The sequence below is a fragment of the Oenanthe melanoleuca genome, chromosome 9 (assembly GCF_029582105.1).
Source record: "Oenanthe melanoleuca isolate GR-GAL-2019-014 chromosome 9, OMel1.0, whole genome shotgun sequence".
NCBI lineage: Eukaryota > Metazoa > Chordata > Aves > Passeriformes > Muscicapidae > Oenanthe > Oenanthe melanoleuca.
The window spans coordinates 16,134,369-16,378,161 of record NC_079343.1 but is presented as its reverse complement, the minus strand read 5'-3'; the positions used below and the strand labels follow the sequence as shown (position 1 = coordinate 16,378,161).

At 42.3% G+C, this 243,793-nt stretch overlaps 10 protein-coding genes and 1 non-coding gene across 27 annotated transcripts in view; 5 read left to right on the top strand and 6 right to left on the bottom strand.

Annotated features, from left to right (window-relative positions):
* Positions 1 to 669: 669 nt before the first annotated feature.
* PRKCI (protein kinase C iota) lies at positions 670 to 26,405 on the bottom strand. 2 transcript variants are annotated; one of them, XM_056499236.1, is made up of 18 exons: positions 26,187 to 26,405; positions 19,445 to 19,566; positions 14,925 to 15,014; positions 14,265 to 14,315; positions 12,986 to 13,071; positions 11,820 to 11,960; positions 10,914 to 10,968; positions 10,376 to 10,434; positions 9,729 to 9,905; positions 8,927 to 9,024; positions 7,881 to 7,967; positions 7,148 to 7,283; positions 6,565 to 6,652; positions 5,511 to 5,636; positions 5,328 to 5,407; positions 4,285 to 4,374; positions 3,889 to 4,004; positions 670 to 3,159 (listed from the first exon to the last, which is right to left on the bottom strand). In XM_056499236.1, the coding sequence occupies exons 1-18, from the start codon at positions 26,300 to 26,302 to the stop codon at positions 3,072 to 3,074; spliced, it is 1,806 nt and encodes a 601-aa protein (XP_056355211.1). In that variant the 5' UTR covers positions 26,303 to 26,405; the 3' UTR covers positions 670 to 3,071. The 2 variants fall into 2 exon arrangements, with proteins under 2 accessions (XP_056355211.1, XP_056355212.1); XM_056499237.1 differs by lacking the exons at positions 12,986 to 13,071; positions 19,445 to 19,566; positions 26,187 to 26,405.
* Positions 26,406 to 29,774: 3,369 nt separating this feature from the next.
* PHC3 (polyhomeotic homolog 3) lies at positions 29,775 to 58,176 on the top strand. Of its 6 annotated transcripts, none has more exons than XM_056499232.1 (15): positions 29,775 to 29,830; positions 32,639 to 32,786; positions 33,528 to 33,686; positions 35,085 to 35,162; positions 36,700 to 36,825; positions 37,281 to 37,379; positions 38,511 to 38,745; positions 40,186 to 41,063; positions 42,493 to 42,643; positions 42,961 to 43,214; positions 43,906 to 44,062; positions 44,664 to 44,778; positions 45,460 to 45,610; positions 45,696 to 45,921; positions 49,755 to 58,176. In XM_056499232.1, exons 2-15 carry the CDS (start codon positions 32,661 to 32,663, stop codon positions 49,907 to 49,909), a joined length of 2,910 nt encoding a protein of 969 aa, XP_056355207.1. In that variant the 5' UTR covers positions 29,775 to 29,830; positions 32,639 to 32,660; the 3' UTR covers positions 49,910 to 58,176. The 6 variants fall into 6 exon arrangements, 5 of the variants coding, with proteins under 5 accessions (XP_056355207.1, XP_056355206.1, XP_056355209.1 ...); XM_056499231.1 differs by having other exon boundaries at positions 36,667 to 36,825; XR_008841216.1 differs by lacking the exon at positions 29,775 to 29,830 and adding an exon at positions 46,080 to 46,180 and having other exon boundaries at positions 32,522 to 32,786; positions 36,667 to 36,825; positions 49,755 to 49,842.
* Positions 58,177 to 58,714: 538 nt separating this feature from the next.
* Positions 58,715 to 61,630, bottom strand: GPR160 (G protein-coupled receptor 160). Its single transcript, XM_056499239.1, has 3 exons — positions 61,363 to 61,630; positions 61,141 to 61,278; positions 58,715 to 60,135 (listed from the first exon to the last, which is right to left on the bottom strand). Exon 3 carries the CDS (start codon positions 60,078 to 60,080, stop codon positions 59,070 to 59,072), a length of 1,011 nt encoding a protein of 336 aa, XP_056355214.1. The 5' UTR covers positions 60,081 to 60,135; positions 61,141 to 61,278; positions 61,363 to 61,630; the 3' UTR covers positions 58,715 to 59,069.
* Positions 61,631 to 68,550: 6,920 nt separating this feature from the next.
* Positions 68,551 to 83,847, bottom strand: SEC62 (SEC62 homolog, preprotein translocation factor). The gene is made up of 8 exons (XM_056499238.1): positions 83,722 to 83,847; positions 76,431 to 76,539; positions 75,958 to 76,063; positions 74,745 to 74,955; positions 72,988 to 73,080; positions 70,942 to 71,002; positions 70,534 to 70,653; positions 68,551 to 69,981 (listed from the first exon to the last, which is right to left on the bottom strand). Exons 1-8 carry the CDS (start codon positions 83,755 to 83,757, stop codon positions 69,515 to 69,517), a joined length of 1,203 nt encoding a protein of 400 aa, XP_056355213.1. The 5' UTR covers positions 83,758 to 83,847; the 3' UTR covers positions 68,551 to 69,514.
* LOC130256963 (uncharacterized) lies at positions 83,756 to 86,896 on the top strand. Its single transcript, XM_056499138.1, has 2 exons — positions 83,756 to 84,736; positions 86,189 to 86,896. The coding sequence occupies exon 1, from the start codon at positions 83,756 to 83,758 to the stop codon at positions 84,653 to 84,655; it is 900 nt and encodes a 299-aa protein (XP_056355113.1). The 3' UTR covers positions 84,656 to 84,736; positions 86,189 to 86,896.
* A 4,555-nt stretch (positions 86,897 to 91,451) lies between these two features.
* SAMD7 (sterile alpha motif domain containing 7) lies at positions 91,452 to 100,521 on the bottom strand. Its single transcript, XM_056498982.1, has 8 exons — positions 100,419 to 100,521; positions 99,587 to 99,713; positions 99,312 to 99,448; positions 98,138 to 98,216; positions 95,123 to 95,802; positions 94,352 to 94,473; positions 93,970 to 94,080; positions 91,452 to 93,293 (listed from the first exon to the last, which is right to left on the bottom strand). Exons 1-8 carry the CDS (start codon positions 100,519 to 100,521, stop codon positions 93,021 to 93,023), a joined length of 1,632 nt encoding a protein of 543 aa, XP_056354957.1. The 3' UTR covers positions 91,452 to 93,020.
* Positions 100,522 to 114,665: 14,144 nt separating this feature from the next.
* LRRC31 (leucine rich repeat containing 31) lies at positions 114,666 to 126,003 on the top strand. 3 transcript variants are annotated; one of them, XM_056498716.1, is made up of 10 exons: positions 114,666 to 115,062; positions 115,408 to 115,662; positions 116,546 to 116,695; positions 117,131 to 117,298; positions 119,711 to 119,878; positions 120,714 to 120,881; positions 121,626 to 121,793; positions 122,856 to 123,023; positions 124,167 to 124,334; positions 125,502 to 126,003. In XM_056498716.1, the coding sequence occupies exons 1-10, from the start codon at positions 115,050 to 115,052 to the stop codon at positions 125,819 to 125,821; spliced, it is 1,746 nt and encodes a 581-aa protein (XP_056354691.1). In that variant the 5' UTR covers positions 114,666 to 115,049; the 3' UTR covers positions 125,822 to 126,003. The 3 variants fall into 3 exon arrangements, with proteins under 3 accessions (XP_056354691.1, XP_056354693.1, XP_056354692.1); XM_056498718.1 differs by lacking the exon at positions 120,714 to 120,881; XM_056498717.1 differs by lacking the exon at positions 121,626 to 121,793.
* Positions 126,004 to 130,241: 4,238 nt separating this feature from the next.
* On the top strand, positions 130,242 to 138,735 carry LRRC34 (leucine rich repeat containing 34). 5 transcript variants are annotated; one of them, XM_056498713.1, is made up of 11 exons: positions 130,242 to 130,581; positions 130,925 to 131,046; positions 131,863 to 131,984; positions 132,143 to 132,207; positions 132,770 to 132,853; positions 133,846 to 133,974; positions 135,159 to 135,254; positions 136,618 to 136,772; positions 136,859 to 137,014; positions 138,081 to 138,207; positions 138,454 to 138,732. In XM_056498713.1, exons 2-11 carry the CDS (start codon positions 130,931 to 130,933, stop codon positions 138,655 to 138,657), a joined length of 1,254 nt encoding a protein of 417 aa, XP_056354688.1. In that variant the 5' UTR covers positions 130,242 to 130,581; positions 130,925 to 130,930; the 3' UTR covers positions 138,658 to 138,732. The 5 variants fall into 5 exon arrangements, with proteins under 5 accessions (XP_056354688.1, XP_056354686.1, XP_056354690.1 ...); XM_056498711.1 differs by having other exon boundaries at positions 130,507 to 130,581; positions 130,928 to 131,046; positions 138,454 to 138,735; XM_056498715.1 differs by having other exon boundaries at positions 130,560 to 130,633; positions 130,928 to 131,046; positions 138,454 to 138,735.
* A 2,351-nt stretch (positions 138,736 to 141,086) lies between these two features.
* MYNN (myoneurin) lies at positions 141,087 to 153,028 on the bottom strand. Of its 2 annotated transcripts, none has more exons than XM_056498708.1 (8): positions 152,964 to 153,028; positions 152,112 to 152,407; positions 149,706 to 150,511; positions 147,955 to 148,114; positions 147,165 to 147,343; positions 146,457 to 146,540; positions 145,949 to 146,035; positions 141,087 to 144,810 (listed from the first exon to the last, which is right to left on the bottom strand). In XM_056498708.1, exons 2-8 carry the CDS (start codon positions 152,375 to 152,377, stop codon positions 144,542 to 144,544), a joined length of 1,851 nt encoding a protein of 616 aa, XP_056354683.1. In that variant the 5' UTR covers positions 152,378 to 152,407; positions 152,964 to 153,028; the 3' UTR covers positions 141,087 to 144,541. The 2 variants fall into 2 exon arrangements, with proteins under 2 accessions (XP_056354683.1, XP_056354684.1); XM_056498709.1 differs by lacking the exon at positions 152,964 to 153,028 and adding an exon at positions 152,510 to 152,658.
* A 188-nt stretch (positions 153,029 to 153,216) lies between these two features.
* On the bottom strand, positions 153,217 to 153,289 carry TRNAV-AAC (transfer RNA valine (anticodon AAC)). Its single transcript has one exon. It is a non-coding gene; the product is annotated as a tRNA-Val (tRNA).
* A 24,363-nt stretch (positions 153,290 to 177,652) lies between these two features.
* Positions 177,653 to 243,793, top strand: part of MECOM (MDS1 and EVI1 complex locus) — a 321,227-nt gene continuing 255,086 nt past the window's right edge. For 2 of the 4 annotated variants that reach the window (XM_056498567.1, XM_056498564.1), the window contains exon 1: positions 177,653 to 177,930. In XM_056498567.1, coding sequence (XP_056354542.1) covers positions 177,894 to 177,930 — 37 coding nt within the window. In that variant the 5' untranslated portion in view covers positions 177,653 to 177,893. The remainder of the gene's footprint in view (positions 177,931 to 243,793) is intronic. The other 2 variants (XM_056498566.1, XM_056498563.1) reach the window with 2 other exon arrangements.

The following is a 243,793-nucleotide window of genomic DNA, read 5'->3' as shown; positions in this document are numbered from 1 at the left end:
CATTGCCGACGCACACCCGTGCTAGCAGGCAAGACAAAATCTCTTTTAAAAAGATACTGAAATGCAGAAATTAAACCACTGCATCTGTGGCAGGGTATGAGCTAAGCGCCATCACCCTGTGTGTCAGAAATCTGAGAATGCAGGGGAGGAGTTGAAGAAACAAAGAAATAAATCATGCAGAAGTAAGTGCAGCAGACAAGAGCACTGCTCTGAACTCCAAATCCCAGCTCTGGCAGCTGAGATGACGTTGTATGAGTTCCAGCTGAAAAGAGGCCCTTGGATGAGCAGGCTAAAGTAGCATTTTGTATTTTCCTTTAAGATTTCTGTCTCTGTGCAGAGGACTGGTGCCTCACTGCTTTTGTCTCATCACTAGTGTTAGAAGGAAAGACAGAACCTACAAGGATGGTATTTTTCCAAAGGACAAGATGAGCATGAGGCTGGGGAATGATGCTGGAACAGAACCTGCATTCTCAGACATGTTTCACAAATGCAGGGTGAGAAAGGCATTTCTTTGGTTGCTGTGGCCTATCGCAGTGCCATTTTCCACAAGAAATGAAAATATTAGAACAAGGCTCCCATGGGATATGGATAATTTAAAAGGGTCAGATGATGATCCCAAGAAAAGATCAGCATTTCACAATATTTCTCTGAGATTTTAACACACAGAGGTCTAATATAAACGTTTTATTTAAAGTAAAAAGTGTGCACAAATAAAGGGAATGATTACACAACAACGTTCAAGACCATATTCCATATGAAACAGGAAAATAGTAGTGACAATATTAACTACCAGAGCACCCATAGGAATCCAACTTGTGTACAGAAAGGAGGTTACTCCACATAAATACATCATGCTTCTGATGCAGACACGTTCTCCAAAAACCAAAACCTACTGCACTGGACTGTTTACACCCAATGTCCCTTCTGAATATTTATGACAGTTGCTGTATGCTTAACAAAGAAAAATAACAGTTAATATCATGGCACTTTGGAGAAAATTAAAGTTAAAAAATGGATTTACAGTAATTTAAGATATTTGTCACTTTGCAACGTTCTTAATGGTTAGATATGTAAGTAGAAAAAGTATTTTTTCCATGATATTATAAAAAGAAAAATTAACTTTTGCTTTACTCTTTTGTAATGAATGGCAGAAATGTCCTTCCTTACATAAAGCCATTTCCCTTAACACCTCGTAAGAGATTATACCACTATAGAGACAAGGCTTTTCTTGTTTGCTTTAAATCAGGTTTAATATCAGTTATGCTGTGATATCTAAACTGATCATGTGGGTGCAGGAGTTGGAGGCTAAACAATCACCATTTTAAAACTGCATATAGAGCATTAGATGCTTTTTAAAGGAAGGCCCACTGATATTTTACATTTGAAAAGATGCAACTTGAATTTAAGGAAACCTCATTTTTAACAGTGAGGAGGTTCAACACTTCCCTGAAACTGAAGCCCCTCAAATCACTTCCCAGTTTTGGAAACCCAGTCCAATACTAGAGAGTTTCCTATTCACATTGCAAAGAAAAACATGAACTAAATCTCATACCATGACACCAGTGTGGATTTGTGCAATCTCTCTGCTTGCAGCTGACATGGAAGTGAACAGACATACAGCAGAAAACTTGTGCTATGAAATCAGTGTTGCCATACAAGGATTTTCACAAAAAGACACTGGTCAAGCAAAAGCCTACTAAAAGTTTCAGGTAATGTTTGCCAATGTGTGCTTACAGATCCTCAGATCTGCTTTCAGTGACACTTAGCTTCTCTTACGGCTCTTACATAACAGATTCCTTTCCTCAGTGTCTCTTAATCCCTTTTCCCCAAAATAATAATAAAAAAAGTGGTACATTTGGCATTTCTTCAGCCCAACACATTTATAACTATTGCTTTAGCATTAAAAATAAGAATTGTCTGTGCTGTATATTACACTGCTTACTAACATGAAATGTAAGAAACACACCTCATAGTTCTAGTTTGACCCATTCTTTCAATTGCTTTCCTTGAGCCTGCTACCAACATTTCAGGTTTGACTGTGTGTACAGATCACCATCCCTAAGGGCAGAAGTTAAGGGAGTTACTGTGGACAGCACCTACTTTTTCTCTAGATATGCTTTTTCCACTGGCAAAATGGAACTCATTCCCAGCAGTGTGGCAGTAAGTTAGAAAAGGAACCAATGCCTTTTCCAGGCTGTGGCTGTACCGTGTGCAGTTCTGATGCAGTTAAGACAGCAAGTACAAAAGCAATAAATAGTATGAGGTTCAGTATTAGCTGCCCATTACTGCTGATTTATGCTGAAAAGATTTTAACTTCTCAAAGAATTAACTGAATTCTTTCATTAAACTGACACCTGATGCCGTCTCCAACCTTTGCTGAAAGGGCTGGGCTAGAAAGGCACTCCTTGTATCAGTGTACAATTCCTAGTGTGAGTGTTGGAGCAAAGTCTACCAATTCTGATATGGAGTTAATAGTCTCCTTCAGGGTAGGATCAATATTTCCCACGAAAGCAGCCAGTCTTGACCTATTCAGTGTAAATATCTGCTCTCCTTGCTATCATTTCAGTCTGAAGGGCATGAACAAAGCTCTAATTTCTATGTCTAGGACAGGGAAATCAGATGTTCAGAGAGAAGAGATTTGGAACTACAGAAGTGATAAGTTCTTACTCATCTTGCTGGAAAATCTGAAATCCTTAAAGGATAATGTATTACATGACCTGATGCAATTTGTATTCATTAAGCACTGAAAACCTTTCCTTGCTCATAACACTGTACTGGCAAACTATACAGCCAGACCCTTTGTTCAGTCAGGAGCCCCAGAGACCAACTCCTGTATTAAAATTCAAATTTGGCAAAATTGTTAGAAAGTTCTAACATTTTAAATCTGGCAGCTGAAGGTTCAGCATAACAAACTGTCCTGGACAACAATCAATATAAAAAGAAAATTCACACTAGGTGGCAAGGGCAGGATGTTGAGTTACTCATTTTATGCAAGTGCATCCAAATGGAGAGATGTTTATCCATGCAGAAACAAATGGAGTAACAATTGGCACAGTTCAGAAATGGAGAATTCAGACACATTCCTCAGCTGACATCAAAAGAGGATTTATGTATTCAAAGCCTTCAAATTCAGACTGGTCAATCTTCTTCACAATATCACTATTAGGATTAAAAAACAGTCATTAGTTGAGCAAAATTAAAAAGATAACATTAACTGATAGTTTGACTTAAAATTTAAACCTGTTCAGTGGACTGCAATTGAGAAAATTTCCCTTCCCTCTTTTGTCCCTCTTTACCTTTACAGTTACCACTGGGTTTTTTAACCCCAATAATGGTACCAAAACACAAAACCCCTCAAAAGCAGCGACAGGGCTTCACTCACTCCCCACAAAGCAGTCTGCAAGGCTTGCAGTTTCAAAACTTGCCCTAAACAGTCAGTTTTGTAAGGACCTGAAAACATTAGGATGTGATAGATACTGCACCTGCATCAGCAACTTTTCTAAACTTTTTTTGTACAGTTTGCATTTAGAAAGGGATGAAGAAGATCAAGTCTGTAATCCAGCTTCCAAGATGCAGAGGTAACATTTAATATACACTGTTTACGTTTACATACTATGTGAATGTTATATACAACCCTAATAAAAATTACTAAAATGTGAACAGCAGTGGCTTAATCAAACTAGAAAGGTCCTTCCCTCCTCATCCCAAATCAGGGCCTCCTAAGAGTAAGTAGCCACAAATCCACTACCAAAATCAAGCACATTATCATGCATTTAAAAGCTTTTCAGCCAGGACAATCTCCCCTGACTACTAACAATATAAAATACCCACACAAGTAAGAAAAAGAATCTTCTCTTCTCTGAACTTCTAAAATTCTACATTACTTACTCATCATCTGGAGTGAGCTGCACAGGTTCATTGGTGAACTGGGAATCAAAGTTATCCAGACCAAATTCTCCAGATATGTTTGGTTTAAATGGAGGCACCACTTGCTTTTGCTCCATCTAAGAATAAACACACTTAGTCACACTGAGAATGAGTTACAACCTATTGAATTATTTTTAAACAAAGCTGGAAATTACTATTAGGTTTACTTTTTATACTTTGTAAAGTCATTCTAATAATCTACTGCACTTATTATGTGTAAAAGGGAATAAAGATTGTGTATTGTAATTCTGGTACAACATAAATTAAGAGCTTCATATTTTTGAGCTCTCTTAAGCTCCAAACAACTTTGTCACTGTATGCAAAGAACCTCAGCCAAGGCAGGGGGCATTCCCATACCAGATCCCAATCAACGTTGCGGAAGAAGGGATGGCCCTGGATATCTGCAAACCCTGTCTGAGGATGGCAGCCCAAGCGTTCCTTTGGATCCTGTGCAAGAAGAAAATATTTCTAAATGGATGCCACAGCCTACACATGAATAAAAAGCCAATGTTACAAATCCCATGAGAAATGAAACACCAGAGTTACAAGGAACACTGAACAACTAAATTAGCATTTTTTATTTTGGAAACTGCCCCAATTTACCCGATGAAATAGGGAGGAATATAAGGAAACCCTTAACTGAATTTTATATAAATGCCTATGTTGCTTTTCTTCATTTTTATCAGACTTGTTCAAATGTACCACAGATTTCAGAGCAGGCTCTGTTAGATAACTAATGAATTTGATTCTTTCCCCCCACCTTCCCTTGCTCTTCCCTGAACAGATTATGCCAGGAAATCACATTGGAGCAGTAACTGCAGTTCCTAGTAATTACTCTGGAAAAAAGCTTATTTTAACAAGACAATTCCATCTCCAGATACAAACATGCACACACTACCAGGGAGCTGTAACAGTGTGCAGTGAATGGTGTGACTTCCTTAGAATAATTTAACCAAATCGGGTTTCTCCTGTATTTCTTTCTTCCCACTCATGTAACACTCACTAAAAGCCAGCAGCAAGTGCTTGGACTCATCATCCACTACTACACATGCACCTTCTGAATCCCAAGCTAGAGAGCCCCCAGCAAGCAGTGAGCACATCCTGCCTCTGCATCTCCCTCCAGAACTCATCAGAAGCTGTCCAAGTGATTTGCTAAGCTGCTTCTCTCAGAACAAAACTAAACCTGGTAAGTTTGTTCAATTCTTCAGGTTAAAGAAATTGCTTGGAGCATTTCTATACCTTTCACTTTGGAATTTACTCATAATCCCAGCCTGAGAACCAGGAGCTTCAGATTTAAAGTATCTAAAACAGGGCCTCCAGCTCCATTGAAATTCTGCTTTAGGCTCTCACCTTTTCTACCCTGTTTTTGTATATGGCAAATAAAATACATCAGCTCTTACCTTGTTAAGGAAACTCTTTAGAACACCTGCTGCTTTCACAGAGAGGGATCGGGGAATTCGGATTTGTTTTTCCAAAATTACTGCAAGGAAACAAGGTTCCTGTCAGTCTTTGCATCTTTGAAGTTACTTTAAAGGTTTACTAGAAGCAAAGCACTGAAGTGTAGGGAGACTCATGCTACTTACCTTGGAAGAGATAATCCTCTGTGTTCTGATCAGGGTTGTCAGAACTCCCGACGATGTCGAACGGCGACCGGCCCGCCATCATCTCAAACATCAGAACACCAAGGGCCCACCAGTCCACGCTGAAGCCTAGAATTCAAGAGAGAAAACACCACTGCAGATACTTCACCACAAAAATACCAACACCTCTGGGGCTAAAAACAGAGAAGAACAAGTTCAAAAATGTAAGTATTCCCAGTATTTCCAATTAGCTGAATAAAGGAGAGATAACGACTGTAGCAGACATTACGTGGATCATTATGTACACAACAGGAGGAGATACTGTACAGAGGAAATGCAAAGAGGTTAAAGGTTGGTGTAAAGCCCTTAACAAAGGTTTAGATAATATTTAAGCCTAGTCATTACTAACCAAGAGTGCATAATCCAGGGTGGGAGATAAGGCCAAGGAGGAACTGTGTGAGTCTTAATAGTAGAAAGTCAGTCATTCATGGAACAAAGTATATCTCCCCTACTATTCACTGCTAAAGGAAATCTCAGTAGCCAGGCTGGGGCTGATACAGTCTGTCTGGCCTAGAAAGCTTTTGATAAGCAGCAGTATCTGAGGCCAGTATGAAAGAGACATTTGATTGAAATAAGACGGTAGATTAAAAAAAAAATATGTAAAGGGATATCTTCTATCTAGGCCTTTTGCAATGAATTTGTATCTAATCTATCATAGCTGCCAAACATAAAGCTCAAAAATAAAACACAATTCCAGACTGCAAGTATATCATCAGTAGTATCTAAAATAGTTATAAACAATAATAAATTTGGAAGACTCAAGCTATTCTTCAAGACTTTTCAAAAGAATCTAAAATGTACAATGCAGAATATCTCATTTGCTTCCTGTGATGTTTTTTACTCTTCCTTTGAAGGCTTTATTTACTTTTTCAGACAGGATGTTGAATTAAGACTGATCATGTGACAAATGGAGATTTTTACCTTCTAGTGTTTAAACAACTTCAATAAGAAGAGACAAGGTGAAAGTTATAAAGTAGCAGCAAGAAATTCCGTTTACCATAATCCTCTCCCCGGAGAATTTCAGGTGCAATATAGTTTGGAGTCCCACAGAATGTGCTGGTTGTGTCACCGGGCCTCAGACCCTCCTTTAGGAAAAGATGGGAAGAAAATATTTTACAGTTAACTGAAGATCCCACACTCCTCTGCTAAGAGCTTTCTTATGAATTAATTAAGTCTTGAATAACCAGCATTATGGCAATTCCATGGCAAAGTCAAAGCTGTGCTCCAGTGTCTTTCTAGTGACAAAAGTTTCCCAGAAGAAATGGGCAGTGCCACAGAATCCAAACAGGAGCAAGTGACTGATAATTCTAACTCTTCTGAAATCTGACTGTTTCAGCCAACCCCTCCCAGACAAGTTGATCCAGCAGCTTTATGAAAACAGAAACAGTACGTGTAAGTGTAGTCTGTGCACTCTGGCATTTGTGTTTTTCCACATGTGGAAGTGAAATGAATATACAGCCCACGTGCACTGTGTACAAAGAGAGATCTTAAAATTTCACTTTTTAAAGTGTCTGCATCTTTTAATTTATAACACTTTTTTAACTGTTGATTTTCCTGGTTAGCAAGAAACTACATCTTACCTTGCACATGCCATAATCTGTGAGTTTAATATGCCCTTCAGAATCTAGAAGCACATTATCCAGTTTTAAATCCCTGTAGATTATCCCTCGCTCATGTAAATAGTTCAATGCTAGACTGATTTCAGCAGAATAAAACCTAGTGTAGAAAGAAATACTGATTACTCAAGTAATCAAAACCCAAAGCACAACAACACAGTCTTGATAGTATGATATTTTCTATACATAATCCCAAGTACTCTATTTTTTTTCCACACAGAAGTGTCAAATTGCTTATAATCATACTAATGTTTCTATGCACTTCAAAAATTGTTTTTAGTTAATAGCAATGTCTCCTGCAATCATCCCTTTTATCTCACCATCTGAGATTAAGCATATGCACCAAAAACTCAGCATTTGCCTGGACAGCTGGTAGTGGTTGTTGTATGAGAAACACATTGATATCATTAGACATTAAAAAAAAATACCACAAAACTGTTTTGCTAGAAAAAAAATAGCAGACTGAAGTCATACAGAGTAATGCCAAGGCAAACAACATCTAAATGCTTCCTATTACAGCTCCTTCTTGAAACAAAAACACGGTGCCTTGCAGCACCAAAAGGAGGATGCAGTTTCACATTTCTTAAATCCTTAACATCTGGAGAGGATTTGCTGGCTCATCCCTCATAATCTCTGCACTGCTGTACTGTGTCAGAAAATCACTGTTTTGATGCAAGAAATCTGGAATGACACACACCTGGCATGTTCCTCTGGCAGCTTCCTCTGCCTCTGCATATGGAACATCAGATCTCCTCCATTGACATATTCTATAACAAAGAATAACCTGGAACACACAGGATTGTTACAAATGGCTGTGTGCACGGCTGAAAGAGGTGTGAGATGTTACAGGTCTGTTATAGAACAATGCCCACTCCACTCCTCCCATCTCTGGTTTCACCATTTTCCCCTCCTTTGAATAAATTCCTAAATTAAAAATCAAGTATACAAAGTTTCTCTAGATAAAGCCTTCATTACTAAAGGAATGTAAGTAATCCTTCCCGTATTTCTTCTCTATTACAGGTACTGCTTGTCATTACTACACACGTGACTGTACAGAGCCACAACAGTTTCTATGCACAAACCATAGAAAAAATTAAAAATCTAGTTTTCTGATCCTTTTAGTCTGCTTTGTTTGTGGTTAATACTAGAAGTATTACAAATACTCTTTCTTCTCACTTCCCTCCATTAGCTTGTCACCTTTTTGAAACAGCAGGGATACTGTTTAAATACACATTAACTGGATTTTATATGTACTTAAAGGTACTACTGTATAGAATAGAAAAATAATAATTGTCATCTCTATTACATGATTTTCCTTTGAAAACTCAGATTCTATTTTCTGAATCTTGCTCACAGATTCACCTTCAAAGAACCCAGGCAAGTTTGAGAGAATTACTCCTCAGTTTTCATACTTCAGATTGTCATCTCACCAAGGCTTTTTTTCCTTCCATTCTACATTCCCTTCTATCACATATGCTCAATCTTTTTTTTCCTACTAGCTGCACTTCTTCGCCTGTCCAGAACCCTTCCCACCACATCTATCAGTACTTTACATTCTTCTGCATTTTCCTCATCTGAAAACCTTAGATGCACATGGCATTTGGATCAAAAAATACTACAAAGATTTACAAAAAATTGACTTTGCTACTTAACGCTTTATGCTTTAAATGTAGGTCTTTGAGGTGCCTGATAGGAAGAAACGTTTTTAATAAGACTATTTTATTATGAATTAATGACTTTTACCTGCTTTCTGTCTGGAAGCAAGAGTGCAGCCCGACCAGAAAGGGATGATTTGAGGCCTGTTCAAAGACGTGTTTCTCTGTCTGAACCCAATCAATATCCTGTTTTTTGAAGAAAAGTGACATTCAGCAAAGGATTGTTGCACTTCTTAGGTCAAGAATTAATGACAATTAGCAGAAAAACATTAAAGGGATTTGCTGTCCTTGTTTTACTTGCAGGAAATTAAATATTCTATGGCTCTGAAATGTGAAGCAATAGCTGATAGCATACTTTTTATTTCCTGAATGTCCTCTACTCTTAGCCTCAGTGTGTAACCACCTTGGAAATGAAAACACACTGATCTATAAAAGATAAACCAGTGCAGGGAAAAGTAAAGTAGCACCAAGAAATGCGGAAGGTTTCAGTGGTAGACAGGAATAAATGCAAAAGCTCTTGGACAGCAAGCTACAGTCACTCCAATGTTTCCAGAGTAGCCTAAAGAAGCCCAAGAGAAATCCTCAGTAACAAGAGGTTTTAGTAGTTTAATAATGCAATTTCTGACACCGTTTCACAAATCACTGTGCAAAACTTGTTAAGATGGGGGTCAAGAAATTAAAGAAGATTTCTTTGTGACAAAAACCCAGACTTGAACATATGAAAATCTGACTCCACCTGGCCACCTGCCTTGTGAACCTCCTATAAAGCAGCACAAGAAACCACATGGAGAATTCTCACTGAGTGCTGCAGCCCAGACCTGGCTCCCACCTCATGGAGCACACTGGAGCTGTCTGGAAGAGCTGCCCAATTCACTGAGAACTCTGCCCACCTCATCATCGTTGACGAGCTCTTTCTTCACCACCTTCATGGCATAAATGCGCTCGGTTTTCTTCAGTCGAACCAGCAGCACTTTGGCATAGCTGCCCCTTCCAATGACCCGCAGCAAATCAAAATCCTGCAGGCCCAGACTGGAAGAAGCTTTGCCACTTTCCCTGATGCTCATTGCCTGTGGGTGAAGATGCACTGAAATGAGGAAGCAGCCTTGCCAGTGTCAGCAACTGCAAAAGTCAGCATTTAAAATAACATTTCAAAATTAATATAAACAAGCAATTCAATTAACACTTGTTATCTTAAGACTGTACAGTCCCAGAAAGGAATGTGCTAGGAAACAAAGGAGGTAAAGGAGACTTGGCAGAGAAGAAACAAACCAAACTGGGAGAATTTGGAACACTTTCTAAATCAAAGCACTTCTCATCTCAAGGTACAATATAAAGCAGTGTGCAAGCCACACATGCAGGCATCTCAGGAGCAACCCAAATGTGCCCTTGTGCTAATTTTCAGTTTGTGGCAAATTAAACTACTAAAATCCTGAAATTGAGACACACAGGCCTTAACAGCTCTGAAGAACCTCATAGGTTCCTTCCAACTTCAGATACTCTGTGATTCTACATAGTTAGCTTGGATAAGATATTTTACCTCTTTTTCTTCACCAACATGGTCCAGGCTCTCATGACTCGAGGGATTGTATGGTATCACTGGAGGTGCAAGAAACATTTATTAGACACAACACGAGAGGATTTTCTTCTGCCTTAAAATTTCCCCAATCAGAGAAACACAGTTTAAATGCTTCTATTGCAAATATTCAAAACTAATAGAATTGCATAAGAACCATCACTCTGATTGCCACAAGAATAAACACGTTTGGCCACCACTCCAGCAGAAGCTCTGCTAATGCTGTTAACGGTTTCGCTTGGGGTTTTTTTGCTTGGTCACAGCATTTGAAATACTCAACTTATTAAATGTAACTAACAGCATAAATTCTTCTTTGTTTAGTCAAGTTTCTGAAACTGGTAAGATGTGGAAAACTGGAATTTTTATATTTATATCCCCCTTAGCATTAAGAAGCTGTCTTGCTTTTCTTATATCATGAAAAGGGTTTTAAAAATAATTTTACTTCAAAGTTCACTTTTCAGCAACTTACAGTAATTTAAAGAAAAAGAACTCTTGATCTTACCTGTTTCTACATTATCTGAATGCACTGATGATGGATCCATAGGCATTATTGGCTCCTGCAAACATACATAGCATTTTTGTAATAGACTGTCCAACTGTCAGGCACATTATTTTAGAGACAAAAAATGAAATGACCCCTGAGGAATATAATTTAGCTACTTTTAAACTTGATTAGTCAACATAGTTACTAAAACCTACACAATTAAATAAACAACTGCACTCTTTATTTTCCCTATTTTCTGGAAGTCATGACATGTTTCCAGAAGCTGCAGAAGTGACAACCTGGTCCAAAAGAGAAAGAAATACAGCAGATGAGAAGAGAGATAGAAAAACTCAAGTCCTTCAGTGGTATATATATATTAGTCAAAAGAATTCCCAAAATATAGACTTGAAGCTGACTGCTTTATTAAACCAGGAACAGTAATAATCTGTTTTTCTCGGGACCTAAGAACTGAAGATGATTGAATTTCTTGGGAGCAAAGTCAAAATTTCTGCTCTTCATATTCCTCTGCTGTAAATGGGAAATAATCCAATAATCTATCAGATATTTAGAGAATTTACTCCACCTATGCATTTTGAAGATGTAAAATAGCATGTACATATGTACATGCTATGCAACGTCCCTGTGAAGGATGGGATAAATGCCCCTTACATACTTATATGTGACAAGGGAAATAATGTCAGATGTGCAGATCAGACTCCTGTCTTGCTATAATTTGCAATTTTGCTCAGTGAATCCCAAACTTTCTTGCAAAAGTCACGGTAACCATAACAATGATGTTTCAACAACTGTGATTATTTGGCTGCAGTTTGAAAACCAGCGGTTTAAAATGGGGTGGGGGAGTTATTTGTTTGATTGGTTGGTTGCTGCTTTTTTGAGATAATTTATCAGGTCAGTTTTACTTACTGGCTGTAGTGTGTGTCGGCCACATTCAGTGTTGACAAGTTTGTGACACTTCTTGTGAACGAGGAGTTTGCAGTTGATGCACTTGTAGCCCTGGCGGCCCAGGCCCCATATCCGGTCAGTGCAGATGGCACAGTGAGCTCTCTGCAATCAGAAACCAACAAACTCCTTAAAGAGCAAAACTGAAGAATAAACTCATCCAGCCACATTTGCATTAACCAAGCTCATCTCCTCAATTCTCTGGAGGTGAGTCCTCACAGAGGAAAGCAGGAGAGCAGAAGCCTCAACACCTTAAACAACCAGACAATGCAAATGGGAAGATCACCACTCACTGAAGGACAGTCACAAAACAACTCCAAAGATCCATGAAAACAGGGTGCCTATGGAGGCAAGAGTGGAAACTGATTTAACTGTGGTACCTTGACAGCCTTTAACCCAGGTGAGGTCAAAAAAACAACAAAAAAGCTGAAGTTAGACATGAGGATGCTCAAGATGAAGTTTAGTGGAGACGATCTCAAGCATTAAGCACACAATACACTAAGCTTGGAGAAGAAGGAAAGATTATTGAAGCTGTCAAGAGGCCTGATTTACTCAAATAATTTGGGTTTGGTATTTGCTGTTGTTGTTTTTAAACACAGCAAAGCCTTCTTGGTCCTTAGCTAATTATATCTGACCCTTGCTTCCTGAAAACATTCTGAATTTGTTATTTTCAGTCTATTACATGGCACCAGAAACAGGCTGCCTGGAGAAACATCTCAGCTTTCTCCTTTAAAAGTCATGAAAGAAAAGTCTGTGCATCATAAGCAAGTTCAGACCATTTTACTCCCAGAAGTTAAAAAACTGAAAATCTACCTTTAGCCATCTAATACATTCCAGTTTGCCCTCTGGGAAGTGAAGATTTTAAGGGAACACAGGAACTTTGACATTATGCTTTCAGAGTATATATAAAGTGAATTGTAAACAATTTGTTTGGTTTTTTTTTCTGTTTCAAGTTCCTGATGATTTAATATTGCATAAATTTCCTGAAGATACAGGATTACCACAAGTGTATAGACAAACAACAAAAATGAGACTAAAACTACCTGGCAACTTTACAAGGCAGTGGCATCACCATTATGAAAATAAGACATCCCTGTACCATGGCTTTAAGCACCCAACAAGAGTCTCACCCTGTTAAATCGTTTGGCTTGGAAAGTGTGACCATTTGCACAATAGAGCTTTCGCCACCGGCGGGCGCCTCGGCGATAAATGGACTCTAAGAGGAAAAACACAGGATTATATCCAGACAAATACAAACACAGAACTACAACATCTTCTCCTGGAGGTTGCTGTGTGGAGTAACTTGCAGAGTATAGTTTCACTCCTGCACCTTACAGAAAAAGAGGAATGTTCCAAGTATCTTTTCTTTTTTTTTTTTTTATAAGTTTGAAGTAGAGCGTCCTGATCAACTCAAAGTTAACTCTGATTTTTCTAAAGTTTATGTCAAGAGAAGGTAAACTGTCCAAACAATACAAGCACTTGTCTGCAAAGTATACACATAGCTCAACTTGGGGAGAAGCTGTGGGGAAGAGCAAGGAGGAAGGAAGGTGAATTGGGAGCATGTCCTGATTATAAGATTGCTTGACAAATCCTCCAGTGTTTTAAATCCACAAATATTTAAATAATAGCTGCCACTATTATTTTTTCCATTTTTTTAACAATTACTTTATGTTTCATTACTTGAGGCATGAAAGAAACCAAAACTGAAAACTAAGATATGAAAAACTACACTCTACACTGAGCTGTAAATCTCTTGCTGATTTAGACTGCAACTTCATTTTTCAGATAACCAGCATTACTCATTCTGCCCAAGTTAACTTTCAAACATGCACATTTAGATTGGCTTGGTGAGAGGCTTGGATACTAAGCTGACAGATGCTTGTGTGCATAACACACATACACACTCTCTTTTATAAAACTTTAAGACTGGGGAGAAATTACCTCTTTAATGTCTAGAATATTAGTTAACACAATAGAGATTTTTGGAGAATCTTCCTGATAGCACCTAAACATCAATTTAAAGTTAATTAACCACAGATCTGTAAATAGTGACACAACAAGTTGTTATTATTGGTTACTAGCCTCTGCTCATAATTGTCAGCCAGCAATCTGGCAACTCCCCAAAAGGCAGGAATAGGATAAAAAACTGCCATGATTGAAGAGGCAAAAGCAAGGAAAGCAGAGTGACATGGGTGGTTAACAGGAATGTGAAATGCTTATTAACAGTGATTCAGAAGTGACAAACATTCAGTTCAGAAACACTTCCTATTCCTTCTAAATATTTGATGCATACAGATTTGCATTATTAAGATTTCTAAGTGTGGGATACTAAACCAAAGAACATCAAAATCTGCTAAAAAGGAAATCTGAACTGATTTTCTATATTTCTTGGCTGAAATGCCTACTTACTATCTTCTCCTGGACAAGGCATGCCAGGCCGCTCTGGGACACAAGGAAATACTGCAAGAAAGACATGAACTTCTGATTAGCTTTCATTTCAGATAGAAAATAAGTTTTTGGGTTAAATGCAACACTCCTGAAAGGCATTTAACCATCAAGAGAACAGCACTGACTGCACTTCACCAAAACCTTCCTTGAGAACGGATGAGCTGCAAATCACCACAAACCCCTTTTGCTGGGCATAGCAGTGACATACATGAGCAACACACATAAAAAGCAGAATAAATGAAGCTAATTCTTAAAGACAGTTAACTAGAAAAAGTAATAATTTTGGTTTCTCATGTAGCCAATCTTCACAGCTGGTCAAGATGTCCAAATACCAGAAATGTTTTATATGACAGTGTCCTAACAGTTACATAGGATGTTAACTATGTAAGTTTTTGTGGTTTTTTCACAATTTATTTAGCTTCAAGTAATACTACCCATCTTTTTCCCCCCTAATTTAATAAAGAGCTAAAAGCACAGTGAATGGTCATCAGCATCCCTTGACAGGATGGCCACAGGCCTGAGGGGAGAAGGGTGTGAAAGGCACAGGAATGGAAGGTAAGAATTCCATTCATTCACAGGTACAAACACGAGCAGCAGTAAATTTCAGTACATTTCACCCACCATGGATCAGAAGCTCTGAATCCTTGTTTAGCTCATACAACCGAAAGGCCTCTTCCAACTCCAGCTGAGAGGAAACTGTACATGGATCTCCTGTGGAAAGAAAACAGATATTCAATAGTTTTTCTTCCACACCTAGTTCCCTCACAGTTGGTTCCAGGATAATTATTGTAGAAAAAATCCAATATTCTCAAATGTGGTAGTATTTATTTTAACACTGTTCAAAGAGTACATCTGAAAACAGAGTCATATTGAGTTCTTTCAGGGATAATAAAAATATGGGATATTCCCAAGAGTCAAGCAGATCATAAGAACAAAACAACATTGCTACAAGCACGGTTACACATTATTTCAGTTCAGGAGGTGCAGGCTATATTCCAGCACCTAAAACCTTCTAAGACTACCTTTTATTTCATGGATTTTTAACTGGAACTGGGCTAATTATATTTTCACAGCTGCTTCAGCACTGCCAAGACTTGCACCAGGAACTCCAAAAGCAGCTAGAATGTGAGTCTCTCTTCAAACCTCATGGAAACTTCTGACAAATTAAGTAATCTAAGTGCAACACCCTTTTTTTCTGATTTGTAATTACTACTTTCATACTCACACAATTATTTGAAATAAAATCCCCTAAAGAAAGGACACCAAGACAGAGGAAAGGTGGGAGTTGGCTGGCCTTGTTTTATTTTTTCTAATAAAAATACTGGAGTTTTGTTAACCATTTGTGATGGCACAGACTAAATTACACGCCAAATCCTTGAGATAAAGTTTCTCAAACATAACTTTATCATGTGTTTTCTTTGGTGTCTGATGCAGATTAGCAACATTATATAAAAATTAGTCCCCTGAAAGCATAAGCCTCTTCAAAAATAATACCGTAACTGAAACATTTTTAAAACAATGTTGAATCTCAATCATCACTGCCCCAAAGAAAAAAATACTTCTAGTTATTAGCTTAACTTGTCCCTCCCTCCTTCATCTATACAAGATGTTCTGTGCAAGAGCAAGGGATTCATCTCTGCCTGCTCCAGCATGAGAAGTTCATTTTTAGTCCAAATCCCATACAACAAGTCTGCCTTCCCATATTTCCAATTTTTAACAGAAATACTACTTTCCATGTCTTTAAGTGGCAAACTGGTTATGGGCAAGCAAACTGGAGGAAGGCAGAATAACTTCCATCCTGGCTAAACTGGATCTAGTCTGCAAGTTTTACTGTTTTGTGTCCTCAGTCAATAACATGGTTAGAAAGTTCACAAGCAACAGACCATTAACTATTATCTTTGTGTTTTATACTGCAAGGTACCTAAATTAATACAGCCATTACTACAGCTTTTCAGTATAACCACACACCCAACAGCAGGAGGTATTTCAACTCACCCCACAAAAGTTTTTCCAGAGAATTAGTTTTGTTTCTAGTGTATCACAATGCTTTTGTTTCCAATGTATGTTCCTCCAGAATATGAAGGACGTGGACCTGTCGGAGCCAGCCCAGAGGAGGTCACTGAGTTGATTAAAGGGATGGAGGACTCAGCTATGAGGAAAGGCTGGGAGAGTTGGGATTGCTCAGCCTGGAGAAGCTTTGGGGTGACCTAATTGTGGCCTTCCAGAACCTGAAAGAGCTGACAAGGAAGGTGAAGAGAGACTGTCTGCAAGGGATGGAGTGACAGGACAGGGGAATGGCTTCACACTGGCAGGGAGCAGGTTTAGATTGGATACTGGGAAAAAATTCTTCCCTGTGAGAGTGGTGAGGCCCTGGCACAGGGTGCCCACAGAAGCTGTGGCTGCCCCATCTCTGGAAGTGTCCAAGGCCAGAAAACATGGGGCTTTGGGCAACCTGGGATAGTGGAAGGTGTTCCTGCTCATGGCAGGGGGTGGAATGAGATGAGCTTTAAGGTCCTTTCAACCCAAGCCATTCTGTGGTTCTATGTATTCTACGCTATTGCTAAAATATAAATAACAAATGTAAATGATCCATTTTCGGTGCTCTGTCTTTATTGTTTCCTGCACACCAAAATCCTCCAAGTAAATCTTTAAAGCCACCAGTCATTTTCCACCAAACCACTTCCCCCTACAGCTGGACACCTGGACACCACAGTGCCCACCCATGGTACAAACTTACACTGTGCAGAGCAGGGTGGGAGGAGAAGGAACAATTGTATTTACTCAGACTCACTATAAGAATCAACAAACCAGTTTTTCTGCATTTGCTTCTGACACCTGTGCAAACAGTTCTGTGTTTCCTTTTGGCAGAAGCAAAAGAGGGTCTCAAGAATAAGCAAACTCAGAACAGGAGGTTTACAGGCATCTCTCTCAACAGGCTTGAGTAGTATAAATTTTGCAGTCAAAGACAGTTGGGATACATAGGAAAATATTTACTTTTAAGTTATATAGTGAGAAGCAACAGACTGAAGATACACACAGTGTCCATCCCACAGCATGTTTCAGAAGGCAGAGTGAAGTTGAACTGATTATATATGGGAAAAAAAATAGTCTAAAATCAAATCAAGTTCATTCTATTTTCCAGTTGTATCTGAAGATTTTGGAATGAATCAACTCGATTAATTTATATCTGCCTCTGTGTGCCATTACCTCTATGAAATCAGAGTAGTTACATATGAAGCCCTCATCTTGCAAAGGCATTTACTATATGACAAATCAGAACCTTAGTGTCCAGGTAAATCGAGTTTAGTCAGAAAGCAGTGATGCCCCAGACCTCTTATCTTCTCTCAGACTATAAAAATCTTGAGTAATAGTGTAACAGCACTATTACTCTACAGCACAGACATTTCCTCATGCTACTGTTAAACAGTGAACTTCAGTTTTGGTGAAGAGGATGTGACACAGGAATTTTCCAGTAAACCAAAACAGGTTTCTAGAAAGAATATCAGCTGAAAACATTACAGAGTGGTGCTGAGAGAAGAGACAGGGAGCTTGGCAAGAAGCCATGCATTGTACATGCAAGAATTATTCACAATAAAGATGGGAGGATTTGCTTTAAACACATTCCTCATTGGCAGATTAACTTCTTCTCCACTGACATTAAACTGTAAGTCAATGATTAAAGCAAACATGGATTGCTTGTGAAAATCAAATCCTACACATGAAAATAGTTCAGGCAAACCGTAACCATTTTTTTTTTAATAAACATATCTCTAAATTAAAGAGCAGAAATCGAGAATGAACAAATTGTGGCTTCAAGTAAATTACTGAATCAGTACAAAATGTTTATTAAAAAAATGTATCTATTTCCTGCTATGACTGACACTGCAGACTCCTCCACTGCAGTGAGGAGTCCATTATCCTCCTGATGATAAAACAACACAACCAGCCTATTATAAAGTAAATGTTCAACTCCCAGTAGCTCAGCTGTACAATTCAGTCATAAACACTGTTCATTTTAATGTACTGCGTCTGCCTGGTATAAATAACTTGGGAATGACAAAGAGAAGAAAAAACCTCACCTGATCAGACTCCCAAGACCACGCAATCTTCAACACAACTACCTAGAGGGCACTTCCAAAAAATCAACTTTGCTCCACGTTTAGCTTTAGACTCTGAATAAACTGGCAGTAGCCCAATTTGAAACGGGAGAAAACAGTTCCATAAGCACCATTTATGCTGATGGCTGCATACAAACACCAACCACAGCCAACAAATCACTGCACACTGCAGCCTTTTATGTACTGCATCAGCTAAAATAACTCCACAGCAATCTCATAATTCAGAGGGCTCTTCGTTGTGGCTGTAGCTCAAAACCTGCGTGTGGAATGAACTAATTCCACTGAGAAAACAGAACCTACAAATAACCTTTAAAAAAAATTATTACTGTACACACACAGCTCAGTGGATGGCATCTGTTAACAGGGAAAACAAACTCTGCACTTTTTTCATCCAAGGTAAACTTTAAGATGGATAATGCAAGCACTAGAGATGAGTTCTCAGTCAAGGCTGTCACTGCACTTTGACGAAAAGTTACTACATGCCTTTAGTATTTGGAAAAAAAATTATTATTGGCTATGTGTTAACACACTTTAGGTTGCTAAAGAAACAGCTGATAATAACACTTGAGATATAACTTTTTTTGTTATGCATACAACTCTACATTACATAGAACTATACATTAAATTATATCAATATTTTAGATAAATTCTGCAATTTGTATAACTTAATGTCTATTTAACTCTTTCAAAAATATAAGATACAAAGGGAATCTTCATCAGTATAAAGGAATACTTTCTGTTGCCTTCATAAGAAATCCTAACACTGAATTAACATTTTCATAACATTAACATAGTCACTGAGGTCTTGTTTGGTTTATAAAGTCAGAGAGCAAGCTACACACTAAGCAGAGTGAAACAAATACCTCTTCATTAAGGTCTACTTAAGAAGGCATTGGATAACTTATTTTTGGAGTCAGATTCTATGTTTTACAAGCTTATCTTATGAAGGCAGAGGGAAATAAAAAGATGAAAGGAAAAGAAAAGCTGGAAAGTTGAGCAATGTATTGATGGGCACTGATTTACCTTCTTCATCAATCCATTTCATGGTGAAAAGCTGCTCGTTGTCAAAGGAGCACATGTCTCGAACTTCACTGCACAGTCCCTCGAAGGAGATGGAAGGCTCAAAATAGGTTATCATGATGTCCCTGGGAAAGAGAAAAATAAACTTCAGAAACTATTCCACAAAACATAACACTGATCATCATCTCTTACACCTTCCATATACTGCTAATATTGACCCCATCCCTGATGCAGCTCCATCTAAAATGTTAAAGTAAAATAAAGTACCTAAGTTCCCTTCTTATAGCAAAGTCAGGCTCCAAGTGATTCTTATAACTTGACATTTAATCCTCCAGGTATCTGCTTAAAAAAACCTCAGATTTTATGCCCAAGTAACTATGAAGTGAGTTGCAGTAGACATTAACCACACAGAGAAATTAGATCTCTTACACTAGTGGAAACTCAAGAATTAAATGCTGCAAATGTTTGAATAATGTTCAAAACATATTTCTTGTTTTACTTCCTCTTTAACAGTATGTGTTAAACACATACATCTACTCCAACTAAATTTTGATTGTGCAGATGTTATGAAAAATTAATGACAAATACTAAAGAGATTTTCTAGCAGACTTGGGGGCATGTACAAATATTCAAAGTGCCTTTAAAAAAAGAGTGGTGCTACACAGAATTAAGGGGAAGGCTGACAGCCATATACTTACCATTGAAATGTACTGCTTTACTGTTATGCAGAATGGGTATTTCTGTGATAATTAAAAGTGAGTTAACTTGGTTTTAACATGTTAACAAAAAATGTTGGCACATAATGCTGGCTGGGCCTTAAAGGGAACAGGTGACAAGGCTCAGACCCTTAACCAAAGGAGCTGGGAGGCACAGTTAGAGGAAGGCTATTTACAACACACTCCTCAAACATAACATAAAAGCTCCATGTTTGAGCTACAAGGTTAATCTTCCCATAAAAACCTCACCCAGCTGGATTTGCTCCAGTGGGTGCCAGCACCCAGGCCTGTTTGGGGGACCTAAAAAAGATAACTGAAGCAAAAAAGTTTTTACCTGGTCAGAAACTCCATCAAGGCCTACCAGACTGAAGTGTACGTATGCAACAAGTTAAATATCTTTAAATCACTGTGAGCATGGGCAGATTGAGATCAAGAAGGTGACTTAACACAAAATGCTGTGGCTGTGGAACCGGAAAAATGCTCAGGAGGGGCAGAGAGCACACAAAAACCAAACTGCTTGCCTAAGGCTCCTCTGAGAGCAGCAGCAGGAATAAAACCAACTGGCAATTTCTAAGCATTGTGGAAGAACAGCAAGCCTGCTTCTGGACTTATGAGCATCAGCTGGGTTAGGCTTAGTTAGGGGACAGACTCCAGCAAATACAGCAGACATATGCCCAGGATAAACACAACATCTCTTCAATAATCTGAATAAAGCAGTCAAAAAGCTGCTAAGTGATTTGGTAGAGGAATGGCTCCTGTTCTTTCCACGTGAGAGAAAATGCAAAGCAAACAACAACTGGACCCTGGTATTTAGACACAGCACAGTCATTTAGAGCAAACGGGGCTTTATCTGAAATCCCAAATCACATCCTTCCAACACAGCAAGGTCTCCCTTTGCATCTTGTATGGAAACAGCAGCTGGGAACCCAATACCAATGAGGCAGATCTGACAACCTGTTACTGTCACAGACACATGGGCAGCCACCACACAGCAAGCCTGTATTAGGAGGCAAAGCCTTAACCTGTATTTCCTGTTTTTCCGGGAAGGAAATAAGGCACTGCTTACTTAGCAGCTCCACTAAGTTTACCATCCCTTCATTGATTCACACTTTACCACAGATATATACACTGTGGAATATGTTCTTAAAAAAAATAGTTCTGAAGAGTGCTGAGAAGCCAAAGTATTTATATTTATATATATTTACATTGCAGGGGTTTCTGGGATTGAACTAGTCACTAGAGAGTTTGTTAAATGATTATTACTGCCAGAACAGCAGAAAGTTACAGACCACATTTTCTGAGACTGTAATCACTGATGCTTCAGCAAAAACTGAGTATTAAATTATATATACATTAGCAAAGTCTGTTCAGCACATTTTCATATATGATGATTCAAGTTCACTAAAATAGATTTAACTGTACTGCAGTTAAATAGGAAAAATCACGATGTTAAGATGTACTGAACCAGCCTTGGAATCTCTTAGTATCCCTAAAGTAGAAGTTGGTACCAACTGAAAAAAATCTCTTACTACTTGTTGGTACCTTTAAGCATCAAACCAGTTTCCCTTCAGAAAAAAGGAGAATTTAAGCATATTCTTTAAATTACTACTCTAATATCTCTAGCAGGACAGGTATCAAACAGCTACCAAATAATCTGAGACATCTCTTCTGCTATAGCAGACACTAATCAGTCTTTCAGAGAACTCTAGCCAATAACAATATAAAAAGTGAAAAATTATGTCAAGTAAGTTCCACAAGCAATATCTATGTAACACAGGAACGGAAAGGTTACAGGTTTATTTTGCTTTATTTTGCCATTTGAACTCCACTGACGACCCTGACATTTCCTGCTGACACAGGTCTTACTTTCACTATGGTTCCCTTGTCACACCTTTGTACCTCTACTCTTCTTGCCCTAACATAGCACTGATGATGCCTTCATCAGGAAAAAGCTGGATTCACTCAAGACAAGAAGTTAAATTTTATTGAGAAAACATGAGCAGGAAACATCAAATATACAAGACAATACTTGTCCTGAATTACTTTCACTGAAAAAGCTATCACTTTATCTTTCATAAATATTAATAAAGATCATTTATTCACACTACTAGAAGGCCTGAGTCAATATCCTGCAAATATCAGAATCAGTAAAACATAAATCATAGGAAGACTGAGAAAAGGCAAAAGGTAAACCTAAACACACTAGGGAACACATTTTAAATACATCTAAAAGACCATATTGTCCACCTTTCCTGAGATCAAACAGCCTTCCTCACTTCCTTTTATAAATCATCCAAGAGTTGTAATGTCCTTTAACCAAAACAATTAAAAAAAAAAAAGGACAATCTAATACAAAAACTCCAAAGCGAACAATTAAAAGCAAACAATTAAAACACAATTCAATATCTGTACCTCATTTTTCACTCTGATCTTAAACCCCTGTAAGAACAGACACTACTGCTTTAGAATTTTCCACCTGCAGCCTCATATATCCCATATTATGTATGGGGAAATGTACAGATACATTATACATGTTACCTACATATCCACATGTGTCACACACCTGGGCCAGTCATTAAGGCTTTTGAAAAGGTCTAATTAGAGCTCACTGCAATGATCCCCCCCAGGACTCCTGGGGAATTCTGCTGTGTCAGTGTCATTTCTGTACCATGAGGTGCAGTCACTGCCATTCACAACCATTTAAAGCATTGCTTTCCCCTGTGCATGTCTCTTTTTTTGGAAAAAAAAACATATAATCAGAAAGCTAAATCAATATTGAAACAGCAAGAAGGTGGGAAAATGTATTCACAGACTTAGTCCAAAGTTTTCTTAAGCTGAACACTCTCCTATGAAGAACTTGATTGTTCATAGAAGACACTGTGCTGAAGAATTGATCAAAAAGTGCCCAAGATAAAGAAAAATAAAAAGAAATTATGCAAGATTTCAAGAATTTTTAAGAAATTAATTCCCTGGAAATCTTTATGAAGGTACATTTTGATTTTACAATTAAAATTTCTTTTCTCCTCACACTTTTTCACTCATATAGCTAAAGTAATTAAGTAATTAAAATTAAGAAAAGAAGCAGGTTTAACACGTATCATGAGAGGACTGTCAGGCGTGTTCTTCACTTGAACCAAATCAAACTGAAGATGAGGAAAGCATTAGTATCTACTCCTTTTTTATATAAAAATCTAACCTACATTGCAGCCTACACAGCTAAAACCAGCATAAAATCTATGTCAGGCACTGAAAGAATACATACTAGCAGTTCTAATCGTGACAGAAAAATTGTTATTATAGCTGTTTGGTTTTGCTTCTTTTTAAAATCATCGTGAATTCTACAGCATTCCTTGAGCACAAGCAGTGAATTATTCCTACCTGTTCTCTACTCCTACAATGTATGTATGAATGATGTAACAACTTCTTGCACCGACCTGACAAAAAACATCTCCAGCAAATGAGGTAAGACAAAAGGCAAACTTTGAATATCATCACAGAGCTGAAATGGTTGCAATTACAAATGCTGATCAGTGCCATACACTGGGAGCTGCTACACTTTGTTATTGCATCAACAAAAATCCACCTTTGGAGTAACACACTGAATTCCTAAAAACCCTCTCAGGAATCTCTGTTACACATACTGCACAGATCACAGTAACTCTTTAAAATACGTAATGCTATTTTAAGAATTTTAAACAACCAATCCTGTGTGGAAGATAAGCTTAACTGAGAGAGGGAAATACCTGGAAAAACTCAACTTAATGTCCTAATTCCCAAGTCTCTGGGAATTCCCCATCCCCTTATTCTCATGATCTGTGATCATTTTTAGGAAAATTTTCCAACTTGTTTTAACATATTTCATGAATTTAAGATAAAGAGTTACCAGTTCACGGTTCAATGAAACAAAGACTCTTCAAAGGGTCCTGTGTGAAGTCTTTGTCTTTGCTTGAGAAAAGCAATTGGGCTCCTGGCCAGACACAGCTGAGTTTTGGGGATTCAGGCTCGGCTCTTTGCCCTAGGCAAGTATCCCGACTATCAGATTCTCAAACGTTTCAAGAACAAATCTGTGCTTCTAAGTGGCTGGGTTGGGTTGGCTTGGTGGTTTTTTGTTTCTTTTTCTCTTTAACCAGAAACTCTTTTTGGAAGATGAAAAGACCTTCCCAGCCAGACTTTCCTAATAAATTCTACAACCCACTTAAATGCTTCCATTAAAAGGAAATTAGGAGAGATTAACGCTTCCTGATTAACACTGTTTCCCATTAATTCCTCGATCCAGCCCTGAGACAGTTTATATGAAGAACAGGGGAAAAGCTGCCTTTGGTATCAGCATTCAGTCCTCAGTTTCCAAGTCATTTCAGGATAAGTGCAGGTAAAATGTTTGGCTTTGATATCCACTCAATAGTGCAAGTCTGAGAAGGGACTTGAGATTTTTTTGTTCTAAGAAAGTGGAGAGAATAATTTGCTTATATCTCTAAATAAATCATGACTAAGGCATTCAGCTTGTTAGTTTGCTGGTATTCACAATGGTTAACCAACACCCTCTATGACTCAATGCCATTATTAAACTGATAACTGCATTAGAAGATAAAAAGTCAGTGCACAGGACTCAAAAGAAACATTCCAGAGCCTGTGAAATTATTACCAGAGTCATGAGCCAGCAATCCTGTCCAGTGTAACAGATTTTTTACTTACTCCCACAACTCTGGGCTGCTTCCTCCCTGTTCTTGCCCCACAGCCTCCCTGTGCTAATGCAAGAATCCATGTGATTGCATGTGGAAATGATCAAGATTAAAACTGACCCAGCAGAAGAAAAAATAAATGGTTTTGACCCAGAAGAGTTGCTATTTTAGTTCAGTCTGATCAAATGAATACCTCTACCAGCTGATAGCCAGGGGCATCTTTGCTTCCTCAAGAAAAAGTGGATGAAAGGGACTGTGAAACAAAGAGCTCAGAATTTCACCTACTTTGACAGTGTCTCACATATCCTTTAAGCCACAGACTGTGCCAGTCTCTACAGGAACTTCTACAGACTTCTGTCAAGAAAAGCCCCAAAGGAGACACAAGCCAGCACCAAACACAGCACCAAATACCAAATGCTCAGAGAAGTTTCTATACCTCTCCTTAAAACTACACAGCTAGAGATACTAGAGAGTAAATACGGAAAACGTAATACACCTCTTCTTGTGCTTAACACATACAACTGGAAGGAAGCTATCAAGGGCACTGTGGTCACACTTAATCCAAAAATGCAACCTACATTGTTTTCTGCTTAGATCACCTCCCGTCAAACTTAATGGCCCAATGAACCACTGGCAACCCTTACACTGAAACTTATTAAATCCTGTAACTGTTACTATTTAATAGGGGGCTATGAACCCAAGGCAGAACGTTTCTTTTGCTTTATGTGTTATTGCTGGAAAGCCACTGAATCAGGCCCACAAAACTCAGATTTCCATTTTGCAGACATCTAGTATTTTGGGGTTCTTTTAACAGCACAAGCATCTAGGTTACCATTCACAGACTCCCCTGGAAATCACTCGGTCCCTGGCAAACAGCCTAAAAACATGAAACAAATTTTCATACAAACATCCTCTTCCTCTGGTCCTGAACACCACTTACCATAGAAAGACCAGGACCAAAGCTGGATCCCGAACAACTAAATGCGACTTTTGGCGTGTGTTATGAAGGAATACATACTTATTACTGGCAGCCAGGGCCTGGGGGTGAAGGGAAGCAGGGTGAGAAGGGCAAAGACTGTTCAGGCACATCCTTATTCACCGGGACGGCCATCCAGGAGAAAGGAGGATCCGAGCTCCCCCCTAAACCCTGACACCAGTCCAGCACTTGACATCCATTTCAGCACGGCCGGTTGGTCGTGAAGTGTTTTTCCCTCCTCCCGTACAAGTCAGAGGATACCCAGCAGTATCCCCGGTAGCCCGTCCGGGGGAGCCCGTGCCGAACACCCGCGGCGCCGCTTCGGACGCTGCTCTCCGCCCGGCCGTTCCCAGGCGCTCGGCGCCCGCACTCACCCCTTGTAGTAGGCTTTCACCCGGACCTGGTGGGCGCCGTCCCCGCCGAGGCTGCCCCCGAGGCCGCCCGGAGCCGACATGGTGCTGCCGGCGCCGCCGTCCCGCTGCGTCGGCATCGCCCCCGAGCCGGGCCGGGGGAGCCGCAGACTCGCAGCGGGGGAGCCGCAGGCTCGGGCCGGGCCGGGGCGGCGGCTGCGCGACCCCCGCGCCTCCAGCGCGCCCCGCCCGCGCCGGGCGGCACCACGCGCGGGGGCGGGAGGAGACCGCGCAGAAGCGGTGGCGAGAGGGAGCGCGGAGCTGCGCGGGAGGGCAGCGCCGGATTTCCCCCGGAGGGGCGGAGAAGCCGCCCCGAAAGCGGCTGGGCAGCAGCTCTGCCGCTCTGGAATGCGGGTGTCAGTCCCGTGCACGTCCCCCCGCGCTCTACATGGGCTCTCTCCGACGGGACTCCACACCTGTGGAGCGGGATGCTCCACGCCGCTACAGAGGGGGGGCAGCGGCGGCGGCGGCACCCAGGTAACCGGCAGCCCCGTAGCGGAGCCCACGCAGCGGCCGCTCCCGGTCAGACGGGTGCGAGCGCGCACGCAGGTCCCTGCGCTCCCGCCGCCGCATCCGGAACGGGGGCGACACCGCGCTGTGTGTCACTCCCCCACCCACACTTGGTACGGCCCAGCGCGAAGCATGGCGGGGCTTCGGGCGGCTGTGGCGCCGGCGCGGCGGGAGAGGAGCTGGATGCTGGATGCTGGATGCGGGCTGTGGGATGCTTCAGCCGCGGGTGCCTGCCGTGATAGCGAGCTAAGGAGGAAAAGTTGTTCTACCCAAGTACCGATGGGGCTATCCCCAGCAGCGTGGGCAGCAGGGGATTCTCCAGCTAATACTGAGCGCCTGCAGTGCCGTGGTCCTGCTCTGAGGTCTGGCCCATCAACAGAAGAAGAATTTTTTGCTGCTGGAGCGAGTCCAGAGGAGGCAAAGGAGAGGGTCCAAGAAATCGGAACTTCTCTGCTTTGGAGACAGGCTGAGAGGTTGTTCAGCCTAGAGACAGCAAGGCTCCAGGGAAACCTTAGAGCCCCCCCCCAGTGCCTAAAGGTGTCTCCAGAGAGCCGATGAGGGACTTGGACAACGGCATGGAGTGACAGAACAAGAAAAAATGGCTTTAAATTTAAAGAGAGAATTCTTCCCTGTGACAGTGATGAAACCCTGACACACATTACCCAGAGAAGCTGTAGCTGCCCCATCCCTGGAAGTGTCCCAGATTCACCAGGTTGGAGAGGGCTTGGAGCAACCTGGTCTAGTGGAAGGTGTCCCTGCCTATGGGACATTCTGCAATTGTCCTTGTTCTGAACCAGAGATGCCCATAGTGGTAGTTCTTAGGAAGCAGATGCTGTCCAGCTATGGACCAGGCTCTCCATCTGAACTGTTATATAAAACCAAACCCATCCCAGCATTAGGAAAAACAGCACTGGACACATCTAACTGCACCTTGGCAATCCGTTCACACCATGACTCCTCCATTGGTTGCTGCCAACTCAATTTGGGAGCTGACAGAAAATTCAGGATTTTAACACAAATCCATGGCAAAAGCAGCACGCTGTGCTTTAGCAACCAGCACAGAGCTGAGGGGCAACAGGAGCTGTTCAGAAGTGATGGCAATGCATTTCTTGCAAAGATTGCTGACCAAAGTGTTTTCTGTGGGAATTCTGAAAACTTGCTGCAATGTGCACAATGTGTTCATTTCAGGCAAAGCTTCAATTCTCTTTTATCAAATGGCTGAGAGATTTTTAAAGAAAGTAACATGAAGGATGTGTTTCAACTAGGGGGGTGAAGCAGGGTGGTCAACAAAAGGTATTTTATTAAAGCTGAGAATCATAAGCAACCTTATCACTGCAAGCAGTATTTGCTGCCAGCTTTATCTTTTTAACATCAATGGCTTTTTTGACAACATGCATTTGCTGCCCAGGACTTCCTGAACAGACTGATCTTCCAGCAGTCCTAAGAAAATAAGAATCTTTGGTTTCTTCAATTCTGGCAAAACAATTCCTTTTCCCCACTGCCTCCTCCAGTCAGCACCAGGTCTGGGTGCTTGTGTTGGAGCATCATGGAGTTCAGCTTTTTGTTACTTGAGATCTTCATTTTCCAGTCAACACACTTGGTTCTTCCTTATGATTGTGATAAAAACTTAAACCCTTATTTCCTGTTTACCTTGATTATGGTTACAAGGTACCAATTTTTTGTCCTGCTACCTGACTTTACTGCAGTGGTTGTGGTATTAAGCAGAAAAGTTATTTGCTCCACCCAGCATCCACAGAGTCTTAGATTCCATTTGTACAAGAGACGTACCTTGGTATATCTGAACTCAACTTTATATTGACCAAGAATTCCAAGACATTTTCTGTTTCTTAGAAGATTTCCAAGAATATTTCAAAATAGGTCATCATTTTCCCTACACCTTCATTTTTAACCTGTGAAAATTCCCATTTTTTCCTGTTGAATTATGTCATATTTTATAGAAATGAGACATCTCATTAGACTTGTGGAATTGTCACTACTTGTCACAGGCATCCCACCTGTGCTCAGTGCAACTGCTTTACCTGTCAACAGTTTAAGCTCATCTCTAATGCCTTGGCAGGTATTTGAGTTTTGTTACACACTTGCTGAGTCTCTTTGCAAAGAACTTAGCTATCCCAAATAGCTGCTAGATATCTAGCAATTTCCACACACCCCCTTGTTAGAACCAAATAATCAATTAGGCTGGAAAAGACCTCCAAGCATTGAGTCCCAACTTTTGATCAATCCTTGTCAAGCAGAACAGAGCACTGAATGTCATGTCCAGTTGTTCCTTGTACACCTCCAGGGATGAGGACTCCACCACCTCTCTGTACAGTCTGCAGCAAATGGACTTCCATTCCAAATGGAATTCCAAAAGTCTATTCTTGGATCTCTCAATGTGGCCCCCACATCCCCGACCCTTCCATGGGGATCCCCCAGCCTGGTTCCTGTGGTGATGGCCTGAGAAATACCAGGATCATCAAGTCCAACTTTTAGCCCTCCACAGAACAGCCACACCATGTTCCTGAGTGCATTGTGCAGACACTTCTTGAACTCTCTCAGGCTTGGGAGTCACGATTTAGCCTGTAGGCACCTCCCATAATCATCAGGCTTCCTGTACTTATACTACATATTGTATCAGGTGCTAAAACGAGGCGTGATGCAAGAGAGACCAGAGGTAATTACTCTAACTCATATTCACACAGTGCTTTGAGCTGGACAGTGGCAGGAAGGGTGGAAGGAAGCAAGCAGAGCTTCAGAAAGGAAAGGTGAGATGCTCACACCGTGATTAGGATGGATGCACTGCTGACAGTTTGAGCAACAGCTGCTAAATGTAGGAGGCACTTGAAAGAGGCTCCCTGTTTTGTTACACATGGAGGTCGATAGGTTATTTGGGCTGAAAACACCGCATATTTCAATTCCCCAGCCCCGCCGCCGCTCTCCCTCAGCCCCTGCCCCTCACGGGCGCCGCCAACATGGCGGCGGGTCCCGTCACGTGCGCGGCGGCACCCGCGCCCCGCGCGCGCGCGGCACCTCCCCCGTGAGGGAGGCGAGAAAATGGCGGCGGCGGCGGCGGCGGCGCCTTGAGCGTCGCGTCCCAGGCGAGTGTCCCGGCGGGGAGCGCGGAGCGCGGGCAGCGGCAGCCGTGGGGCGCCGGCCGGGCCGCGGGGGCGGGGAACCCGCGCCCTGACCGCGCCCCGGCGCCGGGCCGGCCCCTGCCACCCGCCTGCCTTTGCTCTCCTGAGGGGGCGGTGGCGGGGCCGGGCTGGGCGAGGCGGGGGCTGAGGGTGGGTCAGCCTGGCCTGGCGGGGGAGCGGCCGCTGAGGGGACTCCGCGGCCCCTCAGTGCGGGGCCGATACTCCGGATGCCGCGGGGTGTATTCCCACAGAGCATACCTTCGTTATTATTATTATTTTATTCTTATTTCGGAGCCCTCTGTCAAATACCGGAATGCCTGTAGGGGTTAGGCTTGGAGGAAATTTTTATTTAGTTTGGGTTTTTTGTGGTTTGTTCTCTTGAAGTTGCAGGGAGAGGTTGTGAATTGAAAATAAAAAATTAAAAAAAAATAAAAAAAAGAATAAACCATGTGGTTGTGGATGGTTGTGGTTGTGGATGTGGGTTGTCAGCAGGGTTTGTTATTACCATGGCATTTCCCAAAACTTTCCAAAATATGAGTAATGACATTCATGTGTTCACTGTGAGGATAGTTTATTAATTTCTATAGAACAGCAGATATTCTTTTACTTAAGGTGGTTGCTATGACCAAGAAAAGTATAAGGAAACAAAACTTTGGCATAGTTACCTTATGCACAATGTAACTTCAAGTTATGTAGCATCTTGTACTATTACTGATTGAATAAATACATATTTTCAATAGGTATTTTCAAGTTTTCTGTTGTACTTTGTATTTTGGGCTCACTTGAAAGCATAGTGGTTGTTTCATGTCAGTGGTTTTAAAAACTTTGTGTTATGGAGATTGTTTTGAGTTTAAGTTGCTCAGGGAACATCATTGCAAGGTCTTCATTTAATAAAAATAATTTTCTTACAAGTTAGCATCTGATTCCTGTGTGAGGTGAGGTGTCAGAGGACAGATGGAGATGCTGAGCAAAACTTTAGGAGCTCCTTACTGTGCATCATTTTTTCATTGTACATACTTTGTGAGAACAACCTGAGCAATGACATTATTATTTTTGAAATAATTTTGAGCCACAGGATTAACAGTCTCATGGAGTAAACTTGTGATGGAATAGTTAGTAAGTGGGATATGTTGCACATCTTGCTTATAGCACACCAAAAACATGGCCAAGAATGAAGGAAATGAGACATCTGATGTTTTAAGCTAATTTAACTGGTTGCATAACTCTGCAAAAACTAGCTAAACAAGTTGCAGGTATAAATACTTTGGGAGCTTTAATGTTCACTGGAGGAGACAGGATTTTTTAAGACACTTTTCATTATGTGAAATTAATGTAAAGTGGTTTTAGAAATGATGCTGGTTTTATTGCAGTTGGAGTGGGAACCCACGTGTGTTAACTTGTGCCCTGATGTGGGTACACAAGTGGCATCAACAATGCACAACAGACCCACATTTTTAACAACAAATCTTTTTTTTTTTCTTCAGTTCTAATAGCACAGATCTCTGCTTTTAAAGCATCCTTGATTACCAGGAATTTTTTTTAATGGCAAGTGTCCAGTACAAGGGTAGGCAAGAGGACTTTAGGTGACCCTGTATGTGTTACAGCTTAGTCGTTGCAGGTCCCCAGGAACTGCAGCATCATGTGCAGCCCTCTGCTTGCAGAGTAGTCGTGTTTTGGGAGGTGAGAGTGGCAGCCTGGCCTTGTTCCGTTCTGCTTCCAGCTGTGAGTTGAAACTCCTGATTCTATTCCCATTTGATGCAGCATCCAATGGGTGGTTTGTTAAGAACTTGGCAGAGCTGCTTTTTTTCTAGTACTTTGCAGCTCACTCTTGATTATTTCTCTGAGCCCCTCTTTATGGTGAGAAGGAAACACATCTTCTCAACCCTCCCTTTTTTTGGCATCCTTTGGAAAGCAATAAACAGCTACTATGTGATTTCCTGTTAATCATAATACAAAGAGTGAAAAAGAAACTGCAATAAACACCCCCATAACATATATTGAGGTTTGTGATTCATTTCAGTTATAAAGATGACATTTTGTGCTGTGCAGCAGAGGGAAGTCTCATAAGACTGGAGAGGATCATTTGAGGTGCTTAAATAGGTAGTTTCTTCCTTGGTTCCTGCTGTATTGTGTGAGGTATTGCTGTTAAAAGGATTTTCCTGTATCCTTTCCCTCTCTCCCCAGACAGAGCATTTCACTGGTGATTTTTGCCAAGAGCAGGTTTTGTTCAGTGCCCGGGGTCAGCCAGTGTTTTCAGTCCTGAGCTGTGGGGGTGAGGGAGGTGGTACTGGTCCTGTGTAACTGGCTGGAAATCTCTGATGTATTCCTAAATTGGTTCTTTATTGCTACTTTTGATGGATCTGAGAAGATTATAACTAGATCTCTCAAGAGACTGCATCAAGTAATAGCAAATGCTATGAACTAAGAATAGATATTAAGAAGACATTCTTTGCTATAGGGTTGATGAGGCCCTGGCACAGATTGCCCATAGAGGTTGTGGCTGCCCCATCTGTGCAAGTGTTCAAGGCCAGGTTGGATGGGGCTTGAAGCAACCTGTTGTATTGAAAGGTGACTGGGGCTTGTCCCAGGGGCTGGGACAAGTTGGGACAAGATGCTCTTTAAGGTCCCTCTGACCGAAACCATTCTGTGATTCTGTGAAATTTGCCTTTTGAAAATTGTCCCTTTTTCTGTCACAGCAAAACATATTTTTTTGCATTAAAATCAGTATGTTCTGGCTTTGCTTTTGAACCATTTCTGTGTCACTCCTGCCAGGCTGGACGAACGCTGCACCGCTATGGAGAATGAACCCAACACAACGACATGTTCTGCATCCACCACGACCGTCACCACCACCTCCACTTCCCGCACGCCGCTGCCGCAGATCTCCGTCTACAGCGGCTCTGACAGACATGCTGTGCAGGTACTGGGCTCTGGGGGCTTCCTCTCTGTCCTGTGCACAGCTCTAGACACAGGCATTGTGCAGTGCTTTACACAGGATTAACTTTTCATTCTTAATTGCTATTGTCTGTCTCAATAGCTGGCTGGCTGGTTTTTAGGAGATGTTTACTGGATGTTTACTCAGACCACTTAAGGATAGCTCAGGGGTAGGCCTGTCTCCCAAATAAGGAAGGGGGAAATGCTAGGGTAGAAAGTTTGGTTTGTTCACCATTTGCTGGGGGTGCAGTTTATTAACCCAAACCTTTGCAAAATAAAGCTGTTTGTTTGACCAACATTGACTAGAGAGATCCAAGGTGTTTGAGTGGGTATAAGTGCTGCTTGGGATCCAGCACTCTCTAGGTGTTGTTGAAATTAGGTCTCCTTGAACTCTGTACATTTGTTGTGTTTGATAATTGGCTTTCTCACATACTGATCTCTCAAAAAGCAGAACATGATGTAGGATGTGTTGACAAGCAGCTGAGAGGCTGGGATGATGTGTTGGGGGTGATGCTGTATTGTCAGGCTGTCCTTGGGAATACGAATATATTAATGTTGACAGTACTCCATGACTTGGTCAAGAACAATGAGGGAGCAAGTTCAGTATTACATAATCAATGTGAAAAACTTTATTTGATTTTATTTCCTTGTAAGGGTGAGCTTCAACATCATGTCAGCATGGTGAGTGCTTTGCTATTGTAATTAATTACCTACTGATTCATCACAGGTTATTCAGCAGGCCTTGCATCGTCCTCCTAGCTCAGCTGCTCAGTACCTCCAGCAGATGTATGCAGCCCAACAGCAGCATCTAATGCTGCAGACTGCTGCTCTGCAGCAGCAGCACTTAAGCAGTACCCAATTTCAGAGTCTGGCAACTGTTCCACAGGTGAGAGTGAAGATTGCTAAAAAAGAATTATGTATTATCTAGAGCAGGGCTAAAGTCATTGTAAAACATAATAACAGCTTAAGTGCCTGAGCTTAATGCCTCGTGATAATTCACTGTTATATTTTAATGATGTTGTTATTTTAAATTGTATCATCCTCCAAACTGTTTGGAGGATTTTGTCCAGTGGTATAGATGCTCCAGTAGGCAACCATTCCATGCTTTATTGCATACATTATAATGCATCATGTAAATCATCAAAATAAAAGTAATAAAATAAATATTAAAAATAGACTTCTTCAATCTTCATCCCATGATTTTTCTCTAAAAGTTGGTGGGGGGAGCAATGAATGGCATTGTATCCTAGTGAAATAAAAAATAATGGACATCTGGCATCTTAGTGTGTTTTGCCTCACATCTGGCTGCATTACAAGTAATGGCAAAATTAAATTTCAACCCTGAGTGTGGAAAATGTAGGAGGTAAATGACATTTCATATCTGAAACACAGCTTTTAACATCAGTGATCCCTGGAGGAGACCCATTTTGAATTAAAGCAGTGGCAAGATTTCCTTTGACCTCAGTTGGACTTGGATAGAGAATTTGATCTTGCAGAGAGAGGTAGTTGTTAATGATTTTACACAGGGAAATGCTAAATGGAGTTAAAGACCTCAGGGGTATGTCAGAACTGAACTGACTCATTTTTGCTCCTGGCTTTTTCTTCTATACCTTTTTCATATGTTGATTTTTTTTTTTTTTGGTTGTTGTGATGGATTTCTATGTGGATATACAGTTACTGAGACAGAGCAAAGAAAATCAGGTTGGGAAAGACTGCGAAATTTTTGTTCTTTTCACGCAGAAACCTAAATCACTGTCCCTGTTATTCATCTGTAGGGCTGGAATAGCATCCTGTGATAAACACTAGATGTGCATTTGTAAATTATCATTCCAGAATATGAGGCTGTTCCTTACAGCATTTATAAAGTTTTCTTTTTATTTTTAGAAGATTCTAATCACAACAAAATTATGACTTTTAATAATGACAGTTTTTTTATTATATCACATTTTAAGTTCGGAGCACCATAGGTAGTGAGGTGACCACTTAGCTCCATCATTAGCAGTTTTGCAGACTTTAGCTCTGATCATTTTTCTTCAAGTCTTAATCTGAAAGAATGAGATGCCTAGAATTTGGTAGGACTTCAAGGAATTTAGCACCTTGCAGGTACATTCCATAGTGCAGAGTGCACTTTGCTGAAAACTATTTCCACTGAGTAAAGCATCTTAGTGTTAACACAGAGAAAGGTAAAGGTAGAGAGGGCTGTTTCTGATGGTTTATGCGATAAAATGAACATCACTTAAGCACTTTCTGATTTCACTATTTGACAAATATTCTTGCTATTTAGGCAAGCCTGTCAGGTGGGAGGCAATGTACTTCCCCCACTGGGAGTGTCACTCAGCAGTCAAGCATGTCGCAGACCTCGGTACGTAACTGCACCAAGCCCTCCCTCCATTCCCAACCCTGCTTGGTTGTTATATGGCTACAGGGAAAAACAGAAAATATTAACGGCATTTCAGTTTATACTGTTAAAATTAATACTATAGACAAAGTGAACAGAAGTGTGATGGCTCTGTAGTAAGTGCTGGGTGCTGTGTGTGATTGTTGGTGGCCAGTGTTGGCTTCCCCAGTCCCAGAGCCCTCTTGGTGCTCTGAGGGGCAGCTGCTCACTCCACAAGCACCAGTGGCTGTTCAGACTCCTGCAGAAATCACTCCCTGAGCTGTCATCTCTTACATGATTTCTTATTGGATTTTCTACATTAGTTTCTTAATGCAGAGCACTACTGTAGGTGAAAATCATAACTGTGTATCAGGGATTAAATAGCACTAAATCTAAAGAATCCAAGTCAGTGCTCACGTATATCTAAGAAACTGATTAAATATTTATAGCATTCATTCTTATCATCTTCTATCATTCATCTTTTTTGCAGTTTCACTTCCCATATTCTAGGCATGTGCTCAAGTTTCAGTTGTGAGCGGCTCTGTGTTCAGTTCATGCTGTATTTCTTTAAGTGCCATTGTCAGACATGCACAGTCTCTTCTGTACAGTTTTAGAGTTCTCTGAAGTAGGATTTGTTAGTCCTACAGACATCCTGCTTATTAATCACACCCTCAAGCTGTTCATGAGTCCAGTGCATAGCTTCAGTGATTTAACTGTGTATTTTTTTAAGCTCTCATAGCTTGGCTTGGCTTACAGCTGTTAGAAGTAAATCCATTTATTCATTAAATTTTGGAGGGAAAGTCTATTAAGATGTCTGATGTTAAACTAACAAAATAATTGGGCTGGGGTTTTTCAAGGAAATCTTTTAAGTAAGTGATGAAAAAGAGCTGGGCACTTAACTCTGTTAGACTGGTTAGAGAAAAAAAGAAAAAGCAAAGACACAACAGCTTCTCTTTTTAAGAGGATGCTAAAGAGTGATTCTTGAGGAACATTTAATATGAAATTGGAGAAGGTTTTAGTCTTCAGTCATTTTCAGTGTGCACATGTGAAATGAGGATTGAAAGTTCATAAGTGATAGCACAAAGAAGTGTCCTGATCAGGTTGCATAATAGAAGATACTAGTCCAGGCAGTTAATATAAACATTTAAAGATCTTCAATATTAAAGTTCGGGTGTTTTTCTTAAAATATTGAAATCTCATTCTACATACTCAGTAAAGGTGTATTTCTATGAGGCATATTTTTTAGATGTCATATCATTGTTTATACTTGTAACTGCTTATTATTATTTACTGCAAAGTGGTTGCTTGCAGTTTAAGAATAAAAACATACTATCTTGCCAATTTTGTGATGATCGGCTCAATATATGTTTGATATCTTCACAGTTCAGAGATTCCAACTGCCCCTGCCATTTTTGTCAAAGGCTTTCTGGCTTTTAGACCGTAGGGTGATGGAATTTCCATGACAGAAGCAATATTTTTGTTTCCTTAGATTAACCTCTCCACCTCTCCTACACCTGCACAGATAATAAGCCGTTCTCAGACCTCCAACACCACCAGCAGCAGCATCACCCAACAGACGATGTTGCTGGGCAGCACCTCTCCCACCCTGAGTGCAAGCCAGGCTCAAATGTATCTACGAGCTCAGATGGTAAGTTTTGATTACAGTCCTTGCAAAGTTTGACTTTGGTCTGTCCCTGTTGGAAGATCTAAGCTCTCTTTCTTGAATATAGTAGATATTGGACTGCTCTCTTTTTTTTTTTACTAATTCTAGTATTGGAAGAAAGTCCTCTGAAGTGATTGTATTAAAGTTCACAATGTGTTTATTTATCTCAAAGATTTTTCCCAATATGCAGAACAAATATGTTATTATATTTGGTTTACATTATTATATTCTATTTTCTTTGTTTCTTTTCTCTATTATTTTCTTTGTTTACTAGAATTACCATGATAAATAGTTCTTTAAATAAATCTAAAAGTAAAAAAGTAAATCTTAGAAGCTGTACGTCAGTATGTGTAAGTTATGTATCTCTTTAAGTTACTGCATTTCTTCCACAGATTTTAAAAATTTCAGCCTGTCACCATTTTTTTTTTATTGCTTAACAGCTTATTTTCACTCCTGCGACCACTGTGGCTGCTGTCCAGTCTGACATTCCTGTTGTTTCCTCATCTTCCTCATCTTCCTGTCAGTCTGCAGCTACTCAGGTGAGCTTGTGTAAACTTACTAAAGGTCTGCTCCATCAAGTGGGACAAAACTGAAAAGTAAAGAAGTGTTGTGCTTTAGTTTTTCTTGCTTTACTTTCACCCCAGCCAGAGAGAAGATGAGCTGCTGGGGTGTCTCTGCCAAACTCCAGCTGAGTCACCTTACCTGAGAGGGTGTGCTGAAGAGTTTGTCCTCATTGGGACAGGGGGCAGTAAATGCCCCCTGCATGCCAGGGAAGAAGCAAGCACTGTTGTCTTAGGTTTGTGCCCTGGAGACACAGAGCAGTGAGAAGTGAAATGCAAACTGGCTGTTCATTACACAGGTACTAACTGTTGAGTGAGGAAGGGATTATGTAATCAACGCAGGGAATGGTGATAATAATTAGTCTCTTTTTTCATGCAAAGGATGATGTAAATGAGTGCTACGAGGGTAAGCATTATCCTTGAAAATGAAATTTTAGCTCAGCATGTAGGATTGGAGATCTGGGATCATTATATACAGAATCTGGGTGTAGTATAACAGACTTCAGTAAAAATGATCCCTGACTGATTTACATTTCAGAAAGCAAACCTTTTGCCTTCTCTTTCATGTGATATTGGAGGTGTCACGATGAGAAGGGAGGTTAATATTGGTTAATTTAGAGGTTAATATAGAAACAAAGGTCTCAGTTTTTTTAGCACATAGATAGCAGAGAACAGTCTGGTCCTATTGACCACCCAAGGCTCTGGTTTATGTTGATGTCTGGAAGCTCACTCACAGACCCCTGCACTTTTCCAATGTCTGTAAAAATAAAATTGCCTTTGCTTAAGATGCCTTTTGTCACTTACTTTGAAGACACAATAAAAGAAAAAAATGAAAGTTTTAATTCAAATTAATTAACAATTTCCATTGCTTTAAAAAATCCAATAAGGGAAAAAAAATACTTTCGTATTTATCACTGAAGTGATAAAGATCCCTATCCTTCTCTAAATTTTAAGGCTTTAAAGATACTTTGATATGCAGATTTTTAGCCTCTTGTTATCACATGGGATGAGAAGCATTACAAAATGAGGGGTTTTTTTGCTGTTTTTGCCTGATATTTATCATAGCTATTTATAAAGTTTGGGTCTTTTCATGTTTTGCTCGTTTCCCAGGTTCAGAACTTGACGCTGCGCAGTCAGAAGCTGGGTGTGTTGTCAAGTTCCCAGAATGGCCCACCAAAGAGCAGCAGTCAGAGTCAGTCCCTGTGCCCCAGCAAGGCTGCCAGCAGCTCCAAGGGCAGCCAGCCAGACCCCTCAGAAAGCAATAGGAAAGGCGAGAGCCCCGCTCCAGAGTGCCGGAGCACGCCGGTCACACGGACGTCCAGCATACACCACCTCATTACACCAGGTGGGATCAATGTGCAGCTACAGGAAACTCGTTTGTATGGCTCAGTTCTGCCAGAGTTCACTGCTCTCTGACCATGTTACTATAGATATTCCACATGAACAGAGTTCAAATTTTATTAGCAAATTCAGTTATTTGCTGGTATTGGATGTTGCACAGGATTTTGATTAAGCAGAGGGAGAAATGTTCTTAAATCACATTACAAGCACAATATAGCAACTGCAATACCCTGTTGAGTCACAGTACAAACATGATTCTCATTCCTGGTCTTTCTGTATGTTGATTGTTAGGATATGCCATCCATCCCTGGGCAGTAAAATGTGGGCTGAAACCACTTCAAGCCTCTTGCTCCCATCTAAATCCATTTTATTGGTGGTTTGTTTCTTTTTTCTGTGTTGTTCTGTGTCATGAGAATGTTCTTATATCAAGTATTTTTATAAACCCATAGGTAACAATGCTCAGAATTTTAACATCTTGTATTGAGATAAATCAAAATAACCTGCACTTGGTTGGAGAGGCACTTACACTGCATGCAGCATATTTGCATCTTAGCTTTCTTATTTTGAAAAAGTGATGGCAGTCTAGACAATTGGTCTGAATTCTGTAGAATGTAGCTTGGCTTAATGACAGCTTTCAGAGAAGGAGTGGGACTTGGAGGCAGACATTCTGGAGGTATTGGACCCTAAGGCTCTCAAAACTCACATTGGTAAGAAAAAACCCCACCCTTAGCAGCAAAGCAAATAAAAAAAACCTACATAAATGAGTTATTTTTCAAGTGGACAAGACAAAGGAAGAAAAGATTTGTGTGTGGAGGAAAATACATGTGTGTGCTGTGAGAAATAACTGGTGAGTCACTGGTTCACTTAAAGGTGATGTGATTTCTCTGGAACCTGCACTATTTTTAGGTTTGTGCCTCTCAGTTGCTGTGTTCAAGTTCAGGCAAACGCTTTCAATGGTTTAAATTTATACTAAACTATGGAATTTTATTTAGTCTCTTAACACAGTGTTATCTAAAGTTTAACTCAACAGTTATCAGCAAATCCTGTTGTGCTTATTGTTTCTGTTCCAGTCTGTTTCAAAGCAAAGGTTAAATCCATTTGAAGTTGTGTGAAATTCTTAAATAAAGCTGGATCAGCAATAATCTTAGACCTAACAGCAAAAAATAAATGTTTAGATACTTCTTTATAGAAAGTACATATATGTAAAAAGTATGGTTATATTCATTTATTCATTGCTGCATTTTGCTTTGGAAATTGAAATACTTCCCTAGTAAATTGTTCTTGTCTTCTGTGTGCTGTCAAAGAAGATATTTTTAAACAAATATTGGAAGTGTTAAAAAAATCGTGCTGATCTTTAAACTGATAATTTTTGAGGTATTTTATAATATTTTCAGAACTTGAATAAATAAACACTAATGGTCACTTTTTTCCCCTTCTCTCTCAGCTTCATATTCTCCATTGCAACCTCATTCTCTAGTAAAACATCAGCAGATCCCACTTCATTCGCCACCTCCAAAGATTTCCCATCATCAGCTGATCCTGCAGCAGCAGCAGCAGCAAGTCCAGCCGATCGCACTCCAGACTCCTCCGGGCCAGGAGCCGCCTCCATCGCAGCACTGCCTGCCCCTCCCGAGCCACGCGCTGCCCCCGGCTCCCAGCAGCGTCCCGTCCCACTGCTCCCCCATCCACATCCATCCTCCGCCTCTCACGCTCTCTCCCACCCCATCCCAGTCAGCTCAGCAGTCCGTGGTGGTGTCCCCGCCGCCGTCCCACTCCCCGAGTCAGTCACCCACCATCATTATTCACCCCCAAGCCCTTATCCAGTCGCAGGCCAGCTCGCTGGTGCCGGCGGCTCTGCAGCCCGAGCCGGCCGCTCCCCAGGCGGCTGCTGCCACCCCCGTGCGGCCGTCGCAGGGGCTCAGCCTCCCGCCGCACCTGCCGCTCCCTCCCTCGCCCGCCGTGCACATCGGGGCCGTGGAGCCGCCCAGCTTGGTTTCCCCGGGCCAGCAGCTCGTGTCCTCCACGCCACACCAGCAGTATCCAGCAGTGCAATCCGCTCCCATCCCTCTGGCAGCTCCGCCTCAGCTCTCGGCATCCTCAACCCAGATACAACCGCTGCCCCTGCAGTCTGTGCAGTCTTTGCAAGTGCAGCCTGAAATTCTGTCCCAGGGCCAGGTTTTGGTTCAAAACACTTTGGTTTCTGGGGAAGAACTTCCTGCTGCAGAGGCTTTGGTCCAGCTGCCATTTCAAACTCTACCACCACCACAGACCGTCGCAGTAAATCTGCAGGTGCAGCCGTCGGTTCCGATTGAAACTCCAGCGGTGAGTGGTAACATTGCATCCTTTATTCTTTCCGTGGTCTTCTCCAGAGCTGTGACTCTGGCCCGTTGCCTTCAGAGGGACCTAAATCAGGTGCTAGTCAGAGGACAAGAAACATACTGATTACAGAACGGAGTTTTAAGAAAACAATAGACGTTTTTCTTCTATTTCATATTTTAGTTAGGGTTTTTTTTTGCTGGCTTTTTATAATGGATCATCAGTCAAGAATATCAACCAGGAATCGTTCAAGTGTAAATTTGAGATCTAAAATCTTGTTTCTTGATGAAATTACAATGTATTTGAAGTAGGAAAAAGTAAGTAAATATACGACAATGCTTACATAAAGAATTTTGGTAAATGTGACATGAGGACTGTAGACTTCTACCTCAATACATACAGATTTTGAGTAGGGGATCAATCTATACTAGGTAGAAGGTGCATGTCAGGTTATTAAGATGATAGATGATATATAAGATAATAGGTTTCTGGATTATTACTTTTGTACTAATATTAAAAATATCCTCTTCATAAAAGTATAGGTGAATTTTGATGCTGTTTTGGCAAGTCCCATCACCACCATTTCATTTGGTTCAGTGTTTGTCTCAGATGTCTGCAGTTTGTAATTGAAGGTTTTGCCTTCAATCACTGGATTAAAATGATGTACAGGAAAATAAAATAATATGCAAATGTGGCTGATGTTTAAGATGGCATTGCTGGGTTTTGGTGGTAAAATGCTAATGAGATAAGTTGAGCAAAAGAATCAGCAGCTCTTGTAGGCTTCAACAGGTTAAGCAAGGAGGTGTGCTGTTCATTCCTAATATATTTTAAAGGGTAATAATCTCAACTCTGGTATTCCATGGAAAAATTGGGCAAAAGAGTAGGAGCCAGGCTTGCTTTTGACATGGTGGTGTTTTACATTTTAATCTGCTGAACTGATTGTCAGAAAATTATGTAAATGTATTTTAATATTTTTGAGGGAAAAACCTTAAAATCTCATATAACCACTAATGCTTGATAGTCTTGGTGTGCTCTTCTGAAATACTCAGCTTGATTACACTGCTGTATAAGACAGAACAATTTGCAGACTTGTCATTAAACATGCATTTTGCAGATGTATTTAAATAACATCAAATATATGTGTAAATAAGAATAACAGTAAACCATACACAAAAAACTTGAGTTCTCTGTTTGATTGGAGAACTGTGCTTCTTTAGGCATTGCTGTTTGTAACAAAATACTTTAATTTTACTGTCATAGATATTGTGATGTCCTCAGAGTTCATTGTTTGGTATGCATTTTGGGAACTAGTATTTTGTTAAAAGATTAACATATTTGAACTGGTAATTTATTTTTAAATCTGTATTTATGCAACTCTTTTAAGGTGTTAAGATAGAATGGAAATCTCTCTAAAGCAATAGTTTGTTGGATGCAGATTTGCCAAGTGGAGAATGTGTGTGAAGGGGAGATGCCCGAGGACTCAGATTGTGTCCACATGGCAAGAACACCTACACCACCCACTTTGTCCCCACCAGCCATTACCTTGGGCCATGGAGAGGCTCTTAATTCAGAAGATCCTTTGTCAGGTGAGGACAAATGTCAAGCTAAGGTAGCTTTTGGTTTTGTGATTTGTGTAAGTAATTAATGGCCAACTATGTTTGTAGTTAGCAGGTATTGAGTAAAGGAAAATGTTTGCATGAGAAGGGTGTGTTTGTGGAATATTCTGTTGAGATAAGCCACCTTGTTTTATAAGTGGAATCTATAAAGCCTAGGGAAGAGACTGTGTTAGGGTTTGATGGGTCCAGATAAGGGTCTTGGGGATTTATTACCTTTTACTTGCAGATTCTGAGCCAATAGTTGGACATAAGTGATAAAACATAACATGTTTTTTTATTTTTTGCAGAACATGGGGGACTGCCTTCAGTGACATCATCAGTCAGTGCCTCAGTAATTAAATCTCCATCTGATCCTTCCCATGTGTCTATTCCACCACCTCCCCTTTTGCTTCCAGCAGCAACAACAAGGAGCAACAGCACATCTATGCCCAATAGCATTCCCAGCCTAGAAAATAAACCTCCACAGGCTATTGTTAAACCCCAGATCCTGACCCACGTCATCGAAGGCTTTGTGATTCAGGAGGGGTTGGAGCCATTCCCTGTAAGTCTAGGAATTTTTTACTACTAATCTTTGAAATTAACTCTTTGTAAGAATGATGTTATTTGTAGCTAGTAGATATTTAGATCTTGAATTATGTTTCAGATGTTGGTTTTGACCTTTTCTCCACTGATTGGTGACTTGAGTAGTAGGCTATATCTGGAGAAAACTACGGAGAGTGAGTTTAGGTTACCATTTGGAATAAATTTTTTACATTTGTCTGCCTTCTAAATCCCTCAATTTAAGTGATACCTTAATTTAAACCTCAGAGCTAAGTCAGTGTTAAAATTCTAAAATGTTAGAATTTGTTGTTTCATGCACTGGCAAGCTCTTAACTGGGCTAGGTGTAATTAGTGCTGTGTCTGATAAGAATTACTGTTGAAAATTTTAAATCACAAACTGACAATTTAAAGCCTGCCTTCCTAATTTAACACGTGTCTCATTTTCCCATTCCTTCATTTCTATAGATATGTGTTTCTTCCTTTGTAAAATACAATTGCAAACTCTGCAGAGCGGAAGTGAATCTTAATTTGTTTGAGAAATGAGCTTTGGCACAATATAATTTTGTTTCATTGATATGAAGTAAAAACTGATCATCTCAGTTACAACTGTTAAGTCACAAATACTGTTTTTAATTATTCACTGTTATGAATAATGTTAATTACTCACTGTTGCTTTGCTTTTATTGCACTAGGTCAGTCGTTCATCTTTGCTGGTGGAACAGCCTGCAGAGAAGAGATTGCTGGTGGAGGGTCAGATCATGAGTGTGGTATGTGTTGAATCAGACTTGCAGAACACAAAACATGCAGACAACTCATCAGACACAGAGATTGAGGATATGATTGCAGAAGGTTTGTAGTTTTTGTTTAAATGCCCATTTTCCCCTTCCAGTTCTGTGTGCTATGAAATGGAAAGAGAACTGTGGCTGGCCCAGAAAAAACAAGTTATTCTGTGAACACATGTTTTTGTTTAAGTTCATCTAAGAATTGAAAGTTCAGAATTTTTGGTTGTAGCAGCTGCTTATTCAAAGAAAGTACTTTGCAAGGTTAATTCATTATGTCATTACAGGAGAGTTTGCATTTAGAGTCTGTGGAAGGCCTGGTTCTCTTAATGAACTCTTTATGAACCAATTCATGAGGAATGTAGCCCTTCTTTTTTAATTGCTTGCTGTGTGTGAGGGCAGATCTGCTCATGGATGGCTTGAAATTCAACAAAAAACTGATTAAGTTCATTGAGTAACTTAATTGAAGGTTCATTAAGGTTCAGTTTGCTCAAGATCTTTTACAGACAAAATGAAATCTATGACTTGCTTAGCTTTGCATAATTGTCTGTTAATCAAAGTATTTAATTGAATGTGTTAAATATTTGCAGATCTTTTGCCTGCTTGAAGTGAAAGATGTGAACATAATTTTGTGTCATTGAAACTGACTTTATTTCTCATTCCTTCTTTAGAGGGACTGGATGAAATTGAAAATGATCTTCTGAAGTGTGAATTTTGTGGAAAAATGGGATATCCCAATAAGTTTCTGCGGTCAAAAAGATTCTGCTCCACATCCTGTGCCAAAAGGTAACTCTACGTAGTTATTGCTTACTGTTATCTGGTTAATGGATTCATTTCCCCTGGTTAAGAGAGCAAGAATTCACATTCAACATCTGAATGCAAACTCTTCCATTACAACAAATGGAAAGTTGATGTTAAGTTTTAGAAGTGGGGAATGGTTTCCCATTTCTAGTCACTTAGATCCTTTTTGGCATTAGTGTGTCTGGACATGACCTTTCTCATATGTCTGCTACATTTCCATTTAAATAGTGGGAATATATATTTTTGATTCTTGGGACACCACCAGCAATCTTAACATGGGATTTTTGCCTCTATCCTCCTTTGAATGGGTAGGTATCAGCTAGGTAGAGAAAATGGACCCAGAAAATATAATGTGATTTTAGGTTTTTAGTGGACATTTCAGAGCAGAACTGTACTGTGATAAAATGTGAAGGTATTTCTGTCATGGAAAAAATTTAAGAATGAGAAGGACAGACATCTTCCAGGGGTAATCTGGATGTATTTGATCCCACAACAAGATGAGGGTTTTGATTAAATGGCCTTTGAGATACCTTTCTCTTGTATTTCTGTGACAGCTGTTGTTGTAATTAAGCAGCATTTCTACAACACTTTGATTTTTATGGTTACTTGATTGAATTCAGTCCAAAAAACCGCTAGTGCATTATTGAATATATCTTACTTCTTTAGGCACAGCCTTAGTTGCACTAAGAAATTTGGGCTGTTTCCATCAGACAAGACCAGTCGTTGGAATCGGAAGTCAGATAGCCAAAGCCTTGGGCGACGCGGGCGTCGGCCGAGCGGCCCTGAGGGGGCGTCACGAGATCATTTTCTTAGACAGGTCTGTGGAATATTTGCTTAAAATTATGGCACTGCTTTGGGAATTGCAAATAAAGCCTAATACTGTAGTTACTGCATTTTTCCAGCTTCCAATTACTTATCCATCTGCAGAAGAAGATCTGGCTCCTCATGAGGACGCGGTCCCAACGGCCATGACCACGCGCCTGCGCAGGCAGAGCGAGAGGGAGCGGGAGCTGCGGGAGCTGAGGATGCGGAAAATGCCAGAGAGCATCGACCTCTTACCAGTGGTGCAAACCGACCCCTCAGTATGGACTGTCGATGAAGTTTGGGCCTTTATACATTCTCTGCCTGGTATGGAAGGGGCAAGAACTTGTTCTCTGTTGGTTTTAATAGTGAAGTTCCTTGCTCTACAGCAGCGCTCTGATGAGGAGGTGGTGTGGTAACAGCAGCAGTGTTAGCTGGTGATAGAGACTGGAATGTGATTTGTTTCCTCTTGCTTGTTCCTTCAGCACAAATCCCGTGTTGATAGAACTAGTCCCACTTCTGCTGTTGCATCCCAGCTGATGGAGATTAGAGCTGTTCCTTCCTTCAATCTGACTTCTCTCAAGAGGTCAGTAGAGAGATCAGACACACTTCTTCCCTGTTACACTGCTTTCTTCTCTTCCCTCCTCACTTGTTCCTTCTTCTCTTCCTTCCTCCCTTGCTGCTTATTCAGTAGAAAAAGCAAGAGCAGTGTTACTTCCCTTGATACAACTGAAAAGTTTGAAAGACCTGTCATGACACAAGTCATTAAAAAAGAATAAGCAAGTTTCTGATAAAAAGTTAAATTTTATTTTGCATAACTTTGCTCAGAGATCTTCTGCCTAGAAACTCTGCATACTGCTAGTCTCAGTTTGTTCTCAGAAAAAAATAATCTGGTTTATACTTGTTCACAAACCTTTCCTTTAGCTCATTATTCACAGTTACCTTTATGTCATCTTCAGGTTATTTGATATTTGTAATTTCCTATCATAACCTTTAAAGCTTCACTCCCTACCTTTTCCCAAAGATGCCATTTTATCTGATAAGGCACTGTAACCCCTGCAGATAACAAGGCAGATCTCCACAGTAGCAGTCATACCAGAATTTTTGTTGCTTACCCATTAAAACCCAGGCTACATTTGTTCCTAATTTTCTGCTTTTTCTGGAATGTTAGTACCATTTTTTGAAATCCCATTAGACCATTAACCTCTAAGGAATGTATCTTCACTGCTAAGTCATACACATGCATTATGACAGTCTTTTTGTAGTAGGTCAGGCAAAGAATTGAGTAAGAGATGTCTAAAATCAGCAAAAGTCATCCTTTCTTCTGATAGTTTATTGCAATTCATTAACACTGCCTGCTTCTGGGAGCCTGCAGCCATGGCTATAGAAACGAGCAAAGCTCCGTAGGTTTGGGATGTGGTCATTCCTGTTTCTGCACTTGAGTTCTGTTATGGAGTGTAGCTCTATCACTGCTGTTTTCAGTTACTGTTTTTATGGATTTGAGGCTCCAGTTAATTTAATAACTAATCCTAGGCTCTCAATAAATGGTAGTTCCTGTGCTAGAATAATTGAACTGCCATATAAACACAATTCACTTGCAAGTATGAAACCAAAAATTTGTTTCTTAAAATGTGGTTTCTGTTTTGAAACCATTACTTTTACAATGTTTCACCAGCTGCTGGATCTGGTTTCATTTTTTGTATTCTATAAACAAGGTGATCTTTGATTTTAAACAAACTTACACTTACTTATGTGTAATGAAAATTTATTATAATTACTCATTCCTCTCCATTTGAATGCCTAGTTTCTCAAACACTTTTTTTTAGAACAAGTTCAATAGATATTTAAAGTTATATTCACAACCTGCCATAATTTTTATTGCTACATTTGAGTTTTTTGGTAATTTTGGGGTTTATTCTTTTCAGTATATTCTCAAGTCACTCTCTTGAAAAAATACTTTATCATATACTTCCATGATTGGTTAATGCAGGAAATAATATAGATAATTTCCATTATGGCATTTTATATTATATATCTACTCTGTGCAGACCAACTGCCATGCTGTAGGGGATGGTAATTTGTCACTGTTCCATAAACATTAGGAACATCTGTTTTCATTTACAGCTTTCTGCAGTCTCTAGCTGAAGTGGACTTGTGTCCTTGTCAGGCTTTTCCTGAGTTTCTCTGGAGCCTTTTGGAGAAGTCAGTGTCCAGGACACTTGCACTGTTAGCTGCTTCTTCTGAGGGAAGAGACAGAACTGCTTAAGCTGAGCAGAATTGTTCTCCTTTCTTTCTTCAGTTGCAAGATAAATGACCTTTCACGTTTCCCACCCTTTTTTTTTGGCCAAGTTATCGTATGATAAGCAATTGCAAAAGTGCTTGAGAATATACCCAGATGTGCTTGGATGAGGGAACTGCAATACCTTCAACTTCCATCCTCTGCTTTTCCAAAAATGAATTTGATAAAAAGTATTTAAGAAGTTGCATGGAAATTGCTTTAAAGGAAAAAGCTGGAAACAACAAACATCCAGTTTCCTATTCCAATAGGAATATTCCTGTTCCTAAATATAAGAACTTCTGATCTCTGATTCTTAATAAATGGTGTGGTCTGACAATCACAATGTTCAGGTCTCAAATCAGACATACCTTTCCCAGAAATACTCAATACTTGACTTACAGATGTTTTATCTGTTGTCAGCACTTCAATAAGAAAACCTTTATGATTATGTCAGAGCTAATTGTTGCATGACATCTGTTTAACAAATCATTAAGAAAAATATAGTGCTTTATTCTTTGTGAAAAGCTAGGTTTTTCCAGCCTTGAATGTTGTAACCTTCACACAGTAATAATCCAAATGAATTCAGGTTTGGGTGTGGATACTTCCTTCCACATTTCCTTTTTATTTGCCTTATACACATTTGTAAATCCATCAGGAAATTAGGCCATCTATTCTTTATGGAATTTAAATCTGAACACACAAGAAAATACGAAATTAGTTGCTGTCATCTAGGTAGAAAAGTTCTTCACTGTAATTTCATATCTCTGTAGTAGTGTACTTTTCAAAAGGGAAAATGTAAAAATGCCAAAAAATAAGCTTACTTAAGGAATAATTGAAGTCAGGAATGGAAGCTGGAGCACAAATTCAAGTGTGTCTGAAAGACTGTGAGACAGATGGAGAGACTACTGGATTGAGAACACAAATTTATTAAAAAAAAAAACATTAAAAACATGGCTGGGGGACAGAAACTTCAGATAAACAACTGACAATGAGTGCTCTCATGGATGTTATTAAAAGACATTTATCCATCTAGCAGAGCTGCCATAGAGCCAGGCATAGCTGGCTGATTCTGCTCAGCACATGTCCAGAACATCTTTGAAGGAACCTTTATTTCCATAAGGTTCTTCAGTGGAAAGGGGCCCTCAGTTACTTGGGACAGTCCAACCCATGTAGAGTCTTTTTTATATTTGTGATCTTCAGTAACCTGAGATTTTGGTATTTCACGTTGAGAAAAGGAGTTCAACATGGAAAAAAGATCCAACCAGTTTAAAGTTGCACTTGTGAAGTGAGTTACTGCTGTGTGTAGAATATTCACTCTGATAAATAATGATAAATACCTTCATGAGATAGTTGTGCCAAAGCCCATACATCAAAACTTTCTTTCCTTAGCTCAGTGGTATAACACACAGATGGAATTAACTCCTTTTGGAAATGGTAGCTATTTGGATGTTCTCACTGCACACAGCAGTATAATATAGTTGTATTTTATAGAATTAGATAATAGTATCTTTTTATTGCTGGAAAGAACCCATTTGAATTATGTTCCTGATTGCTATTTCAGTGCTGTTTTCCCAATCTCTTCCAATGATGAGAGGTTGTTCCTCTTAATGAAATGAAAATTCTGTCTTTACTGGGGACTTGAAATTCCCAATGAGTAGTTCTCCAATAAATACAGTGTAATTAGAGACTGTAGTAAAAATTACTTTCATATTATTTCAGAATTCCCATCATAACACTGAACTCTTATATGTAATTTAGATTCAACAAGCTAAAGGGATGAGCACTGGAAAATATATAGCTGAAAAGCTCTGGTGTAGACAAAATCATTGGATCTAAGAATGGACATTTCTAAACCAGTAATCATGTTTTTTATTGCCTTTAGGTTGTCAAGATATTGCAGATGAATTTAGAGCACAAGAAATTGATGGACAAGCTCTCCTCTTGTTAAAGGAGGATCATCTTATGAGTGCAATGAATATTAAGCTTGGACCTGCATTGAAAATCTGTGCACGTATCAATTCCTTGAAAGAATCCTAGGAGGTGAACATGAAGGTTTAAACAACAGTTTCTCAGTGACAGAACCAACAGTAATATGCCAGCATCTTCACTGTGGCATGAGTGTTACCGTGATGTTTTGTTAAGTAGGTGGGGCTCTCCCCACATAAGGACTTTAAAATGTTCCTTTGATTATATCAAGAGTCCTCTGTAGTTTTCAACAACTAGTAGGTTTATAGTAAAGCCTGAGTAATGCTTTGAGTTGAAATTTTTCATGGGAAAACATGAAGTGAAATATGCTGTGATAGGTTAGATATTCCCCAACATGTACTTCATCTTATGAGTTCTGGTTAACACCCCAGTCCCCACCCCAATCTAGACACAATTTAAGTTGTGTTTCTGTATTCTGAAAGATTTTTCCCACATACAGCAGTGTTTGGACTGAACTAACAGAAGTGTCCACAGGCCCTGTGGAAGCACTAGTACCAGTAAAATGCTATGCATTTAGTTGTGCTCTTTGGGTTTGTTTTAGTCTTGAGCAGATTGTTTGTAAGGGGTGGGTTGGCAGCTGGTTTTCCTTGTGTAGGCTTACCTTCATCTCTGTCACTGTAGTATTTTTCTTGAAGTCTGTAAAAATACTATAAACCATGTAGATGTCTCATCAAAATCCTCATGATCAGGCTACTGACACTCCTGCCAGAGGTAACTGAAGCACATGTTACTTTACTCTTTGAATGCTGCTATGCACTAAGGGGGCATTAAGTGTTAGGTTTGTAGTTTCACATGCTGCTAGTTAAGCTAGACCAGCAGTTCTCAAATGGGGGTTCACAGTGGACCCTGAGGAAGTGTGTGAGCACTTGGGGTTCAGGTTCCCAAATGCCTGGGTGTGAGGGGCTGAAAACTGCAGCCAGGACCAGCTCATGTTGGGACAAGTTGCTTTGGAGACTGGGTGTGGAGGAGGGATAGCATAGTTCAGGTGTTCTTTTTCTTGATACCTCTCCTAACATGTCTTTCCCTGTAGTGCATTCCCATTGCCTCACTGGAAGCTTCCAAGCACCTTTTCCTTGTCCAGTGGCCAGTGTGAGCTGCACTTGCAGTACTCAGGAAGGAGCAGTGAGGCCCTTTTAGAGCTTGTGCAGGAGCAGCTGCTGCTGCCATGAGGGAGCCTGGAGCTGCAGGTCAGCAGGAGGAATGCCAACTTTGGCAACTCTGGGAGGAATATCCAGGGGCCCTGCTTTGTCCCTCTGGCAGGAGATTTTGTCTTGGATGCTGCAGACCCAGATGGTGGGATTTTAGTGTCCCCCTCCATCTTCCCTCTCTCACACTCTGGAACAAATACATTTCTCCAGTTACTGATGCTCTTGGGAGCTGCCTGGGCTCTGGGGCAGCAGCACCTTCTTGGCCTTTGCTTCCCCACCATTTGTGCACAGATGCTCATGGATGTATTTTGTCCTTCTGTTCCCTCCCTTTTGCAGCTCCACTCCCCTTATGTACAGACCTGGATCCCTAAATTCTTGTGTAGGGAAAGAAGGGTACGTGTGCTGATAGTCATTGTGTATATTTGAATTAAATATGTGTATGTGTCTGCAAATAATGTTTTTTTTTTATTTTATGCAAATTAATGCATAATATATGATTGTGTAGGGAGGTATTCAGGGAGCTGTACAGTATTCCTGAAGAGAAGAGGAACTGACCTAAAGTTTGAGAACTGCTGCCCTAGATCAAAAGGAGTCAATGCACTTACACTGGCTAAAAGGCAGGTTTGTGACAGACAGATTAATATGTATATTATTTAACTGATGACCTTAAAGAGTAAATTTGGATTACTGAAAAATCTGTGCTTCATTTTCCTTTAATTAGAATATTGCTTTGTTTCCACTAACAGATTTTCTACCATTACCTTCTGGAGATCAACATTAGAACAAATCGTTGTTAATTAAAGCTGTTTGAGCTTGATAGCAGATGTTATTAATATTTTCATTAACCCCTGAAGCTGCAAGTTAGGACAACACATTGCAGTTGCATGCTGATATGTGGTGAGAGCCCTTATCCAAACGGCACCAAAGCTTTAGAGGAGGAATTGATGCCTGGGTTTATTTTGGAGGGAAGTTGCTAAGCACTTTCTAAATTTTTTTTTTTTTTTTTCTGTTTTCAGTTACTGTTGTAAAATAAACTTCTTAGTTGAAGTTTCAGCGTTTGCTAATGTTCATTTGAAAGACATTCAAATGATGGAGACAGTGGGTTCCCATTTGTAGCATTTCTGTAAGATACACATGTAGCATATCTGTAATATATGTTCTAAAGAATATGTTCTGTTTTGATGAGCTAACTGAAGACTAAAGATATCTTAGATATTTATCCTTTGGCTTTTGTCTTAAAGTTTTATTATTTTTATACAGAAATCTCACTGGCTAATTTTTAATCTGTCTTCTGATTGTACTGTTCTTAGGCAATGTAAAAAGTAGGAATACATAAATGTGGTTTGATAATGGCTTAAGGTGTACTAGAAAATGTAGTCTTAGGGGTCTTAATTTAGACCTGTAGTTAATCAGTGTTACATGCATGAGAATTTCATGGCTGCTTTAATTTTGCTTTATTAGACAGTTTTCAGGAGAGCTTCTCCAGCTAGTGTTTGTGTCCAGCTCAGCCATAATCACTGCCAGGTGCCAGGATCTCAGAGCAGACCCCAGTAAGGCACATCTGGTCCTGTTCGTCTGGTATGTAACATTCCCTGTGGGTTTGGGAGAGCCACAGATAATGAGTTATGCTTTAAATATTCATGTATGCAACAGCTTAGAATGTGGGCCTTGGACATATTGAAAGTTTTTTTTTCTTCAGTGATTTTGGCAAATAACTGGAACTTAAAAGCAGACACAGCTATACCAACCTGTACTGATAGAAGTGCACTTGTATGGGAGTGTTTGCCAGTGTAGTTGTGCCAATAAAATCCATTTTAAAAAATTCACACTTGTATGTGGAAGTGGGCTGGAAAGTTTCCAAGTGCAACTGAAGTCTACTTGGGAAGCTTATGAATTTGCTCAAAAAAGCAATATAATACTTAGAGTAACAGCCCTCCAGCCCTCCAGAACCATTTTATGTACTGGCCACTTGCTATTCAAATAGGTGAGGTTTTCCCAGGCTTATACTACCATTTTCCATGGCTTTCCCATATGTTAGGCTGTACCCTCTTGCAAAAGAAGAAGTATTAAAGATTTTAATAGTATTTTAACACTTGTTCCCACAGGATATGTCTACAAAAAATCTTTTACTCTCTTTATTTCCTAGGATTTTGCTTTCTGTATTCAGACTTTTGGTGTTGCAGGCTACCCCTCACAGTAATGCTTACAGTTTTTCAGCTTCTGTAGGAATAGCTCAGAAGGGAGATACATTTCATGGCTTTTCCCCTTCTTTTTTCTCCACCACTCTCCATCCTACCCTACTCCTTAATGGAAACTGCAGAACTAGCTCAGGGCAAAGCTGTTTTGCAGAGCACTGGGCTGAAGGTGACTGTCAAGATTTCATCCACTAGAAGAGAACTGTGACACTTGCCTCAGCTTCAGGGTTGGTTTGGGCTTTTATAGAATTGCACATGAATGATCAAAATGGGTGTGCAGCCTCCCCTGATCCATCTGGCTCGTATCACTCAGAATCCCTGCTTTGCAGCAGGAGCAGGCACTCCCCTGAGGAAGCTTGGCTACCTCCACTGACTTTAAGTTGTTTTGGCTCACCAGAGTGTCTGAAGTGTTTTTAAACAGGCTGCATTGTAAATCCATTCTTTACCCATTAACCCAGCATATTTTTTCCAGAAGTGAAGTTCTGCAGGGTAAAGCCTTTGCTAGATTTTTGTGAATGAGACATTTCAATTAGAAGATTTATGTCCTGCAAGCATCCATTTCCTCATTTCTTTCCTATGAAAGCAGGTATTTACCCCCTGACTTGCACCTGTGCTTTGTCCAAAAAGGAATCCAGCCTTTTGGATAGAACAGATGGAGTCCTTTGTCACTGCAGATGTGGCAGGAAGAGGAAAGGATTGAATAAAACCAACTGTTTGGACAGGTCTGCAGTAGCTTTTGCATAATTTCTGTATCTTGAAGTGTAAGGAAATATTCAGGTACAAAACCACTGAAATTTAATTTGAATGGCAATTGGTTGTGAGACTGGGCTGGGTGTGATGTGTCACTGCCTGGCATGGCAGCTACAACTAATGCCAGTTTCAGGTGGATGTTCTCCTTTAAATATCATAATATCCATGCAGAAACTTCCACCTCAAGGGCTCAACAGATTTCTTACAAAGTGACAAATCTACAGCTCTGAGTGATCAAAGAATTCAGTGACAGCTGTGTTGAGTCCTCATTTTGCAAATAATTAGACATCCCCATAATTTATAACATGAGTAGTTCTTCTGACTGTACTGAGACTGCTCATATTAAAACTCGGCATGAATAAAAGCTTGCAGGGTTATTTTCTCACCAGTATTGTATAGAGATGACCTGTTATCATATATTTGTCATCATTAACCAGATATTGCCTCATTGATTGTTTTAGGCTGCAGATAATGACTGTGCAAAACAATCAATCTAGGGTTGTTTTTTAATATTTTCCTGAACTAGTTTATTGGAGGTGGAGAGAAGCTAATATTTTAGAGTATTTTGCTTTAAATTCACTGTTCCTGTTCAATGCTGAATGGAACAGGTATGATCAGAGCTATCAATGAATAATTTCAGTATAAATTCAGAGAATTAATTTTCATGTCACTCTTGCATAGTGAGCTGTGGTTTCTGACAGGAAATACTGTGAGGAGAAAGAAATTTTAAATTCATTTAATGCTTAGTTCATTTAAGATGAGCCTAAACTAAATTAATTTTAAAAGAATTTGTCTTTGGTCATGAGAGTTTGTTTAGACCTGAAAGGGTCTATGTAGTTACATCCCCTGGATGGCATTGCAAATGTTGGTGACATTATAAAAGAGACAGTAGTGATGCTCCAGACAGGTGCCAGCTGTGTGGATTTTTCAGGAAGCTTTTTCAGGAAGCTGTCACTGGTCTGAGCTGATGGAGTCAGGGCCTGGGACACTGAGCACCAAGGCAGTGGGCACACATTACCCTAATCCATGAGAATCAACCTGGTTTGTTTTTACTATCTTCATCTCTTTAGAAATCTGGCATTTCTTCCCCTACTCAATTTCTGAATGTGGCATTTTGCTCTCTTGGGTGTCAACTCTAGAGGCTGGGGCATTTTGTGTCCTGCTTTATCCCCTGGGTCTTATGGTCAGCACTTCCACATGTGCTCAAGGCCCCATCCTAAACTGCTGTGTAGATTTGTGTAACTTCTGTATTAAAGCACACACCTGCTCATTCACTTGAAGGTTGCAAAGTATTTTTTGATCTCTTTTAGCAAAGTGGAAGGGAAAAAGCAAAGTTCACAGATGTGAATATGCTGATAATTGCAGATATGGAGTAAGCTCATAGTCCAGCTTTTGTAGCCATGGATTTAACTTTTCTGAATCACAGTTCTGGGAGCCAGTGTTATGAACAGATTTCAAGATTTTTTTTTTTAAACTTCCAGCAAGTATTTCAGTTGAATTATCCAAATGACTCTGTACAGTAAGGAGCTAGAAAAATGAGATATTAAAAGATTTTTTCCATCTAGAAGTAATTGTAACTTGAGCACAATTGTACATTCATAGAATTGTGATCATAAACACTGTTTAAGTGCAATAATTAACACTGAAGGAGCATTCTAATTGTGTTTATGAAGCACTGCTTTGGTACATAGGGTTGTTGGCAGGCTTGTGGTGTTGTTGGTAGGTAATAACCAGGGTATCTGTGCTGATTATGGGATTAGGCTTGAAGCACAAATGTCTTTGATTCATGAGGTAGATCTGCTTTATGGGTGCAGCCTGGGCAGCCTGTGGAAGGCTTGTGTTGTCCTCCATTACCCAGCCAGGATGCTTCCATCCTCTGGCAGCTTCTTACAAATTCATTTTTGGAAAGAACAGTGAAGGATTCTGCACAACCAGCTTCCTTTCCAAGTAGTCTTTGTGTTACAGAATGAACAAGCCAGTACTGACCAGGAAAGATGTGTGTAAAGATGAAGGGTTTTATCATTGAGTGCCAAATACTCTGTTTAGAGTTGAAAACACATAGAATATCTCATTAAAATCAATGTTGATTTGTCAGAGATTCTTTAAATGAAAAAAGTACAGAAGTCTCCCATAATGGGTTAACACTTTAGCTGTTGTTAGCATTAATCTCAAATAATCTTATAAGAATTAAGCACCGTGAGGTATTTGAATGGTGTAAGGCCATTAGTTGCTGGCACAGCACAAGAAGTGTACAAAGGAGATGTAGCAGTGGGTATCTATTTCCACTTTCCTGGCACAGCTTCTGTCCTCTTTGACAGTGAAACTGTTCAAGGGAGGGGTGATCCAGGCACCAGTGTTGGGACTGCTCAGAAGCACCAGGTAAAAAAAAAATGTACAGAGGAAAAGACACAGTTGTTAAGAAGGCAGTAGGATGGAGATCACTGCAGAGCTGGTGTCTCCCTGAATGCCAAGGATGAAAGTGGGCTTTCAAAGAGAGTTACCATTAATATGTTGTAAAATAGTCACTTGGCAGGCTCAGGCACCACGGTTGGATGGTGGAGACCTGCAGTGCCACTGTTGCCTCCTCGATGGAGGTGGCAGCCTAAAAGTTGATGCTCTTTGGCACTTTTGCATAAAAAGTAAGAAAGAATAAATTTGACAAGTAATACAGTGATGTAACATCAACCCATTAATATTTGCTTTGGCTGCATATTGTGGATTCCCTGTAAAAAATGTTAAAAACTTCAAGTGGCTTTAGGAGCACTGCAGCAGCTACAGGAATTCTGGCACGTTAGGGCAGACTGGGTTGTGTAAACTTTAATTAGGGCTTGGGAAGCTGAACCACGCTGATAAATAAAACATTTCAGCAGCCTCACCCAACTGGTTGCAGTTCCAGTTCTGTGCACGTTAGTGATTCAGAAGGGTGAGATTTACCATGCAAAACACACCTGAGATGAACTTGAAAAGAGTTTTGCCTTCTTCTGGTGTGGAACAAACTTTAAAAGAGGAATTTTCCCCTGCCTGCTGAGTCTGTAGGGATTAGTTATTTCATGATTCTGAAATGCCTGGTGCATTCCTATATATGATGTATTTGCTGATTTTTAAATGGAATTAGATTTTGTAAATATTTTGTCAGCCCCATTTCAGTGGGTGTCCAGTTTCTATAAAACCTGAAGAAATGCTGTGTCAAAGCCCTGTGTTTAGCCATGGTTTATTCTATAGCACCTGCAGCACTAAATAACAGCAATTACAGTTTGAGAGAGCAGGGAGTGATTGCTTAGGGTTGTTTTTCCAGTTAACATTCGATGTGCTTTCCTACTTTTAACATGGAAATAGACTTTCCTCCAAGTACATTTTCCAGCATAAAAAATGAAATAATTTGTCGTGCCAAACACTTCAAACTATGTTGCTAAGCATTGCCTCCTCTTATTGCACTAGTTTTAAAATTCAGTTTTTAGTAATTTACTGTGCTTTTGATGGCCTTTTAAATAGGTTTTCCCCCAAAACCATTTTCTACTGCTGAAAAATGCTTGTCCCCTTTTGATTACATCATAGAAACCTCCAAGAAATTTACCACAGACTGTGGATGAAAGAGCACTATGTGGGGTAAAGTAATAAATCAAAATTGGATTTTTGATATGTTTCAGAAATCAAAGGTTAATTTATGATTGAGATATGATTGTGTATTCTTATTGAGTGAAATACTGGAATATTATTTTATAAGAAAATTTAACCCATGTAGTATTAAATTCTGCAATTAAATCTATCTCTATAATTGATATATAATAAATTATTACCCAAAATTTAAATTTTACGGTTGAAGAGCACACAATGAACTATGTAAAAGTATGATCTTTACTTTGTGAATAATTTTTTAAGAAGCACTTTCCCATTACCAGCTAGCATGTGAATGAATTTTTGATTCTCTCATTTGTTATGATCTGTAAAAGTGACATTTCTTCAATCTGTCTGTTAATGGGTAAATCCATCCTACAAATGCTGAAACAAAGCACCTTATACTATGCTGCTTAAACTTGTTTGTAATTGCACCTTTTGTTATCTGCAGAATTTTCTTAATGGGTATTCTTGTGTGAAATCATTGTTCCCTGTGGGTCTGGGGGACAGTTAGCCAACCTACAGCATCATTTACTTAGTTTCTCTTTCAATACAACATTGTATTGTGAGTTTAGTGCTTCAGAAATAAATGCTAATTTCATTTGTCTGCTTTGATTGTGCATCATTTATTTCTCTTATACAAAATAAAATCAAGTCGATTGTAAAACTCTTAGAATTTGAAAATTTAGAGAAAAACTTAAGAGTATTTTTGCTAGAAGCCTGACTAATTCTTTCCCTGCTAAAGTAGTGCCACTTCATATTTAACTATTTTAAAGTAATTTTGGCTTCAAAATAGCTACATTTTAATTTAAACTGTTATTCAACCTTGGGCGTATATTTATGTATAGTAGCTAACCTTGATGCTTGTTGCTGTAATTATTTTATTTTTAATATATTCATGTACCCTAGAGGAGCAGCAGCAAAGAAACAATGAAACAGCATCTCTCCTGTGGTTGTGGAATTTGCACATCTTGCACTGGTTTTGTACTATGTGAAGTTTCTATTTCTGTAAAAGTTGCAGCTTGAACTAAAGTTATTTCTTGTTAAACAGACAGCAACCCTTACCTTCCATCAAACTGACAAAAATCCACTTTTTAACAACAAAATACACTTCAAAAAGTCATTTGAATCTTATGTCAGCATCTGTATGTAACTCCAGCCTTGAAGACTTTATTGCATTTTGTACTGTAAAACCTGAGATAATTCCGTTTAAAGGAAGTGTAGAATTCTAGTCAGAAACATGAAGTTCAACTGAACACTTGTCCTATTTAAGCAGTGGTTTTTTAAAGATGTAATTTGAAGTTGAATTCCCTGGCCTGGCAGAGCTTGCTGCCCACTGGGGCTCGGTGTCCTGCACTCCAGTACAATATTCGCTGAAGTGTTGCTGGACACTGGACTTGTTTCCATGGAGTGAAGCTCTGGAGATGTTTCCTTGTGTTGTCTGTAAGGACCCAGCTAACATCAGAGTTCTGCTTTTCTGTGGCCTTTTCAGTGGGCAGCTCATTAACAGATGACAATTACTGTGCCTGGCTTATCAGCTGGCTCTGTGCTTTCATTGTTGAACGGCATAAAGCAGAATTTCCAGCTGACAAAGGGGTCTGTGCACCACCCCTCCTCTGTCAGCTCCACATCGTGGCACCGGCACCAGTAGGCTGCAGCCAGGAGAAAGCTGTTGATGAAGTACAGCCAGGGCACGTTCATCTCCACATAGGCTGGGATCTGCACACCCAGGAGCAGAACCACGACCTGGAGAACAACAAACGGTGCCCAAGTGCCAAGGAAGCACAGGAGGAGCCTGCTCAGCAGCTGCCACTTCAAGCAAGTGTCGTTGTTAGGCACGTAGGGGAACATCAGCACAGGCTGGCTGGAAAAGGAGAGCAGCCTGGCAGACAGTAGCATGGCTGTCACCTCCTTGCAGCGAGCCAGGAGCGCCGTGCCCAGCAGCAGCACCATGGCACAGGACACAGAGTAGCTCTGCAGGCTGCCAGAGAGAGGGCACTGCAAAGGGGAAACACTGTTGTGCATTTCCAGATCTTCAGAGACAGCAGGAACTTGGAGAGTGCAAAAAACCACGGAAATCCAGATAACTGCCACGGCAAATACATAAAGTAACCTCCGAGCTCTTGTAGGAAACTGGGATGTTTGGGAGACTGTGGTGTAATAATCCAGAGCAGCCACAAGATACACTGGGTAAGGCAAAATCCCATAGGCCAGAGAAGTGATCTGAGTGAAGAGGCAGATGTGGTACTCTGTGAATCGCACGCCCCAGAGGGCAAAATCCTCAAAACAGAAAATGAAACAGATACTCAGCAGCACTGTGAAATCGAGAAGTGCCACTGAAATGCAAAAGTATCCCATAAAACTGACTTTCACAGGCTTGGGCTTAATTTGTAACATGAAGAAATCAAGGAAGACTTTTCCAAGCATAATCAGGACCAACATGTAGCTGATTTCAAAAGGTTGGCTGGCATGGGTGCAGTGGTACTGTCCATTTTCACAGAGTCTGGCAGCCATCCTCCAGTGGTGAAAACAGCAAAAAATAAATGTCACAGGCCACAGTGCTTCATCTCTGAAAAGAAAAAAAAATTGTAAAAATAGATTTCTGTGTAGCTCTACCAATTAGTTCCATCATAGCCACTGCCAAATTTGTCTGAATTTTTCGTGTCTCTTAATGAAGAGTAAAAAGCCTCACTCATCATTAAATTATCAACAACTGCCTAAATTTTATTTTCTTTGAATTACAATCTTGAGAGTTAAAAGGTCAACATAATTAATTTTTCTTACGAATGACCCAAGGAAAGGTTTAGGAAATAAGGTTGACTATGTTCCTTTCCTTTAGAAGGCATGGAGAGTCCTTCTGTCCAGCTGGGCAGAGGGATGGAGGTTTCAGAGTTCCTGCATATTCTGAAAAAATTGCGGGACAGAAATCATACAAGACACTGTAGGAGGTGCTGCCTCACAGTTCATTATGCTCACAGAATCTGTAGTAATTTGAGACTGCACAAATATCCTGAAAGCAGAAAAAGCATCAAGCATCACCTCCTTTTTTGGTGCAAAAATCTTGGAGCTCCAAGGCAATCCAAAGCACAAGGGCTTCATTAGTGAATTGAGCTTTTCTGTTCATCTCTAAGTACTACAATGACAGAGACCTCTGGTTTTCCCTTCAGACTTCCACAAGTTTTTTTTATGATAACCCTTTTCCAAGTGTTAATTCCTGAGGAAAATAAACATAGGGTGACTCTGTGTATGTCAGTGAGATAGCGTGGACAGTTTTATCTGATTTCTTCTCACTTTCCTTAAAGAAGCAGGATGGTGTCCGTGATCCCAGTGAGAGCAAAGAAGAACTGAGGAGCCAAGGCAGCTGTAAAAATGAACTGACTCTTAGGCTCTGTGTTAACAGCTAATTGCTTCGATTTAAGCAGACACTTGAATTTTGTGACTGGTCTGCCAGAGCCAGTCAACATTTGTGTCAGTGCACATTTGAGTTCGTGCATCCTGAGAGCAGAGTTAGAGCAACTACAAGTCCTTGGCAGCACAACCTGAGATGCATCCATGGAGTTGGTTTACAACCTACCTGGGCTGGCCGCTTCACTCTTCATCTGCACGAGTGCATCCTCTGAAACCTGATCTGTCTTCACAGTACGGCTGAATTCCGGCGTGTTTTGTCTTCATGTGCTGGACGCTGCACTTGTGTAGGCAGAAAGGAGGGAGCCTGCATGAAAACAGGGTCCCGTTCAGTAAGATAATAGTAATAGTAATAGCAATAGTAATAATAAATCTTGTAAGGCGGAATCACCTGTGCTGGGGCACAGTCCCCATCCTGAACACAGAGGATCCCGCAGCTGCCGGCGCCTCCCGCTCCTCGTCCCGGCCGGGCTCCGCCGCTGTCCCCGGCGCTCCCGGCGGGTTCCTGCTCCTCTCCGGAGCCAGAGGGAGGGAGGCGGCCCGCGGGGCTCCGAGGGGACACCCGGGCTCCCCCTGCCCGGCCCCGGCACCCACCGGAGCCGCCGCTCCGCGCTCCCGTCCGGCGGAGCCGCCACCTCCGCCCGCCCCAGCGCGGGCACCGGGCGGGACCGGGCGGGACCGGGCGGGACCGGGCGGGACCGGGCGGGCGGGGAGCGGCGCTGCGGGCTCGTGTCTGGGGAAACAGGGCAGCACACATAGCGAGTATAACACATAAAGCACATGGAAGACAACATACATAACATATATCAGCTATTAAGGAAACATATAACACACATGGCGCTTAACACATTACACATGACACAAAACATGTAACATAACATATAGCACACATAAACATAAATAACACATGTAACACACATAGCACATGTAAGACATAACATTTAGCACACATAAACATGAATAACACACAGCACAGATGGCACAAAGTACATATAACACAAAACAGCTGCCCTGGGGAGCAGGTTCTATGTGTTGTGTTTGATCCCCTGGCAGTGGGAGGTGAAGCAGCCTCATGGTGCCCCAGCAACAAATGCAGCACTTTATAAAAGTGGCAGATAAATATTTTGGGTTCTAAATGAACGATGTGTGTGGGGGAAAAGGGCCATGGTGGGACATGACTTGGCTTCAGCAGGAGCTGAAGAGGTTTTTTATTGAAAAATAACATGATGAGTACTCTGTAAAACTTGACAGCTGAAAGTAATCTTCAGCAGCCTTCATGCTGACCATAGTTACTTATCCACGCCGTGTTTATTAAGACTGTTGCATATTGGAGTATAATAAGAAAATGTTTACATTTGACAGAGGTATTGCACCTTCTGAGCACCCAGTCCACCCACAAGTATCTGAATACTGATGCTTTCGTAGTAGTTTTCTTCCTAGTTCTAGCTCATGGCAAAGCAATGAAAGTGATTTTCCTTGTGGGAGCAAATGAATTGTTTGGATGTCTGGGTTTGTTTCTGTTCATGTCTCTCTTTGCAGAAACTGCTGCACAGACCTGTGTGAGACGTCTGGATATTGGGAATGAGGAACTAGGAAGGGGCAGGGACAGTTTAGACACTTTTTCTGCTGATAAAAATTCCAATGGGTGTGTGACCTTCAGGCTGTGTCAGCTCTGTGCTCAGTGAGCCTTCGGGGGCTGTTCCTCAGTGGGGCCCACAGGGCACAGTTCTGCCCACATTACATTGCCTGTTTGTGTTGTGGCTACTCCTCAGCTTCCCTTTCCCTCCACCCGCTTGTGCTTGTTTGAAAGTTTGGTTTTTAACTCACTGATTACTCTTGTTTTCTGCTCCTGAGTGCTGTATCTCATCTTCCATCCTGAGGAATGATGGTTCAAGATGGGATATCCTGGAAATCAAATGCAGGGCTTGGTGCTGGCAGGTCCTTGCTGAGCCAGGAGCTGCTCACTCCATGTTGGATAAGGGCTGCCTCTTCCTTCAGAGGAAAACTTGCAGGTATTTGACAAGCACCATGTGCTAAATAATATCTTGATCCCATCCTGCTTGGTTAAAGAGCTGCACTTATGTCCATGAGCAGCAAAAGAAAGGTTTAAGGAATTAATTTTTATTTGCATGAATCAGCTGTATTTAAAAACAAGACAGGATACTCCTCAAGGAGAGGGGTACACTAAACAATACAGAAAATCTCTGCTAAAAACTGTGTGTTAAAAGATCATGCAGCGTTTGTCTAAGATATTTGCATAGAGGCTTCCTTCCTCCTTCGGGGCTGTTTCCTCCTGCTGATTGCTCACATTTTGGGTTCTGTTGTTCAACTTAATGGAAAGGGTAGCATTGTAGGGAAAAGGAACAAGAAAAAAGACTACCTGTAATTTCAAATCTAACTTGATAGTTTTGTGAAAGAAGGAGTGACTGAACAGGTGTTGGCTCTGCCTTGTCCTGTGGGTCCCTGCAGCCCTTGAAGTCACTGAGGAACAGCAGTAGGGACCAGCAGAGTCCCTGCATGTTGCTGCTGCCTGAGTTAGGGCAGGAGGTTTCCTTCAGACAGGGGCAGGTTGGGATAATGAATACAACTCCTTTACAAGGAGTGTGGGCTGTGCTTCCTGTGCAGTTAGAGCTGAGTCTTTACTTTCCCTCTGCTCTTCCTGTTTGAGATGTGCTGTGCTTTAGAAGTCCATTGCCATATGTCCCTGTACTGTATTGAGCAGAGGAGTAAATTTAAACCTCACCTCAGTGTGTTTCAAGCAATTTATGTTTGGCATCTTGGACACCTTAAGCCACGTGGGCAAAGATAAGGAGATAAATGCATCTTCATGCATTTTGGTGTCACGTGTGGGGAAAGTTGCACACTGTGAACTCCTGCAGAAATGATTAGGAACATTCCCACTCCCAGCCTGGGGCTGGGGGTGACTCAGTCTGGAGGAGGATGGTCCCCACAGACAGGGGCAGTGGAATACCCGATGGAGTGTCTGAGGGTTGAGTGCTGGTCTGACAGCCTTGCCTGAATCCTCCCCTTTTTTCTGGCTGTGCCTTTAACTGGGTGTAGCCCAGCTGAGCCTGTTTAATGCCCTCTTAGGGTTTGTGCCTTGTCAGCACTGGATTAGCAACCCAAGTTTTGCAATGGCCAGTGGTTGTGGAGCTGCTGGTCCTGAAAGGCTGCATGGCTCAGAGAGACAGAGTTTAGGAAGATTTGATAATTTTTAATAGAATATTTAACTAATAGAATATGTAACCAGTAAAATATTTAACAAACTTTATTTTTAACTACCTTTACTTTTAAAGAAGAAAATGCTTGACCAATGTCCCATTTGCAAGACGTTTTATTTTTCAAGAACCTCTTAAAAGCACAAACAGTATGTGGTGGATCTTCATTTCAATCACTTGAGGTGCTCATCTTAAAAGTAACAAGTTTGTTCTTAGGAAGATCTTGTTGAGAAGAAACACACTTCCATAGTTATTTTAAGTTGAAGGCATCTTTTTAGGGAGTTCTAATTCTGCTTTTTCAGTGAAAATCCAGAAAATGCAGTACAGAGCTGGTGTCAACCTTGCTGGGTTTTCAGGAGTGGTGTTTCCTTGTTTTGTGTCCCTGCTGTGTGCTGTCACTGCCGGGTGTAAGCAAGGAAACTTGTAACCTCTCCTGCTGCTCATGATGTCACTGCAGCGTTAATGAGTTTTTGTCTTTGACACAAGTAGTTTTTCAAGGAACTGGAAGAAAGTTGGTACAAGCAAAGCCCTAAAAACTGCATTACAGGAACCAGTAATTTAAAAACCCAGCTCATGGTTTACTGGTCATTGTAACACAAAACAAAAATTAAGACTGAAACCAACGTGGAGTGCAGGGTGTGATCAGACTCTCTTTGTGTTGCTCACAAACACCAAAGCAGAGCTAAAAATCTCTTGTAACCTTTTAATATCTTACTGCTTCTTGCTAGACTTCAATTTAAGTAAATTCTGTTGTGGCACTTTCATTTAAAAGGAAGCTAAAAAGAAGGAAAATGTAATTTCAATCTCACCCTCAGTGTGAAGAATTCAAAACTCCATCTTCTGACTCCCTACAAACTGCCTAATTACTGGCTGAACACTCACATGTCAGAAAGATAAAATAATAATTTACTGTGAGGGCCAGTGAGAGTCACCTGGGGCTCTGCTCTGTGTTTTTATTGATTAGCAAATATAAGCTGCCAGAGTCTCTCTCCTAAGCACCTCCAAACCTCACTAGATCCAGGCTCCAGGGGACTTCAGGGATCACAAGCTGAGCCTTTCCTATGTTTGCCTTCTGTTGTACATGATGAGGATTAATGGCTGTTACCACCTGCAGAAAATCTTTGATCTTTATCAGAAGCAGGATCAGTGTTTACCCAGTACTGTTCTCTCTTTACTTCAACTTGCACTGAAACTGTTTGCACAGTGCTGTTGCTAACTCTAAAGTAATTCCTCATTCAGAAGTCTTTTATCACAAAACAATTTTTTACTGTGATCATTATTTTTACATACAAAAAGAAAAAAAATACACATGGCAAAGAGAATGCCTCTGAGTCAGCCAAGCAGTAATGGACTCTTTGTGGACACTATCAGGAAATGTGCCTTTTGTTTTCTTGCACCTGTTGCTGAATTACAAATAAAATAATCCACTGCTTTATTAAATAAAAGGAGAAGCCCTAATGAAATTGTACCAGCCATTACCAGGAAGTCTATTGAAAACATTCAGCAGCTGCTTCAGTCTCAGTTCACTCACACTGACAGGATTGTTTCACCCTTCTCCTTGTGCTCTGGTGAGAAGGGCACAGTGCCTTGGACCACCTCACACCACTCTGCTCTCGCTCCCTGGGCAGGATTTGGTCTGAATCAGTAATAAATGATGCTCAAAAATTAAGTATCTTGGACTTGTGGAAGTTTGTTAGAAACCACTGTCCCAGGCCTTGCATCTGAGTGTTTTGCAAACATCAGCTTATCCTGAAAGTAATAAAACAGCTAAAAATCTCCTGTTTGATTCTGATTCTCTAGAGAGGGGTTGATCAGAAAGGCTGAGAATCAAATCACTCAAAAGTGAGTCCTTCTCATTAGACAAAATACCTCAGCAGCCTGAGGAATGCTCTGGAGTGAGCTGGGGGTCAGCCTGGCTCAGCAGAGTTAAATGTCACCAACCCCTTTGCTAAAGGTCTCCAAGAGAATTGATTCATCTCTGCTGTATTTAAAAGTCAACACATCTATCACAGCAGTGCTGGTGAGTAGGTGGAGACTCTTTCCCAGGACAGACTGTAATTCCTAACAAGAGCTGCATCATTCTAAAGAAAAGGTGAGTCCAGCACTATTGTCTGTGCTAAACCTTGCATGAAAACCACTGAGAAGTTGCATCTCAACTGCTTTGGATCTTGGGAAGTGTTTGATACAGACTTTCTTGTACAAAGAGTGTTACAAAGAATGGTGTTCAAACACGCCGGATTCAAGGTTTGGTTTTAAAAATGTATGAGAAGTAGCAGGATGAAATGTCAGCCAAGGAGGAAGGGATACAGCCCTCCCTTCCCACAGCAGCTGGGAAAGGGCAGGAGCAGTGGGAAGACATTCAGGTCCTGAGCACTGAGTGTGAGCAGGAAATTATCTCCAGAATCTGTCTCCTGCTCTGGTTTTGTACTGGCTGAAATTTGTGGATCTACTTTGAATATATGAAGAATTTGATTCCAGTGTAAGTAAGGCAAACTCAAGCATTCTATAACTCAAGGAAATAACACATATAGAACTTTCCTATTGGAAAATTTGATCTAAGTCAGGATAAGGCAAATTTTGGGGATGAGAGGGAAGAGAAGAATCTGCCCCTGTTACAAGCAGCTGGGCTGTGTCATCTACAGTCAGGCCCATCAAGACCAAGAGTTCTTTCAGGCTCTGGGACACCAAGAGAAGGTGAAGATGATCTTTGTCCTCACCACGGCCTCTCCAGGGAGGGAAACAGGCATGCAAAAACTGAGACTTACATTTTCCACAGTGATATTTTTTCCAGATGTTTTTCAGGTATATTTTATGCTAAATACTGATCTGCACTAATACTCATTTGTGCTTTACCAGTAATTACTTAATTTAAAAGAATATATAGGAGTAATCATATCTTCCTGCAAAGGAAAAACCCAGAAAATTATACTGGAAGGAATATCAGTAAGACCACTACAAAATTTTATTGCAGGAAGAACATTTTAGTAGTGTAGTTATTTGAATAATTTTTCACTAAATATATGTACATTTGTTCTCATGAGGTCACCCTAGATTCTCAAAGTTAAAAATCAAAATCATTAAGAAGAACTTTGAAATGCCTGATAAAAAAATCTAAAGGCGGCCAAGCCCTTTTGTGATTTCCTCTTTGACTGGAAGTGTTGTGTATGAGTGTTTAAATCCACTCATAATTTCAACAATTACTGGCATGTTGTAACCGCTTCTTTCATTATGTTATTCCAGAATGCTTCAGAGGTATTTGGGGGATTTTTCTAGGAAAACAAGCTTACAGTAATGAGTCATGAAGTTTTTTCCTTAACCACTGACCAGATCTTTCTTACCCCACCTCAGAGATCAGAGCTGTTCACAGCAGATCAAGTGAGGGCTTAAGGCCAATTCAATTTCTAGGCTGCAGGAGCCTGGAACTCGTCAAGGTGACAGCACAAGTTCTGATGGTTAATTCTGAGACCCAGACACCTGTCCCCAGGTGGGCAGCGCTGGCACGTGGCACACACCCCTGAATAGGGAGCAGATGGCAACATGAGAGTTTTTATTTGCCCATTTCCACTTGATTTGCTCAGCATGGCCCTGGAGATGTTATTTCACTTGGAGGAGGAAATGTAGTTGAAATCACTGAAACCCACTGCACTAACTTTTTAAAACCCTGTGCAGGGCTTGGGTCCTGTGATGCCCCAGTGTAGGCTCTGCTCTCCCCATCACATTGTGCACACCCCACTCAGGTACAACAGGACTTTGTTAGCTCTTTTAATCACTGATAACACACAAGTGGTCAGGAGTCAATCTGTTTAGTTAATGGGTCCTTTAATTTTTTTGCTATATTAATAAAAAAGTGATCCAATTTATCTGTTTCCTTATGGAGTAACTATTCAGGATTTAAGAAGCAAATACACCAATTCCATGAATTATTTATCAATGCACCCATGATGATGTACATATTTGCACAATCTGAAAAATTGGTGTCTTCATCCAAAATGCTGACGCTGGAAGGATGGGAAGCAATTTAGGATAGGAAAAAAAATTCTCTTACCCTCATCTTCTCTGATGGGCTGGGAAGACAATCAAATTTATAAAGTCCTTGAGAGGAAAGAGGCTGAGTTGTAACTTCTTCCATGCTCAGTCAGCCAAGACCTGCAGTCCATCCTCCACAGAAGCAGCGGGAACGGACGAGCAGGAGACACGGCACCGGCTCCTCCGAGGGATTTACAAAAGTTATTAATGGGCATTTCACATCAGCTCTGAGCCACCCAGCTCTGAGAGCACACCAACACTCTCTTGCCTCTTCAGCTTAAAACTACTCCAGTTCTGGAGTACAGAGAGGTTTAACATTAAGGCATCCATACAGCTCTGGTGTTTGCTTTCATTTAATAAAGATCATTTTACTCAAATACATGGAATGTTGGCACAAAACTAAAGCTTCTGTGGAACAGCTACCAATCATACACAAATACTCCGTGAGGTCCTCTCGACTTGCATTTCTGATAGATACACCACAACATGGCTTCAATAATACAAACTGAATGCTGGATCAAATCTCTAAATAATAAGTAGCAGTTAAAGTAAATGGTTTGCTTTATTTGTAAATTATGTACAGAATACATTTTTTTTTTAAATTATGATGGAGCAGGAGAAAGAAAACAGCTATCATTTCCAAACCATGCTGCTTCCTTCACCTGCTGGAGATGACATCTCTCTCTGCTCTGGATGCACAAAACCATTTGGATTTCCTCAGTTGCTGGCACATAGGCTGGAGAAACAGAGAACACTGCAGCCAAATTCAGCACTACCAGCTCCTCTACTGTCAGCAAAATACTTCTGCTAAAACTAGTTTTCTCAGGAAAGTTCTCACAATCTTTTGAAAACAAAATCAAGAAAAATATCAAGAAGGCTGTGGGCTAAGAAGGGTTTTACCTAACTATCAGATGAGGATAACTAGGAATAATCTGAGATTTGGTCATTCAACTTTTACCTGGTTTACAAAAGCAAGTTTGAGAAGCTAAGCTAATTGACCAGTTATGCAAGTACCAGAAAATGATGTCTTTTGTTATGTTTGAGGACAATCTGGGCAATCTATCAATCAATAAAAAACTTGTCAAATTGATAAAACTTCCATAAATGGATATTAATGATTAACATAGTACCGAGTAATCAAGTTAATGGTTAAAAAAAATGAAGGAACTAGATATAAAACTGTTTGGTAACATGGATATTTCAGCAAACAAATATGCTACTGTATGGTCTATGTTTTGGTGATCAGCCAACAAAGAAAATCCAACCATTTGCACATACTTAGTCCCAAACCACAGTGAGTTATGATTTTCCATGTGAAGGCCCACTTTCGGTATCTTCCTCCTCTTCCTCCTCACAATCCCCTTCATCTGTTTGCTGTTCCAGTTCCTCTTTTGTGATCATTTCAAAGTCGTTTCCATTGCCACTACTGTGCTGGGACCTGTCATCTTCACGCCTGTCACTGTCAGTGTCTGAATGTCGCTCTCCTCCTGAGCCGTCTGTTCCCGAGTTCCTTGTGCCTTCTGTTTTCCCATCCTCCTCTTCCTTCTTCTCACTATCTGATTTCTCCTCGCTGTCGTATTTTTGCTGCTTTTTGGATTCTGCTTTTTCCTCTTTCTTTAAGTCTGCTTTTGGTCCTTTGTATTCGTGTGTGTACAGGGGCCTGAAGGAGTCAATGAATCCCACATCTGCTGTGAGGTTTGGCAGGAACCAGAAGTGATGCCTTCCTCCAGTGATGAGCCAGATGATAAGGAAAAGGATGCAGCGAGCTGTGTGAAAACAAGGGAAAGTTTGGATTTTGTTATAGACACACAGCATACAACCATGCTGTAAGAGATGTTCACTGCTAGTGCTCACCCCCAGCCAGGGACTGGGGGATGATGGGGGGAAACCCCTGATTCCACAATAGCTCTGTAGAATAGTTTGGTCTTACTATGTCTCCTCCACCCCACTAACCATGGATCTTATCTCTGATTTAGCCCTTAAACCCTCTGCCACAGAAACTTTAAAATCCTGGTGATACCATTCTCGCCTCAAATATGTTTCTGTGTGCAGTTCTGGGTATGTTCTGCACTGTTTTGTTCAAACAGAGGCAGTAAATGAATCTGCACTACACAGGAAACACCAACAGGTGACACGAGCCTGAGCCCTCCCTCTTCCCGTGGCACAACTGTGACACCCGCTGGCCGCAGCGAAGCGCGCACAGGATCCGCCCGCCTGCGGTGAATGAACAATGTCCTGGGAAGCGGCGCCGCCCAGCTCCGAGCTCGGGAAGAGCCGGGCTGTGCCTCCGGCCTGAGACCCCGCCTGCCGACACTCACCGACGGCCAGGAGCAGAATACTGGCGACAAAGCAGCCGGCGCCCACGCTGAGGTAATAAACACCAACGCGCATCTCGGCTGGCCAGAGCGGGAACAGGGTGGCGGCTATAACGGCAATCACTGAGCAGGGAGGGCAGGACAGAGGTACGACAAGTATCATTAGTTTTTCCTAGTACACTTACAGAGGTTCCAGGCTTACTGCTCATTCATGCTGCCTTAGATTCATTAAACATCTATACTATTTTAGATTAAAAAATAAAATTAGCTGATTTGTCTTATTCTACACAAATAAAAGTTCTAGGGTCAGAAATGTATCACACATAACAGATTTCATATTTTTACATAACTCACATGTGCCCACTGGTTAAGGCAACAGAAATAAACAACTTGTGTCTACTCTTGACTTACCAAGTACAAGTCCCATGGCAAAAGTTTTAAAGTGAACGGGGTCATAGATCCACACATAGACCTACAACAGAAATGATGTGGTTTACACTGAGAACAAGCTCTCTGATAAACATCTCCTGTATTCCCTCACCCAAACACTCACTGCCAGGCTGCAATGCTTGTGCTGAACAAAAGGCCTTCTGGTCAGCACCCAGGCAGGGAAAGGGGTCATGATTCCTAGGAAGGGTAACTGACAGGTGATGCAAACCTGAGGAACACAATCAGACAGCAGAACTGATGGGAAAAGGAAAGATTCTGAAATATCACTGAATCAAGGTTTGGTTGTGTCTTTCTTTATTCATTAATGTTGTCCAGCATGAAGAAAAGAAAAAAAAAAATTAAGAAGTTTTCTAAGTCCACTAAGTGGAAACAAAACGTCCTGTGAGCTTTGAAGAAAAAACACCCAGACTGAACAGTTGGAACAAAGGATGCAGCTGGAATGCTCTCACTGCAGGCCCTGTGCTGGGCTCACATCAGTGGCACTATACCCTCTGTCCCACAGCACTGTTATCTCTATGTCTACAGTTGCAACTCTCAAAGCCAAATGTTTGTGTGAGAACTGTGGATTCATTTGAATCTGAGCTGCTCAGCCATAAATGAAAAACTTCTTGATAAAGTGAAGGATTTTCTGGACTAGAAAAATCTGTGGGTATTTTTTTTTTCTTAGCAAACTAAACAGTTTGAATTTGAGCTTCTAACTGTGAAAATAAGCTGGTGGTTACTATAAACCAGCAACCCTCATTGCAGATGTGTCAATCCCAACTACCAGAAGGGCACCTGGAAGGCAGTGGTGATTCCATGTAATGCAATAAATATTTAACATTCTGCTTCTCACAGAGTGCCAAAGTTAACTGTATTCAGGTGCAGCTGCTGCAGTCAGCTGTTCTGTGAGCCCAAGCAAGCTAAAGACTGGGCAGTAAGTGTGTGATATCCAGTGTTTGTAAATGCAAAATAATGAAGGAAAGGGAAAAACCCAGCTCTAATGCAAATACAAGAGAATTGGCTCTAAATTAGCTACTACTTAAAAAAGCTCTTGTGATTACAGTTGTTAGAAAATGTCAGCTCATTAATAAACAGAGAAGTAACTGATGTTAAGACAAGCAGTAAATACTGTGATATTGCAGATACTGTGCTGCAGCTTCATTTGGAATAGGCACTTCATGTAAAGATGACAAGTAGGATCAGAAGTGGTGTGACTCCATATGAGATGGGATGAAACAGAGCAATCAAGTGTAGAAGAACTGAGAAAGGTAAAATCAAGATACAAAGGGGAAACACATTTTCTGCACAGGTGATTTATTTACAGGACTTGCTGCCATGTATATTTTATAACCAAAGGAACACAAGAATCCTGGGGGAGAGTCCAGTACAGCCACACACAGCATCAACACAGTACAGTAAACTTACCACTCATCCCAAACTTGAGAAGCACAAATGTAACTCTGCACATTACAGAGCTGGTAAATTCTTTGTCTTCCAGAACAGCAAAGCACACAGAAGTATTCAAGGCCAAAATTTCAGTGATAATAACAGGATGAGCATTCAGGAATACCTCACAAAAGGGTCACCTGTCTGCTCAGATCATAAAGCCAAGCAGATATTTTTTATTTCCACTGCTGCAACGGAACATGGTGTTCTGGAAGGCTTGTTTGGCTTAGAACAACTTTGGCATGGCGGTGGCTGTGAGATAAGTTGGGCTGGAAGGACCTCAGGAGTCCCTGTCCGAGGCAGGGCCAGCCCCTGAATCCATCCCGAGTACAAACATTTCACCTCATGGCCACCTTTTCTTTAGAATTTTTTAAAAGTTACTATTCTTTATTTACATGTCTTTAACCTCCTTGAAATATCTGAAAATCTGGTTTCTAGATCAGTCATTGCCATTAATTAACGGCCATTAATTTTTCTTTCAACATGTCAAGCAGGAGTTTGCAGAAATCCAGTAAATTAAGCTATTGTCTGACAATAGCATAGTGACACCCAAAGTTGAAAAACACCAATAAATCTTACCTCATTTCCATCCAAGAAAACTTGGTCTTCATGTGGCTCAAGTTTAAATTTCCTCTTAGTTTCCTTTTTCTTGGGTGTTCCTGGGGTGTCATCCTGAGGACAAACATAAATATTTTATCTATACCTAATATATTATATATAAAAATCATTATATATTAAAATACATATACAAATAATTATATATAAAATCTACAAAAATTAATGGTTTAATTTCTATATTCAATACTGTAAATTATTTTTACTATATATTTTTATTTAATTTATAGTATCTGTTAATATAGTTAATCTGATAACTTTTCACAAACTTAACATCATGTTCACACGTTTTTTGTTTTTTTTTAAAGTAAAGATACTTTATTTCCTCCTGTTCTAATTTATTACCAACTGGGTACCTGAAAAATCAAAGAAAATTATAAATAAAGAGAAATCTCGTTTTTACTGTCTAAGGACAGACTATGACTTGAGGATTACACTGTGTCATCAAATGCCTAGCAAAGCTGGGCTGATATTAACAGGAATCTGTACAGGGATGAAGAACAGGGAACAACACTTCACCATCACTGACTTTGTTAGAATTATTTGCTGTTTTAGTGCCATATTTCCCAAATGGACATCCTGGCAGAACCAGTTTCTGCCCATTTATTCTTTGTCCTCAATCTCTTTTTGGATCTTGTGCTTCCTCTTCTCTCTCTCCTGTTTGCTTCTTTTTGCTTACTTCATTGTGAGAAATTAACTTTGTGATTTTGATCCTGTGTTTCATTCATGTTCCTACCCACTGGCTTACATAATGCACTAAATATCAGTTCAATAAATAATTATTAGTTTAAAAATTAGCATACATTTAATAATGTACCCCCCTTGACAGCGGATTGGAGGAGTTTTTACTTTCATAATCAGCATTTTGAAGTACCTCAGGATTTGGGTAATCTTATACTGGGTTGGGACTGCAGTGGGATTGTTCTGTTTATAATTCTTTTATTCTCTATTTAGGTTTCTTCTGACACACAGACCTTTGTAGACAAGACCGTAACTCTCACTAGATGTGGCATTATTTCACTTAGGAATGTCTGAATGGGAATAAGTCTCACTGATTCAGACCACTGTATGTAGAAGAAGAACCACATTCACTCATCAAATTTCTCCTGCAGTTTCCCAATATTTTAGAAATTCTGTTCTGCTAATAATAATTAAGTAATAAGACCAATCAGGAGTGAAAACAAACCCAAACCACATTAAAACCTGCACAGCAGTAGTTTACACTTGGAAGCTCAAGTAGAAGGAAGCAGGATGCAGGCAGTCAGGGAGTGCTGTTACACAGCCAGTTACAGGCCCCACATACCAAATGTGACATTCCAAACATTCCTGTTACCAAACACTGCAAAACTGTTTGTTTCAGTGGTGCAGCTGCATTGGTTTGGATGTTTGGTCACATGCACATGTGTCATTCTATGGTAACTGATGTACACAGCTTCCCTGCCTGCTGCCACTGGAGAGAAACAGGTTTTAATTAACACAGTCCACATTAAAAGATGACAAGATACATACACGAAGACCAACTGAAGCCTCTTTTTTGATCTAGACCAAAATAAGACCAATTCAAAAGGTAACAAAAAAGCAGCATATTTTAGAGATGAAAACAGGAAAAAAAAAGCAAAGCATATTTCAGAATAACCAACTTTTGAGCCAGTGCAATCTTAACAATCTGTTGATGGTATTTGTTACAGGCTTTTATCTTCTCTTACTTTTATAGTACTTACCTTCTTACACTCATCTTTTTCACCATCTTTCTTCTTTTCCTTTTCTTTCTCCTTCTTAGCTTTTTCATCTTTGCCACTTTCCTTCTTGCTCTTTTTCTCCTCTTCTTTCCCGGTCTCAGCCTTTCCTTTTTCCTTTTCTTTCTTTGTATCCTTGTCAGGTTTCATTTTCATCACTTTCAATGCTCGATGAAAGAACTGTTTTTTCAGGAGTCTTAAAACGAAAAAAGTTAAATGATTCATTTAAGTGCAGCTGTGAGAACAACATTTACATTCAATTATGTTTTTAGACACCATTCTAGATCACCTCTCTAACATAATCATGAGCAGCATGACTGAAAGGCAAGGTCACCATCACCTGCTCTATTTACAGCTACACACACCAGACCTACTTATCCCATGTTTTGCCTGTTGCTTTGCTTTTTTTGGTTCATCAGTTCAAAACTGGGTAAAAAACTGTACTTTTCTGAGGCAGCATTTTGCAGATATAAATGAATACACAAGATGTAGGATACAGCAAGCCACGAGATCCATTTAATTATCTTCCCCATTAATGCAATTCCTACAATATTTATTTTCAAGTTCATGTCAATGTATTTCATAGCAAAACTAAGGAAGTGGACATACAGCTCACTGAGATCACTGCTAAGTGATGCACAATGAACAGAATTGCTCTATTCAAACTGTGGTACCTATGCCAAGTGTTCCCTTCCTGCCAGCTACAAACAGACCTTATTGCAAGTGCATACATTATCTATTTATGTATGGAGATATAAAGATATGGCCAGCAAGGCACCAGCATGTAGTATTTGGTATTCTTAAGGTTGTCACAAACTAGAAACATCCTTGAAAGGAGCACACCTGAATTCCCAACAGGGAGACCAGAACAGAATCCTGTTCCTCAGACAGCAGGGACAGAGATTTGCATGCTCTGACCCTACTAACTTCAAATATTGTCAGAATTCAGGAAACTCCTTTGCTTCACTTTGCTGCCCCAAGCAGTGCAGTGAAAGCCTGAGAGAGTTTCTGGAACAAAAATAGTGGAGCTACATCATTTCCACCCTCAAACACAGCAATATAAATACAATCATTATTTTTGCATACAACCACTAAAGTTTAGGATGCACAAAGCCCAAGTTACATTGGTTCCTAAATAACTGTGACATCTGCACAACTACAGCCATTAGTGACACTGAAGAAGCAGCCTGGGTCATACCTGTTGCAGTAATCAACTACAGACTCTCGGGTTGTAAAGAGAGCCTCCTCTCCTTTCTTTGCCTTTGCCCATTTAGAATCCAGAAGGCAATCCACAGCTTTTGAAGCTAGAGGAAAAAAATTTAATTAAAATGCATTATTTTTAACATTTAGTCTATGTTCCTTGAACCACAATGACCACATCACGTGATATTCCAGATCCTTTCAATCTTTCAATTAAGACTAGTCACTATACTGAAATATATTCCTCTTGACATCACACACCTTTTCACAGAGTGAAAAGTTTATTGCATTGACTCCAGGCTAGTGAGATTAATTTTATGGTTTCCTAATACCTAGGTAAGTTTTCCAAACCAAACTGTAAGATTAGTACCTATTAGATAAAGTACTATTAATAAAAATAAAACAGCCTCTCCCACCCTCCAAATGCAATGTTAGAAGAAACCAGAATTCTCTGGTTAAAAGCAACCCTACCAATAAAATAATCCACTCGGTGGCCCATCATGTTGGTGGATTTTGTTGGACAGTTGAAGCGCAAGTATTTAGCAACAGCCTTCTCCTCCTTGAATGGCTCACCAACTTCCTACAGTGGGAAAAGTCAAAAATTATTAACACAGCTTAAACACATAAGAAAATCACTCATTTAGATACTGCAGATATTGCAAAGTCTTCATTATTTCATGGCAATATATAAATTACAAATAAAATATAAAGAATGTGAAAATAGGTAAAGTAATTTTTCCTGAGAACTTTCTGTCTACATGAAGCAAAAAAGCAGCAAATCTCAAGTTAGATGAACTGAAGGTTAGCAGATCTGTTGAAAGAGCAATATAAACACCAAAACCAATGCTTTATGAGAGAGGACCCCTTAGTCTGCACACATTCACAAATTCTGTGCTTCTACCACCTTGCAGAGAGGTAACAGAATTCTGAGATGTGTAAGGCAGAAGGATGGAGATGGGCATTTTCATTTATGTAAAATTAAGATCTAATATCTGCAAGCAGGGAATAGAAAAACTTTCTAATGTTCCTGCTTCACAAAAACGTATCTGAAAAAAACACAGGTTGGGATATTAAGCTGACTTATGCTAACTTCCTCAAAATTCTTTCCCATAAATTCTTTTAATCCATAAGGCTTAATTCTCCATCCCCCCTCCTACTTGTGGATCAGTAACACAGAAACACCAGCACAGCTTTCCACACTGCAGTGCCTTTTCTGTACCTGTTCCTCTCATGTTACCTGAAGAAACAGATTATATAAACCACAAATCAGACTGATCAGTTACAGTAATAAAAGTTTCAGAATCTATTTAAAGACCTAATTTTCCTAAAGGTCAATAAACATATACAACCTCCATTACTGCTTTTAAGATGTATAATAACAGCATGTTAAATGGAAATGCAAGGTCAAATAGATGTGGTCACACCAGAATAAAAGCTTCAGATGGTAAGATTTGTTAATTTTCAACAGTTTGAACAGCTAACTTTCAAAACCAACTAGTTAATGAGTATCCTTCTAGAGGAGATTGTTGCTTTTCCTATCTGAGGACAATTTTGAAGAGAATAACACAAGGGATGTCCAAGTGACCAAAAGACTCCATAGTCATTAGCTCTGAGACTTTTTTAAAAAAAGCTTCCATATGAAAGCAGAAATATGCTCACTCACCAGATAGTTTCTAAAACAATTGTCCAAATTAGGGCAGATGATCCTTAACAGTCCTCAAATGGGTATTACCTCCTTCTGCATGTTCAATGTTTTTTTTTTTTTTTTCATTTTTAGATTTTAAAAATTTGTATTGAACATCAGTTAAGAAATCTATTCCCTGACAGTGCACATATATGTTCTGTGGTTTCTGGTCCTCCTGCATGGTACAGTTCTACCAGTAACTGTAAATCAAACCAAACCATCAAACTTGGTACCAGAGTAACTGAACAGCAACAAAAGGGGCTCCAGTGCACTGAAATAAAACAAGTGACTGTGTCCCATCATTGCCACATGGGATAAGGCACCAGGAGACTGGGGACTGCAGGCAGCAACTGTGTGTGAAATGCTGCTTTTCTAGTAATTCCTGTCAGCAAATGAAATTTGGAACAGTTCACAGGGCAAATGTACTTCACAGCACGGACAGTAAAACAGACAGAGAAAATGCAGATATTCACATCAGTGTTAATTCCTCTGCTAAGGTGTTTTTTCTCCTTCTTCCTAAAATATTTATGATCCTGCTGGGTCATGTGATGCACTACACAGGCAGGGGCTGGCACCAGATTTTTTTTTTATTGTTCCTTTCTCTCTATTGCTTTGTCCATGAGGGATAGTTTCATAACAACCCAAACAAAAAAAAAGCTTCCCAGTGAGAGAGACTGTCACAGTTTAACTGAGCTCATTCTGAGAAAGTGTCCCCTGAAATTTAATCCCCATTTTTCATCCTATTTTCAATCCTTTGTTTGCAGAGCCAGACTTCTGTTAAAATATGAAAAAAGATGACTGACAGAAAATAATATATTCCATCAATAAATTAAATCATCCAAAGCAATAGCAAGTTCATTACCCTGGGCACAACTTTTTGAAGTTGCAATTCAACCAAATTTTTGTTAGTTTTTAAAGTAGCCCATGTTGTCACTAGACAGTATGTAAAATTTAGAGATTTAGAATCTCTGGTAACTTACAAACTCTGGCCATTAAAAATAAAATCAAACCAAATTTCTTACTTGTCTAGACAGAAGAACTCCACCTACTGACAGGAAAAGCAGGGCTCAGCCTAGTGACTTGCTAGAAATGTAAAGACATTTTAAATTTTTAAGAATAATTCTCAATCACAATTCAAATTCAAACTCAGGGACCTTCCAGACTCATTGAAGTGAAGGGAAGTCCTAGTCAAATTTACCAATATCTCCCAAATCAAAGTACAGCAAAGTCCCTTCTTGACTTCAATGCATGGATGTAGTTCCCAGTTAATTCAACCCCCAGCTGGGACTGCAGCACCAGAGAGGCCTGAACACATCACATATAACATCTGAACTGAGCCACTGAAATTTGTGTGCCCATGAGCTTCCTACTCCCCCTCAACTCTACCCAAGCATGATTTATTCAGGTTTTCCTACTCCTGGAACACTCAATGGATGACAAAAGGGCAGAGCACATTTCCGGTTTGAAAACTGAACTCATTTTATTCCCTCTTTGCTTTACAGTTGCAAGAAGACAGGCATGACCCAAGACAGGACAATTTCCTTCTACAACCTGGTAACATAACCAGAGTTTCTGGAAAATCAGAAGAGAGTAAATGATGAGTGTCACTAGCAAGACAAGTTATTCTGTGTGCAGCCAAATGCATTACAAGGATTTATGCTCCTCTGTTTCAAACAGGTCATCAAAATTCTTTTATTTCAATGAAACAGGTATCTAGTTGATTTCTTTGCTCTTAGATTTTCAGAACATCATCCCTCAAAGCAGACTGCTGAAGCCTAATAGTTTATACAGTTTTCAGAGAAGGTAAAGAAGAAATTTAAGCACATTTATCATGTGGTGCCTGTTTTTCAAGCTGAGAGTCTACATCAAAAATGACACTGTGTCAGCCCAGGTTCCATTCTACACACCTCTCCTCATTATACAGACACTACAACTGCATTAGCCTTCTCTTCTCTGAAAGTGCTGAGCACATCACAGCTTCGGCAGAACTGCAGCATTGTCTTTTTCCCTTCCCTGTTGATTGTCAGGACCTCAGAGAGGATGTTCTGTGGCAGGGGACTGTGAGTTGCTGAGGTATTTGTACTTTGTAAAATAAACCAATGTGCCAAAGACAAAGCACACAAACTGGAATGACTGAAGTGGGTAGGGGGAAACGAACACACCAGGGTGTTAGGAGTTTTCTTAGGAAATCCCTGTTTGCTTCAGTGAGTAGCAAACATAAACTTGCCTGACTCCTGCACTGATGACCAGAGCAAGCACTGCCCCGGGTCTCTTAAAAGAAACTGTGGCAGAGCCATGTGGAGAAACCAGTTCTTCTGGATTACCGTGGCCATGTCTGGCCACAAAACATTAACTTTTCTTTACAGAAAAAGATTAGCAGATGTTTTTCAGTCCAGTATATATCCTATGAAAACAGAAGTATGTTTTCTTCCCTCTTTCTTTTCAACCATTACTAATTTTTTTGAGCAAAACATACAGAACTCTGTAAACATAGAGAGTTTAAAAACAGATCCAAGGAGCAATGTACAGTATTTTGAAGCCAAAACACAACAGCTTCATTCCCTTTCCAACCCCAGACCAGCTGTTTTGACTTTTTCCCTTCCCACCTCCAAAAATGTAACTCAAGATTTCCAAAAGATCATCTCTTATTTTAATGACAACTCAGGCTGATACTTTTAATTCCCATTTTTCCACTTTTTTTTGTTCCCTTGATCATTGTTTCTTCCTCCTCTATCAGCTGATACCACTCAGCTTTCAAAGACAGACGTAATTTAATCATTTTCCTTTGTTATCATCCCCCTCATCTTTACTAGACTTTATTAAGAAAATAAAGCCAAATGGGCAAGCTGGACTAAAATATGCATTACTGGAACACCATTGCATTGTCCTTTCTGCAGATCTTTTTCAGAGTCACACAAAACTGAAGCACAGGAACAGCAATGCAGCTGTTGCATTTTCCGTCCAGCAGAACCCAAATCATGACATGTAGCCCCAACTGTGGGCTACAACAGTTAATTGTAATGATTAGTTATGTCATTGATAAAGTTAATGGTTAGTAGATGTCCTTCATCAGGAGAATCTCAAAGCTTGGATCAAAGGAAAAAGTCAACAAGGAAAGTACTTGTCATTAATGGCACTGATGCCACCTCAGCCATCAATTTGCAGTGAGACACTGACTCCCAAACTGCCCAGGAGCTGTTTTCTCTCTTTTCAGGAGCAGTATTTATGTGCATTAATTAACATTTCTGGAGTGCAGGACATAGCAACAAGGTGCAAGGCAAGTGCTGTTAATCCCAACGCAAAGATCAGCCCAAAACCTGCCACGGGCAGACTAAAACTGTGTATGTGGAATGCAGCCAAGGTAATGAAAACTTAATGCCTATTTAACAGTCAAACTGCAGAGCTGCCAGCACAGTGCCACGTGTTACCCAGCCCAGTGCCTGTCAAAGGAAACAACACTGAACATTTTGTGGTTAAGTGAACATTTCAGGATACATATGGAAAAAAATATAGTTCCAAGACATGAAATAGCTTTGATCAGGTTGCTGGAGTAACAGGCATTCAAAGCCATCTCCTATCTTTTGAGATGTATTTTGTCTAAAATAAAAAGATTAAACTAGCCATTAAACAACATGTGTTGTTTTCCTGTCACTAAGTCCTTTAAACACAGCAAGCATTCTTGATTTCAGACACTTGAATCACATGGGAGCCACTGGGTAAGCAATCTGCATCCTCCAGACCAGCCTCTCTTCACTACTGCATGTCTGAATTAATCTCCGTGTTGATTACAGTTAAATTACCATCAGGAACGACACTTGGAGAATTTTATCTCTGAAATATCTCTGTTCAAACTTCTGAAGTTAAAATTTCTGCAACTTTTTTGTAACTTTCAGAGGAAGAGTCTAAGCTATGCAACACACATTGGGCAATGTGTCTTTTGATGAAAGTGCATTCCATAAAACAGATCCTTCCTGTGACTACTTCCGATGGGAAACATGGAGCAGGCTAGACAGAACTTTGAACTAATTTTGAGCATTTTTTCATGTCTAACTATCTGACCTAACTACCACGATTCTAATCTGGATGGCAGACATAAAATCCTACAAAAATTAATTTCAAACCCAGATTCTGTGCCCATGGTTTTTCTAACTGAACTCCATTTTACATCAGACTCTTCCACAGATAAACACACCAGCTTCTCCCAAGAACCTCACTCCTGTCAAGAAATACAGCTGTTTAATGACAGCAGGTTATTCAGATGTCAGACTTGCATGCACTATGATAAACAATCTCTTTAGGGGGCCAACATCACTTTATATTAAATAACACTGCTAAAACACTTGAAGCACCTACAAATAAAAATCCCACACTTCATTTTAAAAGAAGACACTTGCAGCATGAGCCAGAAAAACGTGATAATAATATTGCAAATATGCCAATAAAGTTCAAAAAGCTTAAGAAAAATGAAACCCAAAATTAACTACCATGAAAAACATGAGTTGTTTTATTCACTGACCAATTAAGAACGCCCCTTGGGCATTCACCAGTATTCTTTGTTCACTGTCTTGTCTTTCCATTGTTGTTGACCTACACTAGGAACCTATGAAGATACACATTTATTTGCATAATTATATCATAAATTTAGGCCACGACCTTAAGTGTTAAAACCCAGACATTGATTTAATTACTAACAATCTGGGAAATTCTTTTACTCCTAACAGGATGAAAACTAAGTATGTGCTTAACTGCCTGCAAGACCACAGCCTTGGGTGTTATACAAACATTAAATTACGTTTAAATTTGGTTTGATGGGTGCTTTATTGAGCTGTTGGCATCCTTGGAAAGGGACAGCCTATAAAAATCTAAAAAAGAGAATAATTCTGTGATGTTTTGCAATAATTTTGTGATGGATAGGGCTCATTCAACAAGATTTTGATTAATTACTCCTTGCATTTCTTCCCTGCCTCGCTAATTTGAATTAAAGGGAAAAAAAGAGCCTTTACAGGTACAGGCAGATCTCCATCTTCCTGGGGGAAGGGAAAATGGGCTGGGAAAGGGAAGGATGAGAAAGGAGAGAGGGCAACCAAGCAGAAGGGCGACATATGAAGCAGGCATTGTTGAATGGCTCTGTGATCTCTCCCGTGAATATTATCTGCTCTTACAGCAGAGCAATAAACTTCAAACAAACTCAACTTAGGTTTAGTGTTGATAACACATAACAGCAACAAGCGTTAAGGTCGCTGATACTGTAATCACGCCCAAAACATGTAAAACATTTAAAACTCTGTAAAACTCCCTGTAAAAATTACACCTCGACACACCAGGCTCCCAGGTAAATGAAAACACCGAAGCAGCCCATAGTTTGCCTCTCAGTGCCACCACACAATTATCACTACATTTTAACACGATCTCAAAGCCGATTAGGTCTATTTATAGGCGTGCCTGTTTGTTTATGTTTTCCAGACACAAATTTCCTTTCCTTCCCGCATCATTTCCTGGTTGGGGCACGTTAGCTTTTAAGATGCTTTTACCATCTGTCCCACGTCTTCTGGGCCGGACACGCTGGGGAAGGTGCAGCTCCCGGGTGTTTTGGTGTTACCCGCACTAAGCTATTGCTCGACACGGATAACGGGGGAGATTCTGAGTACAATACGGCGATTAAAAAGAGGGAACAGCTCCAAATGACATTTTTTGGTCATGGAGAGCCGAAGAACTTCTGAGGGCGCAGAGCCCATAGGGATGAAGCGGGGGCGCCTCTGATGTGCCGGGGGCCCTCAGCCGGCCGCCCTCAGCCCCGAAACGCTCCTACTTGAGCTTCCCCGCTCTGTTTTCACAGCGTTTACCAACCCGCTAGAAAATGTTGAGGAGAACCTGCCAGCCCGGGCTCCGGTGCCGGCCTGAGGAGCTCCCGGTGCCCCAAGACTGGGGCGCTCTCCTCGCTCACCGCGGGCCACCCGCAGCCGCCGCCTCGCAACAGCATGGGGCGGGAAGGCAGCGGGGGAAGCCGCTCTAAGCAGGGAGAGCGGGAACCTCCGGGCCGGGAGGCGAGAGATAGAGAGGAGGGAGAGTCTCGGGTACCTGGACGCGCTTCCTGTGCCGCCGCCGCTCCGCCATGTTGTCGCCGTCCGCTCCGCCGGTGACGCGCGCGGGGGGGGGGGCGGCGGCCTCGCGAGAGGCGGCGGGAGCGGGCGGAGGGGCGGGGAGGGGGCGCGCCCGTGGCGCCTCCGCCCATCGCCGCCCCCCGGCCCTCAGCGGCGCGCCTCGGTCCCTCACCGTCCATCTCCGTGCTTCAGGGACCCTCACCGTCCTTCAGTGTCCCTCAGCCCCTCAGCGACCCGCCTCGGTTCCTCACCGTCCTTCAGTGTCCCTCAGCTCCTCAGCGACCCGCCTCGGTCCCTCACCGTCCTTCAGTGTCCCTCAGCTCCTCAGCGACCCGCCTCGGTCCCTCACTGTCCCTCTCCGTCCCTCCCCTTGCCTCAGCGGTCCGCCTCGGTCCTTCACCGTCCCTCAGCGACCCACCTCGGTCCCTCACTGTTCATCTTCGTCCTTCGTACCTCAGCGATCCGCCTCGGTCCCTCATCGTCCCTCAGCCCCTCAGCGACTCGCCTCAGTCCCTCACCGTCCCTCGGTGTCCCGCAGCGCCTCAGTAACCCGCCTCGGTCCTTCACTGTCCTCTCTCCCTACCTCAGCGCCTCAGTTGACCCGCCTCGGTCCCTCAGCGCCTCATCCCTCCCTCAGCGCCTCTGTCCATCACCGCCTCGCACACGGCGCCCTGATTCGGTCCCTTAGTCCACTTCATCCCAACTCGGTCCCTCAGCCCCCCTCATCTGGTCCGCTTCCCTCATTTTCTTCATCCCCTTTCCCAGCCCTAATCCCGCCTCAGCCCTCCACCATCCCCCTCAGCCGACCCCAGCCCCTCAGCCCTCACCACGTCCACTCGGTTCCTCAGCCCCTCACCGACCTCCCCCTCACCGCCCTCCCTTCACAGAATCTCAGGATTGTTAGAGCCTGAAGGGACCTCTGGAGATCATCCAGTCCAACTCCCCTGCCAAGGCACGGTCACCCAGAGCAGGTGACACAGGAACGTGTCCAGGTGAGTTTGGAATGTCTCTACAGAGGGAGATGCCACAAACTACCTGGACAGCCTGTTCGAGTGCTCTGCCACCCTCAATGTGAAGAAATTAATCCTCATGTTGAGGTGGAACTTCTTGTGTTTTACTTTAAGGCCATTGCTCCTTGTTCTGTCACAGGACACCACTGAAAGCCCCGCAGCTGCTGTCCCCCCTCAGCCCTTGATCAGCCCTTGACCTTCCTCCAGCTCTGGCTGTGAAAGTCTGTGTTTTAAGTTTTGACACACTGAAATAGGCTGTAAGGCCTTAAAGATGCTCAATACAGCATCTTTGTTAACTGGTATTTATTTAGACAGACTCATTGCTCAGACCTCATATACTTACGGAATTAGATTCAGAAAGCAACCTATATAAAGCAGAAGGGCCTTTTGCCAGAGGTTGTCCCACATACTTGTGCTATGAGATCACTGGAGTTAGCGAAGCTATAATCATTTATTCTGGCTCTGTGTTTCCAAACCACACCCTGGCACTTTGAGATGGAAAAGTATGTGCAGTGCTGCATTGTCTTGTCCAGTCCCCTCAAATCGTGTTCGTCTTTCTGTTCCTACAAATTGGAACTCTCAGATTGAAAATTGGGCAATTAAGAACCTAAAAACGCTTCCACCAGCATATTTGCCCCTCAGTTTCATTGCCAGGTTTTGTGCTCTTTCTGGTACGACATCTTTTTCTGTTGAATGTTTTCCTTTTGCTGTTGCTGGGCAGAAAATCCATACAAGTTATAAATTAAGCTGACTGACTGCAGAGTGAGTGAACTAGAAAAGTGTAATTCAAAAGATGAACTTCTAGGTAGAGGGAATTGAAGTTTTTATGGTTACAATAAAACAATGCCTCATAAAAAGCAGGCAGACTGCATTTATTAAAAAATACATGCTTTAGGTTGGCAATAATTTTAACAGTTATTTCATGTGCTTGACTTACAGTAACATAAAAGCACATCTGACATGGAGGCTTTCTTGCAGAAGAAGTTTCAGCCATCTGTAACTTACAGATTGCTAATAATACACGATGGCTGCAGTAAGGGCTTTGGCACGGTGCAGCTCTGACCCCTCTGCTCTGCCTGCACAGGCATGAGCTGAGCTTCAGCTGTGAAACTCCCTGCTCCATGGGAGATGCACTCTGGCCTCCTCCTGAAGGGTGCAATCACCTCCTGATGGGTCATCATCCTTCATACTTCTACTTTCAGGCTCTTTTAAGATCTTAAGTCTTATTTCTCTATGCCCTCTGTCTCTTTGAATCTACTGCTGATTTACAAACCCTTTTTAATGCTCAGCTCTTCATTTTGCAGGGTTTTTTTTTGGCATGGTATGTTATCTGCAGTACATCAAGCTATTTGCTGGCAGAAAAGCACCTTGGATATCTGGTTAATGTCTTTTTAAAATTTTTTATTTATTTATTTATTTATTTTTTTCCTGCAGAAATTTTAATTCATCTTTGTGAAACACTAAATTGCATGAGCTCTTCCCAGGATGGCTGGGCATGGAGCAGAACAGGGAGCAAACCCATCACTCCAAGCAGATCTCTAAGAAAGGACTGAGGGATGGAAAATGTGCAAGAGAATGTGGAAGGTACTGGATGGTGAATTCCCACCACTCTGGAGTACAGAGAAGATCATGACTGACTCACACATGGAACAAGTATATTCTCAGTCATCAGAATGGCAGAGCAGGAGAGAAGCAAGTGGCTGAATTCCAAGAAAGCCATGGAGTGGAAGAGAAGGTTCAAAAAGGTTGTTTTTAAGTGTCTATCAGTTTAGTGTCTATCAGCTGTGGGGCAGGCTGAAAAAAGGAGCATTGCAGCACCAGGCAGTGAAGACACAGCCCATAAAGGGCCAACTGCCATTGTGATTATTGTAGATCCAGAGTTTCTGTTGAGAAGGATGTTGCATGCAAGTAGAGTGGTTTCCTCTTTCAACTGAAGCCAAACCAAGCATTTCATTACCTTCTTTTCCCTCTTCTTTACCCCAGCTGTGTGATCTAATACAGCAGTATGGATGCTGGAAGCTTGGTTCAAAAACCAGCTGGATACATTGATGGAACAAAAATACATCATGAGCTACCATTAAATATAGACATCACCTCAGTTTGTCTGTGAGATAGGACCCTGGAAATAAAGGAATTATCCTGAATGCATTATTGCTTTGTTTCTTTGCTCTGATTTAGGTATCTTCTCTTGGCCCCTGGGGCAGGACACTGAGTTAGGTGGTGTTTTACTCTTTGTGGTACATATATGCTTATACCCTTATATTCACTTATTCCTGTCAATTTATTGGCCTTTATGCTATGTCTCATTTCTTTGTGTTCAGTCATCCTGGATCCGAAAGATGATGTGGGGTTACCACAGCTAAAGCTACACCAGAAAGACAAGGCCACATGCTGGAATGGAATTACTGGCAGGCATGTCACTAATTACGTGGGGAGTCACAGGGCCTTCTGCAAAACAGACTGGAGAGACATTCCAAGTCAAAGCAAGTGTCAGTTCTGAACAAAGGAACTTGCAAGAAGCTTTTCCTCTGGACACACACATAATCCTTCTGGATTTGGGGGGAGGGAGGGGAGAATACACATCACCTCACGGGAAGGGAAGGGAAGGGAAGGGAAGGGAAGGGAAGGGAAGGGAAGGGAAGGGAAGGGAAGGGAAGGGAAGGGAAGGGAAGGGAAGGGAAGGGAAGGGAAGGGAAGGGAAGGGAAGGGAAGGGAAGGGAAGGGAAGGGAAGGGAAGGGAAGGGAAGGGAAGGGAAGGGAAGGGAAGGGAAGGGAAGGGAAGGGAAGGGAAGGGAAGGGAAGGGAAGGGAAGGGAAGGGAAGGGAAGGGAAGGGAAGGGAAGGGAAGGGAAGGGAAGGGAAGGGAAGGGAAGGGAAGGGAAGGGAAGGGAAGGGAAGGGAAGGGAAGGGAAGGGAAGGGAAGGGAAGGGAAGGGAAGGGAAGGGAAGGGAAGGGAAGGGAAGAGAAGGGAAGGGAAGGGAAGGGAAGGGAAGGGAAGGGAAGGGAAGGGAAGGGAGGCATTTCCCCAACAGTCTATTAGGAGCCATTTCCTTGATTATGTACAGATGGTAGCACAGTGCAGGCTCTGGAGTGACCTTCCTTTTCATCCAGTCAGCTTCAACACTGAATGGGCTCAGAATATAAAGAATATGGTCCTTGTACTGCACAGCATCGCATACTGTCAAGACAGGTTCAGATAAAATCCACCCACAAATACGTGAGTCACAACTCAGAAACATATTCCAATGTAGACATACCCTGAGTCACTTCCATCTCAAAAGCTTATAAATATTTAGTTAGCCACTTAGCTTTTAATTTAGCAGAACAACAAAGTTTTATTAGACGAATCTCCATAATTATTTTTCGCTAAGAAAGTTCTTAAATACTTCCACTCTTGCAAGTTCCTTTTCATTTCTATAAAACCCAGTATTAGATACATATAACTGACAAAAATCCTAATTGAACTATAAAATAATTTCTCTGGTTCTTCTGTAATTATTTGCACCTATTTCTAATACTGACTTTGTTCATTGTAAGAATATAATTTCATTTAAGCAGTAACTGGGGAGTAACTAGATATGTCTCTCCTAATATGGGCTGGCACATCAGCTCTTTCTAAAGACCACTGTCAATCAAACCATGCTGGAGTCAGTGATGATGTACCACACATAAGTGAAAAATACATTACATAAATGAAAAATACATCAATACATTTTCTGGAAGACCCAGCTGAGGTTTTGGGGAAAAGTCTGGATAAAAAAGGTTTGCTTATATATCTGTTTTTGCCAGTGTCAGGAGGGGATGATAAGAGTTTCAATATTTAAGGTATAGCCTTAAAAAAGGTACCTGTTATTGTTTTATAAAATCATAAATTTGTTATGATTACAAGTGTTTGAGTTAAAAATATTTTTTATGTAAGGATGTAAGTCTTGAGTTTACATCCCTCCATTTAACAGGTTGAACTAGAAGCCAGCAAGTGCTTTATTGAACCATCTTCCAGTGCAGAGTGTTCAGGGACTGCTGGAGTCCCACAAATCCCAGCTGCACAGTGCTCTTCTAGCAAAGCTGTTGGAACCTTGGAACTGAAAGATAATCAGCAAAGATTGGCTGATGAGCCAAGGCTGCAGCAAAGGACCAGGTTGGTTTGGTGCTTTCTTCTTTTCCATGGTCAGTGGTGCTTCTTCTGTTTTGCCATTTTGGTTGGTTGATCTTTATGTCAGTAATTCACACACACAGATGCTATATGTGTTTTTAAATTTTCAATAAATCAAAATGTCTATTCACGTCTTTGCTGTGCTACAGGGAAAAATACTGCATCATTCTCCATGCAACATAATCAACAGATTCTTCTTTACTCTGGGCTGAATTAAAGATTTGCATCCTTACCCACAAGGAATTTGGTGGCTTAAGAAGAGCATGGGGATAGCTGCAGAACTAATTCTGTCTGGAAAAACCAGACTTGGGTAAACTTGGGAATGGGACAAAGGAAAAGACAGCATAAGAGCCAAATCAACAGAGTAGTTCTTGTGGCCTCAGTACAGGTGATGGGAGGAGCAAAGCCTTCCCAAGGAAAGGAGCCTGGCAACTGCAATAACCACCCAAAGCCTAAACAAATGAGAAAGGAGAGGTGAGCTTTTCTCTCAATATAGCATATATTATTGTACTGAAATTGCCATAGCAATAAAGCTACAGCTATTTATGATAACATGAAGAACTAATCAAAACCAACCATCAGAGGCAGCTGAACCCTGATGAACACAGGGGTTTGGAACTGGATGATCTTTAAGGTCCCTTTCAACTCAAACCATTCTGTAATTCTATGAACACTCAGCCTCATAAAATAGACTTGTTATTTTCCAGTGAATAATAAAGTGCTTTGGTAGAACATTACCATGGCAAGGTACCAAAACAAGAGCTGTATCTAGTTTTGGATGATTTTCTGTAAAATTTCTGATGTTAATGGCGACTCAAAGCACTGCACAACCAATCAAGATTGTATGAGAGTAACTGGAAATTTGAAAATATGGGGAATTTCTAGAGAGTTTAAATACTAGCTATGATTTTAAAAACCAGAGTGGGTTATTTTTTCTGTTTCACACTCAAAGGATAATTTATAATTCTGAAAACCATTCTGTGGCAAATTCACAATTGTATAAAGTCTTAGAATACAGAGTTTTATGCAGTAGCTGGTGCCATGGGTATGGGTCAGTTTGAAATACCATCACCTTGTCAACCTATGTGGCTGTTCTTTTGTTTGTGTGCTGGATTAAAAGGACAGCCTGCCTTGGACCTGGTAGGAATTCTGCATTACTTTTTTACTTTCTGCATTACTTTTCAGCTGGAAAATTGATCAGAGAATGATCTGTTTAAGTCCCTGTGAGTTTGTACTCCATATCATCATCATCATCATCTGTAGCCTACATGAGGCCAGAAACTCAGGTTGTTGTAGGAAAGACAAGCCATTTCTTCCTCTTCAGGACTTTCCTAAATCTGCTGCTTATGATATGGGACCATTTTGCCATATGTTTGTTATCCCTTTTTATTAATCTTGTCTTTAACGTTGGCCCTATTAAAAAAAATTAAAAATGGAAGTCTCTGTCCCTAGAAGCCCACACATTTAGTGTAGATAAAGACAAAATCAACTTCTACAACACCTCATTTTAAAAAAATCTCTTCTTCATTAACTGCATCACTGCTATTAATACAGCAATAGATGTTAAATGAAACATTTCTAATGATGCAACATGTATTAATATACATCATCTGCATCCCATTGTGATTTTAGTTGCATTGCAGAAAAAAATAAATGCAATGCTGGCACAGGCACCAGAAAGTTGTTAGGAAGGAGAGTTCTGCCAAGTTTTTTAGGTACTTGTGATTGCTACCTGAACCTCCTTGCATCTGGAAAAAAACAATAAATGTCCAAAAAGAACATGAGAACCAGTAAGACCTCAATGTTTACATATAAACAATTCCATCAACTTGTGGAAATATTGGTCTGTCTACTGATTCTGTGTACTTTTTAATTAATTTTACCTTTTATTTTCATTTTCTCTGAAGTGTTTGTTGGAGAGGAAACATTCATTACCATGGTATTTCCTCCATTAGAAATAGAATCTATTATGTCTGTTTAGGTAAATCCCTTTCCTTCCTATTTCACTTCACAGCTGTTTACTGTTCCGGGTTTATTGCCTTTTGGCTGCTGCAGCACATCTCCCCCAGTACAGGAAATATGAAGTAATTCTTTTTGTCATTTTGGGGAGAAGAGCCCAGTATGTGCAAAGGATCGTATGCTTGGTGGGGTTTTTTTATTTGCAGAAGTAGTACAAGACTGCAAATGTTGCATCCCAACTTTCTCAGCTTTTGGCATTGTTCATGTCTGACCCATTTACAAAAATAATCTCAGTCTTCAAAACCACATTTCAATCCTTCCTCCCTGGCATATGGGACTTGAAGTCAAGCTTTTCTGCTGTTACTTTAGAAAAACAAGTGAAGTTTCTTCATATGGTTGCCCTTAACATGCCCCTGGTACTTCAGGTGCGCTACGTTTCCCTTCGCAGGGACAGCAGGGACAGCAGGTGACCGAGTAGCTTTGCAGCGACATCTCGTGGCCTGACTGCCCTGAACAGTGTCAGCGATTCCTCTTCCAGGGTGAAGGTCTCAAGTGGATTGAGTCGAATATTTCACACAGCGAGGAGGTCGGATGCCATTAGAAAACCAAGCCATTAACTCTGTTTAATCAGATAGGTGACATTGTCAACATGATTGTCACTTGTACAAAATATAAGTTAGAAATTGGTTCATATACTATAAAGAATATAGTTGTTTGCCATTTTTCCAAATGTATACAATTTTCTGCAATGTATGGTGAGATGGACATCCGAGGTTGCTGTTTCAAACATCTAATCACACATTATCTAGTGCAAAAATATAACAAAGACATAAAGCAATTTATTTCTGGCTAAAGTAAAATAATAGAATATGGAAATACTTCCCCTCCTTGTGTATTTATCCACTCACCAGCTTCATACCTCTTGGGGTTTCAGTACTTTAGGCCCCACAAACTAAACTAAGGGGAGAGAATCTAAAGTAGCAACATAGAGCGGGTCCACAATCTATCAACCCTCAGTTAACAGAACTTGATTTTGTCAAAGATATTTGTGTGTCCTTTGAAGTAAAGAAGAGTTCTTGAGGGAGGAGAGTGGAAGTGTAGTGACTTCCAAAGTCTGCATGGAAAACCAGTGTAGGACCAAACCCCTGAAAAGGGAACAAGGATAAGTCACACAGGAATCACAATAAATGCTGGGGATCTGTCCTTAGCTGAAAGCTCTATTTCATGTCCTTGTTTGCTGTGAGATAATGACCCATCAGTAGCAGGAGTGAGGGGAAACCATATTTTTCCAGAAAAAAGGGAGCTCTCAGGCTAGATTGATGGCCTCTTCCGAAGAATACTGAACGTGCTGCTGAGGGTAGAGCTTTCCATGGCTTGCCCAGATGAGCTGATGGGAAGGGTGTTCTGGCAGAGGCTGGCAGGAACCAGGTGGCTTTGAGCCTGCTGCCTGCAGGAAATGTCACTGTCCCAGTGATTGGCCTTGGTGGCAGGGGCCGGTGACTCGTCTCGGCTTGCAGTCACAAAAAACGAATTCCAGCCCTGGTGATAAGAATGCCTTGGAATAACTAAAATTGCTGTCACACATGGTATTTTCATGTTCAATGTGTGTGTCTTTATAAGCAGTATATCCTTGCCAGGCACTTAGAAAGGCTTTGTTCTGGAGTAGCAATGGATTAACTCAAATTGCTGAGTCTGGGGTATATTTCTCTATATTCTGTAGGCAGTTCCATACTGTCCCAGTGAATTCCATATAAATGTTTTGTATAAATTTTGTTTAACAGAAGCAGAAGTCAGTTATGTTTGGAAACTGTGACTTTTCCATGTAGTTTCTCAGCTGGTCACTGCAACACACTCTAAGACGCACAATGTACTCTGTCTCTGACAGCTTTCAGTGATAACCCTGGACTTCAATGAAAGATTCAATTTACCTGTTAACTCTACTGGTATTCTTTTCAATGAATTGCACTTGAAAGTAATTGCACTAACCTGTAGCTGCATTTCTGAATGCCTTTCAGGTACAACACTTCATGCTGCACTGGCAGCTTATTTCCTTCAGCCTCAGCCTTACAGAGGTTTCAGGCTGTAGCTTCTTCTCAAACACTTTGTAGCTAGACATTCCTGTATTATTAAAAACTTGTTATGTCCTGGACTTAGCTCAACTCTTCTGGAAAGCAATCATCTGGAAGTCAGCCTGGGATCCAGCTGTGTCACAAGGATTTTCCCTGCTTTCTGAAACGATCTGTTCCACTGCTTGGGAGGTTTCTGGGTCCTGGGAACAGGGACTGTCCAGGGTGTCACCACTGCTGTTGCAGTGCAGAGGAGAGGCCATGTCAGAGGGCTGCTCCGAGGGTTTCCCTGGGGCAGGAGGCAGGGGCACAGACAGAGGGACATTCATCATGTAGAACACGTTGCCCAGACGTCGGGACACCTTTCAAGACAAAGGCACAATTGCAGCAATTACTTCTTGCTGTTAAAACCATTAAACATCAAGCCTGGGTCTGGTGCAGCAACACCAGGGATACCCCAGACATCTCAAAGGGTTGTCACATTCTTGTGAAAATAAATCTTTTCCATTTTCACTCTCTTATAGTTTTCTAGGCCCAGATTGTGGAAGGAGCTTGGCAATACCCAACTTGGGACTGTTGGGCCTAGAACAGCAGGGATCCTCCTGCTCCCATGGTGCTGCAACATCCAGAGACAGAGAAGAGGCAAATTGCCATCCAGGAGTGGGGCAGGTGGTTAGAGTGAGAAAAAAATGAGAGAGTATAGGGGATTAAAGAAAAGGAAAAGAACCAGCAACAATAGAAACACACAGAGAATTGATATTAGTGATGAAATTAAGGGCAAAAAACTGCAGAGAGGGACAGTCTGTTCCTGAAAGATGTACAGTCATATTCTTTACTGTCTCCCTGTGTGCCATGGTAATGTACAGGGAAGCAAAAGAAAACTTTGCTGGACTAATTTATTTTCTCCCAGTATTGTGGTAGTTACCTTACCAGTGAAAAAAAAAAGTGCTTTAGTTTGGAAAAATGCCCTCCTGTCATCTTCTGGCACTTTTCATGTCTCTGTGACTCACCATCTTGGCATACATTTAATGATCATACCTGAGAGCGGATTTTTAATGCTGGTCCGAGTTTTAATCCCATTGTGTCCAGGAGATGTTCCTCTGTTAGCAGTGGAAGGGTTTCTCCATCAATAGCATGGTCTTTAAATATCTGATGAAATGATAAAACACATCATAGTGTGCTAAAATAGACTTTGATTGTTATTTTTCATGCTTAACCCTGAGGCATAAACAATAAAAAAGAAGAAATAATAATTTTACTGTTTTATCTTTGTATTTATCTTCTAGCTGCACAAAGAAAATTACTATTATATTTGTAATTTTGGGACAAGTGACTACCCTCCCACACTTACATTTGCTTGCTGACACTTAAATCTAGATGGTCCTAAAGTAATGAAAATGTAGTGGATGTTTATAATCACCTGAGCATAATCTGAGCAGCCTGGGAGGCTGACAATGAAGTTGTGCACATCATCAACTGTCCACTTGCGAATGTCTTCGATGGAAGAAATGTCTTCTCCATTCAGGATCAGGCCATGAGCTCCTTTGAGGAGGAAACACAGAAGTTATCTTGGTAGAATTTTGCTGGCAAATCAGGAGGAAATGATTGTTATAATGAGAATTTTACACCTTTTCAGAACTTAATCTATTAACAGCAGGATGTATCACTTGCAGATACAGGAGCCACAAAATCACCATGTAATGAACAGAACCCTGAATGTTTTTTTTTTTTTGGTGGCTTTCTTTGTTTACTGCTGGCACTGTTCCTAACAGTCACTACACATACAAATCATGCTGCTGGACTTCCTCTAATGAGTGCATTATCCAGTGCTTTTTCTTCTTTAGACTTTACTGTTACTTTAATTTGACTACTATTTCAGTAGAACAGATCCAAGCCTTTGCTAGTCCATAGTGCCTACTGTGAGTTAGGACATACAGAAAAGTTGCGGGCTGGAGAGAGACCTAACTCACAACTTCATTCAGCAATTTTGTTTCTTTTAATTGAAATTCCTTTTTAAAACAAGAACTGAATACAGATATTACAGTTTGCAGCATTAGAATTCTACTTTTAATTGCATTGACTCTACCATACCAAAAATTCACTTAAAACAGTGGGAAGAATTGAGAGACCAAATCAATAAAACCAGATTGTATCATCATGCCACTCTAACTAATCTGGATATCTGACAAACCTGAAGGTAGCAATGGGTTGTTGGGCACTGGAAATCCATATGGTAACGCTGAGAATGGGATTGCAGAAGGGTACAGGTACTTGTCATCAAAAGCAGCACAGGAGCTGTTGGCTTCCTTCTCATTTGTGTTGCTGCAGCTGGTGGTTTCAGTAGGAATTTCATGAGTAGTGCAGTTTTTCCTCAAGCTTTGTTCAAACTCTTTGCAGTTCTTGGCAACTGCAGATGGCTCAGTCTGGTTTTTGCTCTGCTCATGTTTGTTTGATGTCTCCACTTCTACTTCTTTCTTGTCTTCTTTCTCATCATCCACTGCAGCTGAGGCAGAGTCTGTGGATTTATCATCTGCCTGGCTCTTCGTGCCGTTGGCAGTGCCCTCGGCAGTTTTGTGATTTCCTGCTCTCCTCCCAGGGCGGCGCCCCCTCTCCCTCTGCAGTGTGGTGACTGGTGGATATGGGCTGCTTGCCATGAGCATGGTGTTGCCATGGATTTCATCCAGGCTGGTGCGATGGACGTACAGGTCGTTGGCAAGGTGCCCTTCGGGGAGTCGGTGCCTGCCACGGAAGGCAATGGGACTCGCTGGCATCCCGTGGTAAAGGAAAGGGGCTTCCAGGCCCAGGAGCCCTTTCCGATGGGCCTTCTCCATTTCCTTTTGCTGAAAAATAGCACTCATCTCCATTTCCATTCTAAAAGACACACAGAGCATGAGCAGTTAGGGCAGTTTGGTCCCTCCATCAACTCTTTTTTTTTTTTTTTCAGCAGCAGAATAAAACTCAGATAAATGAATAGGTAAGAGTACTGCTTGTTTTGTCTCTCCCCTACATTGCTGTGTGTGAGAGGGTACAGACTGCAGATGGAATGGCAAACCTGGCTGTATTTAATGTGCTGTCAGATACACATAGTAAGCTAAAAGAAAGGGAAAACCTATTTTCCATGTGATGGCTCTGGGAACAACTTCAGACAAAAAAATGTGTTATTTGCATATTGGCAATCCAGACATGGGGATTATATTCACATTTGGAAAATAGTCTCCAGAGTCATAAGAGTTGAAGACTAAAGAAAATAACTGTTTTATATTATCACTCAGAAATTTGTACTGAAAACTGCAAAATTCCAGTGATATTGTAAATTGTAAAGAGCAAGATGATATTATCTATGGAGCCTGTGCATCTATTCAGAGTAAGCTAATGCTAAGTCTCTTGAGTAATCCTGCACAGTGCCTGGCACCTGAGCATGGTTCTGAGAGTGTGAAAGGGTGAGATCCTGGTGGGAAGTGATCTCCTTCCTTCTGGATGAATGCTCCAGAGTCCATGCCAGCTTCCTGCTCCTGTCCTAGTGGATGTGAGGGCTTGCCAGTGGGATACAGAGAATACAAGTAGATGTATTTGTCTCTGCTGCACCAACCTTTGCTGGCATCAGCTTTCTCTGGAGCCAGGCCAATGATCAAACAGAAAGGTAGAGCTCCTAGAGGAGCTTTCAGGAGGTTTCAATGGGATATTTGCATATTTGGAAATAAGCACTTTAAAGTGCATCAAGACAGATTTCTTAACACTGCAATGAGTTTAACAGGTCACAGAGAGCCTGATCTTCAGGAGAGCATAAAATTATCAGGAAAACAGTTTGGGCAAAAGCTATCTATACAGATTTTTGGTATGAGAAGGAATTATTTGATCATACCATTCATGGCTTTTTCTCTGCCTTTTCATCTTTGAAACAACCTCCAACATATTGATTTTCTGCTTTCAGAGATACAAAGGAAGTGTTTTGTCTATGTGCTGTGTCCTTGTACATTTTGCCTGATTGTCATTACTCCCACCCAGTTCTTGAGGTGGCAATAAACAGCAGAAAGCACTACATTCCTGCCTCCTCCTCCAGCTGAGATAGTCTTTTCCTGTCAGGACCAGCAAACAGAGCTTTGGGATGAGGCAGAGTCCCTTGGAGGACAAGGATTTGAGCCCAGGTGCTCAGCAGCACAAGCTGCACCAAGTGCAGGAGATTGTCAACACTTGATTTTTGGGACAGCTGAAAGAAGCAAGTGCAGCCCTAAAGGTGACCTGTGCTGCAGAAAGCTGTGTGAACACCCTGGAAATTGCCAGGATGGCAAAATACTGGGGTAAAAGGTTTTTAAGGTGTAGGTGATTTGTTTCATGCTGTAGTTTTGCTGTTTGGTCAGTTGAGGGAAGAGCCTGAACAGGTAGAACCAGCTCTGATGTGGCTGTGGGTGTATGATGGCCATGTTTGCTGCTCCTTATTTCACTTGTTTTTCTCAGGGTTTTTGCCATGTTGCAAGAGCTACAGGGAATGCATTGCTGGTGCAAATCTTGTGCTTGGAGGAGTTTGGTAATCAAGCATTGCTGACTTAAGAGCTCAAAACACTTTGGTCATAATTATTTTCAGATGAACATACAGAACTTAGCTGTTCTTTGCTCTTAGTCTCACTGTGTGAGGGGCACTACCACTGAGTAGTGCAGCCCAGTGCAGGAGTGTCTGAGGTTAGAGTTCCTCTGTGGAAATGGTGTGGCCATGAGGGAGGGCAGTGGTGGTTCCTTAACCAGCTACTGACAACACTGAAACTGGTACAAATAACTGGACTTTCTACAGTCACTCTGATATTCCAAGTCTTTGGTCAAACTAGGAAAGTTGCCCACCTGGTAGGGTGGAGACACAGCTGCTCATCCCAAAGGCCCAGCTACACGCTTAAAGTGTTGTGTGTGATATCACACAGCTGTAAAGTTTGAATTTGTTCCTGAACTTTTGCAACTTCAGGGTATTTGGATCCACAGTTCAAGGGTTGTGGCTATAGCTTGTTCTTTTCCTTAACCAAGCTAAGGGGTTTGTTTATTTTTGTTGCATCCTTTTAAGAATAAAAAGCAAAATAGGGCAAGCAGAAAGTCAGTAGCTTCAGGTCTTAATTGATACTCAAGGGCTCTCTGCTTCTCTGGGTGACTTGAAAAACAATCTCAATCACTTTGCTGCTTTAATCCTGGCATGGACCTCAGAGCAAAGCTGGCTATTAATTACCTGGCAATATTTTGCTTTTGAACCAGTTCTTGTCTTCTAGCCACAGCTTCCATGGATTCTGGTTGCAGAAAGCTGTATCCTTAAAGGGAAGGGGAAAAAAAAGTCTTTAAAATTCACTTGTTCCCTATGCAAATGCACAACCCCCAAAACAATGCAGAGAAGCTTTTAAAAAACTATAAGTCTACAACAGTGGGTTTCACCAGGAAGGTTATAGGATTTCAAGTTAGATCCTATTTGTTGTCATTTTTTTGGTGGAAATATGTAGAAAGAACATGAAATCCATCATCAGGCATTTTCAGGATCAGATCTGTAGATAGGAATACCTGCCATTAATCATAAAAGAAGGAGACAACAGGGTGTTTTTTTTTTGGTGACTTATGCCTTTGAGGTACATATAACTGCTCAGAAAATAATAGCCATCAGTTGAGCAAAGCAAACCTGCTCCTTCAAGACTGCTTTCAGCCTGGAGGCTGTAGTTTTAAATTACATTTCCTCTTGAGGGACTCTCTTATTTGAGATCCATTTTAATGCAGGGAAAGAGACTGAAATAAATTTTTTTTCCTTTTTGTACTGATGTGACGTCGAAAATACATTCACTTGTCTCAAAGACTCTTAAGCTCATTTTGTGTAAAGCAATGTGCAAATTTTTGTGCAGCATGACATGAATGCCATAGTTGTGATGTCCAGCCTTTCCCTTGGAGCTGTGCCCTGTAATTTTGAGCCTTTATTAAAAAGGACTTGTATTTGCCCTACATGAATTAAGTGGCATGTGGTATTATCATTAGAGAGTATGATCAGTATAAAGCAGCCAGCACCCATATAAGAGAAAGTGTAAAATGTAGTGTAAAAGTGTTGTCGAGGAGCTATTTTTTTAGCTACAGCCTTTTGTTTGGGTGTGAAAATGCTTGGAAAGTACAAAAAGAAAATGAGGGATCAAAAACATGCAAAAGACTCTGAGGAGTGTATTTAACAAAAGCTAGAGTACGTAGACCTAAACCAGCACAGTTTAGAATCTCTGGTAAGCAGACCACCTCCTTTAAGTGAGACCTTTTCTAAATAAAATAAAATAAACTGTTATTGACACTACCAATAAACCTATGGAAAACTAGCAGGTGCAGTTGGCTCTCTGATCCACATGGTCCCACTTTCCAGGATGCAGAGGGTGCTTTGTTACCTGGGCCTGGGTAGACACGGTTGGACAGCAGGTTTGGCATGTTGGGGTGCTGTGGGACTGCGGGTCCCAGGTGGGATGCTATGTGGATTTGTCTGGGGTCAGCTGAGGCCATCATTTCAGTTGAAGGTAGCAGATCTCTGAGAGGAAAAAAACCCCATTCAGATATGCAGAGGATATTGTTTAGCTGAGAATAACCAAAGGTCTTTACAGCCTCAGGGACAGTGCACACAGAGTGATTAACTGCAGTACTGGAACAGAATAAAGGTGCCTGGTACCTGTCCACCAGTCGCGGCTCAAACTGGGCAGGGATCGCCTGCATCCTCGGCTGGCCCGGCCCCATCAGCTGCGGGTTTACTGCCATCAGCTGGTTCCTCATTAGCATCTCCTGCCGCTGCCGCAGCTCTGACACAAAGCACACACAGTTCTGCTGTCAGTGCAGTCGGTAAGGATATGATTCTGGCTGCAGTATGACCTTACCAGAAAAAAATGTTTTGTTTTGTTTCCTTTAATTCAAATCACACCTTTTTTTTTTTTTTAAGTAGCAGCAACTGAAAATATGTTTTCACTACCACTTGAACTACTTCGTTTAAATAATGTAGATTTATTCAATCAAACTGGAGGAAAAATAAATAGGATGTGCTCAGTCAAGTGTGTCAAAGGACAAATTACAATGAATAATAATTTACATAACATTGTGAAACAGAAGACAGCTGTGGATAATAGGTTCTCTGCTTGAGAGGGTTTTCATTTCTAATAGAGGTTCATTTTGAGAAAAATCATACTAGGTGGAACCTGCATTGTCATGAGAAAGCAGCTCTAGGAGAAAAAACCCTGGTGAGCCAGAACATCATAGTGTCCAACTGTGGTTTTTGTTTGAGTTTCTGTGTGACATTTACTTGTTTTCAGATGCTCAGCATCTTTTAATCAAATACTGAATTCCAAGAGCCCACTTTGTTAATTTTTAATTACCTTATGCAAAATGTTTCTGCAGTTACTCCTAAGATAAATTGGAAATACCTTTTAAAGACCTCAGAGCTGCTGCTGGCTGTTTCTTGTAGGTTGTAGAGCCAGCAGTGCTCCTGTGCAGTGGGGTTCCCTGCTGCTCACCTCCTGCTGCCATGCTGCCTGCCAGCCGGTACAGGTGCTTTTCCTCCAGCGTTCCCTGCTCCCCCAGGATGGACATCTTCCTCATGTGCTCCCGGGGAGTCATGCTGCGGGGACACAGCAACAACAGCTGATGTACAGAACTGAAGCAGCAGCACCAAAGAGAGGAATAAAACATTCAGAGATGAGAAACAGAGAAGGTTATGCAGGTTGTTTCCCACGTGGTCCTGCCAGTCACACCTGGACCCTTCCACGCTCATGGGTTGCAGTGTTTTCCGTGTAGAAACTTCCAGTTTTGAGGACAATGCAAATATTGCCCTTGCTTACAATGAGTTTTTCAGTGTCCTTGGATCCTACAATGCAAGGAAAACCAGGATGCTGGAGAATAACACCTGCTTAAAAAGAGGTAATTAAGCCCAAGCCTTTGCTTTCAGCCCCGGTGTGTCTGAGAGCAGTGATGTGCTCAAACTTACGAAGGCAGGTGTCTTTGGTTTAATTTCAGAATTGTAATAGTTTGGAGCCCTGTCTACTGTAAACTAAGTGAAGCAGATGGAAAGAAATGGTAGAAATTATCTGTTCCAAATGACATCAGCCCCTTAAGGCTGCCAAATTGAAGTAAAAAAGGTAAGCTAACATGATTTGTGGTGATAAAAACAATGATAAAACTAGTAAGACTCAGATTAATTATAAATTAATACATGTAATTAATATATACATATTTAATAATTGTAAGGGAAGCAAGCCCTGTAACCCAGGGTCTGGATATCAAAAAGCTATCCTGTATGGAATGCTTTGAGTTGAGGTGTTGGCAGAGGGAGCAGGCTGGCTCTGAAGCCAGCAGCAGGAGCATCTGTACATTCATCTCACACTAGACTTGAACTGCAAATTATTCGATTTTAATTTTTTTTTAAGTAAGGAGTTGAATTTCCATCCCCATTTAGCTCTGATGACACTGATTCTTTTTGTTTTCTGAAAGAAGGAAAATGTAATGCTGAAGTGTTCTCATCTAGCAGATAGAGAGTTACAGCTCCAGGAGTTCAACCATTTGGTTGAGGAGGTAACAGTGAGGGAAATGCAAAGATAGGAGTATTATTCCTTATCCAAAAATGAGATAAAAGCAAAGTCCTGTATTTTGTAACCCAAGCCATTTATAAAATAGATTAATCATTATAACTTCTTTTATTGCCTTTGATGAGTTTAAAATAATTTAAGTGATATATATCAATCTAATTCATGTGCATAAGGAATTTACCATTTCTATGATATGAAGGAGATACTTGGTCTCAAAAGGAGTTTGCCAAAAGGCAAACAAATGAGTCATTTCAGCCATTTGCATTGAAAGTAGAGGCTGAACTTAGACCCTACCACTGGTGTGTCCTCAAAATAAAAGTGCTTTATATTTGTAAGTGTAGATGTTGGATTCTGTGTTGACCAAGACTCAGGTCTCCCTGGCAGTAGACAAGTCTGTCAAATCCCAGACCAGCACCATGGCCTTTGTTCTTGACATTTTTATTGAACATGTGCTGCTGGACACGTTTCCATTTGCCTTTTCTTTTAGGATACTTTAGACTTAAAGCGATTTAGGATGTTGGGTGCCTCATGAAGAGCATTTGAGCTGCCAAAGTGCTTCTGAGCTGCTAAAGCATTTTAAAGCTCAGTACTAAAGCGATTTAGTGCTGGACTAAACTTTTCAGCAGCTCAAAAAATAGGTGGTAACTGGGATGATGGTATTTGCCCTACCATATTGTTCAGTGGGCCATTTGGGTATTTTTCTTTCTTGGATAGGAACTCTGTATTGAATACTCTGCAAAACAAACTGAAATGTTAAACTTCATGCTGCCCTTCTTACAGCCTTGCTGTTGTCTGGTGCACCTGACCAGAGAAACCTGGTCTACCTGGAGATGTCAGTGCTTATTGCAGGGGCATTGGAGTAGATGGCCTTAAAGGTCCCTTCCATTCCTGTTCTGTGATTCTCTGATATGAAGGTGCAAAGAAACCACCAAATGTTCAGATAACCATAATGAAAAAAAAGACCCAGGAGGTTTTAACCTTTTTATTCTAGTAAATCAGGGAAAAAATAAAATTAATAGTGATTTTAATAGTGACACATTTTTGTCTCTCAGATGACTGACAAGTTGTACCACTTTTGCATTTTAGGAACTGCTAGAATGTGTCAGTCACCTGTTTAAATCTAAGTTGTAAATGTGCTTTTTGTCTGGAGAAAAGTCTCTGTGTAGGAAAAGGACACACAAGTAAAAGGCAATTCTTTCATCAGACTTTTCTAGAACTTCTATGCTTCTCCCTAAAATCACACTGGTGACTAAAATTATGTGATGCAACTTTAAATTGTAGAACTGTGGAAAACCTGGTGGGAAAAGAGCCATCTGTTCTTGCCCAAATCCCTCCTGTGGGATCCCATATATCCTGCCTGTTCTGACAGACATCTATCCAAAAGCAAGCAGGAGTAAGTGGTTAGAAACCAGTAGCACCAGTGTCACTCTGGTGTTCTCTGTGTAGTCTGTGCAGTTCCCAAAATAAGCCTGGATTTTGTGTTGGATGTGAAGGCTGATACAGTGGCTGTTGACAGGCAGTCTCACACTGCCTCCTTTCAGAAATGAAGCAGAAACTATGTAAGAACTTTCTTTAAAACTTCTATTTAAATATGAGGTTTTCTTTTAAATATTGGCATTTTCCCAGAATGTAGGGTACTGATTACAGCATCATCCACAGCAAAGTTATCCATATTTACTGATAATTATTATCCACCAGATGACTAAGATTCACAGACCACCATTTCAAACAATGGGCATCAGATAAACAACTTATCCATGCAAAGGTAGGCAATGCAGTCTTTTGGTTTCACATGGAAAAGATACAGTATTGAAAAACTCATGGAATAATATGATTTTAAAGTTCTTTGGTATCTTCTTCCACTAAAGCTGTAGCTTACTGCTTCCACTGACCCAGTTTTTGAATCATCATAAGCCAAAAGGAAGATTGATTCCTTAATGAGGCTTTCAGGGAAGTTGCTTCATGAAATAATTCTGTTTTTTTCATTGGTGTGCCAATCAATCCTATCTAACTTACCCTGAATTTCTTCTCAGATATGTCAAAATAACTCTGATATTTTTGATATAAAGTTGAATTGTTATTTCCACCAGAATTCTAATCTCTTTCTACAAGTTGAATGGCAAAATCTCTGCATGGTTCTAACTTAATTTAAAAGATATGTTTTGTATGTGTGTTTTATCTGTATTAAATGACTTCTTTATTTCCCTGAATTTCCTGTTAGTGAAATATTGAAATGATCAAGTGGGAAAAATAGCTGAATAACCTAATGTAAAGATTTATATGTAACTCTGTGTCAGGAGGAGGTTCTGAACCTGACTAATCTGTGTTATTCCATTTGGAAAAACACCTTTTTCAGTTATTTATCTGGAGTTCTGACCTGCAGGTCAAATTTAGGGTAGTTTAGGTTCATACTCTTTTCCATAGCAACTCGCTTATTCGAAGCCACACCAGCGGAGGAGGATCTGTGAGGGAGCAGGGAAAGTACACTTCTGATACATTTATTAGCTGGGATTTGAGAGTAGCTCAAAATCTGGCATCAGGGTTCATATAAATTCATACACACCAGCTGTCCAGTGTTAGATTCATATATGGCTCTGCTCTGATCCTATTGCACAAATCCTGGCTGTACAGCACATTACAGGGATGAAGACAAGTTAATCTCCACCTTTTAGAGTCTTACCCTTAGCAAACCCTTCTTGGCAGCAGGCAGAACCACTCACCCAGGACTAATTCTGTCTGAATTTATTAGATAAGGAGTGGCAAGACACGAACTTCATGAACCAGAAGCATTTGCAAATCTAATCATGCAACAGTTTCAAGATGTCTATAGCAGTCTAAGTGTTGATGTTATCAATTGCATTGGCAAAATACAGTTTAGTCATATATCATAAAGACTTGTTGGAAGACTTGTATTTTTAGTTAAATGTGTTGAGATTTCGTTTACAAATACTGCTTTTATTTACATCCAACACATGAAATTAGCATTCTTTGACGTCAATGTTTAGTGAACTACAGCAGTGTCTCCACAGACTGGAAGAAGCTGAGTATTGTTTAAAATGCTCATGTAAATTTGTGTCAGCTAAATCAGTCAAACATGCAATATGAACATGTATTCTTGTTTATGAGTGAAACATATGAACAAAGACATACATAATCTGATTTGCATTTCCATTGGCTTCCCTTTGAAAAAGCTGACCTGAATGTTTGAGAAATATAAAAAAAAATAGATAAATATGCCAATATTATTAATAGTCTTAATGTTATTAGTTATAGGATCAAGGGTTCTTGCTCTGAATCTATGCTGAGGGTCATAAAACTATGAAAAGTAATTGTTCCAGAATCCACATTTAGCAAAATAAATAACTTTTGGAAAGGAAAAAAGCAATTATGCTTACATTACGTCATACAGGAGCACAAAATATGTGTTCTTAATTGGAGTAAGGTGCCATTGGAGAGGCTGTGGGTGGGTCTAAATTCTAATCCTAGATATGTGGGCACAGACTGCTCAGAGACTGAGATTAGAGTGTAATCCTAAAACTGGATTGAGAACGATACATTCCCTAAAGAAAGGAAAATAACTATATTTATACTGTGTGTGTCAGCCAGCTGAGTTTGTGTTGCATGCCTTCACACTGGCTGGGACACACGCATCTGCCCGTTCTTGAGCCAGCTGATTGGTACAATTGTGAGCAGCAAGACACTTTTTTAAACACGCTGTTCTCAGTTTAGTGCTGGCAAACTCAATCCTTCAAGAAACTAAGCTGGGCTCATAACAAAGGCTCATCTTGTTCCCCTTGGAATGGCTGTGGACAAGGGGAGACATTCCTGTGTGCCACTAAGGCAAGCACTCAGCCTGAGGCATGGGCTAAACCCAGAAGTGGAGAGCACAAACTGAGCACAAACACGCAGCAAGGGCCTGCAAAGCCCACGAGGGGACAGAGACAGAGACGATGGAGGAAAAAGGAGCTGGATTCCTGCTGTTTGATGTGGCGTTGGAGGCTCAGAGATCCAGGACAGTCAGCAGCTGAGGTGGGGGCAGCTCGGCACTCTCTGACAGGACAGGTCTCTGCACATCTCTGAGATTTATTTGTATTTGTGGCAGCACCCAAAGTTTCCTCTGGGATCACTCTGAGGGCTTTAACAACTCCTGTTAAAAACTAAGTGCAATAACTAAGCGAGAACTGATGAAAATAGTGGAGAATGTGTGCATGCAGTCACAGAGCACTGTGCACCCACCCTGGATCCTGGCAAACTGGCAAGAAGAGATGTTTACAAGGGATGGGTCTTCCTATTACATCAGTTATATACACAGAGATAAAAGCATGATGTCATTTGTTTTCCTTGTGGATTTGTTTCATGATTAGGGATGACATTTGAAACATTATCCTCTTTCTTTGACTTTCAGAAGCCTAAAGATTGCAAAATATGGCAAAAGGGGGATCAGTTAAAAGGAAATGAGACTCTGTATTTTTTTACATTTTGATAATTATTACTTTTTAAGCTTTAAAAACAAATGTGTTACTTTAAATTTTATTTTTGAATACTGGAAATGGAAACCATGGGACAGAAAGCTTTCTGATAACTGGAGGGCCAGGCTGGTATTTCCAACGAGTTTTAGATATAGACTATTTAAAACTATTTTATTCAGCAATTCTTTAACTTAACTGGCTAACTAGGAGTTTGAATCTAGAAAATTTGTACTGAAACATTGATACCCACCCTTTTCAGCTGGGATATTAAACACTGCAGCAGTATCCCTGGGATTTTCCAAAATCCTACATTTGGTGAGTCTTTCACCACTAAGGTAAATCAAGATGAGGTGGGTTTCCATCATTAATCATTTCAGGTCAGGTTTCTTTATTGCACAGCAAAATACAGCACATACACATCTTAAAAAATATCTGCAGGTATGTTAGAATATATATATCACAGATGTCACATACTAAACCCACTATTATTATCAAAATTAATGTATGAAGTCACAAATACTAGAATATATATATATATCACAGATGCCACATATTAAACCCACTATTATTATCCAAATTAATGTATGAAGTCACAAATTCTAATACAATCTTCTCCCCCTTGTGAGATTAGCATGTGAAATTGCACACCTGACCCTGTGAACAGGCTCAGAAATCAGCATCTCAAACAGACTGAATGTCTTCAGCTCCAGTTTGAAGGATCACACCATGAGAGAGTTACTTGAGTTAGGATTGCCTCCCTCTCTTACTCTTTCCATATTCTGCTGCACTGTGGAGGTCTGGAAATTCACATGTTCTCTAACTAAGGAACTTGAATTTTTCACTCCAAAGACAATGTAATAGTGCCCAAGCCTTTCTCAGTCTACTGCTAATTCTGCATACATTGTCAGACACTAATGAAATGTAAGGAACCCTCATTACCTTGTTATTTTAAAAAATTGTATCCCACTGTGTACGTTGGTGTTCCACAAAGCTGCCAGCACTGGGCTTTGCTATGATGGTTACACATATATAGCCAAAATTTTCACTGGGTAAATCTAATGCAGGTATATCAGACAAAAGCAGCCAAATATATCTTGTGATGATGGCCTCGAATAATTCTGAATGCATACTGATTTGGAAAATCCACTGGACCAGGAAATAACTATGAAATATTGAGATTTTTCTGTTTTACTTTAGAAGATAAATTAGCACAATGATTAAGATAAATATATTAACAACCACTTAGCTTTTAAGAATATTTTGTTATGGACAGACAAGACAGGGAAACATTTGTACATATATAACAAGCAATGCAATCTGAATCCAAAGTCTTCTAGAAAAATACTGATTATGTAAGGACAAGCCTTCCCAAACTAAAATCTTCCGTTTGTGAAACAGATATTTAAGTATTTCTAAAATGATCAAGTTATGTCATAAAGAAATATGGTATTTGCAACTGAATATACAGAATTATTTACCTATGAGAATACCTATAGCAGATTGCTGAGAAATCAGAATAGAGTTAATCATATCTTTTTCTATCTCACCCTGCCTATTCCTAACTTTACTTTGTGCACTCAAGTGCTGCTCTTAAAGTCACCACAAACAAGTTTGCTCTGATCTGCCCCATTTCTGCTGAGACAAGTCTTTCCTATTTAAACTGAAAAATCACACACCTTTTGGTATTACTTGACAGGTGTTTCATCACTATTTACATTAACAACCCAGCACTTTTTATTTCATATATACTTACATCTATCGTGCAGACCTTAATTTTGGGTACAATGAAGCCACCATGAACATCCAGGAGTGTGTCCCTTCTCTAGGAGTCTTCCTTCCAGGCTGCCTCAGTAATGTGTTTGGCAGCTTTTAAAACACATCAAGATTAACATGTCAAAAACTGCCTTAACTAACGCTGACTTTACTTTAAATACAAACTGAACTTGTCTTGATTAGCTCTCATCCCTGCTCCTAAGCCCTCCCCACTCTGACATCACAAGCTCTTCTCCAATACCATCCCCTAACTAGGCTGTAAAAACATAATTACATGAAGAGCACTACACTGAGCTGATAAACCTATTTCACATTTAACCTGCTAAGCCGTTGTTAGCTTTTAAGATGCTTGATGCATTCACTTAAAATCTTCCTGTTCCAAGAAGAAATATAAGACAAGATTTGGAATTGCTTGGCTCTCCCCTATTGTTTTATCTATTTATACTGATTTTTAGAAAGGATGCACTTCTGACTTGGCAAGGAGTTATGCCAGAAGTGTGATATCCCAGAGCTGTGTATCCGATGGGATTGGGGGGAGCTGCAAGGTGGAAATCCTGTTAAGCATATTGTGAGGCTAACACAGGGATCAGTTGGTTATACTGCTCAAGCCTGCAGTTTACTCTTTAATTCTCACTGGCCATGAATTGGCTCTCAGAATCAATGCCTAGAAATGGCAAGTTTGGAAATGTCAGGGAGTGCTTAGTTTCTTCCAATATCTGTGTCAACTGATGTTTGTTAATCCTTCATCACCTGCCTAAAATTCATTGGGTGCTTACTGCAACAACAAAATATTGCCCCTTTTTCTCTCTAAAATACTAACACATTACCTAAACCTGGGTCAAATGGGCTCATTCCTATTTAAGATCACTGTCAGGGAAGTACCATTAGCAAAGGGGTGTAATTTTTCTCTACTTCTGCACAACCTCACAGAAAACAAATTATTTTTATATAACACAAAATATATTGTTTTTAATGTGGAATTACTTATTTTTTTGATTGATTGTGATTCTAAATATTTTTGTTATAAATCCCATCGTGGCTATTTTGTTGTTGCCTGGACCTTCTATTGACAGAAGAAAATCACATCCAGAAATATTGCTTTTAAAATCCACTACTTTAAAAAAGAATTTTAGGTCTTCCTTTAAAAAAATTAAATTATTAGAGACAAGTTAAAATAAGTTGAGAACAATTTTCATGTGGTTGTCCAAATCTTTGCATGTGCAGGCAGACAAGTAAGCAAAGGAGCATTCTAGGCTTAAAGATAATTTTCATCTTGTGTTCAGTCCACTCAATCTGTAGCTACCTGTGATTTGAAATGTAATGAGTAGATAGTCTTGAAAAAAGTTCTTTTACTGGGATTTTTTTCAAGATTGTCTGGGTGAGGCTGAAGTAAATGCTGTATAAGTTGTGGGGTTACCCAAATAAACAAAAGTAAAAAGTCCATTTTTCATCAGACATTTTAGTTTGTGTGAATCAGTTTCAGGAAAATCACAAAAAATTCATTATTTTAAAAAATTACTTCCTGAGGTAGGAACAACCTTAGCAATATAGTAATATTATATATTTATTTTTTCCTGTTTTATCTAATGAGGGAAGTTTGGAGAGAGAGAGAGACACTGCTTTACAAGATCTCTGGCATGTAGCCCTTGGATTCTGGCACAGGATTGCTGTCTGCTGCAGTGAACTGTGACTAGCACAGTTCATAAAGATGCTTCAGTGGTCCCTCTCCAGAGAAGAGCAAGTTGTTCTTGACTGGATGTTGCAGGCATCAGGCAGGAGTGCATTTCTGTATCACACAGTGCTCTGAGTGTCCCTCAGCATTCCTGCTCCTGCTGGTGTCTTCACCTTAGGAAAAATGGCAAAGCACCAAAGGAGGGAGAGAGACACATGTAGGAAATTAGTTATGAACAGAAGAAATTAATGAGTTTTGGGCAGTTTAGGTACTATTATAAAGCTGAATTAAGAACAAGGAGATTCTCTCAATTAATTTCCAAAGAAATGTCAACTGCTACCCGTCTTTCTCAATTCCTGAAGTACCAGGATGTACACTTTTGTTCCCTTTTGACAAAACCAGTGGCAGACATAGCTCAGCTGATGGGATTTATGATCTTCCAAAATGGAAGGTAAAAATTGTATTAGATAATTTTATTGTCTAATAATTAATAATGGTCTAATAATTAATAGACAGTTCAAGAATTATGTTGGTTACCAAAAATGCAAGGCTGGAATGGATTTGTAGAAGTAGAGAACCTGCTAAACTAGAGCCTAAGCAGGTTTTAATCCATTCTTTCTGAATACTGTCTGTCCTCAGTGAGGAATCTGTGAAAGAGTGATAACCCTTATTTCTTCTTATCATGTTGACTGGAGCAAGATAAAAATCTGTTTATGTCTACTTTAATGGAGATATATCATGAAATGAACTGATACAAAACTCCATAAATGACTTATTTATCACAGGTCAGCCTATCTTTTTCCAGCATGAAATCTGTGTTCAGGCATATCAGATTCTTTACCTAAACCTCACTTGCAAATTTTCCCCAGAAAGGATTTCCCAAGGGAAATCTGGAGCCAAACTTTGGGCAAAAGTGAAGCTACTCAATTTTGCTTAGTGTGGCTGATCTAAATTCCAAAAGCCAAAGCGTAGACCTCAGGGATGAAATATGGCTAACCTTTGAAAATTCTTTTGAATTCCTTTGAAAAGTCAATTGGCCAAATATTGTTTGCAGAAAGAATACTGGGGTTTTTGTGACCTTGGATCCAAATGGTTCAGAAGGTCTGGATTTAAAACCATACAAGTTGAGGTTTCAAAGACCTGAATTTTTATTTGGCTAACATGGTGTAAAATGAGATTGATAGGTTTTGGTGAAAACCTTCAAACTGGCCATTTCCTGAAAGAGCAAATGTATTGGTAAGATTAAATTTCAATGGAAGCTGCACAGTGCCATGTTCCTGTCATTTATGGAATTTCTGGACATAGCTTTTAAACTGGAGTAATAATTAGTGAAGCAAATCACAATATACATAATGCCTTTAATGAAAGCATTTTATGTAGACAAGTTTTCACATATGCTTGTTCAGTGATTATTTTCATTACTTTTTGTATGGATTTAGGGTACTTTTGGGTGTGAAAAGGCAAGCTATGACAGCATTGGTATCACATTCAAAAAGAAAAGTGCTGAATAAATGCTTTTTTTTGAAGTAACTTTTGAAACAGCAGCTAGAGTACAGGGATTGGATGCTGTCATTAAGGATGACCCTAAAAATGTTTTATAACCAGCTCTTATATCTTAACTTGCTCTCTCTGGCAGCACACATTCAGGCAATGGGGAATTTGGCTGAACTATCCAGCCCCATTGTACCAGATGGTACCGTATGGAGGTAACACTGATCCTATGACTCTGTTGATTTGGAATTAGGTTTCTAGTAATTAATATAGTTTGTTGCAGGCCTTGCATGAACTCTGCAGATTGCCCATTCATGTAAATGATTAACTGAAAGGGGATTAATCCTGGCAGAAGTTCAACCAAAAAGAATTTTCCAGACTGAAAATCTTCTCTATCAGTCTAGTTTACTGTAATAGAGACTGAAAGTTTGCATTTGTATAGCTTCATTTTAAAAGAAGTAACTTGACATATGAGTGTTAAAACTATCTTCACTGGCTGTGTAAATGTGCATTTGCTGCAATAGATCTATAAGCCTTGCTTTTTATGGAATTCAAAATGCATGTTCAATATGACTTAGTAGTTGGAAAAGTCTACTTATTGCCACTGCTATTTAATAGGAAGTAAAGTAAATTCTGGCTTTGAAAAAAAGAATATGGTTTAGAATTCTACAGTTTGTGTTTAGCTGCTCATGCTGGAATATGCAAAGTTTGGAATTCTATAATAAATCTATAATAAATCAGTGACGACAGGAGCTGTCACACAGCTCTGCACACAACCAGTTCAAGCAGGACTGTCACAGAATCCCAGAATGGTTTGGGTTCAAAGGCACTTTAAAGCTCATCCAGTTCCAACCCCATACCATGGGCAGGGACACTCTCCCAGGTTGCTCCAAACCCCATCCCACCTGGCCTTGTCTTGCCAAGTGTGCAGTCTCTACAGGTAAGGCAGGAATTCCCTGGGGAATGGTCCTTCCAGCCCATTGTGACTTCCAGTATCTTCTGGAGGATTTTGTCATGGTTTGATGAATGTGGCTGGGAAAGATAAGGGCAGAAACCTGCTGCTGGACCAGGCCATTCTTCCCTTACCCTCCCTTGGCAGCAGCTCCTGGCACGTGTGTTCTGAGCCCAAGAGTGTGACACCTGAAATTGCCACAGATAACCATGGGGCAATGAACATTTTTCCAGCCCCACCGATTTCTTGCTCCATGCAACTGCCCCCAACAAATTGGGCCAAGCAAGAGAATCCTGCAGAGGCAAAGCTGGGGAAGGGAACTGCCATGGAAGCAAACAAGGATCATAGTGTTATTAAATGCTGCAGGACTCAGATTATCAAAAATCTAGCAGATAAATATCCCAAATCATTACATTCTATATAAATATTTGGCAGAGTGCCTCCCTGATGTAACTGTGATTGTATGACAGCAAGGATGGATTAAGTCCAGTGTATTTAGACTCTGTATTATTTTAACCAGATGCTTGGGGGTTTGTTTTCCTTTAGTGGATAATAAGGGCCATCCAAAACAGAGTTGCTGATTTGCTTGGGTTTCATTGAAAGAGACACTACTAAAGGGAGAGGAAATCCCCAAAATGATACTCAGTGATTAAGCACATAGAATATAGGATTTCAGTGTTTGCAAATCCTTTTTTTCAAATGAACTTGTGGCACTAATCCTCTAATGGCATTATTTCTTTGGAATATATGCCGGATTAAGGAGTCACAATGAGGCAAAGTACAAAAATCCACATTAATCTCTCCCCAGTGGATGCTGTGTGGGTTGCAACTTAAACTATTTTGTTCCAAAATTGGTTCTGTTCCTAACCTTGCCCCAGGTCTAGACAGAGGGAGGTGTAGATATAAACAAGTGTGACACTGAGCACTCGGCAGATGGTCACAGGCCATTTAACTGGATAGAAAGGGGAAGGCGTCTATTATTTTTAAACTCCAAAAGCTAAGCCTGCCCTGTGCTGTCCATGACATGCTGCAGGAAGCAGACACGGGGCTCTGACAGGCAGGAGCAGGACACCTGTTCAGAAGTGTGGCAGGGAAAAGGACAGAGCAGCTAACAGGGCACGGCTGGGCCTGGCTGTCCTGATGTATCACATGTTCACAGCACAGCCTGGGCCTATTGCAAAGTGCTGCTCACGTTTACAGCTTAGTGCAGCCACCTCACTCTAGTCATCCTGCTTTTTTGGGGGCTAATCCTGTTGTTACCTCTTCCCTCATAGCTGATGTTAAAAAAGGTAAAGATTTGCTTTTTAGGAAGAGGAGACCAGGTTACTGTTTCCCTTCTTACTAGATTACAGGGATGCTGTCATAGTGCCCTGGGGTATTGTCACTGTCATTCAACAGCCTCAAGTGGTGAAAGAACAGCTGAATTGGCAGAACATCAACTGAAATACTGATGTCAGAGCATGTGAGTTAGCCCAGCCTAACCTCTGTAATTGGTGCTTAGCTTGCTTAAGGATTTCCCCATTTTCACAGGACAGAGATTGTCAAATATTCCTGTTCCATGTTCTCATTGAACTGCAGTGGGCATTGAGAAGTCTTGGGCCAGGAGAGCCCAGGACACCTTCACAGACATGGGTTGCTTGGTCTGTGTTTCATTCCCACTCACTCTGTTGTTAAGCACAAACAAAGAACTGTCAAATTCTGTTCTTTACCAACAAAAATGCTGGGATTTTCCATTGTCTGCATAGCTGAGATGCCTGGACACATGAATTAGCACAAATTCCTGATGTGTATATAGGTCTGTAGTGAGATGCTGATTTCAGAAACTGAGACAGGACAGCCATGCCTGGTGTTGGAAAACGCTAATAAAGCCAACTTGGAGATCCTTTCTGTTTGGGAAGAGAAGTGTGCCCTCCTTTCCTAGTGAAAAAGATGGTTGATCACAATGGTTTTGTGCATTTCTAGCTGCTGTACATGTTTCCCAGCATGGTACCTCTCATGGGCAAGTCGATTTTTCTGACGTTCACTTTGTTTTTCTTCTCCTCATCTTGCCCTGTTGACTCCTTGCTGCACCCCGTGCCTCATTCCATTCCACCCTGTCTGAATCCTTTGTCTAGATTCACACTGAGTCAAGCCTCTCCTCAGGCTGGTGTCTGCTCAGCTTCTTCCAAAGAAATTGTTGGTTTTGTTTACCAGCTTTATCATTCCCTACCAACATCACTCCAGTTTGCATATGTCTTTAGTGTATAGAGACCCGTGGATGGTCCCTTGTTCTTAAGGAAGTATAAATTATATTGCACCAGGTGTGGACAAAGGTGAGCAGGAAATGATAAGGGAAATGGAGAGTTTGCCACATGAGGGAAAAAGGGTTTGGCTGGTTTAGCCTGCAAAAGGGAAGACCTCATAGACTGGAAAAGATTATCAAGACTAAAGAGATTCAGTATAAATGGCCATGAGTATGATTAAGACAGACATTATGATGTTCACCATTGAGGAAATCAGACTTTAGGACAGATAGACAGACAAAAACAAGGTGTACTGGAGTTTGAAGTATTTATAAGGTGTGTCCAATGATTGCGTTGTAATATTGTATCATGGTGTTACCCAGAAGATGATTGTGACTTTTCCTCTTATGTCTCCTGTTGCCTTAAAATGATCAGGAGTGTCCGTCCTCCCTTTTTCTTTTGAGCTGTGCAACATCCAGCTGACAGCAGGGCTCTGCTCAGCCTCCAGCACCATTGCTGCCCAGTATGGACAAAAGGGGTGGGAAAACAAAGAGCTTTTCTTCAGGTACTCTTGTAATGTGATCTCTGCGGTGACTCAGCCTCTTCTAACAACAGCTGTCTCAGGGACATGCGGTAGTTTGGGAGCAGTAGCGAAGATTTTGCTGCCACTTCCTGATTTCTGCCTTGAGATCGGGTCTAAGCTGGGACATGATCGGAGCATTTAAACAGACTTCTCAGCCTCAGGAACGGCAGAGTTTGGGATAGAGTACAGAGGAATAGAGGCATCAGGAAAGAACCCACAAACTTGTGCAGAGCTGCTGCTGTCAAACTGATGAAAAGAGAAACTTGTGAGAGAAAATGCACGGAAAGTTCCTATAAAGGAGAGGAGTGAGGTTTTGTTTGCATGTCATGGCTCACCTATCCCACAAACCCTGAAAGTGCTGTAAAAACTGGAAAGTGTGAAAGAGATCCTCAGGTGTAGCCATGGAAAAGACAGGTATGTTCTTTGTTTAAAATAATGTCTCTTTACAGCAGGAAATCACAGCCAGGGAAAGCAGGATTGCTCTACAGCTCAGTAACTGTGCATGTACATCGATGTACATTGGTTTGTATAATTTTTGTATTTCTAAGGAATACAGCTATGACAACACATTAATGCCAGATTTTAGATACTGCCTCAGCTTTATGTAAGTGCTCTGCTCTTGACCACTTGTATCATCTCTATGATATATGGTTGGATGGAGGCAAAGGTGTCAAATTCTCAGTGCATCTGCCATCATGAAAAAAGGTAAGCAAGAGTAAGCATTATTAAATCTAATTCTGTCTGCTGATCCCATGAAAGATGACCAGAACTGCCAGGATAGACATGAAGAGGACAACCCAAAGAGTTCCCCATTTGACTTTGTTATAAAACAGTTCCAAGGAAAGAAGTGTGCTCCTGAAGAAAGCAAAGAGCAGCCTTCAGCCATCAAACAATTCTTCAAAAGTTTTGACATTGGGAACTCTGAGGGCAAGGACAGAAAGGAAGTTGAAGAAACAGAAGTAAACAATGCTGGAGCTGATGATCAGAGTGAAAAGCAAGATCTCTCTGGAGAAGGTAATGCTGGTACAATAATGAAACGTGTATATATTTTAATTTCATAGAAAATCAGCTGTTTTCTTGCTAGCCAAAATCCTCTATTTGCTCCTTCAGTTTATCCTCTAGCCAGGATTTACTTCTGATTGGAACATTATCGAGGATGTACCCTCTGATTTGGTAGGTGTTAAGCAAAGAGTTAGATCTGTGTTGCTGAGGAAGGGTAAAGCTTTTGGGTGACTTCTTTCTTGGTCTGCAATGTAAGAGTCAGTGCTGAAGTCAGCTCATTAGTTCCAGAGCTTATTTGGTTTCAGAGCCAAGCTTTGAGCAGTAGCTTGCCTTGTTGGGTTTAAGATGGGTCTCTGTCCTGCTGTCCTGCTAAAGCAGTCTGAACATAGCAGGAGCAGATGTTTCCTCTCACTTGGCACTGGGCAGGGGGAGGGGAAGAGAATGGGAATCTCTCATGGATGTTATTTTGTATACACAAAAATACTATTTACATCCACTCCAGAGAAAATGGAACTATTTTTCAAAAGGAGATGGAAGGTGAAGCTTAGAACCACATCCTTTGTCCTAAGGGGTCTGGGTCAGCTTGGAGAAATGATAAGAGGGCAGCCACTGAGGGTGGATTGCTATTTTCTGTATTTTTTTGCTTTGCAAAGCCCAGAAATGCAGGAACTACCTTACATAGATATTGTATAAAAATGCAGCAGGAGCTTTGTACTGATTTGATCTATAGTGATCTTATCAGTCAGGTTGTTGGTCCAAATTGATGAGAAATAGAGGCTGCTTTATTGACAGATTTAATTAATTTCCTGAAGTCTTCACCTGGCAGCCTCAGGCAGGTTTTACACCTTGTGTTTATTAGCAGAGGTAACCAGGGCCCTATTTCTTTGTTGTTCAGATGGACTTTCACATCTCACTTCTGAAACAGAGACATCATCTGGTGAGCAGAGATTTAACCAGTTCATGGAGAAACTGGGAAAGAAACCAAACAGCAAGAATCTGGATCTGAATAATTGTGCACTAAGTGCAACAGATGTAACAGAGCTGGGTAAATGCACATTTTATTCAACTAATCACTTCATGTATTTCTTTAATTTTTATTTACCTGTTCTATTATTCCCTCTCCTCTTTTCCCTTCCCTTTCTTTTTTGCAGTCCATATTAACATTTTATCTAATGGTCCCAGGTCCCTGAGAAATATTAATTTCTAAATTATATAAATTATGTAATATATAAAAATATAGAAATCACCCAGGTCTGTGAAGCAGATGAATGTCCTTACACTCAAGATATAGATAAGAAAAGTGAGGTACAAATTGTCATAATATATTACATGATATGTTATATGATAACATGATATGATATATGATAATTGTTATAATTCTGTACTGGTTGTAGAAAACATCTCAATATGAAGATGTATTGATATCCAGGGTGTGCAGAAACATGCAAACAGAAAAGCTTTTTCTTTTATTTCTTTATAGCTTCTTTACTGCCATTTCTCCCAGAGCTGGAAGAGATCAGCCTGTCCTGGAATGGTTGTGTTGGAGGGACTTTGAAAGCTCTCACTGTCCATCTTCATCATGTGAACCTGTTAAAAGTCCTCCGACTTAACAACTGCAGGCTGACAGCTGAGGATGTCATCTCCTTAGGTACAGGATTTCATTTACATTTACTTCCAGACAGCTTGGAGCTGATGTAGTCCATCTCATCTCTTCCTACATCCTACTCCTGCTGCTTCCACACTGGGCAAAGAGAACTCCTGCTGTGAAATAGTAGAAACCTGGGCTTATGGGTGACCTTACACCTTTAGGTAGCTCTGCAAAGTTCATTCCTCCAGGTGTGAAGCTTTCACCCTCAGAAGGGAAGATAATCCAGTCATATTTGCAGGAAAGAATAGTTTTTATTTGGATTACAATTTTTTGCCTAGAAGCAGAGTCAATCACAATAGGGTCAGCTTAGGTGTTGGAGCTGCAGGACAGGTGAGTGCTTGTCATGAAAATCCCAATAGTCTTTTGGAAGAAGACTTAAAACCAGAAGTGCTGCCTCAGAGCTTTATGACTTGGTGTTTTTTCAAGTTCATTCCTCTGCTTGCTTCTTTGCTTAGAGTGTCTGCACCTTGCTTTCTGTAAAGCATGAGATGTAAATCTTTTTAGGTGCTGTTGCACACTCAGGTTCTGGCACAGAGTCACCTCTGGGCCTCGAGTTTACTCTGGAGTGGATCTATGGTTTACATTTAAAAGAAGGGCGAACACCATCAATTAGGGATTATAAAAGTTACTGCTTAGTTTTTAAGTTCTAAATGCTGGGATTTGTTTATGTCATTCATATTCAAGCTTTTTCTAGGAAAGGTTCAGAAATAAGATGACATATATGGTGGTAGATCAAAAGTGAGTCATGCAATCTCTTGGGGAGGAAATAAGCATCTCTACAACAGCTGGTGAAAATAACTGCTCTGTTTCTGATGAGTGTGAAATCTGTATTTAATTTTCTAATATTTTTTCAAATGTATTTCATTCTTTTTCAAACCCTTCTCATAGATTTGGGTTTTTTTCTCCTCTGAATTTTGCTGGTTATTTTTCCAATTGATTTATTCTACCAGGTTCTTCAGTGCTGTTTCCTTCCCAGTTCGGTTCAGCTTCTGCTGGGGCAGACACAAAATTGATCAGAGAACTTGAATTTCCAGTCAAAATGTGATACCCTTGACACGTGGAATAGCAACAGTCAGTTTGCATTGATTTTGCCTGTGATTTTGAAAACAACTTGTGTATTTAGGCCAATCCTGGCTGCGTGACCTTGTCCACATCTCTCTGCAGAAATGTGGCCTCTTGTGTACTCAGCACATCCTGCTTAAAAATCAATGTCTGAAATATAACCATAATATCAAGCTATTCTATGTGGTTGCTCAGAGCTTGACTGTGAGATGTGATAGGAAACCATTCCTGGAGTTATATTCCTTTATTTATCTTCTGGGAGGAAAGTGTGTCTGGAAATCTATAGTTCACATGTCAAACAGAAACAGGCTATGCTGCACTTCTCAACTGTAGAGCATTGCTCAGTATTCAACACTGAGGCAATAATTTAAAATAAATGCAAAAGTAAAAACTAAGACATGTCCTTTCCTCGCAAATCTGAATATTCACTTATGGAAATAATTATTTTTCTATTATAAATCTTTTGTGAAAAATTAATTATGAAAACCACACAGACATGAAAGGATGTTACTATAAAAATACAATTCTCAATTATTAGACTTTAGATCAAAAAATTGTGTGACACTTTGAAATTGCTTTTGTATATGGTCTAATTAATTGATCTTTCTGGGGAATGAGTTTATGCAAATATGCTCTGCCTCCCTCCTCTACAAAGGAAGTTAGGAAACTGGATTTTACAGTGGGATGTTAGTATTTCAAGTAAGCAGTAACACAGTTCACATTGCCAGGTGTGTCAAGTCTTGAAAAGGCTGATTTTTCTGAGTGTAGTAAGAGTCAGTTCTGTCTGCCTTGAAATCATGGGAAAGTTAATTTGAATCAAAACAATGCTCATCTTGGTTTCTTATGACGTGAGTCAGAAATTCCTGTCAGAAATGAAACTTGCATGTTTGAGAAACAGTTGTGAGAAGAATTCTTTCATTCCCTCCAAAATGACCTGTGGACACAGGACAGAGGATGTTGGAAATTTGCCAAATAAAACAGAGTAAAACTCTACAGGACAGTAAATTCAGACTTGTCACTTGTATTGATTTCCCTTTAGACTGGACTTCCTGGTCCCAGCATGAGCCAAACTGCCTGATGAGGGTTTGGGAACCTGAATAAATTTCAGGTTTGTGTGCACTGTGACAGTGACTTGTGATCTATGTTGCTCCTTAGACAATGTGAGATTTTATACAACATTGCTGCAAAAGCAATAATTCATTTATTTAACAATTTTCCTGGCAAGACATTCATCATAAAGTAATTTGAGTATTAAGTAGCTAACCTTCCTCTTTAATATATTTCAAGCCTGTATTTTTGTTTGCACTGAAATTGATACCCAGAATGAATCATTCTTGACTTCTGTTGCAGGTGAGGCATTTGAAATTGTTTCTCAGCTTGAAGAACTGGATTTATCATGGAACAGTAACATAGGTGGAAAACTATCACTGCTGACAAAAAAACTTCAGGAAGGATGCAAATTAAAATGTCTGAAAATTACAGACTGTAACCTGACAGCAAAGGATGGAGAATCCCTTGGTACGTGTGTCCATCGAGCTGGACTGAGACTGGCTTCACAAAAATTGGACTTATTTGGCTTAGATAATGGCTGTATTGGGCTCAATATCAGTGAAAAGTTAATTTATTTCAAGCTCTGCATTATAACAGTATTTATGATGTGGGGATTTAATGCACTTTCTTCCAAAGAAGAAAGTTTTTCTCTGTAATCATGAGGGAAAGTTGAGAAGACCTAAGTCTGACTGACTCAGTGGTCCAGGATTTCTGGATCCTTTGAGACCTTCAGCAAAAAATGTGTGCCAGAATTTCCAACACTAATTGCTTAAAATTAAGCAGCTGAATATGTAATTAGCCATGGGATTGGAAAGAAGGTCTGAGAATTGTGAATTTAACCTGAGTTGGTAACCACTGACCAATCTTCCCTTCTGTCCTCTCACCATAGCAGCTGGATCCTGTGTGGTCTTTTTATCTCATTGTCCATTTTGGAAGGTGTTTGCTCAGAAAAGAGAAGCTCCATGGCTCTCATCTGCACTGCAGGAGCCCCATATGTAACAGACATTCCTATATATTTTCATTAGAAAATTTTCTTTCCCTTTGTATTTCTGCTTTTTATTCCTCTGTATTTTTCTAACAGTCCTTGTATTTTTTCACTTTTATATATATTTTTCACAGATTTTCTTGATTCCTATCCAATATTTATTTTACTATGTTGTTTAGGTAGAACAGGAACTTAGCAAGACTAAACCACACTGACAGGCAAACCCTGACCATGTCTTCCTGTTTATCATGGTGCTGTACTTTTCTAGACAAATACCAATTCTAGTTTTCTTTTATTTTCTTTTTTTTTTTTCCCCAGCTGAACTTCTAAATGTGACCCCAAACCTCGAAGTATTAGATCTCTCTATCAACAAAAACATTGGCTGCAGCATGAAGGTTATTGCTCAGGATCTGAAAAATGTGCCAGGCTTGAAAGAGTTAAACTTGCACATGTGTGGATTAAAGCAAGACAGCCTCCAGGGCTTAGGTTAGACTTTATGTTCAGAAAACTTTCATTCCAAATAAATTGTACATCTGAAAACCATTTAGGAAAGGCAATGAGGTGGGATTTTGCTGAGGGTTTGGCAGTATTAATGGACAATCATTATTTTCTGTTTGAGGATTGGTAAAAGACTACAGGGCCTTTCAGCAGGAGCTGAATTTATCTACCCTGAGCTCAAGCTTGTGGAAGTCAGTGGAGAGAGTCACCCTCCACATCATTTATCTGAGACACATCTCAGGGCTGTGGCTCTCTGGATGTGCTTCCTCTTTCCCCAGACAGAACCTAGACAAGGACACAGACAGACCAGCTAACTTTTAACAAGTTAATCCTGTTTTCCAAAGGAAACCCAAATTCACCATTATCAGTTAAAGAGTGTCCAGTGAAGCCACATGAAATGGGCTTGTTATCTGTGTCTCTCCCTAGTGGAGGTGGCAAAACAACAGGCATTAATGAGCACATCCAGCAGTAATTCCTGCAAAAGGCTGAGGATTGACTGGATGATGAGCTGGCCTCACCTTCACCTGCTCTCCCAGAGAAGAATGGAGCTGCATGCACAGGGAGGCTTTGCTGCATTACTGTGTGTCTGCTGTGATTATACACTGAAGCTTAGCCAGGAGCTTTGCCTGCAATACCTTGTGCAAACTTTGACATTGGAGTAAATAGATGCCAAAGCCCTGACCTGGGCTGTTGTGGCAGCCAGTGACCAGCTTGTTCCCTTTTCCATTTCAGACACTGCTTTACAGCACCTTGCAGAGCTAAGGAAATTAGACATCTCGTGTAACAGAGAGATTGGTGGTGGCTTTAAAGCCTCAACAGCTCATTTGGCCAGCTTGAAAAATCTGGAAGTCCTTGATCTTCACCAGTGCTGTGTCACAGAAGAGGACATGACTGTTTTGTGTAAGGATACATTGAGGAAATTCATTAAGGATCTCAGTTTTGCCTTCTGAAAATATCTCAAAGACATAGAAGATTCTACCTGGCAGAAGAGCTGATTTCAGTACTTTTTTCATTAGGCAGCTCTGAAAATGCAGCGTGGGGGAGAGCTTTCTTGATCAATATGGAATGTTTTTTTTTGCTGAACCAGAGGAAATCTCAGAGTGTCTGATCCCATGTGGAACTAAGGACCTGAATCTGCTGTGATTCAGACCCACAATGGGAATGTGGGAACTCTCACCAAGCACTGCTTTTTTTTTGATAATCAATAATTTAGCAAATATCTAGGGACAGTTCCCCCAGTGGTATAAGTTGGATGGATCCATAGTGGGTATGTGCATGGAAATACAACTGCCTAAAACTCCCTTGGTGATCTGCACACTGAGTAGAGGGTGATTTTAGGAGATCTTGCATTGCTGCTGCTGTGTGCTTTCTCCAGGTTGAATTGATGCAGCTATAAACACTACTGTGAAGAAAAAGGCATTTCTCAATCAATTTGTGAGAGGGTTTATTTTTCTCTCTCTGTTATCTTAACTTTGTTTTTACTCTTAACAGCAACAAAAAATTCCATGACTCAAAGCCGATACTGCCCACATCCTATTTTCCATGACAAAGAAGATGACTTGAAGATGATGATGGAGCTTTAGGGAATATTCAGTATTAGCAATATCAACCATGATTTCTTTTTAATTTATTTTATAATAGAGAATAATAACATTAAGACAAAGAAGTTTCAGTCAGCAATGAAGCATTTGGAAATTCTCTACTTCACTGAGAAAATTTCCAGGAAGCTATGTTCTCACAAGCTTCCACATAGTATGGAATACTTAGCTTCTGAAACAGTTTTACTGAAAATGACAGGGCTATTTATGACCTAAAACATTACTCACCATGAACTTGTGTGTAAAAACTTGGCCTTGACTTTTGGATTGATTTATAAAGACAAGAAATTATGTCAGGCAAATATACAACTACACATTTTTTATGGATCAGTGACTGTCTAATAAATATTTCATGTTTTTGTAGCCCAGGTGATACCTTTACTCTCCAGTCTTCAAGAGCTGAATTTATCCTCGAATAAAAATGTAGGACTCTCATCAGATCCTCTTCTGGGCAGGCTCAGGTTTTTACCAAAGCTGAAATCTGTGACCATCAGCAACTGTGGCTTAGGTGAAGAGTCCCTGTCGTCACTAGGTAGGAATGTTTCTTTAAAATGTGCCCATTCTCTGTGTCCTTGTTGGACAAAGCATTCCCTTCTCCTTTGGCTGAACTCCAAGGATCATGGTTACTTTATACCTCAGGTCCTGAATGAAAAAGCCTGTGATGAAACCAGTGCTTTGTGGAACCAGGCTGCAAGGGAAGAGAATTGTATGACTTGTCTACTATGCCTGGGGAGATGAAGTCCTTTGCCTGATAGTGAGCTTTTATATACTCCTTAATTTTTGCAGAAAAAAGAAAAACATGATTTTGTGTTATGCTGTAATCATAGCCTGGATGTTACACTTCACTCAGTAGGGCAAAATTTTGACTAAGGGTTTTTCACCTCACTGCAGGTGAAAATTTCAGTAGAAACTTTCTGGGGTAGAGTTCAGCATGGAGCAATGGAGGAAATGACTGCAGTGGTGGAAAAGATATTGCACAGCCCTGAAGAAAACTCCAGTCTAACACAGGATATGTAAATTCAGCCTCTTTTGCCTACTTATTGCAAATCTCTGTGGATTAGTGGCCTTTGATAGGTGTTCCATATGGCACATGAAATCTTAATACAGAGGGATCTCTCAGTTACTGTCTTGTGCACTTATATTTTGTACTGTTTACTTGTGACATTAAACCTGGAGTAAGACTTGACTGCCTCCAGCAGAAGCAGTAGCAAGCTAAGCTGGTCAGAGGTCCTTGCAGAAAGAGTATTATGTTTATATCACTACAGTTATGTAAGAGTGACACCGTGGAAATCAGAGCTGCCAAAAGATACAGAGCATCTCAAGTAGTGAGTTCAAAACAACAACAACAACAACAACAACAACAAAATGGTCTTTAAATTGATGTAAAATGGTTTAAAAGCAAGCTATTAAATTAAATTAATTCAGTGTGACAAGGCCAAGGCAGTAATGTGGCTAGAAAGATAAAAACTCCTCTCCATAGAGTCCTGATAGATTCTATAGGCAGAGCCTTCTCATTTTCTTTTGCTTGACTTTTATTGGGATAAAAGAATTCATTCTAAGCACAAGCAATCAGGCTGTTTGGATCCTCCTTACAGGTGAATTGCAGGTGAGGTGTCTGTTGAGGCCATGTTGTTTTCTCTTAGTAAGCAGAAGTTGCTGGTCTTAATCTTTTCAGCTGAGGCTGCCCTTCACCTTCCTGAACTGGAGATATTAGACCTTTCTTGGAATAAGTGCGTTGGTGGGAACCTAAAGCTGCTTTTGGGAGCACTAAAGCTTGCAACGGAGATTCAAGTGTTTAGACTGAGCAGCTGTAACCTGGTGGCTGAAGATTTGGCACTTCTAAGTAAGTATAACATGGTATTTACTAGCACTCAAGGAGTCAGGGCATTCAGACCACAATTCAGAAGGGGTTTGTTCCATGGAAGCAAGTTTTTGCATAAATCCATGAGCATATTTTTGTAAAAATCAGATGTCAACATGGAAAATACAGGAGTATTTTTCCCACAAAGGGCTTTCATTTTTCTGTGTGTCCTGGACATGCCCAGTGGAAAAGATGAAAAGGCTGAAATGCAAAGAATCTAAGCACTTTTATATATTAATAAGAATTAAAAAAATAATTTAGAAAATGTAGGGTTTTCATCTGTTTTTTATATCAAATATTAAAGCTGCCTCTGAGGAGTTTTGTTTTGCTTGGATGCTGTTTCACAGCTCAGTACTGTAGAGAAAATGTCTGTGCTGACAGCCAGGAATACAGGCACTACCAGCTCCCAAACCATTGGGTGGGTTTCTGGAGTCAGACTACTGGGGGAGTCTTAAAACAGAAATGTTTTTACCCATCTCTTAGCAGCTGCTAAGAAATACTGGAAAATGGGAACCTGATAAAGGAATAAATTCTAGGATCCTTTTAAAAACTTGCTAATTTTATGCTCCTCCTTGTGATTCTGTGGGCCTCACTCAGGGGTTTGAGTGTCTGACATTGGCAATAGCTGTGTGACAGCTGTAAGCCCTGGAATGTGAAATCTGTTGAGGTGAAGTCCAAATACTTTTGGCTTTAAAAACCATCACCCTTGATGGATGTCTCCTTTGCCAATCATGTTAAGGACTCCTTTAGGGTATATTTGGCCCTCCCACAGTGAGATGTGGCTGTTGTAGTCAGTCATGCAGCCTCACCTAGTTTTGCTTTCCTCTTTCTAAATCTCCCTGTAAAGCCTGTCTGCCTCTTGATCTAACCTCCTTCCAACTGACTCCAAGGTTGCCACACACTTTTAACCTTTTAACTCAATACTTTGGTCCTTTTGAACTGCCTGTGCTTTAAGTGTTGCAAACTCCTTCAGCTGTTATAAAGCTGTCTTTCTGAGATCAGCACCAAGTGGTTTTATGTTGCTGAAGAGTTAAATCTTGCTGTTTGACTGCTGAAATGAGGTATTAAAATACCATTCTCCTCTCTGAGAAGCTTTTAAAGCAGTTATCAGGATTTATTAGTTATGTTTGTGTCTGTCATCTCTTGCAGCATCCCTGAGGCAAGATGGCCATTTAACCAGGTTGCAGAAGCTGGATTTGAGTTACAATAACAACATCTCTGATGAAGGCTGGGCTGTTTTCTGCCAAGGTTTAGGAGCATTCAAGGAACTCTCAGAGCTGGATGTGAGCCTCCGGCCGTCGTCCTGCCGGGACTGTGGGCCATGGTTCAGGGAGCTGTTGGCAGCACTGACACAGCTGCCAGCCTTGGCTGAGCTGGGCATGCAAAGATGGACCCTTTCAGAGTCCCAGAGGAAACAAATGGAAGGCTTTAATCAAGACAACAAAAGAAACATTCGTTTTGACTGTTGATGAAATTTGGAGGTGTCGGGAAGGCCTTTTGGGAGCAGCACATGAACCAAGCATTATGTGTCTCTGACTTAGAAGACTGCAGTTTTTAATAATCTCTGAAATAGTTTCAGTTATAGGAAACTGTTATTTGACATTCTGCACCATAGATCATTCCATTTAATAACATTCTTTCAGATTCTCTGGGCCATGCTTACACTACTTAATCTTCATGCTGTGAATACTGCCAAGGCCACTGCCCACAGAGCAGGGCTGGAGTCAGAGGGACATGCTGCAGCTTTGGCCATGGAGGGAGGGGCTGGGGTTTGTGTTATTGCAGGTGGGGGGCAGTGTGAATGTGGCCTCAGAAAATACCTCTTATGTGAAAATACTTGAAACCTCCATATTTTAAATTTTAGTTTCTTCTCCCTCCAAACTTTTGTCTCTTTGTGAATTAATTAAATCATAACTGTGAGATTTGGCATCCATCCCAACAACTGAACATTATAGATTAGTTCAGGAAGGAGAATGCTGGTCTGCCTCTGCTCTGGCTCTTGATGCCCTCTCAGTGTAGATGAGTTCTGTGTAGAGAACCAGCATAAAATCAAGGTAAGAAACACTTAATTGGTGTCTTTGCAAATCTCAAGGGCAAGGAAAAAATCTATGGTACATTGAGTCAGAGATATGTCCTGCTACTTTAACAAGAATTTTGGATACAGAGCAATCAATGAGTGCTAAATTCTGGCACAGTCACTTGTGTCATGGAGCATGTTAACCCACACGTGATCTCCAAGACTGCAGTGGGATTATTCATTGGTAAGGTATTTTAGGAAGTAAAGATATTAGATCTGCCCACTGAGTGAGGAGTCTTAGAGAAATCCTGAGGCAGCTTGAGGGATAAAGTACTGCTCAATTAGCTCTGAGGATCTCTACATGCTGCAGCAATCTCCTGGAGGAGAGGCACAACAGGATCATTCAGTGGCACTTTCCTGACTTGCTAAGGCAAGTTCTCCCCTGCAGATGCTGATCAATATTCAGCTGTCAGTCCATGCAACCCTTCCAACATCAGCTTTTGCCTATTCAGGGCTATAACCAGCAGCTGGCTGTGCTGTGCTGATACCTATTGATCATTTAATCCATGATTTCATGTGAAAGTCACTCTGGACTTCCTGGTTCCATTTTCAGTTCCACTTGAAAAGTGCACTTGGCTCCCCCAGCTCTGAGAAATGTGAGTTGAACTGGAGGCTCTCAGTCAGGGGCAGCAGGGAATTGCTGTGGGGGATCCTAAACCTCTGAAATAAAGCAAAGAGCCCCTGCTTGGTTTCGAGCTAACAAGACAGATTTTCAAGCAGTGACTTAAGCCAGGACAGTTGTTCTAATGAGGAAACACCATCCTGTCTGTTCAACAGCATTACACCAAACTGTTCTCTTTATCACTTGTCTTCATGTGATTTTCTTTCTCAAATCCACCTTTGATCCAACTGGGAAATTGGTCTTTTATCTGTTCTGTGAGAATTTCTCTGAATTAATCCTTTCCCACTTGAACCTCTCTCTCCAGTTTGCCTTTAATGTCCATTTTCTATTGAAATCTTCCTAACTGAACTCAACTTCAGTGTTGGGGTTTCTTGTTCTTTAATAGCTGGATTCCTCAATTTCAGCTCCAGAGCACAGGACAAACCCAGTGCTGGCAAACTCTCCTCTGCTCCTGAGCCCCCTTTGCCCTCTCATTATTCTGTCATGCCAGCTGTGCCACTAAAAAAGCTTTTGTTCCTTTCATCACCTCTAATAAATGTCCTGTCAATCTGCCAATCTACCCAGAAATCGCTCTTCCAATGATTTCCTCCTTGGCAGGTTCTGATTCATCCTTCTCTCTGTTCCTCTTTGCCTTCACTTAGGGTGAAAAAATTTCATTAGACATTTCCAAACAATCCAAACAGCCTCAGTTACCCAGTGAAATGGAAAATCAGAACAGAGACGTCCTACTTTGCTGCAGTCCCAGCTCTCTCCTGCCAGTGAGCATATTAATGAGATTTCAGTATCAATCAAGAGCCAAACAGAAATGAGTTCCATACCCTGGATACACATTCAGAGAGCACTACCTGGAGATGGAGCTGTGGGAAGAGCTGGTCTCAGAGACCCTGCCCTCATCACCCCCTTCAGGATGTACCACCTTCCCTGAGGTAAGAGGAGGGAGAGCAGGACTGCAGCTCTGACCAGCCAGTTAAATTAAACAGAGAGTTCTGCTCCCACCCACTCTGCATTTTGAACCTGCACAGTGGCTGGCCCCAGTCCAGCTTGATGCTCTATGTACACTCCAAATAAAACTTAAGGGGTAGCTGAGCAACACAGAATAAAAACTAGACAAGGACATTGTGTGTCTGGGACAAACAGCTGTCTGCCTGTCAAGTGCTGTGGAAAGACATGGATGCACATCAATTTGGCATGCAAGAATTCAGCAATATTATGTTTGTCATGGTTCTTTTTAATAACAAAGGTGTTACGATGTGTCAGAACCAGAACCATGGCAGAAATTGCATACTGCAGACCCACTGTGTATGACTGCCTGTCATACACAGGCACATCCCAAACTGTCACCAAGCCATCTCAGAGATGAGCAGTACCACTAAGGAAGTGACAGCTTGCAGTCATTCAAAGTGCTGTAAGTACAGATTGTCAAAACACCAGTGAACAGTTTTGCAAAAGTGTGGAGATACTTTCAAACAGCTTTTTACACCTCTGTAAGACAGGATGGTAATGCAGATCCTGGTAGAAGTGCATGTTCTGCCTGTCTCTGAAAGACAGCATGAGTTTTAAACTCTGAGCTTTGATATTATTCCTGTTCTGACAGTTCTGGTCTGATACTGCCCCATGTACCTGAAGAGATTAAGAGTCCCTTCAGTCCTGCATTTGGGAGCAGATGAAGTCCATGGAATTTCCATGGTGCAGCAGAATAAGGTCTCACCCATTCTATTGCTCCTGCCTGCAATTTGCTTATGTCTTCTGGCAGACATTTAATTCCTTTGTGTTGTCCCACCTATAATCTTTCTAATGACTCCAGGAGAAAGATCTCCTTTGCAAAGATACTGAATTTATTTTCAGAAAGGCTAAGGGATTTAAAATTTTAAGTTCCTTCACCTCCACAGATATCTAGACACAGTCATTAAAAAGATATATTATATCAATTAAATAGAAATCTTTGGGATTTGTTTTTAGGGAAGAAAATTCCATGGAGCTACATTACTCTTGATAGATGAACACAGAATATTCTGCTCATTAATGTCACATTATACCTCACAGTATGGTGGAAATTTTGGCAAAGACTTCTATGTTGTTTCCTGTGCTGGAAAGGTTTCTTATGGGTTTCATTTTATTTCTTAGCAGAAACATTAGTCTGCTTCTTCATTTCCTTTGTATGCACAACGCAGGGGAAAGCAATTTAAATTAATGAAATCTAAAAGTGAGTCTTTTGCATAGATTACTTCTGTAAATGAAACCTTCAAGAAGAAAATTTTACCACTGAAAAAAGAATTGGAAAAAAAGCATTGCATTATATAAAAAGGAAAATGTATTCTGAGCCCTAAAATGAGGATGTCTGTGAATATTCTTACACTTACCATAGCCCAAGGGTGCATAATTGTTCATTATCAAATGAACAGCAAATGTTCGTGGAGTTAAATATATAAACAATATCACATCCATTTTTTAATTACCCTTTGCTCACTTTGTGACATATTGATTCTGTGCAAATGCAGTTCTTATTTTCCAGTGTGCACAGAAAAAAAAAAGATTTAAAAAACTGCAGCAGTTGCTCCAGTCAGGATTCCATCTTTATGATACAACACAAAGGTCAGTATTTCCATGTTCTTGCTTTTTCCTCTCTTCCTGAAAACTGAGATGCCAGCAATAATGAGGAACCTGGGCTTGGTTGGGTACCAGTGGAATGTCCCTCCTCGCTGTGCTAAGGAAAAGTGACACTTGGTTGTAATGGAGAACTTGGATTGGGCAAAAGGGTGTAGCAATACAATAAAAATTAAAACAAAGGAACAAATACATTTTTCATAGTGCACATTCCTTCAGGAACAGCACCAAAGTGTTTTTCACTCAGATCTAGAGTCCTGACACTGTTTAACCTGGTGGAAGATGCAGGTGCAGTGTATAACGTGGTGTTCCTCCCATAAACACGGGAAGGGAAGGCCAGCAGCAGAGCTGGTGTGGGATCTCCTGCAGGCTGCCCAGGCAGTCTGAGCAGTCTGAGTATCAGGGAGATTCTTCAGACCTGGGGGAAGTTTGTGCAGGAGATGGCGAGACAGACCCAGCACAGCAGCTCCTGGCAGTGCTGCAGTGCGGCGGAATGGAGCCCAGCCCCTGCTGCCTGGGAGGGCAGCGGTGAAATCACCAGACTGGGATGTATTTGCTGGAAAGGGCCAGCACAGGAATCTTTGAAAGAGCAGCTGATCCGTGTAACCATGGACAGTTTTGCAAAGGCTCCTCGGAGACCAGCTCCGTGCTCTGGGGCGCGGTGAGGAACCTGCCCTGCCCCGTCTGCAGGGTCTGGGCAGCACCGGGGGCTCAGCCCCTCACCGGGGACACCGGGGGGCTCCTGGCAACCTGCCCTGCCCGCTGCCTGCTGCTGCCAGCCCGGGACACCCTCCTTGGGAGCGGGCATCGGGACACGCTCCCCGGGAGCGGGCTCCGTTACCGAGCTCGGAGCAGCCCGGTTACCGAACTCACCGCGGGCCGCTCACCGCGGGCTGAGCGGGACGGGACAGGTGCTCATCGCTCAGGTAAGGCCTGCAGGGCTCGGCTGCCACACGGATCACTCTTCTGTCGGCTCAGGTACTTTTGTCTCTGAGTTTATTACAAAACATGCTGGGCTGGAAGGGACCCACAAGAATAACCAAGTTCAATTCTGAAGTGAATGGCCCGCCTTGGTATTATTAGCGCGGTGCTCAAGCCAACCACACATCAAAAACACACCCAGCGTTTTGCTCATGCTGTTACTGTGCCTGTTACTCCAAACCACGAGTTGCAACCCTTTCAGACCGAGCCCATTTGTATTGCTATGCACATCCCTCCTAGTTGCTAGGCTGCCAAAATGATACAATGACACTTGGTTTTGTTTTCCAGCAGGTCATGTCGGTTCTTCCGGATCTTCACCTGCATTATGCGCAGGCCTGTCAAAATCTGAGCCAGCCTGAAAACCCCTTCATTGCTCGTGTGCTTCAAGAAGCTGATAAAAATGAGGAAATGTAAGGAAATAACAAATGGGGTGTTGCAGATGCTTCTGAAAGCCTTAAACAGGGTAGCAGGATGAAGAATAGAAAAATGAGAAAGTTCATGCAGTTTCAGGCTTAAACACAAATCAAATTTAACATTTACTGCTGAAGTTCTGGTTTGACTCATCTTGACATCATCTTGGCAGAAGGTTGTAGCTATATATCCTTTCTGGGCAGCTTTACAAGCAGAGAAATCACAAAAAGTGAAAAATGTACAGGATGGTGCCTTTCTGTCCCCTAAAGAAGCCAAAGCCAGTGTTTAGTCATCCTAACTCTCTTCTTTGTGTCTCACTCCTGTTTAAAAAACATCGACTGCATCCAGTTACCTTCCAGCTGGTCATACTTCCCTGAACTGCTCTGAATCTTGCCAAGATCTTAACCACTCAAATTCTCTCTCATTAAGGGTCTGGGTACTGCTGCTTCTCATGGACAGTGCTGGGATCAAAGTTAATTGTCCTTTGGAGGGAAAAAACTGAGAAAATGAAATGGTTTCTGCTAAGTTTTGATCCTGAGGGCAGGATAAATAAATAAAGGAAAGAGCAAGTAAAAAGAAGATGATGAGGTAACCTCTGAGACAATCTTTATTTCCATTTGCCTTCCCCTCATTTTGGTTGTTCCTGCTTTCAGTGCAAACATGGCCTTGCAGCTGAGCAGTGCCTTCAGAAGAGGCAGTGCTGAGGTACAAGAGCTCCAGTGAGGGCAGGCATGGGCACACCTCTGATCTGGAGAGAGAATTCATTTTTATCATTTTACTTCTCTTCATGTGCTTACATTTTTATGTTACTGCAGAAGTACAAAAGGATTCACATTAAAATTAGCTGGAAATAATCATCTGGTGCCTGTGCCAAGAGTTACAGATGATGATCTTGGAGTTCTTGTCTCTGTCTTAGGCCAAGCTGCCTTTGTCACAGGTAAGATTTTTCCTTGTGTGTTTGACATTGCTGTGCTAATACCAGAAAACATGATCAGTGTTGATTTTAGCCTTAGTTCATTTTTGTTTCTTTTTGTTCAGAGATCAGTTCAATGTAGATATGCATCTGTCACATTCCTTATTCTTCATCTTTTTCAGGTTTGGATCTTGCCTATAATTTACTGACTGATGCTGGAGCAAAGACCATGGCAACATTCCTCCAGGTGCCAAGAGATATTTATCTTTCAGCAACTTGTAATTTATTTGTCTATAGTAATATTTATATGTGGTGTACTGAGGACAAGAATGAGCTGGTTTGGCAAAATTCCGATAACTTTGACTTTCACATCCCAATCCATCCTACTAGAACCTCAGATTGTATTCTCTGTGGAGATTTTTAATTTCTAGTAGAAAGCCTTTGGATATTTGGCTGCAGTGTCCTGAGAAAAGAATGATAGAATAAGCTATGAGGGTTTTAGGCTCACAGTTCAATTCAACAAAGGGGGTAATGGTTGTGACAACTGTGCCAGAGCCTTTGTTTCAGCTATTTTATAAACTCTGTTTTTATAAGGAATTGGTCATTCCTAAGGGCCCTCCCCGGGACACGTTTTATGCCTTGCCCTCATCACCTGACATAATTTGATATTCTTTAACTACTTCTCCAATTCATGAACTGCCTGAAATGCTGCAAAGGGCAGAGTTTTGTATGTGTATCTCCTTTTTGGAAAATACAACTCTGTTTTGGAAAAAAATCTCTCATTGCTTCCTGCTTTGTTTGTTCCCAAGGAAAACTCCACTCTGCGGTACCTGAACCTGATGTTCAATGACATTGGCACAAGTGGGGCAGAGCTGATAGCAGGAGCACTCCATGTGAGTATTTGCCTGGGAGATTTAGGCAATGGCATCTCCTTTGATTTTTTTGCTTTTGATGACCAGTACTGGCTGTGCTGCCAACATCAGAGCTGGCTGAAAGGGGCCTCTGTCTTTGCTCCATTCAGCATGTTGCTGTGTCACAGGGACTGCCTGGTTTCCCAAGGCACACTTCAGAAATCAGATGTCACACAAGAGAAAGTTGCACTGTGCTGCCATTAACACTTATTTATCTATAAAAAGATGTAATTTTCTATTAAAAGCACTACTATTGCAGCTGGGTTTTTCTGAGTGAAAAATGCTATGCTACAGGATATATAATGCTGTCATTTTTTTCTTTTTTTCCCCCAAAATATTAAATTAAATTTGCCTGTACTTTGACATCAATATTTGTCTTGATTCAAGATGTCTGAGACATGTTTTCAAAACTTTGCCTTACAGCAGCACCACAAACCCAAGTTTGTTATTTTTAATGTGGTTTCCCAAGGAAATGAGGCTTGTGTGTAAGATTTGTTGTGTTTGTGAAAGGAGAGTCACATGAGCTCTTTCTTCCTCCTTCATAGTCTTTGAACCCTGAACTGATTTTAACTAAATTTGACAGGCCTCCAAAACACTAAGGCTGTGCAGTAGATACACAGTTCTGGGCTCATACAAGGCTTACCAGATTTAAGTCAGTATTAATGCAATTTGCATCTCAGATGCCAATTTAGGCAGAAATATTTGCCTGGATTATTTTTATGAGTGTGATGAAATTCATGAACTTTGAGAAACAAAAGTTTTCAAACATAGGAGTTTTTCTTGCAGATTCTCATGTTTGGTGTCACTGAGGGGAGCCTGAGCCAAGAACTGAGCCAGTGTTATCACTTAGACACAATTCTTCTGAAAGGTTGTTTTGTCTCTGTGTGACAACCAGCAGAATTCATATGAAAAAAACAGGAGTGTTGTTTTCCAGGTCATCTTAAAGGAATAGATTTTTTTTTTATTTTGTCTAGAGCAACCAAAGTCTTGTGCACCTGAGAATGACTGGAAACAAAATAGGAAACCAAGGTGGGATGTTCTTTGCTTCAATGCTAAAAATCAACTCAACCTTACAGAAGTTGGATCTTGGAGACTGTGATGTGGTGAGTAACCCAGTAAAATTATCAGCAATAAGACATAAGTCTTTCAAGGGTATTACAAGGGTCCTGCAGTGCTTAATTAGGGGGAAATGCCATCTGTTCTCATTGATTTTGTGACAGCCAGAGGTAACACAATATATAATCTTGCAATGTGTGCTTGGAAAGGCACATTGCATAAAGCACCTGTGAAGTCAGAACTGGGGATATTTTGGAGCCACCGTGTCTCTCTAGGAATTCAAGTGCTTGGCTTGCACATTTTCTGAGGTTTGTCTCTGCTGCTCCTTTCTGTTGAGTCCTGTATAATTCATGTTGAAGAATGGACTTCTCATTCCCTGGAGAATCTTTTCCTTCTAAAGTGTGCAGTGCTGTAACCCCTGAAAGTCACTCATCCCATAGCTCTGCTGCTCATCTCAGAGCTTGACTCATAAAGGACATAAACACAGCAGTGCTGAATGGAGTAGAAAAGCACCCAATTTACTCTTGGACAATGTGGTTCCTCCTAGAGCTGGGCACTGAGACTTCTTGCACAGAGAGACTCAGGAAGTTCTGGATTGCTTTTAAAAGCCTGCATTTGTCTCCTGGAAATTCAGGATTTGCTTCTGAGCCAGAAGGGGGAATATCCCTCAGGAAGTGTGAAGGTGTTATGAATACATGAACAAGGAAAGTGTAGGCAGTGTAGGATTTATTCAAAAGCTTGGTATGTGTGCGCTTGGTAGGGAGTTGATAGAGTTGGTTTAAAATGAGATGGCTTTGGGTACAGACCAGCCTACTTGGAAAGTAGCATAAATATAAAATAGAGGACAAATTAGAAGGATATAAAAAAAAATCTAAATTTGCCCGATTCATACTAAATATGAATTTACCTGGTGGATTTTGCCTCAAAAATCAGGGAAATCAAAATATGGGATCGATTGAATAGACAAGTATTTTTGAGATCCATTATTCTTGTTTTTTATTTTCTGAGTTGCCAAGTAATTTGTACTACTTAGTCTAATTTCACTCTGCTATTCCATAGACACTTGGCATTGGTATTACCAGAAAATCTAATATGTGTCTGTAGCAGTTGCTTGCTAGAGTCCCATCCCTCCAGAGTAGATGAAGGCAGAAATAACAGTAATGGTAATTTGGTAGCTTGATCTACACATTGAACAGGTTTCTCTAAAGAGTTTCTTTATTTTTATTTCCAGGGCCTACAGTGTCTGGTAACAACAGCCATAGCCCTGACTCAGAACAAATCACTCAAAGCCATAAACCTAAATCGTCCTCTGCTATCCAGCCAACAGGTGTGTGAGTGACTGGAGTCAGCTCAGAGAGAGGGGCATAGGCCAAGGCAGAACTGATGGGTTTATGGACATCTGAACTGCACAGCTCTCTGGAATTCCTTACAAACTGGAGAAAATGGTTGCAGGAATATTATTTTTCTATTTCTGTGCTAAGTTTTGTGCAGTCACTGACTGCCTCTGTTTAACTAGAAGGTTAAATTTAAAAAAAAATTTTGCTGGTACATTTGTTAAATAATGGGCTAGTGGAGAGGGGTTGGTATTGGAGAAGCAAGTATTCCTTATGCTGTTAGAACATGGAGTTTCCTGCACTGTTCAGCAAACTGAGAGAGCCATGCTGTGTAGCAGGAAACAAGGGGGAGCACAAATGATGCTGTTTATCTGATCCTAAAGAGGAAAGACACTGCAGCAATTCCCACATTGTCTGGGCTGAGTGGTTTTGGTGTCTCACTCTGTGTGTGGCTGGTGCTGCTCAGGTCTTGGCTGCAGAGCTGGTGGAGGTGGAGTCATCTGGCAGCAGTTCTCAGGTGTCAGGACAGGATCAGTGTTTTCCTGATGGTGGGATAACAAAATTAAATGTCATGAAAGCCAGATCCTTCTTGATTCCCAAAGATAAATTTAACGGTTTGAACAGATTTTAGTTACTTTTTTAAGGCTAACCCCAGCTTTGGAAGTCAATTTAAACTACTGCTATTTGCAACAGTAAGGACCTGGCCTGGACCTGTCAGAGACTCTATTTGTCATTGTTTCCACCTTCAGCTCCGTAATTTTCTGAGGTTTCTGAGTTTTTCCATTATTTTTGACTCACAGTATTCACTCAGTTGTTTTCTTAACTAAACAGGACATCTTTGAACAAACTTCCTTTGTCTTAGAGCGGCAGGACATATTTTTTCCCATAGAAGTCTTGTTTCTTTTGTATATAATTTTCAGAGCCTTTAAGATTGGAAAAGACCTCCAAGATCAAGTAAAAACTTTGACCAATTCATTATTGTATGAAATAATTAGCAAAATTACAAAATGCTTTCAAATGTTAGCAAAGACTGACTCAAACATTCTGGTTTTTATCAGGGAGGGGAATGATTAGACATAATTAAATGTTGATGCTTCACTGATATTTGCAGGGATGTAGACAATACTGTAAAACTGAAAATATCTCTATAGTATTTTTCTTTTCTTTTTTTTTTTTTTTTTTTTCATTTTCAGCTTTACCATAAGATGCTGTTGTGTGGTTATTTTTATACAATATACAAAATAGAACACTACTGATGACAAGGTCTTGCAGTTAGTTGCATATCTCCCTTTTTCTGAGGCAAAACTGTATCTTATCCTGAAGTCCAGCTAAATAAAAATGAGTGTATGTTTCTAGGAAGAGACAACAGTTCATATAGCTCGGATGTTGAGAACTAATTCTTCTCTTGTGGAACTACACTTGGGCAAGCATGAAATGAAAAACTTTGGTGTAGAGCAACTGTGTGAGGCCCTGTACCAAAACTCCAGCCTGAGATACCTTGACCTTAGCTGGTGAGAGAGATTAAATGTGCCACATTAGAAACTCATTCTCTTAGCAACTTCAAAAAAAATAATTAAGATGTGCATCTCTTTTTCAGTAATAACATAATCTGTGATGGTGTGAAATTTTTGGGAGAGCTACTAAAAAAGAACCAAACCCTGGAGATCCTGGATCTTAATGCAAACCGAATAGAAGACGAGGGAGCCATGCACCTGAGCGAGGCCTTGACAACGTGGAACAGGAGTTTGCGGGCGTAAGTACTTGCACAGCTTCCCCAGAGACTGCAGGTGAGAAACCTGGACTTTGCAGTGCCTGAAATGGCATCACAGCTCTGTGTCTTCATGTTGATCAAAACAGGAAAAATCAGAAAGTTCCAAATGTTTTAGACAACTTTTCCTTCTTGGGGGAAAAACAACCTGTGAGAGATTGGGTGGGATTTTTTTACTCAGCATTGATGTCTGCTGCCATGTGAGATGCTCCAAGACCTGAGAGACACCCTGGGGTGCTGGAGGTGAGCCCCAGGTCTGCTCAGAGCTCTCACAGCTTTCACAGTCACTCTAAGAGGGTGAGGCAATTGATCTGTTCGTTCTTTCTGCACCTTTAAAGCACAGGTCCCTGTGGTGCACAAATGAAAACAAGAGCTGTAGGTCTTCAGAATTTTGAGATAATCAGATTCCACGCTGAGATAAGGCACTATATTTGTTGGTTCTGATCTTCAACACTTAAGAAAATCCTCTGTTTAAGTTCGCTTCCGGGTAAACCCAGAAGAGCTGTAATCTCTCCATCAGGGTGTCTTTTGCAGCCGTGTTAAACCCCTGCCTGCAGGATGTAAAAGCTGATCAAAGGTGTTACCTGAAGCCATTAGTTTTAAGTAGCAGACTGAGGAGGTGGCGGCTGCGAGGTGCCTCTGAAAGCCTTGCAGGTTAACTAACATAAAAATAACTGCCACTCCACAAAGATCAAAGCTTAGCCTGGATAAATGCCAAGGCTTGGGCTTCAAAGCAGACTAGAGATGAGACCTGGCCACCAGGCAGCAAAGTCACGGACACTGAAGAACTCAGTAGTGAACAACCTGGCTGCAAGAGTCAGGAGAGTGATTTGAGAAATAGAACAAGTCCAGAGGCCAATTGCCTTTGGCAACCTGAAAAAGATATTAGAGGAGGACTGGCTTTGATACAAATAAATAATTGTATTATAAATAAAGAAGTTCTATGTATGTATTATATATGAAATAATAAGACTAAATCATAGTTAAATTCTTATTTTTAACTAAAAGATGGGAATTCTATGGTTTGGCACACATTTTCTCTGTTTTCTAGGTTGTCCATTGTAAGCAACAATATAACTGGCAAAGGACTTTTATCTCTTGCACAAGCAGTGCAATCCAACATGAAACTTTCCCATATTTACATCTGGGGGAATAAATTTGATAGAAGCACCTGTTTGGTAAGTGTTTGGTTCTGAACTCGCCTGAGAAGGCTGGCGTTTGTTGGTTCTAATTTCTCTTTCCATTGTTGGGAGGATCACAGCAGTTAGTGAACAAGACACCTGATTTATTTGGGAGTTTTTATGTGGTTATAATATGGAGATCAGCACACTGAAGGGACTGAGTGCCAGGAGTTGTCTCGCAGAACCTTCACCGCAGTCCAGAGGAAGAACCGCCTGTCACATTCCAGGCTTTCTCCATTGCAGGCGTTCACGGAGCTGATCGAGACGGGCCGCCTGCAGCAGGGCTGCACTGATGTGGTTCCCTACGAGGTGGATGGGAAGGTTTTCCTGGCAGAGCTGTCCCACGGGCTGGGCAAGCACCGTTACTGGGCCCCGCGCTGCGCCGCCGTGGCCCCCGGCGCCGCCAACGCCAGCCTGGAAATCCTCCCTGTCTCGGAGTATTTGTGAGCCAGGCAGCACTCCCTGTGCCTCAGCTTTCCCTGCTGAGGAAAATAGATATCCTAGTAAAATAGATATATCAGTACCAGCTTGCTGTGTGTGGTTTCCTTGGGGTTTGAGTTTGGGAGGAATCTTGAAATGGCAACAGAGAGAAAATATCAAACAAATGACCTCAAATTTTGTTGCTAAATAATGCTCTGTCTATTAAGTTTGTAACTATGAGAAGGTTTGTACCTAGGCAGAGCACACTTACAAACGCAACACCCAGGACTGCTGCTGGGCAGCAGATCAGGTATTCTGCAGTCAGATTCCTGCTGAAGCTGAGAGCTTTGGGTAAACCCATTTGTTAGCACTGTTCTCCATGTATTCTTTCCTCTTCCTTAGCAGTTGCATGCTTTTGATCTTCCAATAGTGACTTTTTTTTAAACCAAGGTAAGTGAACTTAAACATTTAGCCACTGCCATGCTACAATTTAAAGCTGGAGAATGTAGTTTGCTGGGATATACATGGAATTTTGATTAAATTGTAGCACATACTTGTTTCTTATACTACAAATAGAAACCACCACCAAATGTAGTGCCATCGTTTCTTCTCATCTCATGAAAACTGCCTAAAAAGATTTGTATCATTATAGCCCTGTGGCAATTCCTACACAAGTAAGACAACATATGCATGTAATGGTAGTTAAACATTGTTTAATGGTTTGGACAGACTTTGTCTAAGTGTGGGAATCACTCTGCTGGTTTCCTTTTTTCATTCACTCTACTCATCCCTGCAGAAGTTAATTTATGCTCCTAAACAGAAAAAGTCACCAAACAGCACAGCAGAGGTTTGCTCCAAGCCTTTCATTAATGCAATCCTCTGCCCCTCTAAATGAGCCTGTTAAATGTTACATAAAGTACCAGAATGATCTGTAACCATATGTACAAGACCAAAGCACGAGGGAAAAAGGTAAGAAAGTAATTTCAGTAAAAATAGCTGGGAAGCAGCAGTATAACTGCTGCTGTTCTGACTCTGTATTGTCACTGTGGTAGTGTAGGAACAGGAAGGTATTTGGACACCTCTTCCCCAGCTGAAATGACCAGGGCAGTTGTGAGAGCTGGTGTAGGTGGAGGTTTGTTGTTGTTTGGTTGGTCTGATTTTTTTTTTTTCATTGCCCCCACCCCCAAACACAAATTACTCAGGCTCTTGCTCCAAGAGCCCCTGGTGTCCTCAGAGGACTCAAAGCCCAGAGCAGTATGTTTGTTCTGCACACCTGCACAGGGCCCTCCCTGTGCAGCCACCCTGCTGAGCACAAAGTCCATATCCTGTGAACACCCAGCTCTGCAGAGGAGCTTGTATTTTAACTCTTGTTCAACAGGAAGGATGCAGCAACGAGGACTAAAGTTGGGGATACATCAAACATGGTGGTTTGAGAAGAATCTGCACACTATGAGCATTCCTAAATTTTGAAATCATTGGATAAGCATGTTGGTACTTTTCTGAGTGCTGCTGCTCTGGATTGTTGCCAGTGACACTCTGATAGTGACACACTGGTGACAGAATTTCTTGCTAAGAACACCACTACAAGACTCAGACAGGTATTTTTTCCATGTATCTTTCTTTCCCCTATCAGGTATATGAAGTTCAGTCTAATTTCACTGCTCAAATTAAGTCTTAATTTACTTGTACAAATAACATTTGTTAATCTGAGGTGGTAACAGGTACCCAACTCTACTGACAGCAGTATTTTGGTTTTAGTGATGTGATAAGATGGCAACAATACCATAGTCAAAATATATCAGGTAAAATAGCTTTAGAAAGTGCTGATGTATGTGTTTGAAGTATTTGCACTCTATCTGAACCCTTGTTTAACAACAACTTGTTCAGCCCATAAAGCCCTCTTCATTACTGACAAATCCATAAAAACAGTTCATGTGTTACCATTTTCTTTGATATTCCTTTGTAAGAAAAGGCTGCAGAGTAATTCCTACCAAATTCTCTATAACAGCTTCCTCCAAACTAAAACAATTATTTGTGCAAAACCCTGTATTGCTTAAAGAGGCCTGTGCCAGAGACTTTTATTTCTTCCTTCCTCTGACCTTGAAATTCTTAGAAGATATATCTTGTGTTCTTTGGAATGAGAATAAACATTGGCTAGATTTTTTTTGCCATGTTCTTTTGAATTATTCAGAAGCTAAAGCAAGCATAATCCTGCTCTGAAAACCATTTCTTCAGCCTTTAGACCTCACTGTACCCTACTGAAAGGCATTTTCCCCCAGATTTAGAGGGGAGGCAAATGAAGACAAGTGACTGATCCTGCAGGGCAGGGGTGCAGGAGATGTTCCCAAATCCTACTGTGTGCTCCAGGGACCCTCATATGGGGCAGGGGGTGGGTCTGACTGGTTCCCTCCTGCTTTTGTTGCTACCCCTTGCAGTTATAAATATGAGACACAAGGTGAGGGAAAATTATAAAACAAGTTTATTAAAGTCTAACATAAAACACTTCAGGCTAAATATGTACAACTCCCTCCCTTCCCAGGGGATTATAAAATTGAGAGTTGAGGTATATACAAATAACAGAGGAAAAATTGTATATACATGGCAGGTACTTTAAAAATAATTTAACTCAAAAAATCATTAGTCCTTATCTGAACTTAGTTCTGCAAGGCTCTCTGGGATCACAGCCCTGAAATCCTTCATGTGGGACTTGCCTGTACTTGAAAATTGTTTTGTAGCACATGATTTCAGAAAGGTTGTCATGTACTTTGTGCCCACTTAGAGGCACTAATTTAGAAGTAAATGTGATACAATGAGCTATTCTCACCTAAGTACTTCCAAACAGTCAATTCAGAGATGCAGGTAAGTTATTCAGGCAAAACTTGCACCAATTTCTGTGCAAAATTGACTGAAAGAGCAGCATGACAAAACATGTCATATTCTTTGTATTACTCTTAATAAAACTATTGAAATTCCTTCTTTTCTTTTGCAAGGACACATGCCTAAAAAGATTCCATGCTTTCCCATATTAATCCCTTACAGAAATTACCAATACTGTTATAAGCCTTGTACTTCAAAATTAACCCAGAACCCTTAAGCCTAGGACTTACATGTGCAGCAGATTTCCATGCATCTATTGGCAAAAGGTACAGTCCAGACCTACAGCCTGAACACACCTACAAATATATATATATATATATATTTATATATTTTTATTTATTTAAAATCTATATTCTAGTAAATGAATACAGTTGGTAGAGATCATACCTCAGCAGCTGAGATATCTTCATGAAAGATGACAATAAAAATCAAGATTCTCAGATGGGGACTCAAGAGTGCAGGTATTAAATTATTGCTCCAAGAGACAAACTATAAGCTGTGTATTCTATTAAGAAAGGTTAAAATTGTTGTCTTGTAAAAATAATGAATATCTTCTTGTCTATAAAGAAAACTAAATGACTAATAAAGCAACTGTTACTGTTATAAGTATCTAAACAAATCCTGTATAAATCTAAGCACTGTATTTTTTAAAAAAGTCTGAAATCTAAGAATACAGTAATAAGCTATAATTTTAGAAATATAAAACCAGTCCAAACAAACACTGTTATGGAATGCATTTTCTATGTAGGAATGTAGTTATTGTTTATGTTTCTTTCCAGAGCTATTCTCTCTCCTGGTCATTTATCCTGGATATGTTTATCCTGAGCTGCTTCTCCTCAGGTATCAGCAGCATATCATTACTTTGTCCTCCAAAGCTGTTTAAATATGCAAGTTATCAGCTGTATGGTGTTTTCTTTCTCAGTATTCATGACTAAATCTATGTCTATCCCAAGATTTCTGCTCTACTTTCAGAGAGAGACAGCAAAGAGAAAGCTCAGTACAAGCTACACAGAGTCAAAATCCTGATTTTGTGGTTCTTCAGTCTTAAATAGCAAGGCTGAGGAATCCCTCAGGGTCTACACCAACAAGAGAAGCTGAACAAGACAAGAGGGGAGACAAAGGGAAATGCCAAAAATAAAATACCAGAGGACTTTATCCTTTGTCTTTTGCCAGCATTATGAACATCAGCTGTTCATAAGTGTTGTGGGACAGACAAGCAGAGAAATAAAAGGCCCTTTAGTAATTAGCTGCAGTGAGGACAGTGTGAGAGATTCCTGCATTAGGGATGTTCCTGTTGAACATGGCTGTACTACTGCTGGCCATGGTAGGCTTCATCATCAAATCTACCACATATTAAAGCAGAAAATGTGACCAAGCAGCAGGTTATAAACATACCCCATACTAAAATAATCAACACAAAGCAGCAAAAGGTCTATTACTTTACAAATACAAACATAGGAAGAGGAAAAAAAAATTAGTCACACTCAGGAGTCAAGGGACCATTTTCAGACTCTTTAAATGAAATCCTTCAAGAAATTTTTCACAAGTCTGTTTAATTAAGGTGCAGATTAATTATTACTCCATGTAGAATGGAATCAGTTAAGAGGTATCTTCTATGCTCTTCTATTTATCAGCGTCTGGACACAAGGCATCGGTGGAAATAAATGTTAGCACCAAGTAAACAACCAACAAAGGACAGCTTTAAATGAATTGTTGGTACAGTATCATGACTGTTTCATTATTGTTTGATGATTACATAAATAATGCTTACAATTGTTAATGGCACAAACTGGCCAAATGGAGTAGAAAGGTACTTCTATTGTCACCTAGTCTTTTATGATCTTACCTCTTAATACATTAAAATGTTGCTTTTTAAATATCTCTGTTGCTAGTAATAAAGCATAAAGTAATAAAGCCTTTACCTTGGCCTTGCTAGGTACCAGTTTTGTGCAGTTACTGTGGACAAGTGACATGAGAGGTAAAGCAATACAAAAAACTTTAATTAAAACAAATCAGTCAAACTCTAAAAAAACTTTGCCTGGAAGAATATCTATCTGCCCTGTTGTATTATTCTTTAATGCCTCCTCATGTAGTGTTCACTCATTATTTTCACAGTGAAGGGTGGGATTTATTTCCTCTTTTGTACCTCCTACCTAGCACAAGAAACAGCACTACAGCAAAAAAATGGATTATGAAGCTCTGATTCCTTCCTCACTAATTAACTCACTGCATCTTTTTGCCTCATCTACAACATGCATGTCCCAGCTCTTCTTTTGTTGCTCTTTGTACCAAACCCAGGGTGTTTTAGGGATGTGAAAAATAAATCTGGGACAAGATACAACAATGCTGGATTCACTTCAAACAAACAAACAAAGGCAATTTGCTGGAAAGAAGATCCAGGAGTATTCATGCCATTAGGACCCTCCCACTTGCCACACTTCAGACAAAAATTAACCCTCCTTTAATAATTTCCTTGTCAGGAAAATACACCCAAACTTTTCCCTCTGGTGAGGCTCCACCTGAAGATGGCACTTCTGGCAGCCAGCAGCAAATCTATGCAAGCACCTCAGCAGAGCACTGACCTGCCTTCATCATGGACCATTCTAGCACCTTGGAGTGCAGCATTACTAACACATCCAAATTATGATTTTTCCCTACACTTCTGGGTCAATCTTCCTAAACTATCAAATATGGCTTAAAATATCTGTTCTCAAATGACACTGTGACACATCAAATCAGCAGGAACATGGGAAGAGAACTCCAAAGTACATTAACATATGTAACAGAGAATTCTTAAGGCAATTGTTGCCAGAATCGCTTCCTGGAAATCGGTGTTAGTCACAAATAGAAATCTGATTGTAGATTAGCACAATTCAGCACTGCACAATGGAAATGCCTTACAGGTGTCTTTACACAGAGGAAAACAAAGAACACATCCAATTAAGACAGCATGACTGGTTGTTTGATTGTGTTCATCTTACCAAACATTCCCAAGTTCACTACCAAACTACCTGGATGGCTCTGCACTGCTCTGTCAATATAACTGCTGCAGGAAAATAAACTGAGGTTCTGAATATCCAGTCACAGCAGATCTCAGTAATGTTTCTGATGAAGGGGATTGGCTCCCTGTCACGGGTAGCAGCATCTGATGGTCTTCAGTCCCAATGGGGAGAGGAAGTGCTAAAGACATCTCAGAGGGTTTCACATCTATGGACTCTGATAAAGGACTTTTCTGACTCTGAATGGATTCTTGTTCATTGAAAGAATTATCAAGTGCAGTAGAATCAGGGGAAGTTTCAGGTCCTGTGGAAACAAAACAAAACAAGAAAGAAAGAAAGAAAGAAATGTTCAAAAGCTCATGCACAGATTCTGTAAATTCCCTTTCCAATGAGTGTCAGAGCCAACAGCTGCTGTGTCACAGGCTGCCTGGGCAGCTGGGATATTGGTGCTTCCATGTGCTGCAAAGCCAGGCCAGCTGTAAGTACAGTGTAAGCACTGGGAATCACATCTGCTGCTGCTTGTAGTGTGACAAGAATGATGCATTCCAACCTGGTCTCTACTTGGCTATAGAAGATAACAAACCCTTAACATCACAGTGAACAAAGTGATACAGCGATACAAAGGATCTTTGGAAAAAATATAATCATGAAAGTTTCCTGAAGGTTTTTCACCACAGGTCTCAGAACCAGGGCCACATCCAAGCATGCTGGTTTAACTGAAACAGCAGTGTACAAAGTATCATTTGTCTGTAATGAAGTTTCTTAACTCCTTAACTCTATTTCTTAACTCCACTCCAGCCTGACACATTACAGATTTTAACCAGTCACTTGAAATATTACTTTCTATTCTTAATTGAAACCCTGTTTATGGGTTCCTTGCCGCCTTCCTGCTGGAATGCAGCCAGCCACTGCTCTTGGATGGCTCTCTGACTAAGCCACATCAGATATCTGACCCTTCCTCTACCAAAGCATGCTCCAAAGTCTGTTATTACAGTGCTGAGGCACTCCTGGCTGCCTGCTGTCTCTCCACAAGAGCTGGCCTGCCTTGGCAGCTCTCCCAGATCACCCCTCCAGCTCTGCCAGGCCCTCTCCACACTCAGAGCTGCCCTGCCCTCACCACTGGCTGCCTGCTGCACTGGGGCCCTCTGAAATTCCATGCTGTCTCCGCATACAGATCATTTTCTCACCCTCTCCCTCCCAATCCTGATGTACACAGACACCATTTATCCCCTCTTCCATATGACAGGGGCAAGGGATTTATGGTCACTACACAAGGATGGACAGAGGAGCCCGTGTTGAACAAGGCTGGATACAAGATGCTTTTGGCCCTAAAATTTCTTTGTTTTTTAATTTTAGACTTGCATAAGCAAAAACACTTACTCAGCATGGAAGGCAAAAGAGCTGACATGGTTTCTTAACCTTTCTTTGCACAAGGAACTCACCTGTGTGAACTTTCGTTTTGTGCTTCTTAAGATTTTTTATATCTGTGTAGGAATTTCCACACATTTCACAGATAAATGGTCTTTCACCTGAAAAAATTGATTTGGCAGTGAGAACAATCTTGATGTTGAAAAAAAATACAGTTAGAGACACAGGCTAACAGATTTCAATGCTCTATTTTGAAATACAACTTTGTAACTTTATATTGTCTGTGTCTCTATTGGAATATAATTATTTCCAGAATAATAGTTTAAAACAAAGCAAGAGGACCCAAACGTTCTAGGTAAAGCCTCAATCATACATCAACACCTACGCTGTGGCACAGATACTACTCTGATGGCAATGAAAAAAATTAATGAGTATTTTCTTTACATTATGTTAACCAAAAGACACATAAATTAAGGAACTGTTCTGCTTTCAAGTACAGAACAATACAGTGTATTTTAAAGGCAAAAGAATAAAAGTAGATTATAATTTATGGTGCAGGAAGTAGCTTGTCTGAAAACTGACCTGTATGGGACCGAAAATGTTTATTGAGCTCTCCAGAGGAAATAAAACTCTTTTCACAAATGCCACAGATATATGGCTTCTCTCCTAAAGGAAACACAAGCACGTTGTTATATATAAACCAGAATACACATTAAGAACAAATCAAAATGAAACAGAGATAATGTCCGATGGGAGAAAGTGCTCCCGAAAGAGAGAAAGGAGAAAGGAGAGAGGAGGAAGGAGAAAGGAGAAAGGAGAGAGGAGAAAGGAGAAAGGAGAGAGGAGAGAGGAGAGAGGAGAAAGGAGAAAGTAGAAAGGAGAAAGGAGAGAGGAGAGAGGAGAGAGGAGAGAGGAGAGAGGAGAGAGGAGAAAGGAGAGACGAGAGAGGAGAGAGGAGAAAGGAGAAAGGAGAAAGGAGAAAGGAGAAAGGAGAGAGGAGAGAGGAGGATGGGTAGAGGAGGGAGGAGAGAGGAGGATGGGTAGAGGAGAGAGGAGAGAGGAGGATGGGTAGAGGAGAGAGGACAGAGGAGGATGGGTAGAGGAGAGAGGAGAGAGGAGGATGGGTAGAGGAGAGAGGAGAGAGGAGAGAGGAGAGAGGAGAGAGGAGAGAGGAGAGAGGAGAAAGGAGAGAAGAGAGAGGAGAAAGGAGAGAAGAGAGAGGAGAAAGGAGCTGGATGACGACTCCCAGCCTGGATCTCCAGGCTGCTGCCCCCTCCAGGCGCCGCTCACCTGTGTGCTTGCGGGAGTGGGTGATGAGCGAGCTGGACACGGCGAAGGCTTTGCCGCAGCTGTCGCACACGTAGGGCTTCTCGCCGGTGTGGCGCCGCACGTGGTACGTCAGCGTGCTGGCCTGCGCGAAGCGCTGCCCGCAGCGGTCACACACGTACGGCTTCTCCCCGCTGTGCTTCCTGCAACCACACACATGAGCTGTGAGCACCCGCGGCTCAGCAGGGAGGGCTCTGTGCCCTGCTCCTCCTGCTACGGCTCTGGGCTGCAGCAAACAGGCAACAACTGGGTTTGGTGTGAGGCCAACTCACGCCTGGTCACCCTGGGATCGGCACATCTGTGATTTCCACAGCAGCTGAAGTGAACCATGGCCCTGCCCATGTGACATCCACCATGGGAACTCAGCATGCTTTGCACTTTAGGGTACTGAAATATAAGATGATGATTCCTAACACGGGATTATCATTCCTTCTCCTGTCAAAATTGCCAAAAGTCCCACGCAGACGGCAGTGAGAACTTCTCTCACTTCCCACCACAGAACTCTCTCCTCTCTGGTGCTACAAGCAGTTTAAAACAAGGATCCCAGACTCAGGCTGTACACTACTCCAGCACAAAACTCCTCCTTAATGAGCAAGTACATCCATGCAATTATTCTGTTAGGCATTGGGAGAGAAGTCCCACGAGAAAAGGAGTAGAAATCACGTTCATATGTAACTCTTACTTACTCTCGAGTAAATGTTTCTATTTAAATAAACCCAAGGATAAGCATTTGCAGGGTCTCACTTGTGCCTACCTGGCATGGATCTTCAGGTTGCTTGAGGTTGCAAACTGCAGGTTGCAGACATCACATTTGTAAGGCTTCTCCTCTCCATGGTGCATCCGGCTGTGGAACACCAGCTGGCACTTCTGGGCAAAGCCTTTGTCACACAGTTCACACTTGTATGGCTTCTCCCCTGGTGAAAAACAACACCCTCGTGCTCTCTGTATTTACATAAGAAAGCTTTGCAATCCATGACCTGACCAAAGCTCAGGTGTCTGTTCTAATGCTTCTTTACGAATAACATCTTGGAAAATCCTGTAATCAGTCCACTGAAGTGGAATCTGCTAGAACACAGAGGATAACAGGACTATTTTTTAACACATTATGTTTGGGTTAAAAAAAAAGTAATAATGTTTTTAATAGTGCCAGTTTCTCCACATTATTTTAAGAATGCTGCCACTTCAGTTTCAGACTCCTTGATGGTTATGTCTGGTCATCATTCTGAATATTTAAAACGAACAAATCATCTGCTTTTTCTTGCTTGTCTCAACAGCAACACATCTTCCACATACAGTCTAGTGCTCCTTAATTCCTCATTAGTGTCTGCTGCAGAACGTTACAGGTATTTCTCTGACTATTCATGTCCTCTTAGTGGTGAACTGTCTCCTGTAAGGGCTTGTGCAACTCTGCAGTCCTAGAAAGGATAAAAATGCCTTTCTCTACCACTCTGTGACAGTGCATTATCAAACCTCATGAGTAAACAGTGTACATAAAAACTAAAGTAAGAGTATTAGACATCTAGCATATTATTGAGCAACCAACACTATAGAATTCTCTCTCCACTCTTGCAAAAATTCCCAGGACAATATCCTCAGAAGTACAAAGTACAGCTGGCATTCCTACCAGCACTGTCCCTGAATTCTGCAATCAAGCTCCACCTCGTGTGCGTATCTTTGTTTAGACCCTGGCTGACAGAATTTGAAACTCTCCCTAGGTCACAGGAAGAGCAAGTGTTCTCCAGCAGCTGTTCCTCAACATCTCCTACATTTTCATAGCTTCCTGGAAAAACTGTGACCTCTGCTCAGAGCTTTCCAACATATAGAACATATGAAAAGACAAACACAGGACTTCTGCCCTGCATCTTTCCAGGCTCCAGCAATTCATTGTTCATCATCTTCTTAAGTCAGACATCCTGGATTAAAATGTTTAAGTGCTCCTAAGTGATTTCTCTTGGATGTTTGATATGACACAAGCTCCTGGTAATGTTACTGACTGCAGAGATCATAACACTATCACCCATTTCAGCTGCACATCTACAAAATAAAATCCCAAATGGGAACCTCCTACCTTTGTTGAAAACCCTATGGGACAAGTTATAATACTGAATTTTTTCCCCACTCATGTTGTCAAACGTATATTGTGAAGTTTTAAAAAAGCAACAGAAATTCCTGTATCAAGTACAGCTCACTTTTCATGCTCTACTGACAGTAGTTTTTGGCTACTCCATCACTCTTCAGAGCTAAACGACAGCCAGCTGTCCTAAGTATTTCCAGAAATCAAGATGTTCAGGCTAATAAAGTCTTCTCTAGCTATTGCAACTATGATTTCTTATTGAAAAATGCTGAAAATTTTCATGTTATCAGGATACTGAGTCTACCCCTGCATGCACAGCGACAGCAGACAAAATTTCAAGAGGAAGAAGTCAGAACCTTTCTAGTCCTTCACTCCCAGACTGTGTGTGATCCCAGGCCTTCACAGCCCATGAGACACAGCCAGTGGCTTACCTGTGTGAGTTCTTACATGTGTTTTCAACTGATTGCACTGGGTGAAGGCCTTCCCACAGAGCTGGCACACGTAGGGCTTCACCCCTTTGTGTATCCTCATGTGCCGACGGAGGCTGCTCGCTTCGGAGAACACCTTCCCACAGGTGTTGCACACTGGCTTGGCTTTGGAGAACTTCTGGTCCAGCTCCTCCCCCGAGCTCTCCAGCTGGTAAGTGCCCTTATCACTGGCTATGTTGGACATGCAGTGCTCCTTCAGGGCACAGCTCTGCTGAGGCTTTCCCCGTTTCTGTTTGGCTGCCATGCTCTGGGCCAGGATATCCTGTGCTGCCAGCGTTTCGCTCTCCACCACTGCTGCCAGCTGCAGCTCGGAGTTATCACTGCCCTGGGCAGCCTGCTCTGTTATGTGGGTGGCCAGCTTATTTGCATCTAAAAACATCTCAAAGGATGTGTTCTCAGCCACCTCGTTCTGATATTGTAGGGATTTATTCTCCGTGCTTTTGGGGGGGCTGAAATTCTTCTTTCGCTTTTTGGGTTGAGGAGATTTCTTTTCTAGAGCTGCTTTCTTTGCCTGTGGTTGAACCAGCTCTGCAGCAGCAGCATCTTCCTTCTCCTCCCGGTTATTGTAATCTCGGAGAGTCAGGAGGCAGGCCTGCTGGTTCATTTCAACATTCCCAGTGATACTGGAAGTCTCTGTGGAAGAGGGATTAGCAATAAAAGCAAAGTCCTCCATCTTGATCTTGCATTTAGTGACCACTTCTTCTACTTTGAGATAGTCAGCAGCCTGATGAATCTCTTTAACATTCCAGCTGCAAGGAAACAAGACCTGTGTGAAACATTCTGGACGAAGCAAACATTGGTTCTGTACCAATTGTATCACAAATGGACACAGGGCTGCAGAAGACTTTTACTGTCAGAAGATGTAACTGGGAACACACAGCAACATTTAGGCCCTAAAATGTCAATTATTCCTGAACTGCAGGTTTGTGCCTAGTGGAGTCTGCAGACCCTCAAACTGGGGATTTTATTTTAGTTACATGCCTCTTGTAAAATTTTAAGTTAAAAGTCAACTTGTAAGGTGATGAGGCCAGACATGGACTTGTTGGTCCAAACAGAAATAACAACATAAAGGGATAAAACATTGGAAAATAACATACATAAAATACCATTTCATAAGCCTTCTGGCCAAATTCTTAAGTAATTCACTAGCAGTGCATTCACCTCAGCACTTCTGTGGCAGGTATTAATCTTGTTTTATAAAACGATTTGCAAACAGTCTCAATTCTGTATCAGCTGTACACAGAAACCAGTAACACCAAGGAGTCCTCATTTAAACCACTACACTCTATTTTTCAATTTCTGCCACACATGCCTCGATAATTTAGGAAAAAATGATCTGGAAAAGGTGGCAACATGTACCATGAGTGCATTTACATCACTTTAAAGAGAGATTCATGGTAAACAACCTTATTCTAACAATAAACAACTTGCCACAATTACTCTCCATATGAGTATAAACGTTTCAGTATCTTGTACTATGTGAGTGCTGGGTTCAAAGTATCTTCCTGGTGCCACTCATGCATCCACCACCTCTGAGGACAACAGACTTTGCAGGCAGTTGCATCATCCCCTGAAGGGTCACAGGACAACATGACAAGTGTCACCTACAGCCAAATAGTTCTCTCTGGGCAAGAATGGTACTTTCACCTTCCTCCTCCTTCAGAGATCCACCTGCTCAGAAAATCCAGAAACTCTCCTGCTGCAGTCCCAGATGGACAACAAGAACTCTGCACAGCTCTGCTCATATGTAACTGGCAAAGCACCAGTCACTAACTTCAGCTCTGCTGCTATAAATGCCTGTAGCTAATTAAGAAAACCACCCTGCATCTGTGTACTTAAACTATTGAGTATGACATTTCATACTTCAGTAGAAAAAACCAGTTTTTAAACCTGCATTTGACATCAGACATTGAGAAAGAAGTAAAAACCCTGGACTTGGTACTTGTAAGCAGCCACACCTCCCTCATGAGAGATAAATCTCTTTCACTGAGAAAAAGGCACTGCAAAGAAAAAAGCATCCTCACTGTAGGTGAAGAAGCACAACAGGGACAAAAACAATGGAGTAATAAGGGGAAACACTTTTTCTGTGACTCCTTTTGGACAATGTAACATAAAATTTTAAGTAACAGATCATGCAAATTCTAACAAACGTGACTTTTAAAACCATGTCTATCCTCATCCATCCCTCACATGTCATGGGGGTATTTGAAAGCACACAAAGAGATGAACTTCAAGTTGTTAATATTCATCACATCCAATGCTATTTGTTTCTCCAGATCTTATTACAAAAAATCCAGTTCTGCCTTATCACAAACTTTATTTCCCTATTCCCCTTTAATAGCACGTTACCTGTCAAGGTTTAAGTTTCCTGTATAAATAAATTCCAGGAGCTTTTGGAATCCATCAGCTTTCACTTGAGTCTGATCCAAGACAACGTTGCTGTCAGACGCATCTCTGTAAAAGGCCCCGAAATACTCGCTGAAGGAGGCAAGCACATTCCTGTGTGCCTTGAACTGGAATTCCCCGATGACCACGGTGCAGTCGCAGAGGAATCCAGCCTCTCGCTGCTTGTTCAGCCTCTCCAGCAGGTGCTCACAGTGATGGGAATACTGCATTTTGAGAACGCGCTGCAGACACTTTCTGATCTACGAAAGAAAAAAAAAAAAAAAAAAACAATCTATATGCAAGATTTCACCTTTTTTACCCCTCAGCAGCTTTAAGGATCACAGAGCAGCGAGTGTCCGGACCTGCCCGTGCTCTCAGGACAGCGGGACGGTGGCTGCTCCCGAGCGGCGGAGCGCGGGGGCGCGGCAGGGGCCGTGCGCTCCCGGCCCCCCCGGGATTAGCCCGGCTAAGCCCGGCACTTGTCACACCGTGTCACACCCGGGCCCGGGAGCGGCCCGAGGCTCGGACCGGCCAGCGCTCAGCCCGCGGGGCGGCCGCTCCGGGCACCGCCGCTCCGCAGTGATCGCCATTCGGTGCCGGCGAGCCCCATGCCCGGGGTTTGGGCCGCCTCGGCAGCGAACGGAGAACCGGACCCGCGACCCCGCGGCGCTCCCGGCTCGGCCCCGCCGCCGCACGGGACGGAGCCCGCAGCGCCCTCCCCGCCTCGCCCGGCCCGGCCCGGCCCCGCCGCCCCCGCGTCCCCCCGCGCCCCCCGGCCCCGCTCGGCCCGGCCCGAGCGCCGCGGGCCCCGCGCACCTGCGGAGGGGAGACAGGGCTGCGCGCTGCGCTCAGGCCGCCATTCCCGGTGACGCCGCCGCCGCTTCCGGGACGCGAGTTCCGGCCTCCGCGCCGGGGGCGGCTGGCCAAATCGGGGATTAAAATGGGTTTGATATTCCTGCCGGGCGGCGCAGAGCCGCGGCTTTAAATAAAACAACTGTGGCACGGGAATTGAGAAGCAGAGGGCAGAGCTGCGTTCCGCGGGAAGGAAAGAAAAAGCCATCACGGCTGGTGTTTCCGCCCGGTTTCGAACCGGGGACCTTTCGCGTGTTAGGCGAACGTGATAACCACTACACTACGGAAACGCCGCTGGACTGTTGTCTTCCACTTGCAACTATAATATTTCCTTATCCCGTCTATCTCCGCTGCCCCCTCCGCGTTCCTTCCCGCGCCGCGCCGCGCCCGGAGCCCCGCGCTCAGCCGGGACCTGCACCCCACGGTCCCCGCCAAGAGCCCCCGGCACCCGCAGCCTCCCTGCGCCTCCTGTCCCCCCCGGCACCCGCAGCCTCCCTGTGCCTCCTGTCCCCCCCGGCACCCGCAGCCTCCCTGCGCCTCCTGTCCCCCCCGGCACCCGCAGCCTCCCTGTGCCTCCTATCCCCCCCGGCACCCGCAGCCTCCCTGCGCCTCCCGTCCCCCGGCAGCACCAGCAGGTAAACCCCAGTGCGGGTCTCTCCCCGTGTGCCAGGCACTCTCCAAGTACACAGAAGTGACAGCGTCAGTGGAAACCAGAAACTTCAGGGAGAAGGGGGATGTTTGGCACTGCTGGCAAGGCAGGGCCGTGCTGATCCAGCGGAGGGGAGAGCTGGGAGCTGGGCATGGAGACTGTGACACTCGGCAGCGTCTGCTCCGCAGACTTCTCTAGGGCTGGATCTGGACAATGGGGAAGCGACTAATCCTCCTGGATTTTCTCGTGCACCAGGAACTGAAATAACAGATCTTGGGAGGAGCTACAGAAGGGAATGTGGTTTTGCCACTTTTTGCAGAGGGAAACACGAGCCAGACTCCAGCTGGTGGAAAGATACATCCTATAACCTTCTCCAAGGAGCTGAAGTTGCCTGGATTGTGAGCAGGTCAAATGCATTCCCAGTATTTTTTTCAAAACAAAACACACAATTGCAGTGCACACATTCCCAATGTTCTTTACCTGGGACATCCCAAATATACCTTGACTAAAGATATTGGTGAGATGCCAGAGATGCTGGTGTTGCCATGGTGACTGGGTGGAAAAGTGCTTGTCCAATACCACTGTATATTGTTTGATGCCTGTACTTATCCAGAAAAGCATGGGATTGTCATGTCCTGGGGAAACGGGAGGCTGGGGGGAAGAAATGGCAGAGCTCTCCCCTGAGCAGGCTGCCGTGCCAGCTCTGTCAGTCCGGGCTGTGCTCCCACTCTGGCTCCAGGTCTCAGCACAGGCTGTGTGACAGACTCCAGCCACGGTGTCACCCGCAGTGACAATCAGTGACAATCAGCCCCTGAAGGCTGCTGCTGCTTTCTCCCTGGCATTTTCCAGTTTGGCCTGGACAGCTGTGAGCTCACAGATCATGTATCATGGATTCTGAAAGTGGCACTTCACAAGTCACAGGAGCTGAGGAGCTGCTTGTACAAGGCATTAAAGAAAAATGATGTTAGGAGTGCCTCAGGCTTAAGGAAGGGATAACTAAGAATTCCAGCAATGTGGAAAAAACTCTCCTCCTTCCATGATACTATGGTTCAAAATGAAGGCTTTAATTGTCCTGAAAGCCTCTTTCACCCTCCTGATTTTGGCACAGAGCTGGCAGGGATTGACAAGTTCTGCTCCAAATCTATCATGAATGAATCATCATCATGTTGGCATAAGGACTTCCACTCAAGTCCTTTCTTGTATTTTCTGGTGGCCCCTCCTCTGGAATTAAGCTGAATATGTGGTCCCAGGTAGGTTGAAGTGAAAGTCAGAGTTTCTCCTAAGAAGATTTCAGTTTGGACAGAAGGATCCTTGCTTCCCTCGGTGACTTCCAGCCCATGCAGATTACTGTGACAGAGTATAGGGAGGCTGAGCCTAACACAGTGCACAGAAATGTTTCTAAAATAGATGTATTTTTATAACAGATTTTCTTTAACACTTCCTGGAAAAGAACCCAAGATTACAGCTACCTGGGAGCAAGCAGGGAGAAGCCTGTGTCCACAGCACACCAGCAAAAATCATAACATCTAGCACAATTTATTCCTTCTTAGTCCGTGAATACATCTTTCTGAATTGATATAAAATACTTTTTTAAGAGGCTCTTTACCAGAGTTACATCCTGTAACTAAAGTTGGGAAGACCGAGAGCTCTACGCTATTGTTTCACACTCCTTTGCACTTGCAAAACGCCTTGCTTTTCCATGGAAATCTCAGGGTGGAAAAGCAAACACACAAAAGCCCCTCTGAGGAGCCGGAGGCAGCAGAGGGGTCCGAGGTGAATGCTCCAGGGAGCACCGCAGGGAGCATCCGCCTGGCACAAAGAGAGGTCACGGCAGAGATGAATAAAATCCAGCATCCGACACAGCATGGGAGGGGAAAGAGGGGCTCGGTGGGGCTAGCACAGCCCTGCTTTGGGGGAATGTGGGAGAGGAATGGCCTGGCTCCTCAGTCAGGGACGGGATGGACCTGAACGCAGGCTCAGGCTTACAAGCAGCAGGCACCAATCTCCTACTCCTGATACCAGCCTCCAAATCCCAGGTACCAGCCTCCAAATCCCATGCATCAGCAGCCAAATCACAGGCATCAGCCCCCAAATCCTGATACCAGCCTCCAAATTCCAGGCATCAGCCCCCAAATTCCAAGGCACCAGGCCCCACATCCTGGTACCCGCCCCCAAACCGCAAGCACCGATTTCCAAATCCCAGGCACCAGCCCCCAAATCCCGCTGCAAGCCCCAGGCCCGGCTCCGGTTCACCGGTCCTGTCCTGGACCCGTGGCCGCGGGGCCGGGAGGGCGCGCTCCCCTCCGGGCGCGCTCCCATCCAGGCGCGCTCCCCTCCAGGCGCGCTCCCGCGAGCACGCGGCGCGCTCCAAACTCCCGCCACGCGCTGCACCCCGCCCCATCGCCGCACCGCAGCCAATGGCAGCGGAGGAGGCCGCCCCTGCAACCAATGGGAGCGCGGAGGGCGAGGCCGCGGGGTATAAGAAACGCAGCGCGGCGTATTCGCGTCCCGTGCCGGGGTGGGCAGGCCCTGCGGCTAACTAACCCTAATGGCGGCCGCGCCCCTCACGCTCGCCCGCTGTTTTACTCGCTGACTTTCAGCGGGCAAAGGGAGCGGCCCAGGGGAAGAGGGTGGTGGGGGGGGAAAAGAGTTCCGACCTCAAAAAAAGCCAGCGATGGGGATCCGCACCCCGGCCCACCCTGGGGTCCCTGTCCCTTCTCCGCCACCGGGGATGCTCCCGCCTTCGCCCCTCGTGGAGGCCGCGGTCGGCAGGCTCAGCGCCACTGCCGCCGCGAAGAGTTCGTCTCTGTCAGCCTCGGCGGAGCCGGGAGCAGAGGGCCGGCCCGCCCACCCTGGGCAGCCGGGGGACCCCAGCAGAGCAAACAGGGGCGGCGCTGCCGGGCGCTGAGCAGCCGCAGCTCCCTGAGACGTGGAGTGCGCGGCCGGCGCCGCCCCGACACCCCCAAACCCCGTCCCCGCCGGAGTGCCCGGGCCCCCGCTCGGGCTGTGCAGCGGCCCCGGCTCCGCTGGGCTGAACGGGGACCAGAACGGGGCCCCGAAGGGTCCGGGATTTGTCTGTGCTCCCCTCGGAGTGCGGGCGGTGGGAGGGATGCGGTGCGCCCGCCGCCGAGAGAGCGGGGATGGAGAGAGCTTTAGGAGAGCCCTGCGGCGATGGAAGCTCAGAGATGCTGGATTTTATTCATCGAGTTCAAGAAAACGTGAGAGACAGAGTGCGGAGAGCTGGGTACAAATACTTCCCTGCAATGTAGAGCAAGGGTTGCAAAGGGAAGGTGTTTTGGCTTGTTCTCCCTTCGCAATTCTCTTCCCTGTGCTCAGGGAGAAAAACTCTCCAATGTGTGCCAAAGGCACAGCATCAAACCTGCCTGCTTTGTGCCAGGCTACAACACCCAAACCTGCCTGCTTTTTGCCAGGGACACACCACCAAGCCTGACTGTTTTTTGCCAGGTACACAGCATCAAACCTGCTTGCTTTGTGCCAAAGACACAGCCCCAAACGTGCCTGTGGAGTGCTGAGCCCAGCACTGTCTGCCTGAGGGAGGAATGCCCGGGGCCCATCCTGTGCCATCACCATGGCAGGAACTGGCTGCTCAGCAACCTCTGCTGTTAGTTCTGACCATAGCTAAACCTTTTTGATACTTCAGCCACTCCAGAAGGTCACCAGACCTGCACACGTGCGGGATTCAGACACGGCCCTACAAACTGTAGGGCATCACCAGTGCTCATTTACCAGGGCTCCATCAATATCCTGAGCGTTTGACCAGTGCCATCTTGTGGCCTTTTTTTCTTTGCACAGAGGGTGAAAGTGAGCTTGGGTACTTAATTTTTGTATTCTGTTTGAAAGAAACCTTCTGCAGCCAGAATAAACAGAAACAGGAGAGGCCGACCCCGCACACTTGAAGATATGTAGGGCATTTCTGATACAGGAATCTGAATTTACTTAATAAATCTGATCCAGCTAAAACGAGTGCTGGCCCTGCTGATGCTAATGTTCTTTCTTAGTTCAAACAATTGTGTTTTCACTGTTTTATCTCGTTTCCAAGCAACATCTTTCACTTAGCATCAAACACTTCATTTCAGACTCTCAACTAAACATGTAGAGCCAACATATTTCATGTGCTTAGGACATTGCTTTTCAAACGAAAATCCATTTAAAATTGTCTCTCTGAAAAAAAAGTCTTGTCTTCTAAATCTATCTGGTTTGGTGGCGTTTTAAATTTTTTTAAGCTATCCCTTCTGAAAGGGGTGATAAGCTGAAACTGCCAGGTTTCTGTAGTCATGAAAAAGCATGCGCTCTACAGATCCACAGAGAGAAAACGCTAAGGAATTCAGAATGTGGTCTAGTTTTGTTTCGATTTACGGAAGCAAGGAAAACTGCAACTTAACATTGTTGCGGAGATGACAACAAACGGAGCTGTAGGTACAGCTTGCTGCTGCTTGTGAACAGCCCTCGCAGCTGCCCCAGTGAAACAGGCCAAAAAACGTGCCAATGCGGCTTTTTAGGAATGCAAACAACCTCTCAGCTCTTTCGCTCCTGAAGTGTTTAAAACCATTTGCAAGTGTGTCAAAGGAATTGTATTCAATGTTTCTTGTCGGAGCACATAGGAAAAAAATAGTCACCTGGCAGCCAGCAGTAATTACCTGCCCCAGCAGCAGCTTCATCTTGTATCATTTGGCACTAAGTCAATTTTCTTCCTCCAGGGTGTAAGTGCTCGTTTTAATATCTCCAGATTTGTTTAATTTAAAAATATTTTAAAAGTCCTGTTTTGAACTCATGCTCAGTAGAGTTATGAAAGGGCATTATTGAGGTTCTCATCCCGGGCTGCCATTCTGTTAGTTTGGGGTTTAGGGCTGCACGTCCTGGGTGACTGGTGGAGTGCCAGATGCTCAGGAATTAGCACCGAGTGGTCAGGAGGTTCTGTGGCAGATGTTCAGGCTGAGTTTGAAGGACAGCTGGCTCAGTCTGTTTAAGGTGGGCATTGTTGCTGCTCGAGGTCAGTCACACGACATTTGCTGTACCAGGCTGGGTACAGGGACAGAGCTGGCCAAGGGTGGCCCAGCCCTGCGTGTCCTCCCGGCAGGATGAAGTGACCTCGCTGCACTCCTCTGTGCCTTCCTTTTGCACGGTCATCTTCTCATGTGCTTTTTCTGAACACCCCAGAGCTTTCTGTTCCTGTGGGAAAACTGATCCTCTCCTGTGGAGAGCCTAGGAAAAAAAAAATCAGCAGTCGGTGGATGAAATGCTTTAGGGGATCCCATAGAACTGGTGGGATAGCAGGAGGGGTAGCATTACAGCGGTTCTGCAAGCAGATCTGAGGGGTTTTTGGGAGCTGACAGACCTGGGGCCCCCGAGGGGTCAGACACACCTCCCCCATTACCACATTTCCAAGAGCTCATTTCCCAGATGAGGTCTCAGCCGGGTAGATTCCAGCTGTCCTGAGCTGATCCTGAGCTGTGCTCCACTCCTGGCTCTACCTTGACCTCTGCTTTCAGCCACCTCTCAATGTCGTTGCCCTTTTTCGCTCTCTGTACATGAAAGCAGCAGGATTTTATCTTACACTGATTTCACTAATCTGTTCCCAGTGTAAGGTTTAGATTTCTTGCATTAGTTTTAAAACAATCCTGGTTTTTTGGGTTGGATGCGATGTGTCAGTGCACAACAAACCAAGGAAGATTTAAATCAGTGCAAGAGGTTTGTAAAGATGGACAAGTGTAGATTCATGTGTTGGTGTGACTTTGTGTGCAAATTTAAAGTACACTTTGCCGTGTATTTGAAACTGCCAACAGAGAAGTTAGAGTTTTTTCAGTTGCTGAGGGTTCTGCTTAACACTTCCCAAAGTTGTTGGCAGAGGTGACAGCACACACAGATTTTGTAAGAACAGCACGAGCAGAGTTAACATTGTACTGAGATATTGAGTCTAACAAAACAGTTCAAGTTGACCTTGCTTAGAGGCAACAAAAAGTGTCTTAAGGAAAAATAATAATCATCAAAGAATAAAGAATGGTTTAATTCAAAGGCTGTTTAACCTCCGACAGGTCTGGCAAACATTAATAGAACCCTACCCTAATTCTGTTTGTAGATTGCCTCAACAAGGGGTACCTTCAACATGTGGTATCTCAGGATATTTATCAGGAAAAGGAACGGAAGAAGCTTATGTCTCAATTATTTATACATAAGTAATTTAATGGTAAAGTGAAGACATGCAATCAAATCTTTGTAAGTACTAAAAACTGTGGACTAAAGATTGTGTAAGAACATAATAACTTTCTGTGCCTTTCTTTGCTCAGTTCTCTGCATTCAGCTCAACACAACCAAGCTGGGAAGTTGTTTTATCCAAAAGAAGTTTGGAAAAACCAACCCCAGGGAGTGCTAAACCTCTGGCACGAGAGCCTGGGAGAGCCCCTCTGGCTCCTGGTCCTGTTCTGGGTGACTCTGCCCTGCCGTGGGTCGGGTCAGGTCCATTTTCCAGCCAGAGCTCTGCATTGCACAGCTGTACTCAGGCACCTCTTATCTCCTGCATTTACAGTTTCCAGGCTGCAGAAGCATGATCATAACTTGGGCCTAATAGTTTTTTAAAATTAGAATTTATTAGTTTTTTTTTTTTTTTTAAATTGCGTGTACTCAACTATAGCTTCAGTTCAGGGTGAATTCTTCCAAACCCTCAGATCGGTACAAAATGAAGTTGTCAAAGTTTGGTTTCGTGTTTGCTGGATCAGACCTAAAAATGATAGTGACTTTTTTTGCTACCTCTCTTCGATCACTTGAGTTTTGTGTTTCAAAGATTCCAGTAGGAAGAGCTGATGCTCTGTGGCTGCTGAAGCCTTTGTGCCGCACGTCTTATCTGTGCTGTAATCTCCTGCTGTTGATCCCATTGTTCCAACGGTAGATGGCAACAGCCATTCGTTTGTAAAACACTGGAGTGAAGTCGGTGCATTACTCTGTTTAATGTGCAAAGAGGGGAATTTAAGTGAAACTATGTGCAAATAGTTGGGTTTTTTTTGTTGTTGTTATTGTTGGTTTTTTTTCCATTTTTAAAAAAAAAATACAGACAAACTGCTATTAAATGGATGCGTTTGCAATTTAAAGAAATCCTTGTTATGGAATCCAATTCAAAGCAAAAATTTTAAAAATGCTATTTAAGCCTCACAGGAAGGCACTAAAATGAATTGTCATCCGTAAGGAAAAAGTATTTAAAAATGCATTTTTCAATGTATATTCTAGATAAACTGAAGTGATGAAGAACTGTTGGTTAACAGTAGATTTTTATTCCCTTTCATGTTTGCTCACACAAATTAAAGAATTTTATTCCTGTCTGTCCTGTTTAGGATTCACCTTGGCAAAGTATTTTGACCGTTTGACCCCATTGAAAACAGTGTCGAAGATCAGCATTTACAGATATTAAATAGTACTTTTGCCTCTAAAAATGCTTTGGAACTAGATGTGCAAACGTCAGGCTTTCCAGTGCACAGCAATGCATTGCAGGATAAATTGCTTTCTATATTTCTCATTTATTTAAATAAATGTACTGCTTGCTTTTGTGGAATATACACTTTGTTTCCCAAAAGCGAACGTGGGAGTTGTGCGAGTGAGGAAGGTAATCATCTATAACAAAGTTATAACCAAGTCACAGGACTTTTGGGAATTTTACAGCTGCAAACCGAAGTTCTCGTGCATTATCATAGCGTTCTGGTTTGCCACGATAACGAGTTTAAAGGCTGGAATTCCTCTGTTTTTATGGAAAAGATAATCAGAATTTTGTACATTAATGATGGGATATTGGCAGCTCTGATAATTTCATAGGAAACATTTTACTGTGGCAATTAGTATTTTAATAAGTTTTTTTTTCTTATTACTGTATTTGGTATTATCTGAATCGTACAGTTGGGCGCTTCACTGCTCTCCGTGGGGGACAAAACAAGGCAGGAAGGATGAAAACTGACTGAAACGAAGTGGTGAGGGGGGTTTGGTCCCAGGACTGCTACTGACTCCAGATGTGCCCTCTGAGCTGCTCGGACCGTCCTGTGCAGCACGGTGGGAAGGATCCCGGAGGATGGGAAATGCTGAGCAGGGCTCTCCCTGCCGGGGCAAAAAACCCATCGAGCCCTATTGTTTCCGGGCATAAAGCTGTCCTCTAGCTCGCAAACTCCCACCATCAGCAACATTTACCCTGCTTAAACTTTTTTTCTCGCCGGTTCTGAGCCTCCTAAAGAGCAGAATTCCATCACTTCTTTCATCACTCTAAAATTCCTTTAAACAGCTGTATCATGGGATCTATTGTGCTTAGCTGTAGAGTGTCTACCGTACAGCCCATGTTTTTCATCACAGGAAGCAGCTTGAACTGCTTATAACACATGGGGTAGATATTTGTCTTGTTTTAGAACAGCTTTATATCGTTCAGCTGGCTTCGCAGCCTCTTCTGTGCCTAAAGATAAGTACGTTTAAGGATAATCCTGAAGTTTTTATCTGCTGCATCGCCAGCCCCCACTTTCGTTGCCATTCCATATTGCTCTGCTCCAGGCAGCTTTGAACAGCCTTAGCTTGACAATTAAGGGAGTGAACTGGCAAAACTGCTAATTTCTCCCCCTTCCCTTTCACTCTTATCTCGTATTCTCTAAGGTACACGTCTTTATCTACGTGTTTCCAAGAAGGTGTTCAATTAATAACTCAGACAAGTCAGAGCTGATAGGATCTTTTTATGTATTAATTTAACTCTTCCTTTCAAACGGAGTGCCAGAAAAATGACTGTTTTCATGTTTCCTCTATTTATTCTGGCTGGATTTTTTAATTGAAGTTGCATGCTGTAGTCCTTTGATTCTGCTCCCAAGAAATTATCAGGGATTACAGTAGTGGCCTTACAGGTAATGGGGGTTCTCACTGATGTCTTGAATAGTGGCTTTCTTCTCTATTAATGTTGATTTTAAATTGTTTTTATTTACAGCAGAAAGATAAACCCACAGACTTAACTAGGCAGGATATAGAAGCGTTAAGTGGTTTGTTGCTCTGTGTGTTGTGTTTGGGTTTTTCTCTGGTAGTAAATAAGAATACAACTTAGCTGATGAGAAAAACAAAATTAACTTTCAGTGGACAATCACAAGATTTGTCCAAAGGCAGAGATTTATTGGTGTATATATGTGAATGATTTAGCATCAGAGAATTATGTTTAGCATTAGAGAATGATATTTAAAGCTCCCTGTTCTCTCATTAGACATGAAGGACAATATGTTTAGTTTCCACCTGTGTTGGTCTTGCAGCAGGTTTAGACTTACAATAAGAGCTAAGTTGATTTGATATTAGGAAAAGAAATCCTTTTGGCTCTTATCTACAACTTAAATGGATCTTTTCCTCTTGTCCTGTGAGCTGTGAGATGCAGAAAAAACACAGTCCCTGTTGACTAGAACTGGAGATGAGGATGTCCCAGTCCTCAGTAAGTTCTTTAGTGAACATGAAAGGAATAAAGTTCCCTGAGAAAACAGGTAACCAACTCACTAAACCATGATGTTCTATACTGAAAAAATTCTTTAAAACCCCTCTAAGGGAGCCTTCTTTGTTTTGTTTTATTGAAAGTGAAGATAATGATTCTTTATTGGTGTTTTTATTACCAAAATATTATTTATAAAGTATTTTTAGCTTTCTATCCAAATTACTTATAAGTCCACGTTCTATTTGCTCTCAGAGAGAGCAGCCACTGTGAATTTGAAACTAAATAGATGGCAAATTCTGAAAAATGACAGTGGACTCTCCTGACTTTCCTTGTGAAATCACAGGAACTTTTCAGTGGAAAAATTTCCCAGAAATAAGTGTATAGAATCTATAAATGGTGTTAGGGAGTACAAAAATTGTTTTACAATACAGAAGAAAACCCATTAATAAGCTTTTTGATATAATTCATTTTTCTACCAAGTTGATTTTTCATTCTCCAATCATGAGGACTTTCCATAAGGACTTTTTCCCTCAGAAATGCCATTTTTAATGTAGCAAACTGACACCACCAGGACAAGAAGCTGGTTTATGTCCAGTGAGGATGATAAACACAAATTGCTGATGTTGTGATTAATACAGTGGTTTAGTTGTCAATCTGTTTCATGGAAATCTTGTGAGTAGGAAGTTCAAGCTGAAAAGGCTCAGGGATACAGCAGTTCTGGAATATTTTCATCATTTTGCTTCTATTTCCAGGTTTGTCTTGGTAGTACCACCAAAGCAGTGACACAGGAAGCCACAGGTGACATTGGAAGCTGCAGGTGACTTGCTGGCTTGGCAATGTTACACTTCAAAATTCAGCTTAGTCTTGTAATAAAGCCTGTTCACATTGTGTTTTAAATGTGTTTTTCAACTGCAAGTTGGTAGTTTTCTGTTTCAGATAGTTCAGAATTTTTCAGCTTAAAGAGAAAAAATACGCAAGAAGGAACAATTTTTAAAAAGGTGGAAGTCTATCAAAGCCAAGCCCTGCAACATTTTATTTTCCCTTTAAAAAAAAATATAGTGAGGGCTTTGAGTGTTTTCCATCTTAAAGTTTGTGCAAGGTAAATTGTGCATTTTAAATGAGTCTTTTCTAACAATTAAGAGATCTGTACACTATTGGTTGAAGATGTGGGAACCAAAATGAGATATTATAGAGAGCTCATGGGTATAAAGGCAGATCATGGGCTGGCCCCAGGTTGTTGCTTGACAAGGAGGGATAAGTACTGACAGTGCTCCTTAAAGGAATGCTGCAAGGACAAAATGAAAACATTTCCACAGGGTGCAGCCATCAATCAGCAGAGGGATGTTCTTGTACACCAAGTACAACCCAGCAGAGCTTTCCAGTGACCTTAAAGCACTGGCCAACATAGGAGCTGCTCCAGTAATTACAGATTACATCAAGTAGCCAGTAAAAGCCAACAGCCAACTACCAGGCAAACCTTTTATACATTATTAACATCATATCCTCCCAGAAGATTCAAGCTAATAAAATTGAATTTGATAATGCAATCAGTAAAAAGCAGGTTTAAAAAAATATTCTCCTTTGTTGATAATGTCCCAAGAAATCCTTATACAGAGCCTAATATATGTTAGTGTGGAAATAATCCCTCAGGTATATTAACAGTTTCAGTTGCACATTCCCAGAGACAGCCTTGAATTTTTTATAATTACATTTTATTAAGAAATAATTGTTATATATCAACTGTGCCTTGTGCTTAGATTAAAGATTAAAGGCTGTGGTTGCATAATATTTCAGCAATTAAAATATAGGAAAATTTTAGAAGTATAAAATTGGAAGAATTTTTCTCATGTATTAAGAAGCTAATTCACTTTTCTGAGCAACTGCCTGGGACAGTTTGTTGCAAGCCCTGAAGAATCAGAAATATTAGATGTTTGACATCAAAAAAGGAAGAGGGAAGAAACACCTTGTAGGTAAGGAGACCAATATTTCCTGCTAACCTTTTTAATAAATCACTTACGAGTGGATGCATTCTATGGACTCCTTAAAGGAGTCCAGGTGTGCCTGACTCTCAGACCAAAAGTTTCTGAAAGCTTGGCATTTTGAGGGATTGACTGAATAAGAAATTTTCTTCTTGTTGGCCAAGACAGTATATTTTATTATATAATAGAACCAGGGTCACCTGTGTTTGAGAATTGACACTACACAGCAGCTGCTTTTGTGTGGTTATTGGTCAGACTTTGATTTCATATGACTCTTAAAATGTTCAAACAAGGTATATAGTATTCCCTTGTATCTCATACAAAGGTTAAGAAAAAGGTTAATATTGAGGAGTATTCTATGACTGGATTAGTTTTCTGTTTCTGAGAGACTAAAGGGTCTGAGACCCTGCTGTAAAACTGTCAGCAAATGAGTTGAGTGTGCACTGAACATCTAGAACACAGCTCAAAGCAGAATGTGGGCAGATTTTCTGTGAGATTAAAAATAAATATGGCCAGGAAAAATCAGTTTCATGATATATTTTACACACAGAACCCTGTAGTTGCAAAAATCTCTCCCTTCAGTCATTAGTTGGCATGGTGGAATAAGATCCAGCCATGCCAAGTGAGGACCCATGTGTTTACTGTTTCTTCAGGTCTCCCACAATGATTAGAAATATTTCAATTTTGTGCATTAGATCACTGCTATTACCTAAAGCAAGAAGTACTCCCTAGTCTGTTCCTGGGGAAGGAAATGCTGCTTCCAGCAGGAGTTAACTGTGAGTTTGTCATTCTTAATTTAGGCAGTTTGTTACTCCAGGTCTGGATATAGTCTTAGCTATGGCTTTTGAACAAAAAATGCCCAAATAAAGTCTATTTTTACTTTTAAAAGTCAGATTGCTTATTTCAAAACCAAAGCATAGGTTCCTATTTTTGTAAAAAACCCCCCAAAAAAAGCAAACCCTCTCACCCCTGGCCTGATTCCTTGTTGTTCACTGTCTCAGAAAACTTGTCTGAAGCAGCAAATAGATCAAGGAGCAGCAGCACAGCAGACCAAAATCAGACCAGGAGCTGGTCCAGTGCAGCCCTTGGAGCAGTGCCTGCTGAACCTGGGGCTGAATGTCTTCTCTATCTTCACCATGTGAGCAGAGATTCTGTTTCAGTTCTTCAGAGGTGCCCAAGAAAACTTTGTAATTGATGTTTTCCACTCATTTTCTCTCTCTGCTGGTTCTGTATTTTGGTAGAATCGTGTTTCCCCAGCTTTCAGATGTGTGCTTGGACGCTGGAAAAACTCACTCTCATGCATAATGAAAGAGGAAAAGTTACAGAGGAGAAATTTCTTGGCTGGAGTCTCCATTCCTGCTCTGTATCTTGCTCTACAAGCTCCCACAGCAAGTGAGTGGTAGAGCCAAGAATAGAACACCACTTCTCTGACACCCAGTCCAGTGCCTTAACCCCTGTCTCCCGTGAGAAATTCTGTTTCGCTTTTCTGTGCAGTGCAAAGATAAGATCATATTTTATTTTGGTGCCTAAATTGATCTCTGGGGTGAATGAATAAAGTTGGGAAACAGCCAGAGAATAACACAATGTAAATAGTGAAACGTAAGGAGGTTTTATATATATATATATATATATATAACACCAGAGCTTCTCAGACTGCTGTGTGGCTAGATAGAATTAATTAAAAACTGTATGAAGCATTTGAGTTCTTTCAGGGCTGTTTTGAGCACGTGAGGACTTCTTCAGTGAGGAAACAGGATTTATTTGGTTCAGCTGGATTTTGTTTGAGAGCAGCCAGTGGAGAAGTTCTTTGCTCTGTAACATAAAGTGCTTTTCCTCCCTGGTAGCACTTGCTTTGTTGGGATAACAGCAGGTGTTGTGCTGCCTGTTTGGGGAGAGCAAAGGAAATTTGGGAAAAAGGTGGAGTTATTGTGGGTTAGTTTGTCCTCCAGAAAGAATTTGAGTTCTGACAAATCAGGGAGCTGTCACCTTGCACTTAATTTCAGGCAAAATAAGAGCTTCTCTTTCCAGCCTTTCCCAACATGAGAGCAAGAGGCAAGTGCTAAGTGCCAGAGGTGAAACCTGGATCCCACCTCTCTTTTAAAAGCATATAGGCTTGAAGAGCAAATATTTTGGGAAGATTTATTTCCAAAATCTCTTCATACATCATGAAGGGGTGTATATGAATATATGCAGGAAAGAGAGATTGCTGTAAAAGGATAGAAAAGAGGTCATTGTAGCTTTCTGCCTGTGTTCTTTAGTCATGTTTATTGTTTTTATACAGGCATTTGCAATAGAAACTGCTGAAATGCATTGGAAAATGGCCCTGTATTATTCCAGGTACCTGGAATTGTGGGTGCACACACAAATTGCTGGGGACAAGATGAAGCATGACCTTACAGCACCACTGGGACTGGGGCTTCCTTCTCCACTGATGGCAAAATAACACATTTCCCTGCTCACTGGCTAGAAATGATAGGGAATTTTTGGCAGTGCTTTACACTTGGGAACTCTTTATTTCTCACCACTGAAACATTTTGTGGGAACACGCCAGTTTCAGTGAAACTTCTGTAATAAAATGCTCTTTTCAGGCTAGGGTTTAGAGGGGGGTGGGCCCTAACCCTGATCTGCTTCTCTGAGAAGAAGGATTTAACCCCCAAAGTCTTCACATTCCAAGCAAGTCCTAATTCTCATTTATGATGATGTTAGAGTGCTTTTTTTTCCCTGAGCTTCTGTAAAAACAAACAAAACTCCCAAACAACAAGCAAATCCCACTTCTAAGGTCATCTTGTTGTGATTGACAGTGCTTCTGAAATCCTGAAAGGATTTCTGGGATGGGAAAAATGATTTTCCTTCTCTTTCAACTTTGCACCTCACCACTCTGTCATGAACTTTGCATGTGAGATTTTGCTCTTGATGAATGAGCTCTCAGCCATAAAGACTGTGAACTAGGCTTAAGGACTTCCCTGAAATATGAAAACCAAAATGTCAAACTACAGTTTACCTTAGAAAATGTGAAAAGGGAGAAAAATGAAATCTTTGCTCTCCTGCCTCTTCTGCAGGGTTTTGTCACTCGTTCTTCTCAGATTCTCCTATGCAGAGCTGGCTGCTCCTGCTCAAATATGGGATGTGGATGGAGCACTGCTGTGTGATCAGGGAGGGACCTCAAGGGGCTGGCAGGGGATGGGATGGCTCTGCTGGAACTGAGCCCTCACCAACACCAGCCCTGAAGCTCCATCTGAAGGAAATCACAAATTGGCTCTTCAGCTTTTTCAGTTCCTGCAGTAAGGAATGCCAGCTGCAGTGTGAAATAAATGTCAATTCCATAATTGTTCTTTCTGGAATCTGATACCTATTGTTATTTACTGCTTGCTCTCGTTGTGGCTATATTTTTTTTTTTGTCATTCTCTGTGTGACAGTTGAAGGAAAAGAGCTGAATTTTGACCTCAGATAAGTGTGGATGACCAGTGCTTATACTCTGCCTCCTTCCAGGCAGCAGATACTGAGAGTCTCCAGAGCTGACAGAGTGGTCATATCTTTACACAGAATTGTATCAAAGTGAAAATTTGAATCTTACAAATCACTTCACTTAAACTCATCCTCTTCTGGGGAAAAAAAAATTGTCTAAGAGCTGTTTAGTCTACTCTTATTATGGTGATGAGTGCAGAATGAGAGAAACAAATGGGAATATTTTAGAAAAACTAGCAAAGGCATTTTTAAATATAATTACTCTGTAGTCAAAGTATTGTGACACTGCACTTGATGGGTTTTTAATATAGCACATGACATACAAGGGGGCAATTCTGGTCTGATGAGGGAGGAACTGAACACCCTGGGCTGATGTCAGCTGTGTGTGCCCTTTGACAGAAGCTGTGGGTCAATGTGTGCTCTCATAAAAGCCCCCACAAATTGCAACAGCAGTGCTCTGAGGATGCTTTCCTTCCTCGTGTCTCCCAGAAATCTCTTCCAAAATCAACTCTGAATGCAGCTGAATAAAATCTAGCAGCAAATGTGTGCTTTAGTGTCCTGGGGTAACGTTTAGAACAATGATTCTTATGCATAAAGAAATTTGGAAACACTTTTCAAAGAGGACAAACATGGTTTGTCTCAGCCAGTGTGGAAGTCCTACAAAATTCCTAGTCAGAATGGAATATTTGCTGGATGCTGGAGGGCAAAGGAAGTAAAAATAAATTACAGTTTTTCTGGGTGATTCTTGTGAGTACCTCAGATTTGCTTCTGACAAACTCTTTTATTCACTAGTAATTTTAATAAATTGAAAGCATTTTTCATTTCTAGGTAGTTTCTGCTCAGTCTTTGAACCTTGAGGCTGCTTGTTTCAGTTCCATAGGGTCTGGATGATGGGGTTCTTTGTTTTGGTACAATAACCACACTATAACCAGCCATCATTTTCTGTTCCTTGCTCCCTTAACTTTCATTCTTTATGTGACACTATTTGCATTTTAGCTCCAGCAGGCATCAAATAAGACGTTTAATTAAAAATGTTATTGGAGGTCCAATTTAAGATCAAAGATCACATGCTATCAGAGATCCAGTACTTTGATACCACAATAATAAGTACCTTAGAAGTTGTCAGATGGGTTAGATTAGATAGTAATTTATTTTAGCTTGTTTCCTTTTCCTTAGTACTCATTCCAGATACCATAACCTGCTAAAATTTGAAGAAGAAGCAGTAATTTTGAAAGTGAAAAGTAAAAGGCTCTCAGTTTAAACAAAACTGATCAAAAAATTATGGAAGTAGGAAATTGAGACCTTTAGAATATATAGGACCAAAAGCATAATAAACATTGACTGGGAGCATAATCCTGAATGCTAACAGAAGTCCATTTGTTGTAACAAACATTTTGTCTAATTTAATCTTCAAATGTATTACTGCCAGAAAGAATAGAAATTTCAGGCTTTAATGTGTTGGTTACTCTTGAACTTCAGCTTTAACTACTGGTGCTGGTTGTGTCTCCCACTGAAAAGACCATTTTAATTACCCTTGTCATCCATCTCAGTGCATGTTTATTATTTACAGATCACTCTTTAAACTGCTAAATAAGTTGTGTACCCAGATGGGAACAAAAGATAAAACTGGGCTCAGTTGCCATCAGAGCACAACAGCAGTGTGTGAATTTGAGCTCCTTGCAGAGCTCCTGACACGAATCTCAAAAGAAAGCAGAGCGAGCTTAGTTCATTCCTTGGCTGTGCATCTGCACAGCGAGTGCTCAGGTCTCACAGGACATTAATCACCTCTGCAGAGATGCAAGAACCCTCCACTTCTAACACAGCCCACGGCACTTAATGGAGCTGGCAATGTGCTTTTACCTTTTGTTCTACTCCTGGATTACTTTGATTTTAGATTAAGTAATCTAAATGTCTGTTTGGTGGAGAACGGCCTTTTTTTTTTTTTTTTATTTTTTTTTTTATTCTTTCACGTTTATAAATTATTCTAACAGCTCTTCCGGCTCATAAATCATAACTATGTTGGTTCTAATGCATTTGAACTATCAGCCAGTATGTGCAGAATGTTATCAGTTTTCATGTATTACAGATAGTGGAGGTGGAAAAGTGGTTTTCGAATGGTGTCGAGCTACTGCAAAGATTTTCCATTTGCTTCAGAGCCTTTGTGCTGTCTCGGGGTTGGGTTGAAAGGGAGGGGCTAAGATCTGCCAGGAGGGATTCTCCACAAAGCTTCCTTTGGTACCAATGCACTCCAAAAATCCCTGAACTGGGCAGAGCGCTGTGATTGCCCCCGGCAGCAGAGCAGAACTCCGGCTCCTGCTCCCCAACCCCCAAAAGACTTTAAACGACTTTCTAGTTTGTTTTTTTTCTTACCCCGAAGTGGCTTTGGAAACACGGCAGGAATGCAAATAAACGTGTAAAAGAGTCAGTCTAATCGGGCATACAGTTCTCAGAACTTCATTACTCTTCGTTATCTGAAAAACTGCAAATAAGAAGGGAAACGCCAGCAGGGCAGAGATGCATTGTCACATTGCAGACTTCGTGTTAGGAGGGATAGTCGTGAATGCCAACAGAAAGCCAACAAACAAAATTGGGTTCAGCCTTGTGAATGGACACTATTTTTAGAAATTAATTCAATTGAAAAATCCTTATTTTCCATGTAAATGGACAACTTTTTTAAATTCAGAGTCAAAGAACCTGGGGTTAAGTGTAAGACCCACAATTCGATTTGCATATTGAGTAATTCAGACTGTAATAGAAGCTTTGTCATGTTAAGGTTAGGTCTTTCCTGTGGCTGTTCAAGTGGGCTCTAAAGTCTTTTTAACGTGTTGCAGGATATTAAGGGGGGAAGGTTTGACCTACATCCATTTTTTTTCAGACCCACTTGTGCAGGTTTCATCACACTCCCCGTGTCTCGCACGTGGGACATTGCTGAGGGCAGGATAGGTGCCCAATTGCCTACATACAATTTCATCAGGAAAGGTATATGATTTATTGCCCTGTAAAGGGTTTTGACATGGAGCCTGTGAAAAGCACTATATAAATGCCAATACAATATAAAACGTCACACAAATACTTTGCTCATTAATTCTGACCCTGTGCTTTTGTACTGGAGAGAAATGAGAGTGAAATATGAATGTGTTCCTTATGCTTTGAGGGGAAAAATGGGTCTGTGGATTTTATAAAGGCTGATGTGTTAACCTGCCTTTGTGGTTCCTTTAAAGACAAACAGCAAGAAGCCCACTCCTGCCTGGAAGTTACACCATGAGTGAAAGCAGATAAAACCCTAAAAAAGGTGAGCCCCACTTTTGTGATGACAGTCCTTGGTCATGACACAGCTTTCACCACACAAAGAGAGGATTTCATTTTTTTCATTTCAAAATTCAATTTATTTCAGCACTACCAGCCCTGGAAGCCTGTCTGCTGTCATCCCATTACAATTTTACTCCTTACATTTTGTCATATTATCTTTAAACAGTTTAATATCCAAATCTTCCCAGTCCTTCATGGCCTGTTTCAGAATGTGGCTTCAGCCAAAGGAACTGTGCTTTGCCAGAGTGTTTTAGTGACTTGCTAGAGCTGAGCAGCTCCTGTTGTTCTTCTTTGCTTTGGCCACAACAGCTCCTCAAAGCTCAGATCTCACCAGTCCCCAGCTCCTTCCTTCTGGAAAATCACTGGGGAGGCCAGGGAGGAAGGAGAAGGTTATGGGACATATTGGAAAGTCCCTTTTCATCCTCTGCAGGGATTTTCCAGCCTTGTCCAGTTCACTTTGCAGAATGGGAGCCAGCCTGGCCCAGTGGGTATAAATCACAAAACTCCTGTGTTGGATCAGCTGAGGTTTTCTCTCCCATCCCACCTTCATAGTGGGCTTCAGTTTTTGAAAATATTCATGCATCAGCTTTAACTATGACTGTGTACTGAGTAAAATTTGTTCCATTGCTTTATTTTGATTTTAGGTTGCTTCTCGAATTACTTCCCTCTTCTGTGTTTCACTGCAATTTTGATTGTTTCTATTTTTGCTTTAAATAGGATGTTCACTTTCTGCTGATCTTTGCTGACATTTTTCCCTTTTGATTTGTAGTACTATTAATTCCCCTCTGTTCAATGTTTTGTCTACATTCAGAACATGTTTGTTTTTCTCTAGTGGCCCGTAATTACTTTCCTCCTCCTACTCTTTAATTTTTCCAATTAAGTTCTCCATTGATACTCCTTTAAGAAATAATGGGAATAAACTCCTGAGGATATGAGAACATGACATTTTTGGCCAGAAAGTGCTTTTAGTCTTGGAAAAGGGCTTGAGTTTGGGATATTGATTGCACCTCTCTTTGGTACAGGGGTAAATGACTTTTTTGGTTGCAGTTAGATAATATGTGAGTCCTGTTTCATGTTCAGGGATGATCCTGCATTGTTGTCTTCTAGTGGGACTGAGGACAAACAACACGGCTGTGCCTTAAAACAGAGACCTCCAGCTTTTGGGTTTGGAGAAACCTCTGTCCATTTCAGGTGAGAAGTGGGGGAATGCAACCAAATACCAAAGTAGCACAGGAAATCTGCCAGGAAGCAAAAAATCAGGTTCAGTTCTCCGATGTCCCCATTTACTGCAGTGACCTCCACGCCGCTCTCTCAATCTTGCCTCTGGCCTGTTCATTTTCCTCTGTTCTTCTTTCTGTCTCAGTGCTGTGGAAATCCAGGTCCTCCCTACGGGCAGAAACGAGATCTACTTCATAGCTGGCACCCTGCACCATTTTCACAGGGAAACATTTTCTCGGGGAGCTCTGTGCCGGGCTCGCCGCTGCTCCGCGCGTCTCCCCGCCCGTGAATTCATTTCATTCTTGGTGCCCGACTGTTTTCAGCGGCACTTCCACCAGGAACCGCCTCATTCCAGGCCTGCCGCAATCCCTGAGCCCTCTCGGCGTCCCGGCAGGCGCCGGTGCCGGGCCCTAAACCCTTTTTTTGGGAGGTTTTTTGGGGGATTTTCCTCCCTTCTCTCCAGCGCGGGGTGCGCACCAGCCTGCCCGCGCCCTGCAATGCTGCTCCGCGGCCGCGAGGGGGCGCCGCAGACCGCGGTGCGGCGCGCAGGGGCGCGCAGGGCGCTGCGGGAGCGCGCAGGGAGCTGCGGGAGCGCGCAGGGCGCTGCGGGAGCGCGCAGGGGCGCGCAGGGCGCTGCGGGAGCGCGCAGGGGGCTGCGGGAGCGCGCAGGGCGCTGCGGGAGCGCGCAGGAGCGCGCAGGGAGCTGCGGGAGCGCGCAAAGGGCCGCGCGGGGCCGCGCAGAACCCCCGCGGCAGCAGTGGCCGCTCCGCGCTCAGCCGCCGGCCCCGCGCATCCCCGCGCATCCCCGCGGATCTCTGCGCTCCCGAGGGGCTCCGCGGGCGCTCCCGCTGCTCTGGACTCGTTTAGAGGCAGCAGCGCAGGGCGCAGGCAGCGAAGCTTTGTGCAGGAGAGTGGGTGAAGCACAGCGCAAAGCAGGGAGAAATAAAGAGAAGGGGGAGAGAAAAGGAAAAAAAAAAAAAAAAGTGGTCGGAGTAGGTTTGTTAAGGAATCCGGTAAGTTATAGGAAGCAAAATTAAATGTCTGGTGCTTACACGACGGCATGTTTTACAAGGGAGAAGGAAACTGTGCAGAAAATGCATGGGCTTTTATTGTTGGGTTTCATTGCCTGTATTGTGGTGGATGCTTTATGCTACGGAGAGCAAGTTTAATTGAACCAGATCGCTGATTTCATATAGTAGGGGGCATGGGGTGGGCTTTTTTTTTGTTTTGTTTTCGGAGTTAACCGTTTCGGGGACTAGAGGGAGGCAGGGCTGAGCTCCACAGCTCCGAGTTTCAAGCCAGCAAATAAAAACACATTACATAAAAACAAACACCGAGCCCAGTTATCAAAGCCTCCATCTCTAGCTATTATTTTCCCTTGTATTTGGTGCCTTTTTTTTTTTTTTTTTTTTTTTTTTTAAATCACATCTGTCGTTCCCAGCCTTTCCCAGGACTGCAAAGCAGAGTGGACAGCTTCCATGTGACCACCTAGTACAGGAGGCATTTTCTGCTGGGAAACTTTGCAGAGGTTTTCTCCTTTCCTTTCCTTCTGAGAGCTCAGAAAAGAAAATGTGCAATCTTCCCAGTGATTAAAGTCTCCGTATTTGTCTTCAGACTTATCGGGTTTATCCAAACTTTTGTGTGTGTGTGTATCTCCCCGCCCCCCCTCCTGTGCATTTGTAAAGTAGCCCCATCTAGCAATGATAAATATCCCTGTTGATCACTTGATTGATTACCTCTCGGAAAGGTCACGCGGGCTTGCAGTAATTTCCTTTTGCCTAAGGCTCCCTTTTCACTTTTACTCCCGCACGACAGCTCCAAGTATACAGGATCTTTATTTTTGATTTTTAACCCCTAAATAGCTTCCCGAAAACAATGCGTTGGTGAAAAGAAGGAGGGAAATCAGCCGGCGGCTCCGCGCTGCCCCAGCCCTGCCTCGCTCTCCCGGGGCGGGTTTGGGGAGGGAGAGCCTCCCTCCCCTGCTCTCCTGTGGACTGAGAATTCGGATTTAAACAACCAGACAAGCTATTAATTTACCCATGCTACCCAGGGTCCTGAACCCAATTAATTTCTAATAATTACAGCCCAAGGGGGCTGGAGAGATCCCTCTGCCTCTTTCTAGCCTTGCCACTTCGCGGCACCGAGGTCAGCATATAATAATAAAGTGTATATTTTGAAAGTGATCAGCAGAACAGTGAGTTATTGCAATGAATGAAAATTGTTTCCATTTTGGCTAATTGAGCCCGTGGCTGAAAGCTGGAGTTCTGAGACTAAATAAAGAGGACTGTTTTATTTCGACGTGGGCTGGAAATCCCTGCATAGCTTTTCGGTCACCCAACAAGAAGCTTAATTTCTTACCAGCAAACCTGAAATCAAGCGTTGGGTAAACAGTATTAATAATTGCATTACAATGATTAAATTAATCTTACTGGTAGCTAGGAGAATATAGATTGAGATTGAATAACACGATGTAAAGTTCACTGCACAAAGACAATAGCACAACAAATACCTCGATAAAGAATTCCAACTTTTCTCCAAGTAGACTGCGGGGCTTGTTCAATTATAATGTAAGGAAGAGAAAATTTCCTGTTACAGGGAAAGCACTGAAACCTGTGTGCGAGGGGGTACCTTTGGTCTCTCAGCCTGTATTAGAAATAGATTTCATTGAACCCCACTATATGGAAAAACATATCCCCAAATTTTAATCTCTGTTTCTGCCCGTGGAAAGCGACCCCGCATCCCCGCCGCCAGTCGCTTCCCACCCGGGAGGGAGCGGAGGCTTCCCCGCACGAACGAAAAACGGAATTCCCGGGGGGCTGCCCGGGACTTTTCGGGGGAGGGGGCGAAGCTGGCGAGGCCGAGCGGGCGATGCCGGAGCCGCGGGGCTGGAGGCGGGGGCGGCCCGGGACGGCGGCCGGAGCCCCGGGCGGGCGGCGCGGCACCTGCCGGGCTCCCGGGGCCGCTGGGACCGCGGGCAGGTGGCGGTGACAGGCGGGCACGGCCGGGTCAGGGCTGCCCGCCCGGGAAACCCGCATCTGTGTCCCCGGCCCCGCACGGAGCGGCTCCCCGGGAAGGACGCGCATCTCTGCATCTCTGCCCGGGCGCCGGCTTTGCCGGGGTCTCCGCTTCAACCGGGGGCGCGGGAGGCGCGGGGAGTTTTGCAAAGTTCACGGGCGTTTTCATTTTTCCCAAATGACCCGGCTCCGCAGGTTGGGGTGTGTGTGTGGGGTGATCTGGGGACAGCTCGGTGCAGCCCCGCAGGGAAAGGCGCTGTTCGCGAGCGAGGTCGGGGGTCGGGCAATGCCAGGACCCCAAGAGCAGCCCCGGCCCCGCGCATCCCCCGCGCAGCCCGTGCCGCTCCCCGGCTGTCCCGGCCCTGCTCCGCCGGGGCAGAGTGACCCAGCTCCTCCGGGACAGCCCGGACAGGGCACCCCGATGGCTGCAGGGGGCTGGCGGAGGCCCTCCTGCCCCTCCTGCTCCGGGGCCATTTAGGTGCGCCCCTGCCCGGCTGCGGGGGGATGCGGAGCGGGCAGGGAGCAGCTGCATGTCCCTAAAAAAAGAAAATAAAAAAAAAAATCCAAGTTGCAAATTAAAACGAACGATTGGCATCAAGAACTGCTCCGCAGTGCGGGTTCAAGTGCTTGCGGCTGTCTGCCGGGCGTTTGGGGATCCGCGGCGCCCCCGCCCCACGCGCGGGGCTGTCACCGGTGGGGTGCGGAGGGGGCGGGGGGCTCCACGGGCGGCCCCGGTCCCCAGCACCGGCAGCCGGGGGGCGGGAGGTGGGATTGAAGGGGGAAGGGGCGATGCTGAGGATTTTATTAAAACAAAAAGTTGAGCAGGGTGTATGTACTGGCGCAGCCCCGAGTCTGAAAGATTGTAATTTTCTTTTATGGTGTCTGGCAGGATTTGCAACAGATATTAATGGGAACATAAATAGCGCATGGAAGGTATTGAACAAAACTGTTTAATGCAAGGAGGTTGTACCAGGGGAAAATCTATACGTAGTTTGGATTGATTCATACCTCGGACACAGCCATCCCCTAAAGGAGTTCCCAATTTCTGCGCGCTCCCTCTTTGATTGGCAAACCCTGTAATTAAAACAGATTAGAGCGGTCGGTGTTACTGTTTTTAAAACGCTTTTTTTCTGCCCAACTGGTGGTGGCTGAACCGAGTTCAAGGTGGCGAAAAAGTGTGCGTGCCGGGAAAGTGTACGATTTCATGGTACGCATACATAATAAAACATGTAATCAAATTATATCTCTCTGCCTATATATGCGGAAAGATCTACAGTAATTGCTGCCGGGTGAGAATAAACTATTTAAACGTTGCGAAGACTCCAGAACAGTATCAATATCCTATTACAAAAAAAAAAAAAAAAAAAAAAAAAGGTGTCGCTTGTCCCCCCCAGCCCTTGCCCCGCGGGTCTCCCCCGCTGTAACCCCTCCCGGTGCGCAGGCGGCGGAGCCGCTGCCCCGCGGCCGCGGTGGCGCAGCCCGGCGGCGGCTGCGCGCCTCGTCCCGGCCCGTCCCGGCCCCGGTGCCGGCTGTCAGGGTCCCCACCGGCCGTGATGGATCGCTGCAAACTTTTTTTTGGCGGCGCTGAAATGTTGAAGAGCGGGGGGGAGCCGCCCGTGCGCATGTGCGAAGGTGTCCAAACTGACAATGCTGGAGAGATAGCGAGCCGGGATTGAGAGAAAGGGAGAGTGTGTGTGTGCGGGAGAGGGAGAGGAGAGAGGGAGAGGGGGAGCGAAAAAGGAGGAAAAGCTCCGGGAGGAAAAAAAAAAAAAGCCCCCCCTACCCCAAGCCCACGCCAGCATCGGCCGAGGGACTGGCAGCATGCGATCCAAGGGCAGGGCGAGGAAGCTGGCCGCAAGTAGGTGCAATACCCCTTTCTCTTGGCTTTTCACCCTCCCTCTCTGCCATGTTGCATAGACATGTCTGGTGCGGCGCGGAGCTCGCAGACAACCTGCAGCATCCCCTCGCAGCCTCCCGGCCCGGCCCGGCCCGGCCCGGCTCGGCTCGGCTCGGCGGGCGGCGGCGCGGAGCGGGGCGGGGGGCGCGGCGGCCGGAGCCGGGCCGGGGGCTGCGGGCGGCCGGCGGGAGGTGGGGAAGGAGTTGAGGAAAAGTTCAGTGGCGAGCGCTGGAAGTTGCTGCCGCCGCCGGGGGCTGGAGTGGGGGGGGTCGGGAAGGGGGGTGCGGGAGGCTCCGGGCCCTATAGTGGGCGCTGTGCGCTGCCGCAGGGCCGGGGCCGCGGGGGGAGCGCTGGGCGCGGAGCGGCCGCGGCGGCTCCGCGGGGGAGGCGGCGAGCTCGGGGCGCAGGTAGCTGGTGCGGGGCTACCGGGCTCCCCCGGGCCCTGCCGCGCTCGCCCGCGAACCGGACCTACGAACCGGACCGGCGACCCGGACCGGAGCGAGCGCGCGTGGGGCGGGCGGGGCGCTCGGCGGGTCGGGATGCCCCGCGCGGTTCGGCGCGGTTCGGCGGGGCCGCCGGGCAGTGCAGAGCGCTCCCCAGCCCGCTGGAGTCACCCGCTAAAGCTGATGTAAATGTTGTAATTTCAGGCGCTTTTCCAGCAGTTTTTTATACAGTTTGGCCGCCCGAAGGTCTGTGTTCCGCGAGGCGAGGGCTCGGCCGTCCACACGCAAAGCCCGACTTACTTAATTATTTGTCTTACGCTCACCCCATCTGTTTCTCCTTTATGATAGGGATCTCTGCTTTTAACTGCTGAAGTGTTGGGGCTCCTTTTAATTTTTTTTTTAAATTTTTTTTTTTTTTTTTAAATGAGGGATTCATCAACAAAACTTCGACAGTTTTCGCGTCCTATTTTAAAAGTAACTAATGTCTTTATTTTCTCTGACACATCTGGGCAAGTTTCATTTGATATCCATGGCGAAGGCAACTCATTCTCGAGTGAAAACAATTGGGCAGGAGAAAAAAAAGTCAGATGAAATGTTGCATAAGTTGCATGACGTAAAAAGCAGATGCTTATTTACTCTTTATTTGTGAAGGGGGAAAAATAGAGAAGCGTGGAAAAGGGGAAGTGAAAGATGTCCCTGGATCATCAGCAGCTTTTCTGTGAACCTGAACAACAGCAGCAACCTGCGTTTGATTAGGTGATCTTAAAGTGGATAGTCCAGCACCCTCAACTTGAAAACAAATATATTTTTGAATCTCAAGGTTGCCATCCCTGCTTTGGAGCTAATTATGGGGAAAAAAAATCTCCCATCCCTGACAAAATCCGTCAGGTTTCCTCGCCTCTCCCTTGCTTTGCTGGCTGCGCAGCGATGCAGGGCTCCTGCTGCTGCTCCTGCTCCGGCTCCAGCTCTGCGGGCGAGATCCGATCGACTGCAAACTTTGCGCGTCTTGCAGCAGCAGCAGCAGAAGCACTCTCCCCTCCTAGACAGATGTGTTGCATTAAATAATCCTTCGGTTACAATCGACTCATAAAGGAAATCATATTTAAAAAGCCGGGATTTATTTCTTTTTTGTGTTCCGAAAAGCTGCTTCTTTCCCCCCACAAGAGCGTCTCAGTTTCATGGCAAGTGGAAGGAGGGTTGGAGGCGACCCCTTTAATTTAGTCGTTCGAGAGAAAAAGGCTTTAGTTTTTCAGTTTTTTCTGTCTGAGTTAGGAATAGGAAAATATTTTGCAGCCTTCACCCTTTTACATGGAAAAAGAGGCAGATCGGGATAAAGCGCGTTTCTCGTATTATTTCACTTTTATTGCTTTTTGCGTGAAACAAAAAAATCGCCCCGATTGCCTAAGTGTCGCCAATACCCAGGGAAGCTTTCCCCTCCTAATTAAGGGAGAATACCTGATGAGTATTTTCTTGACCTCAGTGTAAAATCGCTAAAAAATAATTTTAAGGCTTCGCCCTCCTCTTTAAAAAAACAAATAGAAAAATAATTCAGAAGAAACAAAAAGAGCCACGCGGGGAATAGCCAGCGAATTTTTCAAATGTCCAGCTGTAAAAATAAGGGAAAGCACACGCTGCTGCAGTCGGTGTGCCCGGCGCGCTCTCGGGAGGCCGGCGCTGAGCAGCGGGGAGCGGTGCGGGAGCGGTGCGGGGAGCGGGCCGGGGGTGCTGCACCTGCCCGGGCATCCCCGCTCCGGGACAGGCCCCGGCCCCCGGGGCTGCTGCTTTTCCACTCGGGTGGGTTCGTGCCCGCCTGCTGAAAGCGTATCCCCGAATAACCCCCGCCCCAGCACGGCCCCGCAGCCGGCCCGGGGTAGCCCCAGCCACCCAGTAGCCTCATAAAGAGACAGAAGGTGATCAGATTAGGGGAACACACGTGAATAAGGAGGCACTTGTTACTTTTACACTTTATCACCACTTTTTTACAGGCAATTTAGTGCAGTCAAGGTAGATCCAGATCCCTCTAACCATCTGAGATAGTAAAATAGCACTTTCCTAAGTTTCAGCAGGTTTTCCTGCGCCTGTAATTTGCCTCAGTCTAGTACTTAAAAGGCTTGATTGAAAAACAGAGCCGGCAAGTTTATTTGCCTGTTTAAGACTGTCCGGGAATTTGTTTTCGAGCAGGGAGATGTTTGCCGTGTCCCGGCTGCCGGCCCTCTCGGCGTGGCTGTTTATTTGCCATCGCTTCACCATCGCCTTTGCCTCCGGGCGCCGGCACCGCCGCGGGCACCGGGTGCCGATGGCCCGGGGGCGGCAGCGCGGGCTGCCGCCGGTCCTTCTGTCCCTCTGTCCGTCTGCCCGTCTGTCCCTAGCACCCGCCCCGCCCGGCACCGCCCCGGTACCGGGTTCGGCCCGGCCCGGCCCGGCGGCATCTCCGGCGCTGTCCCCGGGCGGCTCCTGCGGGCACGGGGGCTGCGGGGACGGGCCAGACAATCCCATTATATGCCGGGCATATTTTCACCAGGCGCTTCATTAACCCTTTTCAGGGCGGGAGCGCGCGTGTGGCTTTTCGCTCCCTGTTCTGTCCTTCCTTCATTTCTTCTTCCCACCTTCGCTCTCTTTTCTTTTTTTTTTTCTTTTTCTTTTTCTTTTCTTTTCTTTTCTTTTCTTTTCTTTTCTTTTCTTTTCTTTTCTTTTCTTTTCTTTTCTTTTCTTTTCTTTTCTTTTCTTTTCTTTTCTTTTCTTTTCTTTTCTTTTCTTTTCTTTTCTTTTCTTTTCTTTTCTTTTCTTTTCTTTTCTTTTTTTTCCTTTTTCTCTTCCTTTTTTTTTTTTTTTTTTTTTTTTTTTTTTTTTTTTTTTTTTTATCCTCCTTCCCTTTCTTCCCTCTCCCCACTTTCTATCTTTCTCTCTTACTCAGGGACAACAGCTACCCCTGAATTTGAGACCAGCTTTGCCGCCCGGGGCTGAGCCCAGGGCTGAGCTCTGCGGCCAGAGAAAGGACACAAAGGAAAAGGACGGTCCGAAAGGCGAGCTCATTATTAATACAGCCCTGCTCGTAAATGAAAAATGTAACCCTTGTTAATTAACGCTGTTTACATGGGGTACAAGAAACTTAAGAAATGTTTCTACAAAGGGGAAGGAACTGTTTACAAAACTCTTTCAAAAGTGTGACATATTGCTGCAGTTCCAGCACTAAAAAGCCAAACACACTTACACGCCTTTGAAGTTGGCTGTCTGAGGCAACATTATTTGACTGGGATTCAGATATTGCTTGTGGGTATAACTAATGGCTTTTACCTAGTTAGTGGGCTGGGAGGGGCGAGGGCCTGGGCGCCGTGGCCATTGGGTCCCTCTGGAGAGCTGGGGCTGGCTCCCTGCCAGCTCTGTACAATGTCAACATTGAATATTTGAATTCCCAGACTCTATTTAACAACTTTCTAAATAAATAAACTCATTGTGTGTCTGTGTTTAAAATTATTTCACCTCTTTCATGAAAGCTACAGCATCTTATTACACCGGCCTCTCGGGCTGCTTTTCCCCCTTTTCTTTCCAAACAAACACAAACGAGCTGAGCACTTTTGGTTTTTTTTTTTGGTTTTTCACTGTCTCCTATCTCTCCCTCTCTCCCCTTCTCACTTTCTGTCTGTCTTCTCGCAAAGCACGAGTGGCAGCTGCTTGGACATCCCACCACGTCCTCAGTGGGACAGCTCCGTGCACCCTGTTATCTAATCATAACTAAAACCAAAGCCAGGTTCACCAAGTCGGTTAAATATTAATCATTTCTAAAAGGAGGCCCAAGTGAGTGCCATTGCTGCAGCAGTGCCCTGTACATACTCAATCATTTTGGCTGCTGTACCCTAGGCGGGCTCCAGGGACAGCTTTCATTGTTGTTTGCCATAAATGGCTATTAGTGTTCATATTCACCTATTCACCTACTTATTTAAGTGTGGATGTGGCTGTGCTTGTGGAGATGTGTGCACACATGTGTGTTCAGAACATACTTTTCTGCTTATGCCACGGAGATATATTTATTTATGTGCATAATACCTATGTCTGTGTGTGCACATAGAGAGAGAAAAGCAGGTAAATCCATTTGATATTTGTTATTGTAACTAATATATGTACAGTGTGTAGTTTTTTTGTGGTATGCACAGGCTCCTGGGTTGCTTGTAGTCTTGACACCAATAGCTGCACCAAAAAAGTCTCTGAAACCTTCTGGATGCACGTAGGGAACACAGTACTGATATGCAGCAGCCTAGGGGTTGTTCCCTGGGATGCTTCCCAAATACATTAATTGTGTGCTTCCATGGTGGGAATATCCACTGTAAAATATTTATTGCCTTCCCATGGAAGTAAAGTGGCTGGACAGGGAAGGTGTTTCTGCCTGTCCTGGGGAGCACAGCTCTCTGATAAAACTGCCCGAGTTGCTGAAGAAGAAAGTGGGATGAATTTTCTGCCAGGACAGGTATGTGGTTGAAGAAAGAAAATGTTGGTGGTTGCTCCAGCCCAGGGTGGACGAGGAAAGGGCAGTGGGGAAGCAGATGGAGTTTTATAAATCTCAGCTAATGAAACCTTGTCCACAGAATTGCCTTGCTTTGCAGTAAACTACTTTTTTAAACAAACGTACATTAGCTTTGGAAGGGCTTGTTCAGACACTTAGGTTTCCAACCAAGAATTCATAATATTTGTTTATTTAAAATTTAACTAGGTTTGCTGTCATTTTTGGAGCAAGTTGGTGTTCTTTTGCTGTAATTTAATACAATCAGTTTTACATCATTTCAGTTTAGTTAGGCAAGAAGTGGCTTATGAAGAGCAGAAAGGGGTTTAATCCCACATGGTTTTCAAATAGCAGATGCAAGTGTCATATTATTCAGTAGACAGAGCTAGAACTGGACAAATGCAGATTAGAAAAGCAGTTTATATTTTAAGTAGTGAAGGTATTTAACCAGTAAAACTATTTACTGAGAGCTGGGTGGGTTTCAACATCAGTGGAATTCCTTTGTCTTAATTAAAGTTGGCTGTTTTTCTAAAAAGATATGAGCTAATCCAAACAGGAATTAATTTAGGGAATTCCTGTAGCCTGTGTTATACAGGGGTAGCAGACCAGACCACTCTTCCTGATTTTATAATCTATGCACCCAGTTAAAGCTGTGCAGTTTCATATGGAGATATAAGCTCAAGGCTGGGATCACAGGAATGCACTTAAAAACTAAATGATCATTAAAAATCCCGACAAGGCAGAACCAACATCTGGCTCAAAGTGTTTCCCACCCTCAGCACTGCCTACCTGGATCACAGGCACCCTCAGAAGTGCCCCATGCTCACGTCTGAGGACAAGGATGGGTTTTTCAAGGATGGGAGGGAGGAATAGGGTGTAGGAGCTGAGGTTTGGATACAGGGAGCAGGGTCTGGGGTCAGTGGTTTGGTCACTGCTCTGTGATGGATTTCCAGGGGGTTCCTGCCCTGCTCCTGTGCAACAGGTTACTGCTGCAGCCCTTAACACCCAGACAAGACAGCAGAGATCATGATATAGCCCAGTAACACCAGGAAACACATCCAGGACCCCTTTGCTGCAGGAGCTGCTGGAGGGAGGTGTTTGCTGGCAGAGAAACAGCAGGTGGGGAAGGGGATGGAGAACTAAGGAGAAGTGGATGTTGTTGTCTCCAGGGCTTTGTCTCTTTGCACTGCCATTTTAAATCAAAAAAATCACAATTCTCAGGGTATAAAGAAACTCTGTCTGATCACTCATTGACTTTATGTTCCCTCCCTTTTGTTTGCATTTCCAGGCTATGCCGAGGCATTGCCTTCTCCAGTGCTGCTGGAAGAAAAGGCAGCCACGGATACGTGTGGGAGGAGGGAAGCTAGCCTGCAATGAATATTGTATTTGGTGCTAAATATGTAACAAAGAGAAAGAAATGTGAGTTAATCCGGCAATAAGAGTTGGGAAGTGAAATACAATTAGTTTTATTTCAGGGTTTAATGCTGTGGTCTGTTTCAGTGAAGCATTATCTTTTAAACTGGGATATATGCAACGACATAACCCCCACTACCTTGAGGGAATGTTGGAGTTTGATCTCCGAATAAAGGAAATTCAGAGTTAAGGCTGAAATGTACCACATGGCCTCCAAGTCCCAGGAACAACAGGAGGCAAGGAAGTAGCTAAAGCTATGGGCTGCACTTTAAAATGAGTCCAGCAACTACCAAGCCGCTAGCGCTCGTTTCAGATCCACAGTTTGAGCTGGGATTTGTATTGATTAGAGAGGGATCTGTGATGATCTTGAGTCTTTTTTGGAAATCTTGGCTAATCTGTGGTGAGCATGAGAGTTTTATGGTGGAAGGATTACAGTTCTGGGCTTAATTCATGCAACAGAAGCACTCTTGTCTCCTTTGACACCGATAGCTTTTGTTTAGAAAATCTTATATTGGAGCAAAATTTTGTTCAGAAAAGAAATATCCGCAAGTTACAGCTTTATTTCTCTTCTGAAGAATTGCTCATATGTCTGAATGGGTGCACTACATTTTAGCCCTGTTTAAACTCCAAACTAAATTTAAATTGCCTGTAAAATAATCCACAGAATGGAAACTGCCACACAATCGTAGCCCTTGCTCCCTGACCCAAACCCATATTCCATTGCAAAGCTCTGTTCCGTGATTACAGTAAGTTAGAAACCAGAAGAGCAAGACTTCTATGAATAGGTTATTTTTGGCAATTGCATCACCAATTATGTATAAAATTTCAAAAAATATGGGTTCTGCCAGTTTGATCTCTGAGAGGGATACAGAAAATGAAAGCTTTGAGACTGCTGTAACATCATACTATTTTGTCTATTAGATATCATTAGATTACCAGAATACTGAGACCTTCGTATCAACCAGCCTAACAAAAATTTCCCAGGTGGTTTAAATTAAAAAATTAGCCATAAATATATTTTGTATAATGTAATTTATTATGGATGTTTATTGTGTGCAGTGGGAAAATGTTTGGTTTCAGATGATCTTACCGTATAACATGTGCCCTACTGAAAGTGTTTATACTGAGGCAGCCTGGAAAAGCCCCAGTTTAATTCTGAGACCTGCCGGGCTACATGCTCTGAAAGCCACAGGAAGGCAGAGCCCTTCCCCTGGAAAGCCAAAGGGGCAACAGCATCTTGTGTGGGACATGTGCAACATAAAACTAGGCAGTGGGGAAAGAGCTGAGTGGCAGAGAAAGATGAAGGATTGCTCAGGGCAGTGTTGTTTTATAGGGAAAATGGGATAAAAGTGATACCAGCTTGCAGCAGGTCCTGTTACACTGGGGTGGGAGGCTCACCGGTGTCCAAGGGATAATTTTCTCCCACATCCCATGTTTTATCAGGCCTCCTTTTGTTCCAGCTGGGTCTGGTGAGCAAGGCTCTGTGGTGATGCTCACCCATGACTCCAGATTTGCCCTTCTGCAGCACAGAGAGGGGGTTAAGCTGGCCTTAGGGACCCAGGGGTCCCTGTGATGGACACATCCACCCTCTGCTGGGATGCTTGCAGCCAGGAGCTGATGGCTTCAGCAAAATGATCTCCTACCTCCTCTCCTGCTCTTTTGCACAAAGTCCACATGCTGGCAAGGGTGAAATCATTCCTCAGTTTAAAAAAACAAACCCTCAAAAACTTCCCCCCCGCCCCAAGCTCCTTCACACATGTATTAACACCAAACTGGCAAAGCCAATGGAAAAGGATTTTGTGTTTTGGCAGCAGAGCTGGCTCAGAGCTCACTGTGGGCCTTATCCCAAACCCACTGGAGCTGAAGGAGCTTGTACTGACTTCAATGGGCCTTGGACTGGGTCTGGCTGGAGGAATCTGCTTCCCTCCATCCTTGGGGCTGGGGGGGTTATCAGCAGCTTTTGCTCTGCGGTGAGCCCCAACATGTGATGCTGTAACAGATACCTGGATTTACATCAGTCTAAGTGAATTAGGTTGGCCCTATAATCTGGCCTCATTTAAGAGTCATTCTAGCCATTAGGATGAAATATGAACACTGCTGATGAGGGGACTGTGGTGACTCTGAGTCCTTGTTTCCCACCGTGCCCCGTCTCCCATGGGTTGAGGACCTCTGGGGGCTGTGGTGGGCACTTGGGGGGTGTTGGAGGGGTCCAGCACCCCTGGCTTGCACTGCAGGGCTCTCCATTCCAAGGACTGTGGTTCTCCAAACAGCCTGAATTTGTACCTTCTGTACAAATAGCTCTGCTGCTCAAAGTACCTGGTTCCTCCAGTAAGTGCTCCATTTATTGCCTCCCGATTTCATCTCAGACAAACAGAAGGTATGTGAGAGACAAGCACTGACTGCTGGAAAAAAATCACCCCAAACCTGTCTAAAGCACAGCTTGAGTCACTGGTGGTGCCTATATTTTTGATTTAAAAACCATTTAACATTTCCAACGTTTGACAGAAATGATTAACCTTCCCCTCTTGAAAACTCTTTGCGACTTGAACTTATCGTGGCACATTTTATTTACTTGCACCTTGGTGAGGAATTAAGCAATGCTTTTGGTGAGTTTTAATCTTTCCCATTCTCTTTGTGGCTCTGTATAAAGGAAAAAAAAAGGAAATATGTTGTTTGAAATAATTTTGAAGTGATGTTTCTATTTTACTTTTTTTAGGCTCTTGATGTATTTTTGGCTACAGAGACTGGCATGGAGTATTGGTCTAAGAATATACAACACTGAAAAGCAAAGTAATATCAGCTGTATCTGGGCTAACTGCACTACTTTATAGTTTTGCTGTTTCATTGTTACTGTGCCATGATAATGATGATTTACAGCAATAATGAAGACTTCTTAATTGTAAAATATAAACAGCATGAGATATTTGTCCTGATTCTTTCAGTTCATATAAGAAGCAATATTTCAGTAGTCACTGGCTGCCTGTGAAAATGCTATTAAGCAGCTATGCTCTGCCTGAATAATTACTGTCCATGAGCTTGTGCTTCCTACTAGAGCCAAGGTAACTGAGAAATGAAGAAATGATGCACGAGGTCACTCCAGATGATGCAGATCTGAGTGAACAAACCAGTGCAGTGTCTTCAGTATCAGTGACCAGCCTTGAAATGAGAGAAAAGGTGAAATTATCTGTGCTGTACCAATGCCCTGAGTGAACTGAGCTGAGCCAGAGCCAGAAGGGGTGGTGCAGAGTCAGGCCCAGGATGAGATGCAGCAAACCTTCCCAGCTGGGGCTTCTACCATGCACCAAGCTGAAGGACCAGTCATGGACCAAACACAGAAGATTTATTTCCAACCTGACATTATTATTTATTATGACCTAAATTAAAACAGCAACCACTTAATGCAGCCAGGACTGGATGCCTGTTGTGCTGAGCTCTGTGTTGAGCTCTGGGCAGCCCGTACAGAGCTTAGGCCCTGAGAAATGCAGATTAAACTTGGGGCCTGCTGCCCTACAAGTGCAATTACAGCATCACTGGAGGCAGTAATAAAATCCTGAGGAGAAATGGATGCTTTAAGAAAAGTCAGGACTCCATGGCTTGCACATAGGTGGACGTGCTTCAAGTTTAATCACATCATCCCTTTCCCCCTACCAGCAAATGGCCCCCCTGGCTCTGGTTTAGCTGACCCTATTAGTTTTGGCTGTGCCCATAATCTTGGGTGATCAAGCTGCATTAAGCTATGAGTATCCTTGCAGCATCACCTGCTTGCTTTCAAAGAAAACAGCTCTGAGATTCACAGGGAAGGAAGAAGGCAACACCGGCAGGTAATCCAGCCCTATAAAACCCCTGGATTGTGGTTCCAGCCCGCTTTCCATGTGAGAGGGACCTGAGCACTGCGGCTGGCAAGAGCCAGCAACCAAAAAGTCCCTCAAGCCTATAAGGTTTATTAAGGTTCTTTTAAAGTCCCTGCCAATAAAAAGGGTCCACACAAGCTCTGAGTGAGGCTCCATAAGCTCAGTTTTATGTTCGGATAATTTGGAGCCAAACCGTCACGGAGTTCACATAGCGAAATACCCCACGGAGCATCGCAAACTGCGAAGAAAATATATCGAGGAAAGAGAGGGCTGATAATTTTATGGTTTTCCTTGAAGTTAAGCAGTAAAATGGGCTTTATTTAGCAATTTCCGGACTTCTGATTGCAATTTTGTTGCCAGCGTAACGGTTTTTGATATAATGTTTTGTAAATAGGGAGAAATGTCGGAAGCCAAGGTCCTACAGTGCTTGGATCTGCTGTGGGAAGCAGTGCCACACTCTCCAGGTTCCCAAAATGGATCAGACCTGGATTGACTTTTGGGTCAGACCACTGGGAAGGACATGGCAGGAGCTCTGCTGTGGAAGGCTGCCTTTGGATAGCCCTTGGAAGGGATAGTCCTCTAAAGAAACGAAGAGTTTGACCCAGGCCCAGGGATGAGCAACATACACTTATTTTTGGAGGGTGAAACATTTCTAATTAGAAATACATTTAAAAGCCCCGGTTTTTACAGGTGAGGTGATCACCACAATCTCCAGGCTCATTTTATAAACCAGGCTATTAAAATCACTTGTCCCTCAGCCTTTTGGCTGTGTGTAAACCTAGGTCCAGAATTCACAAGAGAAACCTCCACTATGTTTGCTCCTCACACAATAACTATTTTACACTTGGCATGGCTCATCTTTTAAAATCTATTTTACTATGTAATAATTCACACCCACTTCTCTTTGGGAAGTCATTTATAGAAGGGAAATTAAACATGGCTGGGTACTGGATGGAGCACTGCTGATACATGCAACAGCTTGAAATGTTGAGGGAAGTGGTTATGGATATGGGAGAAGATGCCATCTTGACCTTGGCAGTTTGTTTATTAGACACTAAATCACAGGCATTTATTCTTCCAGTTCTAACTGGTCTGAGGACTCAGATATAACCTCAAAATCCATTTCTGGGGTTTTAAACAGAATTTAGACCTCATCAGTGCTCAGTACTATTTATGCAGCTTGAGTGAGACAAGGGAATGCAGAGACCACTGTGGGAAAGGAAAAAAGGTGAAGAAACTAGAGAAAAAAAGGCATATTAATTCCAATGACTGTATTTCCTTTTTAAATGTTGTACTTCCTGGTGGCACAGAGTAGAGAGAATGAGAAAATATTTGATGTCTTTTTACCCACTTTGTATATGCACCTTGTGCACGTGACAAAGAGTAAGAATCAAACTCATCCTGCCAGTGTTCCTAGAAAGAAGGGCTGTGTCTCACTGCCAGCAGCAAAGGCAGCACTGGAAATGAGGTGGAAGTGACCAGAGAGGAGGCAGGGATGGTGGGGAGAAGAGGACTGGGAAATGGGACATATCTGATAGGCTGCTGTCAGACCCTTGAGCAGAATGAGGCAAAGAAATGTTCTCTGCTGGCACTTTTCTGCACAGGAAAAATTTGGGACATCTTTTTAAGAGATGATTGGTGCTTTTCCTATACTAAACAGGCCCTGAATATGCTGTTCTCCTCCTTTCCTCTCCTTCCCTAGAGCTATACCAGTTATAGATAAATATATAAAAATATATTTACACAAGATCTCAGTGAGCTAACATGGCTAAATCACCTCTGTGCATCTTGACCTCCTGCTTAGCCTCTTGTTTCAGGGGCTCAGTGTAAATGAAGGTGCTGGGTTTGCTCCTCAGGTCCAAATATTCCCTCTGTGCTCCTGCTGCAGAAATTGCTGTGCTCCGTGGGTCGGTGAGGATCCAGCTGAGGGCTGGAGGCAGCAGTGTTGCTTTAGGCTCCCTGCCTGAGGAGTGACATATCAGAAGCAATAAGTCTGAGCCTGAGCTGATGTCTAACAGCATCGGAGAGCGGGCTGGAAGGCTGAACTCCTGCAAAAATGAGAGCAAGGAATTTAACAGCAGTAAAAAAGAGGTTAAGGAAAGAACAAAAAAGGAAAGGAAATAAAAGTGATATGAATGGCTAGAAAAACAGCTATGTCCAAATATTAACCTCTACTGCTGTATTTTGACACTGGGATCAGTTAATAGAAGTACATGGAAGAAGGTAGTTAATTTCTGAAAGTATCTGGGTCGACTTAACGTGAAATTGTATTAGCACAAGATATTTTATGTATGTCCAAATCTGCCAATAGCTTGAAGACATATTCTGCAGGAGGCTAGCAAGAGAAAGTATGTTTTACTGGTGGGGTTTTCAGCCAAACTCTCTCATTCTTGGGGCTTCTTATCCCTCTCTTCTCCAAGACACCTTTTCCTCAACCATCAGAGCAGCAGGAGCAGACAGAGCTTTTCCCCAGCCTGTTCCTTCTGTCAGCTGCAGGAGCCTCACAGGCAGCACTGGCTCAAAGGGTTTTTTCCTCTTAGAATGTTAAAGGAGCAGCCCCAGAGCCCAGGAGCTAAACTGGTGTAAAACTGGTGTGAGAGCAGAGCCTGCTTTGGCCAGGGTTGGACTCAGTGCTGGCTGCTCTCCTGGGATCCATCCAGAGGTGGAGAAAGCAGACACAGGGCAATCTTCACTCTAGCAAGGTCTTTCTTGTTTAACACTTAGAGGTGGAAAATAGTTTCAGTTCTTTAAAATAAGGATTTTTCTCTCCTTTTCATATTTTGGTATGTCCTTGGGGTTTGCATTCTTCCATAGGTATCATTTATTTCACAGCAAAGAATCGTGGTGAGACAGCCCAGGCTTTAATTTCTGGGAATATCTTTATAGGCTTGTTTTTGTGGCTATATAACAACATTATGTTATCTATCCATCTCTCATTCCACTTCCTGATATACAGAATTATCAGGACTACCCATCAGTCACTCTTCTGTTTTCTAGCCCTCGATGCTTTATCAGTTTTTAGGATATTTTCCCAGTATTACAGCTACACTGATCTTGGTGGTTATTAAAAATTATATAATATCTTTAAAAACTCTGTTGAGATGTGCAACACATTCTGAGGAAAAGTAAATTTTAGACTGGAGTTATATCATTACTGGTTTCCTGAATGTTGGAGTGAAGAAAGGCAGTTAACTAAAGTACAAGCTTTTTCAAGGGAAAAAAAAAAAGCAAAAAGCAATATAGAAGAGCAGGACATCTGCTTTTGTAATTATGTACTAATGAACTGGGACTGTGCCCCACCTGAAGTTGTCCTCTACGGACTTTCAAGTACCCAGGCTGTCCAGCTGATTTCTTTCTGTGATTGCAACAGGATTTCTCAGATTTTCAGAATCTCACAAGGTGTCTTTGTGCATCTGATGTGTCAGATGGCCTGAGAGGGGATGGGACACAGGGCTGGTGGGAGACACAGGGGTGAAGGCCACTCAGTACAAAGAGAAAAGAAAGATTTTGAGGGTGATTGTGCATCATCTGAGCTTCACCTCCTCACAGCTGGGACTGCACAGGGACCTGCTCAGCTGTGCCACATCACTGTGAGGTTGGTTCCTCTATTTTACACTTGTTTGCAAGGTGATCAGGGAGCAGAAAGATCAGCTCTGTGCTGGGCAGAAGACAGGGTTCTCTCTTTGGAGTGTTTTGTTGTTTGTCCTGTAGGACACCATGTGCTGTGTTTTGCACCCTGCTCCAGGTGAAGCTGTGTGTGGAGTCGTGATCTCAGGCACTGCAGGTAGTGGGTTTGGGCTGGGAGGTGATTTTGGGCTTTGGCAAAGTGTGCTGCTGCTGTTTGCTGCTTGCAGTGAAAATTGGGGGTGTTTCCATCTCTTGGGTGTAAATGCATGCTCTAACAGGAGTCTCAAGGTGTCATTCCAGACCTGGCATCCAAATGTTATTTTTCCTGCAATTTGGGCAGAGGCTTCAAAAAATGGTTTGATGGTTCCTTGAGAAATAATTACTTTTTTTTTTTTTTTTTTGTGCAAAGTTTTCACTTGTTTAGTATTGTGTCTATTGCCTTTGACTTTTTTTTCTTTCTTTTTTTTTTTTTTTTTTTTTTTTTTTTTTTTTTTTTTTTTTTTTTGTTTCAGTGTTGGTTACAAAATCCCAAAGCAATGGGAGGAAGAGGTTTTTTTCCCCTCCCCTGTATGCTTTTCAGATCATGTTGGAGATTAGCCTGGGGAATGACAAACCACTCTGTTCCCAGCACAGTCTCCCCATCCATAGTTAAAATGTTGTGGCAATTGGTGCTGGATGCCACATCTAGTTTCACTTTGTGTTGCAGCCTTTAATGCCAGCACTTCTGCTGTTTCTCCTTCCAGCCGCGTTGTCTGTACTTTCCTTGATGTATAGAAATGCTTATAAAAAAGGGGAAAATTAATTAATTTCTGGCTGCAGGTTTGGGTGGCCATCAGGCAGCAGCAGAATCCAGTGTGTTTCTTAGTTTCCTCCTGCCCTGGTCAGCTGTGTGTGAGAAGGGAGATGGTTTTCAGAGTGCTCAGGGCCTGCCTTTCTCTTGAACACTCACAGTGTGCTGTGAGAGCTTTGCCTGTTGCATTTGCAGTGGTGGAGGTGATTGAATAGCACCACCTCACTCTGGTTTTGGTTAATAAGCAAGAAAAGGTGTGCTAATCCTATAAGGGTGTCTGATAAAACCAGAAGCTGTCCCACAGAGGCTTTGCTGACCACAGCAAGGGTGAGGGTGTGTTGGAGGCTCTTGCTGATAAGGAGCATCCTCTGGAGAGGGCAGGAATTGCTGAAAGGGCTCTCCAGCTTCTGGTGCTGCCCTCAGTGCTGGGTTAGGGGGATTTTCCATGTTGGTGCTGGTGTTTCCCACATTTATGGGAACCACAGGCTTCCCAAAGCCAGCAGCCACCTCTGCTCTGAGCAATACCAGAAGCAGGAGCCTGCTGATCCATGCAGAGCGTGCTAGAGCCGCAGAGTGGGAGGTGATAACTTCTGCTCCTGATGCTTTGAATATTTTTTTTTTTCCATGTAGGAATGGGCTCGTGTGTCTGATGCCCCAGGTGAAAACTCCAGCCATGTTAGAAGCTGGTGTGGGGGTGAAAATGTGTGTCAGTGTGTGCTCTAGCACCTCTTTCCTGGCTTATCTATGGCTGGGGTTCAGTGTGTGGCACCCCATTGCTGGAGCTGTGAAAAACCTTTAAATTAATTTCTGGCCAGACTGAGGCATCATTTGCCGTTTAAAAACTGTAAATCTGTGTTTATCCAACGTTAACAGATGTAACATAAATGAGTTCCTGTGCTGTCTGCTGGTCCACTAATGGCACTTGTTTGTAAGTGCTTTATGTTAACAGCTATTTGATGGTGCCCATTAGTTTTTCCTAGGTTAATGTTATATAATAAAGTGAATGCTGGCCAAAAGCAATAGTAATACGATAAACAAAAAAATCCAAATGCTGGGTGAGAAATGTAATGGAGCGAGGGCTGAACTCTGGTGGGAGTTTGGTTTAATCTAAAGGTTAAAAAATGTTATAATTTGGGTTTAAGTAAATTGGCTCTTTAGTCCCAGAGGTCTTGCTCTTGTACTTCTTGTGCCTCCAAAGCTCCCACTAATGCCGATGGGAGTCTTGGGCGCACAAGAAATGCGGGTTCAGGTACTAAAGTTACAGATTGGCTTGGACCAAAACCCCTAATCCAAATACCTCCGGCTTTTGAAAGCATTTGCCAATTGGATTTGAATCTGGACACAAACATTGTGGCTTGAGCTCATCTGAGCTCACTTACATCTGTGTAAATCTGTAGTATGGCCCTGATCCAGCAAAGCACGTAAATATGTGCTTAATTTGACTTCAAGGGGACTATTGTGCGCTTAAAGCTAAGCATGTGTTTAAGTGCTTTGCTGGACTCAAGTCCAAATACATGGGAGTCAATGAAATGACACCAAATAGTGCAGTGTAAGTGAGATCTGAAATGAACCAAAATGTTTGTGTTTCTACCTGGAAATGAACACCCTGTTCACATCCTACGTATCCTGCATGCACTTTGTGTTTTCATCCATCTGCACATAATGTATTCTTTACAGTAACCTGTCCATTCAGTACAGTAAAAAAAGAATATACTTTGAATTTTCCTGCTCTATTACTCATATTTCATGAAATGTGTTCTTATGCCAAGTGTCTGTTTATATATATTTATACATGTTGTTTCTTTATTGATATTGGCAAGATACAAGAAGAAAAGAAATATTTTACAGTTAAAAACTTGTAAACAGTTTTATCCCTCATTTAAAACCTTTTTTTAAAGAGTTTACCTGATGTGGTCAAATTACTCTAGCTTGTTTTTGGTTTTTCAAGTCTGACCAATATGAAAAGTATTTGTTAAACATATAGGTTTGTTTTTAGCTGAAAATACACATTTTAAACATGTTTGCAATTAACTGACACGGTGAACATGCTTTTACACTCAAATACTAAATGCCACTTTTGTACTTTAAATCTCACTTTTAGTGATTGCCACGCTACATAAAGCTGTCAATGAATATTTTCACATGAATACATTAATACTGTTAAAAGATCACATATTGCTTGTCAGCTGCTGCGAAGGGAACACAAAAGGGTTAATTGAGCTCAGCCCTGCAAAGGTGGCAGAGGCATAGACTAGAACTGGGAATTAAACCCAAAACAAATACAAGAAGATATAGCCCTTGTGCCTCGGTATGACAACCACAATGCAGACATAAAGAAGTGTAAGCTGCAAATGTCTGTAGGTTATTAATGAGGTAATAGAAGCAAAATTAGGTATCAGCAGGGTTTGGCTCTGTTTGAATAAAACTGAGATCTTTTATCTCAGAATATGCTAGGAAGACTCATAAGCTGTGATTTGGTGGTCTAGGCTGTGCCCTTGGTTGTGGGAGTTGACTCATGCCATTTAAACTCGCCAGTGTTTTCCACTCAGGGCAAACAAATGTGGGATCAGACACAGAGAAGGGCTGGCAGGAAAAAGGGAAAAGGTTTGCATGGCAGTTTATGAGGAAAAATGCTTTTGTGTGCTTGCTTTTGAATCAAAAGGATATTTTTGCAATTCAGCTTTGTGTCTGGAAAGAGGATACAATTTTCTTGCAAATCTAGTGTGGGAGAAGCACATAATGTCAGTGCTGAAACACCTCTGTGTCCAGCTGACCACTGCCCAGGCTGGGACTGGCTCTCTGCTGGTTTCAGCAGCTACCCTGGGATTTACTTCAGCCTGGATGAGGACAAAGTGTGGCCACAGACTCCTGATCAAGTCTCAGTGTTTGTGCCCTGTAAGAGTAAACTTTTCTCCAAAATAATGGCAAAATACTCCTTTCCTGACTCTTGGAGAAGCTGACAGCCAGAGCTGCAGCTGATGCATTGTGTGGAGTGATCTGCTCTGCCCTGATCCCTTCTCAGCCCCACTGTCACTGAAGTAAGTGGCAAAACTCCCATTAACTGTAATGATGCAGAATGGACCCCAAATGGATAAGGTTTGTCTTTAAGAAAAATCACAGAGGGATTCAATTACATCACAAATGTATTCAGTGGTTGTGAAGTGATTCTGGTGTTCGTACAGCCAAACCCTGAATTCCTTCTCAAGTGAGTGTCTGGGTGAGGATTGATTACAAATCCTGCTCTAAGTTACACCCGTACAACTCCCCCGGAGCTGATGGCATTCCTCCCTGTTTGCCTTGCATGGACAGTGCAGAGACTGAGCTGCTCAGAGCCCAACACATCCTGCTTCTGCTCCCCTTGGATGGGGGCTGGGAGGGATGGAGCCTGTCCCCGTGGATCTGCAAAACTCCTCGTGACCTGGAGCGGCACCTGCGGGGTGGTGGAGGCTGCACCAAGGGCGGTTTTGGCCTCTCAGCCTTTGAAGAGCTCTGGCATGATGTAATCCCAACCCTGTAAGCTGCTGTGGGACCCTGGGGTTGAGAGATGCCCTATAAATCTCTGTCGCCGGGTTTTGTTACCTGCTCGCTCTGTTACATGACTAATGGTTTCAGGTAAAGAATGGGCAGTGGAGAAACAGGTAATTAACAAAAACATCCTTCTGTGTTTTCTGCTCAGCTTCCGTGACTGGTGTTTTCAAAAGCTGGGCAGATATGATTTGTAGCCTCCCTCTTTCACCAGCACAGAGGCAGGGCTGGTTTGAAGCTGGCAATCCCTGAATGCTTCCCCAGTTTCCTGCCCTTGCATTTGATGCAGCCAGGGCTGGTTTGCCAGAGTTGCTGGTATCCTCTTGATGTGATGTTTATGTGCTGTGGTTAAGTTGTTGGGTATTTTTATTTAATTTTTTTTTTTTTTTTTTGAGCGTGGGTTGCTTTGAGAGTGGCCTGGTGCAAGTGCATTAGCAAAGTGAGCCTGCTGTAAAATATTGCTGCATCCAGCTGCCCTGTCAATAGGTCAAGCTATTTGTCCGATCCAGACAGGGTGTCTAGTTCTCCTGGCAGCATCCCTTGCTTTGGCATGGGAAAACCTGTTTTGTTTAGCACTAGGGAAACAATATGTATAAATAGTAATGCTTGAACCTAAACACTCCTGTTGTCTTTATGCATGGGGTGCTGTGTTACTGGTTATTTTATGACAGATTTCTTTCCCCCCCTCCCCTCTGAAGGACTCGAGTCCCAGCCTGCAGAATAGCTGCCGTTGAGTGGAAGCATTCCTGCTATTTTCCCCTCAATTCAGAGGAAGCAATGCACTTGTTGTGTTACCTTGGTGAATCGAAAGTGGTTTTCACTTCCCTTAATTAAGCCTGCTTGGGTGCTGGCCCCTCCAAGATGGAGAGAGCAGCGCACTCAGGAGCGCTGCTGCTGATTTGAATTCCTAAATTCCTCTCCTTGCAAACTTCAAAGGCAAGTATATTGGTCTGTCTAAGAGGCACCAATTATGTAAACCCTGGGCTATTCAGAATGTTCCATAATTATTTATTTTCAGCGAAAGAGGTTTTAACCCAAACTAGACAGAAAACTGGCATTTCTCCAGTTATTAGATTCTATTGAAAAAGGTATTAAACAATGGGCAGGGTAACATGGTAGATTAGTGTCCCTTCATCTTCCTGACCTGGGCATGTGTCAGAGCTGTACTGAGCTGACCAAAATTACTTTGCTTTGATGGCCATTAAAGGTCAGGAGCAGAATGGGATCAGACGCCTCGGTTGAGGCTGAAGTACACAACATTATATATTGATAGTAATTAAGTTGTTTCATTTAATAAGCACCATCAGATTTAAAGGCATTGTTACAGTATTGGGGCTGTGAGAAGGAGAGAGGAAGCCAGGATATGGGCTGGGGGAAGACAGGGAGAGAGAAAGGGTTCTGGAATGAGTGAAATGTGTCCCTGGAGTAATTTTTTATTTTATAAACTGAATGCAAACCTGATGGAGATCTATGGAAATGAGCAGTCATGCTGGATACATACACACACTCTCTCAATATTCCTATATTGTGGGTAATGAAAAGTGCCTTCAGGGATGGGGTGGCCTTACCATTCATCAGTGCCATAGCCTTAAGTGGGTAATAACTAAGAGCTCCCATATCTAGTGTGTATATAAATTCTAGCTCCTCAGTATATTTGCTTCAGACTGTATTTAATTTATACAATTCCTTAGCTTTAAAGCTGTCAATTGATAACATTCAATCTGTGAGCCTGACTGATAAAAGGGAAGAAGTACTCTCTAGTGACTAGAGCAGGGGAAGGGTGTGGGGGCCAAAGATGCAAGTGGTGCTTCTTCTAGGCTTTGCTCCAAGGCCAAATGCTACCCCCTGTCCTTCCTCCCCAGTTAATTTTTTCTTTACCCTCTTGGGACAGAAGCTGGTCCCTCTGCTTGGCAGGTGTTGGATGTATCTACAGCAGACAGCCATCATACAGAGGATGAAGGTGTCTCTCTCACCTCCAAAAATTATGAGAATCTGCCTTTGATCCTTGTGAGTTTGGAAGATGCTGACAGTGGTGGCTTCTCTGCCATCCATATTCCAGAGCTGCCTGCAGGGTTAACCACTTTGTTTTGGGAGGGTTGGTGATAGAGCTGACTGGCTTTTGGAAGGAGCAAGGTAGTAGAGAAGCCTGCAGCAAAGCAAAATTAAATCCTCTGTCCGGTGGATGCACAGGTAGATGTTGAACTTGGGCAGCATGTGCTCATGAGAATTGGCTCTGCCCTCAGACATGGCAGAGATGGGGATGTGAGTCTCCATGACTGAGTGATGTGTCAGTCACTTAAACACTACAAAGAGAGCCAAGCTCTCATACGACAATAAATTTGGAAAGCTGAAGGGAAAATGGCCAGGCAGTTTGGAATTCAGCTTGTGAACCCAATATTCACGTTTTTCACCGTGCGAGACAAACTGTTATTACCAGGACGCTTTGTTCTTGACCCATATTTCAAATGCCCCTGTGTCAGGAAGGGACTGGTCCAGAGCTTGGCTCAGTTTCCCTTCATTGTAAGATGTACTGGTTCCTCCTGACCCCAAGCTGCTGCTGAGCAGCAAAGACTCCCCAGCACCTGGCTGTCCCTTTCTTGTGGCACAGTGACAACTCCTGCATGGGCTGCTGAGACTCACAGAGGTGAAACTCTGCAGGCACTGGTGATTCCCACTGCCCATCTTGGTGCTGGTCCTGGTAGGGGGCACACAGGGCTTTGCATCCCAGTTTGGGCTCTCTGGTGTAGAGGCAGTGAAATCACATGGTGCTGCTGGGGGGTTTGGCCAAGGCAATCACCAGAGATGTCAACTGGGATCCATCACAGGGGAAGGGTGCAGCAGAGCAGGTGCTGGCCAGGGCAGGTCTGGGGGCTGTTTACCTGGCATAGGGTTACACATCTTGCTGGTAGAAGGACCAGGAGGTTAACCTGGCTTCCAGAGTAATTTCTTCCACTATATGCTACTTTGAGAAATTTCATGTCTTGCATGTGGAAGCTTTTTAAAAGTAATTTAATATATTGATTGGAAAGGAACAATAATGAGAGTGGACTGGTTGGGCACTTTGTAGATGAGGCGTGCAGAGATTTGTTGTTATGAAAGGGTTGTGGTGTGCTGATGTGGGCTTGTGTGTTTGCTGGTTTGTGTGAGAGGAAATCCCAGTTATCATGGTGGTCAGTTAGTTCACTGAAGACTATCCATGCAACCTGGTTTCCAGGATTCACCTGAAACTCCAAGTAGTGCCTTGAAATGCAGCTTGACAAGATTCTCTTTAATTCTGAGCTGCTCCACTAGAAGCCACTCGATGCTCAGGCTGCAGTGCTGTAATTTGAATAAAAGGAAGAGGAGTAACCTACTAGCAGTGCCTGCAGGAGCAGGACAAATATTCTTACGATTGTGTAGGATGGTCTGAGCCCAGATGGTGTTTTATAAGTTCAGCTGTAGTTTTAAAAGGCTGGAACTTTGATGTTGCTGTCAATGGGGGCCGTGGAGCACAGCTTTGCTGGCTTCAGGCAGCCGAGAGTGGAAATGATTGCGTGAACTGGGAGGTGCTGGATCCAGCCCAGAGCAGTGTGGGACGAGCAGGAAGCGTGGTGTGGGGCAGGAGTCCAGGAAGAGGATGAGAGGAGGAGTGGGCACCATGTTCCTGGAAAGCTGGTCATGAGGAAGAGCTCCTGGCCGTGGGTGGACACGGACAAGGAGGCATGGTGCTTGTTGTGAGACGCACATCTAAGCAGAAGTGTACTGGCCAGGCTGGATTTGGGTTTGCTTTGGGCTCAGATTCAGGAATTAAATTGGTTTTTGGCTTAGCAATGCCCCATCCTTGCTCCTCATTGGAGACACTGTGTTTCTTTGTGAAATGGAGAAGTTGGCTCTTGCATCCACTGCCTACTTCTACAAAACTCTTATTGCTCCCTGCATCTGTGACCCAGCCTCTCCAACAGTCCATTTTTCAGTCACAACTGAGCACATTATTTGAGCAAAATAACTCCACTAGAAGAGGGTTCCAGCACAATCAATAAAAAAATCATTGAGTAGAGATAAACAAACTTGAAACAGGCATCATAATTAACCTGTTGGGGACGAGAGCACAACAATTTACCAACACTTGAACATTTGGCAAAGAGGTTTTCAGCCAGCACCTGCTTGGTCCAAACTCTTTGGATGGGAGAAAAATCTCCTAAAAAATTACTCGAGATGGCCCAAATAGCAATTCAGAGCTTGTGATTGCCTAAGATAGGAAACAAAAAGAAGCAATATTTGCCGAAGAAGGGCTGCAAGGTCCTGGAAAGCCGCGATGGAAATAAACCTGTTAAAAGCTAAACAGAACCACGAATCCCCAGTACAAAAGAAGGAAGGAAGATGATCACTGCTAAAGTGGTACTCTCTGTGAAACCCTCTCCCCTTCTAAGAATACCCTCTCAGTATTTGGGTCAGGAAGCAGCGTGGCTTCAGCCTGGATTCCTGGCGAAAAACAAAGCGATTGTTCGGTGGTATGTTAATGTAGCAGGTGCAGTTTTATTTAAACAAGAGGTGGCTATTGTTTTCTGGAAGTGTGGTGATTTACAGGCTCATAGCTTATCCTGGAGGATCAGGGTGTTAAGTCATGTGCATGTATGTGTGTTTTAGCCCAGGGTGGTCCTTCTCCCGTGTCTGCATCTCTGAGCCAGGGGGAACTTAAAGGGAACAGCACAGCACCTGTAAGGTCAGGGATGTAAAGCCAGGAGAGATTGGGGTGGAATAGGTAAATTACTGAATGTGGGAACCCGGATTTGGAATGAGAGGTGTGGTCTCCAGGGCATGTGGTGGTCTGGAAGGCTTGTGTAGCATGCCAGCTGATCTCAGTAGGATTTGTGTGAGGACTTGTGAAAAGAACCTGGCCTTATAAACATTGCTTTGCCTGGCAAGCCATGGGAGAGAGCAGGAGTTAACTTCACTGCTGGCAATTATTTCCATGTTTTACCTCCATGACTGAAGGCAGAATTGTCAAAAATGCAGTATGTGATCTGGCATCTCCCCTCTTCCTGTCCTTATTGATTTTGCTTTTGTTGAGCTTCATGCAGAACGGCAGAGAACAGGAGAAGCCCCTTGTCCCATGGCAGAGACACTGAGCTATGTGGGTTGGAGAATGTTCCACCTGAAACAGGAAAGCCCAGCTTGTTTGTCTTCCATGAGGCTTTAACACCATGGCAAGAGGCTCTTGCTGATCCTTGTTGTTGGCATGGTTCTATACATTTAATCTGATTTGTAGCTCTAATATGTTGAAAGGCTAATATGGAGCTTATCTTGTAAGGCAATGTGTTTGTGGGGTTTTTTTTTGGCTTTTTTTTTTTTTGGGAAGGGGAGTAAAATAGCCCCAGTGCTCTGGGCTGGTGGAGGACCAGTCCTGCCCACAGCAGGGTTTTCATCTCAGCTGTATGTTGTATAAATCTCACTGCCTTTGTGCAGAGTGCAGGTATGGAGGCAGCCAAGCTCTTCTGCAGCTGCTGGTTATTTATGTCTGTTTGTTTTCCCTCTTCTGCCTAGACAGCATCTTTCCAGAATGGTTAGGTTGTTCTCTCATTTTTAGTCCAGAAATTTTAGAGACTGGATAAAATAGTGTTCCAGCCCTGAAAAGCCTGCTGTATTACTCTAAACAGAGGGTGAGAGCTTTTTTTTTTTTTTTTTTTTTTCTTGGTTAGAGAAAAAGGTCTGGCTTGATTTTTAAATTTTACTCCACTCTAGAGTGAGAATAACTTAATTGGGACATATAGTTGTACCAAAGTAGAAGTATTTTAAAGAAACATTTAAATGAAGCCAAAAATTGTGGTTGATCCACTTATACAGATTATCTTTATGGATATTAATGTTCTGGAGCAAGAAACATCTTGTTTGCCCTTCCTTTTAGCATTGGAATTGAACATGATGCAAGTGTGGTGTTGATAACATCAGACTTACCCAGCAGTGGGATCTGCCCTGAGCAAGATGTGGTCAAACCCTTGGGAAGATCCTGGCCGGGTTGTTGGGTTATTTTGGGATGCTCTGGAGGTCAGGTGGGATCTCAGCTCCATGTGCCCTGTGCCTGCTGGGCTGAGCTCCTGCAGCTCCCTCCTGCCCTATTCCTCACTCGGCTCGGGCCCAGAGACTTTGAAACAGCAGCTGGGTGCTGCACTTTCACTCCTGGTGATTAATATTGCTCTAATATTTGTCTGATGTAGCTCCCACTGCCGGGCAGGGCAGTGCCCTGTTGAGCTGCTCATTGTACGAGCTGTAGTAAATGACTGTCCCTTCCTCCGTGAGATCACGGGCTAAAATTAATTGCCATTTTGACATGCAGCGTACTTTCTGACTAAGGGCTGTTGTTATTATTTTTAATTTTTTTTTTCCATAGAAACAGAACACTTTATTACTTTTTGCTGAAGAAATCCACGTTATCAGTTTCCTTTCACTCAACAAAACGCCCTCCCAGTCTTTAATAAACATTAAACGCTTGAAGTTTGTTCTGTGCTTTGCATGTAGAAAACACTGCAGAAATGCCAAGTATCCTTCTTATTATTTTTCCTCATGGAGCTTCCAATTCACTGAATTCACCAAGCCAAGATAACATCATCTCGGAGGGCTGGTGCTGCGACAAATTTACAGTCTGGGAGCTTATATCTTTCCAGACAATTGTCTTCAAACAGACAGCGCGTTTCTGCGTGTTGGAGTCTCAGAGCTGGAGTTTCTTCTGAGAAATGGCCGAGTCTGCCACCACTGAACCCCTGAGTGACAGCAAGTGCTTTTCGGCTTCTGTTGTGAATTTTTTTTTTTTTTTTTTTTTTTTTTTTTTTAAGGAGGGTTGGCAGCCTGAGCTATTCTCAAGGATTTGGAAAAGAGCCACAAACAGGAATTATTGAACAATTGCTCTGTGAAACTTAAGATAACAGTTTGTTCCACCACAGTGGAATTGCTTTGTGGTAGAAGGAAATTATCTTTTTAGCTCTTGATTAACATTATGTGAGAAAAATAAAATTAAAGCCTGATTGTATCTGTGGCTGAATGGAATGCGTGTTCGTGCGAGGGGAAGAGGGGACAGATGTTTGTGGGTGACACATACGGAGATGAATGTTTGTGACACCTCAGATTGTAGGTGATTCACAGATCAGGAATGTTTTTAATGTTTGGAAAATTCCTTATTGCTTCTTTATTGTCAGGCTAATGCTTACCCTGTGCTAAATGTGAGTGTAAATACTAGATCATTAATGAGAGTAAGCACGTAACATGCTTTCCAATTTCCAGATTATGGTTTCTCTTGGTGCAAATTAATATTCTTGCTGTTATGAGTTTTGGTGTTTTTGGTTGGTTCACAGAAGCAAACAAAGACTTGCATCTCCATAGTTACTCCATAAAATAGTACACTTGGCCATGAGTTTATCACTCGTGCTTATTAAAAGTAAATAATATTACTGAGAGCCCAAGTACATTTTTAACATACCAGCTCAATCTGGCTGCCTTGGAAGTCAGTGGGAGATTTTCTCCTGTTGGGGGAGCAGATGCTGAGGGGAAGGCTGAGGAGCCAGTTTGGGGCATTGGTGGCAGAGGCTGCACCTGTAGAGGAACCTCATCATGTGAGTGCAGGATTTTGGTTCAGCAAGCTTTGTGCTGGATCTGTCACACATTCAACTGGGAAAAATGCATTGAGAGGTGCTCCAAAAGGGCCATATTCAGTTTGTTTTTTTTTTCATTAAAACCCCATGGGCATAGGTAGGAGTTGCCCTTTTATACAGAGGGAATAGCTGCCTGGAATGGATCTCTGAAGGAGCGAAGCCCAGGGACGTGCAGGAGGATGATTTGTGCAGAGTTCATGGGGTTTTTTGAGGAGCTGTGGCTGCTGAAGCCCCAAAGCTCAGCTCTACAGCCCCATCTGCCTGGTTTCCTGCCTGCTCCCCCACCGTGGCAGCTCTGACACCCTGCGACTCAGAGGGAAGCTCTGAGGATGCCGAGTTCCAAACATGAACTTTCTGAGCAGGCCAAATTTCTGCTGTGATCTCCCAGCTCACTGCCTGTGCTTATCTGTGTTTGCAAGACACGCTGGGAGATCAAAATATGCCCCCTTTTGAGACGATAGGAAAGAGACAAGATGCTTCTTTAATCATGTCTGATAAATTCTCACTTGTAATGAGAGCCCTAATTAAGGGAAATTACCTATTGGAAAAGAGTTAAAAGGGGCCCCGTACTCCTTCCAGCAAACTTAAAGACAAAAGGAAGTTTCTAACAATGGGTCACTGGAGATGCATTTCCGCCCAGCTTTAAAAAACAAGGTACTGTCTAGCTGATGAGCGGTGAAGGCGAGCAACGAGGCTTTGATGAGCCTTCTCCTGCTTCCTGATATTGTGACCCTCTTAACAAACACTGCAGACGAAAATCAGCATGCCTTCGGTATGCTGTAAGTGCAGGCAGGCTATCTGAAGAGATGCCTCACTCGCAGGATATGGTTTAAATCCTGTTTTGAATAAGGTTTACATCCTTGTCACTGAAATAATATTTTTGTACCGTAAAAATCAATGTGAAGAGACGGGCAGACAGGTCCTCCGATATGTAAACAACCTATCTTTGATGTCACTTCTTACTGACTTTTTTCTTGTCCCAAGGAATACCCAAGAGTTTAGCTGTTTAATTTTACTTTTATGTATCTGTTTATGATGCCAGAAGGTGTGCACTGTTGTTGATTCCAAAACCCCAGGATGGGAGGTGCATGATCTGGGTTCTGTTCTGCCCTTATTGCTCTGAAATCAGCACTTTTGCTTCCACTTGGGTGGTTGGGGAAAGTTCTGGTTTTCCAGTCAGCTCTGTGATTAGAATAAAAACAAAAGGGATTCTCTCTGGGTGCAGGGGGAAGAAAAGAAATAAGAGTCTGTAGGTCCAAGAGTTTTGGTCACTGTGATCATCTGGAATGAGCTTTCCACGTATCATTAATTTCTCCTCGATGGCGCATGCTGGAGTGAGCTGAATGTGGTGCTCCAGACATACTTTACATACTGATCTCTCCTCGGGCTGCTCTGCAGTCTGATCTCAGCCTGTCTTGCAGGGAGCATCGGTGAGAAGAGACATATCTACTCTCCTTTTAGTGCACAAATTTCAAATCTTGTTTGCAATAAAGCAACAGGAAGGTGAATGTGCAATAAAAATGTGAGGGTTTGCTTGCAAATACAGCGAGTTGCAGTTCCAGTATCAGATGTTGGCACCTGGTGTGGATGAACATGAGCTGTTGCAATCCTCCTGTCAGGACAGCTGCATTCAGCATGCAGAGCCCTATGTTCCATCTCTGAGCCCTGAAAACATTTGAATTGACATCCAAATTTTTTCAGCTTGCATCGGTTATTAATATAAAGAATATCATTGATCAAACTGTAACTTTGTTCCGTGTTATACTGTACTTGTTTATTTTTTCTTTCTGTGAAGCAAATCATCAGCAATTTTCCCCATCAGTAAGACTTTTTTGTTTCACAAAACCACAACCACAACCAGCCGTGGCTTGAGTCATGTTATTTCTTTATTGTTAGGCATTTGTAATGTATTTTTATTACTTGTGATATGAATGTGGCTCAGGCGTGTTTAACCACCTCATTCACTTCCCAACACCTCTGTGGGATGGGTGTTGCTATTAGTTCTTGTAAAATAAGAGTAAATTGGGTAGCACGTAAGTGAAACTATTTTCCTAGAGATCATGGAGGAACACAGGGGGCTGAAATGGGGATACAGAATGTGGTTTGGCCAGTTCTTGTCTTAACCACGAGCTCCTCTGAGCTCTCTGGAGTGAAACATGTGGAGGGCTTGGAGCCGTGGGGAGGGATGGGGCACGGGCACTGCTCCAGCTTGGAGCTCCTCAAGTGGTTTGCATTGGCATGCCAGGAGTTTTGGAAGGACACTTGCCTTTCAAATTAATAGCACACTTGAGGATTTTCCAGGTACTGCTAGAAAATTACGTGAGCACGCTCCCAAACATAAAACCAGATGTGCCGGGTCAGACCACAGGTCCCTCCGGCCCAGCAGCTCGTCTCCTGCAGTGGGTGGCCGGAGCAGGGCATAAGGTCAGGAGACATGAGTCATGGGATGTCCCAGAAAACTCTCCTGCTTTTGGCACTGACACCTCCCTGGTGAGGAGGTGATAACTGCACACACTGACTCGTCACCAGGAAACTGCTCTGCAGCCTTGGATGTTTGTGCAGCCTCAGGAGTGGCTCGGTTGAGTTCCAGATACCTTCTGAAAACACTTGCCTGTTTTGTGATTTGCTGGAATTGGGGTCTAGGTTTTAGTTGAAGCGTGGAGGAGCTGGGTGGAGTGCTGGCTGTGTTTGTGGGCTGGGAGATGGTGAGCTTTGCTGACACAGAGCCCTGCCTTTGGTGTGTGATGGGCATATGTGACATCTTACCTGATGACCTGTATCTGAATTACCCCTGGAGTTGGCCCAGATCAAGCAAAAACCCCTTAAATGTGCTGTTGAAGTAATTCTCCTGAAATTTAGTTGGTGACACTGGCAAACCCTGTGAACACAAGTTGATGGTGTCACAATGTTTTGATGTAATCCAACCAGGGGCAGTTTGGGGTGCAGTCCTGTTGGCAGCCCGTGCAGGCTTGTCTCTAAAGGCCTGGAACTCCTTTGCATCCCAGCAGGCAGAGCTGGGGGGTAGCAAAGACTGGTGCACACCTTTGCTGCCTTTTGGAGATCTGATCCCTGCCTTCTGGCAGCTGGGGCATGATGGTGCTTATGATGGTCCCATTTCACTGATTGCTAAAATGGGAGAAGCATCACAGACAGGTATGAGTCCTTGCTCTGCTTTTATTTAATAAAATCAATCATAAAAATAAAAACCCTTAAATCCTTTGCTCTTTCAGGGCTACTGTCTGAGCAGTGGAGTCTGCTGCATACATGGAAATGTGGGAGGTATGACTGTGTGTGAGAAATGTGTATTTAGATGGACTTTTGGTCTAATTTGAAAATTGGTTTGTTTTATACTGGCTTCAGTTGTAAAAAGGGATGATTAACCCAAACAGGAGCACCCGTGTTACTCACCTTTAATTATGTTTGCAATACATCATGGTGATATGGGGGAGCAGAAAGCATTTCTGCATCCAGCACATTTGCCTTGTAGCATATGGTCCTATGGAAACTGTTTTGATTCAGAGCCCCCAGTAGCATATGGTGAGAAATCTGCCCCTGAAGTCAAATTGAAAGTAGAGGCTGGTCCCAGGCCCCAGAGGACCCCGTGTCTCCTGCCAGCCAGCAGGACTGGAGTCAGAGTATGTGTCACTGTTTCACTCATCATGAAGATTTTATATTTCGTTTGGGATGCTGGTGCATGAGGTTCTGGATGTAAAAGTCAGAAGAGATATGGTTCCTGTAATGTCTGCAGAGATCCTTGTGTCGATAAGGTCAGCAGCAAGTTAATAGATTTTTATCTTCTCATCACATGAACTTAATATAGTGCAACTGTTGGAGGGGAGGGGAGAAACCTTCCTGCAGTTATTTTCTGATGTGTTTCAGGGGGTTTTAAAAGACAGGGTGTGCCTTAAAAGCCCCTTTTTGCTTAAAATGAAAATCAATTGTTCAAAATTATGAGTTAAAATATTTAAATATGAACCAAAGGCTAAACATTGTGTAGTAACACAGCTAAAACTAATTAGAGCTGGGTTGAGAGAGATGTGTTTCTCTGTGGCAGTGATGGAATGGTTGAGAAGGGGAATGGAGATTTCCTATTCCGTGCTCCCAACAGCATCAGGCTGAGTTTACTTAAACGATGCCAAAGCAACACTCAGCTCTGTGCTCCTGCCATGTAGTGACGCAGAAGCAGAACCAGAGAGTTTATACTATAAAAACGACCATAAATGCTACTCCATGTTGTTGCTAAATCCATGCACCTATGGGAATGAAGACCCTGACTGAGCCCTGAAATACTTACAAAATCTTTGATGAAGGGGATGAACAGTGCTGATAAATGTGGGTGTGCTGCCAAGCTGCAGTGAAGAGGAATCAGAAGCAGGAACAACGAGATGGGGAGGAAGAAAGATGCTCTGTGGCCATAAATACCTGTCATCACCAAAACGTGGTGTTGCTCACATTGCAGCCACTGTGGTGGAGGAGAGATTTTGTGGTGACTGGGGAGGGAGCTGCTCCTGCACCAGCAGTGGAAACCCAGGGCTGAAATACAGCATCTCTGTCAGGGGCAGAATCCATGGAGGGACACCGCCGGGTCACGCTGACTAGTAGGGCTCAGCGATCAAACGTGTCACACCTGTCTTGGCCACGGGTGCAGGTGTTCTAGGTCAGCTCTCGCTGTGGTTATCAATCGCTGACAGTTGACAGTTTAATTTTACACCACAAGTACCTCATTACTTGTGTAGGCACTTGAAGAACATGTGGGCACTGGGTTGGATCAGTGATCAATGACAAAGGTTGCGCAGGGTGCAAGTGGTAGCAGTAAAAGTGAAGGTCTCCGTGCATGAGTTGGCAGTGGTGGGGATACATGACAAGGGGAGTTTAGCTGACAAACAGTCTGTCAGGGCTGGAAGAATGGAGGCTCGCCGGAGAGCTGGCGCTCCATTATAAAATACAGCTCGCCATTTAAAAGAGGAGAGGAGGGGGAAAAAAAGATTTTAAAAAAAGGCTCTTGCTTTGAAAAACTGTTAAAACAAATTTAATGCATGTGAGGGACTGTAAATTTTTATTCTACGAGCATTTATTTCATGACATGGAAGCATCCAGGTGTTCAGGAATTTTGTATTAAGGGGAAGTGGAGGTGCTGCCTTCATAGACACATAGGGTGCTGCTGGTTTAGGTTGCCCAGTGGGTGCAGATTTGAGATGAGCAATGTATTAACCAAACCTTTCCCCAGGAGATTCCTCCTCTCTGTGTATTGACAGGACGATTTATGACTAAATCTGTTGTGACGGATTTCTTCTGCCACAGCAGGGGAAAAATTTGTTCCAACACACTTAAAAGTGTTGCTTTAATCAATCCCATCCAACTTTCTCTTTTGCTGCTTGTTCTCCTCTGTGGAGTTTCCAACATTCTTTTCCATGTCGAATCTACCCGTTGGATTTTGTCACCGGGGCGATGACGGAAAGAAAGAGACATATGGCACTAGTTTGGTAGAGCCGTGGATCTTGCAGGAAGATGTAAATCTTGTTTGCTTGAGAAACCGCACTGAAAGACACTTTGCTTGAGGTATAACGTAGCTGCTTTATTGAGTGCACCTTATAATAATTGATATGGCGGGAACGGTATTAATGGAAATAATGGGAATTTCACCCAAACCGTAGTGAATAAGGAAAAGACTAATAGTCTTTGCCCTCCGCTGAATTGAACACGTCTTAAAAAAAGATTCTTGATTATGCCTCTCTGCTGATTAGGTGCAGGCCAACTTTGATCATATCACCTACGGCTCCCACGAAAGGACGCGTGCGGCGCGAGTCGCGGTTCTAGAAATTGTTAAAATGATTGAATAAGCAGCTCAGAAAACACACGGCTCTAAAAAATGTGATGCACGCTCCGTGTTGGTGTTTTGTATTGATGAAGTAACAGTGCTGGGAAGCCCTCGTGGTGCTCAGTGTGCAGGCAAAGAGGTTCCTCTCCCACCTCTCTCCTGCAAAGCCAAGAGACCGTTGTCTTTGCTCTTTTCTAGCCCCAAGGTATGTCCAGTCTTCAGTAAATGACAGTGGAAATGAATCAACCTTATGTTAAAGATGGAAAAAACTTCTTTATAAATCATGACAAACGACCCAAAAGTCAAAACTGGGATTCAGATACCTCAGAAATATTAATTAACTTTCAAACCAAATCTAGATTTCTGCAGTCTGATGGTCCTGATGGTCTTATGGTCTCTTTTGTTTTCTTTTTTCTTCTTATTCTGTGTCCGGCAATATTTTTTTAACTTTAGATGGTAGAGAGAGAAGTTTTGGAGATATGTTGTTAATACATCTAGTGAATTAACTTAATCAAATATTAGTGGTATAGGCTGTCACAGCCATCAGAACGGTGATCCTGATTTCAGCTCCAAATTAGTCTGTCAGTGTTCAAATAGGCAATTAAGATTGTTTTAATTATTTTTTCTATTATTGTCCACAAGTAACATTAGAAATTTCTTTGCCACATTCATTTTCTTTTTAGTGAAAATCTGTAAAATTTGGAATAGGGCCATCCATGATAAAATATCACATCTGATAGATAAATATAGTACATTTTTGGTGGCCTGGTAGGTATAGTAATGATCAGTAATCAGATGACTTTTTGGGACTAGACTGACTGTAAATTTGATTACTTGAAAACGAATATCCAAGGCCACATGAAAGCAAGTCTCTGGCTTATAAACCAAAAATGCTGTGTTGGGTCCTGTTGACTTGAGCAATCCCATCAGCTGTAGTGGGATGAAGAATTGCCCACAGGGTTGTCTTCATATGGTAACTTGCCAAACACACTCTAAATTGTCTTGAAATCAATGGATCCATGAACTCTCTTGCTGTATATAGATTTGTATTATCTAACCAGCCACGTGCTGGAGGAGTAGAGGAACAAGCCAGGGTGGGTGTGTTGAACCATTTAAATGCTGTGGTACCACAGATGTAAGAGAGAGACAGAAATGTGACAATGGCTGGAGAACAAGGGGAGCTGGGAGGAGAAAGGAGGTGGGAGAGATGAGCAGCCTTTTCTGTCCCTGCTTAGAGGATAATATTTCAAGGATCTGATGGGATACAAAGGCCTGGAAGAGTTGTGATGGGCAAATGAAGGAAATTATGGGCTGTGAGGAGAAGTAATTTGGGTCACAATTAGGGTCCAGCTTGCACCAAATTGGTATCAAGGGAGCATCCAGCAAGATTGCTGTTGCGTAAAGGAAAGGCAGACTTTGCCAGAAACATCCAATATCAGAACACATCTAGCAGAAATCACCAGAGCCTGTGGTGATCTCCAGGCTGTGCAATACCATTGCCTTCACTGAAGTTTCAGAGTCAGTGGAGTCAGGGAAACAACCACCTTGAGTTTTTAAGGAATTGTTGGGCCACGTGTTTCCCCTGGCGACACTGGTGCAAATCCAGGGCAATCCCACCAAAGCTGGAGACTGCTCTGGCTTTCTGCCGGGGACAGACGCTTGGGTTTGGCCAACAGAGGTCATTTACACAAGTGTGACCTCACTGCAGTTGGTGCTGCTCTACACTTGAGGTGATTGAGTGAAGAAGTTGGCTCAGTTGCTGCTGAGGAAACACAGTGTTCGTGTTTCAAAGTGTTACTTTAAATATAGGGGATTTTCTTTTCACATTTGTTATTCAGAGCTAAAAAGGGGCTGGTCTTTTCTAGCTAAATCAAAATGTTGCTTTAGTTGTTAGTTTTTTGTGTTTTTTTTTTTTTTTTTTTTGTTTGTTTTGTTTTGTTTTGTTTTTGTTTTTGTTTTTGTTTTTTTTTTTTTTTTTTTTGTTTTTTTTTTTTTTTTGTTTTTTGTTTTTTGTTTTTTTTTGTTTCAGTGTTGGTTACAAAATCCCAAAGCAATGGGATCATCTCCTTTCTCCTCTACCACAAAGCATCTACTTCTACATTTCCTAAAAGCTTTTTGGATTTAGCAGGAATAAATTCTGTGCTCTTCTGCAAGCAGGTTAAGATTTGTTCCCCATCAAGCGATAGTGCCCATTGTCACCAGTTGAGAAATGTGTCCAGTGCATTCAAATTTCATATAATGCATAGCCATGACAGGGAGGGACAAATGGGCCCCTTCATCCCCCCACCTGCTTGGTGGCCTCTTCTCTTTTGGTTTCTTTTCTGCTGGCTCTCACTCTGTCTCACTGCTGGGTGAGATGTATCCCTGTGTAACACTGCTCTTAAGAGGGAGAGATTTAAAATTTGTCAACCACTAATCTTTTTAAGAAAAGGTTTTGAAATGAAGAGTTTCCAGCAGCATTGGTGGGGCTTTATCCATGAGCTTCCCTTGTTGAAAGAGCGCTGGGCAGAGTGCTTGGTTTACTTAAAAGAAGATTTTTGTCTGTGTTTTTAGGGCAAAATGCATTCATCTTTGCATAGGACTAAAGAATTGGGGATGAGTGGCTCTTGCTGCATTGCAGCAGGGATGGTAGGAGTGTCTGTCCCTGCCCAGGGCTTATCCCCTCTTGCTGGGTCCTGGAACAGAGGCTGGGGAATCTGAGGAGCATGGACTGTCAAAGGGAGAGTTGGGACACAAATCAAGGTGCATATAAGGCTTTCCTTTGCTCTTATTTGGATTATTTGCAGCTTTTTTTACTGCTTTGCATGAAAGCAGAACTGTGACTTTATTAAATGCTGCTATAATGACTTCAGCACAGCTCATGAACATCATCTGGTGCCATCTCCTCCGTGCAGGGTCCTGTAGGGAAGAGGGTGGCGGTATGAGAAGGACAAAAGGCATCAGGATGCTTTTCATACGAGTGGATAGAACAGACAGGATGCAAGCAGGGAAATCTGGGACTAGGTACCACGCAAAGCAAACCCTGCCTGATCTGAAAGATGGAAAGGATGTGCTGTGATGTTACCAGTGGGAAAGGATGAGCAGGTGGGAGAAGAATGACAAACACCTACACTGATTCTGGAACACAATGGTGGTTGGGCATGAGGAGTCAGCTGTTTGTTCTTGCCTTGCTGGTCAGATCATGAGTCACATGCTTTGTGTGAGAGGGAGCTGCAAAGATTGCACCTTGCTAAAGTCCTGTGAATCCTCCAAAAACAAGAATAAATACACTATCTATCCCAAATTACAAAGAGGGAATGATGCTGGAAAGCCAGGCAGGATTGGGTGTGGGGCAGGTGAGGAGGTGACAGCTCAGCCCCACTCAGGATGTTGCACTGGAAGCTGCAGATTGTCACCCTCTTCACTAGCATGTTAACACTGCTAACATTCAACCAGACTGCAGAAAAAAAGGTTTAAAAAAATGCATTTTATTTTCTTTTGTGGGTAAATGAGCCACAAGTCCCTGTGGGGGAGGCACAGTGCACTGCCCTGGGATGATGCTGGGCTCTCTGCAGGGATGGGATGGAGGGAAGCACAGGGTGATGCTCTGGCCCACCCCAGGAGCGCATCCGCCGGCGCTGCTCCGATGCTCCCCGTATTTGGTGGTCTTTAATTTGGCATTACATACTCGGGGCTTGTCTGCAGCTCGTATGATTCAAAGTTCTCCATGGGGTCTAATGTACAAGGCCTGGCCTGTTTTCATTAGGTTTCCTGAGCTCTCCTCCCTTCTCCCCAGTGTTGCTGCACAAAGACACTTTTGTCAGGCAGTGTTGGACTCTCCTCAAAATCCAAGCACTTTCAGGAAAGGACTTGGAAGTCTATCTTCTCAGTTTCCATATCCCTTTGCCCTCTGCTCTGGCATTTGGTTTGATTGGTTGTAGAGCTGTCCTTTTCCCCCCCTACTTCTTTTTGTTGATCTGTCTGTGCTGGAGTCTATCTTGCAAAGAAAAAAAGTGTATTGCAAATTGTGCAAGCCAGCTTTCTGAATTATTGTACATTGTAAAGTATTAACTCCTTCAGTCCTTGACTGGTTCAAGTGCTAGGACCAAAATCATGATAGGAATGTTAAAGGAATATTATTATATTTTATGTTCACTGCCACAAGTTGAGTAAGAAATTTAATCCCCTCTCTCTTGCTCACACTCTCTCTCTTTCTTTGCCTCTTGAGGAAAAAAAAAAGAGGAAAACTGGCACCAAACTTCCATTTGACTTGGCAACTTTTTCACTAATGTGATTTGATATGCTTTATTAGAAAGGGTAACATGCTAATGTTTCAGAAGAAGCCGATTTTCTATTAGTGAAAGTATGGTATATAAAAGATCAGGCATTGCTATTAAACTCTTCAATCAATGAATTTATAGCCTATTCTAAGTGGTAATGATAAAATGGAATTCAATAATTTAATATTGGAAAATATGTTTGGTTTGACGTTTTGGGGATTCCAGGAAATACTGCTATTTATAAAGCTGCATCTGTGCAAAAGTTAAAAACAGGGATAAAAGAGGATTATAAAAGAAAACCCAGCCAAATTGTTGGAAATCAATCTATCCAAGATGCTTTCATTACATATTATGTAAAAATCATGTTTGCTCTTTTCATGTATCTTTTTCCTCATTATTTTATCATGATTTATGCACCCAAGTACTGATACTGTGAGTAGAGCGGTGGGTAGTACACATTTCTAAGTCAGTTTGTAGATTAGTTTTTCAGAGGCAGAGGTGGAAATAGTATTTCTGCCTATGGGATATAATTATATTGCAATTCCAACAGAAGAGGGCTAAGTACAGCCCCAATGTTTCAATTAATAATGCACTGTCAGCTCTGAGGGATGATATGAAACTGTATTGGATCAAAGATTACAGCATCAGACAGGGTTGCTGCTCTCTCTGCTTTTCTTTTTCTTTTTTTTTTTTTTTTTTTTTGTGTGTCCGATTCTCTGCAGTTTTTGAAGAATAATATTTTGCTTAAAAGTAAAATATTGCATTCTTGCAAGCCTGATTAGGTTACTTTTAGGGGCGGGAGTTGGTTCCTTGCCGTATATGAGCAGATGTTAAGCTCCTTCCATTATATTTTAACATCTAACATCTTGCATATACCTTTTAATTGTTAATGTGGTCAGGCAATAAATTCACTGTCTATGGGGAGCTAAGAATAATTTTCCAAATTTCATTCTCTCTAGCCAGTTGCTAGGAAATGAAGTGCTTTGGTTAATAATGCATTTAAGATATTTGCAAGATCTCAGTTTAATATTTGTTCTGCATTTACATGACCAGAAGAGAAAGCATAATTAAAATACATTTAGTTTTTGGTAGCATTTAGCACTGGCTTAAAACGTACTACTAAAAATTATGAAATCATTTTGCAGACGAATAGGAAAATATTCTTTGAAATCTGACAAGGTTTATTTGAAATAATGCTTACTTTAAAAAATAACTCCTTTTAGGTCTTACAGTTCTACACTTCTTACAGAAAAATGGTTTCCCAGTAGCATACATATCCTATATCAATGTAACTAAATTTATATTGTTATAAATTTTTGAGGTTGGATTCTTGAGTTTTGAAATTAAATAACCACAGTTAACTGTATTAAATGTAGACTTGAATTTGATCGAAAATAAGTAAAACACTTATGACAACCTCTGTAAATGCTTAAATACTTTAGTTGTGTTTGTGAGCATTAAATTGTATTATAAGGAGCCAACACTGAGTATATAAGCTCCTGTGGGACATCTTGGACTTTTGGGAGATTAAAAAATCGTGCATTAATGAAATTTTGCAAGTTTTTTATTTAATAGATAGTGCTTTTCAGGGTATGCAAAATAATTGGTAGTGCAACGCTATATGCATCTTTACACTCACGCCACATAACGTATATAATTACTTGGAGAAACTGCTTAACTTTAATGGGGCGTTTCTTGATCATATAATAGGAAAACTAACAGCTTTAATTAAGATTTATGAAGCAGAGAGGTAATATATTCTGCTAAATTAGGTAACTATTGGTGGGTAGTGTATTTTTAAGCAATTAAAGGCCCGATCCTGCAGCTCCTTTGCTGTGTAAGCTCATGCAAGGAGTTCTGCTGCCACGTGAGGTAGGGCTGCAGGAATGGGGCTGGATCTTGTGTTTTACAGTCCCTAAGGCATGGCAGAAAAGATATAGGGGATATAGGCCGGGTTTATTCCTGGTTTTAGGCCTGGCTTTGAGTAGTTTTTGCTTCTCCAAGTGCTTGGCCTGTAGCAATCACCAGAAGGAAGCAGCCATGCATAGTTCTTTATTTCAAAAAATGATCCCAATTTTAAACCACACCTGTATACAACCAATTTTCTCTAAATGGCTAATTTCAACCCAAGCACACCTGGGCAGAAACCACTGCTTCTCTGAAGTACAAACACCTGATTGAGAGAGATCGTGTGAACTAAGTATGAGGAACATCTGAATTAGCGAGGGATTGATTTATTCTTTAAAAGTGGGCCAGACACTTTAATGCAGTTTAATGCCTGGTAGAAATTAAAAGTTCCACTCCACAGATTTCTTTAGAAGTCTTCTTTATAATAGCAAATTTGACTGAGACCATTGGTTGGCTATTTTTTCTGCTGGGCTGTGAACTTTTTTGGTTTTTCTTATGCAAGTGCCCTTTGAATCCAATGTTAGCCATGTTACTTGGAAGTTACTTGGACTACCAAGAATAAATTTGTTTTATGGTTAGGTTTAGTTTGTTTTGTTTTCCCTGTGCTCAGACTAGTTCCCCATTTAACCTGGAGGAACTTGCCCTATCTGAACTAAGTAGAAGCAGAACTGCTGAGGAAATAAGTGGTCCTTGAGAGCTAGGATGTGGTAGAAATTGAATACATTTGATATCCCTGAAATATATTCAGTTCCTCTGTGTTGCTGCCCTGTATTTTGCCCCAGTTCCTCAGCTCCATTCTTGTTGTTTCCCTGGTGCTTATTGTGCCTTTCTGATGAAAAGAAGGAACTTCCCAAATTTTCATGTAGGCTGCAAGTGCCAGCTGATGAAACCTCCCAGTTCAAACCTTTATAGGAAAAGCAAGCGGGGCAACCCGAATTTTCATTTCAAATACAGTGAATTTCCAGCAGCACTTGAAAACATTAAACAAAAACCACCTCAGGATTTTCAGGTCCCCCTTCTCTTAATTAATGACTTTTGTATCCTGCAGGTTGGCAGTGTGCAGTTTTGGGGTCGGTCAGACACTGGCCCCAAACTCAGCCCATTGGTGCCCGTGCTTGCTCCACATGCCACGTTTGAAAGCTCACATATCATCCAAGCCATATTTCTAATGAATCTGGCTTGGGAAAAATATGAGCACTAAACAGAAGAGTAGGGCCGTGGGAAGCACATTTTTAAAAGTAAGCCCAACCAGATAAATAGACTTTTAGAACCCAAAATAAACAGATAGAGAAAACTCACTTAGGCAAAGGATGCATAAATTATCTTTACCCTGAGGATGCAGTAAGTTATTCCTTCTTTACATTCAAACCTCTGTTTTCCAAGTCTGTATTTCATGTCTAATCACTAAGAATGCCCTCTTTGACTTCACCCGTGCCTGCAATCATGCCCTTTCCTGAAAAGGGCCCATTTGTCATGTGGGGAAAGAGGGTATAATTAAGTAGGGAAAATGTACCTAAGGTGGAAACTGAGCTCTGGCCATGTTTCCATAGAAAATACATGAAAAAAACATGTACAGATGAGCCTAAGCATTTTTTTTTTCTTCATGAAAAGACATTTTTTGGTTCCCCACTTTACTCTTCTAAACCCAAAGAGTTTCTGGGTAAGACAGATGAGAGTCCTATATAAAATAACAAGGGTGGAATGTGCATTTATCCTCCTCAAAAATACATTTTTCAAATTCAGTTTTTTTTCCTCCATTTCCCCTGTTCCTCTGGGAATCCAGCAAATGTCTCTGTTGTGTGCTCCAAAGAGAGTCAAGGTTTTAACAAGGAGGGGCCAAGAAAATAAGGCAGCTTGCAGATCTCATGCTAAAGTTCCAAGTATCCCTTAAAAGCAAAAAAAATGAGAGAAACAAAGGGGAAAACTATCAAGGAAAGCATTTAAATTACTGGAAGGCAAGGGAAACCTAAATTTTCATGCCAGCAAGAAGGTTACATGGGTTTTATATCTGAGCTTTACTTACTGTTGTGCTTAATTGGATATGATCACTTACCATGAAAAATGCAGCAACCTGCAGAGCCTGCACCTTGCCTTTGGTTGCAACACATGCAAAAATGCAAAAGGGATCTGCCTGTAGATTTTCCTAAGTTTTCAGGACAAGCAGGGTGTTTTGTAAGGAAATCCATGGTCACAGTTTAGCTCCAGTCTGTAACTCTGGATCCTCAGCATCCCTGTGGGTCTCTCTGTTCCCACATGTTTTTTTTCCGTGTGACTCTTTGCATGCTTAGGCAGTTATGACAATCTTTTTGATTTCTTTAAGGTTGTATTCAGTTAAAGTTTTGCCAGGCAAAGACAAACAGTTGCTCTGATGGGGCAGTACAGCTGGGTACTGGAAGACAGGCTGCTACTTAGCCAGCCCTTGAATTTCCACGCTGTCACCTTGTTCCCAATGAGAAAACATGCCCCAAAGTGACTTTGCAGGTGCTGGTGCACTCAGATAGTGCTTTGAAAGAGATATATTGTAAAGGACTTGTTTTGCTTCTCTCAAACTTGTGGCAAAACTCACAAACTCGTGAAAACGAGAGGCACGGTTAGAGTCCAGGTTTTTCTTTTGGAACTATTTCCTAGGAAATCTGGGTTTATCTTCTGAAGCCATGAATTATTCTTCTCCAAGCTGAAATAAGATGCTGAGGGGGACAAAAGGCCAGGGGGTAGCAGAGTGACAGAAATGGCAGGTCCTCTCACAGAGCTATGGAAATGTGTCGACACTTTTGCAGAAGGGATGAGAGAAGCCTTCTTTCTCTTTACATGAAAAGCATGGGGAGGAAAGGAAAAGGGCTGCTGCATTTCTATCATCTATAATCCTCCACTTAACCTATGAATTAGCCCTTGTGTGAGCAAAAAGGAAAGTTGGTGGCTAAACCATAACCCACCCCCACAAGTGGGTACAAGTCTTCCTTTTCCCGTCCTGAGCACTATATATAATGGGCCCCTTGAATTAAGGAGATATATTAAAAAGAATCCTGGCTGGCTTGCCCCATTTTCCTCCTGGCTGTGCATATATTTATGTAATGTCCAATACCCCAGGACCAACCTCTTCAGAGCTGGTGTCAAGGTGTAAGGTGCAATTTTAACCTAGTAATTCCATACCTGCTTTAAACTGCTGGCACGAATGTTGGCAGGAGTGGATGCCTAATTACTCGTTTATACCCAAACTGCAAATTAGGTTTAGATTCAGTGTGCACTGTGGTTCACAGGGAGGGTGAAAATATGTGCAGAGTTACCTATAAGGGAGTCTGAGCCAGCAAAAACAAAGACAGACTTCAGAAAGTAGAAAATCCCACAGCGAGCTGTACGGTTTGGCCAAGGACCCTCGCTCTGCCATAGCTGATACCACTTTAATGGAAAACACAAGAGCTTTTGAAATAGAAAGAATGAGAGGACTTCTCTGTAGGCTGCCACAGAGGGGGAGATTCAGCTGAGATGTCTGAATGTTTGGCTCCACCTTGATGTGGCACTCAAAGCCCTCTCAGCGAGTGAGAGTGAGAAGACCATAGTGAGTCCATCCCCCTGGGGTATGGCATCCAGCCTTCCTCCATTAACTGCAGCAAGAGTGTGGGTGCACACTTGCTTAGAATTGCCTTCCCTAAAGCTAGGTGAGGTCCTTTCTGGTCATAGAGTTGACAGCTGTAGATACTAAAATGACAGAGTTTGTGGTTATAGTTTATTTTTTGTGAAGGTGGCACCCAGAGGAACCCTCACTATCAGCCAAGTCTCCTTCCTACCCAGGTGTGAGGTGGGATCCTGAGTATTTGTATGCTGGAATGCTCTTCTTCCAAGGCTGGGTTGCATCCACACAGGTTGTGGGGGGGTAGGAGCAATGCGACTCAGTTTGGCCAAAGAGGAATTATCAGTGAATTCATGAATGAAGACATTAAAAATGTGGGCTCTGTGATTTCTGGTCTCTTGGCTATTTCTGCCAAGCTGCGTCTAATGTGTGAACCATTGATGGCAGCTGCTTGGGGCTGGAGGCAAGGAAATGTCAGTGACAGTAGATGTGTTTGTTTATGCAGGCAAAAAGATGATGAAATGGGATGTGTGGCTCTTCCAAAGGAAGCTGTGTGTCCACTGAACAGAGTGGATCTGTGTTGTGAGCAAACTCCCCACCAAGGGACTGCTCTATCTCTGTGCAGCACCACCAGCAAACCATTGTACCATCCTTGCTGAATATCCCCTTTACCTGAGTCCAGGATTGCCTTTGTCCTGAAGGAGCAGCAGGCATTTAGCAGCAAGTAGCCTCTGTGTCTGACTGGTGCCCGCCCGCAGCCCGACTGGCCGCAGCGAGCGACGTGCCATTTTTTATTATGTAGAAGGAAATTTTGCAAATATGCCCAAGGGTGAGGCAACATCAATAAGCAGGGAATGAACGCTCTATTACATTCATTTGGTTTCGTAACTTCTGTTGGGTCACAGGGGAGCTGCTAAAGAAAACAAAACAAAATCTCTTGTATGCCAGCTATATTTAGTCGTACGGAGCTTTGCGTTTGTTCTGGGGCTGAAGAACAGCATGTCCAAACCTGGAGCTTGAGGTTGAGTGTGTACTTAAGCTCTGGTCCTGCAAAGGCTTCTGCATGTTCCTAACTTTGCATGTTTTGAGTACAAATGAGCTTTGGACTAGCGAGCCCACTCACGGGATGTAACGGGAAATGTCTGTGACACGTGTGGATTATTCCTTCCACGTGTCCATGATGCTCATACATGTACAGGAGTACAATGTGTGTTTGTGCTTGTGTGGGGTACGTAGACATCCTTGATCTGAAGGGAAAATATGCTGGTCTGCCTTTCAATTGCCTATCTAAATGTGGCTAAAATGGCATCTTGTATAAAATAACGTGACTGCGTGTTTCGACATCAAAACTCCCAGTGGTGGCTGCAGGTCCCTGCAATGGTGGCTCCTTCTGGGCCATGTGGGCTCTAAAATCAAACAATATGAACCTTTCTCCACCAGAGCATGTGAATACAGCCTCATCATACCTCTATTTTCCCCTTTATTTTAGCCCACAATTTGCAGGGTGTTTTTGGCAGGGGGAATCAAAGTAATTCTCTAACCTACATATATGTTAGAGAAAGTTGGGATCTGTCTGGACCTGCTGTCAACAAACAGTGGTCAGGATGAATTAAAATCAGAGTAGTTTATGACAGGAGTTTTCACACTAATTGTAACAGGTTTTCCAGATCTTGACAATCAAAACTCATGAATTAGATGCCTTGGAAGTATGGAAATAAAAGCACATGGATTTCTTTAGTGTCTTTTTTTTCCCCCAAGGTTTTGAGTTTCCTACAGTAGCTTGGGTGAGAATTTCAGGCCATCTTCTGTCATGGTGTAAGCTGCTGCTTCTGACAGTTAAAATCCTCATATATTTGCATGACTCAAAGAGCTGAGGCTTAAAGAAAACATCAAATTTTCAGTAATGATGTTAAAATTGGAAGAGCCAGGGGTACATCAAGTTGTGTTATGGTTCATGAGTTTCCAGGGTATTTCTTTTGTTGTCATTGCAGTGTGTTATATATTCTAAGTTGACTGCCCAGGTGGTCAGATTCACGTAGTACCTATTCAATTGAAAAGAGAATTCAAACTTTGATGGTGGAGGATGACCTGTGGAGATACATCTCCAAAAAGGCCCTTCTGTGATGAATCTGGGAGGTTCCTGGTGCTGCATTCCCCCAGCCCACAAGAGAGTCCCACAGCAGGGACTAAACACAAGGCACAGCCTTGCAACAGGCATCACTCTTCTTTGTAGCTAATACAAAAAAAAAGGTGAAAACAATAGATAAGTTTTTTTGGTTATTTAAAAGTCGCAGCAGAAACTCATGCTCCTGCTTGCCTCCCCATTACTTTACATAAAATTGTTATGCATTCTAAGTAGTAGCAGCCTGGGCCTCTTGACCTCACAAGAAGAGCTGTTACTATACATTTAACAAAAACAAGGTATTATGTATTAGCCTACACATTTTGCAATAGCTCCAGCAATCTAGTAACTACAGTCCAATTTAAACCGTGCCTGGAGGCAACAAAAATTGCACAAAATGGCAGCTAATTTATAGAAGGGAGAGAGGAAATATTTGGGGGTCTATTCCTTCAAGCCATCTGATTCGTATTATTGACTCATTTAGAAAACAGAAAGTGAGCAGAGACAAGTTTTTAAGGAGTTTGGTTTCACACAAATGACTTGCAATTGCAGCCCATTATTTTTATACCAAGACTTCATTAGTCATATCCCCGTCAAACCTGTGAGCAGTGTCAAATGTTTTCAGAAAACACACCAGGACAGGTATGGAACTCATCAGCCCGTGGCAAAGGTCGCTCTCATTAAGGAGTCAAAAATGAAAACTTTCAGTGTCTCTAACACATTGCACAGACGTTCCTGCCCCCACTTCTGAAACGTGGGGCCGAGCGAGCACCTCCTGCTCCCCAGACATTCAAATAAGATCAAGATGACAGGGCAAGAAAATGAATAGGATTCTTAACTGGCTGTACTTTATAATATGGTACTGATTGGAAACAACCAGAAAGTTGTTTGCCATGTCTATAGTACCATTTCCTGAGGTTAAACATAACATCTGAAATGAAGCAATTAAGCTTCCTTAAAGGAGCAGAAAAAAAAAAAAAAAAAAAAAAAAAGAAAAAAAAAAAAAAAAGGCAAAAAATAAAAAGATGGGGTGGAGGAAAGAAGGAGAAAAGGGGAGGAGGTGGTGCTGACTCGGCACGCCAGCCATGCTCCGATGAGCAAAAGAAATGTCTGTGCAAACTTCTTCCCACCTGGGAGGTTGGAGGGGAGACAGGAGAGCTGTGACACCGGAGTTGTTCGGGGCTGGCTCTCAAGCTGTGCTGTGACAGATGTGTTTTGAGGAATTTTGAGGCGCGGAGATAAGAATAACAAAAAGCCATTCACTGGAGCACAGTTACACAGGCTTAGCACAAAGGGGTGAAGAGAAAATGTGTCAATACTCTCCTTATTTGTGGAAGGTTGGCCGTGTTTCTGCAGCACGCTGCTGTCGGGTCTGGGGGCTGTTGCTAACAACAGCAAGGGTTGCTGTCCTGCCCCTTAAAAGTTATTCAGAGTGTCCCGGCAATGAAAGAGGACTGTCTTTAGCTGCCTCATTCCGGGACACAACGAAGTCTTTCTGATGTAGAAAATGTTTGTCTTACAGAGGCTTTGCTTGTTTAAAAATAGCGTCCATGGGGCTTTATGTAAGATGGAAGGAATACTTTTAGAAAGTTTTTTGTTTTGTAACTGCTCAGATCATGAAGACTTGGATTTGCTTACTGTGCTCTGAACATGTCCTTGGGCAGCCAGGGATGGGGTCTCCAAAATGCCTTAGTCTTGGCTTTTTCAGTCTTCCCCAGTGGATTGCAACAGCCTCTGGTTACAGGTATAACCTTTGCTGGGTTCCCTGTCAAATGGGGACAAGAAACCTGATTTCTGTGGGTTAGTCAGTATTTGCAACATTAATCTGTGAAGACTTAAGTTGTTACTTGAAGGAAATAGTTGAAGTTGCATGTTATTTTGTATATAGGAAGATGCATGTATGGATAGCTTAATAATAATTTAGAAATCTTAATGTCTTGTGCCATGGACCAGCATTTGTGCAGTGTACTCATTCACACTTGACTATATTTACCTCTCCTGCCTTCTATGCATGTGTTCTTGAAATGCTGAAGTGCTTAAACCCCCTCCAACCTGACAGCTGGGGCCACAGATCTTGGATAAACCAGGGAAAATGCCATTGCTGTAGGGCTGGTTGTGGCTGCCCTGCTCTCGTGTGGTCTCCTGGTAGCTTATTTCTCCCAGAGGAGAGTTGGCTGAAACTGCAGGTTGTTTCTTGAACATGGAAAATAGAGGGGATGTGATGCACAAATAGGTTATAATTGTCTTTGACCATCATTATTGGAGTGTGCATGGGGTGAGTGGACTCCCTGAGCTGGTTCCTGTCTCCTTTGGTTGTGTGTAGCTCCTTGGGAGGTTATGTGGAGGAGGAGGAAGGCTAAAGTTTCTGGGTTCAGTCATTCTACTGCTGTGGTTTCAGGCAAATCTGATTCTCAGTTGCTTGGTTCCCCTCTCTGCAAAGCAAGATGAGTTTGACCCTCTTTGTGAGTGTTGGGAACTCTCCCGGGTGGAGCTGCCAGTGAGCAGAGTGGCTGTCAGGGGTGAGCTGAGAAATGCCAATGCTTATCACTGATAAGCAACCCTTTGGCTAGAGCCACTTAATAAAAAGAGATTTGTGACACGTATTACCTACCCTGGGCTCACACCATGGAGTTTTCCCCCCTTTCCCAAGTGCAAGATGCATGGGGTTATGAACCTCCTTCTGCTGAGCAAGCGTGTTTGTCGGCAGAGATCAGGGCTGGGCTTTGCTGGGGTGTCCGTGCCCTCACCTGCCAGCCCCTGGTCAGCCCCTGACCAGAGGCACATCCTGAGTGCCAGCCCTGTGATTGATGCACTTGGCCGAGAACTTCCCTCCTGCCCGCTCAGGAAACAGGAGGGCTGGGGAGATAGCGCTCGCCTTTCTTTCACAGCCCCTGCTTCCGAACTCTAATCACCTTCTGCTGTGGGAAAAGAGATGAGATGCTGCCTAAAAAACAGATCATTGTCCGCCTCCTAGATTAATGCAGAGAAAGCAGTATTGTCTGCTGAATGGATAAACCTTCCTCCTGTCACTCAAAACCTAAATTCAACGCTACTTCATTTCTAAGAGGCTTATCTTCCTTGAATAGACCCTTGCAGCTCAAGTAAGAGGCGATGTAATGAAGCGTGTTTTTTTCTTAAGTGAGAAACCTGCTGCAAAGAAGGGGTGAAGCCTGTGCAGCTGTTCTAAAGGGCCTTTGCAGACTCTCGAAATACTTGTCATTTATCTGGTCTTGCCTGACAGCAAATGAGAGAAGATCAAGTTCAAAATCTGCCGGCGCTGCTTTCAGGGCTTCTTCATCTGTTAATTAAATAATGGTCATTAGCGCACAATGCCCCCCAATAAGGAGATGATGCTGAGATGGAAGGATGGGTTTGGGGGTTATGGATAAGCAGATGGTCCCCAGGAATTCTGCTGCTTTGACCCCCCCAGCTATGCCTCGGTATGTGGCTGGAGGAGCTGGCAGTGAAACAGGTGGCACCAGGCGGAAAAATAAATTCGTAGAAGCGTGCTGAAATCATTGTAGAATCCGCTCCTTTTATGTGGGGCAGTGATTAATTCAGTGATTTCCCACCAGCCTGGTTTTGGAAAATCACCCACACCACCATTGCCACAAATAATGTCCTGTTTGCCTTCCTGGAGCCTGCTGTACTAAAGACTTACACTTTTAATGTATTTTGGGAAATGTACTCTCTAAATTAAGATTGGTTACTCAACATCAAAGGGCCAAATCCTGAGTTGTTTACTCAACTTCTGCTTGGTCAAAACTTACTCTGATATCAAAGAGCAGCTCTGAGGGTTGCTGAGATGAGATGTAATATCTGTCTCTGAATAGCTACAGGTGATACAGGAATTTATTGTAGATGTGAGAGGTTAGTTCTTCTCTTTATGGTCAACATATGTTTAATTTTCGCATATTTGAATTCATATTTTAGCTAAAAGTACTGATCTTGTGAATACCTCTTTCTTTCATCACCAATAGCATGACTTTTCCAGTCTCACCATCACCATGTGGACAGTGGGCATCCAGTTTGTGCCTCTGCAGTTACAGTGTCCTGAAAAATCCTTCCTTGGCCTTTTCAGACACTGAGGTGGATGTGGTTTTATTTCAGCTGTGGCCATGTAGGAATGATGTGCCACTGAGTTACCCAGGATTATATCTGATTTTTCCTGTGAGTTGCTGGTTTTCCTCCTGAGGTTGTTAGATGGGACAAGAGAGGAGACCCAGCATGGTGCACACAGGGAGGGCAATGCAGGCTTTGCTTGTGCCAGAGATAAATGCGCCTGAATGTCCAGTCTGGCTTGGCAAATAAAAAGCTTTAAGAAAGTACTTGAGGACACTGGCCATCTGTAGGGTGGTGGTCAGCTTGGGGGTATTTGGCAGGCCCTTGTGCTCAGCAGAAGTGTAAAACAGTTGGATGGTGATTTAACAGGGTTTCTGAGCAGTGTGGAGGAAAACTCAAAGCTTGTAGTGCAGACCCCTGTCATGGGATGGAGCATTTCTAATGCTGAAATGGGTGCTCAGAGTCCCACAGGGCAGTTGGTGTCCCCAGGATGGGTCCCTGGATGTCATGGCATGGCCTTGATCAGTGTGGAGACCAAAAAAGTCAATGAAAAGTGGGGAGTGGCTGGGAAAAACATGAAATGTACAATAAATATGCTCATGCAACAAATCTGTGTTAAACCAAACATCACGCTTGTGACAGAAAACAATAAAAGTAAGGAAATTTGCAGTTAATGGTAAAACATACCATATGTCCACAAATGCCTAGGCACACCAGGGCACCTCTGTAACTGCTTTCTTGATGTCAAGGTGTTGAAGGCCAGATGGCAGGTTTCACCCCAAATTACAGATTCTCAAACTGCTGCTGTGTGTTTTTGTCCTTGGTTGCCTTTTCCATCATGTCTGACCTGCTCCCACCATGTGCTGAGGTGAATGTTTGTGAAATGGGCACGACCTGCAGTTCTGCTTGGCAAATGTTTTTCAGGTATTTTGGAGTGGGAAAACCTTGCTGATACTGCTCTGAGCAGATCAGTCAGCACTGTTGCTAAATGTGCTGTAACACTAAAATATGGTAGCTGGTCTGGTGGAGAAAATATTGACATCTCAAATCACAGGTTATTCCTCCAGAGTAACATCCAGAGATGCTCTTGACAAATATAATGCTATATTTCCTGGATTAGTAGGCATCAATAGCCAAATTACCTGGACTACAGAAAATTAACAAATGCTTTCATCTCTACTTTCATTACAGGGATTATTTATGGGGATGTTTTGGTAGTAGGTGCTGTTTAACTGTTTAGGGAGCTGGCTGGAGGCTTCGTGTGCAGACAGTGACCTTTTGCAGATTTTTTTTTGCCTTAGCTGATGTCTTTGTCAGTAAGGAGACACCTGCATCCGTGCAAGCAGAGCAACACAGCACTTCAGTATTTCCCCTCCTTCACCAGCTGGATAGGACCCCGATACAAAACCTGAGAAATGTGCCAAAAGCCTTCAAAGTTCAGGCCAGAGGTGTTTGTGCAAGATAAAAATGGGACAATATAGCATCCCTGGACAACTCATCCATTTACACATGACACTCGTTGTGCTCTCTGATTAGCTTGTTAGTGAGGAGGCAGGAAGAAGTGCAATCAAGTTTTTATGATTCATCATTTCTGTTCCCTGTTTGGGAGACAATGTCAGTGCTCTTTGCCAATCATAGAAGGTGGCTTTCGAGTGTCCTTAGGGAGATGCTTTTTTTAAAGATGCTCTCTGTGTTTCTGAAGGCTGAGCCACATTTCTAAATAATAGGGAAGTCCTGGAGTTTGTTTTGTGTTGTGCCTTTTTTTTTTTCTAATTGTATCTACTAACAATGCTTTTATGTGTGCTGCACGTAAGCTAAAAGAAAACATGCTGCCAGTTTGTCTGTAATCCTGTTTTCACCCAGAAGTATTTGTGCAGAAAAAAATTAGAAATGGTACCTGGAATATTTTCCACAATACAAAAGGCAAATGTAAGTTTTATTAAGTTGAAAAGGATACATTCTCTTCTCCTGACCTTGATTTTTTAGCTATATTCTCTATACCCTTGCTTTAGAAGTATTATTCTTCATCCCATCCAATTACCATTTCTATCAGCTCTTCTGAAAGATTATGCTTTTTGGGTGTTCTTCTGTAGATGTCTTTCCAGTGGCTTCACTTGATGAATGTGACAAGTTTTGTGTTTTCTCCCTCCCCTCATTGAATTGAAAAGTTTTTTGATAAATACAGGCCAATAAGTGCCCAAAGGCAGTGTTTCAATGGCTGCTAAATCTTTCAAGGTTAGGACTTAACCTCCGTTCTCCCTAATTCAACTGCAACCTTCAGTCTGGAGCCAATCAAGAATATCAGATGATACTTAAACAATGAAGGATTTCTGATATTCAGGTACAGCCTCTGTTCAATAGGATTGCAAATTCTTTGTGTGAAGAAAGTCGGTTTTGCTCTAAAGTACTGTCACAAAAAGTGAAATTACCATTTGCTTGGAATGATGCCATTCATCATTGTCAGAATACTAAGCATTGTAAGTAGCTAGGCCTCTCCAAATTAATGCCTTGTTTTGCATCGGCTAAATTTCCCAAATCCTCGAGGATGGGTCATACAAAACTCATCTCACCGTTTTAATTTATCAATCCAATATGAGTGCGCTGGAAGGGAGCTTCATTCAGTCTTAGCTCTTTTATTTACAGTCTAATTCTAAAAGAAAAGGAAATAAGATATGAAAATAAGTTGGAAAATAAGATAAATCTCTCAGTGAAATCACAAGATCTACTCAGTCCTGTAGCAAACCCTCTATAATTCATTTGTAGGTCAGCTCAAGGGATTAGCCATGACGTATTTGGAAATTCATTTATTTTTATTTTATTTTGCTGTTTCTTATGCATAAGGGTAATGCTGTCCCCAAGGCTTTTCAGGTAGCCCTCAAATCTTGACAACATTTGCTGTCTCTAAGGCCTAAGCCAAAATTAATTTTCAAATAAACAGCATAAAAATGTATGGAGTTGTATAAATTTGAATACAAAATGCATTTGTTTTGCTTGCTCCCATCCACACATACATACTGTTGGCTCAGCCAAAAATCATAACATGACATGGAAATTAACGGCCATATGTACATCATGAAAGTCAAAAAAGTTTCTTAGTTTATTAGAAGCACCGTAGTGTGGGGTTTTTATTTTTGTTTTCCACCTCCTTTCTCCCTGATATGCTCTCCTGGGGAAGCACTGCATGTTAATTGTGCTTCTTTCTCTGGGTGCTTCTGAGCCCGTGGCTCTGCTCCTGGACCACTGGCTGCCTCCTGCATCCCACTCAGGATTTTGGAGGTGTGACACCTTGAGAAGTGTTGAGATGTTTTCAGTGAAAATGGAATTAAAAGGGACTTGGTATCTCTTGCAATTTGTTCTATCAGGGAAACAGTGTGAGTGGGAAAGGTGCTTGAACAGCAGCACAGGCTTGGAAGTGCTGCTGGTCCAGCAGAGAGCAGAGAATTGGGCTGGAGGGCAGAAATGAGGCTTGGAGCAAAATCCCCAATTTTGGGCTGAACCAAAATGAAAAACACAACCAGAAGCCCATACTGAAGGATTGTAGAGAAACCATACAAACATTTTGCTGGTGTTTAAATATTGTATGGAGGTGTCTTCAGTCATGCTCTAGTGCATCCCGAGGTGTGCCAGGAGTCGCTCCTGCCCCAGCAGCCTGTGGCACCTGTGGGATCAGCCCTGCAGCAGCTAAAAATAACTGCATGCTCTCAAATTAAAACAATGCCTCTTTTCGGTCTCATTCCACAAGGGGGCTGCAGGCACGCTGGAAATTCAGCAGCTGGCAGGCTGGGGAGTACCTGGGAGAAAGGATGAGGAGGTGTCCAAGCATGGGCCAAATCCAGAGGGAGATGGTTCCTGAGTCAGGGCAGAGCCTACAGACGGATTTTCTGAAGGTGTGACCAGTGGCTCCCTGACAAGGTCACCTGGGGATGGTGGGAAGCAGAAGGAAAAGCCTGCAGGGGTGAGTCGGGATGCAGAGCTGCATCATCACACTCCTGCTGCTCCTACCCCAAAGTCCTCCAAATTAATTGGTCAAACTGAAATATCCTTTCAGTTGAGCTTAATTAAGAGAAGTAAGGTTGTGTGAGATCTCACTGGTGCGTTGCCTGAAACTTTGTATCTGGAGCAGCATCAGCTGACCAATAAATTGTTGGTTAATTATTAATTTGCTAAAGATTATGTTTGGAAGGGTAGATCACCTTGAAATGTTGCTTTCTATTATCTTATTCAGCCAGGCAATGAGCGATTTCCATTTAATGTGACATGACAAACTACAAACAAGTGTGTTTTAGGCTTTGGCAGGTGAGGACGCTGGGGTCTGAAGGGGTGCTGCCAGGGACTGGTTTTCCACACTGTGCCTACCCAGGATCAGGTGTCAGCCTCCTGCCTGGCATGTTTGGGTTGTGTACAGACCCTCTGTTTAGCAAATAATTTGTATCCTACGTCATCACAGAGTAGCTTCAGTACTGAGTGATCATGCATGTTTCAGTATTTTGAAGCTTTTCTTTTCAGCAATAGTAACTCACCCTGCTGTGCACAGTACAGAGCCTTCTGTCCCAAAAGACATCAAAGTGTGCTTTATGGATTATTTTCCAACTTTATTTGACCCTCCACTGAAATGCTGCTGTGCTGGGCTTTGGGGTAGAACACATGTGGACAAGTTCTCACCCTGCCTCTGCCCGCTCCAGGAGCGCTGCCCTTTCCCAGCCTCAGCGTGTCCTTGATGTGGATGGTGCAGCTCAGACCTTCCCACCTGGCTCTTCCCAGCTGCTGTTTGCAGGCCTGAATTTTCCCTCCAGGCTGAGTGAAAAAGCTGAGGCCAGTTGCTAAATGGATGTTGTTCTTCCCATGCAGCACAGAAGAGCTGCCCAGTGGCCCTGGCTGGGGAGCAGCTGTGGGCTCTTAGCCAAGCTTGGCCTTGGCTGGAGACAGAGCATCTCCTTCAGATTTTGGTCTCCTTCCAGAATCTCCTGGGGTTTGCTTGCCCTCCATCACCTGGCAGATTTTGCCAAGGCTGCAAGAAATGCAGGTGGAGAATTGCTCACCAGAACTCAGCCCTGGGTTAACTGGGAGTGGGAAGGGAGTGTGGACAGCAGTGGAGAGCTGCTGCCATCCCTTGCAGGGATGTTCACTGGGACCTGCTCTTATCAGCCCAAATCTGCTGTCATGGTTGAAGGTCAGAAGGAAAGAAAGAGAGAGAAAGACAGCTTTACTTGCAAGTAAAAGATAACTTTTGGCAGTCAACATGAATGCTGCCGTACAGCATGTCTTAAGACTGGAAGGTAGATTTTAAAAATGGGTAATCCCTCCAAATATTAAAGATAAAAAGGAGTTTGGGTTGTATGTGTTTCTAAAAGTGAAAAACACAGGATCATTGAACCACATGATATCGCTTATCTTTGTTTAGTGTATCTTTTTTGACAAAATATCATGGAGCTTTTATTTATTTATTTTTTTTTTACATACTTGGAATCTCCTCAAGTCAAAATCCCAGAGGAGCACAATGCCTTGCTCTTAATATACACCAAATGCAAATTGCTTTTTAATTCATCACACTTCCTAATTGCTATTTTAGGCAATGTTTGTAGCATTGCAGATTAGAGTAATGCGCTTCTGGTTGGAAATATGTTCTTGACATGTGAACTGTGTGTCTTGCTGTCCTGAAACTCTGTCAAACCTGACACATCAATAATATGTTTAGCCCTGTAAACGCCTTTCCATTGTGCTCATCACCCTGTTATGGCAATTGCCTCTTAGGTGACTTTCATTCCTTGCCAAAGCGTAAAACACCCCATGATGCATGAAATGTGGGATTTGCATTCCCATTTGAAGCCTCAGATTCAAAAGTATGTTGGTGACTGGTTCCTCAAGGGCCTGTGTACGTCAGTGCAGAGTTCTGCAAGGCTTGCCAGAGTGCTCTGGGGGGTAGTGGCAATGTTGATCGTGTGGAAGAGTGGAGAAACAGTGGATTTTAGTTTATCTTTGGAGAAGGTGGCAATTGGTTTCTCTGGATGTGAGTGGCTGAGTGCTTGCAGCAGAACCAGCTTTTTGCTTTAGCTAAGCAGGGCACATAGTTTAATTAATTCTTCCCTCCTTTTTGCACTCCTGGAGAGCAAAACCCTTTGCCTTGTCTTCCTGCTGATGTGCCACTGAGGGGACGTGGTTTTGTCACTGTTCTGTGTCCCTGTGCTGAGGCTGGTGCCTCCCCTGTGCTCCTATTCTCCCCAAGGCAGGAAGTTTCCTCTCTTGTATAATTTTCTCTCCTTTCTCCAACTCTAGTACAGTCCTTTTACCCTGTGGTATTTATATTGCATATAGATAAAGGAAAAGGTATTGTACCTGTACCTTAAATAACTGCACATGTTTCATGGTATTGTTGGGAAATGAGAAAAGTTTCAGGGCTTTGGCTAAATCCATTTGGACTCCTACACAAAGTTTTCTGTAAACTCTTCCTGTTTATACCAGGTGAGGATCTGGCTGCTTTTTTTGCTTTCACTTTGCCACTGCTATTAACTCTAAACTCAATTTGCTATTTCTGCTAGGAAGTGAGGGGTAGGGGGAGGGAAGGAAACTTTGAGCAAAAACTCCAACTTCTACATTTATGAGAGTGATTTTAATAACTTTGGGTTACCCATGCTAATCCTTTAACAGGAAGGGGGTTTGAGAACTGACCCAACCTCCTTTCCTTTCATTCATCCCAAAACACCTGCGACTCTCAGCAGAGTAATCTATGAATCACTGTGTCTGTCGTCTACTTATTGTCTTGTCTAGTGCACTCCACGGTGGAACTAATCAACAGCCCTGAATGAAGCATTGCTCCTGAGCTGAATTCCTTAAAGCTCCTGAAGTATTCAGCAAGGAGGAGAAATCTTTTAGTATGATTTGCTCCACATTCCAAATTCATTTATAGAAAGAGAATAGATGATTAACAACGGGTCGAGAGACACAGATTTAGCACTGCTTTGCCCTGACCTGCCCTGAGTTACTCCTTCCACTTCCCAGGCTGCTCTAATAAGATGGGTTCAAGGATTGGGATGGCAAAAGCTGCTTGAATCCCCTGCACCCAGCTGTCTTAATTTGGTTTATTTGCCTTAATGAAGAAATCTGCTTCCTTAATCACAGGTGAACGGAAAAGGTCACTTGCCACTCTGACAAATGGGTTTACCCTGAGCTGTTTGTGTGGGGCTCTCAGATAGTGTGTGCTCCCCCTTTTCTCCTCTGCCTCCAAATGCCAACGTCTCCGCGGCACCTCCTGTTGTGGCCATTACCTGTGGTGCCTGGGCTGCCTGCCAAGGAGCACCCTCGGTAGCAACAAAAGCATAATCATTTCCAGTTGGAAAAGGCTGAGCTGTAGTAATTTTCCTCTTTGAAAGCTGCAGCAGCCGGGCTCGGGTTAAGCAGGAGGACACTGGGTCCTGGGACACAGCACAATGAGGGTACAAAATTGGTCTGCAGCAGCCAGTGAGGTCCCCAAACATGTTCTTCATCCTCACCTTGCAGTGTTGTCCAGCTGGTCTTGGCAGTGGGGTGCCCAGGGGCATCTTGCAAACACCTCTCTTTTGGCCAGGTCTGAGTGAGGAATGCTAATAAAATGGGTGCAAAAGAAGGGATTAACGTTTTCTAAGTGAGCAGCTAGTGTGCAGAGGAGTTCAGAAGAGTGAGAGGAGTAGAAAGGACACCCTGCATCTCCCAGGACTGGGCAGCAGCACACTTTGAGGGTGTATTGCAGGCCCTTTCCCAAGTAGTGCAAGCCTTGGGCTTGCTGACCCTTGCTGTTGACTTTGTTAATAAACTATAGCAATAAAGCCATGCCTCTGTCCCAAGCACCTCCTGGAAAAAGCCAGCTGAGCAGTCTCACACAGCCTTGGTTAGTGGCTTACTCCAGGAAATCCTTCTGCTGCTGGTACAAAAAGGAAACCATTCCAGAAAGCAGCTCAGGAGCTGTGTAGGTACATGCAGGAAAATCATTGTTTCTTTCAGGTGGAGATGAAAACCTCTGGATGTGTGTAGAGCACAGAGAGCACTTGAAGCATGTTCGTGGTGGTGTGTGGTTGTCACCATGTGAGAGCTTTGTGGACATGTGGGCTGTGGAAAATAAAACTTTTGAGGAATAGCCTGGGAGCTTTGCAGAAATGTTGCCCATGTGGAATGGCGTTCAGTGTCAGCTGAAGATGAAGATCTTCTCCAGGTTCTGGGTGCTCACAGACAGCCTCACTGGCAGCCTGCTCAGGTCATATAAAAAATGAGATGGGTCAAAGCCCAGATGTGCTGACTGAGTGTTGAGATGCACCGATGTTCACTTTGCTGGAAAAAGTGACGTCTCTTTTACTTCACACTTCTGTTTTGAACCAAAAAGTGAGGTGGGAGTCAGTCCAAAACAGAGCTTTCCAATTTTATTTGGCATTTCAGTTCTGCTATTTTTGAGTAATAGTCAGAAAGATAAAGCTCTGTCTTGCAGGAACGTCCTTGGACATGGAAAAATAAAGCAGACAGGTGACTGGCAGGAAGTGAGAGCGGCTGCTCCCACACAGATGCCGACGACTAAATAAGTTTTGAGATCATCGTTCCTGTTCAGGTCTTTTCCTTTGATTCTTCAGATTATTTTTATGTCAGAGGCAAATAAGAAACAAAGACAAATATGCAGAACGATGAGCTGGAGCTTATCGGAGCAGGAAAATAAGCCATTCACACCACTTCCCGGTTTGCCATGAAAGGCAAAATCATTCACAGTGGTGAATCATGGCAGCTCGAGCTGCCTGAAATTATTGCTTTCTGGAGTTAAATTGCTGCTGGCATGCAGAGACTAAACAAAGATGTTAGTTCAGTTCATTTAGAAGAGCAAGTTTTCTTTAGCTTTGATTTCACGTGTGCTTTTGTAGTACCAATGGATGGTCAGATTTTCTGACAGATGACATTTAAGACCATTTGTGTGTTTCTTCGGGGAGCTGTGTAGTTTTAAAGAAAAAAACCCATCAGAGATGATGGAGAAGTGTACTCACTCCTATCTCCAAGAGACAAAAATCACAGGAAGAGGTATGTGTTGTATCTCTTCAAAAACCAAAACAGATGCTGGTGATACAAACATAGATTTTGGAAAGGAATGTGCTTCTTCTGCCTTCTGAGTGAAGCCATTAATTCATCCAAGTTGTCTATGAGAATCTCTTGTGCATGGGCTTTCAGAGTCAGTCAGGTACCTTTGACCTTTAGAGATATTAAAGGTGGTACTGATGCTACTTTTCTAGAATGTATTTTTTGGCAGGTCTTGTTCCTTCCCTGGTGCTGGAGACAGGAGATAGATGTTTTATTGCAACAAAAATATAGCTGCTGAAATTAGGCTATTTTGAGTGAGCTAGGTGGGAGAAAGCCTTTTGGAGCCCAAATTTAACAGCAAATAGGTGCTTCTCCAGTGTGGCAGTTCCTGCCCTTCTGGCTCCTCCTGGTCGTGCTATTCCTTGGAATTTCATACCTTTCTCTGGCTGCCAGAGAGCAGAACTTGTTCCTGCAAACCAAACAGAATTTTCTCACTTTGTTCTACCAAATTTAACCTGCGTGTACATGGGCAAAACATCTGACAAGACCATCTGCTGTGATGTGTCCTCGTGCCAAAGCTTTCCATTCCTTCCAGTTCACGGACTGTCGAGGTGGGATTTGTCTGCTGTAGGTGTCTATGACATGCCCACCTCTGAGCAGATGGTTCAGGTTCCCTTTGTGCTTGACAGACAGCTCGAAGGATGGCATTTCACCTCAAGCTGGGCATCTGAACTTAGGAGTCTCTCCCAGGGTGTTTCTGCAGCCTGTGTGGAGCTGGTGTGGATGTTGTGAACGCCCAGGCTCAGTGGTGGTGGATCCTGGCGCAGGATGTGTGCAGACAGTAGAGGGTGCTGGAGTTTTTTCCCTTTCAATGCACCTCCAAGGTTTTGTGGGATCATTATAAACTAAAATCAATTGGCTCTTACCCTGATTGCTGAACACACAGAAGCCAGGCAGGTACAGCAAGAGAGGAGGTACTGAACTTGAATTAAATGGACGCTGTCACCTTCAAATCACACCTCTGCCAGAACTCCTGTACTATCAAACCAGTGAGTGAAACCTGAGATTATCATGATGCAAATCAACAGATTTAAATTTTTAGTGACTTTTTAAACTAAGGTTTTCTTCTCTTAAATATTTTTATAACCTTTTATTTTTCCCCAGGAAATTGAAAACAAAAGCCTCCACAGTCCTTTATTTCAGAGACATCAGAGTCCAGAAAGTTTTACTCTGTTAGAAGTACAACTTGCAGACACCATCAACCTCGAGCAAGTTGCCAATATAGACTTTTATAGAATAACAATGCTGTCAGCTGGCACCTTACAGCAACATCCAGATCTGTACAACTAAAGAGCTTCACCCAGGACTGCCAGTCCCGTGGGCCAGGGCTGTAGGAAGGGTTCCCCTGTAAATGTCAGTAGTAAGCCTTTTAAAAGCAGGATTTAAAAGAAGCAAGGGTAGCAAACCAGGCTTGCCAGGCTGTAAGACTGGAATAACTCCCTTAAGCTCAATAGAGCTTAAGCCACTTAAAATTCTCAGAGCCAAGTTTTCCCCATCAGGACATGGATTCACTGGTAGTTGCAGAATAAGTCTGAAATTCAGGCTTGCTCCTCAGGTCCATCTGTGGGTGAGGAGCTTGAGGGTTGTGTCATGTGTGCTGTGGTTGGTGGTGGTGCTTATGGCAGGGAATGGAAGCAGATGGAGGGCAGTGGCTGCTTCACCTTCAAGTTAATGCACCTTACATCCATCCCTGCTTAAAGTGCAAATTTCACACCACGGGTTCCAGCTCCAACTGATGTCATAGCCAGGATTAAAACTTGGGAGTGACTGGCTCCTGGCCTATTTATTAATCTATTAAATCACACAGTCTCTCTCCCGCTAGCTCTTGCTGGTTACTGGGATTGCTTGGCAGCAGCAATCCCAGCCCAATGTCCATTGCTGGCTCTGTTACCACTCCAGCTTGGTTGCCAGCTCAAGGGCGTCCGGTCAATGAATGCCTTATTTTTGGATTCTCCCATTCTCCTGAGACCATTGCTATGAGGAATGACCTCCCTTACCTCATTCACCTTGTTTGCTGTTCTCGACCCAGAGAGTGCTGTGGCTGTTGTATGAGTCAATTGTCCCGTGGAGGAGAGGTCTCACTCTGGTGTTTTCCTTAGCATTTGAACCAGAGCTCTGGCTGGCATCCGCAGGACGGTCCAGATGAGCATAGAAAAGTCTATATTTTAGTCATGTTAAAGCTATGACTAAGCTAACAAAAGTCAGGAAATCCAAACTGCAGATTGACAGGTTGTCCTTGGACTGCCCTGCTGCTTGTGGGCATGGGATGGCAGCACACCTGGGATGGGGCACTGCAGATGGGGAGGTGCTTCATGTACAGCGTGCTGAGGGTGGAAGAGCAGCTACAAACTGTTGGACCCATGACGGGTTCATTTCTCTTCTTTTTAAGCAGTTCATTTTATTATTTTTTTTTTTTAATTTTGTAAAAAAGTCATTGTGCAAAGATACCTGGCTTCCTCACATTGAAGTGGAAGTCTGGATTTTGCATGTGAACTTCAGGGTGGTTCCTCCACCTATGCAGGGTAGGTCCATGGCTGGCTGTGGCTCATGGGTCCTTTTGCACAGCAACACAGAGAAATCCCTTCCCATTTTGAATGTGCCATTTCCCTGTTGTCCTCTTCTGTAGCCAACATCACTTCTCAGTTTTGATATTTTTTTAAATTAACTCTTCCCTCAATTATGCATTTAAAAATGAGAGCCATCTTTAGGAGATGCACTATGGAAATCCAAAATCTTCCAGCTTGCCTGCAATACAAAGGTTATGAAAAGTAATAAGAACTCACAGATTCTTATGCTAAACTATGGGGTTTTTTTATGAGTAACTGGAAAGCCTCATCTATGTTTCTTATTAGAATTGCTGAAATTATTCAGATCAGGTTAATTTTAATAATTAAAAAAAAATCTGGTTCTGTTCCACAATTTAATTCTTAAAAAACTTCTTGCTTCTCCCATTATCAATATAAACATGCCACTTTAATTTTATAGAATAAATTTCAATGGTGCAATATTCAGTGTTTACAGCTGTTACTGAGCAGGCTCACCCAATTTTGGCATGGAATGGCTATTTGATGGGCTATTTGATGCAGAAATAATGCCATTTAAGCAGAGGATGGGATTTTGCAGCAGCAATCCCAACTCGAGTATTCCCGTCTCTCGGGGCGGCTGGGAGTGACAATCGCCCTGCAACTTCCTCCTCCCTCCTTGTGGGGAGAGGATGGGAATTTGCTGGAGGCTTTTATCAGCTCTATACATCTGCCCCCATTCTCACTCAGCAGCTCTGGCCAGCCAGTGGGAAAAGTCGGGCCAAGGCGTAATCTGCTCCCAGCTCGCTTCCTGCTGCCGTGCCCCAGGGATGGAGGAAGCAGACAAGTGGCCCTGCGTGCTCTCTCCTTGCCAGGCCCAAAAGTTCAAGAGGCTCAGGGAGACAGAAGAGAGTTTCTCGCCCTGTTTTTCAGGGATATTGCGTATTTAATGCTGGGATATAGTGAGAGGCTGTGAAGATGAGACAAAACCCAGATGAGCCTTATGGCTTCAAGCACTTTGGACACCTGCTGGGTGAATTTTGTCCATTTGCTGTGTGCAGTCTGATGTGATATTAAAGTGCCATCTGAAGAGTCTTCCAGGTAGATGAGGTGTCATCTTCAGGTTTCAGTTTGTACTCCTGCTCCATCTGCAGTTTGAGTGTGCCTGGGTCCACCGCTTGATTTATTTCTTTGCCTGTTCAAAGAAATCAAGAATTCCTCCTGTGTCTACAAAATTTTGATGAAGTGTGAGGTGGAAGGGATTTTTCTGCTCCTGTTGCATGTAATTTAAGTAAGTTTGGTAGGAGCTTCTGGATAAGAAAGACTGATGGGTATGGCTAGAGGGTGAGCACAGGGAGCGTGCTGGGTTCTGGGTGAAACCAGCAGCAAAATGCAGAGCAGGAACTGTGCAAAGGACCACGAGTCCTCCAGACATAGACAAAGTCTGCCTTTTCACTATTTACCTGCAGACATTGGTGCAGTAGGTCTTTATCCCCAGATAAAGCCATGGGGTGAGACCCTGGTAAAAACAGGAGGAACATCTCTCACCTTTGCTGGTGTAGGAATGGGAGAAAACCCTGCTTGAGCCAGAGAAGCTGTGTTTGCTCAGAACTAGACATTTGGACTAGAAGTAGACATCTGTTTCTCTATTTTTTGAAATATTTTTTCTTCCCCAAACAATGTAATTGGTGAAAGTCTTGTTTCTATTTAAATCACAGGAGTTTTGTCATGGACTTTTTTGGTGCCAGGATTTCCCACTATGTATTTTTTTAGCACCTGAGCCTAGGTAGGGCTCAGGAGAACACATCTGCCATTGGAAGGTTGCTCCCAGCCTTCCTGTGTTGTATCAAGGTCTGGAGTTAACAGGGCAGTCTCAAAGCATGGCACATTTCTGCATTAAATACACCCACATTATCTTACATCCCGAGCAGCCCAGATTGTCAGTAGACAATTATGGGTTTGCTGGGTTTATTTTGATTGGCCTGCTCTCAGTTTTCCATAGTGGTACTCTATTTGTAAAAACAGATCATTAATGATAACAACAGATGACATGTGTCTGAAATATGGGGTGGACGAGGGGAGTTAGTTTTTCTTCCTATTTTTTTTTTCCTGAGTGTCTGCACTTTGACAGCACATTTGCCAGGCTGTCACTTGCTTGAGAGATCCACAAGATTAGGACCTCATTGTGTGAATGTTTTCACAGCACTTGTTGCTATAAAGAATCTTCACACTTTGGTGGATGAAATCTGGACTCCTAGACACAAACTGTTAAGAAGCAATCATAACAATTAGCTAATGTGTCAACAATTAGCACTTTCCATCAACTGGCATTGAGTGGAACCTTCTTCTTATCCATAGGCAGACAAAAATGCAATGATGTAGTAAAGAAAAGCAGTGAAGTTGGCTGCTCTGGTCCCTTGCTGTAGCCAGCAAGCTCCCATGGGCATTGTTTACAATGATTATTCTTCCATTATGATGTTATTGCACAGGTCAGGGGTGGTAGCTAGACTGAAAATAAGCTTTTTTCCCCCCTGCTTTTTTTTTTCCTTAAACTTTTGGCTGCTTTTACAAAAGTACAACAGAAACAACTGCTGTGAAAAGGTCAGCCAGTAACAGTACTTTAGTGTTTAACTGGTAAATATTTCAAAATAGTATTTCTAATATTTTACCATTTGGAAGATTTTCAATGCATCTCCAGCCCAGTGCAACTCAATCATTGTAAGATTTCCAGAGTCTCCACTGGGAATTCTTTACAATGGGTACATTATAATCTGTTACTGTATCTACCACCAGTTGGTCAGAATTTGTTTTAATATCTTTTTATATGGCATGTTACTGGCAGTAATATAAAAAGCACTGTTTTCTCAAGTATTTTACATATCTCCATATGTAAGCACTGAAGAGAACTGAAGGTAGGTCTTCCTCTTAACCACACAGTAGCTTCTGAGAGGGCAGTACTTGTAACTGGAGAGAAGATCAGTGTCTTCTCCAAGGAAATGCCTTTTGGGAATGCCTCTGTAGTGCCTGGTGCTGGTATCAGGCTACGGTGACACAAAGTACTGCAGCATCGCTCCTCTGGTTAATGGTGGAGCTGCAGCCAAAGTGAAACCATGTTAAAAAGGAGCAGAGCAGTTTCTAAAAGTAACACTCGGCTTGACTGCAAGCCAGAGGGACTGATTTGAAGCAGGGCACGGTGCTGGAGCTCAGCCTCATCCGGAGCAGCCCCGGAGCCGCGGCTCGGGCAGTGTGTGCCCGTCTGGGGATGGTCTGACAGATCCGTACGGGAGGTGTCAATCTGAACAAAGAGCTGGTGGGGAGGATGCAAATACAAACAACAGTAATCAACGTTTGCCCATTTCTCTGAGTTCAGCATGTGCTGTAACAAGGGAAAAGGACAAGTCTGTGGTTTAAGGGAAGATGCACCATCTGTCCAGCACTTCCCAAATCTCCCTGAGATTTGTCTTTGGGTGCAAACCTAAGACCTGGACATACCTTGCTTGCTTCCTTTTAATCCCAGTTCTTCCCTGTCCCCTCCTTCCAGCTTGGGACATTGTGATACTAAACAAATGTTTGAGATTTTTGGAGTGGCAGGGAGAGAGGGGGGGAGGGGGTGTAATTACACTGAGGATTATTAATATGGGAAATATGGTCAATAAATGTGAGAGTGGTTGAGTAATGCAGGAACATTCTTTACAAATTCTTTAGTAACAGAGTAGGCAGAGTGCCACAGACAAAGAAAATCCTGTGAATTGCAAGTGTGTTCTTATGGCTTTTGCCAGGACGATGACAAAACCTCTCCTTTCTTCCCGCATTAGGACTCCTATTCAACGATACACTTAAGCATGTTTTTAAATTCCGTTGACATTTGAAAGCACTGTTGACTTTAATAGGACTTAAGCACCTGTTCAGGGTTAATTGTGTACTTTTAGGAGTTTTCTCGAAGGAAAAAAAAAATATGGATAGACTGAGGCATGTGCTTAAAGTTAAGCAGGTGCTTAAGTGCTTTGCAAAGCTGAGGCGTTAGAACTGAGTCTAATCCTCCCTGAAGGCTGGGGATGGCTTTTCCCTGTGTGTGTGCCTGGTGCAGAGAAACAAGTTGTTTAAGTGATAAAATGAAGACATGAGAAATATATAAAAGAATATTTTTTTCAACAGCACCTAGTGATGTCTGTCAACTGCTGACACCGGAATGATAAAATTAATTTATAACCAGACTAAATGTATTATACCAAAACCTCTTCCAAAATCATTTACAGCTATGGGTGCAGATAATTTTACTGGGTAACTCTAATTATACCCTGAAAAAATCTTCCTTTTCCATTAACACAAGAGTTGTTCCCAGCCAGTGCAGAGCTTGATCCCCCAAGTGAAGTAGGATCAACTGCCCTTGGGTAAGATGGATGAGGGAAAATATTTTTTTTTTTCTCTGAGGAAGGACTATTTTGATGTAGGCAGGGATTGATGGTTTAGAAAAGACAGTGCCAGGTATCTTTCCTGCCCCTTACCCTGGAATTAGGCAAATAGCTTTTTGGTGATGGTGGGATTATAATGTCTTTTCTTGAATGCTGCCCTGGATGTTTCTTTACCTCCACTCCTTGTCTGGGAGGAGAAGACAAGGCTTCTGTTCTTTCTTTCCTTCTCTTGGTTCATGTTGTGAATTCCATCACATCAGGGACTGTATTGCTGGAAGGTGATGAGTAATTCTCAGTGATGCACCATGCCAGGGCAAATGTGAAAACCCCAGTGCCTTGGGGACTGAGCAGGTCCTCCAGCAGTGCCTTGACCATGAGTTTGGCCATATTTGGTGGTTTTTTCAAAGCCCCATTTCCTTCAGTACTGTGAGTAAGTGACAATGATGTCTTCTGTTTAAAAAAAATAAAAAAGAAAAAAAAGAAAACATAGAAGAAAGAAGTTTCCAGCCTTTGTGGTGGCAGAGATAAGCTGGAAAGAGAGAGCCAACACCATTCCCAAATAAGAAGGCAAATAATTGAAATCCAGCATGCATTTGTAACAGCAACAAAACACCCTAAAACAAAAATTCAGCTGTGTTCCTTCTGGAGTGAGATTGGGATGGTGGAGATGAGCAGCACTGTCTTGCTCACAGGGGGTGAGGAATGCCCAGAGCAGGTTGCCCTGCCCTTGAGTCTTGTTGAGATTTAACCCCTTCACCATAAAACTGATCAAATTAAATGCAGTTTAAGTGGTTCACAGGGAATTATACAGGGCTGTAAGGGTTTCTGGAGAGGATGTACACACAGAAGCTGCACAGGAGGAGTTTTATCCTCGGTCAGGAATCTGGTAATCAGAGCAGTGTTTCACACAAGAGCTGCCAATTCCTGTTCACAATGTCTCACAGATGAACAGGAAAATAAAAACCTCGAAAATGCTCGTTTTTTTCCTTATTCAGCTTATTTACAAAACGTTTATATGGGAGAATGGCAAGCAATCCTCACCACTGCAGGCAGCAGAGCAAAAACAAGGAGAGCCAGGTGCTCCAAATAAGAAAATGTCAGGAAGGCTCTACATCTCTGCTGAGCAGCCTGAGCTATAAATTTTGGCAATGCCACCACTGTGACCTGGTGCCTGGGGGAAGAGAATAGTATAAAAATGATAAATCACAGCCAGAGTTCCAGATCTTAATCAGACAAAGAAAGCTGGTTCCATTATCAGACAGATTTATATAATCGCTTACTAATAATGCTGTCTTCTTCCTCTGGTTTCTTTTAGAAAGATCCCAGATAACAATCCTGAGGTCACATCCATCCTGGTGTTGAAGGACCAGTGCTCCTCCAGCCTGGCATTGTGTCATGCAGGCAGTGTTTCCTTGCATTAATACCTGTTTGAAGTAGAGCACCTCTCAGGGATGCAGAGAATCCGGGTGCTGATGAGCACAGCATGGGGGGAGCTTTCCTAACAATTATTTTTGCTTGTATTCCTCACTGCAATGTCTCCAGCTCCCAGCCACTGCTCTCCCTGTGCATCCATTTATTTCAGCTCCAGAGATTTCCATGGTCAGACCACTGGCATCTTCTTTCCCTTTACACTCCCAACAAGCTAAAGAAGCTCTTCCCTCACTTTTTGGGACAAAGGCTTTTGGATTTTGATTTCTCCTCTCTTCTTTTGAATCCTCTCTAACATTTCACACTCTTTCTCAAAGTGGAGGTGCCAGACCTTATGGCAGTTTTCCAGGAGTATTTTCTTTGGTGCCCCCACAGCTGTGTCCCACCTGCCCACCTTTTAGGGGAGTGTGATCCCTCTGGTGCCTTGGTGCTTCCCCTACTCACAGCTCCTCAATTTTTGTATCTTCTGAATATTTGTCAGGTGTCTCCTCCTTGTCATCAATTAAAAACCGTGATCGTGGTAATGCCAGAAATTCACTCTTGTGGGACTCGTTAAATTATAATTGTTTAATAGTGATTTCTTTTTGCAGTAGCAGATTTAAATTTGTCTTTTAGTTGTGTATTAGTGTTATTCTGTTTCATTCCATTATCAGAAAAAAAACATTGTTTTAGTAATAGTCTTCACCTTATTTCAGTCTCTAAAATATCATCCAAGGATTTATACTGTAATATAAATTAATAATATTAATTAGCATTAACTCTAAATGCATTCATTTCAAAGTAAGAAAAAACCTAGTTAAGGAAATAACACCAATATAATTTGCCTGCTCTGGTAGTGATTCAGTTTGACTCTACCTGGCTGCTCTCTCTGCCTC

Coding starts and splice junctions, on each gene's coding strand:
- PRKCI (XM_056499236.1), bottom strand. CDS start 26,302: ATGCCGACGCAGCGGGACGGCGGCGCCGGCAGCACCATGTCGGCTCCG. Junction 14,316..14,924: donor TTCAGAGCTTCTGATCCATG/GTGGGTGAAATG, acceptor TCTTTCTTGCAG/TATTTCCTTGTGTCCCAGAG. Junction 9,906..10,375: donor ATGTTGGTGAAGAAAAAGAG/GTAAAATATCTT, acceptor CTTCACCCACAG/GCAATGAGCATCAGGGAAAG.
- PHC3 (XM_056499231.1), top strand. CDS start 32,661: ATGGAGAATGAACCCAACACAACGACATGTTCTGCATCCACCACGACC. Junction 36,826..37,280: donor TGTATCTACGAGCTCAGATG/GTAAGTTTTGAT, acceptor ATTGCTTAACAG/CTTATTTTCACTCCTGCGAC. Junction 44,063..44,663: donor TGAGGATATGATTGCAGAAG/GTTTGTAGTTTT, acceptor TTCCTTCTTTAG/AGGGACTGGATGAAATTGAA.
- GPR160 (XM_056499239.1), bottom strand. CDS start 60,080: ATGGCTGCCAGACTCTGTGAAAATGGACAGTACCACTGCACCCATGCC.
- LOC130256963 (XM_056499138.1), top strand. CDS start 83,756: ATGTTGTCGCCGTCCGCTCCGCCGGTGACGCGCGCGGGGGGGGGGGCG.
- SEC62 (XM_056499238.1), bottom strand. CDS start 83,757: ATGGCGGAGCGGCGGCGGCACAGGAAGCGCGTCCAG. Junction 76,064..76,430: donor CCGAGTGGATTATTTTATTG/GTAGGGTTGCTT, acceptor TTTTTCCTCTAG/CTTCAAAAGCTGTGGATTGC. Junction 71,003..72,987: donor TTTTCTTGGATGGAAATGAG/GTAAGATTTATT, acceptor TTTCTGTTGTAG/GTCTATGTGTGGATCTATGA.
- SAMD7 (XM_056498982.1), bottom strand. CDS start 100,521: ATGACTCCCCGGGAGCACATGAGGAAGATGTCCATCCTGGGGGAGCAG. Junction 99,714..100,418: donor AGGCAGCATGGCAGCAGGAG/GTGAGCAGCAGG, acceptor GCTTTGTGTCAG/AGCTGCGGCAGCGGCAGGAG. Junction 94,474..95,122: donor CAACCCATTGCTACCTTCAG/GTTTGTCAGATA, acceptor TCCTCCTCAAAG/GAGCTCATGGCCTGATCCTG.
- LRRC31 (XM_056498716.1), top strand. Junction 115,663..116,545: donor GCAAGATCTCTCTGGAGAAG/GTAATGCTGGTA, acceptor TTTGTTGTTCAG/ATGGACTTTCACATCTCACT. Junction 116,696..117,130: donor AACAGATGTAACAGAGCTGG/GTAAATGCACAT, acceptor ATTTCTTTATAG/CTTCTTTACTGCCATTTCTC.
- LRRC34 (XM_056498710.1), top strand. CDS start 130,901: ATGACACTTGGTTTTGTTTTCCAGCAGGTCATGTCGGTTCTTCCGGAT. Junction 131,985..132,142: donor CCAAGCTGCCTTTGTCACAG/GTAAGATTTTTC, acceptor CATCTTTTTCAG/GTTTGGATCTTGCCTATAAT. Junction 138,208..138,453: donor TTGATAGAAGCACCTGTTTG/GTAAGTGTTTGG, acceptor TCTCCATTGCAG/GCGTTCACGGAGCTGATCGA.
- MYNN (XM_056498708.1), bottom strand. CDS start 152,377: ATGCAGTATTCCCATCACTGTGAGCACCTGCTGGAGAGGCTGAACAAG. Junction 150,512..152,111: donor GGAAACTTAAACCTTGACAG/GTAACGTGCTAT, acceptor GTTTCCTTGCAG/CTGGAATGTTAAAGAGATTC. Junction 144,811..145,948: donor CAAAACGAAAGTTCACACAG/GTGAGTTCCTTG, acceptor TTGTTTCCACAG/GACCTGAAACTTCCCCTGAT.